Genomic DNA, 288,358 nt, shown 5'->3' with positions numbered 1-288,358 from the left:
GCTATGCAAACACAGACACCTCAAACACTCCGTAAATAGCTTTCATGAAAAAAATGCAAACAATGCGTTGAGGCAGACATATGAGGCAGAAGCGAAGATGCTTAAATGCATTTTTCGATGAAAAGGAGGGTGGGTGAGGGAGAAAAGGTGTTATGAGCGAATGATACGGGGCGGATTATAAGTTCATATGTGTGTCACTGAGAACGCACACCTTTAAAGGATTAGTTTGGCCAGAAATGAAAATCCTGTCCTCATTTACTAACTTTCATGTCGTTCCCAAACCATTCTTCGCTGAAACACACACAAAAAAAGTTTCGAATACTCTGCTGGTTGGCTTTTCTTTGCACTTACAATGAATGGGAACTAAAGCTTTCAAGCTTCGAAAAGGACACAAAAGCACTATAACTGTTTTATTAAAGTCATACAATAGCTTTGTGCAAGGAACTGACCAAAATTTAAGCCTTTATGGTAGCACTTTATTTTATGTGTACTTTCCTTGTACATATATATAGTAATTACGTTGTACATACGGGTAAAAGAGTGGTAACACAAGGTACTTACCTGACATGTATGTACATGGAAACTAATAAGAATCACTGCTGTACTTTCCAACGGTACATATATGGTAAATACTTTGTACCTATAGACAAGTGTTGGGTAATAACAACAGGCGCTTACTTATAGTGGCAGTATATTGTAACTAACAGACTGACTTACTAATGGTATGTACATGGTAACTATGTTGTACTTATGGGTAATAACAGAAATTTATGGTTTATTGTAAGACACTTACTATGTTGTACTCATGGACACTAGTAAGTAAAACAAAATTTTCAAGAAATAAAGCAATTGTTTTGCTGCACTATGTATACTTTATGTAGTGTTTTATGAACTGGTAATGCGAAATTGCTCTCCACAATAGTGCATCTTATTTTACAGTCCTTACTAGTTAATATGCTTAAGCTTATTATTACAAAGGTTAAAGAGTAATGTTTATGTACAAGGGTGCACTTTATTTCACAGTCCTATTTCCATGTACTTACTATGAACGCACTAGTGAATAAACCAGTTAGTTAATGTGTAAGTTACACCTGTGGCCGGTTGCATAAACTTAGTCTCTATGTTAAGACTATAACTTAAGATCTAGTTTGACCAATTAGCAGTTAGTTAGGGCTAATCGGTCTTACTTTTCTGATTCAAATGAGACTGATCTACCTTTTTATGTAACTGACTTTACAAAGTTAGCACCAGTCTTGAAGAAAAAAAAAAAAAAAAAGATGACTAAGCAGTTCATGCAACTGGCCACTGGTAAGAGCTGGTAATTCCTATGTAATATTTATGTACAAGGATGCAATTTATTTTACAGTCCTTTTCCATGTACTTACAATGAACGTACTAGTGAATATACCAGTTAGTTAATACATTACTTAGGCTGGGGGGGTTCCTGTTATTACCTACTCTTGTCTGTAAGTACTACATAGTTACTGTGTATATACCATTAGCAAGTACATTAATGTGTCTTACTAGTTACCATAAATAAGTGTCTGTTATTACCCACACTTGTCCATAAGTACAACATAGTTACCATGTACAAACCATTAGTAAGTACAGTAATGTGTCTGTTAGTTACATATACGGACACTATAAGTAAGCGCCTGTTGTTATCACCCAACACTTGTCTATAGACCCCTTAAAAGTTTGTAAACATTGCAACGTTTCCTGGTGGGCGGGGCTTAGCTGGAGGCAAAAAGAGACGCTGGACTCAATGTTGACAAGCGTAAGCTAGCTAGGAGGGATTTATTAAACATAGATGCAGAAGAAGGTTCAGAACTGTCCGAATATGTGCAGTCACTGACTCTGCGGGACCGTGACAGCTATTTTTGTAAATTAACTTACGTTTTGGATATTTCCTAGACAACATATGAATTACTTTCGGGTGGTTTGGGGAATTTTGTCAAGGCTTATTGTCTAATGTAACCTAACGCTGGGCTAACTATGATTATGGCTAGCAATGTGGATTATTTTAAGAGACCATTCAAAAGATGGCACACACATCTATCGCTGTATGTTTGTTTAACATTTAAGCAGGCTAGCGCGCTGAAAGTTGGCGACTTTTCAGCTATAAAACAGTAACTTGCTGATTTGTACTAGATAAAACCAACACACCATTACATATGCATCGATTATTTTACCTGATATGAAGTGTGCACTGCAAACCGTCTAGTCTGTACGCCATATTGCATTCAACCGCAATTATCTTATTGATTTCTGTGAAGGAATGTTCCGGGATCTGGTAGAAATTTAGTTTTGAACCAAAAGTCCTGTTCCTTCTATTCTGGCAGCCAAAAACACAACAAGACGACATTTTAAAGTCAAAACCTCAAACTTTTAGCGTCAAACGTTACTTATTAGTTTCCATGTACATACATGTCAGGTAAGTACCTTGTGTTACCACTCTTTTACCCGTATGTACAACATAATCACAATATATATACCAGGAAAGTACACGCACTGTAAAATAAAGTGCTACCGTCTTTATTTATATTTTTATCTTCTCCCTCCAGTGAGATATTAACTGCTATGACCGGAGCGAATCAGTGAAACAGTCTGATTCACAAATGAATCATTCAGACAAGGGCTGCGTTCCCGAAAAGCATTGCAAGCTTAAGTAGATTGCTGAAAATACTGGCACCAATGGTGTTACAATGTTTTTGGGAAAGGAAGCCTTGATTTGTAAGCTAGATCAGATTTTTTAGAAAAGATCAGATTCATAAAATTAATTGTTCATTGCTATCTTATGAAAATCTATCATTTTACAGTGAGCTTGACAGCCCCATTTATTTCCATTAAATTGAAAAGACTGACCTGGAAAAGTCACTCTTTAGAAGAAACAAAGTCATATGGATATTGTGAGCGAATAATGACAGAATTTTCCATTTCGAAGATCTACTTCTAGCAGTGTGTGAGTTTGTGCATGAATCTTACACTCCACCACTAGCTTCAAGGTGAAGGATTTTGGCTCGCTCTGCGTCCTCTGGGTTACCAGGCAGGTGAGTTCTTTTCCATTTTCAGCAGGTGTCGGGACCATCCGAAACTCGCTCTTCACGGTCACTGTGCCGTCCACTTCGGGCACTGAAGTGTTGTTATAGCGGCCAGCAATAGTTGTAATCCAGGAGATTGTTGCCTCTGGTTTTCCTTGGGCTGCCACACAACTTGCCACAACAACTTCAGAAGGGCCGGCTCGGACTGGGATGGCGGTAGCTGAGTTTTTGGGTTTAGCTGATGGAGAAAAAAAATTATTTAAAACATGACATTGTTTAAAAAAGGCTATTGAAAACCAATCAAGTGGTGCTTGAGCTAAATAAAAACATGCAACAAAGCAACACGGCACTCCGACATGTCATTGACTCGTATTAAGGGGACAGTCAGCCGGTCATTTTCTAAAATAAATGTCGACAAGGTGTTTCAAGCATTCAAACAGGGCCACTAATTACACAGCTACTCACCAAATAAAAAAAATGGATATTGATTAATTACATGAGAAGAAAGAGCGCAGAGTGATACAAGAGACATGAATTTAGCACAGTTATATAGGAAACTGGATGCCTGGGACAATCTGGGACGGTCAATTATAGAGGTCATTAAACAAAAATATTTTAATCACAGAACTGAGTAGAATGAAGCTTATCAGAGAACTGTTTTTTCAGTGCCTGATACTGACATCTTTGTACCTCTGTGCCAACGATGAGCTTAAACATTAAAGGTGCCCTAGAATTAAAAATTTAATTTATTTTGGCATAGTTAAATAACAAGAGTTCAGTACATGGAAATGACATACAGTGAGTCTCAAACACCGTTGCTTCCTCCTTTTATAAATCTCATTTGTTTAAAAGACCTCCGATGAACAGGCGAATCTCAACATAACACCGTTACTATGTAACAGTCGGGATCATTAATATGTACGCCCCCAATATTTGCATATGCCAGCCCATGTTCAAGCATTAGACAAGGGCAGCTAGTATTAACATCTGGATCTTTGCACAGCTGAATCATCAGACTAGGTAAGCAAGCAAGAACAATAGTGAAAAATGGAAGATGGAGCAATAATAGCTGACATGATCCATGATATCATGATATTTTTAGTGATATTTGTAAATTGTCTTTTTAAATGTTTCATTAGCATGTTTTGCTAATGTACTGTTAAATGTGGTTAAAGTTACCATCGTTTCTTACTGTATTCACGGAGACAAGAGCCGTCGTTATTTTCATTATTAAACACTTGCAGTCTGTATAATGCATAAACACAACTTCATTCTTTATAAATCTCTCCAACAGTGTAGCATTAGCCGTTAGCCACGGAGCACAGCCTCAAACTCATTCAGAATCAAATGTAAACATCCAAATAAATACTTTACTCACATGATCCGATGACGAACACTTTGTAAAGATCTATTTTGAGGGTTATATTAGCTGTGTGAACTTTGTTTATGCTGTTAAAGGCAAGCGCAAGCTCCGGGGCGGGGAGCGTCAGCATTTAAAGGGGCCGCAGACTAAATCGGCTCATATTTAATGATGCCCCAAAATAGGCAGTTAAAAAAATTAATAAAAAAAAAATCTATGGGGTATTTTGAGCTGAAACTTCACAGACACATTCAGGGGACACCTTAGACTTATATTACATTTTTTAAAAAGACGTTCTACGGCACCTTTAAAGATAAATGGTGGCAACCAAACGTAAAAGTGTAAGAATCCGTCATTGTTCATTTATTTTCAAAGACAATGCCTGAAATCAAATTAAAAAGATTAGAATTTTGTCTTAATTCACTAAAAAAGTATTATAAAATATAATAAATCGAATTGATAAACCAAACTGCTGAAATGAAATAATCACTCTATAGCCGAGTCAGATTTGCGCAAAACTTTTTCGATATTTTCTAAATGTCGATAAAAAACTACTGGGAAATGATGCAGTTTCCATTAACTAAAGACTTTATACTGTATATAGGAAGACAGTGCACTTGTATTATTATGAATGGGAGAAAGGGAAACGCAATATGGCGAAATAAGTCCCGCCTTCAAAAAGAGCCAATCACTGATTGGTAAAGTCATCGCATAACTGCAGCTATCGTTAAAAGCTCCAGTCCCTATAGAAACAGTCAGACGCACACTTCCTATAGAGACACGCACTTAGGACTGAGCATAAGCATTAGCTTGATCCAGCCTGAAAAATGCTGTTTTTTTGTCATGATTCAAGCGTTTAAACAAAATTTATAAGAGAGTTGTTGTCAGATTTCTTTGGTGATTTCAAATATATGAAATTTGATTGAAAGCTTGGTGAACAGCTTTGGAGAGTTTGATATTTTCCCATTCAAAAAGATAGGAGCTGTATCATCTTTAAAGAATGATCGACTTCTATGTACGCCAGGTCACCTGTAAATATTCCTTTTTCAAATTGCCTGAAAAACCACCTTGTTTTCCCATTGGGCATATTTTCAATTCGCAATTTTAATTTGCGCAATTAGAAGGGTAATGGAAACGCAGCTTATGTGGCATTTTGCATGCTTGTAAAATATTTTAATTAAGTATATGTATGCAAATATTAAATATTTATTATAAATTGTAACGTGTGTATATAATATTAGCAACAAAACAATTTTGAGATTATTTATATAAAATTTTATGATAGCTAAAATTAAATTAAATTAAATAATCACTCTGTAAAATGCATATAAGAATAGTAAAATAAATTTTATAAAGATGATCATTTCAAATTAACCAACCCACATTTAAAAGCAAGTGGTTAACAACAATACAAGATGGACGCTGAGTTAATGTTCTACTTGGTTTGCCCAGGGCTAAACAGTGAAAGACAAACCGAGCGAGACGCTTGAACACAGCCAACAAGGATAAACGGGCAACACTGATGCACAGCATCACTTTGTCTCTGATGATAGCATTAGCTTAGTCATTCAAATGATGAATCAGGCTAATGGGTGACATTAGTGTTAAAGCAGACAGCAGAAATGCTACTGTGAGTAAAGCTAATGTAGTTTAGAACGACTCTGTGTCTGTGCTTTCCTAACTACACAAAAAGAAGAGCTAACGATTTTGCAGTCCAAGCATCAACCTTGTGGTCTGTTGTTTAGGCAGACATTTAATGAACATTTAAAACAAATCTGATACAATTTTGTTGGCAATATAAAACTAGGAAACATTGTAAATATTGATTTTATTTTAATGCGCTAATTATTTGACCATTAAATTTCCTAAAGACTGTGCCAGCAGGCTAATTTCACGCTCCCTGCTCATGTCAAGACTCGAGAGTATGAGAGAGGAGGCCGTTTTAAAAGCATCTCTGATTTTAACCAAAAGGCCAAAAATAGTGATTGAAAAGTTTGATTCATTTTCATGAATCAGTTCTTTTGAACCATATCGTATAATTGGTTGAAACACTAATTCATTAATATATTTGAGTCATCATTTGGCATGGAATTTAATATATTTTATATTGTTAAATTGTTATACTTGAGTCTGTCTTGTTTGTAGGAAGCACTGAAGCAGGTCTATAAATAAACACAAGTGAGTTACTTACCCAGCATGATGAGAGTGGTCGTTCCCTGCTCATTTCCACTGGGGTAAGTTGCGTACTCGCAAATGTACCTGCCAGCATCAGCCATCTTCAGTTTGTCGATCCTAATGGATGGGTTCTCCAGGGAGCCCCTTGTGAAATTAACTCTGCCTTCAAACTCTTTATTAGGGAAACTGGCTCCATAATTGGGGTGGAATACAGCAATGTTGTGTCTATCACCCTCGACACGCTCAAACATCCACGAAACCTACGAACCAGAAGAAATAGGGAATTAATTCTTGCACGGCATTGCTTTAACATACTGCATGCTGCCAGCCATCTGCTTGTTGTTTAAACTCAGGACTTAACCATATGGATGGTGATAACATTGGACAATTACTCGGGCCGGTGCTGAACTATCACTAAATATAACATTTGTTCAACATGTACAGGTGTTTTATGGATTGCCAATAATTAATATTCACGTATGCACTGAATAATGCTGTTGTGATTTCTGCATATTGAAATGTGCACCAATGTATATCAAGCAGGCAGACATAGATTTTATCGAAAAAAAACATGATAATGACTTCTGATATGCTTTCAAGGTTATTATTTTTAACAACAATAACGCAACCATCTATATACACATATATACACACCATCTATATACACATTCAGGTAAATTGGGATACTTTTTGCCATTGAGATGACTGGGAAAAATTTGCAAAATCTATATATTATTTATATATATATATATATATATATATATATATATATATATATATATAAGTATCCCAATTTATCTGAATTTACCCTGTATATATGGCGAGGACATCAAATACCTCATTTTTGACCCTTGGAACTAATCAAAGTATCTTGTCTCACCTGTGTGAGTTTGGTGTTTCCGCTGTTGATGAACTCACAGCGCAGATTGACAGAGCTATTTGGATACGCAGTGACCTCATATTCCACTCGAACACGCTGACTCCAGACCACTGCAAAAGAGGAAAGAGTGAAACGTTAGAACGTTCCAGTGTCGGAGCCTACATTTAATTTATGAAAATGAAACCCAGACATCAGGCTAATATGAAACACACCAAAGTGACTGTTATATTCCTGGGTCTGAGCTTCCTCCGGGAAAAAAGTGCAGTCTCAGACTGATTAGAGCTCAGTGGCTTCATATCTATCGACTAAATGTGCAGACTGTCTCAGCATGAGACTTATCCTGCTTTGATTGCCCATAATTAAAGAAAAAAAAAAAAACTTTGAGCCATCTCATCATCACAGCATCAATCTACACAATCACGGATATGGATCAGAGCTCGCTTGAACAAATGCATCTGGATGAGAAGCATTATAAAAGTCAATTTGAAACGTTCAGAGCGTTTTACTTCCATAATGCAAACAAAATATTCAATAAACAAAAAGTAGGGTTGAGCTTGATTTTATCCATCAATAACCGGACTCTTCTTTGGAATAATGTGCACTAATGAACTGATCGTAATAACACAAGGAACATGAACACTTTTAAAATAAAAGTTCCAAAAAGAGATCTTTTCAGCAATGACAAAGATAATGCATTTTAGGTTCCTCAAAGAACATGCAAAAAGAGATAAATGGTTCTTTTAATAATCTGAATCACTTTTTCCATAATAAAGAACCTTTTGTTCAATGGAAAGATTCCATGGATGTTAAAAGTTCTTCTATAGAAGCCAATAAAGAACCTTTATTTTTAAGAGTATATTAAGAGTATATTACATATTCTTTTTCAAAGCTTCATGTATTCTTTATCAACAATTAAATGTGGGTAGGTTTCATAAAAAAAAAAAATAAAAAAAAAAATTAAACAAAAAGCTGAGAAAATCACATTTTTGTCAAAGACTATGTCCCAGTGAGATTTAGAAAGATGATCAAAACACATATGGAGTAAATCGAGTCCATCAACATCCGCATTTCTTCAAAATGAATAAAAACAGTGAAATGCAATCTCGTATATTACGCAAACCTGCAATATTTAAATATGTTAAACAACACAAACATACGTTATGTATTCAATCTCACTTTATTCACCAATGTCTTTGCTGCTGACCTTCGATGATCCGATTCAACCATACTAATAAGCAAAAATTTAGATAAACATTGTATGTGATCAGCCTGAAGCTTTACATTTGTCAAAAATGTAATTTTTTGTTGTTATTAAAAAAACAAACAGCCCAGATGAAAAAAAAAGCAGCACAAAAATAATGTATTACTGTGTGTATTACTTAGTTACTTTCCATAAAAAGTAACTAAGTAATGCAATTAGTAACTTTTTTAGGGAGTAATGCAATATTGTAATGCATTACTTTTAAAGGTAACTTCCCCCAACATTGCTTGTGTAGTACAGTATGTTTCAGGCCATAGTATATAGAACAACAGTGCACTGCAAATAATAAGCCTAACCCTACAAATAATTTATATTTCAAATAAATGAAATGAAACAAAATAAATTGCAAAGCTTCACAGTCCTATACCTCTTCCTGGGTCGACATTTCATTCGGTAACGTTAGGCCGTTTTGATTTATATCCTGTTTAATGTTTGATGTTTGATGTTTAATGTTTAATGCTTCTATCTCTTGTTTCTGCTTGTTCTTCATCTGTGTTTTGATCCAGAGATTCTGTACTAGTTCAGAAAATGCATAACTACGGAAAATTCAATGGTGGGGAACAATTTAATAAAGTAAAAGTCATTTGATCCAGGTTCATTTTAAAGTTTTTACTTTATATATACACACCCATAGCTAACTTTCTCATTTTTGGGGAAGAAAACAATTTAGATCTCAATTATATGTTCAAAGGCCTCATATTAATATGAACAGAATTTTAATTGTTTTTTGCTTGTGTGCAATATAATTAGTCTTAACTTTCTCAGCATCACCGACTAACATCTCTCAGCAAATAACAGATGGATTCTACAAACTGAAAATTACATTACACACTTGACTTGTAAGTAATTAAGTGCGTAAATAATTAAAAATCATCATTAAAATACCGTTTATGCTGCTTTTAAAAAAATGTGTCCTTGAACATAAGTGTCAAGTCATCAAAACTTTATAATAGGAGGTTAAAGCCTATAAAAGAAAATAATTGCACATGTATTAGTGCTACAAAAACAAACTTATGATTCTATAACCCGATATACGTTGTTCTGCAGTCTGCCTCAAACTGATGGCAAACTGACACTGCATTCCAGTGCCAATCATAGCACTTTCAAAGCACTTTCCTTCTGCATTTGAACATTTTGACCCGGTGGCCATGATCCCAGATGGTGATCTTTGTGTCGGCACAGCATTCACTTATGGAAGATTGCAAAGTTCAAGTTTTTCAAAATGCACTAGCTTTCTTTTTGCTTTCACGTTTTCTCACCTGGCCGTATACAAAGGCAGGTTAAAATAAACAACCCGTGTTTTGACTCGAGTAGTCCACAGACTCTAGCGAGCTCCTGCGGAGACAGAAGCGAGAGACCTCCAGCTCAGAGCTCCAGGAGTCAAAGGCCAGCGAACAGCATGAGAGCTGCTCCATATATACTGATGGAATAAGGAATGGCTCAGTGCTCACAAACACACACACATTCACAAAGCAGCTGGACCTGCCAACCTACAGAAACATCAGTGCAGTCAAACACTCTAAAGACAGGCCTCAAATTGCATGTACCCCAGAGAGGATGAAATCTATCAAATATAGGGTTGCGGCCACATAAAATAATGCATAAACAACAGAGCTTGATTCGGTTATAGAAACGTATACTTTGAAATGCAAATGCAATCTCCCCTCATGCTACACCCCCTTCACCACATTGAAAACATCCAACTCGGTTTATGTTCCAAAAAGGCATTAAATCGATTTGACCTCCTATAAATCAGACGTTACATAAAACTGACTAAAAGGTATATGACACACTGACTGAAGATGCCAAATACTTGTACTGTAATGCGTCTGTATTAAAAAACCCTTAGGCTCTATGACTGTGACACATGATTGTGTCCAAACACAATTTATATCGCAAATTAAGTACGCCACATGGGTTGCTAACGCATCAATTAGCAAAAACTGTCTTCTTCTATGATCAGTTTTTTATTTCAAGTCAAGTACTGCTATCGCAGTGCAACAGTTTAAAGAAAATTTTGCTGAATGGCTTCAAGTTAGTTAAATTGACATGTTTATCTAGCTGATTTACCTGAATTGCATCACATAAATGTGGCTTAATGGCACAGATACTTGAAGGCAATTCCATATACGCCCCATTAAGCATTCTAATGATGTTTATATCTGTCACAATAATCCAAGAACGCATATTAGACCAGATACAATTTTTACACAAAGACAACAATGCAGAAAAACAGCCATAAAGCAGCATTTATGTTAACGTCCACTATAGCAGCCCTTGTGGCAAGGCTGAGAATGCAGTGCCACATTTTCAGATCACAGCGCACAAAAGTACTAAAAGTAGTTGAACTTGTGTGCAGTATTGGGCGTAACGCATATTACACAATCAGATTACTTTTTTCAAGTAACTAGTAAAGTAACATAAGTAACAGTTACTTTTTCAAACAAGTAACAGAAGTTGTTTTTCCCCATGTATTGACTGACTCCTCTCCTGTCTTTATGTTGAGAGATTTGTGAGTAAGTGCAGAGGTGTTATGTGTGCTGTGTACACATGATGGTTACTGACTAAATGTGAACATTTACTCATCTCACTTGCACAAAAATAGATTCAGTATTTCTTCAAAATGAATAAAAACAGTGAAATGCAATCTCGTATATTACGCAAACCTGCAATATTTAAATATGTTAAACAACACAAACATACTTTATGTATTTAATCTCACTTTATTAACCAATTTCTTTGCTGCTGACCTTCGACGATCCGATTCAACCATACTAACAAGCAAAAATTTTTGTTGTTATTAAAAAACAAACAGCCCAGATGAAAAAAGCAAAACAAAAATGTATTACTTAGTTACTTTCCATAAAAAGTAATGCAATTAGTTACTTTTTTAGGGAGTAATGCAATATTGTAATGCATTACTTTTAAAGGTAACTTTCCCCAACATTGCTGGTGTAGTATGTTTCAGGGCATAGTATATACAACAACAGTGCAATGCAAATAATAAGCCTAACCCTACAAATAATTTATATTTCAAATAAATGAAATGAAACAAAAGAAATGTTTCTTGAGCAGCAAATCAGCATATTAGAATGATTTAAGGATCATGCGACTCTGAAGACTGGAGTATTGATGCTTAAAATTAAGCTTGCATGCTTAATGTGCTACTTACATGCTTAATGCTACTGTGTAACTTCACAGGAATAAATTACATATTAAAATACACTTAAAAAAAGAAAAGCTTCTTTACTGGCATCTATGATTCTATTAAAACCCTTTAACATCCATTGAACCTTTCCACTGAACAAAAAGTTTCTACTTTATAGTGGAAAAATGTTCTTTAGATGATTAAAATAGTTCTTTTAACAACTGTTGACTGGAAAGTTCTTTGGGGAGCCAAAAATGGTTTTTCTATGGGGAAAAAAAGGTTCCTTTTGATACCTTTATTTTTAAGAGTGTATATTAAGATAGAAAATATTGTAAGCATAAGAGACTTTTTTCAAAAACATTTAAAAAATCTTACTGACCCCAAACTTCTGAACAGCTTTGGTAGTGTATGTAAATGTTTTCGTATGATTGTGTAACACAATTTATGTCTCTTGACAGTTTCTATATACATACATTTTAAAGACTTACATGAAAATTTTAGTATAATATTATAAGACAATTTTAAGTAACATCTTCTGTCATAGAAGCCAATTTCATTTTAGATTTTTTTTTTTTTCAAACATTAACTTCCATCTAAAGCTTCCAGTTTCATTTTGCTGCTGTATCGTTATTTGTATTGGCCAAATAATCTTTGACTAAGCATTTGTTCTAGGTATTTACATTTAAGTTCCAATTAACATGCCATTCGTACAAGGAAAGAGGTATGCAAGCACATATCACAGTGTGCTCAGTGCATGTCCGTATCCAGGGCTCTAATGTCAGGAAGTGTGTGTTTTCATTATACAAGGAGCTGCATGTGACTCACTGTAGCAGAATTCCCCCTGAAGGTACACAATGGCCTGTCAGACCAGCTCGGCGGTATAAGAAACAGAAACACAAAGCATTTATTCACTCACCTCGCTCCCTTTACCTCTCTCTCGCGCTCGGCTCCACTCCTCTTTTGTTTTCTTCTATCTTTGGCTCATAACTCTATTTCCCTCTCTCCCTCTTCCTCCGTACACATCAACAAATGAGCCATCGGGTGGAATGTAGTTGTACGATGTTTTAGTCATTCGTTTTTCATAGGGTCAATGAAAGAACGCCATGGGTTCAAAAAGAAGGAAAAAATGAGAACAATAAAGTAAAGAACCAACATGGATCAAATATCTGTCTCATTTGCATGCATACCCAGCATGCTTTACACCCCCTCCCTTTGTGTTCAAGTGTTTCTGCTCATATTCCTGTACTGATCTACTATTTGCACTGGTTTTAATACCTCTGAAACAGTCGGGGTGTCTGCGCACTGCTGATACGCTTTACTTAAGGATGACAAACGAACCAAAGTAGGGACGCAACAGGCTCTTCAATAAAACACAAACACATTTAAGGGGCAGAAGCAATTTACCAAAAGCACATACGATTGCTTTATGTACTCAATGCAAAGCACATCGGTGCTTATGTTAAATAACGTGTGATATTCACCTCAGAGTCATTAATATATTCATATATATGCACCGCAGGGATGGCTCTGAATGCATAAATGTTTAATTTTAGATATCTATTTAGATGTAACTAAAGGATTAGCTCCACCAGTAATTAAAATTCTGTCTTTCTGTCACTATTTACTCACCCTCAAGCCATTCCGTACAACTTTCTTCCCTCAGTGGAGGATTTGATCAATTGTAACTGCACCAAAAAAAGCAACCAATATGTTTAGGACTGAATGTAGGACTGAAGTTTTTAAACTTCAAAAAGAATCATCATATAACTGTTCATATGACTCGTGCATTATATTTTCAAGTCTTCTGAAGCCATATAATAGCTTTAAAATAGTGAGAAATGGACTGTTCATGAATGTCCAGTTTGTAACAAATTGTTCTTTTGACCAGAGCTGGCGCCAGTGAAGCACTGAAGAGGGGGCGTCTGAAGTAACGAAAGGAGGCGATGACGTAACTCAAAGTATCACCAGCTAGAAAAACATATGTGGCCCATTCACGTATTTTTCGGACCGTAAACAAACTTGTCGCTACTACAGCTATTAGACTAAAAGCTACTGTGCAAATACAAATGGCAGAGCATTGAATAATATCCTACAGAAAACAAAGTAAAATTGCCTAGACCAAAATGTTTGACTCATTGAGATCCATGAAACAGGAGGTTTGTGTGTCAAACGTGTGAATCAAAATGTGACTTTGGTAACCAAACATTTGATGGGCCCATTAATGCTAGAAAGCCTATGCACTTGGCAAACAGTGTATTCTGTTTAATCCATTTTCTTGACTGAGGGCGCAGGATATTCAGGGTTTAGCACCAACCCTGTTTTTGACTCTGATCTTTTCACTGAATCAATTGATTCAATTCAGAATCAATTCAGCCAATTCAATGGCTGTGAATGATTCATTCATGAATCAGACTAATCCACTTCAAGTTTGCTGATTCAATCCAGTCACAGAGTTTAATGGCTGTCTGCAGGGGAAGATTGTCAGTGACTAATCAAAATACATTTTGATGTGTCCCCCTAACAATGTTATCGCATGACTTCAGAACACTTGGGATATCGACCTTATTTTTCATCATGGAAGTAAGCAATTTCCTGAGAATGTGCAAGTCTTCTGATTCATATTGCCGTTATAGTTAAACGACTAAAATGTAAAGGGATAGTTCACTCAAAAATTAAAATGTTGTCATCATTTACTCACCCTCAAGTTAAAAAAAAAAAAAAAAAAAAAAAAAAAAAGAGAAAAAAATACTATGGTAGTAAAAGGGGGGCGAGATCTGATAAAGCTATTTATACTAAAAACCAGTGAGTTTATGATTAATATAAAAAAAAAAAAAAATAATATGAAAACGAATACCACTTTACCAAATACCAACATTAAACAGCATTACGGACAATTTTGTACAGCTAAAATAACTGGAAGCAGCTGACCCCAGAAGCCTAGCACATTAACATGAAAAATTGAAAAGGTGGATAGTGTATGAGTAGTACTGGCTATTATATACACAATGCTTTTATGGTGCTTTTGCATCCTTACTGAAGTTTAAAAGTTTCCATTGAAGTGACCAGTACAGCCTTCAACATTTCTCTTTGTCTGTTCCCCAGAAGAAAGTCAAGTATTTATTTTAACATTTGAAAACTCCACACAAATCTAATGGAGGTTTGAGCCAACAAAATTATTAGATGGTCTTTTTCACTATTTCACACCATATTTCCTTGAAAAAACGTTTTTCATTGGTAACAGAAAAAAAAATAACTGACAAGGCCATAATACATATTCAAGAACTTATCTATTCAGACTGTTTTTAAATACTAATTTTATTATCAACATTTTTATCTACTCAGCCTCAAATTTTCCTCTCACGGATGTTGTTCTCTGTCTAAATGAGTCACGTGATGCACAACAAGTCAGGCGCTTTACTAAAGAATGACAAACTTAACCACATTTAAGGAGAAAAAGGCATTTACCAAACCACATATGCTTGCTGAAAACATATATATATATATATATATATATATATATATATATATATACATACACACACACACAGTGATATTATTTATTAAAAAAGAAAAACTGAAATATCACATGGACCCAAGTATTCAGACCCTTTGCTGTGACACTGATATATTTAACTCAGGTGCTGTCCATTTCTTCTGATCATCCTTGAGATGGTTCTACACCTTCATTTGAGTCCAGTTGTGTTTGATTATACTGATTGGACTTGATTAGGAAAGCCACACACCTGTCTATATAAGACCTTACAGCTCACAGTGCATGTCAGAGCAAATGAGAATCATGAGGTCAAAGGAACTGCCTGAAGAGCTCAGAGACAGAATTGTGGCAAGGCACAGATCTGGCCAAGGTTACAAAAAAAATTCTGCTGCACTTAAGGTTCCTAAGAGCACAGTGGCCTCCATAATCCTTAAATGGAAGACATTTGGGATGACAAGAACCCTTCCTAGAGCTGGCTGTCCGGCCAAACTGAGCTATCGGGGGAGAAGAGCCTTGGTGAGAGAGGTAAAGAAGAACCCATAGATCAATGTGGCTGAGATCCAGAAATGCAGTCGGGAGATGGGAGAAAGTTGTAGAAAGTCAACCATCACTGCAGCCCTCCACCAGTCGGGGCTTTATGGCAGAGTGGCCCGATGGAAGCCTCTCCTCAGTGCAAGACACATGAAAGCCCGCATGGAGTTTGTCAAGATGGTGAGAAATAAGATTCTCTGGTCTGATGAGACCAAGATAGAACTTTTTGGCCTTAATTCTAAGCGGTATGTGTGGAGAAAACCAGGCACTGCTCATCACCTGTCCAATACAGTCCCAACAGTGAAGCATGGTGGTGGCAGCATCATGCTGTGAGGGTGTTTTTCAGCTGCAGGGACAGGACGACTGGTTGCAATTGAGGGAAAGATGATTGCGGCCAAGTACAGGGATATCCTGGACGAAAACCTTCTCCAGAGTGCTCAGGACCTCAGACTGGGCCGAAGGTTTACCTTACAACAAGACAATGACCCTAAGCACACAGCTAAAATAATGAAGGAGTGGCTTCACAACAACTCCGTGATTGTTCTTGAATGGCCCAGCCAGAGCCCTGACTTAAACCCGATTGAGCATCTCTGGAGAGACCTAAAAATGGCTGTCCACCAACGTTTACCATCCAACCTGACAGAACTGGAGAGGATCTGCAAGGAGGAATGGCAGAGCATCCCCAAATCCAGGTGTGAAAAACTTGTTGCATCTTTCCCAAAAAGACTCATGGCTATATTAGAAAGGGTGCTTCTACTAAATACTGAGCAAAGGGTCTGAATACTTAGGACCATGTGATATTTCAGTTTTTCTTTTTGAATAAATCTGCAAAAATGTCAACAATTCTGTGTTTTTTTTTTTTTTGTCAATATGGGGTGCTGTGTGTACATTAATGAGGAAAAAAATGAACTTAAATAATTTTAGCAAATGGCTGCAATATAACAAAGAGTGAAAAATGTAAGGGGGTCTGAATACTTTCCGTACTCACTGTGTGTATATTTAATATTTAATTTAATTTATATATATATATATATATATATATATATATATATATATATATTTTACACACACATCAGGCTGCTGTGTATTGATCCTCACATTATCAACAGCTTTATCTACATCTACATTTCAGCTTTATCTACATTTCTCTCAGTCAGCCTCAACTCTTCTACCAGATGTCCTTCTCAGTATTGAAACAAGGGACGTGATGCCATGCACGCGAGACAGGGACGTGCAGACTTCTGAGGGTTGAGCGGTTTCCCCAAGGTCAATTGTGAACAGTATTTCTAGAACTCGTTAGCCCTTGAGCCCGTTCCACGCGGGTTTGTGTGAAAGCCTCAAAGACGCAAACAGAGGCGTTGGACCACGGAGAGCAACTGGAAAATAATTAGCACAGTGAGTGCGCGACACCAGGGCACACAGCGCACGCTTTTAGAATCTCACAGGAATGTGTTTCTTCCCGCCGCCTGAGTGACCGTTATGAGTTTGAAACTCGGATGAAGTCTCTCAGTTATTAAAAAGACTCTGGTAAATAAGACATTCCTTAAAGAGGCACACTGTAATTTTCTTCTCATTAAAAAGTTTTACACAAAGTAGTTTTGAAAAACATGATTAATGACCTATACAACTAGTTCTACCCCAATAACTCCCCAGAAACTGGCCTTTCTTTGCTTGTGGAATAAATAAATCATGGATCACTGCAAACAGATTCTCTAGAACGTAAATTACTGTTCAAAAACTCAGGGTCGGTAAGATTTTTTATTTTTTTATCTTGTATTTAAATGATTTTATGCTCACCAAGCTGACTTTATAAAAATACAGTGAAAACAGTAATATTGCAAAATATTATTGCATTTTAAAATACCCGTTTTCTACTGTAATATATTTTAAAAAGTCATTTATTTCTGTGAAGGCAAAGCTAAATTTTTTGCATCTTTACTCCAATCTTTAGTGTCACATGATCCTTCAGAAATCATTCTAATACGCTGATTTGGTGCTCAATAAACATTTCTCATTATTATCATCAATGCTGAAAACAGTTCAGCTGCTTAATCAAAACTGTTTTTCTGGATTCTTTGATGGATAGAAAGTTCAAAAGAACAGAATTTAAATATTATGAAATGAATATTATGTCATTAATTACTCACCCTCATGTCATTCCACACCCCTAAGACCTTCGGAACACAAATTAAGATATTTTTCATAAAATCAGATTGGCTCAGTGAGGCCTGCATTGCCAGCAAGATATTTAACACTTTCAATGCCCAAGCTACTGAAGACATATTTAAAACGCTTCATGTGACTACAGTGGTTCAACCTTCATGTTATGAAGTGACAAGAATATGTTTGTGTGCCAAAATAATGACTTTATTCAACAATATCTAGTGATGAGCGATCTCAAAACACTGCTTCATGAAGCTTTACGAATCTTTTCTTTCGAATCAGTGGTGTATCAAACTGCCAGTCACGCCCCCCAGTGGTGAACCATTGAAATTTTGAAACACTTATGACGTAACGAAGCCTTGTTTACTGAAATCACGTGACTTTGGCAGTTCGATACATGCTCTGAAACACTGATTCAAAACAAAAGATTTGTAAAGCTTCCTGAAGCAGTGTTTTGAAGTCACCCATCACTAGATATTGTTGAATAAAGTCGCTATTTTGTTTTTTTTGGTGTACAAAAAGTATTCTCGTCACTTCATAACATTAAGGTTGAACCACTGTAGTCACATGAACTGTTTTAAATATGTCTTTAGTAGCTTTATGAGCATTGAAAGTGTTAATTGTTTTGCTGGCAATGCATGCCTCACTGAGACATCGGATTTTAAAAAATATCTTAATTTGTGTTCTGAAGATGAACGAAGGTCTTACGGGTGTCGAACGACAGGAGGGTGAGTAATTAATGACAGAATTTTCATTTTTGGGTGAACTAACCCTTTAACGAATCTTTGTAAATGTCTTTACTGTCAATTTTGACAAGTTTAATGTATTGTTGAATAAAAGTATTCTTTTTTTTTCTTTTTTTCTTTTTTTAAATAGCGTGATGCAACATTCACACTGCAGGTGACATTGAAAGTCTAAACCTGCCATATCGACAAACTGTACCTTAAATAATTAACCTTAACATTTCTATTGTAATATTTCAATCATATTTGCGACAGAATGTATGACAAACAAGAACCTAAAACTAGTATCAAAAGTCTGTCTGCGTGGCTCTAAACTGCACTCAGTCTCACGCACTTGAAGTTTTTACAGTTCACATTAGAGCACATTTAAAATAATTATACGCAATTAAATAGCATATTAAAAATGCATTTACTTTTACACTGTATAAAATAAACAAGTGCACAAAAGCTAAAGGCCAAATGAGGATTTACTTTCATAAACGGTACTCTTGCATAAATAAAGAGCCACCAATGAGCTGTAAATGCAGTTTCACTGTCTAATTAAAAATGATGTAACCTGACTGATTTAAAAGATTCCTACCAATGTTTCAACCAAACCTATGACCTTTAAATGAATAAGTACATTTCTTTAGAAAGGAAATGTAAAATAATAATTGGAACTATACTGTCTCCTATAAGTACTGCATGTGACGCAAGTTATTTTCCAGTAGTTCTAAGGTGAATTATAATCTTTAATCTCCGAATGGCCCGGAGGTGGAAAAGGTCACTGTGGAAGCAGAGGGGACGAGGGCATGAGGTGAAGAAAAGGGATGCGCTTGAGTTTGAAGGCAGGCCGTGATGGGAAAGCAGTGAGTAGAGCTTGTTATAATCCAGGTGCGAAAACATACGCGTACCCACTCGTGAACCGAACGACCTCGGCGTTCCCTGCAGGCACGACGATGGTATCCATGCCATAATAAAGAAGACCTTAAATGCGTGTGCCGATCATCTCGCACACACACCTCCAGCTCACTGAATCCATTAGCTTTGCTGATTGTGTGATTGGAGCAAAATGGCCACAGAGAGCAATTATGTAAAGGTGGCCCGTCTCACCTCTCTTTATATGTTTCCGTTCCACGTTTCGCCCCCTCTGGTACTTTTCTTTTTTATTCGCTTTATTTCGACCATCCTTTACAGCTCTGAAGTTCTCACTCTGTTGAATGTGAATTCGTGAAACAAATTCCATCTAACAGAGCTTTATGCCTTCGCCAACTCACCCTCCCTCGGCTGTCTCTCACTACCTAGTAATCTTCTATCCTTTATAAACCCACTGTGTTTCTGTGTCTTTCACTCACACACCCCCTGTCAAACGTACGCCAGGGGACACACCCTCATCCAGACATAAAACACTAGCTCGGAGTGAGCACACACAGCCTAAAGCTGTTCGCCTCACCCTGTGTTCCCTCTCAGACATCAAGCAGATCTTTTCTCCTTCTTGATCACATCTCCTGCATCTTTATTTTCCCTCCTCCCGTCACTTTTTCAAGGTCACCTTGTGTTTTCCTCTCAGCCATCCCTCCATATTTCTCTCTCTTTCATCTCTATAGTTCCTCTATTCATGCCCGTCTACCTGCATCTCCTTCCTGCATCTCAATTTTTTGATTCTTTTCACTTTCACTTCACTTTCATTTCACTTTATGGTTCATTCTTTTATCTTTTGTTAGCTTTTCTCCTTTCATCCTCACCCTGCTAAGATAGCTCTTTTCTCTAGAACAGGAAGTGTGCCATTAGGTTTCCTAGCGGCTAAGTGGCACAGGGTTTCCTGGCCACTCTCATCTCCTTTCGCTTGAAGCTCAGCTCATCTAGTTTTTCTATGCTTCAGTTTGGTTCCAAAGCCTAGTTAGCAGCCTAGCCGTCTACTGCCTACTTAGGAAACCACATTTGTAAGTGACTACCTTCATAACATATCAACAAATGAAAGTGGTTGTGTGGTTGGAGCTATCCAAAAATACTTTATAAGTTGTAATAAGTTCTACAAAGACGAGAGCACTTTTTACAAGTCAGAATCTCATTTAGGGTAATTCCAACATGGTGTGAACGACCTTAACAGTGGATTTCCTGGTGAAAAACTACATTACCCATGATTCTGTAAGAATCTCCTCCAATCAGATAATGGAAACAAGTCAGTCTATATGTATCAACCGGGTGTGTCTCATACATCCTGAAAAGTGAAGCTGCGGGCTCTTTGATCGCCCCCTGGTGGCTGGATGCAGTACAGGTCATAAACCCCGCCCGCTCAGTGCAGTCGAATGAGACTTCAGTGAAAACTTAAAAATAAATTCTGCTCCAAATAAAACTTTCTGAAAGATGGTTTTGGTCATTTAAGGTAGTTGTTATCACGCTGATATATATTCAATTGTTTCTTTTTGTGATAATTTAGATTTTAGCTAGCAATTTGATGCTATAAAAACGGGGCATGTCGTCATGACTCGCAGTTGACTGACAGCTTGTCTGAGGACTGTCGGAGCTTCAAGGGGAGATTGAAGATGTATAACTAACTATTAATTTTCGATTTCTTTGTTATTTAACACCAACAAATTGAGTTGTTCAGCAGTAAACTGTACTAACTGACCTACAGGATCTGACGGATCACTGAACTTTTGTCTGTAACATTAAATGTGGGCTTCATAAGCTAATTAATAAATGTTATTAGTTAAGATAACACACCTAATGTTAACCATGTCGGGAAAAAGCAGGTGATCGTTATCTGGCAGTTACTTATTTTTATGGGTATAAAATAATAATTAGCGGGACAAAACTAATGATAGCTTACTCTAATTACAGCAATCGATCTCCTGTAACGTTAGTTTAACTTGATTTAAAATGGCGGGACCATTTCTGACGATTTAAAGTTGTTTCTAGTGGCATATTATATTGAGTTTATCAACTGAATTTGCTGTTTCAAAAATATTATTGCTCTAGAAACAGAATAGCCTATTATTTTATAGGTAGAATTTTAAATTGTGTATAATTTTTATAGTCTGTTTAAAATACATGAATGATGACGCAGTCGTCTGGGCGGAAGTTTGATATTGCGACTCCGCATCTGGGCTCCACTGACGATTCCTTCTGCGCGTGCCCAGGCTCCAAGCTTTTTTTTTTTTGACGTATCGCGTAACGTGTCAGCGCCCATTCGTCGGCCCATTTTGGCTTCAGTTCATTACAATGGAAGGAAGCGGCATCGCGTCGTCCATCTTTTTTTTTTTTTTTTACATCTTTAAAACAATAGATTTTGTAATTCAAGTCTGTCATTTGCAATGCATCATGGGATTGTAGTTCTTTCCCTCAATAAAACCAGTAATGTCACAAAGTCTTAGACAAAAGTATGATTTCATAATGTTGTGATTCACCTCATCGCTGGTTGGTTTTATTCATGGCTCAAAAATCTATATGAAAAAAAAATAAAAATAAAAAATACTTCCAGAACCAATGCCACTGAAAAAAGTGTTTGACAAGCATTTTTGCTAAACTAACACTGTAATACTCTAATAAGCAAAAAAACTGTAAACAATTCATAGCACACAAATATAGCTTAAAATAGTCAAATGTTTTCCTAGACACATTTTGGTAATGAATTAAATATAATAATAATAATTAATAATAATAATACTGTTCATTCCAGTGCATAATAGGATTGCCTTATCTGTGAAGGATATGCAAATTCAAAAAAATATCTTAAACCAGCTTAAGCTGGATTGCTGATATTAACTGGTTTAAGGTCTCCTAGCCAGACCAAGCTTGTGGTTAGCCATTTTCCCAGCTAAAAAGCACCCAAAACCCCTTCAAAACCCTCCAACAAACCAGCCTGAGCAGGTTGGGAGACCAACAACCCACCTTAAGGCCTTTTCACACTGAACGCAATACTGTAAAGTGAAGCGATGGTTTCACACCGAACGCAAAACGATCGATTGTCTGCACGATAGGAGGTGCAGACAGATAATGCAATTTTCTTTACATATGCATCTTGTTGGTTTTTACTATTTATATTTTATGATGTATTTGGTCAAAAGAATTCTCTAGGTGGCACAGACAGTGAATGCAATTTTCCTTATGTATGCATCTTGTAGGTTCTTCCTATCTATAATGCTTACAAGAATTATTTTGACCAAATACATTATAAAATATAATCGCAGCTGGGTAACAGGTGCATTAGAGCTACAATTAACATCTAGCCAGCAGCTATACATCACAATCTATGAGATTATTACTGTTTCTGCTCAAAACCCACTTTAAACCATCACCTTGCAATAACTTCCGATTGTGATCTAAAGTGGATTTCAACTATACCTAGGCCAGACATGCATTATTGTAGCATTATTGTAACATGTAGCATTTTATAATGGAGTAAACACTACATCGTAATCATGTCTATTCTGTAGAAATGTTTCTCTCAGATGTTTATGTGTGGAACTCAAAGCAAGGAAGTGTACAGGACGTCACCAACTGGAAGGGCGGCAGCTATGGTCATGTAATATGACTGACAGATTTAAAAGCAAATGAGCGCTTTCTGACCAGAAAAAAACTGACACACAACAATGCTGTTTTCAGCTCATCAGATCACATAATTTAGTGCAAAATGAGCAGAAATGCTATTCTGTATAAAGAAATATGAATTAAAAATGAGAATAAATCATCAATATTTCTCCAAATGTGCACACTTTTCAAATGGATGCTGATAAGTGAAGCCATATGAACTCAAATAAATGGAAGTAGAAGCGATTGAATGTGTGTGTGTGTCCGTTAGACACCATTGATAACAAGAACTCAACATCAATTCTCTTCACTCTTCCGGAATACTTTTCTTTGGTGTTTAAACTGGTTTTCCACCTATCTCGCCCTTTTGTGCAACAGTAGCGGCTCCGGGCATGTGATCTAAAGCTCAAATCTAATAGGATGGCCCATTTCATTGTGGGGCGACGGAGAAAAAAAAAAAAAAAAAAATCAAAACACTGGTAAAAAAAAAAAAAAATCCTGAGTCGTGCCATGATTGATCACACATGGTGTGAAAAGCTCCATAGGGATCTATTGTTTCAATAAGAGCATCATTGTATGGTACATTTATGTTGCTAAATCACGCTCAATGTGAAAGACCCTTTAGGCTGGTTTAAGATGTGTATTTCTGCTAGGACATGCAATACTTAAGTTTTGGCCAAAAGATGTTATCCTAGAAGGGAATGATATAGGCTTTGTGTCTATGCTGCCTAAGAATGCTACGTTCATCAGGTTTTCTTGTTTTTACACTACATTATCAACATGCAAGCATATGTATACAGTACTTAAAGTAAAATATTTATTTCAGGCATATGTGTTTGTGTTTACGCCGACTGTTTTTCCCGCAGTGCATTTATTTAGGTGAATAAGCTAAAGTATGAGTTTTGTTATGAAACTGAAAGGTTATGGGTATGTCTATTGGAAGTGTCTGGGGTGCACTCGATTATGGCTGTTTTTGTGTGTGTATGTGCGAGATAGGCATGCATTTCGCCATCCTCCCCGAGGACCATGAAACAGCAGCAACAGCAGTCACAGTCCCATCTTTTTTCCCCAGGAGATGGTGTTCATATGTGTGTGTGTGTCTGTCTGCGTTTGTGTGTCTGTCTGTGTTTGTGCACATGTGCGGCAGGGGCCCATTTCTTCATCCCCAAGTGAGAGTGCCTGAAATGGAGACAAAAAGCCCTCCTGTCTTTATTACTACATGATAAATGCCCCTCTCGTATAGAGACCTATACGTACTCATGCTGCACACACAAACACTCCGTCACGCACACATAAACAAACACTAGATGCAGTCTTTACACTCACGCCACATGAATTATTTCCCATAACCTCATGCACCTATTCTTTTTTCATTGAGTGTGCATGCATTCGTTCACGTATTTTACACATTCTCACGGCTGTTTTCCACACAAAAAGCAGGGGCTGGCTGCACAACCCTATTCTACATGTAAGCCATGTTTTATTGATATGGCTGTTTGAAAGAGGGGGAGACAGGCACTCCTCTCTTATTAAATTATTGACAGGCAACATTTATGCTGCCAGCACCTGACCCGAGGAGGAGGAGGAAGAGGAGGAGGAGAAACTGATGAGCCGGGAGGGAGAAAGGAGGAAAGATTGTACAACAGACTTAGAGAAGACAATGACGCCTGTTTTAAGGATCATTAATATTCTTCAAGCAATTAATTTTTTTTTTTATTCAGAGGATCCAAAATGACCATTTGCCAAATGCCGACTGAGAGTGAAAATTGGCTTTGCGAAATTAAATGTTGTTTCCAGTTGGCTGGTAACTTTATCAGGAACTGCAAGATGCTACATGGTTTAAGTCAAATTGTTAAAAATTATAATATGACTGCCTCTGATGTATGAGATATGCACAATTAAATCTACAAAATAAATCCACTAAAAATATGCACTTATAACTATAAGAAAATACATTTGCAATAATTCAATAAGTAAATAATAAAATAAGTAATAAGTGAATTGGTAGTAGGGCTGCACAATTATGACAAAAATCATAATTGTCGATTATTCCCTTGAAATTGTAATTGCGATTATTAATTACGATTATCACAATTACATTGAATGATGTTTTGAATAGCTTTATACCACTGTTTGAAGCAAATGCATGCAATATATAAATGTAAAAATAAACAAGCTGAAAACACACTTCTTGCTTTTATTTTTATTGCTTTTCTATAGCATTAAGCCGTGAATGTCAACTATTCATTGGTTTGGTTACTTCTTTAAATAAAAAAAGTAAACATATGCATGTAATAATAATAGGGCCTTTCGCACTAGGAACTTCGTTATAAGGTGGTTCCCCAAGGACTAAATGTTCCCCTAGGGCCATTTTCCTTGTTGCATTTGCACCGACAATAGGAACTCTGAAGTGACGTAAACTGCACTTGTTGTAAAGACGTTTATTTTTAAGGCGCTGAGAACAGCTCAGTCAGAGCCTGAGCACACAGTGCTCACATTCTCCGTCTTCATTAGTTTACGATCTGTTTAACAGTCCTGTCTAATATGTTATTAGATAGAACTGTTATACACAGTATATGAAAAAAATATTAGCTTTTGCCATGTGGTTGATATCCAAAGTCGCTAGCTGAGCAGAAATACATGTTTCGCTTGGTCCAGTCAAAGTCATGCTGGATTTTCTCCTTAGCATAAGGTTGAGGTGTCCATCTATCACATCACCGTTTTCCATGTTTGTAGAGTTTGTTTGTGGAGTAAATATGTAGGCTGTGTACACTGCTTTTTAAAAATGGTGGGTGCTAGTGCCAATCAGCATACACTTGTCAGTGGTAGTTCCTTTTGTGCTGGGTTAAGTGTTGCCAAGTCCGAGGAAATTGGGCTACTTTTACACTGTTGCCGCATTGTTATTTTTCATGTCTGCGGGTTGAAGCAACCCCAAATAACATGATATTTAGACCCTGGAATGCAAATTTTACCAGCAGGACCACGCCAAAAATGCGGATTTTACACCCCAGAACGCAATTGGGCTAGTTTTGAGTAGCAGTTGCTCAGGTTTTGTTAACCCTGGCTGGGTTAGACCTTTTACACTCCGAAGTAGCCGTGATTCACCTCTCACAACGTAACATGCTCTAAACACACCTCTTAAGCACGTAGAATAATGTAAGAGGATATTTACTTTGTAATCGCGCCTTTGAATGATTACGAAATCGTGGCATTCGTAATCGCGATTAGAAATTAGATTAACTGTGCATCCCTAATTGGTAGGTAGAAAAACATTTAATTTTGGACCCTGCAAGGACATGTTCATGGAAGTCTTCCTGAAATTCTGCCATTAGGACATGGAAGTGCCAAGAAAGATTTGAAATGGGTGGCTGAGAAGAGCAAGAAGGAGATGGGAAAGATGCAAAGAAAGGTATGAATAAACCAAAAAGACAGATAAATAACATTTGGCAATGAAATGAGGATGTAGAATATGGGGAGGGGGGGTGGGAACAGACTGAAAAGAAAGAGAGAGAGGAGCAGCAGGAGATGGCAAGGGAGCTAAAGAACGAGGTAAAAGAGGTGGAACAGGGAGATCGGAACCGAGATAGAGAAATTGCAGAGCATGAGAGCAGAAGGGAAAGATAATAAAAGAATAAAGATGCAGGTGAAATGAGAAGTGAGTGAGAGAAAACTGATGCAGAGGTGAGGGAGAGAGCCAATCTGCAAAAGGTGAACAGGTGGAGGAGAGAAAACTGCAAATGAGAGAAAGAGAGAATGCCAGGGGAGAAGGGAAGAAAGAAGAAGAGTCGAGAATGAGAGCAGGTATTCATTCAAAAGGATTAGAGATGCACAATATCTCATTACCACACTGGATATAGTGATTTGTGAGAATCTACAAACCATGAAAGTGTGTTTGCATTATTGTTAAAAAAATAATTAAATTAATAAATAAATATATCCAAACACACTTGTAGGTGTGGAAAAACTTTTCATTTTGTTTCATTGCGGATGCTTCGCCAACTTGGCTTATTTCTTGTTTTGCCAACTTTCTATTTCTATTCCAACCATTTTCCTGGAAGAGAAAGACATTTTAAACATATTAAATGCAAATTTAGTCCCCTTTTAGGATAATACTAGCATATAGATGACTTTGACACCATCAGACATGGACAACAAGTCAGAAAAACTCAAAATTAGATTTCACGGGGTCTTTAACCCTTTAAGAGCACTATCCATAGAAACAGGACGCGCTGAAGAGCTCTTCTCCCTTAAGAGAGCATGTTAGATTGAGTGGCTGTAAGCACATAACGATAGCAGATCCCAAGCTGTAAGCGTTCATGCATAAAAATGAGCCAGTAAAGTAAATTACTTGAAAAAAAGTTTGAACAACCTCTACAAATGCTACTTTGTAATGCATAATAAACTAATTATGCATGATTTCTCCATCTTTCATACCGTATGAAGCCTAGCTTCCCTTGTAGCATATTAAATTACTGATTTATATAGTGTAGATTTTGAATATCATAAAAATACTAACTCATTGATATTGGCAAGAATATACACTCTTAAATATAAAGATTCCAAAAGGACGTTTTCACAGTGACGCCATTGAAGAACCATTTTCACTTCCCCAAAAAACCTTTCAGTGATTTTTTAACTCTTAACAGAACCACTTTGTTTTAATGTGAAATGTGAACCTTTTTTCATTATAAAGAAGCATTTTTGCAATGGAAAGATTCCATGGATGTTGAAGGTTCTTCCTGGAACCACTGATGCCAATAAAGAACCTTTATTTTTAAGAGTGTAGGTGCACTTCTAAAAAAGAAGGTTTGATTGTGGAGATAAGTGAAGGAAAAACAGCTCATCTACATGACAAAGAAGAAAATGAGAACAAAGACATGAGAGAAAGCAATATGAACAGTCTGCAGGTGGGCACACGTACGTGAACGCTGCACTTCCTTCCATTATTCCGCCAGCTGGATGCGGCATTGCCATGGGCCTCGAGGCGCTGGACAGGCAGGCTCATTTGAGTGCCATTAGAGGCAGTTTTCTATCCTCCGGTTGTACACTTACACTAACACTGAACACGGAGAATGAGAGTGAGAGCGGAGAGGAGGAGAGAGCACTTAAAGAAACGGAAAGAGACAGAGATTGTTACAGCATATTTACTTGCCGTCATCAATTCTCTCTCCTCATTAGCCCGACACAGGTCTGATCACTTTGTTAGAATTGATTCAGGACTAGTGAAGTTGTTTGCCCGACGCTCTGTCTAAAAGGAACGACAGTGTACAATTACCTTACAAGCATGTAAACAAGCCACACAAACGCAGCGAGGGAGAATGTGAGGCGTCGCGCTTTTGTGGGGCCCGACTGTGTCTAATGTGTGCATGTGCGCGAGTGCATGTTTGGACAAATGTATTCCCTCCACAGAGGGAGCGAGGCATTGATTTTCCCATATTACCACACGTCAGGGCCACAAAGAAAAGCCACCGCCACCATAATTACAGCTTGCCAACAGCAAATTCCCCAGACCAGTGTGTTTGCCTCCAAATCCCCTTCTGATTAGACTGCATTTCCCAGAATTCCAAAGTAGACTCAGACTACAGAAGGGATGGATGGATGGATGGATGGATGGATGGATGGATGGATGGATGGATGGATGGATGGATGGATGGATGGATGGATGGATGGATGGATGGATGGATGGATGGATGGAGAACGACAAACAATAGATTGATGGATGGATGGAGCCAACAGACAACAGATAGAAAAACAAATAGGCAGATTGATAGAACAATAGTCAGAATGGCAGAAACAATGGATGGATGGATGGATGGATGGATGGATGGATGGATGGATGGATGGATGGATGGATGGATGGATGGATGGATGGATGGATGGATGGATGGATGGATGGATGGATGGAGAACGACAAACAATAGATTGATGGATGGATGGAGCCAACAGACAACAGATAGAAAAACAAATAGGCAGATTGATAGAACAATAGTCAGAATGGCAGAAACAATGGATGGATGGATGGATGGATGGATGGATGGATGGATGGATGGATGGATGGACCGATGGATGGATGGATGGACCGAACAAACGGACGATAGATAGAAAGACCAATAGGCAGATTGATAGATGGATAGAACAATAGAACAACAAACGATGGATGGATGGATGGATGGATCGAAAGAATGAATAAAGGGACGATAGATAGAAAGACAAATAGGCAGTTTGATAGATGGACAGAACAATAGTCAGAACGACAGAAAAGATGGATTAGATTTTTATAACGCCTATCACCTTGAGTGAAATCCCCAGTGAACGATTCAGTGAGTTAAACCCGAGAACCGGATCCATTCAAATTCACTGAATGAATCATTCAGATTAGTTTTGTGAACTGGATCAAATTATTCCTTTAAAAAAGACAAAAGAAAAACCTTTTGTTCACAAGCCGGACTCACAAACGTCTGTTCCTCACAAATTTATCATATGACTTCAGATTATAAATCATATAAACCACTTTTATGATTCTTTTTACACATTTTAAAGCATGACAGCCCTAGTTCTCATTCACTTTCATTATATTAACAAAAGAGACAGGATATGCTTTAAAAAAAAAATTTTTTCCCCTCACAAGAAAAAAAGTCACAAGAGTGAGAACATGCTTTTTATGTTTGACTTTTCTTTTAAACAGGGAGAATGAAATCGGGGGAGGGGGAAGCAAAACTCATATGTTAAGGATTAGCAATGCTGTCTTCTGGGACTTTCTCCCACTGAATCAAAGGTTAATCGCATTACGGGAAAACTGCATAATAGAAAACCTCACCACAGCAAATACGAGAGGGTCACAGGCGTGGATGTAAACGTGACTGATTCGGGATGTTTAAAAAGACGTGGGCGTAATGGGGGCGAGTGAGTATGCATGCGTGCAGATTATTCAAGGCGCGCTGAAGCTCTCGGATGAAGTGCGATCATCTGCGCGTGACTCAAGTGGCTGCGCGTCGGCCGTGCGTTGGAATCAATTAACGGACACCTGTATGTGCTACAGTAAGACGCATTCCCATGAGTGGGTCAGAATCGTGAAGACTGCTCCATAATGGAGCCCCAGCGAGCCACTTCCACAAACTTAGATGCGAGCACACATTCCCCCCGAGAGCTGCTGTTGACATGTAACAGCGTTCATCACATTACCGAAAAGCCCTAAATCACATTATAGCTGGAGTGTAGCCTATGAGCTAACTGTTAGTGCTGATCTCTGGTAGGAGACAGCATGGCAAAAACCAACTCTGTGAGGCGATGGCAGCTGGCAGCTTCTCTCAGTGTTCATATTTATAGGAAATTCCCACTGTACGTTTATGAGCTTCCACTGTGGTAAAACGCCACGCTCCCCTCCTGGGTGATTAGCCCCCTAAATGAGAGCGGGTTGTTGCTAAGCACACTTCAGTGAGTATGCACCCGAGAATAATGGAGGTTAACAAGTGAGCAGAAGAAATGGGAGGGATTACAATAGACTTTAGTGTAAGTAATCAGGATGCTCTGACATTGAAGGCTTTTACAGAGTCACACTTTCCATTCAATAACCATGAAAGAGAAAGCATGTTTGTAATACTCAATCAAGGAACAGTGTAGCCAGACTTTTGACCTGAAGTCTGGTCCTCATTGCAGCTTATCATCTCACTTAGATAAGAAAATGAAGTATAAAAAAAAATGTATTTCAACCAAACAGATGCAATCCATTGAAGTAACAAGTGATAAAAGTTCTAGATAAAAATATAGCTGCAAGCAGCAAATGCGGGGCCTAGCACTTAAAGAAGCAAGCAAAAAATAACATCAGACCAACAGTGAAAATGAGTAAATAAAGACATTTGAAAAAGATTTTAAGCAAAAAGGTTAAAAACCCATAAATGTAATGAGTCGTAATGAGACATAATTGCTTATTATTTTTGTGGCACTGTGACCAAATTGATGTGGTGTGGTCAATATGAGGTGACAATGACACACACAAAGTTTGGTGTAAATATAATAAAGCCTTGCAAAGATAAAGCCTGTTTGATTTTGGCAGGATGCTAACTAATTTGTTGATGTGTTAAAAGGTAACGGTTTGGTATATCAATACGAAATCCATAACGTTTTGCCAAGCATGGTCTGAAGACAATCTGACTCGAATTTGGTGAAAATCGGACAAACTCTTCAAGAAGTTTAAAAAAAAAATGCTTCGAAAGAAAATCAAAATGGCGAACAGGACGTTCAGTCGACTATAGCAAAATTGGTATGTTTTGTCCCAAGGAATCTATTAAGACTAGATTTATTACAATAGGGGAAAAAAATAGAATTTATTTATGTTTTAATTATAACTTTTGACCACAAGGTGGCACTTTCTCAGTTCTTGGTCCTAAGCTCTGGAATTCTCTACCTTTGTCTATTAGACTATCCCCTACTCTATCTACATTTAAATCTTCTCTTAAAACATTTTTTTTTTTCTAAGGCAATTGCTTAATTTGATATAAATTTTTCGTTTTAAATATTGTTTTATATTACATGATGTTTCTGTCTTGATTTTATTAAAGGTGCCCTAGAACAAGTTTTTACAATATGTAATATAAGTCTAAGGTATCCCCTGAATGTGTGTGTGAAGTTTCAGCTCAAAATACCCCATAGATTTTTTTATAATTAATTTTTTAACTGCCTATTTTGGGGCATCATTAACTATGCACTGATTCAGGCTGTGGGCCCTTTAAATCGCGCGCTCCCTGCCCCCCAAGCTCTCGAGTATAATACAGTGCATTTACAAAGTTCACACAGCTAATATAACCCTCAAATGGATCTTTACAAGATGTTCGTCATGCATACTGCATGTATGCGTCGGATCAATGTGAGTATAGTATTTATTTGGATGTTTACATTTGATTCTGAATGAGTTTGATGGTGCTCCGTGGCTAACGGCTAATGCTACACTGTTGGAGAGATTTATAAAGAATGAAGATGCGTTTATGCATTATACAGACTGCAAGTGTTTAATAATGAAAATAGCGACGGCTCTTGTCTCCGTGAATACAGTAATAAACAATGGTAACTTTAACCACATTTAACAGTACATTAGCAACATGCTAACGAAACATTTAGAAAGACAATTTACAATATCACTAAAAATATCATGTAATCATGGATCATGTCAGTTATTATTGCTCCATCTGCCATTTTTCGCTATTGTTCTTGCTTGCTTACCTAGTCTGATGATTCAGCTGTGCACAGATCCAAACATTAATACTGGCTACCCTTGTGTAATGCCTTGAACATGGGCTGGCATATGCAAATATTGGGGGCGTACATATTAATGATCCCGAATGTTATGTAACGGTCTGTGTTATGTTGAGATTCGCCTGTTTTGCGGAAGTCTTTTAAACAAATGAGATTTATATAAGAAGGAGGAAACAATGGAGTTTGAGACTCGCTGTATGTCATTTCCATGTACTGAACTCCTGTTATTCAACTATGCCAAGGTAAATTCAGTTTTTGATTCTAGGGCACCTTTAATTTTGTTTTGGTTTCTTTTAGGGCTGGGCGATGTATCGAATGCTTTTGTCACGCGCATTTCTTCAGTAAAGCCGGTTCCCTGATTACCGCTAAATCGCCATCACCTGCTTTCAAATGAAGCGGCATTTAATAGACAGAGCCGTAGTTCACTGATAAGACACGCAATATCGTGTTCAATATCGACGGCGATACATATCGATATTGAACGCGATATTGCGTGTCTTATCAGTGAACTACGGCTCTGTCTATTAAATGCCGCTTCATTTGAAAGCAGGTGATGGCGATTTAGCGGTAATCAGGGAACCGGCTTTACTGAAGAAATGCGCGTGACAAAAGCATTCGATACATCGCCCAGCCCTAGTTTCTTTCGATATTTTATTATTAGTGTTTAAATTGTATTGTTTGAGGATGTTTTGTTTTGTAGGCTGTGCAGCACTTTGGTCAGCATTTATGTTGTTTTAAAGGGCTATATAAACAAACTTGACCTTGACCTTGACCATTTATATTTATGAGAACATAAAAAAAATTGATTGCATTTTTGCCACTATCAAAATTTTGGGCAATGACCAATTTTCTTACGGTGGCTAAATCACAATGTTGCTCAAACCATAGGACAAAATCTAGCATGTAGTTGTACTCGGCAAGGATTCGGGAATCTAAGGAGATTTCTCCTGTGAAAATCAAGTCAGCCAAATTCAGTTATAAGCATGTGAATATTTCATTTTACAACTAGGTGGCACTGGCTAAAAACTCCCATACAGAGTTTCGTAACGATACTAATATGGGAAAATTGGATAAAATTCACAACAATGACTCGACTAACCTGAATCTAACAAGACCACTTTTTGTTGCTTTTATGTGTGCTTTCTGTTTTAACCCTGAACCTACCCTTAACTAAACCTTAAAATCGCATTAACTAATATTATTGAAATGAACCTTAATGCAAAGTGTTACCAAAGCACTTGTTAAACCCGGTACCTTAACAATACTACAGGACATGCTATTTGAAGCAGACACATACATGAAACATGACTGTTCTAAAACCAGGAGAGAACTTTCGATTCTCTATTCCCTTTCTGAACTTTCTATTCTCACAAAAATTCAGTACGAGACAAGGTAGAGCAGCACCTGCGGACAAACAGATCACAGCATCCATGGCCTTCACAGAAGGCAAGTTTCCTTTGATTCATTTCAGAGGGAGAAGCTCACATTCAGCAAGGCTGCAGATTTCTATATCAAGCCTTTTAATCATAACACGGTATTTGGAATTGAACGAGGCAGAACAACCACCCTGCTAGAGCTTATCTGGGCTAAACGTCAGGTGTTTTCATTCGCTGGTGTTAGTATCCATGCATAGGCAAACCCACACACACACACACACACACACTGATGGCTTTGGGATTTGGAGCTCTAAATTAGGTTGCTTGTCGCATTTTCCCCATAGCGAGCTGTGCTCTGATTAAAAGTGCCCAATCTCTGGTTTGGTTGTCGAGCGTGGTATTGGTCTCTCTCTCTCTCTCGTGCGCTTAATTCCATGTCTACCGCCACACTGATCCTGGGATTTCAAGGATCTACAGCTCAATTTATGCATAAAAAAATATATATAATAAGAGCCATGGAAACCAATTATATAACATCGGCTTCACCTTGGGTGGCTGCTTGCACATCATGTAGCATGAAGGACATTACCTTCATCTAATAAGATTACCCTATTGGCTTATCTGGCTGTCAATCACATCCGTGCACGTCCTTCACCAAAAGCAATACCCAATAATTTGATCCCAGGCCATGAACACCATCTGGGTTAACCTGAGATATATTACATTGAGACGTGCCAAGCCACAAAACGTCCTGAGGGGTCAAGGTCCAGCTGGCTACGGTTCTTCTAGAGGAAAACATCCTGGGCTGTTCCTGAAAGATGACAAACTGAGATACGAAGACAAAAAGGCATTGTTTGTATAACATCCTGTGCTTTATGATACATTCAGGAAGAATTCATTTCCATCATGTTTCTTCCAGGAATTTAGAGTTGTAAAAAGGATTTTGATAGAGATTGCACTAATAATGGTCATTTCCAGTGTACAAAAAATGTAATGAGAACATAAAATTTTCTATGACCTATTATGATTGTATTCACCTCTATGACTTTTAAAGGACACATTTTGGAATTCTCTGATATTTTGAGGTTAAGGAACCGCATACGTTCCTCTGGTCGATTTCTGGAGGTAGCGTATTCTTCACTGCATATGATATCCCATAATCACACAGATGAAAGAGTAATTGAATCTTAGCTTGATAAAACCTTGATGACATTTTTCAGGCCTACACTGTTCAGCAAAAAAAAAAAAAAAAAAAAAAAAGTTGAGGTTTGGATTTAAATTCATAGACTGAATTTAAATGAGTTCATAGACTGGATCATTATTGCTGTGATTATTATGTTTCTAGACTGTTATATATTTGGCAACAGTTCTTTTAACCCTCTGTCCCTCTTCGTTTAGGAGTCACACTTGGCTTCATCGTGGTCAAAAGTGACCAAAGCAGGTCACTTTACAGGTTCATTAACAGGTATGTTTTATTACAGCTTAATAAATCTGGGTTTGATCTGATTTCAACCTCTAATTTGAGTTTTGGCTCAATTTTACCATATTGTTACAGCCACACGGGTTCATTTGTGTGTTTATAATGGTGTGTTGTGTGTATGTGTGTGTGTGCGCGTGTCTATGAATGTGTGTAAGTGGGTGTTTCTGTTTTGTACTCTCTATGTTATTGAGTGTAACCTCTTTTTTGCCGTTAATTTTTTACTGCTTTGTGGCTGAATTATTGATTTTATCTCAAACATTTGTATAAAACTTGCTCTGTGTTATAGTTGTGCTAGTTCATATATATGTGTGTGTGGGAAGGGGGGTGGGGGATTGGGTGTCTAATTTTTTGCTCTTGCCGTTTAGGAGTGTCACCCCTTCATTGCTGTGCACTATTTTCTGCAGAGTTTTCATATTTTTTTGTATTTCCCATTCATTTCCTATATAGGTCATTTTTGACCGCGAAGAAGGTAAGTGTGACTTTTTTTTTTTTTGACGCTTTAACATATCCGAATCATGTCCTTGATTTCTTTTTTGTTCATAGTGCTAATGTGACAAAAGTCACCAAGCGTCATCCCATTCCAATGAAGCTGCGATTTTTAACATTTCAAAATATTACATTTTTCAGTCAAAAATTACCAAAGAGGGCTATAGGGTTAACCCTAATTGACTGAGTGTGTAGCTTTTCATTTATTAAACAGCCATGCAGGAAGACACATCATGGCCATATTCCAGGATGACAAGTCGGGAGGGAGCAAGAAAAATCATTTTCACACATGAACTGGCACCTCTATGAGTCCAGACCTTAAAATCATTGAAAGTCTTTGGGATGTGCTGGAGTACTACTTCACTGAGTCCTTGACTCTTGCATTGTCAGTACAAGATCTTGACCAAAAAATAATGCACCTCTTGATGGAAATTACAACCTTTATTTCCATCAAGAGGTGCATCATTTTTTTGTTAAAGACCTTGCATTAACAAGAGTCAAGCACTCTTTAAACCGCTTCCTGTGAACTCATTGACTGACTGAGGAGCGAGGACGTTGTCTTTTCAAACACATCGCAGCATTCTCAAATATAGATGGCTGTCACACCACACCTCCTTTCCCTGTGTGTAAGCCCTTCATTCAGCTTTTCAGACGCTAATCCTTTTCACACACACACACATAGACACACATCTCTCACACAGATGTTATGCCCCTCAATCACAATACATCTAAACGTCCTAAGCCAAGATTACTCTGCAACGCCACCCCTGAAATCCCCCCATTTTCCATGACCTCAGTACACAATGTTGAAGAACTGCAGCTTTTAGTATTCAACATTCATCTTTTTGGAGACAGAGGGCTGTTTGCAGATCATTCTCACTCATTAGCTCACAGTTACTTTGATCAGACAGGGCAGATGCGGATTTGATCTGAGATCGGCGCCCCGATTTAATGCCCTCTGCAGTGTCTATTGCAACCCTATTGCAAACACATCTTTATGCAAGCATGCCCATGCCCTGATTGGCTTCTAACAAGCCCGGGTTTGTTAGAACAGGGCTTTAACAATATGCCACCGATATGTGCTTCCCTGGAAGAAAGGTCGCCCTTTCTGCTTTGAAAAATAACACAGACAGAAAAAGGAAATCTGATCAAAGGCCAACGCAAACAAGTGCGTCGACACATCAAGAGAAGAGGATGGTGAAGGGATACGGGGGAAAAGCTGCAATCTCGGTCACGCCCCTTGTTTTCCAGGAACATTTGTTGTGGTGATAAGAGTCACTGTCGTCAAGGCGACAGCAAGAGAAGAGGCAGCTGGGTGACAGAGCAACAGCTGCTCATTCACAGTCACATCTGGCGACAAGAGCGTTCATCTTTGTGCCAACAGAGCAGAGAGTGCCAGCAGAGATATGGAGAAACAGACAAGAAGAGAGAGAGAGAAAAAGTAGGGATGTTTTTAAAAAAAAAAGGCATATTTTCAAACATTGCCTGAACTAGCCGATTAATCGGCCTTAACGAAGTCCTGTAGAATTAGACTGGTGTCTAAAGGGGCCTTTACTTATGACGTTCTTTTCGCATTAAAAACAAATGCAAGGGGCTAAAAAAAAAAAAACACTTAATGTTTTACCATGGTTTCGGAACATCATGTTATTTCCATATTTATATATACATATACATACATACATACATACATACATACATACATACATACATACATACATACATACATACATACATACATACATACATACATACATACATACATACATACATATATATATTTTTTTTTTTTTTTTTTTTTTTTTTTTTATATACATATACATACATACATATATGTGTGTGTATTTATATATACATGCATGCATACAAATTCAAAAATGTTAAGTCTATAAAAAATTAGAACAACAGACAGGCAGAAATAGCATTTCTCTATATCATAAAAGGCCTGGAGAATAAGTCCAACTGTTGCACGCTTCTTTTTTGGATTCCTCATGTGCCGTCAATAGTTATTTTGCTTTGCCTCCGAGCATTGTCTGTTCTACCTCAGAATGTGACATCTGTTTTCTTTCTCCATCTGTTTTTCCCCCTCTTCCACTGTCTCTATCTATTCATCAACACCCCTCTCAAAAACCAACAAACAATGTGTTAAGCAGACCCTCAGAAGCATGAACACCCTGGTTTCTCCTCCGGCACACCATGCTGATCACCGCAAAGGGTCAATTTACTGGGCGAATTTCACAAAACTTGTCAAAAACATCTCCAGGTGATATTTCACCCCAAACTCAAAAGAAAATAAACCCTATTCTTTCATTGTGACACTGCTTTCATTCAAATTAAGCTCAATTATCATTACCGTAATGCAAAAAATGATGAAAAAAAAAAAAATAGTATTTATACATCAAGGTAGTATTTTATTATACGAAAACGCGACAGTAATGATAATCTGAGAAGGATAATTACAAAGCACATTACAGTACCAAGAATTTTAGGGGGAAATTAAATTATTATTATTATTAGAAGTAGTAGTATTGTCAAAAGTACCGGCCGCAATACCAAGTCAATACTAACATTTTTAAAATGTGACGCTATGAGTGCTGTTGAGCCGATTCGTAAACACCTCTGATTGGCCAACTATGTTCACGCGCTCATCAGATATGTCTGTGATTGGCTACAATGATCAATGCTTCAAAAACATGTTGTAAATAGACATCAATGAAGCTATTCGCCGAGCACTTACACAGATACACACGGGAGCGTTTGAAAGCAGGCGTCTATCAGCGGACCGGTCGGCTGAAAGACGCCTGCTTTCAAACACTCCCGTTCCCGCTTTTTAAAACGCTTTCAAATTCAAATGCTCCCCTTCGCTTATCATTGTAGCCAATCACAGGCATATCTGTTGAGAGCGTGAACACAATGGCCAATCAGAGGTGTTTACAAATCTGCTCAACAGCGCTCAGAGCATACATATACATATATATTATATATATATATATATATATATATATATATTTTTTTTTTTTTTTTTAAATCAGTACTGACTTAGTATCGCTTGGTATACACCAAATATTAACACTGGCTTATTATATTAAATATAGACTTCATAATTTATTACTTCTTTTAAATTTAGGGGTGAAACTTAACCCATGTTTCATTCACAAGTCCATAACTGAACCCAAATAAACACAATCTTAAAATTTAATACTACGAAAACCATCTGGGCTACCAACAAATTATTAATCAGCTATTCAAAGAAACTGCGTAAACAAGGTGAAGGATTTCCTTACAAGAAGAAATTCTTTCTTGACAGTTACAGCTCTCCTGTGCTCTCCCTCCAGCGTCTACATTATTATTTAATAAAGCTTACATCCATTTGTCACACTAAAAGCAGAACACACAGATCACAATAAAGATGGACTGCCAGCTTTAAAAAACCTTCGAGAGCCACGTGCTTCCTCCAACTTGAACTGGCAAGTCTGTTCAAAGGGCTGGGCAGCACATGAGCTTTAACACGAAATACAAAAATCTGCACATCAATCTTCACTGGGGCTCACAGGAAGAGGGTACTTCTGCACTTTAAAGAGCCTCTGAGATTTGGCAATCCCCTAGCCAGAGTCTGCGGCATATCCAAATGGCAGCTTGCTCACCACAATCTCCGCTGTGCTAATTTCTCACCTATCAAGATAAACCAGAATGATCGTGGCAGGAAACCCTGGCCTAGCTGGCTCCAGAAGCTCTCGTCTGCAAACTGCACTGGGTGGTCATGCAAATCTATTGGGGGCTAATCATAAAACAAATGGCCTAGAATTTCTTGGGACATACTGGGTAAAAAAGCCAAGTCATGAGCCTCATTGATGTTATCAAACACTATTTGCATGTCCTACTTCCTTTTTTCAAAGCCAGTCTAAACAACTAAGCCATGCAGTAGTCAAGTTTTCACATAATTTCCTCTTTTTCGTACACCCACCCTCTCTCTTTCTCCCACACCATACTAAGTAGGCCCAGAAAGAATTTGCAATTTTTTTGCATTTTCAGGTGCTGATTTGATGGGAATAGTGAAGATCTGTAAAATGGATATGAATATGGTAAAACATGCAAAGTGTGACACTCTTATTTATAACTAAAAACACCATCAGATTTGCTAAAAAAAAAAAAAAAAAAAAAAAAAAAAAGGTCTTCAACCTTTTTTAGCCCACGGACACCTTGGTGGATAGAAAGACCATTTTAAGTCTGGCCTAAGACAGCATGAGTTTCATCATAAGGGATGTCCAGTCATAATTCTTGTACATTATTTTCAGTTTTACTTCATTTTAATTTGGAACAATATCATTTAAAAGCAAAAGTATCATTTAAAAATAAATAAATATGAATAGATAAATATATGTACAATACTTTTCAAAAGTTTGAGCTCAGTAAGACTTTTAAAGGGGTCCTTGATTATGATTTCACTTTTTTAACTTTAGTTAGTGTGTAATGTTGCTGTTTGAGAACAAATAAAGCTGTGACACTCAAAGTTCAATGCAAAGGGAGACATTTACTTTTACAGAAATCACTTTTTAAGGACTACAAGAAATGGCTGGTAGGGACTACAATGAGCTTCTCCCTGGGTTGGTGACATCACAAACCCAAAATTGACATAAACCTTGCCTCCGGAAACACGCAACAAAGGGGACAAGGCCATGTTGGGCTGCTTTAGAGAAGAGGAAGAGCAGAGTGCTTTTACCATGCCGTCATTTTACGTCGGATTGCTTGACAAACGAGGGTCAGTTCAATGCTGGATTGGCACAAAAGATTAACACGACGGCACATGCTAGTCGATGAGTTGAATCAACTCCACAGCAACTGCATAAATTTATCCACTAAACAATCAGAAATGTCCAGTTGCATTCTAAAAGTTGTAACTTCCTGAGTGGTAAAGGCTGAACACCCGTTACTGACCATCGTCATTTTGGCTGTGTGAGATTCTCCAGCCTTGTTAATGTTGAGAAACCGAAGCGCAAGCTGTTAAAGCTCTGTCCTCTTCTGGAAAGGGGGCCAGGAGCAGCAGCTCATTTGCATTTAAAGGGACACACACAAAAACGGCACGTTTTTGCTCACCCAAATGGGGCAAATTTGACAAGCTATAATAATTGTTCTGTGGGGTATTTTGAGATGAAACTTCACAGACGCATTCTGGGAACACCAGAGACTTATATTAAATCGTATTAAAGGGGCAATTATAGGTCTTTTAAAAAAAGATATTAATACGTTTATTTAGATAGTATGCATTAAAGGTACAATATGTAATAATTTTGGCCGCTAGAAGCCTATTCAAAACAAAGGCGTAGCTTGATGATGCCAAGTGTTAGAGCGGAATCTTGGGACATGTGGTCTTCACATAAACAGACGGTGCAAAAGAATAGGGATAGGACTCGGGAACAAATCACGTTCATGGATGTGATTATTAACATTACTGTAGTATGAAGCAGAGCAGGAACGAGTGTTGTGGGAGCTGAACGAAGCCGCCGGAGCGATTGAGCAACACACGCCTCACAAGCAGCGGAACTTTTATTATGACGCAGTCGCCGGTGCTGCTGCCGCTTTTCCAGTCATGAGTATGAGGTAACTCAGCTCTGTTTATCATATTAGATACATTTGAGTGTGTTGAAAATGTTATAACGTTACTCTGTGCGTTCACTCGGCAGCTGCTGTGAGACACTGTTGCACACTGCAGTAAGATAGATCGATATTAGAATATCATATTAAATGCTGGATGGCTTTTGTTGATAAATGCCATGCAATTAATTTAAAACGTATTGTATGATGGAGAAATTTATGTATTACTTTTAATAAAAATAAAGCTGCATTTGATTATGCTATGTTAGCTACTTAACAAAATAGTGTTTTTCTCTGAGGCATGGTAAAGCATGGTACTTGCAAAAAAAATCATGAAAATTGATTTAAACAATAAGACTAAACGTGTTGAGCTATATAACAATTAGTTTTCTGTCTATAAATGTATCATAACAGTTGTTCCCTTGTCTATTAAAACGTGTATTATTTTTAAGCGTCTTTGGTGTTTCCATGGTTTCTACTAAATAAAACAGGAAACTGAGGCAGACTGAGGGCAACGCGGATATGACGCAATTGACAAGCGACTCCTCACACGTCCCGGAGCCTTGGTTAAAATTGCAATATTCTCACGATTTTCAAATGGTTAGAATCATTTGGGATATTGTAAGTACTCAAGTGAACAAAATATAGAACACTGGCCTAGAGGTTTTTGGATATTTTACTGCAAAAATATTACATATTGCACCTTTAAATTGACTAAAAAAATGGTGTTACATGGTGTTACAACGGGTTCTATCTCAAATAAATGCTGTTCTTTTAAACTATCTATTCAAAGACTATCTATAGTTCTTTTAAACTATCCATTCTATTCAAATCAGCATATTAGAATGATTTCTGAAGGATCATGTGACACTGAAGACTTGAGTAATGATGCTGTGATGACCTTTCATCACAGGAATAAATTACATTTAAAAATATATTTCCATAGAAAACAGTTATTTTAAATTGTAGTCATATTTCACAACAGTTTTTATTGCATTCTTGGTAAAATAAATGCAGCCTTGGTGAACATAAAAGACTTCTTTCAAACACATGAAAAAATAAAAAAATAAAAAAATCTTACCAGCCTAAAACTTTTGAATGGTAGTGTAACTTTTTTTCTTTCTTTTTTTTTTTTTTTGAGGAAAAAAAACAGATCAAACAAAACAAAACAAATCTTCAAAGCAGGCACAAATCACAAATTCTATGTGGTGTGTTCAAAACCGTATCTTAAACTTTAGTATCTCAGTATTATTGCTATCGACTGCAACTGTGTCAGATGCCATAGACAATTAGTCTCAGTGCAAGATACATGATACAAGGCATTTCAGATAAGCAATCACACTATTATGGATCGAGTGTCCTGAACTTGTGTTTGAAGAACATGTAGCATCACATGAGTTCATATACACACCTCAAACTCCAAAGGAAGGTGTATTCACAGAGGAATTCTTACCCTAACAGAACATGATGGGTGGACAGCTCCTGCATGCCTTACAGAAGTTCTCCTGTGCTTTGCTATGCTAACAATAACAGGCTACAAACACATCTCCACCTTCAAAGAAAACTACAAGCTGATTTTTTTTGCAGAGCGACGCCTTAAAGTTTCCCATAGCTAAACTAACATCTTCTAAGAGGAATCTGCTGTGAGAAGTAATAACACAAGTTGTGAGATCTACTGATCTGTGCAGTCGCCGGCAGTTTTTGATATTCCTTGTAAACCACTTAAACTGGCCCACCATGGAACAAAGCGGTCCGCCGCAGCCACGTTACGATTACACACCGAGATGTGGCGGTCTGCAATAAGCCTCGAGGTCAGCTGTGAAGAGCAACTAGAAGAGTCTAGAAGAGAGGAGGCTCTGATGCCGGCTGAGATCAGAGACCGAGAGCCATTGATCCGGCCCAGAGTTCATGATCTGGTTTGAGCAGGTGCAGAGCTGAATTCGCAGTGGAACCGTGCCTCATCCATCTCCTACTGCAGCCTTCTTCCAGCGGGAAACTCCAGCGCCAGGCCTCCCTAATCTTCATCATCACCTCGGCGCTGCTTCTCGCTGGCTCTGATCTCCGCTCGCACTAACTCGCATCACATCAGCTCATTAGCGGGCTTTACAGACACCTTCACTGTCAGACTCGCACTCCTCTTTCCTGTTTTTAGATTCCTACACTTATAATGAGGTTACCCCACACATTTTTTTCCCTTCTCCGCTTCGATGTCGTTCAAGCTTAAGTGCCAAAAAGACTCTACCAATTGAGCTTTCGTTCGTTCTTTCTCACTCAAGTTGACTTTCATTTCTCACCTCTTTCTTTTCCACCTTTCTGCCTCTTCAGCTGATCTTGCTCAATCTGGATTAGTTCACTTCAGAATTCAAAATTTCCTATTAATTTGCTCACCCCTGTGACAGCCACGATGTTGGGCTTTTTTTCTTCAGTCAAAAAGAAATTAAGGTTTTTGAGGAAAACATTCCAGGATTTTTCTCCATATAGTGGACTTCAGTGGGCTTCAACGGGTTGAAGGTCCAAATTGCAGTTTCAGGGCAGCTTCAAAAAGCTCTACACGATCCCATCCGAGGAATAAGGGTCTTGTCTAGCATGAACAATTGGTCATTTTCTAAAAAAAATAAAAATATATATACTTTTTATCCACAAATGCTCATCTTGCACTAGCTCTGCGATGCGCAATGCATTACATAATCATGTTGGTAAGGTCACGGAAGTACCGCGGTAGAGCGAAAAATTCTCTTTTTCTCCTCCAACTTCAAAATCATTCGACATCATCTGTTTTACCGTTTTTTTTAAAAGGGCGTTTGACTTAGTCTTTGTATGTTTGCTTTGTAAAAACTGGGTCGGTACTTCTACTTACGTCATGTGTGACATGATTGCATAATGCGTGGCATATCGAAGAGCTAGCGCAAGACAAGCATTTGTGGTTAAAAAGTATATATATTTTTATTTTTTTCTACAAAATGGCCGATCGTTTCACTAGACAAGACCCTTATTCCTCTTCTGGGATCGTGTAGAGTGCTTTGAAGCTGCACTGAAACTGCAATTTGGACCTTCAACCCATTGTACCCCAGTGAAGTCCACTATATGGAGAAAAATCTTGGAGTATTTTCATCAAAAACCTTTATTTCTTTTTTCGGCTGAAGAAAGAAAGACATAAACATCTTGGATGACATGGGGGTGAGTAAATAATCAGGCAATTTTAATTCTTAAGTGAACTAATCCTTTAAGTTTACTCTCATACTTAATGTCCTTTCTGCAGTTTAATAATTACTACCACTCGTTCATATCGTGATTAACTTTAATCAACTTTACAGCCCTTTTTATTTATTATTCCAAAATTTCCGTAACATTCCATGCTATACAACAAAATCCATTTTTATGCTTGAATTCTGCAATTCCATCCTTGCTTTCTGCATCACGGAAATCATAAACCAGAGCTTGTTTAGCTTTAATAAAACATCTTTTTTTTCCCTTCTCTACTTCTTCCCGTCTTGCTTTTCTCGAGCACCTGTGCCTCATTAACCCCCCAAAAGGCCCTATTTGACTTTCTGTTTGTCACTCGATTGCTGATCTTCAATCACGCCACAATTCACATTTAATTCAGATACTCCAGGCAAATTTGTATCAGTTAAAACTGACAGCAGTTCAGTGGTTATAAATGGTTTACTGCACGACTGCTCCGGCGAATAATAAAGCCACACTTTTCCGCCTCTTTTCAGCGAGCTAATTAATTAGGCAACTCCTCGCAGGCTGTCGTGTGCACATGGACCATACACAAGGCTGGTTCCACTAAGAATCCCCTGAGTACAAATCCGGTCTAATAAAGTCTTGTAGCCGTGGCCCGTAATGGAGTCATCAAACCGTTCCCTTTTACGGAGAAGGCCCTGGACCGTCTCCAGTGAGTGAGTGTGTCCATGTATGTGTCTTTCCAATCAAGGCCCGCTCTGTCATGCTCAAGCTCAGCTCATCACATCCTCCGCCATATGATCTGCTGTTGATACTGGGAATGTCTCTGGCCATCAGTGTCATATAAAAACACATTGTGGGTGCTCAGGGTCACCAAAACTGGCAACAGATATTACGACACTACACCGTCGTCGTCGCCTCTATTAATAGAAACAAGCTGTTAATTCGACCATAACATGCCACTTCTATATTTCAGTACTGTAATGAAATCAATGTGACCATGAAACACAAGCAGACTAACAACAGACCTCAGCTAGACTGACCTTACAACTGTACATAGTGTTTAAAATAGAGACAGGATTTTAAATTGCATATAATACTTTTAAATAGTATTGCTCAAAATATCAGGAAGGTTATAGATCCAATAAATTGTATAAACAGAAAATGTACAACTTGAATGCATCATCACTTTAAATAAAGGTGTCAGCCAAATGCATCTTCAAACTACACTAGCTTATTGTCTTATGCAAACTACAAAACTTGCAGGGCCTGTTTACATGGAGGTATTACCATCATCTGCCTCGGGTGATCTGTTCTTAATCGGTCAGCCGAGACACTTTGTTTACACCTAATGTTAACATGAATCTTAAATGTGTCTCTTTTGACCACTTGTCAACAAATTGCATGCATCGCGAACTAGTGAGGTCCATGTTAATACCAGTTGAAGAGCAGGAGTATGCAAATTTGAAGTATTCTACTTCTAAGGTAATCTGATGACCCTCTGATTATTTGTCCAATTCTAATTTAACATGAGTGGAATGTCAGATAAAGTCATTCACACTTCTCCACTGACCTCCTCTTTCCAAGCCTCCCTTCCAATGGATCACTATCTGTCTATCTCTGCAAGTGAATAAATCAACACAGGGAGGGGGTGCGGAAAAGAGAGTGGGGGGAGAAAAAGTAGGGCACTTCAACCTGGTATGGGCAGCCCTAAGTAATACCACTGAGGGAAAAAAAAGAAAAAAGACCGGGAGAGAGAGAGAGAGAGAGAGACAGAGAGAGATGTAGTTTCTGGCAGAGAACACAAATAAGCAACAAGCCAATGGCAGAATGAAGAGAAGAAAGGGCCGTTGGATGTGGAAATAGGAAACCATTTACGCAGCAGGCAAAATGACAGATAGCGTACGAAAGAACAGGGCCAAATCTGGGAGGGGGCAGCGATAGAGAGAAAAGAGGGCAGAATGAATTGAGATGAGGGAATGATAGAGGTGAGCAAATTAGGAGAAAGATGTTGGCACTGAGAATACAGATATAGACGGCAAAAGAAATGGAAAAGAAAGAGGACTTGAAAAGGGGAGAGAAAAGTAGAAAAAAAAAGATGTTTGGATGAAATGGAGACACTGCTAGCTGAAAGAAAGAAAATTACAGTAAAGTAAAAGAAAGAGGAAGATGGCAGATCAGGAAAAGTGCATTAAAAAGGTGAAAGTGTGAGAAACAGCTATGGAGAGGTTGAGAGAGCACAGAAGGGCCATGTGTACATAGAGACTGTATGAATATCTTATGCAAGCTCTGCAGATGAAAGCACATGGTTCTGACATTCTCTCTCTTTTGCTCTCTATCCGTCTCTCCTGAGGCAGTGTCTATTTAAATGTGTGTTTAATCGGAGAGTGTTACAGCTCTAATCGTGGTTTGCGTCACACAGAACTCGCGCACATACCTCGCAACCATATCTAACCATGTTTTCACTCTCCTCTGCATATTTCATCTATCTCCTAATCATTGTCTCTTTTGCACATTGTCACAAACACCAAACAGCCGGAGGGAGGGAGGGAAGGAGGAAGGAAGGAAGGGAATGAAAATAAAAGACAAAAATAAATCAAACAAACAAACAAACAAAAGAATGACCAAACAAAAACAAACGAAACACTGAACAACGAATTATGGACAAATAGAAGAATGAATAAACTAAAGAGCAATAGAGAAAACAACAAACAAATAAACAAAAATAAAAGACGAACAAAAGAAAACAAGAAAATGAAAGAATGACCAAACAAAAACAAACAAAACACTGAACAACAAATTATGGACAAATAGAAGCATGAACAAACTAAAGAAAGAGCAATGGAGAAAACAACAAACAAATAAACAAAAATAAAAGACGAACAAAAGAAAACAAATGAAAGAATGACCAAACAAAAACAAGCAAAACACTGAACAAACTAAGGACAAATAGATGAATAAACTAAAGAAAGGGCTATAGAGAAAACAGCAAACAAATGAAAAAAATAAAAGACAAACAAAAGAAATCAAGAAAACAAATGAAAGAATGACCAAACAAAAACAAACAAAACACTGAACAACAAATTATGGACAAATAGAAGAATGAATAAACTAAAGAGCAATAGAGAAAACAACAAACAAATGAACAAAAATAAAAGACGAACAAAAGAAATCAAGAAACAAACAAATGAAAGAATGGTGCAACAAAAACAAATGAAACACTGAACAACAAACTAATGACAAACAGAAGCATGAATAAACTAAAGAAAGAGCAATAGAGAAAACAACAATCAACTGAACAAACTAAACGAAACAAGGTAAAAGTAAACAAAACTGAGAAAAAATAATTCAAGGCAAAAATAAAAAAGGGTAAAATAATAAAGAACAAACAAAAGAGGAAAAACAAAGCACAAAATGAAGCAAACAAATGAAACAGAATTAATGAACAAAAGACAGACAAGGACAAAGTCCAAACAAACAAAAAATAAAAAGATTAAACAAACAAAATGAAAAATTAGCAAACATGAAAGACACAATGAATGAACAAAAGAAAGGACAAACAAAAGAAAAGGATGAAATTTGGTCATTCTTTGCAAAAAAAAAGGGCAAAGAATTGACTGAACAAACAAAACGATAAATGATAAAACAAATAAAAACATGAACAAAAATAAACAACAACAGAACAACCTGAAGTAACCAAATAAAAGGAAATGAACAAAGGAGAGGAACAAAGAGTAAACATACAATCAAAAAAGGAAACAAAAGAAGTAAAGAATGAGAGAAGGGCTGTGAGGCTGGATGGTGGTAATGAAGATGAACTAATGAGTTGCTGACAAACCCTCTTCACACTCAGCGGGGAGATGACAGAGGGAAGGAGCTACAGGAAAAAAATAAACCCCTTTAGAAAGCACAGCAGATGAGTGTTTCCTCTGCAGGCTTTTAATCTGGTTCTGTTCAAAGTTTGCTTGGAGTTACCCCACATGAGAGGAGCACGCAAGAGCGAGTAGAGAAAGTAGAGCAATGCAGACTGAAGAAAGGGGAGCTCAAGAGGGGAAGAGCAATTTTCTGGGCACTGAATGAGTTGGCACGGCCAGAACGACTCCCTCTCCTCATCCAATCCCCCCTTCCCATTCCCCTCCGCTCCCCAAAAACTAGATTACACACTGTACCCGAACACACACAAGCACACTGAACAAATTATAAACACTGCCTTGCGGCGAAATCATGAGGCCCTCTTAGGGTAATAGTGTGTACGGGTCTCTGTGTGCGGAGCCCAGAACCGCAGCATTGGAGAGGAAAAGAAAGCGAGTACAGTGTGCCACAGGAGAGATTGCGTCCATTCTTGTCCATGCGCTTTTGCAAAGCAAGGACAGATGGAGCAGACAGTGTCTAAAGCCCAGAGGACTAGCCACGCTAAACACTACAGATAAGCCAAGCTATGCTTCTAAAAGCCCTGTTATCGTCTCTCTTCTGCTGCTCTGTTGATAAGCTCTCACCACCCAACAAACACACCCAAACACACTTTACTCGTCTGTCCAAGGGTCAAAACCTTAAACATTTGTCCTTACATGGGCTCGGAATGAAATTAAATGAAATACAATGAAAAAAAATGAAACAAAATAAAATGGAACAACTAAATGAAACTAAACGATGAAATTAAATCTATCATTTAAAAAGTTGGGAGGCGAATGATTTTTGAATGTTTTTTTAAACGTTTCTTATGCTCACCAACGTTGTATTTATTTGATCAAAAATACTGTAAAAACAGTAATATTGTGAAATATTGTTACTATTTAAAATAACAGTTTTCTATTTACATACATATTCAAATATAATTAATTCCTGTGATGGCAAAGCTGAATTTTCAGCATCATTACTTCAGTGTCACATGATCATTCTGCTATGCTGATTTGCTGCTCAAGAATGCAAGGCTGTAGCTTTTCATATAATTTAGTTGTATTTTTAGAGAGAAAACATTAGCTTTTAATGCAAGTCTTAGAGCAACATTACCGACAACTTATCTGCTTGACTCATGCTGCATTTTACCACATATGTTGGCTTGCCTGCTTACTGCTAATGTTCATGTTGCATTATGAGTGTTAGTGTACTGAGTAAACGATATAACATTTTTTTTGAAGAAAACATGAGTGCTGTTACCCATTAAAAAAAAAAAAAAAACACCAACGTGATGTGGTTGCTAGAGCTTTGGTTGTTGCCTATTGTTTGCTTATCAAAGTCCAAAGTCATTCGTTTTTTGTTTGGGTTTTTTTGTTTGGGGTTCAATATGGTTCACTCTTTTTTGTCTGTTTTATCAATTCAGATCAATTAGAAAAATAAAACAACAAAAAGTAGTTTGAAAATCCCTACCTTTACGTAATGTACCAGCAATTATGAAAAAAAAAAAAAAAACTAATTTTTAAAAACTAAAATTTAATAATAAAATTTAATATTTTACATAATTTATATAAAATATTTTACAGTAAAAAAATTAAAATAAATAATTTAAATACATAATACAAATGAATGTACAATTAAAAAAGTGAAATAATTTAGAATACATTTTAAAACACAATTTTGCATAATTTAAAATAAAAAACAATGAAAAAACAAAAAAAATGTAGAATGCATTTAAAAATTTTAATTAAAAATGGTAAAATTAAAAAATTTTTTTACAAATGAACATTTTAAAATAAATTTAATTTAACAATACAAATAGAGAAAATATAAAATTAAAAAAATTTAAAAATAGAAATAAATACATTTTAAAATACTGAATTTACATAAAATATTTTAATTATTTAGAAAACTACTTTCAACATACATCTACATAGTAGATAAAAATATTCAGATATAAACTTTTAAAATTAAAAAATAATGTATAATAATTTAGAAATAAATATGTTTTAAAATAAATAAATTAAAAACAATTTAAAATTAAATAAATAATTTTTAAAAATAAGTTAATTAATTTTAAGTGATTTAAGAAAGAAAGAAAGAAAGAAAGAAAGAAAGAAAGAAAGAAAGAAAGAAAGAAAGAAAGAAAGAAAGAAAGAAAGAAAGAAAGAAAGAAAGAAAGAAAGAAAGAAAGAAAGAAAGAAAGGGATCTCTGAACAAGAAAAAAAGCATTTTGTACATAATGTAGGCCTAGCAATGTTTGCATTAAAGACTACAAATTAAATACAATTCATACAGTATTATCATTAAAAATATGAGCATACTGCTGTGCTAGCAACTTCTATACGATACATGATAACATCCAAATATGAGCAAAAATCCTCTGAGAGACATTTTGGAGGTAAACTGAAAACATTGCCATTGTTTTGTGGTTTCACCATCTTTGCTTCTCCATCTCTCCCCCTCCTCTCTTTCACTGTTGTGTTCTTGGATGGCCGAGCGCTATACATTGCCCACTCCAGTGTGGATACGCTCTGAATCACCTAATAACAAACTATTTTCTTCAGGGTTGGTCTGCCATATTTGTCAAAGTCATCATGCTAGCTCTCAAGCGACCCGTGTGACCTCTGTCCAGCCCACGGCCTCCCTGACAGTGCCTACGGCTCTGACGCCATTGCCTCAAACCTCCGGTAGCTCTGATGGCACGTCTTCCTGAATCCTTATGATTTCGGGCCAGATGGAAGGAGAAAAAAGAAAGAAGAGGAAAGAGAAGAGGAAGAATGTGGGAGGAAGAGAATTAGAGATGATTAAAAAGACACACGCATAAAATAGCGTGTCGACTAAAAGCGAGAGGGGAGAACGCGAGCTTTTAAGATAGAAGGGAGGGGTAATAGAATGCAAATTTCACAACATCTGTCCGCTTTGTATTTGTAGCCGGAGAGGAAGTCTTATCAGTAGATGATTGTTCGCATGTGCGTAAATTTAGAAAAATCTGGGTGGGCAGCTGCTAATGACTCCAGCGCTGCCGCTGAAGTTTGAATGGCCGGTGAATTGAAATGTCAGGAAGGCCTCTAAGGAAGACATATCAGGCCTGACCATCTGAAAACGTACATACGTGCGCACACACGGCTCACTGGAGGGGAAGGTTAAGTCACCGTCTCTCAAATCCATGGTGTCTGTTCCCTTTTCTCAGATGATTGCGCCCAAGCCACAAGCCCACTTGCCCTTTAAACACCACAAAACACAGACTTCCGCACACACACCCTTTTTTGTGTCTGAGCTAGGGCTGCACTGTATATCTTTTTAGCACCGCAGTCACAATGTGTGCTTCCGTGATAGTCACATCGCATCTATTTATGCCTGAACTGACACATACACACAAAATATTGTTAAAACGCACATAAAACATTGAGTATCCTCATAAACATGCTTATAGTGAACTAAACAAACCAAATGTGTAACAGTATTTTGGTCTTAAAGTGACAGCAGCCTAATATTCCTGCTGCTTTCTGTGTCATGAATGTTAATCAAACAACAAATGACAAATAGGAAAATCACTTTTGTAGTGTTAAAGGGATAGTTCACCCAAAATGAAAATGTTATGTTTATCTGCTTACCCCTAGGGCATCCAAGATGTGGGTGACTTTGTTTCTTCAGTAGAACACAAATGATGATTTTTAACTCGAACCGTTGCCGTCTGTCAGTCTTATAATGCGAGTGAATGGTAACAATTTAGTCAAAAAATATGCATAGACAAATCCAAATTCAACCCTGCGGCTCGTGACGACACAATGATGTCCTAAGACACGAAACAATCGGTTTGTGCGAGAAACCGAACATTATTTATATCATTTTTTACCTCTAATACGCCACTATGTCCAACTGCGTTCAGCACTCGCTTAGTGAGGTCTGATCGCGCTCTTAGGACATCAATGCGCCGCAGGGTTTAATTTGGATTTGTCTATGCATATTTTTTTACTCTTATCATTTGTGTTACCATTCACTCGTATTATAAGACTGACAAAAAAAGTCACCTACATCTTGGATGCCCTTGGGGTAAGCAGATAAATATCAAATTTTCATTTTTGGGTGAACTATCCCTTTAACACAGATTAAATATATTTAATTTATACAGTGAATACTAAGCAGTGTTATTTTACATTTGATTAATCAATTTCTGTAACTGAATACTGTTAGACTTCCCTGAAAAACAAAAGCATTATTTATTAATTAGTATCTTTGTTCTGTTATATTTATCTGTGCTTGTAATTTGTTCATTATTTTTTATGCATATTCACTCACCTACAAAATCAATCCAGTGATTTTAGAATGATTTATTCTTTCCAAATAGAGCCATGCAAGTCATCTGGTGAATTTTTTTTATATTATACATTGCAGGAAAAAAAATATTGCAATGTCAGCCCTAGTTTGAGCCCAATTTAGTAACATTTCTTTTTTGCAGAAAGTAGTTCTGGAACAGTATATTCAGCTCCACAGCAGCACTAGTCGACTATGTGACCTCACTAATTGACAAAAAGTAAATATATAGATATATCATTATTTTAATGTATTATATTATAATACATTAAAATAACGATAAATAAAATTCAAAATGTATTGATAAAATTTAATGATAATACATATCATTAAATTGTAAATAAAAATAAAATTATTTAAAATAAATAAAATCACAAATTGTAAACAATTAAGTTGCTAAAATAAAAATAAAATGATTAAAATAAATAAATATATAAAAAATAAAATAAATCAATTAATCAACGGTTTGGATCAAATAAGAAAAAAAAAAAAACTACCAACTTAAGTAGGACTGGGGCGATCTCCCGATTCAATACTATCACAATACTTGGGTGCCGTGCCGATACTAAATGTATTGCGATTCTACAAGTATTGAGCTTCGATATTGCAATGTATTGCGATTTTGCTATGTTTTTTTAACATTAGACCATGGGGAAAAGTTGAATCATACACAGACAGTACATGATGTATAAGATGAGTCATTTTACAAAAATAATTCACTACATCTTTCTGAGTTTTATTTCAGAAGCATCTTACATTACAGTACTACATTCTCTTAAATAAATGATTCAATAACACATTTTTTAACAGTCATTTGTCGCCACCTAGTGGCAAAACAATGTAATCAATACAGTCGATATGTGAAGCCCATTTTCTAAAGGTTTTTGATAGCTACCTTAGACATTAGTAATTATATTTGAACTTTAAACTTTAAACATTTATTAATAATTTGACCTATTGTATCACAGAAATATAATAGACAATATATACTATAGATAATAATTAATAGATACTCTGCGGTTGAAATAATGACTGCTGTCTCTGGATTAGCGGCAGTACCAACACAGATTTGAATGTTGCCATATGATTTTGTCAAAGGTTTAATAGACAGAATTAATATCGATTCTGGAATGAAAAAAAATAAATTAAAAACATTAAAATTGTTTAAAAAAAAAAATTAATAATTAGGTGAATCGTTTTTTTTCTCCCAACCCTAAACTTAAGGCCCGTTCACACCAAGGAAGATGACTATGACTATAAAGATGTCCAAAAAAATCATTCTAAATATAAAAAGAATAGCAGAGTCCACACCACAACTATAAAGATAAAGGAACAGAGTAATGATATCTTTGGAATCACTTTCACAACGATTTTTTCCATCTGATGAATGATAAAAACATGGACAGCCAATCAGAATCCATTCTGCTTTAAGAGCAATTAAAAAAAAAAAAGTCCCTTTGTACATCCCTAGTGTGAAGTGACTGCAATGAATTTAATTAATTATAAATATAAATAACGTTTGACTTAATTAAACCAGCTTGTGATGGCATGAATACATTAAATCAAATTATTACAGTAACAAAATACTATATGCACTACTGTTTGAGTGTGGGTGGTTATCTAGTAGCAGTCAGTTACGTCATTGTTAATCTTAGTTTAAGTCAGGTTAAAAAAAGTTTCTGCACCAGCTCCGACACGAAAATCAGCACCATTTTGATGGAAAACACAAACACAATCATACTCCATCATCCATCACAGTTGTGGCAAAAGGCTTTCAAACACATGGATGAGAGCTTGTGTGAAATACTTAACATGTGCGGCTCTATTAGTAGCTAGCTAATGCCATCAGCCAGCTCACCATATGCACATTATGAGATTTGTACTCAGTAATGGAAATGTAAGTCCAATCCCAAATGCCCCAATCACATTTTATATTCACACTGGTTAGACTGTACAGGAAATGAAACTGACACAGCCGCCATGTCACCACTAATGAGGTTTTTATAGTGAAAAAGTCAAGAAACTCGCTCAGAACCACAGCTCCGACACCTTTAAGTGTCCATGTTAAAGGGTTTACAGACATTCTTCAGAACAGCATTTCCAAGATGGACTCAAGATTGATGTTAAAGGGAGTTTGTACAGAGAAGTACTGCATTATTTCCCATATATGGGAGAAATCAATCAAACCATTAGCTCTCCTTATCAGACAGTCTCACATTACGCTGTACAGCAAACACAGCGAGACCTCAAATATCTGGTTTAAGATTCATGAGCTTGCTGTAACAGCTCTAAAATGTATTAGGTGGTAAAAGTGTTCCACCATCATCTGCTATTAGCACTTTTTTTCAGATATTGCATGTAACAGATTAAGCATAGGCAAAAGCGATTTTAAACACAAGGCAGAAAACGCCTCAACAAAATGCTGACTTCTGCCCCTGCGCTGAGGGAAACAAACGGCCTGCCAAGCTCACCAGTAAAGACTTAATAAAGCTAAACCACAGAGATTGCATCGTTCTTTCTTCTCTCACCAAGGCTAAAAGGAAATAACAAAAATGTGAGACATGCAAACCAATAGACGGCAAATTAGCCCATTAGACAGACAGACAGATCTGACAATAAACTAACTCACAGACAACAAACTAGCCTGCTAGACAGACAACTTTTTTTTTTTTTACATTTTTTTTTTCTCAGAACTTTCCATGGACCCCATTGCTTTCCCTTCTCCTTCCAAATTAGCCCACTAGACACACACACAGAACGATATAATGACCGATAGGATGAACATTTGAATGATAGGATGAACATTTGAGTGATAGAATGAACGTTTCAAATGACAGAATGAATGTTTGAATGACAGAATGAACATTTTGAATGATAGAATGACAATGACAGATCACAGAAAGACAGAATGACAAGAAAGAACAACAGAATGACAGACCGACAGATAGACAGACAGAACAGGGAACTACAAAAAAAAGACAGAGAGAGAACGATAGAACGACAATCACACAGAACGATAGAAAGACAGATAGACAGAACCATAGAACGACAGACAGAACGATAGAATGACAGACAGAATGATAGAATGACAGACAAAACGATAGAACGACAGACAAAACGATAGAACGATAGAACGACAGATAGACAGAGGGAACAATAGAACGACAGACAGATGGACAGAACAATACAATGACAGAGAGAACAGTAGGATGACAGACAGAACGATAGAACGACAGAACAACAGAGAATAACAGAATGACTGACAGACAACGATAGAATGACAGAGACAGAATGATATAGAATTGGACAGACAGACTACAGACAGACAGACAGACTGATAGAACAACAGACAGAATGATGCAATGACAGAGAGAACAGTAGGGTGACAGAACAACAGAGACAGAATGATAGAATGACAGACAGACAGAGAGAATGACGGAATGATAGACAGAATGACAGAGAGAATGATAGAATGACAGACAGAGAGAACAAATTGAACGATAGAACGCAGACAGAAAGATAGAATGACAGACAGACAGAGAGAACGATAGAACAACAGAGACAGAATGATAGAATGACAGACAGACAGACAGAGCGATAGATGGACAGATAGAACGATAGAACGACAGACAAAGCGATAGAACAATAGAATGACAGACAGAATGACAGAACGACAGACAGAGAGAACGATTGAACAACAAAGATAGAATGATAGAATGGCAGACAAACAGACAGAGAGAATGACGAAACAATAGACAGAATGACAGAGAATGATAGAACGATAGACAGAATGATGGAGAGAACGACAGAATGACAGACCGAGAGAACGACAGACTGAACGATAGAATGGCAGACAGACAGACAGAGAGAACGACGAAACGATAGACAGAATGACAGAGGATGATAGAATGACAGACAGAGAGAACGATAGAACAACAGAGACAGAATGATAGAATGACAGACAGACAGACAGACAGAGAGAACGACGAAACGATAGACAGAATGACAGAGGATGATAGAATGACAGACAGAGAGAACGATAGAACAACAGAAATAGAATGATAGAATGGCAGGCAGGCAGACAGACAGACAGAGAACGACGGAACGATAGACAGAATGACAGAGAGAATGATAGAATGACAGACAGACAGAGAACGATAGAACAACAGAAACAGAATGATAGAATGGCAGGCAGACAGACAGACAGAGAACGACGGAACGATAGACAGAATGACAGAGAGAATGATAGAATGACAGACAGACAGAGAACGATAGAACAACAGAAACAGAATGATAGAATGGCAGGCAGACAGACAGACAGAGAACGACGGAACGATAGACAGAATGACAGAGAGAATGATAGAATGACAGACAGACAGAGAACGATAGAACAACAGAAACAGAATGATAGAATGGCAGGCAGACAGACAGACAGAGAACGACGGAACGATAGACAGAATGACAGAGAGAATGATAGAATGACAGACAGACAGAGAACGATAGAACAACAGAAATAGAATGATAGAATGGCAGGCAGACAGACAGACAGAGAACGACGGAACGATAGACAGAATGACAGAGAGAATGATAGAATGACAGACAGACAGAGAACGATAGAACAACAGAAACAGAATGATAGAATGGCAGACAGATAAATAGACAGATAAATAGACAGATAGAACGACAGACAGAATGACAGAATGACAGACATACAGATAGAACGATAAAACGACAGACAATGACAGACAGAACGATAGAACGACAAACAGATAGAATGACGATAGAAAGACAAAATGACAGAACAGACAGACAAAACGTTAGAACGACAGACGGCAAATAGAATGACAGAAAAACGTAAACAATTACTGAAAGACAGATATAATCATAGAACGATAGATAAAAGAACGATATACAGAGATAGAACGACAGAACAATGGATACAAAGACAAATAGACAAAGACAGAAATAAAGAAAGATAGAGTAATAGAGCAAAAGATAGATGGACAGATAGACAGACGGACAGATAATATGGCATGTGTTTCAGGCTGTTAGTCATTGCAGCAGGAGATTGATGGTGAAGTGAGTAACCTGTCAGAGATCTCAGCAGGAGTGGGATTGAGACATTTGGTAAAGGCCAGTTCCACTGCAATACGGGAACTGTCAGCTTTACAAACAGTCAAACATACACACAGCAGTACCAACACACACACACACACACACACACACACACACACGTGAACGTAAACAGGCTTCATAAAGCTGATACGTAGATGATTACACTTACATACACACAAATTACCAGTTAATTAGTCAGAAAGAGGCAGAGAGCAGTGCATACAAACACCCACACACAAGACGAATAAACTACTGAGGAAGATAAATCAAAATAATAGACAAATTCAATACTGATATAGAACACAGACATAAACACAGCATTTGGCATTTTGCCTGCTGAAAGCACGAGTGCAGTATTTGCCGTCAGACTAATGATATCAGCTATATACCTGCTCTACTGGTCCGTCTACTCGCTCTTACATCATCTCGCTCCCGCCTGACACGCTCATCCTGACTAAACACCCGCTAGTGGCCCTCAGCAAGAAGAAACAGACGTACACATACACAGAAATATACAAATGAAATGATGGTGGAAAGCACCTCAGGGGAAGGAAAGCAGAGAAGAAAGGCATCAAAAGGAGCTTCTAAGAGAACGTAAGAGAATAGAGAGAATAAACATGTCTCGCACTGACAGTTTTTCAATGATATCTGCTGAGCCAGGCACAAGCTAGCAGTGCCTCGGAATGACAGATTAGGAGTGTATATCCGGAACAGAAGGAGGGGAGAGATAGAGCGGTCTGTTATCACGCACTATAATCATTTATAATATTTACATAGATTGGTAATAAAATGAGGAGAATTTGTCACACTAACTAGACAGTCGAGACAGGACTGAACAGAGGAAAGTGCGTGCGAGTGCGTGTCTGTGGTAGAGATGTGCGGAAGTACATGTTCACATAACCGAGCGGTCGGAAATGCTGTACGATTAAGCTGATTTAGAGTCATGTATTATCAGAAGCATTTTTAGGCATACAAGATTTTGTTAAAGTTGCCATCGAATTGAAAATTGAATTTACCTCGGCATAGTTGAATAACAAGAGTTCAGTACATGGAAATGACATACAGTGAGTCTCAAACTCCATTGTTTCCTCCTTCTTATATAAATCTCATTTGTTTAAAAGACCTCCGAAAAACAGGCGAATCTCAACATAACACCGACTGTTACGTAACAGTCGGGATCATTAATATGTACGCCCCCAATATTTGCATATGCCAGCCCATGATCGAGGCATTACACAAGGGCAGCCAGTATTAGCGTCTGGATGTGCACAGCTGAATCATCAGACTAGTGTGACTATGATATTTTTACTGATATTTGTAAATTGTCTTTCTAAATGTTTCGTTAGCATGTTGCTAGTGTACTGTTAAATGTGGTTAAAGTTACCATCGTTTCTTACTGTATTCACAGAGACAAGAGCCGTCGCTATTTTCATTATTAAACACTTGCAGTCTGTATAATTCATAAACAACTTCATTCTTTATAAATCTCTCCAACAGTGTAGCATTAGCCGTTAGCCACGGAGCACCATCAAACTCATTCAGAATCAAATGTAAACATCCAAATAAACACTGTACTTACGCGATTAGACATGCTGCATGACGAACACTTTGTAAAGATCCATTTTGAGGGTTATATTAGCTGTGTGAACTAACACTGTTTATGCAATGATAGAGTCGAGAGCTCGGGAGGGGGCGGAGAGCGCACGATTTAAAGGGGCCGCAGCCTGAATCAGTGCATTTCTAATTATGCCTCAAAATAGGCAGTTAAAAAAATGTATTTAAAAAAATCTATGGGGTATTTTGAGCTGAAACTTCACAGATACATTCAGGGGTCACCTTAGACTTATATTACATCTTGTAAAAAAACGTTCGATGGCACCTTTAAAACATCTTTCTCATACATCTATCATTCTTGTGTTAAAAAAAAAAAGAGCTAAATGAGGGACTGTTTTTAAAATTTGACATGCCGACTCTTCAACAATTGCCACTTAAAGGCACAATATGTAAGCTTTTTGGATTAAAATATCCAAGAACCACTTGCATTATCCCAAATATTTCCAACAATGTTTAAATCCAGAGGAATAAGCAATTTTAACCAGGACATTTGTAACCCCTCTTCCCAGGTCCTACTTGCCCCCGCTCTGCGCGGGCCTCAAACCTGGGTCTCCAGCATGGGAGTCGGACACTAACAAGGAGGCTAAATGCTGCAACTTCTAGCTAGAGCATCTCTTGAGATCAGAGGAGTGAGGTTTACTTGCACAGCGACTACTAGCTGACCTCTGTTACACATGGACGCCGCCTATCAATGACACCATACCCGCGTTACCTTCGATTTACGGTTTTATTTTGTAGAAACCATGGAAACACCAATGACGCTTTAATGTATCATGCATTTTATTAGACAGGTGAGCAACTATTTGGATACATTTATAGACAGAAAACTAATCGTTATACAGCTCAACACAGTAAGTCTTATTGTTTAAATCCCCTTTCTTGATTTACCTTGAGTACCATGTTTTACCATGACTAATATAGATCTAGTTTACAGCAGTGTGCAACAAGTGTCTCATAGCAGCCGCCGAGCGAACGGACAGAGTAGCATTATAACAACTTTCAACACACAAATGTATCTAATATGATAAAACTGCACTGTGTTACCCCACATACCTTTGACCAGAAGGCGACTGCGGCATAATAAAAGCTCCATTGCTCTTGAGCCGTGTGTCGCGTGTCACTCCAGCTGCCTCGTTCCGCTCTAATGGCTTTCAGCCATACCCTGCTTCATACTACAGTAATGTTAATAAATCTTAAATACATTAACTCATCCATGAATGTGATTTCTACCCGAGTCTGGATTCTTTTCCACTGGCTGTAGGCGTGAAGACAACACCTCCCAGGTGTCATCAAGCTACGTCTTTGTTTTGAAATAAGCGACCTCTAGTGGCTAAAAACTACATATTGTGCCTTTAAAGTAGGAATACAATTTATTAATTCCAAAAAACATGGCATATATTACGAATATTGTTGTATTTATTGTTTTTAAAAGCAAGTTAAATGAAAAAAAAAAAAATTATTTACTGTATGTAAATTTCTTGACTGTACTAAAGCATAAAATACCTTATATATAAATAATATGTTTGCAGATATTTAGGAAACATGCTAAGTTTACATACTTGCTTCTAAGAAAAACAACGCTACAACCAGTTATTCTATTGTGAAATGTCTGTTCTGTGTCAGTATGTCCGTTTTTGTTTTGTATTTTGACACCCCAGGTTGCCAGTTGGTGAAAAACATAGCGTATTGCAGCCATGGAAGCCAGCAAACAAACAGTCAGAGATCGCAGATTGTACTCCATGTCCTGAGGCATATTACAACATGGATAAATTTAACTCATCAACTTACAGTGTAAAGCTCATAGCTTTCAACTGTCGATTGTGCTCACTCCTGTTGCATGTCCTCAATCTGGCTACCCGTGTGAGTCTGAGAAGGTGGTGGAAGAAACAACCTTCTTCAGTATTTTGAATTTGGACTGCAGTACCCAGTTCAACCACTAGCTGTGAATATTACATACTGCTCCTTTAATAGAAGAAATTTTTAAACTGCATTTACAAAAATAAAAATAGTAGAGGCCAAAAATCCAGCCTAGGAAATATCTTCACCCTTTATTTAAATATTATTAAATATTTTTAAAGATTTGCATAGTTGTGCTTAAATCAATTGTTTTATTTGTGATAACGCAATGAAGCATGCCAAATTGTGCAGACATAATATTTGGCCAGGCTGTCAAACCAAGAAATAATGAGCACATACAAAAACAAGAGAGAACCAATAAAATATTAATAACTGATTATGTTGTAATTAATGTTTACTTTTTCCAGTGAGCTTTTTGTAGCTGTATTTATTTTGTCAGATAAATAGCTTAACCAAGTTTAGTGGGGTTTTTTTCCTTCCCTCACATTTGAAAATTTTTAAATATTTTCCTCATATTTTGATGGTTTAATTGAACTTGTAAGATCATTAAAAATAAATATCCCTTCCGGACATCACTTTTAGACACTGCTGTATAAGAATATATTTTAAAAAACTGTTGCTTTTCTCAGTCAATTTGCCAAATGTCTTTCTTCATCTGTTTGTCAATAAAGTTAAAATATGCCATTGAACGGTTTATACGCGAGAGTCACCACTGACCTTTCAAATGAACTGTCAATTTAATGTACTAACAGTGTGATTATTCATAAAAATGTAATAAAATATTTAGGCAATTAACATAATGGTGTCAGGATGTGCTTTTATCACGAAACAAGGTCTTAACAGGGCACTCATGTCACGAGGCACGATACAGCAGAGACGCCAATCTGCATGTGTGCATTGATCGACATTTAATTAAAATGACAACTGGAATGGAAGAATGCGCCCTTAAATTATTTTCTCAACAAATATTTATTCCAATTAATTTCATTAATAATGTATTATGTGTCATATCATGTACTTTGATTAGAATTTTTAATCGATGCCAAGCCCTAATCCTGACCCATCCCTATTCTGTATTCCAACCGTCAAACTTTAATTATGCCTATGAGTGAAAGTACGAGTGGGAAAACGGATAAGGAGAATAAAAGAGTTGATTGAGGTGACAAGGTAGGAAGAAAGACAGGCAAGAGGGAGGGAGATTGAGTCAGTCTGTCAGACATCAGGGGACAGAATCTCTGCTTAGGTTGAAGGAGGTCATTGACAAAGATAAGAACTAAAATAGACACAGAGTCTTGACCTTCTCAATATTCTTACACAAGAGGGCCAAACAAGAGAGAGGGGGAGGCTTCATTTCCAAAAGCGCAGTGGTTTTTGTGTTACGATGTACGAAAGAAATAAGGAGTTAGCGAGAAGCGAGGCAGAGAGAAACAAAACAAGAGTGAGGGACTGGAGATACAGAAAGAGCGGCGGTGGAAGACAGGGGGCAGAAAGCCAATTTAGCTTTCACAAGTAATCATTCTGCTAAGCCCTTTTACAGCACAAGAACAGAGATATGTTTTTTTTTTTCGCCTGACAGGGCCATTTATGTTTTTTCTCCAGGCTGATGCATTAAAACCTTTCCATTGTTCTGAATCTCAGCAGAGAAAACACTTTAAATCGAAACCAATTCGTGAGCGAACGCAGCAAGGAAATGTCATCAAGGGGAAGGAAAGCATTTGATAAGAAGAGCGTCACCGGTGCAGTTGTTAACGGGCTGAGCTCTGTTTCTATAACAGAGAACACCTCGGCCCAGGAGACAAGGACCCGATGGGTTTTTGCGTGGGGTGTTTGGAAAGAAATTGAACAAGAGCGGTATTCTAAATCCCATACTCTCCGTACTGTATAGCATGCAATATATGGATTAGTGGACTTCAAATCATATTATACTGGATAATATGAGCCAAAACGCATGCAAGGATACATACATGGGAAATTCGCTGACAACAGCATGATATTTGGACAGTTGTGGCATATCATTTTACATGTATCTATACATGCTTTTAAGGCTAGTATTACCCACAATCCCTTTCGACAGAGCTTGTGATAGTTCTTTAACAAGAAATAGGTGAAAAATGCAAGAACATGGTGGTTTTCAATATCATGAACCTACAGTACAAGATGTATTAAAAAGTTTGGAATCTAAGTTTAGAAGCATTTTTTTTTTTTATACAAAATACAGTAAAAAAGTAATATTGTGAAATATTGGCGAAACTGAATCTTCAGCAGCCATTACTCTGTGTCACATGGTACTTCATAAATCATTCTAATATGATGAATTGGTGCAGTTGTGCTGCTTAATATTTTTGTAGAAACAGTTATATATTCTTTTTCAGGATTGTTTGAATAGAAATTCAAAAGAACAGCATTTATTTGAAATATTCACTGTAAAAAATTATTTTCATGATTTGTTATCACTAATTTCAATGAATTCAAAATTTTAAGGCAACCAGGTAACTTAATTTAAGTTAAACTGCAATAATTATTATGTTTTTTTATATCATTAACTTTCAATTTCTCATAATATTCCATTTAAGTCCCTCTGTAGTCAATAATTGTATCCCTTAAAACTCATCTATGTTCACCAAAATTACATATTTAAACATTTTTTCCTGTGAAAAAAATTTCTTAGTGCCCTAAAATAGCTTGAATGTAAGTCTACACCCTTGCCTCATTTAATATACACGGATCTATGAATATGATAATTAGCCCCGCCTCCACTCACTCACGTGAGCTCAAAGATCCACTCGGTCAACTTACTGAGGTAAACGCTGCACAATGGTATCGCTTTTTACAACGTTGGATATGTAACGGTAATTAATATGATTAACGTTTTACTAGACGACATTATCAAACAGCTAAAAATGTGTTGCTAATGTTACACAAACCATGTTCCACTTTGCGAATCAGACAGCTGCCTTCTAACAATCAGTATCCTTAGAAACGCTTTGAATACCTTGTCAGTGGAGAAAGGCATAGTTCATCATAACATCGTAATATGCATCATACACCTGCCATATTGCTAAATCTACATGATTTTTCATATCAACAGAAAAATATACCGGGATAACCTTCTTTTGAGACTCCCTTGCACGGTCAGTTAATGATATGCTAAAGCCCACCGGTTGGCGTGATTGGTTACAAGGTACAAGTTTGTGACGTCAGAAACAACAGCGATTTCAAACTGTCTTTGAGACTGTCTTTGGTTTACTGCAGTTTTAAGGAGAAAATAGTAGGCAATGATGTTGACTTTTGAAAACTTTTGTGTTAAAAACACCAGATAGTAGGGGTGTGACGAGATCTCGTGAGACTAAAACCTGACGAGATTTCTCGTCGAGGTGAAAAGTAGTCTCGTGATATTGCCATGACAGAGTGTTAGGATGATTAGGAAAGAATATGCCACCGCTATATTTACATTACGCCTCCACTGTCGTTTTGCTTTTTATAGAAATAAAAAACATTTAATTCAGTTGGATAACGGTCGCCACCGCTCCATATTCACAGAGTTACGCGCGACCGCTGAAAGTGAAAGTAAACGCGAGCGCGCATTCAAACGCAATTTCAACACCCCGCATTTTGAAAGCGGCTCCCTGATGAATACAGATATCTCTCAATATGAAAGCTATCTTAGGCTGGGTTGTGTAGTTGTAACCATCTCTTAGCTGTGTATCCAAGAATCATTTGGTCTTATTTGCACTTTGAATATTGAGAGAGTGCGATTATGGTTGCACTTATTGTAAAGTGTTACCATAAAAACGAATAACAGTTTTTTTTCTTAATCTTATCAAGCACAAACAATAAGGTTTCATTTGTTAACATTAGTTAATGCACTGTGAACTATCATGAACTAACAATGAATGACTATTCTTATTAACTAATATAAAGATTAATAAATACTGTAGCAAATATATTGCTCATTGTTAGGTGATGTTGGTTAATACATTAATGTTAATAAATGAGACCTTATTGTAAAGTGTTACCATTTTTATTTATACTGTTTTTATTTCCATGATCAGTTTGTGGAAAGGAGTTCAGTTGAGTTTGTGGCAAAACCTTTTACAGTACTTGAGTATTGTTGTATTTCGCCACTGAGGATTTCTTAAAAATAGTGTGTAAAAGTCTTATCTCATCTCGTGAACTCAATCTCGAGTCTCATATCGTCTCTTGAGATACCCGTCTCGTCACACCCCTACCAGACAGACATATGAACAACATTAAAAACTTGATTTCACCACATATTTCACATTTAGTTTTGATCCATGTAGTAGTTTAGTATTGTAGTACTGAAAATTTTAGCAGTGGTGCTTTAATTACCATGCATGCATTTGTTATCAAACTAATTTTGCATATCCTTAGTACAAACATTAAAGGGATAGTTCATCCAAAAAAAAAAAAAAAGTTCTGTCATAATGTATTCACCTTCATGTTCCAAACCTGTATGATTAAGAAGATATTCTGTGAAGAAGCCTGGAGTACAAACAACATTGGACCCCATTGACTTTCACTGTATGTAAACAGAGACATTTCTCAAAATAATTATTTTATGTTCCACAGAAGAAAGAAATCATACAATAAATGATGACACAATTTCCATTTTTGGGTGAGCTATCCCTTTAAGTGTGTAATGTAAGTATGCAAATTGGAATGCAGTAAACGATTGGAAGAAGGAAATTAAGAGGGAAGGAACAAAGTGAAGGGATTGATGTGGGTGTAGACAGTGAAGGAGAAAGACGAAAGATAGAACACACAAAAGAAGAAAGGAGAAACAATGGAGACCAAGAAAAAAGGAAAAGAGGGAGAGCGATAGATAAAAGGGAGCGGGAAGAGGGAGAAGAGGAGGATCCGATGAGAGAACACTGTGGTCGACAGTAATTGCTTCGTCTTGCTCTGCTGCCCATATATGGTAATGGAATGCGTGACTGAGAGGGGGTAACCTGTATTGAGCCGAGAGCATCACCACATTCCCACACACACACACACACAGCAATCAGACTGATTACAAAACGCATTAACACTCAGAAATGAGAATACTGACACTCAGAAATAAACACTCTACAAGAAAAACCTTACAAGAGCACCTGACAGACAGAAAGAGACAAGAGATACTCGGTGAAATTAAAATCACTGCCATCTTTAAAATTATTAGAGTCAACATGAAAAGACCTCTATAGCCCATTTAATTCTGTAATTGGAGTGCAACAGGATATTCAACAAGAAATGTATGGAGAATCGACTGGATTGCGACAAGCCTTTCTTCTATACCAAAAGGTATTCAATAGTCGCTTTCACACATAACTGAATTTTTCAGTTTAGAGGTTGTGTGTGGATACAATGTGTTGTTGAAATACAGAAGCTGCAAAGCTACACAGTTGCTGAATTGTGATGTCCTATCTAAAAAAAAAAAAAAGAAGAAAAATGAAAGAATAAACATTTGAGCATGTACAATTTAAGCCTGCTCTGACCAACATTCATTTTTATACTGTTTTTTGTGTTTTTGCCCTTTGCAGAAAACAGCCAGTATTTCATCAAGTCATATTTATTAATTTGAGTTCATTTTACTGAAAAGACATCTAATTTTAGTCAACAAGAGAATGCAAAATTAAACCAAGCAAGCAAGCAAATAAAGCAGCAAGTAAACCAATAAAACATGCATTTAAAGGATTAGTTCAATTCAGAATTAAAAATTTCCTGTAAATTTACTCACCCCCATGTCATCCAAGATGTTTATGTCTTTCTTTCTTCAGTCAAAACAAAATTAAGGTTTTTGAGGAAAACATTTCAGGATTTTTCATTGTTTCAATGCAGCTTCAAAAAAAAAAAACAATCAGTCATTTTATAAAAAAAAAAAAAAAAATGTATATACTTTTTAACCACAAATGCTCATCTTGCACAAGCTCTGCGATGTGCCAAACATTGCGTAATCACGGTGGAAATGTCACGCATGACATAGGCGACAAAAAGTCTACAAAGCGAACACGCAAAGACGAAGTCAAACACAATTTTGAAGTTGGATGAGATGAGATGTTCGCCCTACCGTGGTACTTCCACCTACGTCACGACCTTTCCAAAGTGATTACGTAATGCGTGGCACATCGCAGAGCAGTGCAAGACGAGCATTTGTGGTTAAAAAGTATATACATTTTTATTTTTTTTAATCGTTTCGCTAAACAAGCTAAACTTATTCCTCAGCTGGGATCATGTAGAGCCCTTTGAAGCTGCATTGAAACTGCAATTTGGACCTTCAACCCGTTGATTCCCGCTGAAGTCCACTATATGGAGAAAATTCCTAGAAACCTTCATTTCTTTTCGACAGACAAACATCCTGGATGACATGGGGGTGAGTAAATTATCAGGAAATTTTAATTCTGAAAGTCAACTAATCCTTTAATTAATATCTTTTCTTAAAAGACTGAAAGCTGATGTATGTGAGATGAACAGGTGTGGTACATTTACCGCAAAAGGTAATCCAGAATTTACCTGCAATATAACAAGAATGAAAGTGGCTATTAAAAGTGACTTCTATCACCATGCTTTTAAGAGATCAGCATAGGCTGCTCAAAAACCCATAATGGTCAACCACTACTCCAATATCAACCAGTAAAAAGCTGCACTTTCCATATATAGTGTTGGCTGAATGCAAGCATCCTCATTACTGCAGGTATTTTAAAAGCAGCGATTCTGATACATCTACCTCCCACAAACACTCTCACACACAAACACCTAGTTACGGCCCCTCTGTGCTGTACAAGCGTGACTCATCCCATCAGACATGAGGCTGAGGATGCGAGCATAGCGAGTCTTGGCTATCTCCTCCGTTCCTGCAAGTGCTGGGCATCTGGAAGGGCACCAGGCTACCTCAGCTCCCTGGCACGCCAAGGACGCCCACATGACCGGCCCGGCTCTCATGCCAACTCAGGACCCCTGCGTAGACTCAGCAAGTTTTGACAGGATTCTGTTCGGCTCATCTGTGAAGGACTCAGTTATGAGTCGCCGGAGAGCAAATGTTGAGGGAAAATGCAGTATGTCGACAAGTGAATGTGAAAAATGCCTTCTTGATGCTGGTCGGAAAAACGTACACTGCAAAGACAGCACAACACTGAATATATAGCACAAAATTTACCATTTAGTAGATATTGTCCATATTAACTAAACTTATTGTGAATGATCAATGCAATCACATGGCATACGTTTTGGCAAATTGGTGGCTAATTTGTATGATCTCATTTGTACAATCTACTTACGCACCATATGTTTAGGGGTGGACCTTCATGCTTATTTCCCTAATAATCATATGTTTTTGTACAATTCACATTTGTCATATATGTCACATTTGGCATATAGAAACCACTTTTTATGATATGTGTTTTCCCTCCCTACATTATCATATTGAATATCCCATTTATAAAAGTCAAATGGGCTGCAATTGCCGTTTTATGTTGACTAAGACTTTTAGAGCTGCCTAAAGCAGAGGAAATTAAGAGATCACTATCGTGAGAGACAACCAGCATGCATTCTGGTTTTCTAAAGGCAAATTTTATGATGCCTCTGCCATGGCATTTTATTAACACAGGTAAAGATGCAATGTTGTTTTATGTGACAACGCACTTAACACAGAATATTGGAAGCAGCAAATCAAAGTAAACATAAAACCGCATTCGTTGCCCACTTGACTTGTGTTATGTAATTTATTTCACAGTTAAACATATTCAACTAGGAAAAAATAAAGGACTTTATATGCATCAGAAATTCACTGGATCAAGATCAAGTCTCTATATGACAGGTGATTGCAAAAACATCTATTTTTAGTAATAAAAAAACAGATGAATCACAATATGACTAGTCTAGGAACATTAAGAAATAAAAACAGCTTGTGTAATTTCTGCAACTCAAGGCTGACTAAACTGAATTACAAAATTTTCAAACAGGTTTTCCTAAACATCCCTTTGTCTTCTATTGGTTGCACAAAACATAGTCACGCCCCCAAACTCATGCCATTGGTTGAGACAATGGGCCCTATTTTAATGATCTAAGTGCATGGTCTAAGCAAGTGCACTTAGGGTGTGTCCGAATCCACTTTTGCTAGTTTAACGGTGGGAAAAATGGTCGGCGCACAGTCTAAAAGGGTTGTCCCTATTCTCCTGGTGTGTTTTGTGCAATAAACCAAGCAGAGTCTCATCTCCCATTCACTTTAAAAGCCAGTTGCGCTTGTGCCATGGCGGATTCACTATTTATATGCCGGAATTTGCAAGCGGAATAACTGAACGCTTCTCAAGCCAGGAAACGGATGTGCTCGTGTGCAAGGTTAAAGCGCGTGAGCAGACCATCTACGGGACAAGGCGGATTCCACCAAAGCATTTTTATTATTATGCACACAATAATAATCTTTTACATTGTAATCCTTTTATTTTTTATATTTGGCATGTTTGTGTGCTGCTGTGTAGGTTTCAGTTGGTCAGTGGAGCAGTCTATTTCAGTTGCCTCAAAATAGCAACAATGCACCTGAACACACCTCGTTTTAAGATAAGCACGCCCATGGGCGCACAAATAGGCGCAAATGCATTTGCTATTTAAACAACGTGGCACAGGACGTGAAAATGAAAACTGTGTCAGGCTGAATCTAGCAAAAAACACAGGTGTGCCAGGCTGGTTGGGATGCTCGCTTACATTTTTGGAGAATCAACCAACAAATAGTTGACCTACAATCTACAATTACTTACTGTTGTAAGAAAATATTTTAACATAATGAGCTTAAAACAAAACAATATAGACAGCCTAATCAGGACACGCTTCATCTCTGTAATCATAACTTCAAAAATAGGTCTAAATATGTCACGATTGTGACGTGGCCTACGGCAGTACTTATGCTAAACTAGTTAAGAACACCAAAGCACAAGAAGTCTAAATCCCACCTCCTTTCATTATCCTCTTCTAAAGTATAGCTCTCAGGAAATGTGTGTGATAATGTGTGGCAAAAATCAGCTTTATTTGGAGGGAAAAAGACATTTAAATCTTCGAGTTTAGTTTTGTTGATTAATGCATTGCGGCATTGTGACTCATCAGAGTGACTGCTTCTAACAAATTTACCCCATTTCAGGTATAACACTAAATACATCTACAGCTCAATGCAAGTTTCTGAGCCGTCACTCAAATAACACCACTTCAAAAGAAACGTCTGTCAGGTCGAGATGTTATTTTATAACGAGCTTGTTTTTGAGCAATATTTTATGGCAGTCAGGTTAATACTTGAGCAATGAGTTCAAAGCAGGATTCAACAGGACACGGATGTTTGGATGTTGACATTCAGAAGAAATGTGATTGTGAAAGCGAAACTGCATATTTCTGAGTGGGCACTATCGCGCGCATGTGATTAACCAGAAAGCTAACAGCTGATGAAAAGATAAATGACAGGATACACTGTTAAAAAAAATATATATATTTTTTTTATATTTTTATATATATATATATATATATATATATATATATATATATATATATATATATATATTTTTTATATATTTTTATATATATATATATATATATATATATATATATATATATATATATATATATATATATATATATATATATATATATATATATATATATATAGATTTGTTATTAGAACATTTTATCTTTTGTCAAATCAACTTAATTAATGTGGTTCAGGTAACATAATATTTTAAATTTCTGTTGATTAAACCAATCGCCTTCATTGTATTAACTCAAATTATTAATTTCAATGAACTCAATTTTAAGGCAACCAGGTAACTTACTTTTTTTTTTAAGTTAAACCAATTCTTTTTTACAGTGTACTATACATAAAATCATGTAAAATGCAAGAACAGCCTGGTCAAACACCAACATGGTATGGGATTTCCCTATAAACTGTTTTTGCTTCAGGACTCTCTAAAATCTGGTTCCTCAATCAAAACCAGTTTATGGAAAATTCCAGAAAGGATATTGCATGAGACTACCCTAGTTAAAAAGCATACCTGTAACCTTAAGCATACTGGTAAAAAAAAGTTATACTATACAGAAATAATATACTTTACATTCAGTTTGCACTTAAGTGTATCCTTTTTTTCCTGTTTTCCTGTTAATTGCAATTAAATCAAATTGTATTATAGTTTGAATGTATATTTAATGCAATTAGCTGAACCAATTCTGACTTGTATACATGTATATATCTAATTGTATATGTAATTTCATAATTATGTGTACTGCCAATAGTACAGACAAGCATTTATGGTAAACTAAATTTTTAATGTTATTTCTTTTGGATTTTTTAAGTCATGTATTGTAATCTAGTACATTTCGAAAATAATATTAAATTAAAAATATTAAACGTAACGTTGAATAACACCCTACAGTTAAAGTTAGTCAACACATCAAAATTAGTGTACTTCTTTAAAACATGACAAAAGATTATTAAAACATGATATAAAATGTACTTTGACATACAAAGTGTACTTTTTAAAATTGTACTTAAATGTGTTAAGAAACAATCATGAAAGTGTACTCTACACACTTAAGAGGCCTTTTATTTCATTAATATTATATTACCTGAAAGTACAACTTTTTAAAAACATATTTTTAAGATTTAAAGTATATTACAAGTCATATTCGATACAATTAAGTGCACTTATAGGCTATATTTCACAAGGATGGGCTTTTCTCTCATTTCAAGTAAATGAAATATGAAAATGTAGATGAACTTTTGTACAGAAAGTGGTCATTATCTTCTCTACAATAACCAAAAGCAAATGAAATGGCATTGAAATCAAACATTTAATGTATTATAAATTACCATTAACTGTATAGGCCCAACAATATCTTAAATTATGAACATGGCATGAATTGTAATAGTGTCAACTTTGCTTTCTAATAGTCTCTTGAATTTCAGCTTCGTCCTCAATATTCACCACAAATTCAATAGAGTCGTTCCAAGAAATGATTTCTTAGCCAGCCTGAGAAGGGCTTTCACGTTCAACACCCTTCTTATGATTCGCACCACGCTTCCTAATGAAGCCGTGTTTAACCTCTGTCATCTGACTTGCAGTCAATTTCCTTTGGCTCTTCTCTCTTTCTTTCTATCTATCACTGTTCTGAGAAATGGTGCAGGATTTGACACTCACCAGTGGGAGAAAGTGAGAGAATGAGAGACAGAGAGAGAGAGAGAGAGAGAGAGAGAGAGCCTGAGAATAGCCTTGGTTATGACAGTACGGCCAAACTTCGGAAACTTCTGGGCTTCGGAAAGTCAGGCCCACTCTCCGGATCCGAGAGCAGCCACCTGTGCAGTGTCAATGCACCTGACATTCAACCCACCTTGAGGTTTCGCCTGACAGACAGATAGCTATCGGATGGAAGAAGCAGGGAAATTGAGTGTGCCAATCTTTGCGAGACCCCTCACATAGGACAGAAAATGAGAAATGAGATTAAATGGAGAACAAATGGAGACTTTTACTTAAGGAGAGACATTCTCAAGCAGAAACCTCAACTATAGCCCTATAAAGTTGTGTTTTGCATACGTACTCTTTGTGATTTCTATTCCATCTGAATCAGAATACATCTGTTTTTCTCACACAACCTGTGTAAAAATGATGGAGCATTTTTCTGCTGTTGTTCAGCTAACTCAGGAAGGCGTCCTCTGAGAAATCTACTCATGTCTGGACAGGAATGTCTGTGATTGCGGGATAATATTTTAACCTTAGTTGGATGATGTAAGCTAAATTTTCTTATTTCGCCTGGTGTACTTTCAACATGGATTCAGACCTTTTTTACAAACATTGAGTTAGAAAAGTTGGTGGTTTAAGTTCCGTTAACATCTCGATCAGGGCTTAACAATAGGGACGTAAGACAGATGATCTAACAGGTTCACGTAGAAAAGGTTTTGTTGAAATTGCAAGAATGACTTGGTATAATCTTGGTAGCATTAGAAAGAATGTGTTGAAAATTATGAACCAATTTAGTAAAATTTTGCCATGTATGCCATCATTTTCCAGCAAAAATGCAAATGTAAAATTAATTTATGGCTTTCTTTGTAAGAGACATCAGGCTATATATATATATATATATATTATATATATATATATATATATTATATATTATATATATATATATATATTTATATATATATATATATATATATATATATATATATATATATATATATTTATATATATATATATATATATTTATATATATATATATATATTTATATATATATATATATTTATATATATATATATATATATATATTTATATTTATTTATATATATTTATATATATATATATATATATATATATATATATATATATATATATATATATATATATATATATATATATATATATATATATATATATATATATATATATATATATATATATATATATATATATATGTTGTTTATTTCATTGGGCTTTATGAAGCACATCCAGATCACATTACCGTCCACAATGCCTACATACAAAAAAAAGTCTTATCCTAATAATAAAAACTACAGAGATCCCAATCTGATCCCATCTGAATCAGTTCATGAAATCAAATATATCTGCTGTTAATAATCATAACTCAAACATCATTTGGAAAACTAATCTCATATGAATAGTGCATATGTGATCAGACTTTCAAAGACACCAGGTGTGCAACCAAAAATGTAAATATGAACTAATTGAAAACATATTCACATTACTTTTATAGCCTTATACTCTATCATATTCCAAGAAATGTATTTTTACTTATCTACATCTGAGACTTGGGAACTCCTGAACTATAAAAGAGCAAAACCTCTTAGCAATAATATTTTCATCAGCGCGTCTCCGTTTTTGCACATAAACCTATATGTTTTCTATATTTGCAAAGACGTAGGTGTGCCTGGAAGTGGACAAAGCTTTTGTGTAAAAAAAATAAAATAAAATGCTCCTGTGTGCTTGTGGAGAGTGTGTTGCCATGGTTGGATATCTTGCGATGCTACTCTCAGTATCCAGACAAATGTGATTCTGTAAACTGCAATTCTCCTCAGAAGCCTGTCTGTTCCTGCTCCATTACTAAAACCTGTTTCAGCCATTTCCATTGCTAGAAAAAGCTGAACAAACTGCTAGTGCTACAAAACCACCAAGTAAGCTGGAATTAAAAAGCAGAAACACAGAGACACACACACACAAAGTCAAAGGCATCACAGCCAGCCGCTCAAATAAACATTTATGAAAATTCCCCACGGAAGTCATTTTCCCTTACATCATGACTGGAGGTCCACAGAATCCTCAAGAAGCATTAGCCTTTCACCCTTCAACTCAGAGCTTTGGATGGCAGCATCTCCGAAAATTCTCTCCAGGGTTTATGTTTCCAGCTTGAGACATGCCTGTCATCTCAATTCACCGAACCAAACTTAAAAACCATACAGGAAATAAAACTTATTTATTTATTTTCTTTTGTTTACTCCCAAGGTCTTAGAATAACAGCTCTGGTTGGAACTTGGAAGTCATTCTCCATTACCCTGGTTATCACCCAAGGAACTCAAAATATTAAAAACAGAGCAAAAATGCATCTAAATTGCTAATATGGTCGTTTCTCTACCTCTTTTCAAGTTGCTATTAAATAAAATCAAAATTGACACGCTTTACTTTCTCAATACATGCTCATGATCTTACTGTCTACAGTTCATCGGTGCATGTTATTCTGAAGACGACATGTTCATCATCATAATCTTTCAAATTGTGACAACTTGTACAATCCAATCAATTCCCACCTTTTCTCTCATTAAATACTGCTTCATTCAGAAATATGTCACATCATGGAAGAAATATGGGTTGCAAACACACTTGCTGACTTTAAAAAAAAAAAAAAGCTCAAAAAATATTCCAGTGCTAATTCAGTTCCTTGTGAACTGAATTGTGAAGATCCAAATCATCCAATCATCCAAAGCAAGCGGAACTCAAGGTTTAATTGCAAATTGCAATTGACATGGTCTTCAAATTCATCTCTCTGATAAAAAGCAGAAGATGAGAAAATTAGATCCTATAAGCCTTCTTTTTTAAATGACACAAATTTATTGTTGGTAATGAGGTTAACACGGCTGTAAATTACAGAGGTCTGCTGAGGTGAAAGTGTGGTTTCTATTAAAAAGGTAGATTAAGCACATAAAGTCCTACACACACAAACGCATGTGTTCCAGTACAATTAAAAGCGGCATGCTAACGATGTGGGGCTAAGAAAGTCAATCAAGCAGAGAGCTTCTGAAGAAGATCAGCCAGTAATTAAGGCAATTTCAGCTCCGCCCTCAAGAGAATCTCAATGAATCAGCGTAGTTTGAGCTAGCGCAGGCAAAGGCAGTTAACACATAATGCCCACCACCAATGCATCAGACGGATGAAGGGTCAGTTAACCTGCATGTATGGACATGTTAAGGTAATAAAAGTCAGAGCTTTCAATATGCACTCATAGTTCTTCCAAGATCAAATTACCTTTGGTAGTCTATGCTATCCACATTAATTTTATAGCTCTACACTCAATTATTTAAATGTGTTTCTTCTAGAACTCCTATGAGCAATAAAAACAAACAGAAATGAGATGTTCCTACTTGCATGCAATATAAATGAGAACTCCATTAAGTCTTTTGAGCTATGAAAGAGCAACATTTATATGCTTCATGTGCTTAATCCACCACCAATACATCTGACAGATGAAAGGACAGCTAACATGCATTTTAAGACACATTAAGCTGCAAAGAAGTAGATTTGCATTTTCCTTGAGGAAAATTTTTCACTTGCACAGCAACAATCAAAAAGTGTTAATGTTTGAAGTTTAGGTTTTAGGCTTTAGTTCTGTGCAAATAAAACTAGGGTTGTCAAACATACCAGATCTATCGGTACCAGTTGGTCGACAGTACCAGCATTTCTGTAGTACTGATAGTACAGAGTATCATGCTCATAGACTGCTTTCAAATGCCATTTGCAGGGTGTTTTTACAAGCATTCTGCATTGTCGCCAATTACACTCATATCTGTCGGGCATGTGAACGCAATGGCATATTAGAGGTGCTAGTCAGTAAGTTAGTCAGAATCCGCTTAACTGATGAAAACACACAAGGTTTTCTTGTGTTCAACACCAGCAGGGAACACAGTCGTGCAAGACAGTTCTGAAAGGTATTTACACCAAACCACTTTGACGACAGACTTTGCTCAGACATTTCAGAACAAGCAAAACAGCATTTCAGATGCTGTGCAAAAAGATTGGTCCACTGGTTAGTTCAATTATGCCGTCAAATTATTTTTTTGATGCACGTTGAGAATTTTATTCAGTAAATGTGTTTCCATTGTAGTGTATGAGCATGTTTTCTTATCGGATAAAAAAAAAAAAATGTATCTGACTATTATGCGATATCCCAAAATGGGCATAAAAATAGGTGGATGGAAACATGGCTAATGTAATTAAGAGGTTCACTGTTCAATTAAGATAGCTTTTTTAAATTATAACAGAGGTATTCATGAGAGTGCAGAATTCAGTGAGCTTGTGCTTTAGAGATTGACAGCCTTAGTTATTATAAAGGGAGGCTCTTTTCTTGCTTTCTGTTCATTAACCAATCACAATCTGAATTGAAGTTTAGTTTTTCATGCTGCTAAGAAAACTGCAAAGTTTCTGGATTGATAACCTTATTTTAATCTGCAATTGAATCTGAAACTGATGACCAACTGTGATGATTAACAAGACAAAAATGTAAAAAAAATTTTTTAAATGTACTTTGGTACCGAGAACCATAAAATTTTACTGGTTTTGGTACAGACTACTGAAACTTTGGTCCTATGACAACCCTAGCCACAACTGCACTCCATGTTTTGATTTCTGCCAAGCATATATGAAAATCAACATGTAAAGGCAACTTTGCGGTTAAAAAAAAAAAATTTGAAAAAAAAAAAAAACATTTCAATATGCAAATAGATAAGCATTAAAGGGTTAGTTCACCCAAAAATTAAAATTCTGTCATTTATTACTCACCCTCATGCCATTCCACACCCGTAAGACCTTCGTTAATCTTCGGAACTCAAATTAAGATATTTTAGTTGAAATCCATCCATAGGGAGCAATGACACTTCCTCTCTCAAGATCCATAAAGGTACTAAAAACATATTTAAATCAGTTCATGCGAGTACAGTGGTTCAATATTAATGTTATAAAGCGACGAGAATATTTTTGGAGCGCCAAAAAAAAACTAAATAAGGAATATTTATATATAGTGATGGCCAATTTCAAAACACTGCTTCAGGAAGCATCGGAGCATAGTGAATCAGTGTATTGAATCTGCTGTTCGGAGCACCAAAGTCACATGATTTCAGCCGTTGGCAGTTCAACACGTGATCTAAATCATGATTCGACATGCTGATTCATAACACTCCGAATCTTCCTGAAGCAGTGTTTTGAAATCGGCCATCACTAAATAAGTCGTTATTTTGTTTTTTTGGCACACCAAAAATATTCTCGTCGCTTTATAATATTAATGTTGAACCACTGTACTCACATGAACTGATTTAAATATGTTTTTAGTACCTTTTATGGATCTTGAGAGAGGAAAAGATCATTGCTCCCTATGGAGGCCTCACGGAGCAAACGGATTTCAACTAAAATATCTTAATTTGTGTTCCGAAGATTAGCAAAGGTCTTACGGGTGTGGAATGGCATGAGGGTGAGTAATAAATGACAGAATTTTCATTTTGGGGTGAACTAACCCTTTAAGAAAAAGACGCAATCAGTTGTCATTCACATTTTTTAAGAAGTCAATAAGCACTTCAATCTTAATGTTTAAATAACTTAAGTAAAACTTCATGATATTTACATGGTTTATGAAACGCAAAACTAGATAGCAGACTTAACACCACATTCTAACCAACCATTTCTAGCTGTAAACATTGGGTTTGGATACAATGTAAGCAGAAACCTATAAAACAAATACTTAAAGGGATAGTTCACCCAAAAATTTAAATTCCCTTATTAATTACACATGTCGTTCCAAACCCATAAGACCCACTGTGGCTTGGATTAAACTGCTCGATTCATATGGATTTATTTAACCATCTCTTTATGAACGTTTTGAAGCATCAGAGTTTTGGGTGAACAGACATTCAATGAAGAGACAGAAGTTGTTCAGATCTCATTAAAAAGATCTTCATTTGTGTTTTGAAGATGAATGAAAGTCTTATGGGTTTGGAACGACATGAGAGCGAGTAATTGATGACAATTTTCATTTTTGGGTGAACTATCCCTTTAAGTTAGAAATTTAAAATGAACCCTAATCAAAATGTTTGAGGTATATCAATGCAGCACAGCAGTGAGATAGCTGTCGCTCTTTGCTTAAAGGATTGATAGAGATGAAGGCGTTGAAAGTTTTAAAGAGGGTGGAAAAACCCTTTGACTGAGCCCAGGGTTACGGAAAAGGCTGATCTCAGAGCCCACACACAAAAATCTCTCTTTAGCCTTCATTTTATCAAGCACAGTGGTGGGTGATAAGACAGCATGGCTGGCCTCCAGGAGTCCTCAAGCCTTCACTAACGGCACCGTATGACCACCTCAGTGCTGAGAGGCAGAGGAGGACAACAAGGGAAAAAGAAAAAAAAAAGAGGGAGGCGGGAGAGTCAAAGAGACAGGGAGACTGAGAGTATCTCTAACATGCCGCGAGACAAACAGATAAATCGGTAGACGGACGGAGACACAGAACAGATTTTCCATCTGTTATGCGGCAACATCTGAATCCCCATTTACGACTGCAGCATATTTTCAGGTCCAGCGAGCAAGATTGCAGCTATCAAACAATTTTCGGGTTTTGTATGATATGATCTGGAACTTCTCACTCATTTCAAATACATAAATATGTAACCTAGATAGTGGAGCCACAATAATGTGTAAACCATGTGAGACCAAGGTAAATTGAGGACAGGCAGGGAAACTTTGTCAACACGCTCTGAAAAAAATGCTCTCCTGTGCTTCACTCCAGACACTCATAAACAATGGAAGAGGAAAGGACAGAGGGTCTTATAGGCGACCAATCACTAAAGCCACCAGAACAAAGGCTTGAGACGGAGCTCTGAATGCACACTGGGAGAAAAAAGAAGGAGGGGTGCAGGGAAAGGGCACTCATTCAAAGGCTAGCAATTTTAGTCCCTTGCATGCTCAATGTGGGTGTGGGTGAGTGTCAGAAAGGAAGACAGAAAGGATTCTTGTGAAGGTGTTAGTTTCATTCTACGCTCTCTTTTGGACAATGCAGACATTGAGGTCTTTTGTTCTTGGAAACCTGTTGGCATAGAAGCATACTGTTCGGCAGGAAGAAAAAAAGGAACACAAGGAAATTATCACGCCTTTGTGAGGGAGTTGCTCTTTGCCACCACTCTGACATTTGTTGCTTCTGACAGTAATGGAAGACCAAAGGGAGCCAATAAGGAAAGTATCTACTTCCATTTGTCGTGCTTCCCTGATCCCAAACTGAATTAAACACTCGGCAATAATGTTTTAAACTCCCCTCAAAGACTCTAAAACAAGATGGATGCCATCAGATCCCCAATGAAAAGAAGTCTCCATGACAACTGCGAGGAACCTTCACCTCACCCCTGAAGATCCCTTCTGAGAACTAATACATAAACCTTTGACACGTACCAACAAGATTAATGGGCTACCAAAAGTCTTGTGCGCATGGTAATAACCCTCCGCTCATCCTGAGGTGCAAAACGCCTTATCCCATGAAGAAATTAATAGATGCGAACCCCAGAGTGTGCCCACGCAAGTTGAGCGGCACTGAAATCTTGGCATGACTAATTGTGGTGCCACGATTCATCCATCCAAAACTCATTTATCCAACGGCCAAGATGCTAGTCTTATTTCTTGTGAAATATGTGCACAGGGAACGCTTAAATGAATCAGGATTCATTTACAAGCACCAGTTGCCAGTATCTTGTCGAGTTTCCGAGCCCTACCGATGCACCCGAAAAGCCAAACGGACACTACAAGACTGAAGCTAATGTTGTATGGGACTAGTATGCGATAAAATACAGTGGATCGTAGTTAACGCTAAATGCGTGCACACTGGTTTGAAACCTGTTTGACCAGTTGACAGATGTGCACACTGTCCCAACAAGTGGGGGAGCAGCAATGAAACAGCAAGCAGTGCACGCTAAAGAAGAATGCATTAGGAAGCTGGAGTCTAAAAATTGCTCCATATTTTTCAGCATTTAAGTGCCGTTCATATCAAGTATAACTATAATGTTTTAATAAACATTCTAATTCTAAAGAGAAAAGTGGCATCCACAGCTATAATGATAACACCACATCGTTGGAATCACTTTCAGAGTGATTTTTTTTTTTTTTCAGTTGATGGACGATAAAAACATTGACAGCCAATCAGAATGCATCAGACATTAAAGAGCTTGAGCATTTACAGTGGCATTCGACAAAGCTGCAACGTACGCTTATAATAATCTGAATATTAACCGCCTGTTAGTTTGGACGTGTCTTCGCTATAGTTATGTGAATGGCTTTTATTCTTTTTCCCCTTTTATTTTTTAAATTTTATTTGTGCAAACCATTAAAAAAAAATGACCCTCCTGCATGTTTTTTGACGATGGGCACCACTATGAAAAAAACTTTGGAATCATAGCTACAGTTGTGAAAAACAGTAATCTTGTAATTGACGCACCTGCAGTTAGTTGTGTAAAGTGCACACTACACTGACAACACAACACAAAACAAGAAACTTGAGTCTTTAAATATGTGCAGAGCTTCAGTCCTGCAGTGTAGCCACGGCTTAGACAGAACCGCAGACATGTCTCTCCTTATCAGAAGAAACCAGCCCCTCTGAGAAGCCATCAAATCACTGTGATGTTCAAACCACCAGGGAAGAAATGTCTAGGACCATCACCACTAGCAAGACTAGTGTGGCAAACAAGGGGAACAGTAACTTAAAATGCAATTTTATAGCAGTGGTATCTCAAAATAGCAGAAGACTTGCATAGAATTTATACATCATTGCATTTTATAGAGTTACAGTCAGCAACATAGACCTGTCATAAACCTCTAAGTCTTAACAACTAAACCCTGTTGCATTTCTTGCCTTCAATAATACATAAAAGATGTAATAGATATAAAAGTTTCAAACTGTAAAGTAGGTGATTAAGCAAGACAGTGCAATTACACCTGCTGTCTTCCAGACTAAGAAGGGAAAAAAACGTGCACGACAGGCCACACCTTGCGTAACATGGCGTACGAGACAAGAGATACGGGTTCCGGTCAGTGGCTCTTATTAAGTTGACCAGGATAACCCAGATAAGCAGGTAAGCTGTAGAAATCAGCGCGCGCAAGCGTAACACATGCGTCCAACTTGCGTATCAATACACTTGGGACGGGCGACTTCATGTTAAGCGCTCACTAGAGGTAAACATTATGCAAATTACATCTAGGTACAGTTTCTAAATAACCAGAGAGACCGGGCGAGCAGTAAAAAGGTTAACCCACAAGTTACTTAGTCACATTACCTTGGCTGGACAGAAGGCACGCGCCAAGGATCAGGCAACAGTTTATCATCGTAAAGTCGCTCATTCCGCTCTTGTCCGCGGGAGGTTAAACAAATCCTGAAAACTTTAGCATAAAATCTCTTTCACTTTGCGAAGGGAACCTGAGGCGGTGTGTTGAGGCTCGTCAGGTCGGAATCTCAGTCTTACAGTCCGTTCCAACTGCTAGTAAAGCCCGGAGTGTGTACAGGTATGTTATTGTGCCGAACGCCGTTGAGTCCTTCTGACGCGACTACCTCACTTGTTCTGTTCGGTCGCGAGCTTGAGAGCGCTACAGATGGAATTGGTCGTGATGTCATCGTCGCGTCACGTCATAGTGGGAATGGAAGGGCATTGAAGTTTAGAACTTGTGGATTGAGCTCCAGCGATACACCAATCCAGATATTCTGGTCTTCTGCGTTAAGAGAACTTGTTTGAAATTGTAATCAGGGTGGGAAATTAACCGGAGATTTAGACCAAAATCCCCCTGTGGTAAATAAATTCCTCGGGTTTTTACCTAACTTTTGACCTTGTATAAATGTATATCATTCTATAGCACTGTTTTGATTCGAAATAGTGAATCTAATTAGATATTAAAGTCTCGTTGTGACAGTAAACAACTGTACAGTTTAACAAAGTACTATTGATTATGTAGCCTAAAATATATTCTAACAGCGTTTCCTCAGTTGAAAATGTATTTCAGTTCATATTAAGTGACAAATAAACGACACGCTGCTTTATGTTGTTCAAAATATGCCCTCATAAACGGTGAATGATGAAAATAAATGCTTCTGAAATTCAATTCCATGGCGCGACTATTAAATTCAATAATAAAAAAGTTAATTTCCCAGACTGGCAAAATTGTCAGACAACATAACTCAAACGACTTGGCTTCTTTTTGTTTTGTTTTTTCTCTTTTTTTGCATGTTATAGTCGTTTTCTGAATCTGATGTTAATATATTTTAACTGCGTCGGTCTATTACACGGACTCTCATCATAACTACCGTTGATTGACTCTCAAAACAATGAGGTTTATTCAAATAAGGAGGAATGAAGGACAGGATTGATGAATTCAGTGCTTTTCTCCTCTGGGAATGGCCTGCATACTAATCAGTGACCTCGCTCTGCCATCTATTGACTGATCTGTGCAATTACGCGCTCACATTCATTAGCATGCAGAGCGCGGGGGATTTCTGTCAAATGAAATACAGCGTCACCTCGATTATGCATAAACGTTTGCTTGCGTTTACGTTTAAAGTTTTAACTAGAAGTTCGACAAGGCCAGCTTTGATGTTGGCTGACAAAGTCTTGCCTGACAGCTTAAAAAAAGCTTAAAAAGCTGCGAAGTTTGAAGGTTGCATAGACTGTGTGCACTTTGAATACTCTAAATACCCCCAAGAAATCATTGAAAAGCAGAGTTATTTTATGTTTCCTGTTGTACTCATTTCAGAGACATTTAATTCGACAAAAATCTGTGTATTGCAATATGAGTCCTCAATATGTTTGGTCCATTTTCCCAGAAGAGCGAGATTGTACAATGTAGCCTGTAGGGAAAGTGACCACATCTGCTAGCCTAAATGTTAATTTTGTACTGCTAGGAGAGTATAGGTGACATCATGGATAAAAGACATGGAATAAAAGCCACAATATTTTGATTTAAAGGATTAGTCCACTTTTAAATAATTTTCCTGATAATGTACTCAACCCCATGCCATCCAAGATGTTTATTTCTTTCTTCAGTCGAAAAGAAATTAAGGTTTTTGATGAAAACTTTCCAGGATTATTCTCCCTATAGTGGATTTCAATGGCCTCCAGACAGTTGAAGGTAAAAAATAGCAGTTTCAGTGTAGCTTCAAAGGGCTTTAAACGATACCAGATGAGGAATAAGGATCTTATCTAGCGAAAATGATCTGTCATTTTCGGAAAAAAATACAACAAATTATTTCTTCAACGTGCTTCCGCTTTCCGTATTCTTCAAAACGCTTGCACTGTATGTCCTAAGCATTCCCTATTCTACTTGCGGAAATAAACGAAACTGGTGCTGCGTTCGTTCCGTAAGTTAAAAAGGGAAGGCGTAGGATGTACAGCGTAAGTGTTTTGAAGAATACAGAAAGTGGAAGCATGTTCAAGGTGATAATGTGTTTATAAAGCATTTACAGTTGTATTTTTTTCAAAAAAGGTTTCAAAGGTTTCGCTAGAGAAGTCCCTTATTCCTCGTCTGGTATCGTTTAAAGCCCTTTGAAGCTGCACTGAAACTGTCATTTTGACCTTCAGCTGTCTGGAGGCCATTGAAGTCCACTATAAGGAGAATAATCCTGGAATGTTTTCATCAAAAACCTTAATTCTTTTCGACTGATGAAACAAAGACATGAACATCTTGGATGACATGTGGGTAAGTAAATTATCAGGAAAATTTTATTTAAAAGTGTTTTTTTTAAAAGATCTATAAAGCAAGGATAATTTGAAAAGAAAGCCCATTACCAAAGATAGTTCACATGTATCTGCAGTGCTCAATTCCTGCATCTGGGGTTTTATCTTCTTCAGTTCCATCACACCTGCTGTAATTTTGCACATAAACCCATAGACCTTGATTAGCTCTTGCAGGTGTTTGATTAGATTTGGAACTAATGCTGCATTCCAGACAACTCAGAACTTGGAATTTTCCCATCTTATACTTGAAAATAATCTCTGCATCTGGACTTTAGTAAGTATGTTTATATTAGGGGTGCACCGAAATTTCGGTTGCCGAAAATTTCGGCCGAAAATGGCATTATCGGTTTCGGGCCGAAATAAAAAATCCAGCCGAAAATGTCAACCGAAAATGAATGTCAACCGCGCCCCTCCCATCTTTGCGCTAGCGCTTGGGTTTCACTCACGGTCAAGCTGTTATCACTCGTCACCCACCCCTCCCCTCCGTGCTCAAGCAGGTTTCACTCACGGTCGAGCTGTTTGCACGCGTCTGCAAAGATTAAGCATGTCAGCGGTATGGAAGTATTTTAAAGTTTCAGATGAGGATAACAAACTTGCAATATGTAACATTTGTTCTGCAAAAGTCTCACGAGGGGGTACGGTGCCAAAGAACTTTTCGACAACAGGTTTGATACACCACCTGAAAACACGACATCCAATTGAACATGAGGAGTACCGCAAAACAACATTGGTTAAAAGTACCCCAACTACATCACAAACACCCTCTGTGGCCACATTATTTGAAAAGACTAAGAAATTTGAGGAAGATAGTGTCAAAGCACGTGGCATTACTGAGAAAGTAATGCCACGTGAATAGTTACATTCAAATTTGCGTAGCACTGCACAACTGTGTTTCCTAAGGCTACATAGGCTTAAATGTTGTTTACAGTTTGAGTTTGGATTAAGTTCTATTGCTGTTTTTGCACTGTTGTTTTGCACAGAAATTTAAAATGCAAGTAAATAATTGTTTACATGCAGCAACAGAATAGAGGCCCACTGCCATTCTGTGATTTTGTGTGCAGTTATTCAGATAATTGTGGATTGTTTTTTCCCCCACAAATGTTAATCTATTTTATTCAATGGAAGAAAACTTGAAGAATAATATTTATTTATTGTTAAAAAATATTTTAGGTTTTGTTATGTAACAAAAAGTGTTAATACAAGTTTGATGATTATTCTATTGGTTTGTGATTTTTCATTTAAGATCCATTAAAAATTAAGCAATACGTTTTTAAAAGAAGCCATTTTCGGCTTCAGTTTCGGTTTTCGGCCAAGTGCATCCTAAATTTTCGGTTTCGGTTTCGGCCCAGAATTTTCATTTCGGTGCATCACTAGTTTATATGCTCTAATTTTCATAAATCAGAATGAATCTAATCCAGTTTTAGATTCTTAAAGCTCTGTATGAACTCTAAACGTTGCAATCCGATTCATGTATATGTTTGCATGTGTAAGACATGTTCCTGGATCAACATATTTTGTTGATCCTGGAACAACATTCCTATCTGAAAATTTAGTCCTAACCTTTTCCCAACCCCTAAGCCATAACTTATCCCTAAAATCAGAGGGAAATGGTAGTTGAATAACACTGTTGTGGAAGCACCTAACCCAGGTTGTAAGCCTAAACTTGACACAAATGGTAAACTTGTCCCTCAAATCTGATTGGTTGATTGGTATGTTGTTCCAGGAACATGTTGTACTTCGAGAAATCAACCAAATCAAACCGGAGCTACCGCAAGCATAATTGCCGTTTTTGGCTTAATGTCATTAGAGCTATTAAGCAAATATTTAGTAAATATTCAGTTTCCCACTGACCAGCACTTGAGACTTACAGAAAATAAACATACACACATTCGTAAGACATAAGTATGTAATCATACACATCACAACACTGCACAGGTTCACAAAGTATTTTTGAATCTGATTGAGAAAATATTTATATTCATGCTTTTACGGGATTATTTTTAAATTCAATCAAAGTTTCATTCGTATCGAGCTCAATCGGATTGACTGAGGTGTTACATAAAGGCTTTTCAGTCTGTTTGAGCCATCACTCCAATTCTAAACAGATTATTTGTGTGTATGTAAGCATAGCTAGTGGGAAGCATTATTTCCAAGATGGTGGTGGTGACTAAAGTAACATCCCATTAGTCATTTTTAGCATTGGTGGGGAAATTCCCACAGTGTACTGGTAAAGTGACATTCTGAATGTCATATTTGTTAATTGTGATAGGCGGAAATCACGGAATTTGTGGGGGGGTTGAGTAATGAGTAGTAAAACAACAGAAATGCAAACGCGTTTTCTTTTTAGAAACATTTTGAGTCTGTCCCCAAGCCGCATACACCACATGTCTCCATGATGGTAACTCTCCAAAAACCCACATTAACAAAGTCTTCTAAATTAGCATTCTTAATTTTAGCATTTACTCTCCCTTTCAAGTGCTTTGGGCAAAGCTTGCTGGGAAATAGAAATCCCAGCCCTGTTTCAATTAAACTGAAGTTTGTATTATTTAAAAGAAATAAGTTCACAAAACTCAAAACAATGAAAGAATTTAGTTTACTTAAAATATATCAGTTCTGTGAACTTGAAAGAAAAAAGTGCTAAATACTCAAAGTTGATTTGATTGAACTAGTTTGTTTAATTTAAGTTTGTCCGACTCAAACCAATTAAGTATTTTGAGCGTTAGGGTTTACAGTGTGGCGATATTGTGTGAACTGATATTAGGCTAATCCTGTTGCTTTTCCCTTGTGTTGGGTTTTGCTCAATATGATGTTATGCGGCAGATCAGTGGGCTTGCTGCAATTGAATATCTAATAAGAGACGTCCTCTGTCCCAGATGAAATCTAAAATACTATGTGGAGGACGCAAGATAATTTAATCATTACAATATGACCGTGTGGAGTAAGGCTTTCCTCTGTGTACACACATCCTTACAAGTACAATTTTGGCTGTATTATTTGTGTCCCCTTAAAAAATTGCTCTTGAGAAATTTAATGTTTATTGTTCCCACCAACTGTTAGATAAAATGATTGTGATTTATTGCAGGAGCCCTAGAACATGACATTGTATCCTTTTGACATCCATATTCATTGTGGAGCCAAAGATAATTGCATGCCCAAACTGTAGTGCAACCGCATACACTAAAAATAAAGGTTCTTATTCGCTAATTGGTTCCATTAAGAACCACTAACATCCATGGATCCTTTCCATTCCATTAAAGGTTCTTTATAATGGAATAAAGTTCTTTAGATGTTTAAAATGTTCTTCACGCTAAATCGCTAATAAAAAAATGGTTCTTTTAAGAACTGTTCACTGAAAGGTTCTTTGGGGAACCAAAAAAAAAAACATTCTTCTGTGGCATTGCTGCAAAAAACACTTTTCTTGAACCTTTATTTTTAAGAGTGTAGGCTGTCAATAGGACAGTTTTCAAAGAAACCTGACAAAGCTATGTTAAAATGGGCCATTGAACAACATCAAATTAAAATTTCTCATAAACCGATAGATAATTATCATAGGGCTTCTTATGTGAATTCCACATCTCAATACAAATAATAATTTTCTTCTGGAAATGACCATTATTAAAATCCTCGGGTAGACCATTAGCAGCTTTTCTAGGAGTGTCCATTAACATTTGACCCTAAGGCGCTCTCAGTTACTGTTGGTCTATTAAGAGTCCTGTGAACTAAGTGTGGCATATTGTCAGTGGGAGTAGACTGTAAATGCATCTTCAATCCATGACCTTCCTATGCATTTTTTAAACCACCCCACACACCATTCAGTAAGATTCCTGATTATGATGTTACCTAACAGCACTCACCCCCTCTCTCACAGATGCATCCTTAATATAGCTGAGTCACGGTCAGATGGCACACAGGAAAAAGAGCAATTGAATCCTATTAGAATCTGTCTGTATTCCCCCACTTGGTACTGGGTGTTCAATTGCGCTTGACGACGTGTATCTCATCTGGGCCAAAAAATAGCTTGAATTGCCGCTCACTGGGCCAAACGCTTCTAACGACCATGACAGTTTGGCACTAATGATACGTTTTCAAGCATTCAATGTCATTGTCTCAACACACTGTCCTAACCAGAGGTCCAATAGGATGGCAAAATGTCCAAATCTGACAACCCTTTAAAAAAAAAATAGCCTGAAACCTCCTTCACACTCGCATACTTTGCCCTCCATCCAAGCTTTTTGAGAGATTGTCCCATAGCTCGGTCCAGCGGCTCAGATTGATTAAGCTAGGTGGCTGCTTTAATGTGATCATGTATCAGTTGCCTGTCGACACCTTTACCGGCATAACTCTCAGGCTCTGACAGACTGATTAATACACTCAAGTGTCCATCCCCCTACCTTACTGTTGCCTTATTTTTCTATTCTCCTCAGGTCTCGATCCGGTTGCCTTCTGCCCTTCATTATTACAGTATATCTTAAGACTCCATTAAACTGGCCCAGCTAAGTGTTGCTCTGTTAATGGAGCTCAGAGGGGCTGCTGATAATACTCTATGATTAAACGCATTAAAGGGCCGAGTAGGCTACCACCCCACAGCAGGGTTTTTGTAGGTTCTGCGTACATACTCACTAAAATGTCTCATTTCTCAGGTTTTCTTAAAGGCGTATAGGTTACCCAAAAATGAGAATTGTCATGGTTTGCTCATCCTCATGTTTCAAACCTTATGATGTTCTTTCTTCAGTGTGCTGCTTGTTGCTCTTTTATATGCAGTTACAACAAATCTGAAGCTTTCAAGCTTTGAAAAGGATGCAAAAGCATGGTTCATATGAGTCATGTGCTATATTCCTAAATTGTCATTCACTGAAAATCTTCATGAAAGAGATGTATGATTCACGAATGAATCGTTCATTTGAGTCAAAATTGTTCATTCATTGATTCAGTTCTCAAAACCCTATCATTCTGATTGATTCATTCACAAATTGCACTGATTTAAAGGGTTAGTTCACCCAAAAATGAAAATTCTGTCATTTATTACTCACCCTCATGCCGTTCCACACCCGTAAGACCTTCGTCAATCTTCGGAACACAAATTAAGATATTTTAGTTGAAATCCGATGGCTCAGGGAGGCCTCCATAGGGAGCAATGACATTTCCTTTCTCGTGATCCATAAAGGTACTAAATTTTTTTTAAATCAGGTCATGTGAGTACAGTGGCTCAATATTAATATTATAAAGCGACGAGAATATTTTTGGTGCGCCAAAAAAAATAAAAATAATAACGACTTATATAGTGATGGCCGATTTCAAAACACTGCTTCACAAATGAATCAGTGTATCGAATCATGATTTGGATCGCGTGTCAAACTGCCAATGGCTGAAATCACGTGACTCTGGCGCTCCAAACAGCAGATTCGACACACTGATTCATTTGTGCTCCGATGCTTCCTGAAGCAGTGTTTTGAAATCAGCCATCACTATATAAGTTATTATTTTGTTTTTTTGGCGCACCAAAAATATTCTTGTCGCTTTATAATATTAATATTGAACCACTGTACTCACATGAACTGATTTAAATATGTTTTTAGTACAGTAATGGATCTTTAGAGAGGAAATGTCATTGCTCCCTATGCAGGCCTCATTGAGCCATCGGATTTCAACTAAAATATCTTAATTTGTGTTCCAAAGATTAACGAAGGTCTTACGGGTGTGGAATAAATGACATTATTTTCATTTTTGGGTGAACTAACCCTTTAAGGCCGGTTCACACAGAGTATGATTATAACTATAACAATAAAGATATAGTTCTAAAAATCATTCTAAATATAGAAACAGAGTCCACAATGATAATGATAGAGGAATGATATCGTTGGGATCACTTTCAGAAGAAGTTTGTCTTTTTTTTTTCTTTTTTTTCCCCCAGCAGTTCAATGATAAAAACGGTGTGGCGTTAACGTAAAATTACCTCAGGTATCCAGCACTTGTTTCAACAACGTCTTGTTTCCTTTGAAGTTGAAGTGAATAAAACTTAGGTGTTGTTTATATTCCACTATATTGACTACAGGCCCGTTCACACACCATAGAGTAGACTGTGGACGAAAATAAATATGGACGACACACCTCCGCTCTCTTCGAGTATAGAAAAGTGAAGCCGCCAATGTCCCAATATGGTGCTGACATGTTGTGCTGATTTGGGACCTGAGTCTGCGCAGTAGTGAACTCGGGATCCGATTCTGCTAAGCATGAAGTGGAGTCGCCGGCTATCAAGTCCCCGCCCACTCTCCCGCAGAATAGTTTAGTACAGTTTACTGCAGAACAACTCATTATATCAGTGTGAAAAAAAACAGTTATGGAAAAGTAGAAGTTAATGTTAAAGCTCCAATCTCCTCTCAAAAATCCAGATATCTGTGTGACGAGCAGGGCGGGCGAGAGCCGTGAGGGAACGGCGCGAGGCCGGTGACGCGAGTGATAATGAGCATCACCAGGCTCGAGTCTCACAGAGGAGCTCGGGAGCATAAAAGGAAGAGCGACGACCGTGAAGGACGAGAGAGGACCAGGCCTGGACTTTATTTTATGTTTTATTATGACGTCCGCGAGGGTCTGCCGGCATTACTTTCGTTTTGTTCTTTGTTTATTTTCTTAAAGATTATTGTCTGAACATTCGCCAGTTCCCACCTCCTTCTTCCCATAGCCTATATACAAACTGTTACAATCTGTTTGTGGCTCATTGACTAGCTACTTCACTCAGAGAAGCTGTCAATCATGACGTCACACCCTCGTTTTTATAGCATCAAACAGGGCTCTCAAGTGTAACGCATTGAGCGTGACAGTCACTCATTTCGGTCTTTTGTCACGCACTCCCGCCACACATTGTATTTCTCACGCAGAAAAACTATTTATCATATATTTAATATGCCGCAGCGCCCAAAATGTATCTGGCCGCGCCGCTCTCTCTGGAACCGGGAAGGAATCAAGCGCGTCTCGAACCTTCCACTTATCAGCCAATCAAAAAAGAAGAAAGAGGCTACACAATAGCCAATCAGAAAATAGCACTATTGTATTTGGGTAAGATTTAACACAACAACCAATTTAAAAAAAGCATAATCAAAGAGTGACCATTAGTTCCACAAACACAGGCTCCCACAAATAAATTAATTCAACAAAGGTAACCTGTTTTGCTACATATTTTTAATGGTTTAAATGTGTACTCTACATGTTTGACCACTTACGAACTCTCATTTAGCCTACTATATGTTGTGTACATGACTAATGTGCCCAACCATCAGCAATAAATAAATTACTTTTAGAGCACAAAATTGTTTACAAGAGAACAAATTTCTTCATTGATCTAGTCACTTAATTTTGCTCTTAGAATGCACTAGATTCATGCATTTAAATTTAAAATGTACAAAATTTTCCTACGGGGGGGCATGCCCCCGGACCCCCCTAGAGGAACCGATGTCCACCCACTACAGTCTCACAAAATCCTGTGGGAAACACTGTGGATGCATTAATCATTGCATCTGTCTTTCAAAGATGTCAGGTAAAAGGAAACTAATAAGCATTAATAATAATACTTTTTTTTTGTTTGTTTGGTTTTTGATTGGGGGGGGGGGTGTCACTCTTGCCTGTCTCCAAAACTTGAGAGCCCTGCATCAAATGATAACTAAAACCAAACTTATTTTAAAAACGAACACTTGAACTTACATCAGTGTCATAAAAACTAAACAAAATGACAGAAACCATCTTTGGAAAAAAATATTTGAACTGTAATTTAATTGTTTAGTTGGTCTCAAGTCCCATTACATTACATGGAGAGGGCGGGGCTTATGACCTATACTAGGACCAACCACCTGGGGGCGATCGTGATGCTTTGGCTTCACTTTTCAGGACTTGTGCGGCACGCTTGGTTCACACCAAGAACGATAACTACTAAGATAACTATAACCGTAACTATATTTGCGTCCACATCAACGATCACTTTCAGAAAAAATCATCCTGAAAGTGATCCCAATGATATCGTTCTCTATATCATTATCGTTATAGCTGTGGTGTGTGGACAGATTTTTACATCAGCTTTATAGTTATCGTTCTAGGTGTAAACAGGCCTTACGACAGCTAAATTCACTGTTAGATTACATCGATTACACTAGCTAGATTCACTCAAAATATGGTGAGGACATCTGCTGGTTAAAGCCGTGTAAATGCAATAAGAACGGCAAAAACGTTTAATTACATGTACACATTTTGAAACTGCAGAATAAACAGACCGTTATAGTTAGTTGGCGTGGACGCAATATCATTGTTATAGTTATCTTTATAGTTGGCGTTCTTGGTGTGAACAGGCTTTTATTTCTTGAGTTCAATTTACTGACTCAGTGATCCAATCTCAACATAAATTTCAGTCTATTCTTACTCAAATACACTGAATAAAGATGAATATAGTGCACTCTGGGCCACTTTTAATATGCTTTTATTGCTTTTTGTGCTTTTTTGAACCTTCAATCCACCAAAGAAACGCATATGGATCTGGATGACAAGTAAATGGTACAATTTTAGGGCAAACTATTAAGACTCCTTTCATTACATTCCTTTTTAGTGCTCTCTCGCTCTATTTATCTCAATTCTGCTTATTCACCTCTTGATTACTGTGATATCAAGCACTTTGTTTGGCTGCTGGTTTGTGATTCTTTTCATTAGATCTTTTATGCTTCACTCCGGACTTGTTTAAAATGTGAGTTTTAAGCTATATGTGTGTGGGAAATGAAAGCGAGGAAAAAATAGCAAGACAGGCATAATGAAATCTTGTGTCTCTAATAATATCTCAATTTAGCTCTAGATTTCAAAGGATTTGCTGGATGTGTGAAAATAGAAAAAAGGCGTCGCATATATGTGCTTCTCACACATTTCAGTGTATTCTGCCCATTCACATCTTTTCATGATGCATCTGTTTGCTGTGTTCGTGTGTGTGTGTTGATTTGTGTGGCCGCCTTCTCAGGACACAATGCTCACAAATACTCAGACATGCACACAATGACTGGCTCACTGTGATCGGCTCACATCCTCTCAACACCCCTCCATATATATATAGAAAATCCTCTGCCTTGGAGACACAAACAACATTTGGAAAAAAAGGATTAAAAGAGGGATATGTGAGAAAAAATAGCTGGAATTGAATGTGTGAAGCAGGAAAGTTTTCACTTCCAGTAGGACTGTTCTCTCTCCTTTTATATATTTATACACTGTGTTATTCATTATGTAATTGAATTGAGTTGGCAGGAAATATTTAGTCTGTTCTGGATCTTGAGAGTTATGTTAAAACAAATGTAAATAACATAATTCTCATTAAACTCAGCAATTGTTAAATACAGCAATTATGTCAACAAGTGCCTTTTTATGTCTGTTTTTTCTTTGCAGGAACATCTGAGACAAAAGTTGATACTTAAATAAAACAATTAGATCGTCAATAAGTCTCCAAAAAACTGAATGAGCATTTTATTTAGGTTTAAAACGGTTCTTCAGATCAGCATATTTGGTTATGGTTTCTTTATATACACATCTTAGTGCAAGTTCACACAGTACATGTTTTTCCATTCCACCATTGTTTTTCACTAGACTGATGTGTCTGACCGCTTGCTCACGTCTCGCAACTTTTGCAGCATAGTGCATTATGCAACGCTCTAAAAATGCAGCACTCAAGTTAAAAAAAAAATCAGCTTTTAGAGCGTTCAAAATATCATGCTGTTTTACAGGTTCTTAATTTTGTTTAGGAGGTCTCCTACAAGAGATTTACATGCATCAAAGCTCAAAAAACACTTCCATTTTCTCATTGCACATAAACTCTTTTCTGAGAATCTGTAAGCAGTTTGTTTGAATATTCATTCTCTCTTAAAGAGTTATTTCACCCAAAAAATGAAAATAATGTCATTTATTACTCACCCTCATGTCATTCCACACCCGTAAGACCTTTGTTCATCTTCAGAACACAAATTAAGATATTGTTGATGAAATCCGATGGCTCAGTGAGACCTCCATTGCCTCTCAAGATCCAGAAAGGTACTAAAAACATGTGAAACAGTTCATTGGTTCTATCTTAATATTATAAAGCGGCAAGAATACTTTTTGTGCACCAAAAAAAAATTACGACTTTTCAATCTAGTGATGGCCGATTTCAAAACACTGCTTCAGAGGTGTTTTGAAATCGAATCAGTGAATCGGAGCGCCAAAGTCACGTGATTTAAGCAGTTTGGCCATTTGATTATTAATTCGAAATAAAAGATTCGTTAAGCTCAGAAGCTTCGTGAAGCAGTGTTTTGAAATCGGGCCATATAGATATTGTTGAAAATTCGTTTTTTTTTATTTACTTTTTTTGGTGCACAAAATTTTAATCCAAAGATGAACAAAGGTCTTACGGCTGTAGAACGGCATGAGGGTTAATAATAAATGACATTATTTTCATTTTTGGCCAGGGACGGACTGGGACTAAAAAACAGCCCTGGACTTTGACTTGGCCCGGCTTAAAGCATTCGGCGCGCGGAAACTCGACAAAAACAACAATAACGCCTGGCGTGAGTGTCACAAGACTTTAATTGTGGCTCATGATACTATACCATCCAAATAGCACTGATGTTGACTAGATATTGTGTTAAAAGCATATTATTCTAGATTAACTTGAATGCTCATATAGCAGCTTCAGTATCTAAATTCTGCAATTTTTTTTCTCTCGCCTTCTCAGTCCACACCCTTTTCTTTCCGTTTTTTAACCACGGCCGCGATATGCATATTCTTTTTTTTTTCTATGCTTCTTCTATCTAACGTCTTTGCTGTTGGTTTCTTCCTACTCTTCCACTTCTTCTTTTCCTTACTTGGCGGCCACGGTCAGTGCAGCTGGCATCCAACTTAAAGGTGCATTGCTGCCACCTACAGTACTGGAGTGTGAAACAGATTAGTGGGGGGAAAAAACGGGTGATGACTGCGTACGTGGCGGGTGGTGGGCCTGGAATACCGGCTGTTCTGTGATTCTCCAGATCACACAGATGGCCAGTCCGCCCCTGTTTTTGGGTGAACTAACCCTTTAACCCCTCCTGAGCATACTCTGCTCTGATTTGTCAGACGACCCAGTTTGTTGTGATAGGTTGACTGCTAAGAGCAGATGTCAGAAACAAAACGCCTGTTACCATATCTGAATTTCAGATCCGAAGGCTTCCTCAGCACTTGATATACAGTGATACAAACAGTAACGATTGCGTCAGTTTTTTCCTCATCAATTCCAGTGCGAGTCTTCATTCTTTTGAAGTGCATGAAAAGTGGATTTGCTTTCTTAGTGCAAAAACAAAAACAGCATGAACCAAACTCTTCCAGTCTCAGGTAAATCTACAGTGTTTGAGGGCAGTCCAATGAAGACCAGCCAGTAAATTTGTTACATTAAGAAGGTATGTAACAAAAAACAAAAAGTTAAACTAGTATTGTTGACGACTCGACTGAGCAGTTCAGAATGATTTATTTCTTTTAGGAGACAATAACTTTATTTGTTGTGCACTTTGATCTTTAAAACTTTGTAAACACACTTCACTGACCTGCACCTGTTTTTCTTTTCCACTGTGCTACTCTGGACGGACGTGTTTGATCTTTGAGTCTCGCTCATGAATCGGCACACTAAAAACATGGCGCTCAAGTTAAAAGTTCAACTTTTAAAAAACACATCTCAAAACATTTCATTTTCTCCCATTCCACTGTCTGCGTCTTGTGTTTTTGTGTTAATGGCCTCTTAGAAAAAAAGGTTCAGTGGGGTTCTACATAGCACCTTATATGATTCTTGACTCAATTTAAAAGGGTAAGTTCACCAAAAAATGAAAATTAGCTCATAATTTACTCACCCTCAAGCCATCCTAGGTGTATATGACTTTCTTCTTTCAGTCAAACACAATCATAGTTATATTAAAAGAATATTCTGGCACTTCCAAGCTCCCAATAATGGGAGTGAATAGTAACCAAGATTTTGAAGCCCAAAAAAGCACATTCATCCATCATAAAAGTAATCCATACGCTCCAGGGGGTTAATAAAGACCTTTTGAAGCAAAGCAATGGGTTTTCGTAAGAAAAATATCCATATTTATAACTTTATAATCACTAGCTTCCAGTAACATCCATCCTTGCGTTCACGAGGAATCGACTCGTGTATACGGAAGCAAGGGATTCTAGTTTATAAATATGGATATTTTTCTTACAAAAAAGCATCGTTTCGCTTCAGAAGGCCTTTATTAACCCCCTGGAACCATATGGATTACTTTTATGATCATTGTGCTTTTTTGGGCTTCAAAATCTCATTTAATTTTTGGGTGAACTACCGCTTTAAATTAGCCTTTATGCCAGAAAAAGGTTCTATATAAAGAGTCATGTCTGAAATTATTGCATAATATTCTCATGTTTAATGGGTTATTTATTCTTTTCTAGTGATAAAGTATTTTTATTTTGTTTAATTTTATTAAAATTAAGTAAAACTAAATCTAAAACCTTACATATGAAGCGCCTGACAGAAGCCTTTACGTTTCTATATAGAACATTTTCTTCTAAGAGTGTAGATTATTTTTGAAAGATCAAGAGAATAATGTTCTTTGTGGAATGTAAGCTTCCCCTTCATTGCATCAGTTTATAAACCTCTTCTTTGATCTAACTGGAAACCATTTTTATGAGTGAATTCTAACAATAAAGAGATGGACGAACCTATCAAAAGGCAACCATCTCTGCAGGACTCCATCCATCAGGTCTGTATGGTAGAGCAGATATATACAAAAGCCACTTGAGCATTGATAGCAAGTCAGATGAAGCTTACACAGACAGGTATTTGAAGACAATAAAGCCTGGAGTGCACACAGCCTGAGAAAAGCTGAAAAATAGACTTTCAGCATAACAACAAACCAAAGTAAACAGCCAAGACAATGCCTGGAGACATGTTTCTACGGTAAATATGTTTAACTAACCAAAGATTGGTGTCGGATTACAATAAAATTCTATTGGAGAGACGGAGAAGATTGCATTTAGAGATTCACATCCATAAGTTTTGACAAAGCTCAAGGAGGCGTGCTTGGATAAACAGAAGGAATTTCACAAATTGAAAGATTATTCAGAAACCGAGCCAAAAGGACTTGAAGCTGTAATCACTGCGGTCCAACACAGTTCTGAATGCTAATGTAATGAGATTTCTGTTTTAAATTTAAAATCAATATTCAAAAAATGGCTTTCACAAAGTCTGAATGATACATTGTGTTGGGGGGGGGGAAAAATCAATTGAAATTATTCAGAAATGCACCTAATGCTGCAAAGTGAGGCATTTTCTGAGGGCCTTGACTATATAAAATATTACTCTTCTGCTTCCTTTTTTTGCTTTTTATGTTATTTCCTTGTGTTTTTCCATAGAGCCAAATAGCTATTTGTCTTATGCACACACAAAAACAAATATCTAACATATCAGCTGTCTTTGTCTTGCGTATAGCTCATTTCTCATGTCCACATACATTGTGTTTTTGCAGTCTGAGCTGCACGTAGTTATTGGTAAATAACATAAAGCACTGTGTACATCCGAAGGGAAGGACCGGCTTGATTACAGCCCTGCAGTCTTTATCTGTGGCGTGCAGGCAGACTTTGACGCAGATGAGAATGGGAATGAGATGGAGGGATTTTGTCATAACAGAGCTGTGGGACGTCTACTTGTCAACCATGATCTGCTTAGAATGGTCCTGAGTGCGTGCTCTCTCTCACACACACACACACACACACACACACACAAATGTTCAGTTCCACTGGTGTGTGTATTATGGAGAGGAATCAGAGGTCATGTCATTTTTGTCAGTGATGGTCTCGCAGTCATTCTGCGCATGATTTATTGAAGCAATGTGCTTGTGTTTGCTGAATGAATGTACACATGAAATCAGAGTTTGAACAATAAGGACTTGTCATAAAAATTACTACAAAAGAAGTCTGTATGACTTATATCAGTATGTTCTGATGTCACATGATAGATTTCTGTGAATTTGAATTGAATTGGCCACAACTAACAGGATGTGAAACTGCTATTTCCATTGGGACAAGGAAGAAGTAGCGGATTTTACTGAATCGCAATTAAAAAAAAAAAAAAAAAAAAGCACACACAAAAACAGATGTGGTGTTTAGTGTGAGTTTCCATCTGGTAAGGGATTTTTCAAGTTGTTTGACTCCATTTTGGAGAGTTTGGGGGTAAATTCCATGATGATCCATAAAATAAAAGATGTTTCACTGTGTTATATTTAAACATTCTATTATATTACATTTATATTTAAAATAAATATAAATTACACATATTTATAGTTTAAATTTATATTAAATTTTAAAATATCTAAATGTAATATAATAGGAATTGTTAAATATAATACATTTTTTCTATACACATTTTTCTAAATATTGTATTTTTTTAAATATTGAATTGTAATTAATTGTATAATGTTTTCATTGATTGTTATATATATATATATATATATATATATATATATATATATATATATATATATATATATATATATATATATATATAAACAATCAATGAAAACATTATACAATTAATTACAATTCAATATTTATATAATGTGTTTAAAATTATTGAAATTATATTTGAAATGTACTCATTTTGTTTATATATATATATATATATATATATATATATATATATATATACATATATATATATATATATATATATATATATATATATATATATATATATATATATATACACACACAAAATAAGTATATTTTAAATATCGGTTCTATAAATTATTGATAATATAGGCCTAAATATAATTTCAATAATTTAAAACACACATTATTTCAATATTAAATTGCAATTAATATATACAAATATACAAATTATTGATTTATATAGATATAGATATGATTTCAAACACTAAATATTAATATAATATTTCTGAAAATACCCCATTTGTTTTGCTTTTGCAAGTCTTGTTATGATCAGTTGTTATTTTTTGTATGTTTAGAATTGAATTTGAGAACTTTGCATTTTTGGAGCTTGAAAGGATCCATTCACCATTTATTTCTATTGTGAGCAAAAACAGCTCAAACATTCATGCATGCATCTCCTTTTGTGTTCCACTGGAGACAGAAAATCATAGGTTTAAAATGATATTATGGTGAGTAAATGATGACAATTTTCATTTCTGGATGAACGATCCCTTTAAGAGTTACATACTGACAAACAGGGGGCTATTATATCTTTGATGAGCTGCAATGAGCCAAATTTAGCATTGATTTCTGAATACAAATTTACTTGAGCAACAGCAGAGAGGTTTAATTTAGTGTAAATGCCATCCAATACAACATTTTAAGAGTTCTTCAGCTCACCTGTAGTTCACTCTCTATATGCGTCACAGCAGTTCACTTTGTTTGAAATTACACAAAGGACAGTTTTATTGCTTAGGGGTTGTTAGAACTCAGGAAAGAATCCCCAGGAGAAATACAAATAGACAAAAATCAGTCAATAGTTGACATACAGCTTGACATACAGCTCTGACACAGCTAGAATATAGCTTTTTTGATAAATATTTGAGTTTATATCGAGATCTCTGGCTTCTGAATTTTTATGACATTGATCTCTTCTGGAACTCTAGAGGAGACAGACACATGTGAAACTACTACGGTGTTTTTCTTACACTCTTAAAAATAAATATTCTGCATTAATGTTTCAATTAAGAACCTTCATGTAACCTTTATCATTGCACAAAAGGTTCTTTAAAGTGGACAAAGGTTCTTTGGATAATTTAAATATAAAGTTCACTAAAAGCCTGAAATGATTCGTCATTGCTGTGAAAAACGACTTTTGGAACCTATATTTTTAAGAGTGCACATCTTCTCGAAACAATTTCTGATTTACTTACTGTATGCGACACATGTTAATGTTTGAGGCATAAACTCTTGAAAATGTCTTGAAAAACACAGGTGTTTCATCACATATAGAGTGCAACAGCCGGATTCCGGAAGAAAAACTTTATTCATTTTCTCCACAAGGAAACTGATTTTAAATGATAACTTATAAACCTTTAAAGCCAGACCTACTGTGAGCTACAATGTTAATACATGGTATTTGCTTCTGCTGAAGCTGTCAGCCTGCATTATTTCAGCTTATTTTTAAAATAATTGTGTATAACAGTAGAATTCCTTTGAAAAACTGCATTAACCAAGATGCTGTACAGAAAATCTTACCAATCAGTTGAAAAAAGCAGTTGCTCCAAAATAGCTGTTAGCTCCGCCCACTTCCATAAAGCAATGATGTAATGTCAAAATCAACATTTGTAAATAAGTAGTTTTAAATAGCTTACAGTTGTGGAACTATCCCTGCGTTCCATTCGGAAGGGCTCATCCCTATGCCCTAATCCCTTCAAAAAGGGCTTACCCTCCGGAGTGAGAGCTTCGAAGGGATGAAGGGTGTAGGGGTCAAAAAAAAAATTCTTCTTTTGGAACGCACTTCTGCGTCATCTTAACGAGACAATCAAAGAGGATTAAATTGTGCAAGCTGCGCCATTTGTTTAGCGTTAGTTTATTTATTTATTTATTTATTTATTTTAGGTTTATCGCATGTAGGCTACATTGTGTTTATGTATTTTAAACATTTGAATGGACTGATAAAGGGAGCTGTAAAGTATTTTTGTTGAAGTACAATGTCGTTTTGATCATAATAATGTACCAAATCTAACTCATATAAATATTACAGTAGTATAGAAAAATACTATATAACGTTATACATTTATAGGTAAAATCGAACTCCTATAACCTCCTGTACCCATTTTGTGACATCAAAGAACTTCCCTGTGCAAAGGATCATAGGTGCCTGAAGTGTCCATCAGTTGTACCTTTCGAAATCCTTCATTCTGAAGGGCCCTTTGAAGTGGCCAGTTTTGAGCACTTCGGTTTGGAACGACCCTTCAATATGGCGGCCATGATTATTTTCACTCCGAAGTGCCCTTCGGAGGGCGATATATCCCGTTTGGAACGCACTGAAAGATGCATTTATGTAGGCCAAAACCCGGAAGCAAGTTAGCACTTCCGGTTCCATTGTCCCAAAGCCAATGGTTGTTTGTTTTTTTAATGGGTTTTTGGTTAAATGGCTGAAATAAGGTCCGTGGTTAGGTTAACAACAGCTCAAGACACTTTCACATTTTATTCTACGACATAAAATTACGGAAGAGGATTAGGGCCAAGCAGTATTAAAAAAATAAAACCATCTCGAGATTAAAGTTGTTAAATTTCAAGAAAAAACTCATTAAATTTCGAGAAAAAAGTCTAAATAAAATGTTGAGAATAAACTCATTAAATTACGAGAAAAAACTTGTTAAATTTCAAGAAAAAGTCGAGATAAAATGTTGAGAATAAACTCGTTAAATTACGAGAAAAAACTCGTTAAATTTCACGAAAAAAAGTTGAGATAAAATGTTGAGAATAAACTCGTTAAATTACGAGAAAAAACTCATTAAATTTCGAGAAAAATGTTGAGATAAAATGTTGAGAATAAAGTCATTAAATTACGAGAAAAAACTTATTAAATTACGAGAACAAATTCGTTAAATTTTGAGAAAAATGACGTTAAATTTCGAGAAAAAAGTCGAGATAAAATGTTGAGAATAGAGTCATTAATTTATGAGAATAAAGTCAATAAATTACGAGCAAAAAGTTGTTAAATTAACGAATTTGTTCTCGTAATCTAATTACTTTTTTTTCTCATAATTTAACACGTTTATTCTCAACATTTTATCTCGACTTTTTTCTCGAAATATAACGACTTTTTTCGCGTAATTTAATGAGTTTTTTCTCGAAATTTAACAACTTTAATCTCGAGATGGTTTTATTTTTTTTATTATTGCTTGGCCCTAATCCTCTTTTGTACAAAATACATCAGTATTAACCTACCCGTGATTTTTTTTAAAGCTGTTGAAAATGACGGTTACAAACAAGTGGCTAAATGGGACTACAGAGGCTGTTGGCGGCATTAAACGCAACAGGTACTAATGCCCTCTATTAGTCATGACAGTAAATGAGCTATATTAAAATACATTCACACTCACTTTAATATGTTCAGCACTTTATATGTTAATACTTCCATAGGCTACTACATACACTTAATGGGCAATAATGAGCAATAAATAAGTATATTTAACTGATGATTATTTCATCTGAATCATGCTCTTCATGTGCACTAATGTACGTAGATTCACCAACTTCTGAAGAAGAAAAAAAGCCACTTTATTAGGATGAAATGGACAGAAAAACAATGAATTCCACATATAAATGGCATTAGAAAATTAGCAATAATATATATAAAGGTATGAAAGTGTAAGAAACATCAGAAAGAGATTGCTGTTTGAATAAAAAATGAACTCCCATGCAGTTATTATGCATTGAGAGAACTGAGTGGGCACTCATTGTGAATTCTCCGCAGAGTTTGGTCTGTCTAGAGTGTAATGGACATAAAACCTTTAGATTCCCCCCTGTACTTTCTGCTCACTGATCTGAAATTTAGGCATGAGTAAGAGTAATGTGGCAGATATCGAAGCCATTCATCCGTCTCCACGGCGGTGCTATCATCCATCCGTCCGCTCACATCAGACCAGCGATGACTGGAGGAGAAGAGATATTTGCAGAGGCACAAAACGAGGACACCTGTGTCCTGTTCCCACCAACACACACACTTCAAATCACCACTCAATGCACCGTATAAGGCCAGCAGAACCATATCAATAACAAAATCAATAACGTAAAACGTATTCCATCAGTTTCCCTGAATTTATTGATCTGTTTTCCCAAATATATGCACTGTGCAAAAAGTCTAAATGATGAATTAGTTCAATTGTTTTCCCTTGTTGTTTTCATAAGCAAATCTGAGAGCCGCTTCCCATGCAAAACTCAACACGGTGGTTGCCAGGGTACTGCAATGAGGTTGCTAAGGTACAGTATTTAGAGTGTTTTTAGCATGGTGATATGTGGTGGCTACTGTGTTCTGAGTGGTTGCTTACTGTTGACGTCAAAATAGCCAGCCTTTAAGGTAGGGTAGGTCATTGTCGGAGAGGCTAAGGCCCGATCCCAAATGGCACACTTCATAGGACTTACTTACATATGGCTGCCGTGTACGTGTGTCCGTTAAGTCTACGAGACCGTAGGGTGTCCCAATAGCCAATTTTAGGTTTCAGAAGGGTGCACTCTACAAAGCCACACCTCCTCCAAAACAAACAAAAGCGTCATGAGAGATGACATTAAACAGCATGTCTCAAAAGACATTAACATTACAATAATAATGAACATAAACAACTTTGTTGCACTGACCTGTACCACCTGACTGCTGCAGATTCATATCGCCGTTGATAGAGTTGCCATTGAAACGCATAAATTCCAGTCAAGAACAACTCTAAGTATAATGTCACGGGTTTCCATCTCTTTTAAATTACGGTAGTTATGGCGTGAGCGCAGCATAAGCTTGTTGTTTTTGTTCAAGAGGATCTGTAAAAGGTGGCTGGTGTTTCAGTTGCGGTGCTTGTGACTGACGTCTGTCTGCATAGCATGAAATGCGCTGATGATGTGTGATGTCTAGGGTGCGCGGGGGTATGGAAATACATACTTTGACACTCAGGTAGGACATCCTTTCGTAGCCCTCGAAGTTCTACACAGCAAAATCCCCAGAGTTAAATTAACTCTGCTCAGAGAACATATGGTCCCACTCTACATACACTGTAAAAAAAATCCCGGTAAAATTTACGGTAAAAAACCGGCAGCTGTGGTTGCCAGAAGTTTACTGTAAAAAATACAGTAGCAAGGTAAAAAAAAATTTTTTAAATTTATGGTAAAATAACGTATTTCATTAACTGATATAATGTTAATTTACCAACCTAATGAAGTACTAATATCTGTTTTGTACCTTTATAATACACTGACAGTCACCAAACACAGTGGTGATGAGAGTCACATGATGAATTAAAGTTCATCACAAGCAGATTTTCCACAAGCTGAGAAGGACAACACTCACATATAGAAAGTGCACACAGTGTCATTCACACACACACACACACACACACACACACACACACACACACACACACACACACACACACACACACACACACGCACACACACTAAACACCATCATGGTAACATGCATGAAATTTTAAAAATGCAATAAACAATAAATTAAACAACATTAGATGTAACATAAAACCCTAATGTACATAACTGATTAGAAAAAAAATGAGAAAAACTAAGAACAAACAGTTATTTCAACGAAAAAATATATCAAATGTGAAGTGTGGGAATGTTAATTTACGGTTTTTCACTGTAAATTTTACAATGAATTGTTATTTTTCACTTCCAAAAACTGTGAATTTAATGGTATTTTACAGTAAAATTACATTAAATGTACTGTTAGATCTATTACAGTTATTCACCGTATATAGTACGGAAACTTTCTGTAAACCAATTGACAGTTTTACACTGCAGCATTTTTACAGTCTTTTACTGTTAAAATCATGGTCATTTTTTACAGTGTAGACTTAAAATAACACTGAAGCAGAGTTAAAGTTAATGAGATAATATACTATATGTCGAGTTGTTTAATCAGATCTTGAGAGATTTAATGTCTTTTATCTTCAGTTGAGTTCATCTTAGGCTGTGGCTGGAAGTCAGTTGTAGTTCTTGTGTTTCTCTTCAGTGATTCTGCTTGTTAACAGTAGGTGGTCATCACTAATGCTCAATCATCACTTAATTATCTCATTAACTTTAACTCTGCTTCAGTGTTACTTTAACACTATATAGACAGGGATTTTGGGGATGTTAGTGTGTATGATTTTACGAACATTTTATGGTCCTACGTCTTCCACAGACTGTAACTTGTAAAATAAACTTTAATAAAACGTTTAATAAAACAGATTCTCAAACTGTGAAACTTCTCGAACAAGAAAAAAATGTAAGGCGGGGCTTGATTTTGCCCAACGGGAATTGATTGGATGGTTGTGGTTTGCTATTGGTCGATCTTATGTGAGTTACAGGATGTCTCGCACCTCGAGCCAGTAAACGCGCTATCAGAGAAGATAAGAAATGTCAGTGCAAGAGAGAGGGGAAGCATTTTGAATTAAAAAAATAATAATAATAATGATGTGCACAGATAAATCATTTTATAATAAGCAATATTCCATAAAAAACAAGAATTGTCCATTTTGAGTTCATGGAGACTTTTGTTTCTCACAGGAATACATTTCCAAAATGCTTTTTTAGGCCTATGGGAAATGCAGGTGGTGTAGAACATCATTTGTTCCCCTGCATCATTTATAAAACAAACTACTAGCCAAACTAATGTTTGATTTAGGGCCTGACTGGTACAGATAGGCTGTGCCCCATAAAGTTGCCCTGAGCGCTTTCGCTCTGAGGTTGCTGAGCGAAGTTGTTTTTTCCAGAGAGTTCTCTGCTGGCAGCCCACCCTCTCTGGGTTGAATCCCGGTCAGCAGAAAATGGATGAATTTTCAAGTGTCTCCACGCACTGTGATCCCATTAGATCCCTGTCAGTCACCCAGATGATCTGAAGCAGAGCTATGTTCAGATAACCCAACCATCTGGCTGCAGTCCATCACTGTTTAAACTGTCAGGTGGTTTATGCCTGCTTTCCAGTTTACATTATACATTAAATAGCATGTTTATGCTGCACGCTATAGGCTAGATGTTCTATCATCCATACCATTTAATAATTAATATTTCTGAATGAATTTTAATATTCTGCAAAATAGCATTGAGGCTACTTAGATAATAAAGTACTGAGAAGTTTTTAAATGCTTTTAGATTTCACACACATTTTATTATAACAAGGTTAACAATTGACCAAAAAGTAGATTTTTGCAATTTTTGAAGAAAAAACAAATTAATAAGTAGTGGTTTCTATAGTGGTTGCCAAGGCATTGTAGCAAAGATATTCAGAGTGTTTTTAGCACATTCTTTATATATATATATATATATATATATATATATATATATATATATATATATATATATATATATATATAATATAACAGTTAGTTCCTGTCCTTGATTCTGATTGGTCAATAGCTGTGTTTTATTCACGATAAAACACGGCTATGACCGCTTCACCCAACAGTTGTGTATCACTACACAACACCCTTAGAAACTACTCATAGCAACGTAAACTGTATTTTCTCAATTGATATTGTTCATACTGAATTATGAGGAAGAGTATTGCGAGAAAGAGATCGAGTGAGCGAGTTTATTACCTGCATTCAGATTTAGCAATTTACTTCAGGTCAGTCCTATGTTCATAATAAAAAATCTGTTTAAGATTTAATTCTGTTTAATTATGTTCGATGTATTATCTTGTCCTTTTAACAGTTAAGGGGTTTTCCCATGACTGACAGCGCTAGTCAAAGTATTTGTCAGTTTTGTCTTGTTCTGTGTTCACAACAATTCCGTCTTTTCAATGTAAAAGTCTTCGCTACTAACTGACAAACTCATAAAGACAGTCTTTAATGGCATAATAATGTCACTTTTGTTGCTGTTCACGGTCAGGGACTATTTTTTCCGGCGGAAGGAAGGCTTTTAGTGAAAGTTTACTTAATGAAAGTTGCACTGATACATATTTTTGGTTTCAATATTTGTATTGTGTGGTAACCGTTTTATAAAAGCAACAAGGTACTCGAGGCTAGTGCTGTATCGTGATTAAGTCACGACTGAAGGGGTTGCAGGCACTCCGCTTTACGTCATTTTTTTTTTTTTGTTGTTGTTTGTTTGTTTGCTTTTTGTTTTGTTTTTTTTGTTTTTTTTTTACTATAATATACATAGGCCTAAATACTAATAATTCTGTCAGGCAGAAACCTTGTACCTCCATATTTCATCTTTTTTTTTTTTTTTTTTTTTTCAAGAATCATTACTATTCTTCACCCTTTGCGTCTGTCTGTGGGTTTTGAAAATATCTAACCAATGAAAAGTATTAAAAAGAGCTCGTGACTGAACCTGTAACTCCATTGGATCATCAAGCTGTCAGTCAAACCTCATAACTCCACCCACTTCTATCGCGAATTAAGCGCCACACCCAGTTTCGACTGTCTTTGCTTGTTTGCAATGTAAGGGTAAATAATGTTTGAATAAGTAGTCTACAGAGTTTTTGTTTACTCTAGAAACACTATATAAATGCTAATGTTTTATGTATGTGAGGAGCAGAGAAGACTTTGCAGTCAGTAGTGTTTTAACCTGTGAGTGCTTCCTCTTCAATAAAATGAGAATTTGGCCAAGCGACAGAAAAAACTCAATACATTCGAGTGAAACGGCTTCGCGAACAAGAAAAAATGAAGGGCAGGACTTGATTTTGTCGATGGGGAATTGATGGTTGGTACATCATCAGAGAATGGATGTTGCTGCAAGAGGGAGGGTAAGTTATTTGATTAAAGATTTTGAGGGCACATGAGTTTTAAAACAATGATGATTTGTTGCGGATAAATCCTTTATAATACAGCAAAAAGTCCATAAAAAATAATCAATTTTGATTTCCTGGTGACTAAATGCAAGTCTTTGGGAATGTTTCACCTGTTTGGTTTGAGCTTGTTAGATTGATTAGAACAGTAGTAGCATAGCTCTATAATTAGAGGTCTCAGTGTGGGACGAGGTACATGCCAAATTTTAACACATCGGGGATAGAAATTATGCAAAACTACTGAGCAATAGTATTGAGGCTCAGGCTAACGGGACAAGTCTGCCCTCTGGTGGCCAAAGGAAACTACTCACACTTACACAGATTGGCATGTGTATTAATCATCCTCTTTAAACCATTATATTTCGCTTCATCCCTACTAGCTTAATCAGACTCTTAACTAGCATAGCAGTATTCAGCTTTGTCCTTGCATCAGTTTGTTTTCTCTTTCAGCATTTGTCTCTCTCTCACAGGTCCTGCTGCAGCCTGCCTGCCACATACTTCCATTGACTGCAAAAGGCATCGCCATGGCAACACGGACAGACTGCAATCCATTGCCCTCATTAAGAAGAACCTGAAAAGATTTCACACCTCTGTTTTATCTCTCCTTGATAACGTACACAGATGTCAGGTTGACATGGCAACCCCAACGACCCTGTACATATAGGTGCACTGGACAGAGAGGTGAATTTATATGTTCAGGAATATAGTCATTATAGTATGTACTTATAAAAAATATATACTTTTCCCTATGCTCAATGCTGGACACATAAATAACATTAATAATAGATTATTCTGTCCTCAATTCTGCAGTACAAATGTACTATTCAGGTTATTTTTAAATTAGTTCATTATTAATTGATAAATATCATTTCCATTGACATTATTAATTACAATCATTAAATATTAAATGTTAAAAATGATCATTATTCCCTTCAAAGACAAATTATTTTTTAAATTATGCTCAGATTAAGAAGTTATAAAAAAAGGCAACACATAAATAATTAAGTATTACTTAATGTAGAATGAAGCAGAAATATATAGTTATATTAAATAAATTGAATATTAAATGCATATATTTAATTATTCTACATTATATATTAATTGTGTGTGTGTGTGTGTGTGTGTGTGTATACATACATACATACATACACACTATGTGTATGAAATATAAATCTCATAAAATATATTGTATAAAAAACTAATATATATACACACACACACACATACATTGTTTGATATGATATAGAGTTTAACATAATAATAATACAGAATCACCTATAAAATATTAAACTCATAAAATATATTGTAAAAAACTAACATCCTCCAGATGCACACCTACAGATGTTTGAAATTTCACAAGACTAGACGTGTTCCACTTTATCTGAGCGGAGAACGGTTAATACAAGCCATCTATCAGAGAGACAGGATCTGTAATGCACAGGTATGAGTCTCCGCTGACCTGAAACCCTCAAGGTGTTACAAATGCCTCCCAGACCAACAAGGATGTTCAAAGAATGGACAAATGTGACGGGATGTGATGTGACAATAGATGTTTCAGACATTTAGGTCACAGACTTCATAAAGGTCAGAGGAATTGTACTGGATTCCACCTGACAAACAGTCCGGCTCTACGGCAGCATTGTGCAGTTGGATTTATAACAGCGAAACAACAGCAATAATGCGCTCCTGTTCAGCTGTGCTCGAGAACGTGTTTATTGAAAATGTCAAAAATCGAACTAGGTTAGGGTGGTGGAGAAATAACATGGATCTTACATTTTTTCAATACTGTTTGATTGAACTTTCCACCAATGTGGAAATTTTCCTTTGGTCTCTTATAAAACACAAACATTATACAAAATACTCAATTAAAGGGATAGTTCACCCAAAAATGAAATTTCTGTCATCATTTACTCATCCTCACGTTGTTTCCAATATGTATGAATTTCTTTGTTCTGCTGAACACAAAGGAAGATATTTTGAAGAATGTTTGGTTACACTTTATTTTAAGGTAATGTAGTTACATTGTACTTACTCCAGTACTGAGTAATATTAATTAACTATATGTACTTACTATAGAGTTACAGTTATGGTTAGGGTTAATTACTTGTAATTAAGCAGAATTTACTGTTATTACTATAGTAAGTACATGTAGTAACGTGCAACTATGTCACCTTAAAATAAAGTGTTACCGAAAGTTTGTAACCAGGCCGCTTTGGGGCACCATTGACTTCCATAGTAGGGGAAAAAATACTATAGAAGTTGGCCCCAGAACTTTCCGTTTCCCCCATTCTTCAAAATATCTTCCTTTGTGTTCAACAAAACAAAGAAATTTATACAGGTTTGGAACAACCTGAGGGCGGGTAAATTATGACAGAATTTTCATTTTTGGGTGAACTATCCCTTTAAGACTCTAACAATTATCTTAAAACAACTAAAAAAAATCCTACCCGATAAAAGCAATCATTCTCACAAAGATGTTTACATTTACTTTTATGTACATTTACTTTTATTATTGTATGATTAGATAAGAGTCCATTTTAAGGGAGTGATTAGTTTGTTTGTTTTTAACTAGCTACTTTTCATATGCTACTTTATATTAGATTATAGTTTATATAAGAAAAATACGTATAGGCCTTTTACCTGTTCATGCATTAAACATGTTGTTTACACAGGGACCGTTTTCAAAATCTTGCTATTTGAAACCCGTTTTTAAAAGTTTGCATTTTCAGGCCACCAAAAACCCGTTGTCATGTAAATGACGGTCAAAACTTTTCGTTTTTTTAGTTGAAAACTGTCGCATAAACCCGTCCAACACACCTGGTTATAATTTTGGTAAACTGAAAGATCTTGATTAGCTGAAATTTAGGGGCTGTTTACGTGACACTGTTTTCAACTAAAAACTGAAAACTTTTTAGTCTTTTTGGGGGTCTGAAAATGCAAACATTTGAAAACAGGATTGCAAGGATGCGAATTTTTGAAAACGATACCATTATTGTCTCGGTGTAAACTTCAAAAACAGAATTTTTTTTAAAATGTACATTACGTGTTCTTTACAAAGTGACATCGCCAACTACTGGCGAGGCAGCAGAATACATTAGTCGTCCTCGTGGATCTGTGTGAATGGGGATCGTTTTGACAACATTGTCTTATATACACAAAAAATTCAAAGAAAAACGTTTACATTTTTAGTAAAAACCCAATTCCAAAAAAGTTATGACACTGTACAAATTGTGAATGAAAAAAGGAATGCAATAATTTACATATCTCATAAACTTATATTTTATTCACAATAGAATATAGATACCATATCAAATGTTGAAAATGAGGCATTTTGAAATGTCATGCCAAATATTGGCTCATTTTGGATTTCATGAGAGCTACACATTCCAAAAAAGTTGGGACAGGTAGCAATAAGAGGCCGGAAAAGTTAAATGTACATATAAGGAACAGCTGGAGGACTAATTTGCAACTTATTAGGTCAATTGGCAACATGATTGGGTATAAAAAGAGCCTCTGAGAGAGGCAGTGTCTCTCAGAAGTCAAGATGGGCAGAGGATCACCAATTCCCCCAATGCTGCGGCGAAAAATAGTGGAGCAATATCAGAAAGGAGTTTCTCATAGAAAAACAAGAGTTTGAAGTTATCATCATCTACTGTGCATAATATCATCCATAGATTTAGAGAATCAGGAACAATCTCTGTGCGTAAGGGTCAAGGCCGGAAAACCATACTGGATGCCCGTGATCTTCGGGCCCTTAGACGGCACTGCATCACATACAGGAATGCTACTGTAATGGAAATCACAACATGGGCTCAGGAATACTTCCAGAAAACATTGTCTGTGAACACAATCCACCGTGCCATTCGCCGTTGCCAGCTAAAACTCTATAGGTCAAAAAAGAAGCCATATCTAAACAGGATCCAGAAGCACAGGCGTTTTCTCTGGGCCAAGGCTCATTTAAAATGGACTGTGGCAAAGTGGTCAGACGAATCAAAACTGGGATGCCATGTCATCCAGACTAAAGAGGACAAGGACAACCCAAGTTGTTATCAGCACTCCGTTCAGAAGCCTGCATCTCTGATGGTATGGGGTTGCATGAGTGCGTGTGGCATGGGCAGCTTACACATCTGGAAAGGCACCATCAATGCTGAAAGGTATATCAAAGTTCTAGAACAACATATGCTCCCATCCAGATGTCATCTCTTTCAGGGAAGACCTTGCATTTTCCAACATGACAATGCCAGACCACATACTGCATCAATTACAACATCATGGCTGTGTAGAAGAAGGATCCGGGTACTGAAATGGTCAGCCTGCAGTCCAGATCTTTCACCCTTAGAAAACATTTGGCGCATCATAAAGAGGAAGATGCGACAAAGAAGACCTAAGACAGTTGAGCAACTAGAAACCTGTATTAGACAAGAATGGGACAACATTCCTATTCCTAAACTTGAGCAACTTGTCTCCTCAGTCCCCAGACATTTGCAGACTGTTATAAACAGAAGAGGGGATGCCACACAGTGGTAAACATGGGCTTGTCCCAACTTTTTTGAGATGTGTTGATGCCATGAAATTTAAAATCAGCTTATTTTTCCCTTAAAAATATAAATTTTCTCAGTATAAACATTTGATATGTCATCTATGTTGTATTATGAATAAAATATTGAAATTTGAAACTTCCACATCATTGCATTCTGTTTTTATTCACAATTTGTACAGTGTCCAACTTTTTTGGAATCGGGTTTGTGCATCGTTATGTAAACATGCCCTGAAACGGATATAAAACGAAGATAAAAAAAGTGTTATGTATTCATGAAATTTTTAAATGAAAATGTTATATATATATATGTGTATGTGTGTGTGTAGCCTATACATACAAATACAGCTTTAAAGTTAATATATCATGATTGCGAAAGTGAAAAATGCATGTCATATTACCTTCTTGCTATAATAGTATTTATATTTATACTGACAGCTAAGTTTTTTATTACATAAAACCTGAACTACACGTCAAATGTGTCCCATAGTTACTAAAAGCTCCTCATTGCACCATATACATACAACTGAGATCATATTTTAAATATAGAATTCTTTATTCAGCCCTTGATTCCCAACAAGACAAACACGGTGACAGAAGTCATTTGTCATTTTTAGAATGTTGAGTTAAAGTGAAGACAGTGAAAGTATCTTTAAACATTCATACCACAGAAATTCTATTCTTATAGACAGATATATATCTACACAGGGTTAGTCGAGATCAGAATCAAAACTTGTGTTAATAACAGGCCACATTACAATAAACAACTGACAATCGTGTGTGCATACATAGAAATGTTTGCACTTCACTTTGTTTCTGGAGTGATTTCAGGTTTAGCTGTTATTAAATGTTCTGAAATTAATGCTTATGAAACTCTTGAATAAGACAGCACATCTTCATGACTGCATGTGTATATTCTCATCGGCCATTTAAAACCTCCCATACAGTATTTAATGATAACATATTATATACCAGCCATTATGTTGGCAACAACGTGTATCTAGTTAACAAAGCCTATCCAAGTCTTCAATATTTGAATCCAAAGTCTCTTAAAATCATAAACCCATATTTCTGAAAGTATAAAATCCCACAAAAAAGACATTTATATTCATACATATTTTTGATTTTTAGCTTTTAGAAGATTACATCCTTGTGTATACTGAATACATATATCATGAACTGTCAGAAGGCATCCAGTGTTGAGTTCTAATGGGATGCAGCGCGTACTGAAGCTGGTGTGCAAATCCAACACCCTCATTTGACCCAAATCAGTTTAAATCACCATTCAAAGCAATTAGCACCACGGCAGAAAACATTAACTCGCCATCATTTGCACGGTGAATGCCGAGAAGCAACATATCTGCCAGTCCCAATGAATTTGATTGTAATAACAACAACATGTCTGAAAGCATTTGGTTTATTACAGAGGCTTAAATGTGAGGAAGCATTGATTGATTCCTGGACTCAGCGGTTTCTGGCTCGGTGGCAGCCGCAGTGGAAGTCTGCGTTGGGGTCGAACAGCAGCGAGTCTCGGTTGTGGTTGTGCGGCAGGCAGTCGAGGTGATACCAGGCGTCGCAGTCGTCACACTGGATCCACTGCACGGTGTCCTGCTGCGGGAGACGACAATGTGCCGCTGCGCAAGGTTCCACGCCCTGCGCGACCCCCACTTCAACGTCTTCATCGTCTTCTGAGGATGATGAAGAAGATGATGAGGAAGAGGAGGAGCTGGAGGAAGATGATGATGAAGGAGATGGCAGGGAAGGCCGTGGCAGCGGGTGTTTTCTAGGCCTTCCACGTCGTCGCCTGCAGAAAAAATGTACATTAATTAATGCGATCAATTCATAAAATATACTACTGATTAGAAATTTAAATCTCTTTATTTTCATTTATAATCTAAATATTTTTGTATATTTTTTAAAAAGATAATATACTTGTTTTTATACATTTTTATATTTATTTTAGAATAAAGATTGTATTCATTTCCATACATTTTCCAGGCTTGGAAATTACAAATTTCCTGATATTTTACATTAATAAATGCAATTATAAGAAAAATATACAGACTATTAGATTATTATTGGACTATTATACTATTATTGACTTTAATATTTATTTATTTTTTAATTATGCTCAGATTAAAAAGTTCCAAAAAGGCAACACAAAGAAATTAACATATAATTAATATATAATGTAAATAACTATTTTTTTCATAAAATATTTTTGTATTTGTTTTTAAATAAAGTTAATATACTTTTAATATATTTATATATTTATTTTAGAATAAAGATTTTATTACATTTCATAAATATTCCAGGCTCGGAAAAGACAAATTCCCTGATATTTTACATTAATATACACAATTATTAGAAAAATATACTATTTGAAATATTATTGACTTTAATTTTATTATTTTTTAAATTGTGCTCAGATTAAGAAGTTCCATATTTTTTATATATATATATATATATATATATATATATATATATAAATTCATTTCTATATATTTTTCAGGCCTTGAATACTTAATTCATTAGAATTCTCACTTAGAAATATTAATTTTATAAAACACAGACAGATAAAAAAGAAAAAAAAAAGTTGAATAATTTCCATACATTTTCTAGGCTTGGAAATTGCAAATTGATTCCTGATATTTGACGCATTTTATATTTCTATGCAATTAATTAGATACTTATATATATATATATATATATATTATTTTATTTATTTATTTATTTTTTTTAATAGCATTTACTATAGCATTTTTACCAGCCTCAGAATCACAAATTCCGGATTTTTTTTTTTTCAGGGATTTTTTTTTTCTTTGGGATCGTGAGACTCCTGTATGTGACGATCCAGTATTACTCACCCAGTTGAGGCCTGAAAGCGAGAAATCACCCCCCTCGCCTTCTCTGTCTTGTTCATCCTCGCTGACGGGGAGGTCAGATTGTAATTCTCACTTCCCATCCCCAGGGAAGAGTATATTGGAGAGCTGTTTGCTCTTGGTCTCCTTCCAGGACCAGACAAGCAGGGCTTCTGCTGGCGGAGGGGAGTCAAACTGATGCTGTTGCCTGTGGTGTGACTCATGTTCACAACATGATTGAACTGCCTGTTTGGTGTCACATTAAAAACGCTGCCGGTGTGTTTCGACACATCAAACTGTGATCGGCAATTCTGCTCCAGTTTGGGTAGAGGGGGTTGAAACACCTCTGACTCTGATTTGTAAAGCCGTCGTCTTTTCTTTGCTTGTACTCTCCTCCCGTCCTCCATGTCTTTGCGGCCCGCAGGATCATCTGAACTGTCGTCCTCCAGCAGAACCGTGTGGGCTGACTTGCGTCGGCTCTTTGAGGATGGCGGAACGGACTTAGATGAAATCTCACCAATAGCCTGGAAAGGAGGCGGGGTGGTGGGCGGGGCCAACGCGTTGAATACTGGAGTATTCAAAGAGGTCGTTTTTTCGCTTTTCTTAAAAGTCCAGCAGCTGCCGTTCATCTTGCTCAGGCTGCCGATGGAGTTGAGGATGACCGTGGCTCTGTTAATGGACAGCTTTGAAATGTCCACGGCGGGGTCTGTTTTGCGGTCTGAGCACGTTCTGATCCGGTTCTTAATGTCAGAGGAGAAGGAACCCGCTTTGGGCACAGTGATGGCGTCAAAGTCCAGTGGGCGAACACGTACTTTCTGGAAGAGGAAGTAGAACTCTGGGCTAGCCCGTCCTGATTGGCCACCGATGGTCAGTGTGTCACCATCAAAGATTTCCTTTAACAACCCTTGTTGGAGGCGTATGTCATTTACCCATGTTCCTGTGGAACAGAGAGAAACTTTTAGAATATATATATCATATATATAAGAAACATATATATATTATACACCCACCATTTATTTAAGTAAATGTACATTTATATTAAAATCATTACAATGGTTGTCTATATCCATGTATGTGTGCTATATAAAGATACAAATGGATATATAGATATATAAAACCATTTATGATTCAAGAATACATATACATACATATATACACATGTATTCTTCTCTTCTATATATATAGGCTTGATGAGCATAAGACTTTTCAAAAACATTAAAAATAGTAATTTGTGTGTGTGTGTATGTATATATATACACACACATACAGTACAGTCCAGTCCAAAAGTTCGGAACCACTAAGATTTTTAATGTTTTTAAAAGAAGTTTTGTCTGCTCACCAAGGCTACATTTATTTAATTAAAAATACAGTAAAAAAACAGTAATATTGTGAAATATTATTACAATTTAAAATAACTGTGTACTATTTAAATATATTTGACAAAGTAATTTATTCCTGTGATGCAAAGCTGAATTTCAGCATTGTTACTCCAGTCTTCAGTGTCACATGATCCTTCAGAAATCATTCTAATATGCTGATCTGCTGCTCAAACATTTATGATTATTTTCAATGTTGAAAACAGTTGTGTACTTTTTTTTTTTTAAAGAAATTAAAGAAATGAATACTTTTATTCAGCAAGGATGCATTAAATCAATCAAAAGTGGCAGTAAAGACATTTATAATGTTACAAAAGATTAGATTTCAGATAAACACTGTTCTTTTGAACTTTCTATTCATCAAATAATCCTGAAAAAAAATATTGTACACAAATATTTTGTACAATTGTACACATTAAATGTTTCTTGAGCAGCAGATCAGCATATTAAAATGATTTCTGAAGGATCATGTGACACTGAAGACTGGAGTAATGATGCTGAAAATTCAGCTTTGATCACAGGAATAAATTACTTTGTGAAATATATTCAAATAGAAAACATTTTAAATTGTAATAATATTTCACAATATTACTGTTTTTACTGTATTTTAAATAAATAAATGTAGCCTTGGTGAGCAGACGAAACTTCTTTTAAAAACATTTAAAATCTTAGTGGTTCCAAACTTTTGGACTGTACTGTATATATATATGTACACATGTATATGTGTGTTTGCATAAATATATGTTCATATGGTTTATATGTTTAAATTATAAGAGTAAGACCCACCATAGCTGCTGCGGTCTTTCACTTGAACTTTCCAGCCCTCTTCTCCAGACACATCAGTTTCTCTTTCCACATGGAGCTCGGCATGGATACGGGACACTATCATTGACTCCAGAGTGACATCGCAGAGCTCTGTTGCCCGTCCCAGCCTGAACACACACTGGCTCAGCGCGGGGCGGAAAGTGTACAGGTCACGCGCAGAGTCTGAGGATTCATTTCCATGGGCATTACTATTATTTGTATTACACAATCCAATCCTCAACAGCTGGAAACATGGCTGGACTCCTGACGACATTTTGACATCCCACAAATAAATGTGGCAAAAATCTGCAACACCACCGACAACAGCTGGGCCTCTCACATAACACTGGGCTAAACGTCCTCCATTGAAGACTCAACGCTCAGAAAGACTCTTTTAAAGGGATGACCCTTACAAATAAATTATTACGCCCAGGAAATAACATCTGACACACTAGACATTATTAAAATATCTGGAGGACACTAAAAAGTTGCAGCACTGATATTTCTGTGCTAAATCTCTAAGTATGTGCAGCGCCGGGCCAGATGCCGTCACTTACAGGTCTTCATTCTGGAAAACAGAACAATACAGCACTTTAGTGATATTACTAATATTAAATTCTTTATTGCATGTCATTTTTTTCATTGCAAATACTTTTTAGCCTTTCTACAAAGTGAACATTTGTCATTTAAATCAAAGTTCTGATAAAAATTAACATGATACTTTAGAGGTTCTAACCACACACACATACATACATACATACATATATATACACATACATATATACATACACACATAGCATCCATAGCAGTACATTTACATATATTCCTATATATAGTGTCAATAATTATATTATACATCACAATATTAAAAGATGATGTATTGCTCTTTAAACAGAGTAATAAAGCATGTAAGAAATACTATTTTCATTATAATACATTTAAATAAATATACAAAAGTTTCTAGGCAACGTGGACCATGCTATTGCTCCAACAATACACACATTTCTATACAATGGCAATTTATATCTTGACCGAATGTCAAAGTTAGTTGCACTATCACCGTCTGGTTCTGATTCACACCATGCGTCACACCATCTCTGATTCGCACTATGTAACTAGCCTATAGGTTTCCTTACGAAACTATAAATCACACACAAAAAGATTTTCACAAACGTGGCAAAGCAGTAGTTTAAAACGTGCAACGTATTTAAAAAGAGCAGACATTTGTTTGTTAAACATATTTCGCTAGAGCACCGTCGCAAAACCAAATGTTAGTGGTCGTGAAGGCAGAGCAGTGGATGGCTCGCGCATAAAACACATTCACACAAAGCGAGTTGAAAACAGCTGTTTTATAAATACAACCATCCAATTTCGTCGAACATTACGATAATAAAACACTTACAAAAGCATGACATACCCAAATTATGAAGGTATATGTTTTGTAAAACGCTACATATGTCTTTTATTTGTGCTCCGTGGTTAACCTTATAGCCTCCTCTCCCCAGGAAGTGCTTTGAAATTTGGCGCGCCAGGACCAGGACGCATTTCCTTGCGCGAAAATCAACGCCACTTCCGTCGGTGTTGTTAAGGAGACCGTCAATGGAAAATAACAATGCAGAGAGTTTTTAGCATTAGCTAGATGAGATTTGATGTCGTTGTTAACATAATAATTGCGATTATTTTACGTTATAACCGACACATTAAACATTACATTTTGAATTTTTTTTTTAATAATTATTACAATTATATTTGTATTTATAAAAATTAATTATATTAATAGAAATACTTTAAAGATAAAATTTTTATTTCTATTATGTAGGTTAAAGACTATTTGTATCAATTCCCCTAGTTGGAAAGCATGCTAATGCTAAAGGATTCATATACAGGTTATAGAATTCATTGAATTTCTAAATAGTAGTGATTATGCATCATAGAAACAGACAACAAAATCAACTATGAGATTTTTAAAGTTCTTTTATTTTCATCTTTCATTCACGAGGAAAAAACAAAGTTGAACTAAAGTTGTGCTTAAAGTCAAACTATGAAGCCACATGTATAATACTAAATTAACAAAGCAGCCAAAAAATAAGATCCTCTGCACCATACTTTGTACATGACTGTGAAGAAGTATTGTTAATATTCATGGTTTTATGGAAATCAGTTATTTGCCTGTTATCTGGCTTAAAGCAAATACATCTGTGTGAGTTTCAATGCTCATCGGAAAGAGGAAAAATGCTATAATGTTCACAATCAACTTTTCCAAGACAGCTGCAGATGAATAAAGCACTTTGAGAAACCTGTCTCCTGAGAACTCTTGCATGTAAGCTGACAAAAGATCAATTTAACAATGAAATCAGCATAAATCGATGAAGAAAGCACTCACTCCTGAGCTCGTTTGATAATGTGATGCCAGCATCTGTGTAAACCACTGATCAAATGTTTGGACTAACCTGAGCAGACTTACAGGATGGACTTATATTGCTACGGTTCCTTTACCAGCGGAAATAACGGATATGTCTTTTTACCAGGCACTTTTCAGTGCAATAAGTGCATATTCTTCTGTAGAATTTGATTTATCCAGCTTAAACCACTCAGGGTAAAGTTCACTTCACCAAACACAAATGCAAATTTCAACATATTTAAAAGCAATGACTTTTTATAAATCTGACTCGCGCTGAACTGAATGCATTTGTTCAAGTATTATCAAGTTTAAACTGTTTATGCACCTGGCTTATTCTTGATCATCTGATAAATGATTTTTGTCCTAGTAACAGAACAATGATTACCATTTCTTTTGATTGACCAGCTAACCAGTTTTGATTTTATTGTGCTCAGTTATGCCTGAGGATTGGAAATGTGTGCACCACCCAAAAGCTGTTTTCTCTTTATGATTGTATTGCATAATCCTAAATTTGACATCCTTTTTTTTTTTTTTTTTTGCTAACATTGAAAATATATTCATATTATCAGCTAAAATAACATTGACATTAAGAATACTTCTCATCAGAGGCAAAGTAATGCAATGAAATCTCATTTCTAGCAGGCAACCTTTAGTTTAACATGCTTCTGTGATGCTTTTAATTGGGTATATAGTAGATCTATGACATCAGCACATATATAGAGAGAGTATAATTAATAGCAATAATAATATAGACTCAGTGAAATATATCTTGAGTTTTGCATTATCAAAATCATTCTTAAGTGCAAAGATAAAAAGCAGTCAAACATATTGTTTCTGATTCAGTAAAGCATGACAGTGCTAAAGGTTTCTTGTTTTTTGTCATTCATTTCTTTAGATGTGTCTTATTTTTTAAGGAAATGCATGAAAATCCAGCAAACATTGGATAGAAAGAGTATTGATCATTGACATGCAATATATCTATGTACAGAAGTGTGTATGTTCACACTGTTGCCACCCTGTGTGTGTGTTTGTGTGTGTGTGTGTGTTCAATCTCATTCATGAAACATGAGCGGAACAAATTTGTGTAAATCAATAATAAATACATTCTTACATCAAATGTTCCAATCAATCGGGTATGAACAATAATCCAAAAATTGTTTAATGGACAATTTATAAATAAATCTGCTCTGCTCATGTTTGATAAATGCTTTCACATTGATATTGCTTCATAAGGCCCAATAACTGCACATTCACTCATGTGTCATAAGAACAAACTGTTACAATACAACTTCTGGAGTGAAGCAATGGGAGTTTAAAAGAAGGTTTGCTAGTCAAAAATCTAGGGCTTGATCATGAAATATATGTAATAAGTATCAATGCAGTATAGAAAACTTTTTTTTACCTTTTATACAATGCTTTAAAATTACAATCTACACCTGTTCTGAATGCAGTTACTAAAGGGATCAACCAAAACAAAAGCAAAAATAAAAATTAAATCCATTTAATTCATAATTTGACCATGTTTCATTATTTTTTGCAAACCACTGTATTTACATTAGCTGTAATTTAATTCACATCTTCACATCACATCTTAATTGTGCTTTTTTAACACCCTGTCTTTTTTTTTTGCCAGTTTCCCTCTGTCATTGAGACATCAAAACATGAGGTAGCAATTTTACCAGCAGTTTAAGCCACGCCCCATGATGTAAGACTCCACCCACCAGCTACAGCTCATTTTAATACTGCATTATAATCTTCCTCACACATTATTTACATGAATAAACACGTTTATCCAGTAGAAACGAGTAGTGCTAACCTAAAAATCACGTGTTGTGAGAATTAGAACACATACACTCTAAAAAACAAAGATTCCAAAAGGGGCGTTTTGCAACAATTCCATTCCCAAAGAACCTTCCAGTCAACAGCTCATAAAAGAACCATTTTTGTCTTAGAATGAAGAACATCTAAAGAACCCTTTTCCACTATAAAGAGACTTTTGTCCAATGGAACGGTTCCAGTGTTAAAGGTTCTTCATGGACGCTTTGATGCCAATAAAGAACGCTTATTTTTATTTTTTATTTTTAAGAATGTATATAGTTCTTAAAAGAACAATTTTTTCTTAGTGTAAAAAACAACCTTTTTCCAATATAAAGAATCTTTTGTGGAATGGAAAGCTTCCGTGGATGTTAAAGCCAATAAAGAACCTTTATTTTTAAGAGTGTATGGTATGAAAGCTTTGCAAATAAGGTATTTGCGATTATTAAATGTGAAGAATTTCACAATGCTTTCAGTATGTGATAAATGTGTCTAAAGAGGACCTATTATGCTTTTTTACATTTTCAACTTTCTTTAGCATGTTGCTGTTTAAGCACGTAAAAGAGCTGCAAAGTTACGAAGCACAACGTCACTCCAAAGGGAGTTATTCTGTATATCGGTAAGCAACTCCCTGAAAATCCTCACTTGTAGCCTCGAGTTTTCTTCTGGGAACGCCAGTTGCAAAATCCCTCATTTAAATAATTCCCGCCCAAGGCATATGCAAATAAAGGGGCGGGGCCTTGTTGAGTTGCATTAGTAGTGTGTTGAACCTCGCAGTTATGGTCAGGGCCGTGAAATTTCCCAAACACGCTCAAAGCGGTTGACCAATCACAACACACTGGTCCAGCCGACCAATCAGAGCACATTGCGCTTTTCAGAAGGAAGGGTTTTGTAGAGACAAAGCATTACTGACAGATTGGGAGGAGAGGTGCTGCAACAATGTTAAATATCTAAAAAATAAAGTTTTTTGCGTGAAAACCTGTTCTAGTAGAACTAGAAAGAAGACTTTGTAAAAGGCCATCATTTGAGCTCTTTAAGGAAAATTGACATGTTTAACTAGCATGTTACAGCTAGATGTGTTTTACGCAGATTCAAGTGCACTGACTGAAATGATTCAAACACAAATGATTCAAACCTACATTATCAAACCATATTAGATATTATGAATAAAGATTTTCCTGTACTCAGTTCCCTCTACACTCAATATCTCACTTCAGTCCAATTGCGAATCATTCCTCATGAATAAATGTCAATGTACGTGAATCTCAAGCAAATTTCTGCAAGTCTTACAAAGCTCAAAGCTCCTAAAATATATTCAAATGAGTGGGAATAAAGGATCACATGAGAAGAAAAGAGATCATCAGAAAGGCCCAGGTTGTGGAGAAACCCCAGCGGAGTCAGCACCTGAAACTGCTGAGACGAGCCGTTTCTTCAGCGGGGTTCCTCTGAACCAGAGCCAAAACCCTCCACCACGGCTGATCCTATTTACAGTGTTAAGCCAGCGTATCAGATACCTGTCATCCATGCGGATCTGATTCATCAAGGTGTTTAGTTTACCATTGGCAAGGATTATCAGTACAGCACTTCAAAGCTGGCGGTCAAAAAGAGAGCATTGACATCAGGTGTAGCGCTGGGAAAGCGTGTTTGCCGGTTGATGCATTCAGGTTGATCTTGAAATGAATGCAACTTGATGGTAAGTGACTCAACAAATGTTCTTTTGGCATTTCGTAGATGAACTGCTTGAAAAATACTTGAGTAAGATACCCATTTACAATCCACTTCAGGTGTTGCTTGAAGCGTCCTTGGAGTTTCAGGCAGTTTGACACTCTCGTAAAAAGTTCTAGCTTTAGTGACATGGCTAAATAAAGTTAAAAAAGTATTGTCAAGTGTGTCTTAAGATGTGTTTTTTCTTCTTCACATGCACTACATGGGCACTCTAATCTAGCACTTGGCTTTAAACTAGTCAGGAACTCCTCGGTAATTCAAAGACATGCATAGTGCAGGACCGTTTCTGTTCTTCAAAGTTTCTTTTTTATTTATTTTTTGTGAGTGCTGTTGTCTTCTCTTGAATTCTTCTTCTCTTTTTGCTTGTTCGACAAACCATTTGTTAAGCATCAGATGAGTACAAGCAAGATGAAGTGTCATTTGTTGTTGTGATGTTGCAATTGAAAAGTGGCCGCACTTGTGTAAAAGAAATCGGTGACTCAATTTGCAGCGCTCAGGTTGTGGTTCCATTAGTTGGATCAAATGTAGCAGCTGTCTCAGAACGTGGCGAAGCATCTTTGCTCGTCTTTGCATCCAACTCGTTCACTTTGGCCATCTCCTCAGGCGTGGTTGCGGCAATCAAGTCGCCGTCTATCTGAGCCCCAGATTTGGGGGGGACAACAGGGCTGGCACTCAGAATGGAATCAGGGGTGCGAGTGGCACTGTGGTCGCCCTCAGAAATGGTTGGAGGGACGCCAGCGAGAGTGTCGGACTCAATAAGGAGCTTGTGAGGTGAGGTGAGATTGTCGGGTACGTCTGTGTCACTGTCCAGAGGAAGTGCAGACGTGGTGAACTCCACGCCCGAGTCGTTCATCTCCAAGAAGTTTTTGTCAGATTGGAGAGCCTGGTACTGACCTGGTTTTGATACCTCAAGACCCTAAAAGTAAAGTTAAATTAGAACCACAGAACTATGAGATGAATGTCTGAAGTATTCAAATAATAATACAAAAATAAGGTAACCTAAAATGAAAATTCTGTCATTATTTTTTTATTTAATTTAAATTTAATTTAATTTTTTGGTCTGAACTATGTACAGTCGTTGTACAAGCTGCATAACAATTCTTTAAATAATTTGAATACTGTGTTCCATGGAAACATAACCGCATGCATTCCCTCTCTCAACATAGTTTTATTTATTTATTTTTATTGCACAAAACATAATATAACTTGACAGTAATGAATATAAAGGAAAGAGCCTATGACACACAAAAAAAAAAGATAGACAAGGAAAGAAAAAAGTGAGGGGAGAACAAAACATAGATACAGTACAGTGAAAATTTATGCAATAGATTCAGATAATGTAATAATAATTAATGTTATTATTTATGGTTTCTTGGTTCATTTTTTCTGGTAATTTTATGGAAAGACATATATATATATATTATCTGGGCATTTTAGGAGTTAAAGCCAATTATTATATATATTATATTATTATAGTTATATATGTTTTATACAGTTTTTAATGTTTTAATTTTAGTTATTTTTTAGTAATTTTGTTAAGTGCTTTTGTCATTTTTATTAGTTTTTGTTCTTCTTAAATATTACTATTTAGCTTTAATTTGTTTTAAGGTTTAATTTGTTTTGAGTTTTAATTTTTATTTATTTCCAATTTGTAATTTTAGTAATCTGTAGTAATTGTCAACTTAAATTTAATTCAGTTACTTTTCAAGGCAGCATTTCTAATTTTCATTTAGTTTAAGTTCTTCTGATATTTATATTTTATTTTAGCTTTATTTCAATTACCAAATTTTTCAATAGTTTAAGATGAATTAGATTAATTTTGTTAACAATAATAACAATGATTTGGAACAACATGAGGGTAAGAAAACGATGACCGAATTTTCATTTTTAGGTGAACTATCCCTTTAAGATCATGTTGGCGGCACAGCAACTTCTACAGTTAAATAAAATCACTTACTTTGATCTCAACTTCTGTGCTCTCAGTGTTGTTCTCCCATGTGGACTGCACAGTGGACTCCTCTGTGAATCTAGTATAAACTTCATGAACCACCTGAAAAACACAAATACACAAGTCAAGAATAAGCATATGTGCTGCTGGAGGTCCCACAATAGTATAAAAATCACAGCAAGGGCTTTTTCACACTAGAGATTGTGGTTCGAACCATAGAGTCCATTTAAGGCAATTTTGGTTTGTTGGGCGTGAAAGCTGTTTTTGAAATTGAATACATGCTTGTTCACGAGTCTACTTTAAAAGTGCCATAGAACGTGTTTTCAAAAGATTTAATATAAGTCTCAGGTGTCCCCTGAATGTGCCTGTGAAGTTTCAGTTCAAAATACCCCATTCATTTTTTTTAACTGCCTATTTTGGGGCATCATTAAATATGCACAGATTCAGGCTGTGGCCCCTTTAAATTCACATGCTCACCGCCCCCGCTTGCCTTGAACAGCATAAACAAAGTTCACACAGCTAATATAACCCTCAAAATGGATGGTCATGCAACATGTCTAATCGTGTAAGTATGGTATTTATTTGGATGTTTACATTTGATTCTGAATGAGTTTGAAAGTATGCTCCATGGTTAAAGCTAATGTTACACACTGTTGGAGAGATTTATAAAGAATGAAGTTGTGTTTATGAATTATACAGACTGCAAGTGTTTAAAAATGAAAATAGCGACGGCTCTTGTCTCTGTGAATACAGTAAGAAAAGATGGTAACTTTAACCACATTTAACAGTACATTAGCAACATGCTAACAAAACATTTAGAAAGACAATTTACAAATATCACTAAAAATATCATGATATCATGGATCATGTCAGTTATTATTGCTCCATCTGCCATTTTTCGCTGTTGTTGTTCTTGCTTGCTTACCTAGTCTGATGATTCAGCTGTGCACAGATCCACATGTTAATGCTGGCTTGTCTAATGCCTTGATCATGAGCTGGCATATGCAAATATTGGGGGCGTACATATTAATGATCCCGACTGTTACGTAACAGTCGGTGTTATGTTGAGATTCGCCTGTTCTTCAGAGGTCTTTTAAACAAATGAGATTTACACAAGACGGAGGAAACAATGGAGTTTGAGACTTACTGTATGTCATTTCCATGTACTGAACTCTTGTTATTTAACTATGCCGAGGTAAATTCAATTTTTGAATCTAGGGCACCTTTAAAAAAAATGGGAGAATGATGGACGTTTTATATGAGTATGGAGGATATTTTTTCATAAGTGAACTGCTATTAATATAATGACAAGGTTTTTTGTTCAAAATTGGCCCAATTTACCTGCATCTTATAATGCATCAGTATTTCCTGTTTGCCTGCAGAAATTGCCTCTGGCAAGTATCTTGCATTGTTTACTTCTCTTGCCATGACAGGTGCAAGTGACATTAAAATCTGCCAGTGAAAATCAAGGAGACTAAAATATGAATACAACAATGAATATTGAATTTTGCTTTCCATTTTGGCTCCTTCTCCTGAGCTGTTATCAAGCTACAGTGGCAGACATCTGCTGTTGGTAATCATATTGCGCTGGTGATGCAAACGTGTCACAGTTTGGAGCCAAATAATGCAATGTTGAAATGTTGTGTGAAGGCAAGGGCAGGGGGTGGAAATGAATTCAGGTTCAGACCAACCTAATCAAACCAAGTGTGAAAACAGCCAGAGAAATCAGCAGATCCAGAATAAATATTCTGCACACACATTAGGGTTGTTGGAGATAGAATATACTGTATACTGTAACATTGTGAAAACTAGATGATGCAAAGGGCAATCTGATTTCTATTTCAAACACACTGATGAAATCGGCATGTTACTTGTTTAAAACACCACAACTCTCCCGTATTTGGCCCTTCACAGTGTCACAAAATATATACAGTATGAGCATATTGTAAAAACCCTGAGGCACAATTACCCATAAGGCTTTGAGGGTAAACACAATGATGTCACAGACGAACACATGGACAACATGAGTTTTACTGGGCTGGCAAATGATTAATTGCTAGAGTCTAATGGCTATATTCAGAATAGCATACTAGCATACTATTACTATTTCTGCAGTATGCAGTATTTAGTATATTGTGTGCAGAATGGCTGCCATGGTAAAGGAAGATAGCAGTGTGAACTCTGATCTCAGGTAAATGTTATGAATTAAACTTTAGTAACTACAGTTTCAATAGCAACAGGCTAACGAAAAGAATAGCCCTATAGTCGCCTAATAAAGAGTTTGTGACTAATTAAATGAACGCATTGAAAGCCAAATATATTTTACAGACGTATGAAAATTACACAGTCAACACAGAATACACACTGACAGAATGCATTACCTTGACAGGAACATTTATGCAAAGGGCAGAACAAGTCAGTGGCTAATGATCTGGATACACAACATACATCTTCAGTGTATAAAATATTAATACAGTGAACCGAACACCACAAAGGAATTGAGTTGCATTTAGAAGTCAAGACCATTATCAGAATGACTGAACACTTGAAACTGTTGACATTTGGCGAACAGTGCGCAATTTAAAGCTGCAGTCCGCAACTTTTTTGTGTTAAAAATTTACAAAAATTATGTAATGAGAATATACAACATAAATCCATTTTCCAAACCGTGTTTTTGTCTTATCCTGAATCATTATGGTACACTTATAATAAGTGTTTATATTCAGACTATTTCAGACCGGACTAGTAGGACTCGCCGCAGAGTATCACAGTAACTGCGTGACTCGCCATAGACAAACACGGAGAAAAGTTGCTCTGGCTAGAATGTTCCTCCGCAAGACGCGTGCAGTTCTGTTTATTAACCGCTAGAGGGCCAAAAATCGCGGACAGCAGCTTTAACCAGACTGAAATTTATTAATTTTCTTTAGTAAAAAAAAGTTTGAAATAAAGCTTCCTTGCTTTATTGTGAGTTATTGCGCAACAAAGATTATCCAACAGCACCACCTAACAACCAACCCGCGGTATTACAGATATTGTGGGTTTAAAGGGAGAGTTCACCCAAAAACTGTCTTTCAGATGAACACAATCAGAAATCTTGCAGGCTCAGTGCACCCTTCTTAAAGCTAAAATGACAAATGGGCGCACTTCATGTGCACTTTCAGCCTTGTGGACTTACAATGGCCGCTGTGTGCGCGTGTCTGTTAAGTCCACGAGACCATAGATGTCCCATTTGTCATTTTAGCTTTAAGAAGGGTGCACTGAGCCTGCAAGTCTGTGAGCTACGCAGAGGACTTCAACCCGGCAGTCAAAGCGGCATTACGTCACGAAAGTGCGGACTCGGAGGAAGACCGTGAGGGTTTAGGGTGGCATTTGGGCCAATGAGTAAACCCCTGAAGCGATGTATGACGCAGGATGTAGGAGTATCGTAAGTTTAGACACCTCTCAGGGTTCAAACACATATGGCTGTTCAACAAACTCTCTTATATTGAAATCCTCCAACATTTCTCTTTAAAATTTCTTGTTTTAGAGTTCTAATTCGAGACCGGTGTTTTGTTTTGCTCTATCCTCTGAGCTTCCGCATTCGTCAATGCATCATGTGTCAGGTCAGGGGTCACTCTTACGCCGCAAATCGATGCGTACGGCCATCTGCTGGAGGTTAGTTATTATAATTAATAAAGTTTTAAATATGGATATTTTTCTTACAAAAACCCATCGCTTCACTTCAGAAGGCCTTTATTAACCCCCTGGAGCCATATGGATTATATTTATGATGGATGGATGTGCTTTTCTTGGGCTTCAAAACAGGCCCCCATTCACTACCATTATAAAACTTGGAAGAGCCAGGATATTTTTTAAATATATCTCCGATTGTGTTCGTCTGAAAGAAGATAGTCATATACACCTAGGATGGCTTGAGGTTGAGTAAATCATAGGATAATTAATTTTTTGGGTGAACTATCCCTTTAAACTCGATTGTGAAATTTACGTCATTGTGTCAAGTCTAGTGTGAAGTATGCAAATTTTCACTTCCTACATTTTTTTTTTCATTTTATTTTTAAACAAAATTTGACTAAAATGCAAAGGAAACATTTTTATTTCTTAATTCTGTCAAGGTCACCTGAAAACAATGTAGCATACTGTGGTCATTATTCAGTTTCACATTAATATGCAGTTTAAGTGTAAAAAAAAAAGTTACTGTGTAATTATGCACTATGCTAGTATTCCATTCCGAACATATAGCCTTATAACTATTCTGTATCTAATTTGCAGAGCTAAAAACATGAAATGTGAAAGAAAAATGGCTAATAATTACAAAATCTGCAACAATGTCCAAAGTATGAAATATGAACAGGACATAATTAAAACAGAAACACATTTTAAGTGACCCTATTAATCACTGCCAACCATATGTACACATTCACACAGCAGCATATAAACAGAAGTAAGCACACATAGACACACATACACATAGATTCATATTTACCTCTCCACATATATTGCATATATGTGCATGTGTGTTTAAGCACGGCAGAAGCTTTAACACACAGGTGTATGTACCTTTATACCTATTTATATTAAGAGTTCAAATTAGGATCAGTGCAATACACCTGAAGTTACTCATCTCAGGAGATCTGAGAGGAAAACGAAGGGCATAATGGACAGATACACAAGTCACTAGGAGTGACAGAAGGCTTTTGGGACTCCTATTGCGCTACCACAACACCAATACAGATTCATCAACTTAGCAATGTAAGAAAATACGACACCAGAACGCAAAGCTCTCTCACCCAGCAGGGACTCCGTCAGATGATCCTTTAGGGGGAGAAATGAAGTGTTAAGCTAACCACCACAAAACCTCTTTCAAATAAATGTGTTTGGGTGAAATACACACATTCAATCTCACTTTACACTCCACAAACAAACAGACAGATTATATTTGTACTGACTGATGGGTGAAAATAGATAAGACTGGCAAGACTGGATTGCTTTGTTGTTGAAAAAGGGATGAATTTGCGAGGTTTTGAAACAAAAAGGATTGTTTTCTTAAAGCTACAACAACATGCTACAGCAGGTTTTGTCTCATAAGGTAAAACAGGGTAAAAGAAGATTACAAATTACCTAGGAATAGTTATAAAAATAAGAAATAATTAAAAGGGGTTAATCAGTATGTACAAAGACAAGAAGAGACATACATAAACACACAGACACATATTATTGTTCAGAAAGTGTTGAATAATCACATTTGCTGAAGTTGATTTAATATATTGTATAATCACAACCTACAGTGAAGTACAAAAAGTTTGGGGTCGGTAAGACTTTAATGTTTTTTAAAGAAGTGTCTTATGCTCAGAGGCTGTTTATTTGATCAAAAATATTGTAAAAACAGTAATATTGTGAAATATTATTACCATTTAAAATAACTGTTTTCTATTTTAATACTTTTTTTTTTATTTCTGAGATGGCAAAGCTGAGTCAAACAATGTCTTTACTGTCACTTTTGATATATTTAATGCATCCTTGCTGAATAAAAGTAATAATTTATTTAAAAAAAAAAAACTTACTGACCTCACTTTTAAATGGTTGAGTATTTTGCAACCTCTAATATACTGTGCAAATGTAAAGGAGCAGCATCTAACATATTTGTTTTTATTGGATTGTGTTCAGTAAAAAAGTAAACATTAAAGGTAGGGTAGGCAATGTTTTTCATAAACACTTTTTGTCATTCTGGTTGAAACTCTCTTCACATCCTGATAGCAATCAATAATAAAAGTGGTCTAAATAAAAATTAACATATATCTTCTTGGATGTCACAGTCATCAGCTGAAGTGCCTTGGTTGTCCACCAGTGGGCACTCAATTATAGACTATTGTTACTCTGTCATGGACTTCACTACCCATAATCCTCTACCCTGTTTCATCATCACTCATTTTCTTTAGTTGTTGCTTATTAGCCTTGTTTGTTCCGTCTAGCCTGATTCATTGTGAGGTTTTGCTTTGTTACTGTTAAGCCCGGAACACACCAAGCCGACAGCGACGAACTAGTGGCGACGAAAGCAGACCGCGGGGTTGGCTCACGTCGGCAGCGTCTGGGTCCAAACTTGCCCTGACACACCAAACCGATGCTCAACACCTGACAGCCAAGTAGCACGTGCACCTGCGTAAGATGAAATGCCTTTCCATACCACTAGGTGGCAGTAGCTGAACAGCCAATCAGAACAATCAGATGGCCCAACTGACAGACGAGCTCTGACACCAATTCAACAAGTCGAACTGGCCGAAAAAAAGCAGACAAGGACCAATTTCAGCCGACGGTGCAGAACAAGGTTGACAAACAAAAACTGATGCTGCGTTTGGATCCTCACTCAAGTCTCGGAGCAGTTCATAACAGTGGAAGTCTCAGGAACAAAAAATGTCCAATCACTGCAATCAGTCGGTACAATGTCCTACCTGTTCGTCAACCAGTGTATTTCCATACCTCTCTGCATCCTGCTTGCGCAGACGTTGCACGTCATCAGCGCATTCCATTAAGCTATGCTGAGTTGTAGACAGACAGTCACAGAGTGCCACAAACAAACAGCTGCCACTTTTACAGTTCCTCCTGAACCAAAACAATGAGCTTATGCAGTAATTACGAGATGACAACCCATGACGGTGGTACAAGTAGAAGAAGCCTCGTTTTGACGTCTCCTCGCGCAATATCACGTCACGACTTCAAATTGCTTCTTACCGGAGCGCCCGATTTGTAAACGAACGTACTTTGGACTTTCCAGCTGTACGTGTTTCACTTTTTTTGGCTGCAATCAAGCTTGCTCTTACAGAGTTGGACTTACGAAGAGGAGTCGACTCCCCGTGCCTGGGTGCGAATCCTGTGAAAGGCGACTGACTGCTCCTTACGTCACGTTTGCTTTTGTTAACGCCATCGGGTAGGTGTAGGCATAGCGTCGGTGGGACGTTATTTTAAAATGAAATGGAGCACAAATGTCAAATCGAGAACCACGGCGATTCGTCTAAAAAGCAACGTCATAAAAACGTACCACATTCACCCTATTATCTGCTCCGGCAAAAAAAAAAAAAGGAACACGCTCTTAGCGCCACTCAGTGGACATTTCGCAGCGAAACTGCAGCGATATGTACTCACTGTTACGTATTTCGCGACTCGCCAAAACGTGCCCACGTGTACGTTTTCGTCATGAGACATAATTGCCATAATTGCCTACCCTACATTTAATTCAGTTTTATAATATGTCTGGGGTGTCGGAAGTTGATTGGTTTTACCTGTCTGAACGCCTCTCCATCACCCTTGCCAGCCTGCTGAGCGATTAGGGAGATCTTACGTGCTCTCTCTGCCCGGCGGTGGACCTTAATCAGACAGGACAGCAGACACACCAACAGCAGGAACGCCAGCAGAGACAGCAAGGAGATGATCGCAACATAGAGTTGTGGCAGCTTATAGGCTGTTATGGGAGAGGAGAGGATGATCATGGGTATGGGAAATGGACCTCAATTTGTTAGTTACTAAAATCTGATTCAAACACAATCAACAGTATGTTCTCAAATTCTCACGTTCCACATGAAGGTAGACGTCAGCTATGCGGAAGCCTGAGAAGTCCATCACTCGAAAGACACCCATGTCACTGACTTTGATCTTCTTCAAATAGAATATGGATCCTTCCACAGATGCTCGACCCTCAAAAACAGACTCAACAGGCAACGTCAGCTCTCCCTGATCCATGATGAGTCGTTCTTTGTGGTCAGAGTCTGGGATGTAGACCATTTTGACTTTGGTGTGGTCCACGTGAAGCTTGATCTTCAAGGTTTCACCATAATTCAAGTGCTCAAAGATCTGATGATCTGTGAAATGGAAAAAAAGCAAGGATAACTGAGACTCAAAATTCTGATTATTATTATTATAGTTATTTAACCTTGAATTAAATATTATAGGGTTAGTTCACCCAAAAATGAAAATTCTGTCATTTATTACTTACCCTCATGCCGTTCTACACCCGTAAGACCTTCGTTAATCTTCGGAACACAAATTATCTGATGGTTCCGTGAGGCCTCCATAGGGAGCAATGACACTTCCTCTCTCAAGATCCATAAAGGTACTAAAAACATATTTAAATCAGTTCATGTGAATACAGTGGCTCAATATTAATATTATAAAGCGACGAGAATATTTTGGGAGCTCCAAAAAAAACAAAATAGCGACTTATTTAGTGATGGCCGATTTCAAAACACTGCTTCAGGAAGATTCGGAGCACAAATGAATCAGTGTATCGAATCTGCTGTTCGGAGTGCCAAAGTCACGTGATTTCAACCGTTGGCAGTTTGAAACACTGATTCATTTGTGCTCCGAATCTTCCTGAAGCAGTGTTTTGAAATCGGCCATCACTAAATAAGTTGTTATTTTGTTTTTTTTTGGAGCTCCAAAAATATTCTCGTCGCTTTATAATATTAATATTGAACCACTGTACTCACATTTAAATATGTTTTTAGTACCTTTATGTCATTGCTCCCTATGGAGGCCTCACGGAGCCATCGGATTTCAACTAAAATATCTTAATTTGTGTTCCGAAGATTAACAAAGGTCTTACGGGTGTGGAGCAACATGAGGGTGAGTAATAAATGACAGAATTTTCATTTTTGGGTGAACTAACCCTTTAATGCACCAAATGTCCATGTACCTGCAAACAGCTGACAGTAAGACTAATGAATTACACTTAGAATATAATATATATATAACTTTTTTTGAATATTGTTGTCCTTTATCATCTCATATAAGAACAACCATTACCTTTGTTTAAAAAAAAAAATAATAATAATTGTAATGCAAAGTGGCAAAGTGGTTTATTCCTTCAATAACCAGCTGTTGTTTTACTTTCATTTGTAAGACTCAAAAAATATTTAAATTTAGAGCATGTCAATACCAGTAAATCCATCTTTGTGCTAGTATGGCATTTTTGCATATTCAGCTTTGTTTTTAGAATTGATTTTAGATTTACCCTGCCAAAATGTCAAATAAAAACTGTGGTCAGAGGGTCAGTTCCTGGACAGTTCTTGGCTAGAATAAGCTGCACTGTGGACCCAAATGAATACTCATAGTCTTTTGTGCTAACACTTACATGTCCTATTTTTTGATCATTTATTCTCTGTCTTTCCTTCACTTCCTCTTACACTTCCCTCTTTGTACTTTTACACCATTTTAAGACTTTGTCACATTAGTCATGTAAGGCTGTCTCTTTTATGAAGCACTGAAATGGTCTTCTTTTATAATGCACTATAACACACCTTTCACATTAAGGCAGGCCCTCAATCTGACTTTTTCATCACTGTCCTTGATGGTGTAACTGCCCTCGTCGGCTCCTGTAACCAGAAAGAGGTTGACCCTCTTCTCGCCAACGGTGAGGCGGTTCTCATACTCTTCCATAGGGATGCCGGTGTGGTTAAGGAGAAGCACAGGTGGTTCCTCTGTGGTCTGGTTAACTGGAGTCAGAGCTCCAGGCCTGAACTCAAGGGTGTATGGACCGATCGCAGGGTTAATCGGGATATGATACGTGTCTCCATATTTCACCACAGTCTCTAACGCACAGTCTAGAAGAAAAACACAACTGAAATACATTAACACACCTATGAGGACTTTCATATTTAGTAATATGAATAATTTTATGTAATATTTTTTATTTGTGTTTCAGTGGCTAAATTACTAAAACATTAATGGTCTCATCTTGCCTGCAAATAATTTTCAGCATCATTACTCTAGTCTTCAGTGTCACATGATCCTTCAGAAATCATTCTAATATGCTGATTTGCTGCTTTTTGTGGAAATCGTGGTGCGGTACCACACAAATGTTTGGGGTCAGATTTCATCAAATTGATCAAAGGTGACAGCAAAGATACGGTACAAAAATATTAAGCAGTATATTAAGCAATATTATGTGTGTGTGTGTGTGTGTGTGTGTGTAGAGGTAAACACGTTATTTTACAGTGTGCTTGTTACACATGTTACATGTAGTTACTGTAGTAATAACTACAAATTATGTATAATTACATGTGACCCAAATAACCCTAAACCTCAATACTAACCTATGTAACCAATATTTATATAAAAATAGTAACTTCTGCTTAATATTTTGTAATAAATTAATGTATTAACATGTATTAACTTAATGTAAAATATAGTGACCATAGCTTTTAATCATTTAAAAAGGGTGAATTCCTGTCATCTATCAAATAACCAACAGAGCAAGTATTTCTATAGTGGTATAGTAACTTTTACCTCTAACAACGAGAATGATTCGTCTGACATCAGCTGGGGCTGCAGAATTCCTCACCACATATGTGCCCTCATCCTCCTCGCCCACATCCTCCAGGATCAGATGGCTGATGTGAACGTTCAGTTTGGCTCTTTTATCCAGAATTGTCCTGTTCCGCAGAAGAACCCGCTCTAATACCGGCTCCACCCTCGGCTTGAACAACACCTCTGATGTGTCTAAAGCCGGCACGGGAATATGAACATCCTCTCCAAAGAAAGCAGTGCGGTGTTCATCTTTAGCTGCACAGTGACAAGAAACAGAGAAAATCAGACAATATAATTCACTTATCAACAACAGAAAATTAAGAAACATTAAAAAAAAAAATTTATATATAGGAAATAGAGCATCTGTCTTTAGTAAGTCACTTTGTAATTATTAAAATTTCAGAATCATTACCTTTAATGGTTGATGACCAAGCTGAAAAAAAAAGAAATAAATAAAAAAGTTAAATACAATTATATAGAGGCAAACAAAGCATTTCTATTCCAAATATCTAGGTGTTTTCTTATCTTATAAAGACTACAATAAGGAGAAATACACTAAATTAAAGGGTTAGTTCACCCAAAAATGAAAATTCTGTCATTAATTATTCACCTTCGTGTTGTTCCAAACACGTACGACCTTCGTTCATCTTCACAACACAAATTAATTAGATTAGATATTTTTTGATGAAATCCATGAGCTTTCTGGCCTAGATAGACTGGAACCACTTTCAAGACCCAGAAAAGTAGTACAGACATTGTTAAAACAGTCAGTGTGACTACAGTGGTTCAACTGTGTTTACTACGTAAACAGCGTAGGAGAATGACAGGGAAGAGAAGAAATTGTTGAATAAAGTCCTTATTTTTGTTTCATTTTTGCACACAAAAAGTATTCTCGTCGCTTCATAACATTAAGGTTGTACCGCTGTAGTCACGTGGACTAGTTTAAGGATGTCTTTACTAACTTTTTGGGCCTTGAAAGTGGTAATAACGTTGCAGTCTATCGGAGGTCAGACAGCTCCCAGATTTCATCAAAAATATCTTAATTTGTGTTCCAAAGATAAACGAAGGACTTACGGGTTTGAAACAACATTAGGGTGAGTAATTAATGACAGAATTTTCATTTTTGGGTGAACTAACCCTTTAAGTAAAATAACAGAAATCTCTGATTGACTGTTGTATTGGAATTATCCACCTCTTGGATTCATTGTGATTAACAATATGCTGTAAGTGCAAAAAGTACCTTTTTTTTCACTCTTAGATTTTGTTTTAATGAATGCGGGTGTGTAATAATTGCTCATATCAAACTGCAAATATCAGAGTTAAAAGAAAACTATAACAGTACATCCTATTAAATGATCTAAACTGTCCAGAATGCCACTGGCAATATGATAGCGTATATTTGCTCAGGTGATCAAATTTCATTTAGATCAAATTTAGCTTATCTATATAACTGCTGCAAAATAGCAACAAATTTGCCCTTATATGCTCTCACCAACTGAATCCCTTTGGACTCAAATCAGCAGTTATGAAGGATAATAACAAGGAGACAACTCTCTCTCTCTTTGTATATATATATATATATATCTTACATATTTCTTAAATCCCTGACTGAAAAACTACTGTAAAGCAATTCACTCTTAACTCAAAAGACAAACACAAAAGAAAATGCAAACATGTCGTGCTTTTAAAAACCAATGGCCTGAATATACAGGCTCTAAATATATATGCCTTTTTGCTGACAATAAAAATTCCCCTAGAGTTAATAGTGAATGAGTCCTATCTGGGAAAAGAGTTTCCCTTCACTGCAGCACGAACAATATAAAAAGGACTATTAGGAATGCTGCCATCTCAAACTGCCAACTGTGCACTTTCAGTCCAACATCGTATGATAAATTATGCTGCAAATATTACCCTTGCGAAATAAAGCAATTTAGAAAACAATGCAAATGAAAAGCTAAGTCTTGTAATTGTTGTACCAACATTTATTTTTATACTTCCTCCAGAAATATGTATCAATCAGTTACCTGAGCACAGGAGGGTGCTAATGACTGCCACGCTCGTGATGCTCATTTCGGCTGGATATCTGTGTAAATAAATGCAACTGTGAACAGTGAAATAACATAAACAAGCAAAAGTTCTATGTGAAGAAATAATAATGTATGATACCTAATATGGCAAATATATCATTTGAGCTATGCATTTAAAATGAAAGCAAAATTTTCAGATTAAATTCAAAAAAAGGATTTCATAAATTCATTATGCTAAATATAAGACGACAGTGAAGAGAGTTAAAAGAGATTCTTGTCATAGTCAAATAGCACTAGTTATCTAACCGACTCCTGAATCATTAATGCAAACCGAATCCAGCCTTGTACATCAAAAGAGACCACTATTGCTTTTAGGTCAAACTGTACAGCAGCGTGACAGTTTGATCAGTGTCTCTTTAAGACACTGTAGATCTGATTAAGGGAGGTGATTGGTTGGCTGTCTCTCAAACAGTAGCTTTGTAATGGACACTGACCATAATGCCATCACATCCAATTTCTGGCAGGACTACTTGCCCAGATTGAAGACAGCTAGTGGCACTTCTTTTTCCAAAACACCAGATATTCAGAGCTCAAATTTCTCTCTCTATCTCTCCCCTATGAGGTTTAAAGTGTTAGATCACCCAAAAAATGAAAATTCTGTCATTAATTACTCACCCTCATGTCATTCCAAACCCGTAAGACCTTCATTCCTCTTTGGAACACAAATATTTATCATAAAATCCGATGGCTCAGTGAGGCCTCCATTGCCAGCAAGACAATTAACATTTGCAATGCCCAGAAAGACATATTTAAAACAGTTCATGTGACTACAGTGGTTCAACCTTAACGTTATGAAGCGACGAGAATACTTTTTGTGCTCAAATACAAAATAACGACTTAATATCTAGGGGCGATTTCAAAACACTGCTTATGAAGCTTCGAAGCTTTGCGAATCTTATGTTTCGAATCAGTGATTCGGAGCATGTATCAAACTGCCATGGTCACATGATTTCAGTAAACAAGGCTTCATTACATCATAAGTGTTTCGAATTTCAATCGTTCACCACTGCGGGGCGTGACTTTGGCAGTTTGATATGCACTCCAAACCACTGATCCGAAAAAAAAGATTCGTAAAGCTTCGAAGCTTCATGAAGCAGTGTTTTGAAATCGACCATCACTAGATATTGTTGAATAAAGTCATTATTTTGTTTTTTTGGCGCACAAAAAGTATTCTCGTCACTTCTGTAGTCACATGAAATACATCTTTAGTAGCTTTCTGGGCACTGAACGTGTTGGCAATAGAGACCTCACTAAGCCATCGGATTTTATGAAACACAATACCTTAATTTGTGTTCCGAAGATAAACAAAGGTCTTACGGGTGTGGATGACATGAAGATGAGTAATTAATGACAGAATTTTCATTTTTGGGTGAACTAACCCTTTAAGGTTTACCTTTTATAGACATCATTCTTTACCAATAGGTTGAGCATAGAGGTCATTATTTTGAGTAATAGCTAAAAAAAATAATAATTTAAGTCACTATAAAGATTTTTTAGAATTTTTTTAAAGATTTGTGGCAAAATGGTTCAAGGTTGGGAGAGTGAGACCATCTTCTTTGTTCTAGTCCTTTGCCAAAGTACTTTTTGGCCTCGTATTGGATCAGAACTGAGCGCCTCAGCGTGAGCTGCATCTGCTCCACTTCCACTTGATTAACAATCGATTTCATAACACCGCGTATTTAGAATAAATCTGTTTGGTTTTTAAGTGCACTTCACCCGAAAGCATAATCATTCTTAATGTCTTTAATTGGCTTTAATTCACATTTGCTCAAAAAAATAAAAAAAAATAAATAGTGAATGAAATGGAGTGAGGAGCCTCTAATGATTGACAGGCCGTGTTTCAGGCAGCGCGTGCCTTTTAAATCGCTGACTCAGTCAGATGATTCAGAATGGTGACTGTACCAATTAAACGACCTTAATTAAATTATCTTTCATAAAGGATTCCTTCTGTATAAACACAAAAGTCGCTGTCGCGTTGAGAATTACAAGGTTAATAGCTTATATCCGTGTTTTTCATCCGTGAGGGAAGCTTTTTTTTCTCCGTTCTGTAGCCAATTTTAACCACACGAGCCGCTGATGCGACAAGGGCGTGTCGCAATCTTCTGTTGGACCTGTCCCATCAAAGGGAGTCTGAGGACCTCATTTAACCCGAAATATATTTGGATTCATCATATCTGCACACATTACCATTCATTCGTGTTTTCGTTCTCTCATCCACACATATATAGCTTGAACAAAGCAGGATCAGAAATTAAAACACGCACGATAAAACGTGACGGTCTTATTCAGCGAGATAATGACCAGACATTCAAATGCCGTAATGTCTGTCGGTTCTGTTATGTAAACGAACTGGTTCGTCGCGAAACATTGATATTAAAGCTCCAGTGGTGTTCAGCGTGGCGATAATGAAGTCACGAGTGTCCAGCATGTCTCGCGCAGACAGGATTCGATGTCCCATTCAGGAGAAGCCGCATCAATCGACAATGAACTATGAATCAATATTTTCTCGTGTTACGAATACGGCCACTTCACTTACATTGACAGGCTACGCTACAACCAAGGTGCTAAATAATGTAAGAATTTGTTTTAAAAACAAACGAGGAAGATAAGCAGAACAGTTTCATGTCATAAAGCTGCGCATAAATACAACATTCTAACAATAACTGTGCCAAAAAGGTGTTGTGTCTCCACAGTTCTGCATTTAGCCTTTTATAACGAGGCTATTAAAATTTTAAAAGATGTCCCAACGCGAACTGTTTTTTTTTTGCTTGATATTATCAATAGAAACGCCCGAAATCATCTGTTATCTTATATCTGCATCTAAGAATAAAGTTATGAATACAGTAAACCACAAAACTGCATAATTTTACCCTGTTATTTATTTTGCCTGAAAGCATCCTGTAATAAACATTCTTAAATATGATAAAGAAGTGCTGTAATAAACCTACCTTTGTGTATGAAATCCAAATCAGCAAAAGGATTGGCACGCTATATGAAAAGAAAAATGGTTTAAAAGGATGGTTTTGTTCGTCCTCCTATTTTTCAAGCCTTCTTCATCGCCCCCAATCTGCCACAGAAAGACACTACAAATCGGCGGTATCTGGAAGACTTCGGCTGATTTCGTTTTGAGACAATTTAAGATCGGCTTTGCTCGGATGCTGTCGTTAATTTCCGGAAAATCGCTCTCACCAATGCTTTACAAAGAGCAATCACGTTTACACAAAGCTTAAGCGGCAAATCTGTGTAGCTCTTGGCAACATTAAATTTAAATAACTACTGTTAAAATGTTAAGTCTCATTTATCTCAATTCTAATAGCTTAGCATTACTATAATTACTAACAGAGTATTTGCAAAAGAAAAAAGTCTTCCTATGTGTCAATGATGCCTAAATGGTGCCTTATAATCACTGGCTTATACAGATATAATTTGAAGGATGCATTATATTATGTGTGCTATGCGTGTAAAACAAAGAAAGAGGAAATATGAGCTTTTCATTTCCTTTCTCATTTTAAATCCCTGTATATAATCACATCACTCCAAAACAATCCAGTCTTTGTGCTCCTGCTCTACTCACTGCTAAGAGCTGAAGTAGCCTCTGTAATATATGAGCTGTCAGCATCTTACATTAAAGAACTACTCAATGATTTCCTCTTCTGTAGATCTTGAGAGGAATTAGAAGAGAAAAGCAGGTCTAAGATATAGGTCTATCTGTTCTGTGCATTTCCATTTGAATAAGTGCTAATGCACAGCAATAATAATCGATCATTTTACCTGTTTCTAGACAGATAGATAGATGGAACTCATGTCAGCACAACATGTATGCGTCGTGGTGCTCTCATGAATGCATTTTGGAGATTAATAAATGAAGTGGGGAAAAAAATGTTTGCACTTGCATCACTTCATGAAATTGAGTTTAGAGGATTAGTTCAGAATTTTAAATTTCCTGATAATTTACTCACCCCATGTCATCCAAGATGTTCATGTCTTTCTTTTTAGTCGATAAGAAATTAAGGTTTTTGAGGAAAATATTTCAGGATTTTTCTCCATATAGTGGATTTCACTGGGGTTTAATGGGTTGAAGGTCAAAATTGCAGTTTAAACGAATCCCTACGTGATCCCAGATGAAACGATCATTCATTTTCTTAAAAAAATCATAAAATTTATGTACTTTTTAACCACAAATGCTCATCTTGCACTGCCCTGCGATCCACCCTGCATGACCTAATTACATTAGAAAGGTCACGCGACATAGGTAAAAGTACAGATCCTGTGTCTACAAAGCAAACATGCAAAGACTAAGTCAAATGCCCTTTGCAAAAAAAAAAAGAAAGTAAAATGATGTTGGGTGATTTTGAAGTTGGAGGAGAAAATGAGATGGAGTTTTTCGCCCTACTGCAGTACTTCCACCTATGTCAGTCTTGACCTTTAAAACTTGATTACGTAATTGGTGGTGCATCGCAGAGCTAGTGCAAAACGAGCATTTGTGGTTATAGAGTATTTAAATTTTTTATTTTTTTTAGAGAATGACCAATAGTTTCGCTAGATAAGACCCTTATTCCTTGTGTAGAGCCTTTTTAAGCTTCATTGAAACTGTAATTTTGACCTTTAACCCATTGAAACCCAGTGTAGTCCACTATATGGAGAAAAATCCTGGAACGTTTTCCTCAAAAACCTTTATTTCTTTTTGACTAAAGAAAGAAAGACATGAACATCTTGGATGATGAGTAAATTACCAGAAAAATTTTATTCTGAAATTTTGAACTAATCCTTTAAACCACTGGAGTCACATGGATTACTTTAATGATGTCTTTACTAACTTTATGGGGCTTGAAAGTGGTAGTTGCGTATGCTGTCAATGGAGGAACAGAAAGCTCTCAGATTTCATTACAAAAATCTTCATTTGTGTTCTGAAGATAAAAGAAAGGGAGAACGACATGAATAGTCACATGAACTGTTTTAAATACATCTTTAGTAGCTTTCTGGGCATTGAACGTGTTAATTGTCTTGCTGGCAATACATGCCTCACTGAGCCATCGGATTTTATGAAAAAAATATATCTTAATTTGTGTTCTGAAGATGAACAAAGGTCTTACGGGTGTGGAACGACATGAGGGTGAGCAATTAATGACATGAATTTTCATTTTTGGGTGATCTAACCCTTTAATAGAGTGCTGCAGGGATGATGTATTTTTGTAGGCCAAAACATCAAAACAAGTTAGCATTTTAGCACCTCCAGTCCCATCGCAACTGAAATTATAATATATATTTTATTAGAAATACAGTATATTTTTGTAGCATGGATTGGGAGCAATCTGAGCAGAATCAAGAAACTGTGAGTCTGAGAAAGCTCAAAGTTTGGTTAATCTGAGCTGTCAGAAGCTTAGTGATGGTGATGTTGAAGTCATGCGATCGTGGGCTACTGAAGTTAATTTATAGCCTTTGTTTAGATTTTTTACTTCTGAAGATTGTATTTAGGCTTAAAGGTACAATATGTAAAATTTTTGCAGTAAAATATCCAAAAACCACTAGGCTAGTGTTATATATTTTGTCCAGCTGATTACAAACAGTATCTCTAATGTTTTCAACTACTTGTAAATCATGAGAAAATTCCCTTTCTAAACAGTGACACGGGGCAGTGCAGTCGCCTGTCAATGACGCAGTTACCTTTGTTACCGCCTTTACTGACGTAGAAACCACATGACAACAGTGCCGTGGACAAATGAGGAAGTAGAGTCTAGCGTCCAGCAAACCACTAGCTTGCTTCAAGCAGTTCCTTATTTACTTCTTGCACGTTTTATGGTGGATTGTGTTACTTATTTATGGAACATAATTACTGTTTACCATCTGCCGCTGGTTCTGTCGACAAGGACAGCTCCCGTAAACTCATGACCGGAAAAGCGGAAGCGGCGCCTAACTGTGTCATAATAAAAGTCCCGCTGCTCGTGAGGCGTGTGTTGATCAATCGCTCCAGCTCCTCGTTCAGCTCCCGCAACACTCTGTCCTGCTCTGCTTCATACTACAGTAACGTTAATAATCGCATCCACGAACATGAGTTCTTCCAGACTCCAATCCCTATTCTTTTGCACCGTCCATTGAGATGGAGACCACATTTCCCAAGTTTAAGCTCTAAAACTTGGCGTCATCAAACTACGCCTTTGTTTTGAATAGTATAATAAAAAAAGTGCATTCAAAAGATCTGTAACTACATATGTAGTCATATAATTCACAAAGCTACCAGATTAATACAAACCTGTGATGATGAAAAACGTTTAAATTAGGCCAACATTATGACAGCAACACTGAAACTAAAGGACGATGTACGTGTTTTAAAGCTGAACTTTATGCGTGAGGATCTTCAAAAGCTGGGAGCACAAAGGAAAAACAATGGGAAAGCAGCAGTCGGTGTAGTGGAAGTTTGATGATAGGCCTGTGTATATGCTACTTAGCTATTTTAATAATTCAGTGCTCATATTCCTAGGCCAGGGCTTCTGAGCCCACCCTTTGAGAAGAAGAACTGCTCTAATTAAGGCTGCGTCCGAAAACTGGAAAATGTTGCCTTCTGAGGACACATTTCAAGGTAGTAAGGCAGGCACGTCCGAATCCAATGTTAGCGTCACTTCCTGTCTCATGAGATACCTTCCTCAGATCGATTTTTGAAGGAAGCGTAGATGTATCCTTAGCTGCCTTTGATATCCCACAATCCTGTGCTCTTCATTCTGTGACAGTTGAGCTAGAAAAATAAAGATGGCGTCCGAAAGTTGCGTTTGCTGCTCATTTTGTGTATAAATGTACGATTTTGACCAACATATTTCAATTTTGATATTTCTATCGAGAAATTACTACTGTAATAATTCAATATTTGTTTAGTTCTCACCAAAGCTCGCGCTATATTGCTGTAGATCATAAAACTCTTACGCTGCCTCAGAAGTCTGTCCGAAATCAATTTCGTGAGGTGCCTTCATGCACAAACGCTGACTTACAAGTCGAGGCAGCAAGACACCTAGGTTTTCGGACGCAGCCCATATCTCACCGTGAGATGGCGCCAGTGCGCCTGTGTGTTCCGGGCGGGGCGCCATCACTATCACCATCATATTCGCTGCTACTAGTTACAGCCTGCTGGATTACTGCGTCTTTGTCTCACACCATTTAGAAAAGAACCAAATATCGTGCTATTATCAACTCGATTCATATTTACTAATCATTCACCCAACGGTAAGAGTTTTTCCTGATAATTATTTTCCTGTTTCTATGCGGTCTGTTCCCAGTGCTTTACGCTGTCGTGACGTGCTGGATGTAAACACTGGATTAATAATTCCCTTCGCTTCCCATTACAATATTGCGAATTTTAGGCGCAGTTATTCCTTTTCCCTTTCATTCAAACAGGAAAATACAGTTTGCAGTTGCTGTAGTAGGTTAAAATATAATGCAACATTCATTTTGGTTTTAGTACAGTTATTATAGGCTACTAATGTTATTAGGACACCTCCTAGTTACCGTACTCAGGATCATATTTAATATTTAAAAATATGACATAAACAAAAAAAGAACTCAAATAAAATACAAAATAAAGCACAAAATGAGTATATGTGTATATATACACAGATAGATAGATTGTAATAAATACTACTGTATGCTTTTTCCTGTAGAAATGTTCAGTAAACGTTAATTTAATAAGCCTCCAAGCCCACCATTTCCGAGAAGCAAATCTCATCAGTGAATCGATAGCATACTACTTAAAGCAAGACTGGGTTTATGCAGATTGCACGATTTTGTGCATTATTGTACACGCTATAGATACATATTTGAATCGAATTGGAGTTTAATAGTGTTGTTTTTAAGTGTTTGTGGTTTAATGCTGGTCTATTTTGACACATATTTAAATAAGTTGTTTTTCTTTTGGCGTGTTATGCATGTTATGTAGGCTACTTAAAAAATATATTTTTGTTAATCTTTGAAACATATGGGACCAAATGATCTCACACATATACTGTTTCCTATGATAAAGTACAATGGGCCTTCTGTGGGTAAAAAGACTCTTGGATTTATTTTTGTTTTTCTACAGAACACTACATGACAGAAAAAACACTACAGCATTTAATTAAACACCTGTATAATTGCAGTATGCAGCTATTTGTTTTGCATAAGTACATATGACAGTGTCATATTGAATGTTGCAATCACAATACAGATTTATTAAAAAAAAAAATACACCTTTACTAAAATTTAAATTACTACAAGTAGAATAATACAGTTTTTATTATAAAATATGTAAGATATTAGGAAATTAATCCAATTTTTCCTTCGCATATCATTTTCAAGTGATTTAACTGCATTCTATTGCTTTCCTTTCCCATAGTTTGGAAATGTTTTACACTTGCGGTCCCAATGAGGCAATGGTGGTGTCAGGTAAGATTAAACATCACAGGAATGTGTTTATACAGAGATATATTTTCAGTAGAAATTATAAAAACATGTTCTCATGTGTGATTTGACTCCTCAGGTTTCTGCCGCTCTCCACCGCTCATGATATCTGGTGGCAGAGTGTTTGTTATCCCGTGCATTCAGCAGATTCAAAGGTATTTTTCACTCTGTGTGTTTGTGTATGTTTATGTATATGTGGTTTGCATAAACAAATCTTAGCTTTTTCTCTCTCTTCCACAGGATCTCTCTGAACACTCTGACGCTAAATGTAAAGAGTGATAAAGTCTACACACGTCATGGAGTGCCAATCTCTGTCACTGGGATTGCACAGGTTAATACACACTCTCTAATGAGCTATAAAAACATTTCATAGGTTTTTGGAAATCAGAACCTGTTTTTGTCATTTAATTTTGTCATAGATTATTGTTACACTTTGTCTTTTATAAAATACTTCATCCTTAGTTTCCGTAGAAAGTCATTCTTGCTGATTGTTGTGTGGCTAAACTGACCCTTCTCTCTCCTACAGATGAAGATTCAAGGGCAGAATAAGCAGATGTTGGCTGCAGCGTGTCAGATGTTCATGGGAAAGTCGGAGGGTGAGATTGCTCACATTGCCTTGGAAACACTGGAGGGCCACCAGAGAGCCATCATTGCTCACCTGACTGTGGAGGTAAATAGATAAAGTGCACAAATAGTGCTCACCTTGCAAATGTATGGCACTCTGCAACATTACAAACAGTAAAACTACATATAAGGCCAGATTTACTCACAGCTTGCGTCAGCACAAACACTCATTTGGCGTTAAAAACACAACTGTGAGGATTTACTAAAGAAACGCAATGAGAAGTTAGCAATGAAAAGGTGTTGACACAGATATGTTGCTTATGTATTTGTAGGATTTTCCGTTTCAGACACATAATTTATGGGAGGAGAGTAAGGATACGGCCCTGGTCTTAACCCATTTTGTGCTTGACATGGTTGTGATAGTTGCTGTAGGAGAAGGAAACACAAAGAACAGAGAGTGTGTGATAGAAGGGGAAGAATTTTAGGGGTTCAAGCATGTAGTGCTGAAGCATTATTGTAATTGTTAAAATTGCCAAGGATTAGCATTCTACCCTAAAAGTGATCAGGCAGACCAAACCGTAAGTCGTAGAAACTTGAAACTTTGAGGGCTGGTAGTACTCACACCATCAAATGTGGGCCGTATCTCGTACACCATTAGGCGTAGACTCAAGTGTCATCGTTGGTATCATGGATTCACTGTCTGTGTTATATGTTCAGGTATATTTTGGATTTTTTGAAAACCCTACTTCTGCAAACTAGTCCTAGATTTTTGGCCCGATCGGAACCAAACCAGTCCAGCAAGATAGAGTCTGATTGTCAATAATTATCAAAAAAAATTTGATTTACGGTCCCTAAGGGCCGCCATAATGTTTGAAAGGTGCGGAACCACTTTTACTAAAATGGCTATAACTTGTAAACGGAATGAGATATTTTCACCAAACTGAATGAGGTTTGAGCAGCTATTAGACAAGGTTAATCCCGTTGAACTCTGTTGGTAACGACGGAATTTGCGACCATAGTTCGCTTTGGGAAACGCACCCCAGAGTGAAACTTGCTGGGCCGGTTTGACTCACACCTCTAGAGGCCTGTGAGAAATTAGAAAGAAATCGCCCACCGGGGGCGCATTCACATTTTTTATGTGTATAAAGGATTGTGTATCGCGCTATTTTTTACACACGCCCATGACATTCATACCACATGGTAGAACTCTTCATTCTGAGCAACTTTGCCTCTAGGACTGCCGCTATCCATCGAATCATTCGTTAAATATTGGAGATTTCAAAAAGCAACTTTGGCGAACTAGTCCTGGGTTTTGGCTCTACCTCAGTAACCATTAAAAAGCTTAAAGGTGCCATCGAACATTTTTTTACAAGATGTAATATAAGTCTAAGGTGTCCCCTGAATGTGTCTGAAGTTTCAGCTCAAAATACCCCATAGTTTTTTTTTTTTTATTGTTTTTTTAACTGCCTATTTTGGGGCATAATTAGACATGCACGATTCAGGCTGCGGCCCCTTTAATTGCTTGCGCTCTCCGCCCCCCCCCAGAGCTCTCGACTCTATATACATTGCATAAACAAAGTTCACAAAGCTAATATAACCCTCAAAATCTTTACAAAGTGTTCGTCATGCATGCTGGATGCATACATCGGATTATGTGAGTATTGTATTTATTTGGATGTTTACATTTGATTCTGAATGAATTTGAGGCTGTGCTCCATGGCTAACGGCTAATGCTACACTGTTGGAGAGATTTATAAAGAATGAAGTTGTGTTTATGAATTATACAGACTGCAAGTGTTTAATAATGAAAATAACGACGTCTCTTGTCTCCGTGAATACAGTAATAAACGATGGTAACTTTAACCACATTTAACAGTACATTAGCAACATGCTAACAAAACATTTAGAAAGACAGTTAACAAATATCACTAAAAATATCATGTTATCATGGATCATGTCAGTTATTATCGCTCCATCTGCCATTTTTCGCTATTGTCCTTGCTTGCTTACCTGCATAAAGTCTGATGATTCAGCTGTGCAGATCCAGACGTTAATACTGGCTGCCCTTGTCTAATGCCTTGAACATGGGCTGGCATATGCAAATATTGGGGGCGTACACCCCGACTGTTACGTAACAGTTGGTGTTATGTTGAGATTCGCCTGTTCTTCGGAGGTCTTTTAAACAAATGAGATTTACACAAGAAGGAGGAAACAATGGTGTTTGAGACTCACTGTATGTCATTTCCTTGTACTGAACTCTTGTTATTTAACTATGCCAAGGTAAATTAAATTTTTAATTCTAGGGCACCTTTAATAAACCATAAATGTCCTATGGTAAATTGCCTGTATTAGCTGTAATTGGTATTTTCCATTTATGATTGAGATGGTTACAGCCTTGCTAATTAAAACATACCTTTTTACGCACGTGCTTAAGGGACTTAAATCACTTGAACCCCTACTTGTGTTCATTTTTTTGGAATGCCAGAGGAAGACGTTATCCGAACATATCGTTTGCCAAAGCCATGTTATTTTTAATGTGCTGCATCTATGTTGTCAGTAGATCACCCCCACCTCATTACCATTTTTTTATTTGTGACCCTATGCTAATTTGCACTGCTCTTGGCAGATTGTATTGGATTACTGTCTTTTTCTTTAATTTGCACATTGTCAGTCACCTGTTTTGTTAATCTGGCCTCTAATATTTAAAATCTGCACTTTCAGTCCTCATCTTAGTGAAACCTTGACTTCGTTTAGCATGATGACTTTAATGTTTCTTTACAAGTAATGAATGAAGTAAGTAGGTTGTGTGTTTGTTCTTTAGGAGATCTACAAAGACCGCAAGAAGTTCTCCGAGCAGGTGTTCAAGGTGGCTTCATCTGACCTTGTCAACATGGGCATCAGTGTGGTCAGCTACACACTCAAAGATGTTCATGATGACCAGGTCTGTTAGTCTGCTGTTGTGTTTATCAAACTCAATATTTAAAATGCTCTTAAACTGTAAGAATGGCTCCGTGTGAGTGCTGAATCAAGTCTTTTTCATTCAGGATTACCTGCACTCTTTAGGAAAGGCCCGTACGGCACAAGTGCAGAAGGATGCACGTATCGGGGAAGCCATGAACAAAAGAGATGCAGTAATCAGGGTGAGCCTTTCCTGAACTTTATTCCAAATACAGCCTAATTTCTAAATGCGTATTTAGTATCACTGAGTATTTATGTTAAAATATTCTCATTTGCACTCTGTAGGAGGCCCATGCCATGCAGGAGAAGATATCTGCCCAGTACATGAACGAGATCGAGATGGCTAAGGCTCAGAGAGACTACGAGCTAAAGAAGGCTGTTTACGACATTGAGGTCTTCACCAAAAAAGCTGAGTCTGAAATGGCCTATCAGCTCCAGGTAAAACTACAACCAAACCTTTTGGTAACCATCAATGATGTGAAAGAATTTCTTGTATTTCAGTGTATCTTTGAGGTTCTTGTTAACTCTTTCCCCACCATTGATAAGATTTACCATCATTTATGACACAACGCTTCCCCTTTCCGGCAATCCGTGTTTTCACTATTAGACAGTAGGGGGCGCTGTTACATCTCCAGATCCAATAACAAGATCTGCATAAACCCGAAGGAGCAGATAGAAGTTGTTTACAGACAAGTAAGCTGATGTGATCACCAATCATTCAACAGCATAACAATCAAAACTGCTTAACGTTACAGGTGAAAATGTCGAATCCACAAAGAGGTATACAGCTGTGCAAGCTTTTGGGGTGCTGATGGACTCGATCTACTTGATCTACATTTTGTCTTTGACAAAAGAGCAATTTTCTTAGCTTTTTTGTTCGAAATGTTGTTTTATGAAACTTAATCACATTCACGTGTTGATAAAAAAGAGCGAATGAAGCTAGACTAAAATGTTTTTTTGTTGTTTAAAAGCAGAAGCTCTGTTCTTTCTTTTGATGTATTGACTGTTTACATATTCATACAAGACATATTCTGGGGGCCATGAAAGTTTTGTGAGTATGATAAAAATACTGATGCTGGCAGGGAAAGTGTTAATAGAGTAGTTATCTATTTTTGAAACATAACTAGGTCGCATGATTGTTTGGTGCGAAAAATGTAATTTACTCATCCTGCTGTGTAATTGTTGCATTAGGTGGCGAAGACGAAGCAACGGATCGAGGAGGAGAAGATGCAGGTGCTAGTGGTGGAGCGCTCGCAACAAATCACACTGCAGGAACAGGAGATCACACGCAAGGAGAAGGAGCTGGAGGCCAAAGTCAAAAAACCAGCCGATGCCGAGCGATACCGGCTGGAGAAACTCGCAGAAGCCGAGCGGTGAGATGAATGTGCCTTCAAATTCAGCTACCGGCTTGTTTTAAAATGGCATATAATGTTTAATTTCCACAAACATTTATGAGTTACTGTTTTAAAACTAAAGTGTATAATTTCTGCACTAGTGTCATAATATGAAATTGCAAAAAAAGGTTGGTATTTTAGGATTAAATTGCCCCTACTATGCTTTTTCAGATATTATCTTGCATGTAGTGTGTAATATAGCTGTTTTCAATAATCAAAGTGCACGTCAAATGAAGTTATTGTCTACTAAAAAAACTGCCTGAAACGAGTCGTCAGCTATTCTAGTCTCACTTCTTTCAAAATCTCTCTGACATCTTCTGGCCTTTTTGCTCTCCACCAGTCTTCAACTAATCATGGAGGCAGAAGCTGAGGCCGAATCCATCAGAGTAAGTGATCGGCCATCTCTAATGAGACCTATTTTAAAACAAAACTGTTCGTGTTATACGTTATCTTTGTCTCTAAACTTCACAAAGTAGATATTATGTTTGTTTGTGAATTAATATATGAGTTAAATGTTATCTCACACACTTACTCTGATCAGGTGAGAGGAGAGGCCGAAGCGTACGCTGTGGAGGCTAAAGGTCGGGCCGAGGCTGAGCAGATGGCGAAGAAGGCTGAGGCCTTCCAGCAGTACAAAGAAGGTGCTATGGTGGACATGCTGCTGGAGAAACTGCCACTGGTGAGATGGTGTTTTTGAGTGATTTTTTTGTTTTTAGTGTGTAGGCAATATAGAAAAATATTGCATTTTACTGCAAAAAAGGGAATCATCCTGGGTTACACTTTATTTTGATGGTCTACTTTAGACATTCTACCAACTAGAAGTAACTTTGAATCCACATTTTGCAAAGTTAACTCTCATTAGAATAAATCGTACACATGATTTACTATTTCGTTCCTTTGATTTGCTAAATCGTACACATGATTTACTATTTCTTTCCTGTGATTTGCTAAATCGTGCACACAATTTACTATTTCGTTCCTTTGATTTGCTAAATCGTGAGCATGATTTACTATTTAGTTTCCTTGATTTGCTAAATCGTGCACACGATTTACTATTTCTTTCCTTTGATTTGCTAAATCGTGCACACAATTTACTATTTAGTTTCCTTGATTTGCTAAATCGTGCACACAATTTACTATTTCTTTCCTTTGATTTGCTAAATCGCGCACACGATTTACTATTTCTTTCCTTTGATTTGCTAAATCGTGAGCACGATTTACTATTTTGTTTCCTTGATTTGCTAAATCATGCGCACGATTTACTATTTCTTTCCTTTGATTTGCTAAATCATGCGCACGATTTACTATTTTGTTTCCTTGATTTGCTAAATCATGCGCACGATTTACTATTTCTTTCCTTTGATTTGCTAAATCATGCGCACGATTTACTATTTCTTTCCTTTGATTTGCTAAATCGCGCACACGATTTACTATTTCTTTCCTTTGATTTGCTAAATCGCGCACACGATTTACTATTTCGTTTCCTTGATTTGCTAAATCATGCGCACGATTTACTATTTCTTTCCTTTGACTTGCTAAATCATGCACACAATTTACTATTTCTTTCCTTGATTTGCTAAATCGTGCACACAATTTACTATTTCTTTCCTTGATTTGCTAAATCGTGAGCACGATTTACTATTTCTTTCCTTTGATTTGCTAAATCGCGCACACGATTTACTATTTTGTTTCCTTGATTTGCTAAATCATGCGCACGATTTACTATTTCTTTCCTTTGACTTGCTAAATCATGCACACAATTTACTATTTCTTTCTTTGATTTGCTAAATCGTGAGCACGATTTACTATTTCTTTCCTTTGATTTGCTAAATCGCACACGATTTACTATTTCGTTTCCTTGATTTGCTAAATCATGCGCACGATTTACTATTTCTTTCCTTTGACTTGCTAAATCATGCACACAATTTACTATTTCTTTCCTTGATTTGCTAAATCGTGCACACGATTTACTATTTCTTTCCTTTGATTTGCTAAATCGTGAGCACGATTTACTATTTCGTTTCCTTGATTTGCTAAATCATGCGCACGATTTACTATTTCTTTCCTTTGATTTGCTAAATCGCGCACACGATTTACTATTTCGTTTCCTTGATTTGCTAAATCATGCGCACGATTTACTATTTCTTTCCTTTGATTTGCTAAATCGCGCACACGATTTACTATTTCGTTTCCTTGATTTGCTAAATCATGCGCACGATTTACTATTTCTTTCCTTTGATTTGCTAAATCGTGTACACAATTTACTTTTTCGTTTCCTTGATTTGCTAAATCGTGAGCACGATTTAGTTTCCTCAATTTGCTAAATCTTGCGCATGATTTACTATTTTGTTTCCTTGATTTATAAATTTTGCAAACCATTTACTAATTTGTTCCCTCGATTTATAAATCTTGTGCATGATTTAGCAAATTGAGGGAACGAATTAGTAAATCGTGCAAACAATTTAGCTTCTATTTTTTTGCCTGCATGTCATGTGCAGGGCTCCGTATTAGTAGACTGTTAGTAGACTGTAAGGTAAGGGTTAGATGTTCGGTTCGGGTTAATAGCATAAGTTATAGTTGCAAACATATATTAACATAGATATTTCATCAATGGCGGTTTCTATGTGCCGTTATACATAAGCCATCCTCCATATTGGAACGGTCAAAGCCGGTCTGTGAACACTCGAGAGCAAGTGGACTGTGCGTCTGCAACCGTAGTAAGACACATATATGAATATCTATATCTGCAATACACTTTAGCAGATGATTTTGCCAAATTAACACAATACAACAAGACACAGGCGTCAGCTACCATGACATTAAAAAGATACCAATTTTACAACCCAGTAATATTGAGTTAATACATATAAAAACACAAACTAACACATTCTCACTTGTGAAAGGTTATCCCATTTCTTTGGGAATTTAAATCTAGTGGTTTTTACAACCAGAAGCTGCACAATGTTGTGGCATCATTAATTCCTACTCTGGCGACACGTTAACCGTTCCTAGATGGCAGGCGCATCGCGTCTGAAGTGGTCGATTATGGAATATACCTATACATATCTATGGTTTCAAAGTTAGTTAAAGCTAGTACAAATTTCTAAAGTGGACCATCAAAATAAAGTGTTAGCTCATCCTGCAAAGACTACAAATCCACATAGAGCAGAAAGCAGCCTGATGCAGTTTGAGTTGACATCAATGGTATTGATGGTAAATTGTGTTTTTTCTATCGATTAGGTGGCAGAGGAAATCAGTAAGCCTCTGTCAGCTGCCAATAAAGTCACCATGGTTTCCAGCGGAGGTTCAGAGATTGGCGCAGCCAAGCTGACAGGTGAAGTGCTTGACATCATGACCAAACTGCCTGAAACCATCGAGAAACTGACCGGCATCAGTATTTCCCAGGTGAAAACAGTATGTCAAATAATATAAATACAAAAGTTTTCATGTTTTCATGCCAATGATCATGACTATTTATTTTATCATGTCGTTTATGCATATTCTTACATGTATAATTGACAGAATTTCTCTTCCTCCTTTAGGTGGCCCGAACCGGTTGAACCCATTCTCCAACGTGACATTGCTGTATGCATGCTTTATGGATCTTTCCTTTTGTAATTTTCTCTTACCCTCACTTTTCCATCACTCTCTCCTCTTTCTGTAACACTATATTGCTCCTTTTATCTTTCTTGTCTTCCACACTGCATCTCTTTTGTCTTCTCTTTCCCATCTCAACTTCTGTCTTGCCTTGCTGCCAAAACCCAAAGTGCATTTTAATCTAAAACTCCAGGGAAGAATGCTGTTCTTTATATTTTTAATGCAATCATCATAAGAACACAGTGAAGTCCAAGGATCTGTTGAAAGCCATTAGACACTGCAGCTTCTGACATTTTGAAATGTCACATTCACCTTTCGTTTTTTTTCGTATAGAGCACGCTGGTATGTGCACTGAGAGCATTTGGTTATACTTGAGCTTTCCATTAGTTAGTCAAACATGAAGGGAAACATATTTATAATGACTGATGCTGTTGTGTCATGTGTTTTTGTGGGTTGAATAGGACATACTTTCACTTTACCTCAGCAATGTGTTTTAGCTATATCTGACATAATGTAGGAATTATAGCAGTTATCTGCTTCAAATGGTACTGTGCTGCGAAATCTGAACATACTGCCAATAATGTCAGATCATCATTACCTGTGTTTCAGTGTTTATTCAAATGAACAAATGTCTTTATATGTAATGCAGAAGTGTAGGTCAGTAAATATTCTATTAGTAACTTATTTATTTCACAATTATAATTTGAAGGGTTTTTGTATAGTCTGAAGTGTTTTCATTGCTTGAATCAAGGGTATGATTATAGATATAATCTATATTTGTGCTGTTTTGTCCTGAAGCAGACCATGTTGTGTTCATTAAAGGAGTTTGAGACTGAATTCTTATCAAAATAGTTTCAATACCCCTTTTAAGTTGTGTTTCATAAAAGGATTTTAGGACGTTTAGTAAAAAACGAAACTAAAATATGTTTTGTTTGTAATTATACAGTATTTAAAATTGGTTATACTATGTAGTCTTTACATCATAAACTGTTGTGATGAATGTTCATTTTTAAATGTCAGTACAGTATGTTGACACTAGATTCATAAGCACTCATAATTGATGAACTGTAGTGACATAATTTGTCATTAATAATTACTAACATTATGGCATTGATGTGTAAACACTGTTAGATGTATGTAATGAAGACTAACCACACATCATGACACTTTTGTATGTTTCTACTATCTTTGTGTTTAACAGTTTATGACTAATATTTTTGAAGTAGAACGCATTCCTTGAAGGCTAAATATGTTTGGGTAGATTTAATATGCAGGGCATTGGGTAGACCTGCTGTTATGCTGTGTAGGCTAGAGGTGCTGTTAGTGTGCTGAAAGAAAAGTTGTATTTGTCAATAGATGATTTTTCTATTCTATACAAAGTATCTATACAATTATGTAAACAAATCACCAGTTTCATCTGTTTCAGCATGCATGCAAAGACTAAAAAACCAAAACCATTGTATTGTCTATTTGTGCTTATGATGCCTTAAATTAACCTGCCTACTAAAATAAACATTTAACTAAACTGTTATTTGTTCAGTCTAAATCAACACACGTTCCCTGCAGGAGAATGCCAAACCCTAACATGAACATGGTAAAGTGACTGATGGCCTAAGTTTGCGGCCCAAAGTTTACTGAAACCTTTGCAACCATACTGAATATAGTTTAATGACTTCCTGACCTAGCTGTATTGCTTAACACTGACTGCATGGACAACAAGGGAACCAAATGTACAGATTCTCATCATATCTAACACTTGTAATGCTGATAATATACTATAAATAGTACATTTTCAGTAATATAAAGTTTATTAGATGTATTATATAAATGGTTCCAAACAAAGTCAAAGCAGAAACAACTGTGGAGTTTCTGAGCAACATGTAGTTGTTGTTCATTCGTTTCTGAGAGTATTTGAACAAATCAGCTGAGTGAATAATTCAATCACTCAGTACTTTGTTTTCTGAATGAATCAGATCCTCTAATGCACAGACTGACCACCTGTCTGGAACATGACAAAAACTGACTTTAAAAATGTCTTTAAGATCATTTTAATGGAAACCTAACAAAAACACAAGCAACTAAGATATATCTCTTAGCTACGGAAGAGGATTAGGGCCAAGCAATAATAAAAAAAATAGAACCATCTCGAGATTAAAGTTGTTAAATTATGAGAAAAAACTCATTAAATTTCGAGAATAAACTCGTTAAATTTCGAGAAAAAAGTCGAGATAAAATGTTGAGAATAAATTAGTTAAATTTCGAGAAAAAAGTCGAGATAAAATGTTGAGAATAAACTCATTAAATTACAAGAAAAAACTTGTCAAATTTCGAGAAAAAGGTCGAGATAAAATGTTGAGAATAAACTCATTAAATTACGAGAATAAACTCGTTAAATTTCAAGAAAAAAGTCGAGATAAAATGTTGAGAATAAATTCGTTAAATTTCGAGAAAAAAGTCGAGATAAAATGTTGAGAATAAACTTGTTAAATTACGAGAAAAAAGTCGAGATAAAATGTTGAGAATAAAATCATTAAATTACAAGAAAAACGTAGTTAAATTACGAGAACAAATTCGTTAAATTATGAGAAAAATGTCAATAAATTTTGAGAAAAAAGTCGAGATAAAATGTTGAGAATAAAGTCATTAAATGAAAAAAAAGTCATTAAATTACGAGAACAAATTCGTTAAATTATGAGAAAAATGTCGTTAAATTTCGAGAAAAAGTCGAGATTAAATGTTGAGAATAAAATCATTAAATTACAAGAAAAACGTCGTTAAATTACGAGAACAAATTCGGTAAATTATGAGAAAAATGTCGTTAAATTTTGAGAAAAAAGTCGAGATAAAATGTTGAGAATAAAGTCATTAAATGAGAAAAAAGTCATTAAATTACGAGAACAAATTCGTTAAATTATGAGAAAAATGTCGTTAAATTTCGAGAAAAAAGTCGAGATTAAATGTTGAGAATAAAATCATTAAATTACAAGAAAAACTTCGTTAAATTACGAGAACAAATTCGTTAAATTATGAGAAAAATGTCGTTAAATTTCGAGAAAAAAGTCGAGATTAAATGTTGAGAATAAAATCATTAAATTACAAGAAAAACGTCGTTAAATTACGAGAACAAATTCGGTAAATTATGAGAAAAATGTTAAATTTTGAGAAAAAAGTCGAGATAAAATGTTGAGAATAAAGTCATTAAATGAGAAAAAAGTCATTAAATTACGAGAATAAATTCGTTAAATTATGAGAAAAATGTCGTTAAATTGAGAAAAAAGTCGAGATAAAATGTTGAGAATAAAGTAATTAAATGAGAAAAAAGTCATTAAATTACGAGAACAAATTCGTTAAATTATGAGAAAAATGTCGTTAAATTTCGAGAAAAAAGTCGAGATGTTGAAAATAAACTCAAATTAAATTACGAATTTGTTCTCATAAACGACTTTTTTCTTGAAATTTAACGAGTTTTTTCTCGTAATTTAATGAATTTATTCTCAACATTTTATTTTGACTTTTTTCTCAAAATTTAATGAGTTTTTTCTCGATATTTAACAACTTTAATTTCGAGAAATGTACTATTTATTATTATTATTGCTTGGCCCTATTCCTCTTCCGTACTTAGCATGTATGAACATGTGAGTACATAGTGAACACTAACAACATATATTTGGAGAATACTACAAATGAATACATGTGAATACAAGTGGATGTAAATCAAACAAATAAAGGATAAACATAAATGAGTAACTGACTAGTTGAATGTATGATGGTTTGTATACAACCCCATTTCCAGAAAAGTTGGAACATTGTAAAATGCAATAAAATCAAGAATCTGATATTTGTTCTTTTTCTTGAACCTGATGAAAATACAAAGAAAAGAATGTTTTCACTGACCAAATGAATTGTATTTTGTAAATATAAACAAATTTTGATGGCTAGAACACACTCCAAAAAAGTTGGGACAAAGTTAAACAGTTTTGAAAGAGTCCACGGTTAGCAGGTAAATTGGTAAAAGGTGACGGTCATGGTTGTATATGTAAGGCACAATGTAAGATAGGTTATGGCTCACCACTTTGTGCTATATACTTGGAATGTACAGAAACATGTAGATGCATTTAAATGCCCAAGAGACGTTTCAAAGATGGCCGCCGAGTGAAATAACTTATCTTAAAGTGAAAAATAGAAGTAACATGAAAGTAAAAACACATGTTTCTGCAAAAAAAAAAAAAAAAAAAAAAAAAAAAAAAAAAAGAGTAGCCTTATTGATGTAAAAATGCAAAAAGCTTAATTTTGAGCTTTGTAAATACCCACATAAGTTCTAACCTTTAACGCTGAATGAAATACGTTAAACGTTTTATCTCAGAGAACTGTGCAATTACAACAAATCAGGACTTTTCAGAAGGGAAAAATGAGTATGGAACTATAAAAATATGAACGCAAAAAGACATTTTTCAAGATTTTCCTAAAAAAATTAAAAAATTCAAACAGCAAATTGTATTGGACAATAACATGACTATTCCAAATAAACTCTGTTTATCTTTTTTTATTGTTCATATTAGGAGAAACAGTTACGTCAGATGAATGAGTGTTGATCTATACAGCAAAGTCATCTTAAAGAGTAGTTAATAATAAGTATTAGGAGTGACAGAAGTAACATTAATAATAATATCAAGAACCGTGTTATTTTCCAAAGACATATATGGATACAACGAGGATTATACATGGAGGATCAGCCAATCACCTGGCTGCTTACTGGACACAGATGGCATCATGTAGGTCAGCGATTGGATGGTTTAGCAATATGTTAACATCCCATACTCTGATCTCTAATGTTGCCTTTAATACATTTTTTAAAAATCATATTTCAGCTGGACCAGAAAGACAATCCTTCCCTTTTTGAATGAACACGTCGTCTCTATATATATACACACACACAGAGTAACTCTCAATGGATAATGATGATGATGATAGTAATAATTGCATAAAAAAGAACAGTTAATATAATAATAACTGGTATTAAAGGTTTTAAAAAAACACTACTAAATAGTACCTGGTAACCAAATCGTTGTCTGCACAATATTTTTCCCCCTCCCTTCCTTTCTGAAAAACAAAAAACAAAAACTCTTTGTAAGGAAGGTCAAGAAAATATAAAATGACTAAACTCTTCAGGGTTTAAAAAAAAAAAAATCTGACAACTTTATAGATGTTTTCACACATTCATCTCCTTCTTAATATGTTCTCTTACATGCTCTTTCAAACAACCCTTCACACACTCAAACACATACAAACATACATACACAAGGACAATAGAAAAATACATATGATAAATGGCTAAAATGTAAAATGATGAAAACAGAAACAATGAATAAAAAAGTTCATTTAAGTGCCGTCTCCCATAAACCATTAGCTTCTGTTTTATCCTCTCTCCTTTAGTGCAGTCTTAGCCACCTCTTTCCAACAGGTAGTGAAAACCAGTTACACGTTTTCTTGAAATGTCAATCAGCAGGCCTGCATCGCAGTGTCATAAAAAGCATTAACACTTCATAAGTGCTTACACAGTCATACGGATTCGGAACAACATAAGGGACAGTAAATTGATTTGAATGTTTGGGTGAACTATTACTATTGACCTGTTTAAATGCTACAGGTATGTGTGCTTCTATTAGCAAAAAACTTTAGTAAATGTAAACTAGTTGCAATTCTGTACAATTCATTTATGAGATACTTTTGAGATTTTTGTCCATTTTGTTTACCAGAATTTGTAACATTTATAAATTAGAAAAAGTTGCTTGATAAAAGCATGTGGTAGTCTTTTATAACTGCTACTTCAATAGACTTAATGCGAGAGAATTTTCTTCTCTATTATGATGTATATCATAGTGTTTTTATTCATACTCACACAATCCCTGAAGCAAAATTCATTTTAGTTTTTGTTTTGTTTGTTCAATTAGATTGAGATGGAGAAATATGCTATGTAGAGAGAAAAAAAAAAAAAACAGATCATGGACAAATTTTATCACTATATAAATTTGCTCAATTATCCCTTTTCCACTAACACAGTGCTTTATTCTTTGAAATGGAATCATTTGAAAACGTGTGCAAATTTATGTACTATCGGTTTTGTTCATATAGACCATTACGTCACTGAGCGCTTACACAGATTCACACGGGAGCGTGAATCACAGACATATCTGTTGAACATGTGAACACAATGTCCAATCAGACGGGTTTAAGAATTTGCTCAACAGTGCTCAAAATGCTAGGGGGAAATGCTGGTATCGTCACATTTTTAAAAATTTTCTCACCGACTCGATTATGGCACTGGCAGTGGCATAAAGATGCTGAATCAAGTTACTTGGATGTTAAAATATGTTCTCAAAATTAGGTGTAAGACCATATTTTGTTTATAGGCAGGTTATGTAGTGAGTTATTTGAAATTCCTCAAGGCGCTTTTGCACTGCATGGTACGGTTCGGTACAAATCACTTTTTGGTGCTTTTCCAATGCATGGGATGCCTCCGTACGGAACGGTATGGCTCGCTTAAAGGTGCCGTAGAATGTCTTTTCAAAAGATGTAATATAAGTCTAAGGTGTCCGTAATATAAGTCTGAATGTGTCTGAAGTTTCAGCTCAAAATACCCCCTAGATTTTTTTTAATTCATTTTTTTAACTGCCTATTTTGGGGCATCATTAAATATGCGCCGATTCAGGCTGCGGCCCCTTTAAATTCTGGTGCTCCCCGCCCACGGAGCTCGCTCTTGCCTTAAACAGCATAAACAAAGTTCACACAGCTAATATAACCCTCAAATGGATCTTTACAAAGTGTTCGTCATACAGTATGTCTAATCGCGTAAGTATGGTATTTATTTGGATGTTTACATTTGGTTATGAATGAGTTTGATAGTGCTCTGTGGCTAAAGCTAACATTACACACTGTTGGAGTGATTTATAGAGAATGAAGTTGTTTATGAATTATACAGACTGCAAGTGTTTAAAAATGAAAATAACGACAGTCTTGTCTCTGTGAATACAGTAAGAAACTATGGTAACTTTAACCACATTTAACAGTACATTAGCAACATGCTAACGAAACATTTAGAAAGACAGTTTACAAATATCACTAAAAATATCATGTGATCATGGATCATGTCAGTTATTATTGCTCTATCTGTCATTTTTCGCTATTGTTCTTGCTTGCTTACCTAGTCTGATGATTCAGCTGTGCACAGATCCAGACGTTAATACTGGCTGCCCTTGTCTAATGCCTTGAATATGGGCTGGCATATGCAAATATTGGGGGCGTACATATTAATGATCCCGACTGTTACGTAACAGTCGGTGTTATGTTGAAATTCGTCTGTTCTTCTGAGGTCTTTTAAACAAATGAGATTTATATAAGAAGGAGGAAACAATGGAGTTTGAGACTCGCTGTATGTCATTTCCATGTACTGAACTCTTGTTATTCAACTATGCCAATATAAATTAAATTTTTAATTCTAGGGCACCTTTAAATAGTACCACCTCAGTTGAGGTTCCAAGCGTGCCGCACCGATACTAAGGGGACTTTCACACTGGGCTCGTTTGCCGCGGTCTGAGCCTGGGTGCGATTGTTCTTTCCGTACCAGTAGGTGGCAGTAGCTGAACAGCCAATCAGAATGATCAGATGGCCCGATGGACCGAATCGGCTGAAAAAAAGCAGAAGAGGACCAACTTTAGCTGATGGTGCGGAACACACTGTCGGCTTAGTCGGCCGACGAACAAAAACTGCCCGGCGGCCAACCGTCAGCTTGGTGTGTGGTGTGTTGGTGTTTACATGTGTTATATTAAAGTAAATACATTATAATCGGCGAAAACGTATGCGCAGGTTACTTTACTTCCTGAACAAGTGTGCATCAGAGTTCATGTTGCTTTCATATTCATGCAAACCGCGGAACAGTTCAAGTGCAACCGAAGTCAGACCACCTCCTTCAGGTAGTCTCAGGTTTTGTACCCCGGTGCGCACCCAGGTTCGCATGACAGCTTTCACATTAGCGATTTTTCATCCAAACAGTGCCCCGTTTCGAACTAAACTGCCAGTGTGAAAGCCCTTAAATGTGACAGAGAGAATCATCACTACCAGCATCATTGGATTTTGAAGACGAGACACCAAACCCACTACATTTAAATAGTCATTAACAGCCAGTATTATTTGTTCGCAAATGAATGGGATTTTTACTCCCAGAAGCTGACTGTTGCATTTTATAGTGGCAAAAGGGGTTGAGTATTGTATACTTTAAAAAAGCTGCTAACTGAAAATAGTCAGCTTAAGGCCTTTTTTGTGACACTGCAAAGCAAGTCTAAAGAAAGACAACTCAAAGAGTTCATTTGCTCCTCCTTCATCTCTCCTTTTCTCCTCCATCTGCCATCCTCCCTTCCCTTCGTCCTGACAGTCTGTATTTGGAAATCCTCCTCTGTCCCAAGGCAGTGTTTTTATTTCCTTCCCAACTCATGGTCCATTTCTCCTCACCCCACCTCCTCGCTCTCATTCTCCTCGAGTTCCTCTACGAGTTCATGTGCTCCACTTGGATGGCAGAGGTGGAGACGGTGAGGCAGAGGTCTTTGTGGGCCGTCAGGTCGGCCACGCTGACCGGCTTGTACTGGATCTCTCCAGCCGACACGGTCTTGTACTGATGCAGGTCGAAAGGGCAGGGTATTCCCTCTGTAACAGAGTAACTGGTTGGCGGGGTGGGATTGGGCTGGTTTTGCGCTTGCGCCACTGTTCCTGCCCTGGCTGCAGCAGCCCCGCCGCCCCTGCCTCGCCCGCGACCCCTGCCGCTTCCTGCGCCCGAGGGCTGAGCCGGGTTCTGGCCCTGCTGGGCTTGCTGGGCAGCCACTGCGGCCGCTACCGTCAGAGGGTCTGGGTTGTGTTTTCGCATGTGTTTCATCAGGTACGTCTCCTAGAAAAGTAACAAAAATAGAAAAATGAGTCAACGTCATATCTAACATTTCTGAAAAACTCCTATGTATAATTGTAGGAGACTAAAACTGAAGATTGAGAAGATAGCCGATGAAGGATTCAGGTATTGTGGGTGAGATCTTACAGATGTGTATGCGCGGTTGCAGAGGCCACAGGAGTAGAGTTTCGCGTGTTTCACCGTATGTGTAGACAAGTGAACCTCCAAACTGGTCGCATCTGTGTAACCGCGGTTACAATTGTGACATTTGTATGGCTTGTCCTTGTTGTGCTGTCTTCGATGAGACTGGAAAAAAAGAAAGAAAAAAAACCCAGTCTGAATTAATAAACAACACTTACAAAAGTGTATTCATGAGAAATTGATTTACATCACTTTAGTGTCAGGTAGGGATGGGAATCACAAGGAGTGCAATGCAAATGTAATGCATTTACTGCCCTCTGTTGCCAAAGTAGGAGAATTTCTAACTACACTACGGTTCAAAAGTTTGGGGTCAGTAAGTTTGTTTTTCTTTGAAAGAAATGCATTCTTTTATTGAGCAAAAAATGTATCAAAAGTGACAGTAAAGACTTTTATTATCAAAGTTTAATGTCACAAAAGATTTCTATTTCAAATAAAAGCTATGAATTTTCTATTCATCAAAAAAAATAAAAAATGTATCACAGTTTCCACAAAATATTTTTAGCATTGATAATAATCAGAAATCTTTGTTAAGCACCAAATCAGCATACTAGAATGACTTATGATGGATCATGTGACACTGAAGCCTGGAGTAATGATGCTGAAAATTCAGCTTTGCCATCACACAAACAGAAAAATGCGTATTTACACATCAAATGACCAAACAGTTACTAATCTGAGTGTCAAGTGACAAAATAGTTGATTTATGTTTCAGTAAATGGGTTTTTGATTCACTAAAATAAACAGAAGAGTCAATAATTTTGGAAATGAATTTGCATACGCAAGTCGACTTGCACAGTATGCGTATAGCCGTCTGCCAGAAACTAGTTATTATAGTTATATAAGTTTTAAATATGCACATTTTTCTCACAAAAACCCATCGCTTCACCTTAAAAGGACTTTATTAACCACCTAGAGCCATATGTATTATTTTTATGATGGATGGATGCATTTTTGGGGGCTTCAAAATATCAACTCCCATTTACTACCATTATAAAGCTTTGAAGAACCAAAGCTCATGAAAAATCACGTTGTACAGTATTATTACAAACAAACTTGGTTCACAACCACTAACAAGTTTCTTGAACCACAGGGATCAGGAAATGTGTGAAAGCATCTATAAATCAACTGAAGATGGTTACCTGGAGGTTTGATAGTTGGGTGAAAGCTTTCTCACAGCCGGGATGGACACACTTGTACGGCCGATCACCAGTGTGAATCCTTCAAAAGAACACAGAAGCATTTAATTAGAAGTCTAGGATATAATTTTCAAGATCACATGAAAACATGCGGCAGAATGCCACAGAAGTTTCCAGGAAGTCTACATAATCCTCACAACTACAGCATGACAGATGACAGACAACAGAGGAGGAAGGAAAGAGGAAAAGGATGCAAGGAGCTATATATGGTCCAGTACAGATTCTGTCTCTCCCTGTCTGTTACCTGTTATGCTGCTGTAAGTGACTGAGCTGCCTGAAGGTTTTCTGGCAGTAGGAGCAGGTGTAGGGTTTGGCCCCGCTGTGGATGCGGATGTGCTGGGACAGGTAGCTGGAGTTGGCAAACGATTTGGAGCAGTGAGGACACTTGTGCGGTTTGCCCTCTGTGTGGTTTCTAACAAGGGATGAAGGGAAGGGGATGAAAAGAGAGAAAAAAACAGAGAGAGATTCACCAATAAATCAATAAATGACCCTTATGTGGATCAAATCATGATTGTATCATAACATGTGCTGTAGGTTTCATGCTTTTAGAAATGTGACGGTGCTCTTTGTGGTGTCTGGGTTATGAAACGCAGCACACAAAAACACAAGGCACTTCATCTTATCCTCTCTCTCTCATTCTCTCTCTCAACAGCATCCTTTTCCCCTCCCTAACTATAGGTTTATATGAAACCATCCCAGAGCTTTTAAACCACAGAATGAAGCAGATGAAACAGATTTCATGCAGATAAAGTGAGATGAACTTAAATTAAAGGAATAGTTTACTCAAAAATTTTAATTATCCCATGATTTGCTCACCCTCAAGCCATCCTAAGTGTATATGACTTTCTTATTTCAGACAAACACAATCAGAGTTATATTATAAAATATCCTGGCTCTTCCAAGCTTTATAATGGTAGTGAATGAAGTCAAAAAAAGTGCATCCATCCATCATAAAAGTAATCCATAGTGAGTTATTAAAGGCCTTCTGAAGGGTAGTGATGGGTTTTTGTAAGAAAAGTATCCATATTTAATCTTTATAAACTAAAACATCTAGCTTCTGGCAGACAGCCTACGCAAATCGACTTACGGCGAGAGAGTGAACTCTGACGCAATGCATGACGTACGCGGAAGTGCAGAGGATAGAGCAAAACAAAACACCGGTCACGAATTAGAAGTCTAAAATGAGAATTAAAGAAAAATGTAAGAGGATATCGCTATAAGAAGAAGAGGAGCTTGAGTTTTCTTGCACAGCCCTATATTGAACTGCGAGAGGCATCTAAACTTGCACTACTGCTACATCCTACATCATTTGTTGCATCAGACTTCACTCTTTTGCTGTAACTCAACTTGCGTAGGCCATTGTACCGGAAGCTAGTTTTTTAGTTTATAAAGTTTTTAAATATGGATATTTTTCTTACAAAAACCCATGACTTTGCTCTTCAAAGGCCTTTATTAAACCAACCGTATGGATTACTTTTATGATGGATGGATGCACTTTTTTGGGCTTCAAAATCTCACGCCCCGTTCACTACCATTATAAAGCTTGAAAGAGCCAGGATATTTTTAATATATATGTGTTCGTCTAAAAGAAGTTAGTCATATACACCTAGAATGGCTTGAGGGTGAGTAAATCATGGGATAATTTTTATTCTTGGGTGAACTATCCCTATAAAGACTCATTCTTGTCCAAGTTAATAGCATAAAAATGACATGGTAATGAGAGAAAAAGGACATGACACAAGCCAAATATTGTAGAGAAGAAACACAGAAGCAAACAAAGACAAAATGACATGCTTTTAAGCCTTCAGGCCAGCTAGGCTTCCATTTAAGTAAATTTACAGTCTTTATGGTTCTCGTTAGTTTTTTTAAAACAAAAAGGGCTAAAGTAAAAAATTATTAGGGCTGCCCCCAATAGTTGACAAAATGTTAGTCAATGAGAGGAGGCTTGGTCGATTAAATTTTAATTAGTCATGAAAAAACTCCACAGGAATTGGCGGAATCACGCAGTGAAAGATCATAAATACAGCTTGTCCATGCGGTAATATGTCGGGAAGAATATCTAAAGTGTGGGAATATTCGAGATGTTAAAGAATGACCACAAAAAGGTGATGTGCGACCTCAATCATGACTTATCATTTAAAACGAAATGTTAGCCACTTCACATTGCGGCTCGCTCTAATGTTAACATTGACCTAGATAAATGTACACTTATATTTTCGTGCAGTGTGGAAGATAAATTACTACGCTTGCTGCATGACGTTTAACTTAACTTCAACATCCAATGTTTCCATCCAAAGTTGCGAATTTAACTTATGTGTAAAATTGGAATATCACATAAAACATTTTGCGAATAAAGCACAATTTCCATCCCATGTGTTCAAGAGAATAAAATTGTCACTTTCTGGTAAATTGGCACAAAATATCTGTAATAAAATTGGAAGTTGCTGCAATTGGAAAAGCCACTGTTGCTTTTTTTTCCTTCATCATAAATGACTCCGTGTCTCAAAGTGCATGGACAAAAGCAATTAAAACTTCTGGGAAATAATTATACCAAATCATTCTGATAACAAATTTTGGCTCAGGCGTTTCAGAATGACCAAAACAAAATTTAAGATGCTGTGCAAGGAAACTGATCTGCTGGTTAGTCTAGTTATCTAATCACAGCTTTGCTGAGGCAAACTCACTTGAGTTTAAAACATTTGAAAAAAAAAAAACTTTGTGAAAGTGCATAATGAAGAATACAATGTCAACATAAATGGAAACAGGACACTGACAAACCTAAAGGGTACCAAATGAAGAGAATGAACAAAAGAAAGTTAGTCATTGTAGTGTGAAATAAGACAAGCAGATCAGTGATGAGATTAGCAAAAAAGGTCAAAAAAGACCTGCTTCTGTCTTATAATAGGAATATACTGTTCTGTTTCAATTGAATAGCGTACAACTAGAAGTGTGTGCAAGCTTTAATGTCACAGCATCAGGGTAGGAAAGGGCAGGGAGGTATAAAGAGAAAGAGAGAATGTAAAAAAAGTGAAAAATAAACATGCTCATCCTAATCAAAAGCACAACTAAGCCAACTAAACAATGCCCTGTGGCAAGATGTGTCTCTATCCTTTTAGCAAGTTACACACATGCATACCGTGTATGCTGCTGTAGGTGGCTGAGCTGTCTGAAGGTTTTCTGGCAGTAGGAGCAGGTGTAGGGTTTGGCGCCGCTGTGGATGCGGATGTGCTGCGCCAGATAGCTGGAGTTGGCGAAGGATTTAGAGCAGTGAGGACACTTGTGCGGCTTCGCCTCCGTGTGGGACTTGGCATGAATCTGCATGTCTGATTTGCTGAAGAACGTCACCGCACACATCCGGCACCTACAGAGAAACATCAGCAGTACATTTGCATTAGAAATCCACACAAAAACATCATTTTATAAACACTAAAGTAGTCTGTGATGGAAATGCTTTATTTAATGGCCTCAGAAGGGGTCAAAAGGGTATTTCAACATGGAATGTGTAGACTAAGGATGCTCAGATCAAAACTATGTACATCTACATATATCATATGATCAAAGAATCTAGACTTACCCAAAAAGTTCTTAACACGGTAGAACTAACAGTCATATGATTAGCTTAGATCATTACAAACCAATCACCAGATCAGCATAACCAATCACAGTGAAGAAGATCTGAGTGACATTGATTTTTAGGCTGTAATACTCTCAGTTAGTATTAATGATCCTGTGTTGGACCAGCATACACCTGAGAAGGACAGTGAGAGGGTGCAGATGATATAGGCCTGGTGCTCATGGGTGGTTTGAGGTAGTGATAGTAGCGTCTTGACGGGACACCATCATCATACTTCAGGAGGGGAATTACCTTGAAGTATTGGATTGTATTGTATGTATTCAGGAAGGGAATTACCCTGAAATACTGTAGTTTTATATTGTATTGTATTGTATTATATTGGGGATGGGAATTACCCTGAGGTACTGTAGTATTATATTGCTACTGTAGTATTGTATTGACAACGGAGGCTGCCTGAATTGTCCGTGGTGAAGTCAGATTAGTTTTGTATTAAGTAGGATGCATTCGTATTGATAATTTCCACAACAACACTCTTTTTACATTACATTTATCATCTTTATAGATGATTTCTTACTGAAAATAATGCAAATTTTTGGCAGAAAATGTCATGCAATTAAGCTTATCAGATGAAAGTTCAAATAAAAGCACTAATAGACTGTTGCAGTGAACTGTAAAACAAAATTATGAAAAAAAAACAATTATTAACAGTATTTTACTGTAAAATTACATAAAATGTCCTGTTAGATTTATTAGTTTTTCACCGTATAAAGAAACTTACTGTCAAACAATTAACAGGTTTTCCAGAAGCATTTTACAGTCTTTTACCATTAAAATTAACATTTTTTTACTAGTCTGCTAAAGACACACTAAAATCAATCACGTCAGATAAAAGAGTATTAAATTAAAACCACAAAATAATTTGTTTTCAATTTGTTGGCTATATATTTCAATAATTCCCAATAATTAAAGTTTTAATTAATATTAATAGGTACCTGTAGGACTTGTTTCCATCTTTGCTTTGATGATCATCCTCATCGTTGGAGAGGTCATACGGGTCACTTGTGTTGTGCTGTAAGAGAGCAGTGAGCAGCTTAAAGGTGCAGTATGTAATGTTGACAGCTAGTGGTTGAACTGGGTACTGCAGTCCAAATTCAAAATATAAGAGAGAGTCGTTTTTCCCCGCTCATCTTCCGCTGACTCGATGCTCACGTGGGTTGACAGATTGAGAACACGCAACAGGAATGAGAGTGGTTGACAATGTCAAAGATCAAAGTTGATCAGATAATGTATCTGCGTTTTAACATCTCACCTGTCCCCCAGCGGCCAGGTGCGCAAGAATCAGCGCATCACTTCCTGTGGCGAGTGCGTGGGCTGAAACAGGACCTGCCCTTTGCATCATGGACTTCTTCTTTCTCCCCCGCTTTGCGGGAACTGGCATGACTACAGCGGGTGGGATACTGCCATCCTCTTTCTTGTCTGTTCATGTCAGAACGGCAAAAAACAAAAGAGTAATATAATACTGACTAAAATATAATGTGCATAATTTCTTCCTGCGACTGCATTCAGAAGATAAAGGCAATGAGAAGTTGTAAACTTGTCACAGAAGCTCTTTACTGAGCATTTCAATGAAATGTCTGAAATTTCATGACCTACAAACTGACATTAAGGCGATTATTTAGTAAGCCTTTCAGATAAATTTCATAAAACTGGCCTAAATGTGTGCTAAAACCTTATGCAATGTTGTAATGCCCCAAATTTTAAAAGTCTACCTTGGCAAAACATTGTGGTTTCTCAAACCAATAATAATGATTATTATGCCTGTGTACAAAGATTTCTGACTTTTAAAGCTAAATGACTGTAATACATGACATAATTTTGCTAATCCATCTATTACTATATGTATTAAACCCACTAAAGGAACACAAGGGGTAACTAAACTGTCATTTCATTGCAATAACTGCTTTAGTAATGTGAGTGTCATTGACTGCAGGTTTCGGGTAGAGATGTACATGTGCTATTATACTTACAGTGGCTGTGGAGATAGAGGGAAGGGGGCCGGACAGCCTCTGACAGGAAAAAGCAAAACATACTCAACATATAGAGCTCGCTGTCCCTCCCTCTCTCCATCCATCATCCATCCCTTCTCACTACCTCCCACAGTCACTCTCACTTTCACTTCCTACTGCTTCTTTGGCTCTGAGAATGGCTGCGTAAGCAAGCATATGTGCGTGTGTCTGCTGTTTTAGACAGTGAAAGTGAAATTAAAAAAATATAGGGCATCTGCAGGTATCAGCACTTCCAATGTAATACTTTTTTAATATCATTTTTAAGACCTTTTCAAAAATAAATGTAAAACCTGCACATCACTTCCATTGACTTCTATGCAAACACACAAAATCGCCCCGCCCAATAGAGATATATAAGATAAAAAAATAACGACTTTATTCAACAAATATATCAAATATAATGACTGACACGCATTTGATTTTCTCCCTACTGTTTATGTTCACTTAAGACATAACCGACTGTGTTTATGTTAAAGGGTTAGTTCACCCAAAAATTTTAATTCTGTCATTTATTACTTACCCTCATGCCGTTCCACACCCGTAAGACCTTCGTTAATCTTCGGAAAACACAAATTAAGATATTTTAGTTGAAATCCGATGGCTCAGTGAGGCCTGCATAGGGAGCAATGACACTTCCTCTCTTAGGATCCATTAATGTACTAAAAACATATTTAAATCAGTCCATGTGAGCACAGTGGTTCAATATCAATATTATAAAGCGACAAGAATATTTTTGGAGCGCCAAAAATAACAAAATAAAGACTTATTTAGTGATGGCCGATTTCAAAACACTGCTTCAGGAAGCATCGGAGCACAGTGAATCAGTGCATCGAATCTGCTGTTCGGAGCGCCAAAGTCACATGATCTCAGCCGTTGGCAGTTTGAAACGCGATCTGAATCATGATACGACACACTGATTCATTTGTGCTCCGATGCTTCCTGAAGCAGTGTTTTGAAATCGGCAATAAATAAGTCATTATTTATCTATTTTTTTTGCTCTTCAAAAATATTTTCGTCGCTTTATAATATTAATATTGAACCACTGTACTCACATGAACTGATTTAAATATGTTTTTAGTACCTTTATGGATCTTGAGAGAGGAAGTGACATTGCTTCCTATGGAGGCCTCACTGAGCCATCGGATGTCAACAAAAATATCTTAATTTGTGTTCCAAAGATTAACGAAGGTCTTACGGTTGTGGAACAGCATGAGGGTAAGAGGGCTGTCTGAGTGTGCGAGTAATGAATTCAGTTATCAGGGTTGATTGCACTGTTAATTATGACTTAGTGAAAAATAACTTATCAAACACGTTTTTCCTTTTATTTTCTCATTCACTTTTGTTTCTTTATCACTTTAGTGCATCAATAACTTCAAGCAGTCCTGACGCAATGCATTGACACGTTTTTAAGATTTCAGAAAGCAAATGAAAATAAAATTGCTTTTTAAAACCTTTAAAACTTGGATTTAAAACATTTTAATGCTAATTAAGGGCTTATTTTTACATTAACAAATGTAAGAAATATTAAGGATCCATGGACACCCTGTATGAGCATAATGTTCAAAATCAAACACATGCTATAAATATTACGAAATATTTAATATTAAGAAATGCCTACATAACTGTTACTATTTACTGCACAAAAAATACGCCCTATGTATTTTGCATAATAACACTAACATTGATCACAACAGGTGATTTGAAGTCCTTCAGTAATTTTCTAGCCTGACTTCGTCATACTCATATTCTGGGTAGAAAAATGTTGTGGGCGGGGTTCGGGCTGGCCCCCAGGCTAGTAATTTTCCTTAAAATTTTCCTTAAAATGCTGGAAAATCTGAAATTATTATAAAGTTTCTTCTTTTCTTTCTTTGTTTTTTTGGCTGTAGGGACATTATATTTTTATTCAAAAGGATGGATTATTTTGATCAAAAATTACAGTAAATACATTTAATATTACAAAAGATTTAGCTTTGACATCACAGGAATAAATTACATTTTAAAATGTATTCAAAAATTTAAAATGTAATAATATTTCACAATATTACAGTTTTAACTGTATTTTGATCAAATAAATAAGAGACTAATATGTAAATATATATACAGTACAGTCCAAAAGTTTGGAACCACTAAGATTTTTAATTATTTTAAAAGAAGTTTCATCTGCTCACCAAGGCTACATTTATTTAATTAAAAATACAGTAAAAACAGTAATATTGTGAAATATTATTACAATTTAAAATAACTGTGTACTATTTGAATATATTTGACAAAGTAATTTATTCCTGTGATCAAAGCTGAATTTTCAGCATCGTTACTCCAGTCTTCAGTGTCACATGATCCTTCAGAAATCATTCTAATATGCTGATTTGCTGCTCAATAAACATTTATGATTATTTTCAATGTTGAAAACAGTTTTGTACTTTTTTTTCTTCAGGATTCCTTGATGAATAGAAAGTTCAAAAGAACAGCATTTATCTGAAATAGAAAGCTTCTGTAGCATTATACACTACCGTTCAAAAGTTTGGGGTCAGTAAGAATTTTTATTTTTATCTTTTTGAAAAGAAATTAAAGAAATGAATACTTTTATTCAGCAAGGATGCATTAAATCAATCAAAAGTGGCAGTAAAGACATTTATAATGTCACAAAAGATTAGATTTCAGATAAACACTGTTCTTTTGAACTTTCTATTCATCAAATAATCCTGAAAAAAAAATATTGTACACAAATATTTTGTACAATTGTACACATTAAATGTTTCTTGAGCAGCAGATCAGCATATTAGAATGATTTCTGAAGGATCATGTGACACTGAAGACTGGAGTAATGATGCTGAAAATTCAGCTTTTCCATCACAGGAATAAATTACTTTGTCAAATATATTTAAATAGAAAACAGTTATTTTAAATTGTAATAATATTTCACAATATTACTGTTTTTACTGTATTTTAATTAAATAAATGTAGCCTTGGTGAGCAGACGAAACTTCTTTTAAAAACATTAAAAATCTTAGTGGTTCCAAACTTTTGGACTGTACTGATATATATATATATATATATATATATATATATATATATATGTGTGTGTATAAATGTACAAAAAACATTATGTTACAATGAATAAATACACATTTAATGTTACTTATTGAAGTTCTATACATTATAACAAACTTATTTCTAATACTCTACTTTTGGTTTCACCACCCTGAATTTTTATTTAAAGGTGGATATGATGGAAGGGTGTGAACGGTCAGTTAAATTGTTTACCTGTGTTTGTTGGGTGCAGAGCAGACACAATCATGGTCGTTGTTGGTGGACCAGAAACAAAAGACTGAGAGGAAGCAGGAGGAGTGACCAATGTGCCCTGAGGAGTCGTGATCACCAACCCCGCTGAGAGACAGAAGGGAAATATTTAATAAACGATTTTGACCATAATTGAAGACCACATTTACTTTTGATTTCTGCAACTTTTAGTTAATCTCTTCACTTTGAGATAACTTTGAACACCCACCTGCCGTCATGATGCCAGTAGATGGTACGGGCACCACTGTGATGTTCTGGGACGTGTGAGGTGGGTGCAGGTGTGCTCCCACGGTAGTCATTTGCGCCCCTGCTGTCCCGCCCCCTCCTCCTCCACCACCACCTTCTTGCTTCGGCACCCTCCCGATGGTTCCCGTGTCCATGGCAACCGAGCCTGGCACCGTCAGCACCGCCGTAGGGTAGTGCGCCGCAGACGAGTGCGGAAAAGGAGCGCCCTTGTCCGGCCCCAGCTGTTCTTTCATCTTGTTCAGAAACATGGCGTTCTCAATCTAAAATCGCAGGGGGGAATGAATGGGGGGAAAAAACAAGGCAAAAAGGGAAGAAGGAAAGAGAAAAGGAGGATGGATTGAGAGATAAACGCAGATGAAAGATGAAGGGGGAAAAGGAGAGAGCAGCGAGGGAAGGGTTACATTTTCTCAAAGCTTATGCTGGGCTTCCAGTGTGTAACTTTCACATGGATCAGTGCGAGGCTGGTGTTAGCCATCCCAGACTGGTATGCTTGTTTTGTTTTTTTGATTTACTAAATTGTGCTCAATAAGCATGGTGTGTCTGTTAAAGACACAACGGTGTACTGTACAAGAGAGTCCAATAATAAGGTGTCTACCTGTCCTTGCACTGTTGGTACGGGAGACCAAAAGTATGATGAGTTGAAATGGGAATCTTCCATTATTTCTGCAATTGAAAAGCAACATAACTTGTAAAACACCCACTCTGCCTTTGGCAACAGTTGTGAAATGACACCTCGCCCTTATGTTTCTCGTGTGGCCTGAAGATTTTTTTTCGCTCACTTGGATAAGGCGTATTCATTTTGGCACTTAAGTGCCTTGCATAACATTTATTTTCTTAATTTCTTTGAAACATTTGTTAAATGTCATGCATTTTAATTCTCTTGACTTTATTTTTCTGTAGGCAAAGGACAAAGAAGCATCTTTCTGGTGGATGACACAGAGCTTGGCAAAGTGGCGTGTTGGGTTAGGAATCATGATACATGCACAACCAAATGTGTAAAACATAACTGACATGAATAAAATAAAAATACATGCATGCCCACTCAGCCTGCATATTACCCTCCAGCAGGAAAAACAGCCTGAATCAGGCAAACAGCCTAAGATGGTCTGCTGGTCTCAGTCTAGGCAAGCTGGTGCTCAGCTGGTTTAAAGTCGACATTAAATGGAATTTGTACTAGTCTTTTATTTTGTAATGTATATCCGAGTGAAACAGCTTCTCAAACAAGAAAAAATGTAGGACGGGACTTGTTTTAATAAATGGAGAATTTATTGGATGTTTGTGGTTTGCTATTGCTTTGATGTCATGTGAGTGTCAGGTTGTCCTGTCCCCGCACCAAAAAACATATCATCAGAGAAGAGGGCTGTGTCTGAAATTGCACAATTGAATTTCTAATCGTGATTACAATTATGGATGCCACATTTGCGTAATCGCTCAATGGCGCTAATGTAAGGCGCCGAGTCAGTACTGAAATTTTAAAAATGTGACGCTTCATAAACACCAGATTTGCCTTTGTGTTCACACGTTCATCAGATATGTCTGTGATTGACTACAATGATCAATGCACGGGAGCGTTTGAAAGCATGCGGAAAAGTTTAAATTTGAAAACGTTTTGTAAGCGGGAGCGTTTGAAAGCAGGCGTCTATCAGCGGACCCTCCTGCGTGTATCTGTGTAAGTGTTCAGTAAAGCGCGTCATTGATGTGTATTTATAGCATGCTTCTGAAGTGTTGATCATTGAAGCCAATCACAGACATATCTGATGAGCGCGTGAACATAATAGCCAATCAGAAGCGTTTACGAATCCACTCAACAGCACTCAAAGTGTCACATTTTTAACATTTTAGTATCAACTTGGTATAAAGTCGGTACTTTTGACAACACTAAAAGGCACAATTACAAAATAAATTAATAAATAAAAATGTCCACTTACATTATTCTGCATGCTTAATATGTTTTTCTTTCTTTCTACAGGTTATCTTAAGGTTTTTTTTCCCACTGTTTTAATTTTAGTTTTAGTATAACATTAAAATAACTTTTTTTTTTTTTTTATTTAAAGAAGAAACCTAACCAATATATAGTTTAGATTTGAGGCTTAATGCTATAGAAGAGCAATAAAAGTTTTTCAGGAAGAGTGTCTTATAAAAATATGGCATGCAGTTGCTTCAAATAATGGTATAAAGCTATTGAAAAGACCATTCAATGTAAATTGTGATAATCGTAATTAATAATCACAATTACAATTTCAAGGTAATAATTGACAATTATGATTTCTGTCAAGTATCTACTCTCTTAAGTAGATACTTCTGAATAAGTAATTACTTTGTGACACTAAAAAAAAGTATGTTCTATATAGTATAAATGTGTGTTGCACGAATGTAATCCGGATGTATTATATTCATCATGTTGTCATTATCATATAACCCTTTACTGCCATTCACAAATCCTCTCTCGTGGGCTCATGGGATAGCAAAGCATCCATCATGTGCACACTTCAGAATCTCACTGGGAGTAGTAGGTCATCCGGATACTTTTTGCCTACTCTTTTATGAGTTCCGTGAATTCGGACATATTTCTTTTGTCATATACTGTTTTTCACCTACTATATAGTAGGGAAGTGATTTAAGATAACGAGGGCACATGAATTAAATTTTTTTTTTTTAAAAATTAAAAAAAAGATGTGCACAACCAAATCTTTAATAATAAACACTGCAATATTCCATTAAAAAATAAAAAAATAAGAATTGATTTCATGGTTTAAAGTGTCAGCCAACTAGTCTACAAGCTAAACCAGGTAAATCCATTCACATCCATATTGTGGCATACATCCGAGTGTAACAGATTATCGAAAAAAAAATGTAGGGCGGGATATTTTGAGATGTGGGTGTTGCACTCAAAAGTGGAGGCAGATGAACATGAGCTTACAGGGGCGAAGTTTAAGCAAACTAAATGATTGGAAAAGTCCTGCATATGTCACCACAGAGAAGCCTGTCGTTTTTACTAGAAGGTCCAGTTATGACATTTTTATTAAACATTACAAGGTCAAAAAATTAAACACAATTAAACACATGCACACAATTAAATCTATCACATCAAGCATTTAGAAAATAGGGTGAAATTTCATACTGACTTTAAACCAGCCAACAGATTATAATGACCACGCTGGGAGACCAGCAAACCAGCTTAAGGGATAGTTCACCCAAAAATGAAGATTGTCATCATTTACGCACCCTCAAGCTGTTCCAAAAACATGTATAAATGTCTTTCCTCCTCTGAACACAAAAGAAGATATTTGGAGGAATATGGGTAACGGAACAGTTGATGAGCACCATTGACTTCCATAGTATGGAAAAAAATTACTATGGAAGTCAATGGTTACAGACATTCTTCAAAATATCTTCTTTTGTGTTCAGCAGAAGAAAGAAATTCATACAGGTTTAAAACAACTTGAGGGTGAGTAAATGATGACACAATTTTCATTTTTGTGTGAACTATCCCTTTAGGCTGGTTTAAACTTGTTTTTCAGCAGGGCTAAATTAGTTAAATTTTGTTAAAAGTTGTAAAACAAAGAGGCAAAAAAAGCACAACACTTAGTTTTTTAATAATTGATTTTCTTTACAAACACAATTTGCTGAAGCCTGTTGCAACTGCACGGCAAATTGTTTAATTACACGAGAAATGCAGAAATTGCATTGAGAATCGCGCGCGCTATAAATAGGCATCAAAACAAAACCAGCGACCCTGCGCCAAATCTGTCTACAACTGCTGATCGTACGAAAACCCAGATCAAATGTGCAGACCTACAAGTCCGCTTTTGTGCATATCGGACCGTCTTTCATTTCATATGCATGCTAAAATAAGAACCAAGGGTGGCGAACAATGTCGCGTTTTATTCGTTTTTGTAAGGGTTGCATGCGTGTTTTGCTGCAATGACAGCTCATTTTGCATGTTTCTATCTAGTGGGACAAGGATAATGACATATGCATGAACGATCTAAAGGAAAGGTAGCTGGAAATGCACAAAACCATCTATTAATGATATCAGGGCTTCCTCAACCAGCCTCCATTAAAATGTCAGCTTTTGTTATGCACGCAAAGAAAGAAGCACTATCCAAAAGCTATGCAACATGTAAACTTCCGCCTGCAAACAATAATGCCCCTATGCCTCCATCCCTCTCTCGGTTAGTCTCACTGAGAAAATAAAAAAGAAAAAAAACTCGAGGATAAAAAAAACGAAGAGAGAAAAAAAACGTCGACGCCAATGCGAGAGAGACGCAGCTTCATGCAGACTTCCGGCTGGCGAGACAGGGGGAGAAGCGCCCGCGTGAGTTGCTCAAATTTGGAGAAATAATTCACAATTGACTCATAACTCTGTGTTAATTACCGGTGCTGGCGATTCCCTTTCAACCCCCAGGGCTCCTCCGGGCCGGGACAGTTCGGAAACTTCGTCCAAATCCGCCCGAACCCCTTGGATTCACCGATTTTTTTCCCTCAATTTTTTTTCTATTTTTTTTCTCTCGCGAAGGGCTGTCCGACTCCGCTCGACTACACTTCCTGTGAATGAGGTCAAAATTACAACAAGCGTACCGCCAAACTCACTTCCGCCATGTGAGGTCATGTATTATCGCAAAAATTATAAAATTATGTTTAAAAAAAACCCGATGTATTTGCATATCATGCATCTTAATAAGTATGATTATGTGAAGAAATAAGAACATGTGCCACCTTCTCAGTGAATTTAAGTTTAATATATGTTAAATCTATATGAAATATGAATGCTTGTACATGTATTGTGCATTAACATTGTCCATTTATTTTTATATATATATATATATATATATATATATATATATATATATATATATATATATATATATATATATATATATATATATATATATTATAGCTTTATACTTGTATTACAGCCTGTTCTCTTATGTATGTAAGTACTTATTCTTTATTTAATGTATTTATTTATTCATTCTTGTATGATAAGAAGTTTACTTAGCAGTAATTGTTGACAATTAAATGTATCTTTTTGTACATTTGACAAATAAACATTTAAAAACTAAAACTGCAAAATCAAAGCTCTCAATGCATTTACAAAAATAATTTGTGCCCCTCAAAAGTCTAAAAACTGTTTATGGGTGGGGCCGAAGCCGCCCATGTGGGCGCGGTTACTGAATGCTTTGTGTTGATTGGTTCTGATTCAACCAATGACGGATCAGCGGGAAAAGCGACTACACGCACGCAATTTCAATTTGAAATCCAAACGGCTACGAGAGATTATTTAGCTGAGCTGTGTCTGCCATTGTAATTCTCAGTTCGCGATATAAAAGGTTTGTGGTTTTTATTTATGTACGTCAACTGTAAGTATGGTAATTTATGCATTTTATGGTAATTTGAAAATAAAGTTTATTGTATAAATATGAGGTTTTTTTGGTAAACTCGCGCGAATGACGTCGGCTAGACTGCGATGTTTTTAGCCACTGATTGTTTTCGTTAATTCACATTAAACCTGTTTATAAGTAATTTGCAGTTAACTTAGTTGATTTTAATCTGCTTTTGATGGACAAATTGAACTTGCCGACTAACGTTAACTAACCTTTCTAATGTTTTGGGCTTTGTATTTATTTTGGGCTTGACTTCAAGAAGAACTGAAGATCCATGAACAAAGAGGTGAGGTTATAAACATTACTGAAGTGCATTGGGAGAAACGGGCTCAACAAGTTAAAATCAACTTGCATGTATGGGTATGGAGCCCAAGTAAACTGTCATTGCTGTTAATTTAAAGATACAGCACATTCTTAAACTACAACTCCTTTGTTTTGGATTTAATATCTCTAAAATGCCTCTGCTGTCACGTGTAGCTTTGATGGTCTGCTCATGTGATTGTCTTGGTTTTTTGCAGAATACAACATCTCGTCTCCCTGTTATGTCTGGGAAACGGGCTCTCACCAACAGCACTGATGGGGAGCAGCAACAACCTGCGCAGGTGTGTTTTTAGTTCATTCAGATCCTCACTCATTTTTGTACCTGCAGTTTTTGAAGTGTTGCAACACAAATTCACAATATATTTAATGAAAATATCCTCATTTTTCTGCAGAAGAAGATGCGGAAGGTGGATGTCGAGCCGCCTCAGCGGTTCAGACCTGCAGCTAGTGTTGCGCCTCCGAGACGGCCTGTGGCAGTCAAAGCTCCTGGTAAGTTATATTAAAAATTAAGATTTTATTTCAAACTTTTTGGGGCCATTTGGCTAAAATAGCAAATGGGGTCTTCATGTTGTCTCTCTTCTTTCAGCCAAACCTCTTCGTCCAACTGGAGCTGCAACAGTGGCCGTTGCCCCCTCAAGAGGTATTGCAAAACATGTAGCTTTTTTGGGTCATGCTTTCATGATGTGTGTCATTCATGTGTCCTTCTAATCTTTAGTTAAAATGACTTACCCTTTCTCTTGCAATGACATTTTTTTCTGATGTTGTGTTTACTGGCGTAAGACAAAATCAAGTCCTGCCCTACTTTTTTTTTTCTTGTTCGAGAAGCTATTTTACTTGGATCTACAAAACAATGGGGAAGATGTCAACTTTAACTGGTCATAAACATGAAAACACACACACACACAAAAACACCAGTTCATTAGTACAAAAATATGGGTCAAAATATTTGTCTGCATTTATTTTGTGTAATATATATATATATATATACTTGTAAATAAATATCAAGTTGGAATATGTCAACTTAACAACATTGTCTTTCCATCAAGGTGACCAGAGAAGACCAGTTGCAGCAGTTGCTAAAGGTAAAACAAAATATGTGTATATGAGTCAAAAACATTTTCCCAAGTTTCAATTTGTAAATGTGTTCTAATTTACAAAACTTTAACATAATACAGTAGACTACTAATGGTTAATTTATCCACTCTCAGCACCTGCAGGATCAAGTATGTCACGAAGGCCAGGATGGGACTTGAAGGGTAAAGTCAGTGATATGGAGGCTAAAGTCCAGAACTACCAGAGCAAAGTCAAATCTGTAAATCAGGAAAATGAGTCTCTCAAAGAGTCCATAACCAAAGCCCAAAGGCGTAAGGCTGAAATTGAAGAGGAGAATAATAGTCTAAAAAAGCGTCTCGGGTAAGTGTGTTAAAAATAACTCCATACCAAACCAGAACCTGGTGGTCCTTCATTTATTTTCTGTTAATATTCCTGATTCTGTTTTAGGGATTGTGAAGAGGAGCTGGTAAAGCTAGCTTCTGTGAAAGATGATCTGGCGCAAGCTTCTAAAGAGAGAGATGGACTTAAGAAAGACCTCAACAAGCTAACCGAGGAGCATAAGGTTTTGGAAGGACTTAGGGATCATTTGGAGTCTGAGCTCCGCAATGTACAGGTAAACATCTACACGACCCTGTTCACACCTGGTGTTATCTGTGTGAAGGGATCTGATTCGATTAAACTGAAATGTCCTTGTTTTTTTCCCTCAGACTCAGCTCGCCATTCAGACCTCTGCACTGGGCCGGTGTCAGGACAGTCTGAAGGAGAGCCAAGAGCTCGTCAGGAACCTTGAGGAAACCGTGGCCCATCAACGAGAAGAGCTTCACCTTGGAGAAATGGAGCGAAGGAAACTCCACAACACCATTCAAGAGCTCAAAGTAAGCTGTGATGAAGACCTATGTGGGTATATTTGTTTTGGAAAACAAAATATAACTGTATTGTTAATTTATTGTATGAATTTGTAATCGATCATAGCCATACATGACTGAAATTCATTCTGTTTTTTGGTTGGTTTCCATTTGACACATTTGCTGTCTCTAAACTTGTGTACTCTCTAAGTAGGTATTGCTTTTGAAAAAGTAATTCACTATGTTGTCATTGTCATGTGACCTACCAGTGTCAGTTGTGTCACTTCACTGCCATGCACAAATCCTTTCCCATGGCCTCATAGGATAGTAAAGGGTCCATCGTATGCGCACTTAAGAATCTCGCCAGAAGTAGTAGGTCTTTGGTTTTGCCTACTCCTATTTTGAATACTGTGAATTCAGAAAAAATGCTTGTCACATACTTTTTCTTTATTACCATACCATATAATAGGGAAGTATTTGATTTCGGATACAGCCATTGTGCTGGGTAGATTTGCACAAAGTCAGATGTTGGTCCAAAATCCTGTATGCTTAAAAATCCAGAATCCATGTTTATGTATTAATTGATGATTTTTTTTTTTATTTTTTTTTTTAGGGCAACATCCGAGTCTTTTGTAGGGTCCGCCCACTGCTGACTGGCAATCAGTCTGATATTCTGCACATCCAGCTGCCGGCCCACGACAACAAGGCTCTTACACTTGCCAAAATGGAAGAGGTAAATGCTTCCCATCATGCTTCTGGTTTTATGAATGTTTATTCTTGGTATAACCTTAAGCAGGGTTTAGCTCCAACCCTAATCAAACACACCTGAACAAGATAATCAAAGTCTTCAGGATTACTAGAAAGTTACAAGTAGATGAGTTTGGTCAAGGATGGAGCAAAACTGCAGGAAAATGGACCTCAAGGATCAGAGTTGAGAACACCTGAATCAAAATATGTGACAAACCCCCTCCAATTTCCACTTCTCTTCCCCAGTCTCACACAGGTCGCACGGCTGACACACAGAAGAGTTATAACTTCAGCTTCGACCGTGTGTTTGGGCCACGTGCCTCTCAGCGTGAGGTTTTTGAAGAGATTTCCCTTCTGGTGCAGTCTGCTCTTGATGGTTACAATGTTTGCTGCTTTGCTTATGGCCAAACTGGCAGCGGGAAGACCTTTACTATGGAAGGGGGCGAGCTGGAGGATGTGTGGGGGGTCATCCCGCGTGCTGTCCAGCAAATCTTTAAGTCTGCCAAAGCACTCCGAGAGCAAGGGTGGCAGGTGAGGGAAAGATGGAATTTCTTATGACGAAACTATCTGTTGTCTAAAATAGTTTAAATATGTTTTGAGAGCTTTCCAGGCCACTGAGTGTTAATGCTTTTGCCCTCATCATGGTTTGTTTATTAATGGACTGTTCCTATTTTTAGTACACCTTCACCGCCAGCTTTGTGGAGATCTACAATGAGACACTTCGAGATCTTCTCTACAAGGGAAAACCAAACAAGAGACCTGAGCATGAGATCAGGAAGATCTCCAACAATGAGATCACAGTTACCAACCTGACCTACCAAAAAGTCAACAATGAGGATGAGGTACTGCGGGTTTAAAGTGCATTGTTTATTATAAATGATTTATCAGTGCCACAAAATGATTTATCAGTGCTTTATGCCACAAAAGAAAAGAGGTCTCAATTTTCATTTCATGCAGACTGCAGAAAATCTTCTTAAAGCTTTGTTAAAATTCAGAGTATTCCCAGTTGTAATTGATTTGTTTACGTTGTTTTCATAGTGTGTATTAATGTGACTCTTTCTTTCCTCATGTCTCAGGTGCACAACTTGATCATGCTGGCAAACCAGAACCGGTCCACTGCCCGCACGTGCATGAATGATCAATCTTCACGTTCTCACTCTGTGTTCCAGCTAGACATTGAGGGGGAAAACTCTGATCGAGACACCAAGTGCAAGTGTAAGAATCACATACCATCTACAAAAACTTAATATTACAGAAAAACTGCACTTCTTAGAGGGGTGTAAATGGCAAATTTAGAATAGTCTTCATGAGTAATATTGAGTTTGTCCACACTTTCAGTCAGATGATATTTCACATTTAAATGTTTATTGATTGCTTTTCAGCCACGCTGTGTCTCGTGGATTTGGCCGGCAGTGAGAGAGTGCAGAAGAGTCAGTCTCAAGGAGAGCGCTTCAAGGAAATGACTGCCATCAACTCTTCCCTCACCAACCTGGGCATTGTGATCGCTGCTTTGGCCAACAAGGTATGTTTTTAGCTAACTGTATGGAACCTGATGCTACATTATTGGAATGTGTAACACAGTGAAATTCTACTTATTGGATACTTTTTTTTTTTTTTTTTTCCAAAACAAAACTGTTGTCTTCTGAAACTTTTGGTACATTTATAGAACATGTAAGCTATAGATGGTTTCCACAGATTTAAAAAAAAAAAAAAAACTGTATAATAATGATTTCACACTCTTTTCTTACTATTTTTCAGGACAGCTTTGTTCCCTACCGTAACTCAAAGCTCACGTACCTCCTCCAGAACTGCCTCGGAGGCAACAGCAAAACGTAAGCAGAATGTTTAAGTACTTTTTTTTTTATTATTATTATTTATTTATTTATATTATAGCCTGTGATGTAATTTTCTTTGAGGTTTTGCAGAATATAATTCTTTGATTGTTTTAAGGAACATGTGACTTATTTCTTTACCTCTGTACAGTTTGATGTTTGTGAATATATCACCTGAGGAAGAGAGCTTCGGCGAATCACTGAATTCTCTTCGCTTTGCCAGCAAGGTGAGTGATCTCATGTGATCACATGTCAATATTTTTACTTTATGAGGATATAAAACAGTGTCTATAACTCATGTTTGCTGTGTTGCAGGTAAACGACTGTGTCATCGGAACAGCCTCAGCCAATCGGAAGTAGTTTAGTTGTCATTTCTGGACATCCACTGTTGTCATTTATAAATGTTTTTAACTTTTATCTGAGCTTCACTTATTTCATGTTTATCCTCAACTCTCCTGTCTTTGGCATCTTTTTATATTTTTGTGATGCATTTTAATGTACAATCTTACTGGTTTTTATTAACATTTTACAACCAAAATCAAATGCATATTGTACTTCAACTTGTAAGAGGTCAATAAATTTTCCATTTTGATCAAATGGAAGTGCAGTGATGAGCCTGATTATAAAGTTTGGTCAATTCTGTTTTTGTAAATCTCTCTCTCTCTAAATCTCTCTCTCTGAAAATACAAATGAGTTGTTTCTCTGACAAACTAATTACCAAAGTAAACGTGGTTTGTCAAAATACTTGTTACTATAATAAAGCAGGTAATTTAGCCACTGTTTCATCATTAGAAATACAATTTTCAATGTTTGAAAGAGATCTCATGTTAATTTTATCCTAAAGTCAATTTGAATAAAACGGATATTAAGAATTGTTGATAATTGAGCACCAAGAATGATTTCAGAAGGATCACGTGACACTCAAGACTGGAGTTATGGCCGCTGAGAATTCTGTTTTGCCATCACGTGAATAAATTACATTTTAAAATGTGCAAATAGAAAAGTTATATATGTTGTGTTTATATAATATTTATGTGTGTATGAACATATGCAAACAATTAAACGTAATATTTATGGAGAAATATTAGAAACGTTTATGGACTGGAGAAAAAAACGGAAAATTAAAAACATCAGAATAAAATAACGAGGGAAATAATTGTGGCACTTCAAGTAAAATGTCCTTTTGGTTCAGGGATTTAGTCCATTTTCGCAGTTAAATAAGCTTAGAAAGTACAAGAATAACTCGTAAAAGTTGTACCAACATGAGACAAATTCAAGGTAAAATGTTTATAAAAATATTATAGCTAATGTGACATGTCATAAACTGCAATAAAGGCATATATTGTTAAAATTTTGTTGTATATGGTTAGAAATTACATAGTTTCTGGCGCTCTGAAACAGCACTTGTTGCCATGACAATAGAGAATGATATCCAGTGTTTGGTTCCTTTTTTAGTCGGCCGAGTCTAGAGCAGCTGTCTGGGATTTCTTAAAGGTAAAACCAGACTCCAAACCAGATGTCAGTCCACCATTACGCTCGGCATTCCCGAACGGTGGGAAACATCGATTTATCATAATGAAAATCCCCCTTTTGAGTGCCTGACGGAGATATTTAAATCGGTAAGATATTTTGATCGATAAAAATAGACTGATATGTGAGACGATCCGCTTCCGTGTTTCTTAAGGCCATTCGGATTCGTTTCGCAGCGGCTGGCTAACGTAAATAAGACCAGTCCGCGATCCCCCTGATTCCGGACGCGAGCAGTTTTAAACGGATGTGCGAATTTATACGTGGCGAATTTAATTTTAATACACGCTGACAGCGAGCGTGCAAAAGCGCAGAGTGTTTGTTCATCAAACACCAATGCAACTTTCATAGATGGCAAAATATCCACGTCATCCGAGACATTATAACCGGATCTGAGGAAACTATATTAATCAAATAGGCTTCTTGACACGCCAATAAAGTGAATAAACAAAGTGTTTTTGTATTGCCTGGTCAGTGCCCCTTGTTCTTTGGACCTAAATTATCATTTGCTGGGTCCAAAGAGAATTAAAGCATATTTGATTAAAATTAATGCTGTATTTTGTCTGTGGAAAATCAAAACCTCAATTTTTCGGCAGCTATTATTTTATATAGGCTATACTTATGATCTTGTTTTAATAATTATATCCTATATAGTCATATAAATTATGTATAACATATTAATTATTAGATATACAGATATTTTTCCATGTCAGTGACTGGAAGACATTAATTTTTAATGTGAATTTCAATTTTATGCAAACGAACTCTCTAAAAATGTGAGTCCAGAATCTTTAAGGTAATCAATTGATCATGTAATTTGGTTGTCACTCTGGTTTACAACTAAACTGTGTGTGAATGTAAATATTCTGCACATATTCTGCTTCTTTGTGACTTTGCATTGAAATAAATGATTATGCGATGGCTATTTTGTGATAATCATCCTTTTGCAGGAATGCAGTCGGCCACAGTGGACCAAGGCTATGGTGACTCCGTGGGTTCGGCCACTGGTTCAGTGGTGCAGGTGTGCTTCCCCAGCGTACAGACATCAGTGCTGGACAGCCTGAATCGGCAGCGTGAAGAAGGTCATCTCTGCGACCTCTCCATCCATGTTCAGGGCCAGGTGTTCAAGGCCCACCGATGTGTGCTGGCTGCATCGTCACCTTACTTCCATGACCAGGTATGTCTTTACCTAAATGCTGTAAAAGAGTCATGTCCTGTTAGTTGACATTTTTGAAGTTAAGTTAAATTCTAAATGACACCGCCCCCATGATTACTGTTGCTAGGTCTTACAAGATTTCTTATTCAACTACTGAAACAACAGAAAAGGGCTTTTCACACTTGAAATAGTTAACCCTGGGTCATTCTAAACCATGGGAATCCTGGGTTATCTTGCTTCACGTTTCACACTTTCACATAATTTACCCGGGGTTAACAATTAATCCTGGGTATTAATAAGCTGACGTTTCACATTGTACATTCCCAAACCCTGGGTTAACATTCTTATTTGCGGTGTCAGCGTCATTGATTGGATAAGCGCAGCACACAACCTGTTTACCAAGCTCTAGCATTGTGCATCCTGTATTGCCAACTGTACTATCGAGTTTATACTGAATGGACATTTCAGACTATAAAGGTAAGAATGAAACACTCTTCTTCACTCAAATTCTTGCATTTTCTATAATTTGAACTTTCAAATGCTGAATTTACTGTTTATATTCAATTCACAGTGTTTCTGTGACTGCCTAAAGCATGTGTTATCCGTTGCTAAGCATCTGATCTAGTCGTAACATTTTAACACCGCATCGTTTCACACTGTATAAGTTTTGCACCACAATGCGGGGTTGACACTCCTGCTGCTCCAGAGCAGGGTTTTATAACCCAGGGTTAAAAGCGGTGTTTAGAACGACAATAACCTGGGGTTAAGTGCAATGTGAAAAGCCCTAAAGAAGCAGCTAGATTGAATTATATGGACTCCTTATAGCATTGGATTAATAAAGTGTCTCATTTGAGTACATAGACATAGAGAGTACATTTGTCCTAGTGTTTTTTGGAAAGACGGCTAAATTTACCTTTTTTTGAGAATCACCCTTCAATCTGATAGTTTCCTTTAATGGATATAACAAATGATGACAAAATAAACAAGTTAAACAAGATAAATAATGTATGCTTAATTTCATAAGTATGTGATTAATTGTGATTCGACAAAAGGGTGTGTGATTAATTGCGATAAAAAATGTTAACTATTGATATATACACACACACACATGCATAAAAAAGTTTAAAACAATTAAATGTGTATTTTAACATTCTCATTTTGTCTCAAAAGAAAATGAAAAGAGTCAATGAAAAATTGCATGTATTTATAATAAAAATACAATGTAAAATGTGTATTTTTTATAAATATTTAATATATAATATATTAATATAATTTATTAAATATAAAAGGTGCCAGAAAGTAGTACATTAAATTCATTGTGTCTCTATTACAAGTGTGTCATCAACAACATTTTACCATATTTTTTGGATTATTTCAAAAATGCATTCAAAACTATTCAACCATTGCACTAATTCTTCAACAGACATTAAACAAGAGCAAAAACTTGCCAGACAATATGATTACAGCAGCAGTTTCCAAGGCGGGATTGCCTTTAATGTTTTTTAAGGCACAAAATAACCAATTTCACAATATCAGATTAATCTCTGCAGTCTTTATTAGTCTTACAAAGTTCTTAATTTCTTGCTTGCAAGGTGCTGCTGAAGAACATGTCCACTGTCTCCATCCCGGCCGTCATGGACCCCCTGGCCTTTGAGAGTGTCCTCAGTTGTGCGTACACTGGCCAGCTGCGAATGCTCCGCGAAGACATTGTTAACTACCTCACCGTTGGCAGTGTGCTTCAAATGTGGCACATTGTGGACAAATGCACTGAGCTTCTCAGAGAGGGCAGGGGAGGTTCCAGTGGAGCTCAGGGATCTGGAGACAAGGAGAACACAGGACACAGCGGCGGCAGCAACAAGGTCACCCAAGCGGATGGAGGAGACGCACCTTCTACTCCTCAACCTCCCAGTCGACCTTCTTTCAGCGAGAGCCAGTCCCCGAGCAGCACCAATTACTTCAGTCCTAGAGACGCAAACTTTGGCGGGGCCATGGTGACAACCGGAGCAGTAGGAGAGGGTGCCGTACACTCCACCCCGACCTATTGCATGCCCTCAGGTGGAGAGGAAGGTTTCATGATTGAAGAAGATGAAGACGACGACGATGAGCTCTTGTTTCCCAGGAAAAGTGATCGGGGAGGCAAGCACAAGGGCTCGACCTCCGTCTCCGATCAAGAGGTTGGGGTGAGTGACAGCTTTGGAGTTTCATCGTATCAAGACGGAGATTCCTCACCGAACCAGAAGCGGCCGTCGTACAGTCAGCCGAGCATTATGCCCAGAAAACAGTGGGTGGTGGTGAAGACGGAGCACTCGAGAGACGACGACCTGATTGTAGTGTCAGGAGGAGAGGAAGGAGGTGACGATGAGGAGGAAAGAGAGATGGAGATGGTCAGAGAGAGGGACAGGACATTTAACATATCAAACGTTAGGACCCTCTCTGGACTCAGAGAAAATGCTGAAATGGAGGCACAGGTGAGTCAGTAGTTTTCCTAAAATTGCACATGCAACAATAGGGCTGAACAATATATTTGATACATTCTGTATGAATTTACCTTCAATGTAAAATTCAGAATATTGCTACATTCTCCAATAATTTTGCATTAGGTTCCATATAGTTAGCTTTCATTTATTTTAATTGAGTTTAAAGTAACTTCAACAGGTGAGAGCATTAAAGGATTAGTCCACTTTCATATAAATTTTCCTGATAATTTACTCACCCCCATGTCATCCAAGATGTCCATGTCCTTCTTTCTTCAGTCGAAAAGAAATTAAGGTTTTTGATGAAAACATTCCAGGATTATTCTCCTTATAATGGACTTCAAATGCCTCCAGACGGTTGAAGAAGTTCAAAATTACAATTTCAGTGCAGCTTCAAAGGGCTTTAAATGATACCAAATGAGGAATAAGGGTCTTATCTAGCGAAATGATTGGTCATTTTCTAAAAAAATACAAATGTATAGACCTTATTTTCCAGAGAAACATGCGCACTGCCATCTTTAGAATAGTCTTTGAACTTCCGTTTTCGCGGTAGCCCTGTATATTTCTATGGCATCACTGTTGAAGAATAATTAGCTGGTGAAGTGGATTTACCTGTTGTAGAGTTAACAAAAGTTATCATGAGCATTGTAATGTTTAAAGCGGGTGTCTTAACAAATGTCAGTAGAACGGGAAGATTTTAAAATGAGCAGTTCATTCATAAATACATAAGATCGCTGTGGAAATACAAGCCGGAAGTCAAAAGACAACGAGCGCAGCGCTGAAAAGGGGCGGGGCTACATAAGGTCTATATGCTTTATAAACACAAATGATCACCTTGCAAGTGCTTCGCCATTCCGCCTTCCATATTTTTTTTAAGAAAATGACCAATCGTTTCTCTAGATAAGACCCTTATTCCTTGTCTGGTATCGTTTAAAGCCCTTTGAAGCTGCACTGAAACTAATTTTGACCTTCAACCGTTTGGAGTCCACTATAAAGAGAATAATCCTGGAATGCTTTCATCAAAAACCTTAATTTCTTTTCGACTGGAGAAATAAGGACATGGACATCTTGGATGACATGGGAGTGAGTAAATTATCAGGAAATTTTTATTTGAAAGTGGACTAATCTTTTAAGATGGCAGGAGGTGCTATACTAAATAGCATAACCCGTACTAAATTGCTACATCTAAGCAACACAGGTGTGCAGAAAAATGAAGTGAAAGTGACATGTGAAAGCCAAGTATGGTAACCCATTAGAATTTATCCTCTGCATTTAACCCATCAAGTAAGTGCACAAACATTAAGAGCAGTGGGCAGCCATTTTTTGCTGTGGTGCCTGGGGAGCGTTTGGGGGTTAGGTGCCTTGCTCAAGGCCACCGCAGTCATTTCCTGCTGGTATTGAGAATCAAACCCGCAACCTTTGGGTTAGTTTGACTCTCTAACCATTAGAGCCGAGCAGCCAAGACTGCCTGAAATATATGTCAATGTTTGGTTTAGTCCAAATTATGATTTTTCTGACCCTCATTTAAATACCAAAACATATACAATATTGTCAAAAATTTGAAAGATTGAGATTGAATTTTTTTGGTGACATATTACCCAACTACATGCAACAAGACCAATACACTCATATAGTGATCCCAAAAAGTATTTGGAGAATTTCACGAGTTCACACACACATATAATCAAATAGAGTAAAGGTTACGCGTATTTGCATATATTTGAGTTTTTTTACTCTATTTGAAAGGATCTTTTTGTATCTTGGAATAGAAAAGTGCGCAAGATCCTATTCTTTTTGAAGATTTGAGATTGTAGTATACCCATAGATATAATTAGATTAGAATAGGAGATGCAAAAATAGTGGACAGCTTTTTAGGTAGATTAGGTCAGGGGTCTTCAACCCTGCTCCTGGGGACTCAGTGTCCTGCCGAGTAACTCCAACCCTAATCATAGACACCTGAACCAGCTAATCAAGCTCTTCAGGATTGCTTGAAAATCACAGGCAGGTGTGCTGAAGCAGGTTGGGAATAAATTTTGCAGGACAGTGGGTCCCCAGGAACAGGGTTGAAGACCTCTGGATTAGTTCAACAACTTAACTTTCTCCATTACTCAAATGTCTATTTTCCTGTAGGTTGACTATTGCCAGTCCTCGGAAGACTACCTCAAGTTTGAGAGGGGTTTGATTGACCAGACATCCTCTCAACACCCTCCTGAGAATCCCGGTCAATGCCCCAACAGGGCCGTATCCGCCCTGCTCGGCTCGGTTCAGTCAACGGCAGCCAGAGCTCAGCTCTTCCCTCTGGATATGCAAGGAAACCAGATTCTTCTGTACAATCAAGCCGCCCTGGAGTCAACATCTCCAATAGGGCTTGCAGGAGGTGTGTCCGGGGTGTCTCTAAAAGGGAGCCTCGAACATGGAGCGGTCCACTTACCCAGCCAAGGTGCACTGGGTAGCGGCATGGAGGGATTAGACGGTGGCATGGCTGGCAATTCAGGCAAGGTCTTCATGTGTCATTGCGGGAAGACATTCACACACAAGAGCATGCGGGACCGCCACATCAACATGCACCTGGACTTGCGGCCCTTCCACTGCCCCGTCTGCGCCAAGAAGTTCAAGATGAAGCATCACCTCACAGAGCACATGAAGACCCACACCGGTCTGAAACCCTACGACTGCCACGGCTGCGGGAAGAAGTTCATGTGGCGTGACAGCTTCATGAGGCATCGCTCGCATTGCGAGAGACGCAGCAAGGGTGACGGAAGAGCGGGATCTGAAAGATCGGTCATCTCTCCGCCACATCATCTGAAGCTCTCATCGGCCAGCGAGTCTAATCAAGGTAGCGTTGGCACCAGGAGCGGGATTCCCGTTTTGTCTCCGCAACATTCCATTAGCAGCAATGGCGTCTCGTGTCTCAGCATGGGAGCACCAGGGTCTCTTCTAGGAATCAGTTCTCAAAGTGGGCCGCACAGCCTTGGATCTGGCTTTCTTGGCATTGGTGGTAATCGTAGTGGGGGTGTAGAGGAAGTCTGTGAGGGTAACGTTGACGAAAGCAGCGTCACATAGGCTGTTTCCTCCCAAGACCACCGTCTCGCAAAACCTGAACATTTGTCTTTGGTTTCAAAGGGACCACGTGCACAATTGTCTGATTCTTTACCTCATGTCGGTGAGTGCGCCATACAAGATGTCCCATGTGTGCAACGACCAAGTGCCCATTGCTAGCTCACATATGTATGTACTTAAAGACCAGGCTGCTATGGTGACTGTCAAAACCGTACTCCGGCCAGGAATATGGGTCAGTCGCCATCACGTCCAAGCTGCCTCACTAGCACAGAACATTTGTTCATGGTTGCTCTGAAGTGCCATTCTGTTATGTTGTACGATATTATGTTGTACAGAGTTGTACATTACTGTAACTCATTTGGTCCGTCTTGATGTGAAGTTATATTGTACTCACTCAACTATATACAGTATATTCACTTTCAAAGGTTGGTAACACTTTATTTTACAGTGTCATTGTTACATATGTTACATGTAGTTACTATAGTAATAACTATAAATTATGCATAATTACATGCAACTAACCCTAAACCAAATCAAACCCTAATCCTAACCCTATAGTAAGTACATGTAGTTACTTAAAGGTGCTAAAGAGGATGTTTTGTTTTATACATTTTTGCAATATTACTTCAAACTGTCTTTACTAACTGATAAATTTATTAGGTGAAAGGAATAATATTAATAAACATCATCTGTGCACGAGGTGGGGCCTTAAAAACATCAGCCAATCGTTTACGCGATCATCACGTAAACGATTGGCCCTCTGGCTTGTCAATCACTGCCGTGACGTTCCTTGTGAGAGACGAGCTGCGCGCTCCAGTAACTTTCCACACTCCACAGGCGCCGCATGCAATGTTTTTGTCAGGAGACAGGAGTAACAACTGCAGATTATGAGTTACCTGCGGTGAGTCCGACATAATGAATCCACTAACACGACACAGCGAATGCCGGTGGTAAACACTCGTGTTCCAATACTCGTGCACGAGTTTTGGGAGGCGTTCCCTCGAAAGGAGGGGGGGGGGGGGGGTTGTTCTTACTCATGCGCTCATTTCAAAAACTCAGTAACAGTCTTTGGTTTCTCAGTCGACGAAAAATCCTCTTTAGCACCTTTAATATTACTCGGTACTTAAAGGGTTAGTTCACCCAAAAATGACATTTCTGTCATTAATTACTCATGTCGTTCCAAAGAGGTTTCTGACCCCCCTATAGACAGAAATGTCATAACCACTTTCCAGGACCAGAAAGGTAGTAAAGACTTAAGTAAGTCACATGGACTATTTTAATGATGTCTTTACTACCTTTATGGGCCTTGAAAATGGTTATGACATTGCTGTCTATAAAGGGGTAAGAAATCTCCCGGATTTCATCAAAAATATCTTAATTTGTGTTCCGAAGATGAATGAAGGTCTTACAGGTTTGGAGCGACATGAGGGTGAGTAATTAATGACAGAAATTTCATTTTTGGGTGAACTAACCCTTTAAATGTATAATTACAGTGTAACAAAGACACCTTAAAATAAAGTGTAACCCAAAGGTTTAATGTTTTGATTTCTAAAATAAGAGATAAGAATATAGCTTCCTCTGCACTTTGATATCTTACGGCCTCTTCACACCAAGGATAACTATAACTATAAAGGCCTGCTCTCACACCAAAGATGATAACTATAACAATAACTATTACTATGAAGTTTTAATGATTGCTCTAAGAGAATAGCGAAGTTCACACCACAGTTATAATGATAACACTATGAGAAATAATATAATTGGAATCACTTTCCGAATACATTTTTACAGCTGATTAAAAAAAAACATTGACAGCCAATTGGAATCCAACCAGTTTTAAAGAGCGTTAGCTCCGAATTTAGCCCAAACCCAGAGTAGGATAGGATAGTGAGTCGTCGGGTTGGTGGGGCAGAAAACTGTCGAGGAACATAGGCGAGTTGGCTGTATCTATATATATATATATATCTCCTCTTGTGCTGATTGGATAGGTAATTTGAACTTGTTCTTCCCGAACTTAATTAATAAAACACTAAAATGGCAGATTATAAAACTGCACCACACTTATAATAAACAGAACACTATATCGTTATTATTATATTTAGTGTTTTTGGTGTGAACAGCCCTTAAAGCTTTAATAATCATTCTAATTCTATCGTCAACACCACAACTACAGTAGTCAACATTTGAAGTGGATCAAAACCTTCTTAGGTCAACTTAGTTCTTAGGACAACTTTGGTGAACCTTTTTTGATCCACTTCAGTTGCTGACTACTGTATAACAACAGCACAGAGCAACAATACCTCTGGAATCACTTTTCGAACAATTTTTTTTAAAACGCCGACAGCCAATCAAAATCCACCTGACTTTGAAGAGTTGCGCATTTGAAGCAGATGACATAACTGCAGTGTGTGCTTACAATAAATAGATTAATGTGTGTTGGTGTGGATGCTAATATAGTTATGGTTCTTGGTGTAATTGGGCCTTTACAGCTTGTAGGGCAGGGATGTGCAGGGCTTTTTAGGTAGTTGGATCGCTAAATGAATCAACTCACAGGGCAGTTTGGCTTTACTGTATGTCCTTTTACCCATAAATCCATGAGAAACATTGTCATCCCCATATTCAGATTATTGGTCAACACGACATAAGCACCTAGCATCCAACTACTGAACTCCTGCGGTATTTTTGATGTAGCCTATAGTGTGCCAGTAGTGATAGTTTACATGTTTGCCTTCCATGAAGGCTGAGACCTGATTTGCATTGCAACAGATGAAAAGCTTGAATGAAGTATGCAAATGATGTGACAAATAAACATGAATGTCTGCAACTGCCAAGACCGTTTAAGACCTATGAAAGTGATTCAATGGATCCTGATTGGAATCCATTTAGACTGGATACGCAAATGCAGTGATCAGTAGTTGCCTTGTACCACAGATGAATATTTTGACCACGAAAACCATATACCTCAAATGTGTGTGTAACTATTCAATATATTACAATTAAAAAAACCCGGATCTGGAGATTGTGAGCTAGAAGGAATCACATATCTGTTGCTTATCCACACATTCGTATTACTTTATATCAAACCTGTGTGCATTTCAGATTAGTCCAAGTGAGAACAATGACGTAGAGAACAAATGAATTATAATTTTAAAATAACCAGTAGGTAAAAGCATGATTCAGTGCTCACCTGATGAGTAATCTGGTTAGACATATGTATTTTGTACTGAGAAATTAAAAATATTTGTTCCGTCTACATTTGTTGTGGTGAATCTGAACTAAATATGCTGTGGACGGTAGCAAACTACAGTTCCCTGATGTGGACAGAGTACGTTAATGGTTTCACAAGATTCAAGATTTTAAATTAAAGAAATAAAGTACCTTGTGCACAAATTATGGCTCATTCGTTTCTTATTACTTTTCTTATACATTTCTTATTACTGTTGGTGATTTCAAATTGAAGTGTCAGTTTTACCTTGTCTTTTCTCATGCCAGTTAAATCCTCAATTAGTTAAGCAGCGTAATTAAAATCCATATTTAATATGACAATATTGATCAATTTAATAAATCAATCATCAGCAGTTTACAGAAATCATTTCAATACCAAACGTCAAGTGTAGAAAGACACTTAACTCTTGTGCTTTGTCACCTGAGGCCAGTTAAAGGGATAGTTCACCCAAAAAGAAAATTTCTCTCAATATTTACTCAAGTCATTATTGTTATTTTTCTGTATTCAACAGAAGAAGAAAGGAAAAAAAACATAAGGGTAAGTTATTAATGTCTGAATTTTTATTTTTTGGGTAAACTATTCATTTAAGACATAATCTGAAAACAAACATTTCCAATTCTTGTGAGTTGCAGCATCAAGTATATGTGGAAAATTATTTCCATGGCTGCTTAAAAAATCCACAGTGCACTGTACAAAGTAATAAACATGTAAGTCAAACACTACACAAAATGAGAGCATTTATTGACTCAAGGAGGGAAAGCTCACTTCCCCATATGACTCTTGGCACAAATGAGGATTGCATCCCAACCCTCAAACTAAAATCATAAATACAATACAAGATAAATCCTCGTAGTAAGAATATTTAGAGGCAAGAACAATTTACAATGTACCAAAATACCCCTAAAAAGCCTGAATGAACAACGGCACGCTATTTTCCCTCATATAAAAAGTAAACAGTGGCATTGCGGATAAGTGGCTGTGGTTCAAATGCTGATTGAACCAGTCCAACGTAAAATAAACATTTTTTGTTCTATGTTCACATTAGCAGGCACTATTGGAACAGGAAGCTGTCTGAGGTGTCAGCTCAGTACCCTGTGACGGCAGAGCTCACTCTGAATCTGAGAGAACGATCACTTCCTCTGGGTCGCACTGAGTCGCCACGTTCACCTGTCAACACATGAACCACTGGAGTTAGTTTTTTGTTTAATGGGCTTGTAATGCTGTATATAATGCTGTGTTTCTGCAAACTAAAAGTATTTTAAAAAATGAATGAAATGAAATAAACAACTTTCAGGTATATTTTAAGCAAATATTTCAGTTAGTTGCCTAGGTGACAATTTTTTGTTTGGTTTAAAGGCACATTATGCAAGTTCCCACAAGATATCACTTATTCAAAACAGTAACAAAGGCATAGCTTGAAGATGCCATGAATGAGTGTGGAATCATGGGTAATCCAAGTAATAGTAGTAGTAGTAATCCAATAGGACTCAGGCAGAAATCATGTTCAAGGATGAGCTAATGTATTCAAGTTTTATTGACTGTTTTATTACTAGCTATCTTTCCATCCACCTATTTTTATCTGCATTTTGGAATATTGCATAAAAACACCAAAATACACATCAATTCTAAAAATGTGCATTAAAAAATGTACGCAGTTAACTGCGCTTACATTTTTTATATGATTCAAAAATGTGCATAAACTATGATGGAAACACATTTACAGAATAAATTCCTTGATGCACATGAAAAAAAAGGCGTGACGGCGGGACGGCATAACTGGACTATCCAGTGGTCCAGTTTTAGTCGTTCTGAAATGCCTGAGCAAAACCTGTCCTTTCATTCCTTTATGCACTTTCTGAGCAATGTTGCTTGGGTAATTTCTCATTGAGAATGAAATTCGACAAATTTCGATCTAATTTATCCAGATTAACACTGCCAGGCAACATTGCTCAAAAAGTCGCCCCATGTATAACCTTGAGGCATGGTACAAAAATGGTACTCGGGTTAAATCAAGAAAACGAGATTCAAAACAATACGACTATAGAGACAATAACACTGTTTAGCTATAGAACAATGACTTGTTTTTACTGTCGATAAAAGCCTTTGGTATTTCCATGGCTTTTACGGAAATAGGACCGGAAATCGACGATAACGTGGATACGACTTCATTGACAGGCAACGCAATGACACGGGCCGTCACACTGGTTATCATTGCTTATTTCTCTGGATTTAGACATTGTTGGAAACATTTGGGATAATGTAAGTACACAATTCAATAGGGCTGGGTATTGACACAATTTTCACGATTCGATTCAATTACTATTCACATGCTTTCCATTCAATTATGATTCAATTCAATTCGATATTGATTATTTTGGATGTAGTATGGATGTAGTGAAAGTACATGGCAAATTTTCTAGAGGAACAAAATCTCTCAACTAATGCTGTAAACTACACATGTAAGTCAGCTGGTATTACTATAATAATATTGAAGGTTAAATTAACTTATTTATATACAAACACTTAAATTACACTCAATTATGTTTTTATTATAAATAAAGTTTAGAATTACTTAATCATATTTCCACTTTTTTTAAATATAAACATTTAAATCGTGGCTGTCATAACTGATTTATTCAAACATGCATTAAATATTGAATAACATTAAAAAAAATTATAATGTAATACAGTGCATAGCTATATTTATCAGCATGTTGCTTTCTAGAGTACACTTTTCCAGCTGACTAATGAGTTTATGGTCACTGAATATGTTTTTCTGAGATAAACGTGACGTTACGTGACATTGTTTACAAGCTGTTTTATTGACGTCTTTCTGCGGTTGAAACACTGATTGAGCTGTTACACGAGACATGATATGGATTTCGGTATGTTGTACTGTATATTTTAACATACCTTCAGATGTTTAGTCATGTTTATTTCTCGCTGTAACTGGTATTAAAGCGTAGGAGAGGATGTTCACATGCTTCTCTTTAACTGAGGCGCTAAAGCGATCTGTCACGTCACATTAAACAGCGCCAAAATAGTATTTATTTTTTTAATCTCATAATAAGATTTTGAAATCTAAGACTTTGCTTCATATCAAAAATAACAAAGCACAAAGATTATTGCAATTTATTGGATGGGAGGCGCTACATATTCTGTTCATTCATCAACTGAAAACAGGCTAGACTAATTGATTCTTGGGATTTAAGAATCGATATTGGTTCGTAAAAATGAGAATCGATTAAAATACAGAAATCGATATTTTTACCCAGCCCTACAATTGAACATATATATAAAACTGTGCTAGTAGTTTTTGGATATTTTAATGGAAAAATCTTACATATTGTGCCTTTAACTTTAAATACTAAAATTATTCAAATATAAAATGGCATTTAAAAAACTAATAAAACTAACAAAAACATAAATTACTACTAAAACCTAAACAAAAATTAAAATGAAAAATATAAAAACTAATTTAACATTGATAAATGGTATAATACTATATTAATCATACTAAAATGACACTGCAGTGACTTCTCAAATGTCTGAGAAAGTTGCAATACAATAGACCTTTAATTCTTGACAGGAATAAAAACGAGGCTGAGACAGAATTAGTGTGTTCAATGCATTATACTGCAGTTTAACAACAAACTGAATGTTCAGCTGACAAAATGACTTTCTGAAAAGACTTTCACTAGCTAAAAACTCCATAAGACCATTTTAAAAGTTGAGTTATGAAAATTAAGTGTTTTTTTTATACAGTGTATGCCATTGTAAAGACTGTAAGTCTATCCCACACAGCTTCGCTTTCATCTGCGTTAAATTCAGCCGTTTTGATGCTGGAATAGTGTAATAACATGAAAATGCAATTCAGCAGATTCAAATGGATTCACTGAAGTTTTTCAATGCAAGCTAAAACCAAACACACAGTCACCTTATTTCTCTTCGGCGGTGGTGTGGCTCTCAAGTTCCTGACCATGTTCTTTGTTGGAGTCCTTGTCCTCTTCTTGGTTGAGTCATCCTGCTCAGAGCAGCAGATCACACCCATATCCAGAGGAATATCACTGAGGAAAACATGAGAAAAACAGCACTGCATAAAAAACTAACAGTTCACAGAAAACTGCCATGTTGTTGCAAACCTTTATGGCTTTCTTTCTTCCGAGAAACTAAAAAGGAGAAAAATCTTGACATCCATATGTCCGCACCTGTGGCTCTTCTTGCCATGTTCTCGAGAGACAATGCCCAAATCATGAACAAATCATTCTTTTAGAATAAGTTCTTTTCAGTCAAATCAGATGATCAGCAAAACTAGTCTGAATGATGTGGTTCTGAAGTTCAACTCAGTCAGTTTCTCACAGAAAACTATCGAATGGTTTCAACTTCTTGTATGGACTTTAATGACATTTGTGCTTTTGATTGATTTTAATTGTATGAAAAAAAGGCCAACACAGTCTTTTATTTTTTTTAATGGTGCAAAAAATATGTTCATCATTTCCAGGCCTAAACATCAAAATTTTGTTTAAGCTTAATAATTAAAAAGTTAGTAGCTTAAATAGTGATTTAAATTGGCCATTTTATGCCCTTTTTCCAAGTTTTGAATTTGTTTTTGGAGTCTACTAAAATGATTGACTGTTCAAAAATGCATCATTATAAGTTATTAAACAAATTCTCATGGAAAGTTTCTTTCTTTCCTTCAGTTTTACCTGTCCTGTGTGCAATTCCCATTGTAGGAGGCAGTTTGTTTTTCAGTCGTGGTGCGTTTCCTTTTCCTGTATTTGCCCGTCTCGTCGATTAGTAAAGGGCTTGTTTGAGGTATTGGACTGCAGTTGGCTGATCTCATGTGGGTTGGTGACGAGGCCTGATTGGTGGAGATAGTCTCAGTGCAGATACTGGTGCTTTTAGAAACAGGTTTAATGTGATTAGTGGAAATAGTTTCTGCCTTGACGGTAGGCAGAAAGTCCATTGTCTCTGACTGACTGATGTCCTCCGTGGACAGGGGGCTTTGTTTAGCAGGTCTGCCGTTTGTGTGCGTTTCCACAGATCCTGCCTCATGTGTGCTGCTGACTGGAGACTGCTGGTCCTCGTCGCCCGGATCTTCTTCTGTATCCGGTATGGATGATTTGATTGACAGAGGAGAGTTCTCATTGATTGGCTGTTCATTGTCACTGTTGTTCAACTGCTCCTCTTCGATGTCCTCTTCGTCATCCTCTGAAACACGTCAGAGAAGGAGAAATTGGTTATCTCACCATGAAGTGGACACATTAAATACAATAGATGAAGGAGATGAAGATTTGTTCACTTCATACCTGGACCAACTTGTTCTTGACTGGCTTGGATCTCCTCTTCAATATCAGGATCAGAGGAATCGTCCGTTTCTTCATCTTCCTCCTCCTCTTCTTCCTCTTTTTCTTCCGGTTCCTCTTTTTCTTCCTGTTCCTCTTTTTCTTCCTGTCCCTCTTTTTCTTTGCTGTCAGCCTGCTGTCCATTAAGTGCCTGCAAATATGAAAGAAGAAAAATATTCACTTGCAAGCGCTCAGTTGCTCATGGCCCATGCAAAACCTCTACTCATTTACGGCTCATGCTTACTGAAAAACAAACTCTGTTTTTCAACAAAACAAAAATTCTGTTTTCAACTGCCCTACTGTGCTGTAACATGGTGTTGTATAGCTGTGCTGGGCAACGCTGGTAAAATGACGCTACCCTCTGGTTCACTGATCCACTCCAAGCTATGATCTCTAATAATAATCTGCTTTGTAGGACTTTACATTATTTGGATAAGTGGTCAAAAAATAAGTCTGTTCGATATGATTCTGTTGAATAGAACTGAATAAAGAATAATATATTGATATTTAATATGAATATATTTTCTGTCCAATTTTAGTGTGTTACTTTTAATAACATTGTGGTTATTTTATGTTACTGGCTTGCTTTTTTTAAATTCAGCATCATTTAAATTGATGAATTTCATTAAAAAGATACAATTATACAAAACAGCTAATTTAAAATAATAAATAAATATTTTTTAAAAAGCACTTTTGGTTTTGCTTTTCAGCCAAGTGCATCCAGAATTTTCGGTTTCAGTTTTGGCTCAGAATTTTCATTTCAGTGTATCCCTAATTTATATCTTTAAAAAAGTCATTATATATATATATATAATATATATATATATATATATATATATATATATATATATATATAATATATATATATATATATATATATATATATATATATATAAAAATCAACAACAGCCATATCTGCATCAATAAACAAATTAATTAATATTAAACAATTATTTTAAATATTTACAATTTTTATTACATTTATTAAAGAAATAGAATATTGTAACTTTCAAAATTATATTTTATATTGTTCACAAAATAAAAAAATATTGATGTTTTTACTAATACTGTTATATTGGTAAGTATAAATACAAATAATTAAATATTTAGTAAAAACCCATGGTAAACAATGTATTTGTATTGTTGTTGTTTTTAAAAACATTAAAAAACAACAACAACAATCAATGCCTGTATTTTACTTTTTGCTTTAAACATTTTCATTTCATTTCATTTCACAAGTTTGGTTAAAAAAAAAAAAAGAAAAAAGAAAAAGAAAAGCTGCTTCTGATGAAATAAATAAGTTGGAGCAAAAAAGGTAAATAGATTAATATTAATTGTAATAATAAAAAATATTAATAGTGAAATATTACTAACAATTCATTAAATTATATATATATATATATATATATATTTAATTATTATTTAATTTAATAATTAAAATAGAAGTGAATTAATTTTAAATTAATCTTTTTCATTTTTAGAAAGTTATTTAATATCTTATTTATAAAATTAAACAATATCTTTGCATGAAGAATTTCATTTTATTATTAATGTCTATATTTTTAAATATTTAAAATCATATGATTTAAATAATTACAATGCATTTCATTACATTTAAGTATAAATTGAGTTTGATTTTATAACTGAAGTCTTGTGGTGTTTCTAATTTTACTGAAGAAAAACCAAACACATGAATCTGATGCAAACCGATGAAACTTGATCCCTAAAGTGAAAACAGTAATACTCTAGTTCTCTGTATATTTTAGAATAAAACAAACAATAAGAATGTATTTTCTTTTACCTCTTTTTTCTGTCTCTCTCGCTCTTGTTTTTTCCTCATTTCCTCAACCTCCATGTCTTCCTGTTTAACGGCGTATTTGTTGATCACCTCCTCTAGGCTGCTGATGGCCATGTCTCTATTAGAGCGTAGTTTGCGATGCAGTGTTGGGTCCGTGAGTGCAGGATCTAATGCTGTAAAAACACAGGCAGAGTCACCTGATCTCGCATTATTAACTTACAATCATTAAATATTACTGGGGTCCATCCATTATTACATCAATCCAGAAATTACATAAAACACTGATGAGTTTGAAGCATCATACAATCAGACTGACACAATATGACTTCCTTATCTTCTCTAGCTAAACTGGATAGTAATTAAATTAATTACTAGGTTTGTATGAATCCGTAAGGTGGGAGCCAAAGTTGTAGACCATGTCAAGGTGTCTTCTTTCCTGTAGTTTGTTGCCCGTCTCTCGGAAGGCTTCTTGAGCGATCTGTGTTATCTGTTTGCGGGCGAGCAGAAGACCGTAGCGTTCATTGGCGCGCTGCACCACCTTCAGGATATCTGTGTAGTCTGGAGGATTGTGAAAAGCTTCTTCACTGTTAATGTAGCGCTCAATCTACAAACCAAAGAGAAAAAAGACAGAAATACAAATAAAACATATGAAAAATATACATAAATATTCATTCTTTTGTGAATATTTGCCCTCTGGAATTCATTCCATGAACAATTTTGTGTCTTTCATCTAGCCATATAAAACCATACTTCGAGATTTAAAAAAAAATCTACATCTGAATAAATTTAGGAAAATTTTACAATAAAAATATACATTTATAAATGTAATGTACTAATTACATTTTAATAAACACATTTTTGTCACTTTCTTTGGCATTTTTGCCTCAAGCCCATAAATTTAAGATCCATTTCTGATCAATGAAAAACCCACACTCTGTTTAATATCACTGTTTCATGTTAAGTGTTTTAGAACGTCCCGCTGTTTTTAGTAGTTATCCATATACAGCAGGTGCTGTATATGACTGACAAGCACCCAAAACTTGCATTTTGTTCACATGTTTTTGAAATTCTTCTTTTGAGATGGAAAATTGACAGGTCTGTAACTGTAATTCAGTTCTATGCATGTTTTGCCCTCCAGGTCTCCGTGGCAGTCATGTGACAGAAAGCTATGAATACTGGCTTGAATCCCATCACATGTTCACAAACAGTATTCAAGGCGCTACAGTAAGTTTTTTTTAAACAGGACATTTTGAGACCTGTAAGTAAATACGCTGTCAGTTTTTGGGATTGACAACTGTGAGCGTAGCCTTAGTGCTTAATCCTATTCTAAGGATTCTAAGTGATCCGTCCCATGTACTATACTCCAGTTACAAACTATTATCCTCTGTGAGAAGGTACAGGAATCCACGATGCAAACTGAACCGATTTAAAAATCTGTTTGTACCGGTGTCTATCAAGTTGCTAAATCTGAAGCAGTGACTTATTTTCATGTGCTAGTGTATTGGATGTATATTTATTGTATGCATTGTGTGTATATATTTTTTAGGTGTACCAGGTGATGTTGGAATGTTTTGAGTCTACTCCAAATTTCCCTACTGGGGACAATAAAGTATATATTTCATTGACAACAGCATTCTACAGCAGTGTGTACAGAACTAGAGTTGTCAAAAGTACCGACTTCGGTACCAAGTCGGTACTGAAATTTTAAAAATGTGACGCTTTGAGCGCTGTTGAGCGGATTCGTAAACACCTCTGGTTGGCCATACGCTTATCAGATATGTCTGTAATTGGCTACAATGATCAATGCACAGGAGTGTTTGAAAACACATGGAAGTGTTTGAGTTTAAAAGCAGGCATTTATCAGCAGACTGGTCTGGTGTGTATCTGTAAGTGCTCGGTGAAGAGCGTCGTTGATCATTGAAGCCAATCACAGACATATATGATGAGCGTGTGAACACAATGGCCAATCAGGTGTTTACGAATCAGCTCAAAAGTGCTCAAAGCGTCACATTTTTTAAAATTTCAGTACCAAATTGGTACTTTTGACAACTCTATACAGAACCGAACTGAATAACTACTGTTAATGATGTAGTTTAATGTGCACCAGAAATGTTTCTCTCTTCTGTATGTGTGGTGTAAAAATAAAAATAAATTCACAGGTTTCAGGAGTGAGTCATGTTCCGTATACAAACGGAACAGTAATTTAGGGGACTCCCTTCAAATTCACAAGCAAATGAAGAACCTTTTTGTTGATCTCTGGGTAGCGTGTTCCACTGTAGGCAATCTTCTGTTCAATCACTCGACCCGTTAGTGTGTTGCAGCCTTTCAGCTCACAGAGTTTTTCATAGATCTTCATCATCTGAGACCACAAAAAGAGCATTAAAGATAAAGATCAGGGGCCGGATTCACAAAACATTTTATCTTACCATTAAGAGTTCTCCTAAATAGCAGTAAAAGTTCTTAGCTAAGAGTTTTCTCTTAAAACCTTTTCACAAAGCTGCTGAGACCAACTTTTACTAAGGAATATACTGAAGTCTTAAGCTAAGAGTAAGGGCGGGGTTGACCTCGTTGCTATGGAGTTTACACACAGTGATTGGCTGATGGGGGAGGAGTCAGTGATTTAATCATAGAAATATTGTAGAATGAGGTGTCATGTTTCCAAATAAAATAAAACCTTTAAAATACAAATGTTGCCCTATTCAAATAAATATTTTTTTATAAAAATGTTGCCATAGTCAAAATAAAATGTTGCCATATTGTTGCCATAAAGGGTTTTAAAATTTTTTTTTTTTTTTTTTTGGGCGTCTCATCATAGATTCAAATCTATAAATCAAAATGTATTGCATTTATGAAGAAAAGGTTCAGCACCCAAGGCTCTATTGCTATTGCCTCAATGGTGTTCAGTGTCTTTAGGTGGATTAGGACTGTTTGTGATTTGGTCTTAGGGACTTAGGAGTCCTCTTGAATACTCCTAATATTTCACAGATTTAGGAGCTAGTTAAAGTGCTAAAATGCTTTGTGAAATACTCTTAGAGCAAAAATTTAGGACTCCCTAAATTAGGACTGACACGCCCATTATTTTTAAGAGTTTCTCCTAAATTGGCAAGTTAGGAGCTACTTTTAGCCTTAAGATGTTTTGTGAATACGGCCCCTGAACAAGACCATATAAAACCCAATAAAATCTCATTATTTCAATGTACTTTGACTGCATTAAAACATATCATGAGGAATCAAATTGTCCTTGATGTTTTGATATAACAGTTTGATTTACTATGAAAACAAACATCATTTTTACAACTCAAAACTTTCTGTCCAGTCCAATAAGACCATTTATTGAAAAACAATCTACAACAACAACTCATTCTGAACTTCAACAAAGGATTTATGAGCTAAATCAGCGAGACGAAGAATTATAAAACAAGAACAAACAGACTCACCTTGCGTTTGAGCTTGTGCTCCTGAATATAACTGGAGTCTTCCTTCTCCAGATCTTCCACACTCAACTCCCTCTCCTGAAGCCGTCGGATCTCCTCGTTATACACCTTCAACAGGTTTTCCAGGTAAGCCAACTAAAAAAAAACATGAGACACACAAATTACAATGTACATTTTGAATATATTCTCAGACAAAATCCCTCAACTAATTTCAATGTTCATAAGAATAGAAAACAACAGTGGGGTTTCCAGAAGTAAACCCCATTAATTTTTGTATTATTTGCTATTTTTAGCAATAACAAACTTTTCAATAGACATTTTTAAGTAGAGAAATACGATACTGTATCCTACTTATGTATTTGCATATACTGGAATATTTTTTTTTTTTATATGGTACTGTCAATTTTGATTTCGTTACATGCTTCATTATATGAATAGTACATTCCCTCATAAAATAAAGAACATCTTGAACATTTGTTCTTTACACTTTTCAAATACTTTATTTGCTTCAAATCTCAGTTTGAAAGATTGGTTTGAATTTCCATTTTCCTACTTCGAAAAGTGTGTCAAAAGACACAAATTCAGACTTCGTTATTCATACAATAAAACACATTTATAGTCAGAGGTTGTTGATTTCAAATAGGAATATCACACATGTCACTTTAACTGGAAAACATCATGAAAACTCTTTACAGAAGTTTTTTTAATGGAGAAAATTAAAATTCCCTATGGAGAAAATTAATGGAAAAATAATTCCAGAACCAAGGCATGCTAAAAAAACAACAACAGTGACAGTATAAAATCCAAGACCACCTTCACAGCATTTAAAACAAAGACTATAGAATAGCACAAGACGTGTCACTCGTGTTGTTTTGAATTCAGCGGCCGTTAGAAGCACCGGTTTCTATAGAAACAGTCAGACGAGCGCCTCTAAAGAGACACGCATTTAGGTCTGCGCATGCGCATTAGCTTGATCCAGCCTGAAAAATGCATTTGTTTGTCATGATTCGAGCGTTTAGAAACTAAATTTATGAGACAGTTGTTGTTAGATTTCATTGGTGATTTCAAATATAAAATTTAATCGTAAGGAGCTGCATGATGCCCAGGATGCCCGAGAGGCGTTTCAAAGATGGCCGCCGAGTGAAATGACTTGTCTTAAAGGGACTTTGATTTAAAATGAGTGTATCTGTGAGTTATGGTGGATTGCTACAGTACCTGTCTCCTTGAAGCCCTTTTCGTTTTCTTTGATTCCTCCTCATTTTCTTGCTTTTCCTCTTCTCCTTTAACCTGTTCCTCCTCCTTTACATCTGTCCCATTGCTCTTCTCCTCAGGTTTTGCCTGAGAAGGGAGAGACTGTATGGAGCTCCGTTTCCGAGCCGTGTGCTGTTTAAGAACGGTGCAGAGTTCATTAATGTAGACAAAGGTTTTTCCTGTGTTGGCCTGGGCCCGCGTGAGGCAGCGACCCAGAGTGTTTCTGAACTCCACCGATGACAGGAAGGTCGGCAGGGCCTTAGAGTATCTGGTCTGCAGGTAGGTCACGACCTCCGGGTGATCTTGTGAGTGTTTTGAGCAATGTTCCACAAACTGGACCATCGGATGAAGGGATGGCATTTGGATGGATTCGAAGTGCGATAAGAAAGGAGGAAAAATACAAAGTAATTTTAATAGGATAACAGGATGAAACCACTCAGAATGTTATGTACAATTTAAAGTGTACATGTAGTTAGTACATTATACACAAAATGCTAATTTTCTGCATGAAATATGTAATAACTCTTGGTAAATATTCATAACAAACGTACCTCTGCAAATAGTTTTTCATTCTCCACTTGGAGGACATGAACATCCTTCTTTGCAGAGGCAAATGGAGACTGTGTGATGTGTGTTGGACGTGGTAGCTGATTCTTCAGAGACGTTTTTGACTGGCAGGTTGTAGCATATGAACAGGATGCAGATGTGGAAGCTTCTTCATCGTCATCATCAAGGATCACAATGCTGTCCATCACTGCTCCGGCCATCCGGAAGGGAGGAGAAAGAATTTGCTGAGGAGTAACGAATGTGGAGGTGTCAGGCCTGCATTTCAACTACACCAAAACCTGGAAACACACCAGTTACGTTTTAGGATTTCACTATATGTGCAAGTGTCTCAGTAAACAGACCAGTTATATGTACTCTTGGTGATTTAGTCTCTATGTAACTTTACCATACATATTGAAAAATCACTTTCGGATATCTCAAAATCTATTTCAGTGTATTTTATATTTCTGTTTAGCTTTTTGTACATACTTGAGCACTGAGCATTGAACTGGCCAAGAGCGTCAAAGTCCAAACTGAGATCCCAAACCCTGTATGCACCTGCAGAACAACATATTCATCAGTCAGTGCAATATTTCTGTATGTGCGAGACAATTAAATGTAATATTATGGTAAAATAATTTCAATATTCTCAAAGACATGGTTATAATTCGTTACAATTGTTCTGGATGGATAGGATGTATTTATGCAAAACATGATTTCTATTCAACTGACACAGTCAATCAGCTTGATTTACTTTACATACATTTCATAATAACCTTACATACAAAATCATATTAAAAACTAAAATTATTAGTCACCACTGTAATAAAAAAGAAACGAAACTACATACGATAATGATAAGGGTAGTAACTATGGTATTTTGGCGGTAACCATGTCTACAATGATACAATTTTGTGATGGATTTAAAGGGTTTAATTCCTTAGTAACCATATTAACTGTTTGACTGAGCCAATGAGATCTGGACAGTGTAATAATTTAATATTATGTGGACATAAATATATTAATTTAGGTTATATTGCCTGCTGATTTAGAAGACTATAGCTCTGTAATTCGGCCATGCAGTGCAGCTCACTTCCGTTTATTTGTTAAAAGCCTTAAAACATCGATCATAAAGAGTAACTTCACAACATGTCAAGTTCCTCACACTCTTTAGAAACGCGTCATAAAAATCCCTTTCATAAAACAAGTTATTGATCGATCAATAAAAGGACAATTACAAACAACTTACGCGCTCTGATCCTGAAACTCAGCGGTGGACGTATGTACAGCTCAACATGAAGCGCGCTGATTCGCTGACGGCCAGTAATCTGAACGCTCATTGGCTGACCGCGTCGTGTTTCTTCTGCGATTTGTTTTCAACGCTGTTCATTTCAGATGCTTATCAGCGCCGCTCAGGGAGCAGGAGATCCTAACAGAAACTGAATGTATACTTCTTCAATTCACAGTAATATGGTGTGACGTCAAACAAAATTGTATTGACCAGATGTTTAGTCAGATGTGCATCTTGTGTTTTGTTTCTCCAAAATGAAAACTGATACTGATCAGGTGCACAATAGCTGTGAAGGATGCAGCCTCTGAATTGGGTTATACAGTATGTTAATCTGTTTGTATCACACTGAGTTTATTTCACAAATGAAACTAAATGTTTATCTGCAGCCTGATATCATTTTAATGACCCATGAGTCAAAGGCAAGAAAACAGGCAGGTAAGATCCATATTATTTTTCAAACACCAGCCTTTTTGAACCATGTAAAGTTGATATCTCACTTTAGTGAGCAGATAATGGTGTCATAAATTCTGCCCAATGATTATGGATTAAAATCCTCTTGCACAAAGGAAAAATCAAACTCAGTCTTCATACTCATATAACTTCACGATTAAAGAAAAATATAAACAACAGCTTTCCGTCTTGCTTTTTATTTAACATTTTTCTATTTCCCCAACCATTTATCATATTTGTTATTTCTTTTATTTATTTTAGCAAATTTATTGTTATAAATATTTATTTATTCATGCACAAATATCTAAATTTATTTATTTATTATATATTTTTACATTTATTTTTGCAAAATATGTTCTTTATGACATACCTAATGTCTAATGACTTTATTTTGTTTTTTTACTTTTATCAATCCAATCTAAGAAAACCTCATAATGATTGATGATGTTCCACTTGTCCTAAAAATCTATTGGCTGGAATTTACAACCTTGACATGGGAAAATATTTCACACTCAATCCTGAAGAAGATGATTTCAAAGTCCAAACATGCAGACTGTAGCTCTTCTGCTCCTCAGAGTTCATCTCGTTTGTCCAGGTGACTACATGTGAGTACTATAAGTAAGTAAACTGTATGATTTGATATTTTAAGACTATTCACTAAAACCATGTATAGTAGCTGCAGAGTCCACTCAGTCTTTCTTCTACAGTGGAAAGAATGTAAGTTCTTTTTGCTTTGGATCTCATTACTTTCATAGTATGGACAAAACATTTTTAAAATATTTATAATAATTCTAGATGTATTTGTATAAATTAAAAATGTATTTTTATAAAATCTAAATATATTTGAAGATTTGTAAATTTATTTAATGATTGATTTTTTGTTGACAGAAACACACTCTGAAATACTTCTTTACTGCGGTGTTTTGAGACATTGACTTCCCAGAGTTCACTATTGTTGGTCTGGTCGATGAAGGGCAGTTCATTTATTTTGACAGCAACATAATGAAAGTTGTGCCAAAGACAGAGTGGATGAGACAGAAAGAAGGAGCAGAGGGCTATTTCATAAAACAAGATTAGAAAACAAGCCAGGCTTATTTGACTTAGTCAGACTTGTTGTCAGCGAATTCTGTCTCATAAAACAAACTTAAATTAGTTTAAACTCAGTTACTCTGGCAACTTATGCTGGGAAACTAGCCTGGTCTGGGGCAGGCTAATTGTCAGGCTAAGCTGTGCTCCTCTAACATTGACCAATAGGAGCTGTGATGGAAATATTTTATGTTCTATGTTTATGAATATTATATATTCTCGACATGAAATGTACAGAAAATACAGACTAAGGATGCTCAGGTCAAAGACCAGTCACATGATTAGCTTAGATCATTACAAAACCAATCACCAGAACAAATCACAGTGATGAAGACATTGATTTTTACTCAACTGTAAGACTTAAATGTGCATGTATCTTTCTATTCATTGAGACTCACTCCGTTGTTGTGACGAGTGACCTCCCGGCCGTAAATAAAACTTCATTTCTACAAAGAGCAACTTGGAAGTCTTGTCAGGTATATGCTGCAGAGCTGAGGAATAGAAGTACTAAAGATTCTACGCTCAAAAGACCACAGCAGAGACAGTGATAGTGTTGGAAGACTATAGAGTCGCCCTCGGGGTGAGGCTGTAATACTCTGAGACATGTATGGATGTTGTCCACACTGGAACTACCTACCAAAGCACAATAAAGTCAGCTAGCCGCTATTGAAACGACTGGGAAAATATATATATGCGTGTGTGTGTAACCTACAGATTTTCTTTTCTTACTGGCTAAATGTTTTGTGCCCAATATTTAATTAGATTTTTTTAAAGTATTGTTTTAAATGAAATGGTTTTGTTTGGCAGCTGTAGTACCTTTATGGTTATTAGAAGAGCAAATTATAAATTAAAATAAATATGCACAGACTAAATTTTTATTGGTAAGATAAATTCAGTAATTGGCCCAAAGTATATATTGTTTTAACCCATTACATTAGTCCATTACAGTTACTGTCATAAAAATACTTACTTGTTTAAAATTGTACATGAGGCACATTTAATGTCCAAAATCAAATATTTTAGCAAAATGTATATTTTAGTATTGCTTTTGCGTTCCGTCTGTTTAGCGCGCATGCGCGCAGCGGCGCTCGTTCACTGTGAAGTTTAGCAGCAAAATGGAAATATTTGCATGACTTTCCAACATTTACAGATGGAGAATAAACTTGTGAAAAGTAAGTTATGCGATGAGGAAAACACCATGTCTCAAACGCATAAAATAGCACAAAATGAATGCCGTTTCCTGTGGTGGATCGATTTGATCCATGATTGACCTCGAGGGCTGCTTTAAAAAAGCGTGCACACGAAATTATCTAGACTAGGTAAACCTGGATCGAATTAACGGGACTGCGTGAACTTCAATTACCTTTTATGAAACCGCTTTAGCCCAAACTCATTTGTTAGGTTATTTCAAGTCACGTTTTGGAGTTTAATCCTCGCTTTTTTCAGCATCTTTTATGAAACAGACCTTAGGAACTAGAAAAAGAGAGGCTTCCCTTTGTTTACAGTCAGGGTAAAAAAAGGTTTTAAAAGTTTTAAAGAGAATATGAGCCATCACTCCTTTCATCAGAAGAGTTTCGGTAGTAGGCTATTATAGCAGCCAATATAGAATTGTTTCTCAGTGTATTTGCTAATCTAAAAAGGGGCAGACAAAAAAAAAAAAATACAATACAATACAATAATACATGTACATTATACTGAGTCTCTGTACAGGAGTGTGTGCACAACAAACTCAGTTACATGTTGTGTATGTTAAATAAAGAGATGCCAGTTTATACTTCTGATTAATCCTGATGTTCTATTCAACTTATTTTAGAAAAGAAACTTGTTTGATTGGCTTTCATTCATAATTCAAATGTAATCAGAAATCGTCTCGGGGGTGATTCGTTCAGTCGCGCATGTGCAATATTCTACAGGTTCTGTAGCCTACTGCTAGTAGTGGTTCACTTGATGATTTAATTGATTAGTTCATTTCATGAGTCTTTCGGGTTTTTGAGTCGTTCCTTAATCACGTGACAGACCCATACGCTATGCTGTGTGACCCAAGCACATTATATTTAAATAACGTTAACACTCCAGTTTTATTTGAGTTTGTGTTACAACTGTTAAAGCTGAAGTTATCATAACCTTGATGTTTTAAACTAACATTAATCATTCAAATTCAAAATGTTATTTGCTTTTAATTTATGTTCATTATGTCCTTTTTGAGCAATCTTCTTATACATATTAGACCAATATGTCTAGTCTGACTAGGAAAAGCAATTATTATAACAGCAAACTCAAAATTGGAGTAAAAATGAACAAACTAGGCTATAAATACTTTGTATTGTAGGCTTGGATTATTATATTATTATATAGCCTAGTGTTTATTTACAGATAGACAGTGAAAAAGATAAATTAATCAATATTTTATTTATAACAGGGCTTTATTTATTTATAATAACACACCACAGATCCTCAGTAACAAAACAGTGACAGAAATGTCAGAAATAGCGTATGGGTCTGTCACGTGATTAAGGAACGACTCAAAAACCCGAAAGACTCATGAGATGAACTAATCAATTCTCTTTCCGGCTCAGAATGCATTGGTTTAGCATGGGACTGCCTGTCACGTCATTAAGGAATGACTTAAACCCGAAGACTTGTCAGACAAGAGGTGAGGTGAGCTTAATCAGCTTGTCATAAACTGAAGACCCAGGTAATGAATTAATCATTTCTGAATCTTATAGCATTGTAGTTTTGTATTGTTTCTAGTGTGATCAACTTTGCATAAGTAGTAGATGTGTTTGGGAAGTAACATGTAACATTTTAATTACATTTTGCTAAAAACATTTTGAGAAACATTTTGATTTTCTTGAAAAAACACGTATAAATACGCTACATAGGCTTCTGGAGTCGTTTTTGTGAGAGAATTTTTCTTCCGCATCTGAAAAATGCCAGATCGGAAGTGACGTAACTCAAGGGAGCGCGATCAATATAAACAATAGGAAAACAATGGATCGCAATCAGTGCCCAAGGAAGTCGACCGGTACCCGCCATCTTGTAGCAGAACTTCACTTGCGTTAGCATCCCATTGACTCCCATTCATTTTGGCGTCACTTTGACAGCGAATAACTTTACATCTGAGGCGTTTAAAGACTCCATTTGTCCATTATTTATTTCTAAACATACACGACAATGTATAAAGGGCTCCATTACCTTCTATGTTACATTATGGCCCCGTAGAAACAGTTTTTGTAAAAATAGGCTAACGATTGCGTCATAACCACTCGACTCTCTGTCACACAGTAGAGAAATTACCGTACAGACAGGAGGAGAAGCTCGCAGACAATCGGGGAGATTATCTTAATATGGCGTACTGGCATTACATTTTAAAATACTATACAAAATAATTAATCAGAATACTTACTCCTGCTCACTCACGCCAAGCTTAGTTTGAGTCTGCGCGTCAGAAACAAAAGTGCTAAAAATGGGCTTCACTTGTCACAATTGAGTTCCAATTGGGTCGCTCCATTTCTTTTACTGTCTATGATCGCAATGACAGTTCGGACGCTGAGGAAATTGTAAATGTTTATTCATACTCGTATCACAAACCACAGCCATAATTAGCCTGCTATTTGTTTAAGAGATCAGGAACAGGCCAGGATTAGACAGAATAACGGTCAAAATAGACAAATATTGAGCTGTTGTGTGAGAACCAGTGGAGAACAGGGCAGCGACCAATGTTAGCTTAGCTAACGATATGTGCTCAGATCACAATATTGTACAGATTATTATCATGAATCAGACAATAGCAAAGCTATTGGTCATCTGTGGTGTTTTCATTTGAACTGTTACAGTGCTAAAACTTTAATTGTGTGTTACTCAGCTTTTTTGTAAATTAATCTGAAAGAAATGTTGAATGAAACACTATGATGTTTTGGCCAAGCATTTGATTTATTACAGTGGGGGGAATTTTATTTTTATTTATTTATCATTAGTTGAAAGAGATGGTGAATAAAACTACTGTATATTGTAATGACCAAACTACTTATTAAAAGCAAATAGTTGACATCGTTTCTGCTTCTGGGTTTTTAAAATTGCTCATTATTAAAACTGCTTTTATTTTATAAACTTGTTAGTTTTATTAAAACACTAAAAATAATAAACATAATAAAAATGGCTCTCAAATTTAACTTAATGGATATATACAGGGATGACAAAAAACTAAATTAATCAAAAATGTGCTTTATTACTACATTTGTTTAACTTTATTCAAGTTAAAAAAAAAAATAAAATCAATAGGATTTATGTAATATACTTCACTGGCCACAATTTTGACATCGACACAATGGGGAAAAACTGCTATATAGATATTTGGCAGCAGATATATTAGGCTGCTGTCACTTTAAGACCTGACGCATGGATTCATTATGCTGTTACACATGTGTTTTCTTTTTCAACTGTTCACCTAAAACATAACTGACTGTGTTTGAACTGACACTGTGTGTGTGTGTGTGGGTGTGTGTGTGTGTACGCACGGACGTACACACACAGACACACACTCACGCACATGTGTATGTGTGTTTTTAAGTGACACAGAGGATGGCCCATTTTACCTTAGTGGGTTAAGGTAAATTGGGCCGCCAAGAAAAACATCACTTTTCCAAAAAATATATTCATATACCAAACTAACAGCATTATTTCTGATGGATGCCATCAAGACAGATATTATGCATAGCTTTTTTTATGTGCATGTTTGTTTTTTTAAAGATTTATCATCCTTATAATAGTTTAGTTTGATTTGGTATGCCAGGCTACTTACCATGCAGCTTTCTGGTGCAGTCTTGATTTAAATTATTGCCCCGCCCACCATAGCAACCATAAACCAATCAAATCACCTTTTAAATCAAATCACGTGACTGGTGGGAATTTAATATCCCATAGACATTTTCTGAACCCTAAGTAGACTTACACTAGCCTGGTAATACCAGACTCTGCTACTTCACTTTGCTTCGTAGACAGAGTCTGGAATGGCATAATAGAGAAGTGTTTTCTCTCTCGCTAGGGGGCGCTTGTCTGAAGTTTAAAATCATTGGTTACCCGTAAGCCAATCAGATACGTTTAGTTATGACGTATGTTATGTGCCTGTACAGCCGCATCGAAGCACAGACATCATGCATCGAACTCAAATCTATGATTGAACTTCCACTGTAAACCTGTTGTAAACACATGATAAAACAAATGTTTATCAAACACTCTTCTTGTTCTGGCTTCAGTTTGGAAAAGAGTTGAATGTTCTCCATAACAGAGCAAATTGCATCCCGTGTCTCGTTTCCCATTTCCGCGGTCGTTTCGGTTTTCAATTTCTCTAACCTACAATGTAAAACTCGGCGCTTAGCATCTACGTCACGGCTCTCAGCCCGCCCTCTGTTCGTTGATTGGCCCGGCTGTTTCCAGACCGGTGGCAAACAGAAAGCTCTGACGCTGTATCAGACGGAGTACAGAAGCGAAATGAAATTGAGCGGAAGTAGGAAGTCTGACGTAGTCAGACTAGACTTACACAAACTGAAAAAGTAAAAAAAGTATTAGGCTAGTTGTGCCCCACTCTCCCCTACCCCATGCCTATACTGCTGAATCTTTAATGTTTGTGGACATCTTTGTTCAGATACAACATGGCATCATGGATTCTAGCAAATACCAACAGATAAAAAAAATCTAAATCTTGACATGCTAGAAATCTTATAATGAGCTGTGGTTGGATTTTCCATCAGGACAGTGATCCAAAACAAGCATCAAAAGCAACACAAAAATGTGTCACTGAGCACAAAATGAAGCTTCTGCCATGGCCATCCCAGTTCCCTGACCTGAACTCTAAATAAAAATGAAGACAAGAAGCACCAACACAGATCTGGGAATCTGAAGGATCTGGAGACATTCTGCATGAAGGAATGGTCTCTGATCTCTGATCTCTGGTCAGGTGTTCTCCAAACTCATCAGGCATTATATGAGAAGACTCAGAGCTGTTATCTTGACAAAAAGAGGTTGCAAAAAGTATATAACAAAAGGGTGCCAATAATTGTGGCTGTGCTTCGGAGAAAAACGTTTCCCCCTACTTTCTTTTACTTCAATGAAAGGTTAGATTTTTTGTGAATTTGTTGAATAAAGAATCAAAAGGATAAAAATAATGCAGATTCATTTTTACAGCCATCTTTGATTACCAAGGGTGCCAATAATTCTGGCCATGACTATATATAGGCCTCCTAGGAGATCAAACAGAAGAACCCACTGGCACATGCACTCTAACCCATAGTTACCATGTTATGTTATCACACCACTACCTGTTTGTTTCTCTCATAACCCACACAAACCATCACACCTCAGACCACATGTGCTGCAAGATTCAGATTAGACCATTTGACTACAATTTGAGTGCTATTAACAATAAAAATGTATGTATAGAAATGTATTTTACAAGGTTTTAACTGTTGTTAACATAATAGTTTATAGCCTTAGTAATCTTCAGTAGGGTTTTTGATAAAAAACGCTATATCATGCCATCTTGTTGAGAAACTGCATTCGTGTTCACAAGGTGGCGCCAATGTCTGTGCTTTAGAAATCAGATGAACTATAGCAGGTTTGAAATACCAGAAAACAATGTAAAAGTGTAAATAGGCTGTATAAAAATACTTAAAAAAAAAAAAAAAATTATGATATGTTCTGACAACACTATTAAGTTATATAAAAATGACCATAAAAGAAAAGTGAACGAAAAAGATGTAATATTTTCTACTGACAAAAACACTGTCGTTAGTCGGTGATGAGTGAAATGTATTTATTAGTCTGTTGGGGGAGCTCTTTATCAAACCAAACCAAATCTGCAAGAACTAGGGACTTTCCAGACAGTTTATGGTGAATTCCGCTGTTTACCACATTTCCGTTGATGTAACCATAAAATACACACCCCTCCAATTCCCCCTCTGGGAACTTTGGGGGATTATCAGTCAATTAACTGAACCAAACTGGCACAATGCCCTGTGTAGTCTGCTCATAAACCTTTACAATTTGTATAATTGTTTGGAGTAGGCCTATTTATGTTTGTCAATGTAAATCACATTGAGAGTAGAGCAGAAATATTTAATATTTAAAATTTATTATTTACATTTACCATATCTTATGTGCTCAGCTGCCCAAAAGTTGTTATTTGTTTGTTTTGAATTTACAGTTAGAATATGTAAGTTCTCTATTGTATTCCTGTCAGGACTGTTGTTAAAAGCCCAACCAGGTTTGCTTAGTTTCATTATCACAGATATTTTTGGAAATTACCTTTTCTTTTTTTTCTTTTTTTGTGATGACGCACTGAAGCAGTTTCTTTCAGATCTGTGCAAACTTTATTTTCAACATGTAAAAAAAAAAAAAAAAGCACAGCATGCTGAAAATGATGCTCTTTTGTGTTAACTTAAAGTGAGTTATTTTATCATTTGTTTTGGCTGTTTTTTCCTTTTTCCATAACATGTTTGTGGCTAAACTAAAAAAACACAAAAAGCCTATCAGACATGTTTATATCTCATCATTCTTCTTCCTTCCATTTTGTGTTGTGAAATTTCAGTCATACCATTGCAATTTACAATAAAAATAATAAAACAATAAAAAAAATTACAATAAATAAAAATTTACAACAATAGTTCATTGAAAGCCAAATAGTGGAACAGAAAAGATTAAAGGATTAGTTCACTTTCAAATAAAATTTTCCTGATCATTTACTCACCCCCATGTCATCCAAGATGTCCATGTCCTTCTTTCTTCAGTCAAAAAAAAATTAAGGTTTTTGATGAAAACATTCCAGGATTATTCTCCTTATAGCGGTAGTGGACTTCAATGGATTACAGTTTCAGCAGCTTCAAATGGCTTTAAACGATACCAGAGGAGGAATAAGGTTCTTAACTAGTGAAATGATCGGTCATTTTCAAAAAATTTTTTAAATGTATATGCTTTATAAACACAAATGATCGCATTCCAAGTGCCTCCAAAACCGCATTTCTGTAAAAAAAAAAAAAAAAAAAGCTTATACTGTATGTCCTACGCATTCCCTATTCTACTTACGGAATTAACGCAGCACCTGTTACAATTTTTCCGTAAGTATAATCGGGAAGGCATAGGACATACAGCGTAAGCTTTTTGAAGAATACTGATTGTTTCTTTAGATAAGACCCTTATTCCTCATCTTCGGAGCATAATGAATCAGCGTATCGAATCATGATTCGGAACGCTTGGCAAACTGCTGAAATCACGTGACTTTGACACTCCGAACCGCTGATTCGACACACTGATTTATAACATTCAGATGCTTTCTGAAGCAGTGTTTTGAATTCGGCCATCACTATATAAGTCAAAAATATTCTCGTCGCTTTATAATATTAATATTGAACCACTGTACTCACATGAACTGATTTAGATGTGTTTTTAGTATGGATCTTAAGGCTTTAATTATAAGACAGAGCTCTTATGATTCTAATTATTAATGAATTATTCTAATTACTAATGAATTATCTAAAAATTAAAGTTTGTTTCTTCAAACTTTCTGTTTATCTTTTTGGTTTTAAAGATTTTGTTAATCTTTTTAGTTCATTTTATGAACATTTGTTCATTTTAAGATGTATAAAGCTGGAAATTGTATATATTTCATATATGAAATAGCCTACTTTAATTTAATATAATTTTAAGCTTGTTTTGTTTTTCCAACAGAAGGTAATTTGATGCAGCACCTTATTCTGTTTAATATTAATTATGTCACATTGAGTTGACATTCTTCAAGCTCAAACACAATTGTATTATATTGTCACCTTACTAGTTGATAACTTGTAGTAAGCCTACTGTTGCATCATTATTTTATTTTCGCTTTCGAAAACAACAGTCTATGAAACTCATGTTAGAGACTGGTGACGTTGAATCTCTCGAGAAAATCTATTGGCTGCCGGTTAGATAGACACTAGGCCTATAAATGTTCGCGCGGGGATTTTTGAACAGTTTACAGACACGACAGGCACTGAAGCGTGTAAAACAAGACTAATTTCTACAGAACGTTTTTCATTATTCGAAAGTGAACATGAAGTCCGCAGTAGCTCTTGTGATGATCGGGATAACTCTCATGTATTCTGGTGAGTAGGCTATGGCCTAAACGTTTAGATTCCATTTATTAATTAGGCTACTTTGACGCTGCTTATTTAAGTTTACATCTAAAGTTTAAATAAATTCGGTTTGCTGAAAAGTTGACCTTTTTTTCTTAAACAATGAAATTTAGTTTTTATGACTGATTAACAAAATGACCTAAGAAATACAAAATTCTGAAAAACTGTAACCTGGGGCGTTTCATAAAGTGTGCTGAGAAATTAAAGTGGGGATTTCAGACCACATCCTGCTTTGAATGAACAACAAATCAATCGGGGCTAAAGCGGTAGCATATCATAAACGACAACTTAATTTCACGCAATCTCACTAATCTGATCCAAGTTTAATCAGTCAGAATAATTTGATGTGCACTTTATTCTTCTGCCGCCTTCACGTGCATTAGGAAATTTGATAGTTCCCACACCTGAAGTCGTGATTAGCTTATCGCATTCAAGTTTTGACCTGAGATGGCGTTCATGTGCAATTTTATACCACGGAAACTCGTAGGCTATTTAATTTACTATAAGAGCACATGAAAGCAGCATTAAACAAACAAACAAAGGTAAAAAATGTTCATGGTATTGCAATGTTATGCTAAAACTAAAATTAAAACAATGAAAAAAAAAAACCTTGAGGTAACCTGTAGACAGAAAAAAACATCGTAAGCACGCAAAATAATGTAAATTATTTTTTTTATTTTTATTTTTATTTTATTTTTGTAATTGCGCCTTTGAATGTGTAATTGTGGCATTTGTAATTTTAATCACGATTAGAAATTAGATTAATTGTGCAGCAAGTTTGTGTAACATCTAGGCCTATATGTATGGATAATTAAATATAAATAATTGATTACTCACATGTGAGACGCAGCTTTCCTGCATCTCAATGTGCACTATCAATCCTATAGAATGTGACGTAATTTTCAATACTATTTAGGGCAGATGGTATACACATTGGGATAGGCCTTTTTCACAAGAATCGGAAATCACGTGACGCAGTGTAAAGTTAGTTCCGCTATGCGTCTACGGCTATTAGATTGATATGCTCTTTTCTCAAATATCGCTTCTTACCTTTTCTGTTTTGTCTGTTTTCCAAGTCGCTTTTGTATAATCTACAAAGAAATTATTTTCTACTGGTTTGTAGCTTGTATGGCCGCTGACCGTTGCTCGAATTTACCGGCAGGTGGATTCATATTACCAGCTGTCATACAGTAAAGGCTACGCAGCTCATTTAGCAATTTCCCCGATCGTATTACGTACGACGAACATTATTTATATAATTTATTCATTAAAAAAAAAAAAAAAAAAACCTCCCAATAGGCTATATACTTTAATGGGGGATATAAAATCGAGATACATAATATTGTCGTGAGTTTAATAGGTTTTAAAAATATATAGCATTTAATCTCATATGGCATCACCTCCCACATTTAAGCATATGTTATAACTAATCCTGATCGATTAAAATGATTAAACTAAGACAATTAATTTCCAACACAACACTGTACAACTATCAGTCTTTGCATTAATGTTGCAACAGCACAATAATACTGCGCATAATACACACTTTAAGATGATGACGACAGGAAAATGAGTGAGAGACTGAAGTGTTTATATCCAGAAATATCAGGGTGCGAGCGGTCCTGTTTCATGAATCAGAGGATCTTGTGTGATAAGGGAGCTTAAGCTGATCATTTCCCCAGCACGTCGCTAAAAGCACTATATACATCCCAATGTGCATACTATCCACCCTAAATAGCACTGAATATTACACATAGACTACTATTTAGGATGGATAGTATGCACTTTGAGACGCAGGCACTGTCTTTACGGCACATGGAGCGCGATAATGCACAGCCGCGCCAAACACACCGAGAATATAACTAGTTTAACCGCCATCACTTCAAATTATTTATTCAATTTAGCTCTTAATGAGAGCTCGTAGTCTCACCAATAATTCACCAAGAACGTTCAAACATTTTCATGACATTTAATTCGTAAAACGACTTTGATTCCCGAGCTGGTTCTGATCGAGGCTATCTATCACTGTAACCGGAAAATCTTTTACACTGCGTGGATCGTTCCGGAAGCCAAAAACCCGGAAGTGTGAAATTGGCCTATTCAGGGGTCTCCGAATGCGCCAACTCTTCCCTCTAGATAATGGGGGTTTCGGGTTTCCTAGGTAATAATGCACATGAGTGCCCTCCCATTTCAGAACTTGAATGCGATGAGCTTGTAATCATGACTTCAGAAATAGGAATGATCAAATTTCCGATCACACGTGGAGAAATCATTAGTTGTATCTGCTCCAATCGGCTTATAATTTATAAAAATAAATAATAATAAAAAAACATTTCAAATACTCTCTCTGCTGTTGTTTTGCACTAAGGAACATTCTTGTTGAGTGATAGGGCTACATTAATTGTAACCTTTAAAATGTTACAGTTGACAGTACAATACAGTTGATCTTTTTTCTGTTAATGCTAGAGCAAGCTCGGGATATGTTACATTTATTATGATTATTTGGGTTGCATCAGGCAGTTAAAATAATTTTCTTAAGTTTACACAACAATAGAGGTAAATCTGCCATCAGATCTGCAAAAATGGTTCTACCAAATTATCTTTCAGTGATAAAGGGTGAAGGTTGAATCACCATTAGTACTATCATTAATCAGGCATTGATTTTTTTTTTCTTCTTTTTTTTCAGGAAAACATTCCCTGCCATTCTTCAACAAGGAAACAACAGGTTTAAAGTTTTTGACGGCACTGATGATGGCTCCATACCACATTTTTGACTTCGGTACGGCACAATATAATACAGAATTATCAAAAATAAATTGATACCATAGGCCTACATGGTCTGAATTTTGGCGTGGGTATTAGGTATATTAGCCTACTCTTTCTTGCGGGTTTCGCATTTATAAAACGGTGAATTAGCCTACCACAAATGTTTTTTAGTAAATTATTTAACACATCAAATCAGTCATTTGAAAAGTTTCTACCCTATCTTTTGAAATGAGCAAATGGCTTAATTCTGGCCTCAAGACATCGAGCCTGTAAACAAGCTGCGCTAGGCTACTCGCGAGCGCGTTTATGGGACAGCTGACGGAACACACGCACACACACACACACACACGCTGTCTGTAAAGAGCACAAATGGGCCTAAACGCAAAATTATGTCAAAATGTCCGTCTTATTCACAACTTTGCTTTCGCACTCTCCGCATTTTCACACAATGACAGTCTGCATTATCGCCAACGCGTGCATTCTAGTTTAAACTACCTTTCAGAACTTGTGAAAGACGCTCGGGACAGTAACGTTAGCTGGAACTGTCATTATCCGATCGGGCCAGTGCTGAATCTTCAAGAAAGTTTATAATTTGCTCGTGTTTAAAGCCTTGCAAAAAGCAGCGCGGCGCGCATCTCAAACATGTTAGATCATAACAGTGGAGAACAGAGCGCTATGAATCGTTCTTCACACACAGTTAACTGAAACTGTTAAAAATGCCCAACAGGGGTCCGTGTACTTTTCAAGCGGCAACCTCCCCCTTTCTCTCGTGAAGCCAATACGGAAGTAACTTAAACTGCGATTCATCGACTGGCCGCTAGGGACAGGCTCCAAAAGAGAGCAGAATCTCATAGAGTCCCATGTTAAATTGGCCAAGTTTATAGCAGAAAAAAACATGTTTACAAGTTGGTACAAATTGTTGTTTTGGTCTATACTGCTATTTTTGCCCTTCATGACAACTCTGAGGGGGGTGAATTTTTTTATAACTTATCCGTTTAAATTATATTAAGCCTTAAACGTTCTGCATAATTAAGGGCGTGGTCACTTGAGTGACAGGTAGAGTGCGCTGCTGTCTGTGAGCTGTCACTTTACCTCAGCTGCCGCTGAATTTGGCATCTCAGCCGTTTTTGTGCTTTTTTTCTCGATTATTTTATACAATTATAAAATATGGCTTGCTGCATAATATTCGAGACTGATGTGTGTCTGTGTAGATGTGCATGCATGCGGAAGAGACAGAACACACGTTGTTGGATCGTGGATTGGCTGAAAGTTTTGATTGCGAGATTTAACGTTACTACAATGACAATACCAGGAGGATATACAACTCTGACAGCACTGCTTGGATATTATAACTAAAACTGCTGCACTATTTTGAAAAAAATATACTTTGGACACAGGCTCATTTGTTTGTTAGATACGATCGCTGCTCAGATTGCATCCTTTCTTGAAGAACGATGACAGAGAGCAGATCATTCAGAATAAATGTGAAATGTTTTTTTTTTTTTTTTTGTTTTGCAATGGACATTTATATTTTACCCAAGTGCCACAGATTGGATTCATCTCGCGATCTCTATTATAAAGGTATGAAGTCCCATTTGATGTTCCATGTTGTTATTTGCACACCCAACACTACTGGTGTTGGAGCGTCTATATCTTAAAAAAACACCGTAAATTGACAGTAAACCTTTATAACTTTCTGATGTTAAAACTTATCTTTATTAATAATTTAGATAGTATCTAGATAGATAGCTCCTTTGCTTGCTAACGTGGTCACGTCGAGCTAGGCGGGCGTGGTTTCAGCAACCAATCACATCAGCTCAAACCACCTCCCCGCCTCTTTCCCCATTTTCAGTTATCCGGGAGTGACGCGCAGCTAAGATGGCCGCGTCCTCATTTTCGCTTCAAAACTGCTGTTCAGAACTCTATGGGTGATGTCACGGACGCTACGTCCATATTTTTTTTACAGTCTATGGTACTTTTGCGTCCATTCTTTTTCTTTATTTAACCACGTCAAGAAAAACAAAAAACGAACGGTTGTTGTATTTTTAAATGCTGTGGTGAATACCAAAATTTAAATTCAAACTGAATACACAAATCATGTGCACAAATTAAATATTGACTTCTTTTCAGAGTTTATAACGTTTTGCATCTTTATAAACAAACTAAAAAAAGGACAGATTAAAGTCGAAGAAATGTCAATTTACAAGTTTTCTATTGTAAAATTGTTTCTCCCACACTTTCGAGAGCCATGTCTCTGAAAAATGATAATACTTGATTTCGACCCCATTCTCACTCACGTCACGAGGGGTCCGATACTGCCGCTTGTGAAAGAACATAACTGGCGGCAAACCAGTAGCCTATGTACCGCTTCGTCCAGCGATAGAGATATGCTACGAGGAGCAAATTCACTATAAGCAGCCCACTATGAACACAATTAACACGTTAAGCATCTTCCTAGAAAATAAAACACTGTTATGAAGAAAACGCAATAAAGAAGCAGACAAGCAGGTCAGGTCGAATATGAAGGCAAAGCGCTTTCAATGTTTAGGCTATAGAAAACCGTTATAAACGCTTAATAGCATATAAATTATTTTCCTTCAGCTTTGTTTACGTTACCGTTGTCTTAGCCTTAGATGCTGTTGATGACAAAAAAAAAAAAAAATGTGCGAGAAAATAGTTTCTCTCTGGTTGTTGTTTTAATAGGATTAAGCCACGTAAAGCGTTAATGTCCAGCGACGCGGCCGTAACGCATTGCTTGCAATGAGAATTAAGAAATATTTCATGCCAAACCTACATGAGGCAAAGAGCATGGGAATGTTGTCGTCATGAAAATTAGGCTACATATTGGGGTATAATTTTGTCATCATAACAAATGTTGGTATATTTCAATTTGAATAGCAGGTAAGTGACTCTTAATCCCAAACAATTTCTCAATAAAACAATACAACAGTCTGAAGAGCCTTTATAATTTTGTTGAGATCAAACCACATGAAGTTTTGTAACAAATGGGTTCTGAGACAAACTACAGCAAACAAGTCAAAGATTCAGTCGTTTGAGTGATTCATTTAAACTGATAATTCATGAGTTTGAAACAAAGACCTTTTGATCAACATATTAAAAAGAGCAAGTCCATAAGAATAATTTACTGCCAGTTAGATTGCACTGGCTGTGCTCTTTTGTGCAGTGAAGTTTCCAGTGAAGACATCTCAACATATAGACATAAGTTTATTGTCTCTTTTTTATTTCTCAGAACTTGGTCTTTTTCTCTTTATTATTTTTTTTTATAGAATGGAGGCCAAAATACCAAAAATATGTTAGTATATATAGTATAATATATTAGATTCATTTGATTCTGAGTCAGGCAAGTTGGGACTTTCTGACTGACTGATGCTTTTATTCTGAATGTATGCATTGATTATTCATACCTTTACATTCAAACTGTCTTTTTTTCTCAGGTGTGCAGGTGGGGGATGATCAGACCAGAGCAACAGATGCCTTTGAAGAAGAGTTGAAGGCGAAAGAGTTGAAGGCGCAAGAGTTGAAGGCGCAAGAGTTGAAGGCGCAAGAGTTGAAGGCGCAAGAGTTGAAGGCGAAAGAGTTGAAGGCGAAAGAGTTGAGGGCGCAAGAGTTGAGGGCGCAAGAGTTGAAGGCGCAAGAGTTGAAGGCGCAAGAGTTGAGGGCGCAAGAGTTGAGGGCGCAAGAGTTGAGGGCGCAAGAGTTGAAGGCGCAAGAGTTGAAGGCGCAAGAGTTGAAGGCGCAAGAGTTGAAGGCGCAAGAGTTGAAGGCGCAAGAGTTGAGGGCGCAAGAGTTGATGGCGCAAGAGTTGAGGGCGCAAGAGTTGAAGGCGCAAGAGTTGAGGGCGCAAGAGTTGAGGGCGCAAGAGTTGAGGGCGCAAGAGTTGAGGGCGCAAGAGTTGAGGGCGCAAGAGTTGAGGGCGCAAGAGTTGAGGGCGCAAGAGTTGAGGGCGCAAGAGTTGAGGGCGCAAGAGTTGAGGGCGCAAGAGTTGAGGGCGCAAGAGTTGAGGGCGCAAGAGTTGAGGGCGCAAGAGTTGAGGGCGCAAGAGTTGAGGGCGCAAGAGTTGAGGGCGCAAGAGTTGAGGGCGCAAGAGTTGAGGGCGCAAGAGTTGAGGGCGCAAGAGTTGAGGGCGCAACAGTTCAGCCCTGTGTGCAGTCCCAGCAGGCGTCGGACGTGAATATCAAGGGTTTTTTTTGGACCCCAAAGTTGGACAGAGATATTTTGGCGTTGGGTCTTATATTGGGTTCTGACTTCAATCTGATTTTAATTTTCAACCAAAGTGCACAACGTCTGTCCAACGTCAGAGGTTGATGTCAATGTAACGTTGGTTTCTGACGTCAACCTGATTTTAAATTTCCACCAAAATGCAATGCTTGTCCAAAATTGGAGTTTGACACAAATCGGGTTGATGTCAGAACCCAACCTCCAATGTTAAATAGACATTGCATTTTGGTTGAAAATTAAAATCGGGTTGACATCAGAAACCATTGTTTGGTATCCGTTAATGTGACCAAAGTATCTGAACATGGCTATTCTGTTTAGTTTCATTATCATGTACTTTTTTCCCTTTTTTTATTTTTATTCACCTCATGTGTTCCTTTGTTTCAGTTTTCCTGCTCCTCATTTGTATTAATATGTGTCAGCTGTGTTTGATTAATAATCATTGTTTAAGTTGTACCCTCACATTCATTCTCTGTCATCTAAGTAAAATGTGCATTGCTACCTGTTTGCCTTTCTTTGGAATTATCATTAAACCTTCTTTTTGGAACTATAATATTCGTCTGCCTTCCTGCAACCCTCCATGACACCAGTTGTTATAGTTTGTTAGGTTCGTCATATCTGATTGCAGATGTTACACTGGTTCTACTGTGGTTCTAGATGGAAGGTCATGGGCTCACCCAAACTGCCAGGTTATCTTGACATCACACAATTTTAAAAACTAAAACCATCCTGGTATTGATGCTAAAGGGCAGTAAGGATGTAAACATGTAGAAAAATCTCTAAACATTTACTTGGGTCTGTTGCATGTACACAAAAAGACAGAGAGAGAAAAAAATAACTATTATGTGACTATTAAATGCTACCAAAAAGGTTAATTTCCCAATATGAATTCAGTAATATCACCAGTAGGGATGTCCCATACTGCACAACACATATGAAACCATTTTACTTTATTCACCTATAAAAACCTCATTTCTAGTAAGCAGAAAAAAACTAATGGCCAGTTCTTATAGGAGACGTCCCATACAATATGCATACCTCAAATGATCAACCAAAAAGCATAGAACCCAAGAGGCGAAACTCTGATGTATTTTGAGTAGCAGCCACTAGATGTCACTTCAGTAGTGTGGCAGCCATTTTGGGGTGAAAATGGCAAATTGACAATAGAATCCATCACATCTTAAGCACCCAAAATTGGCGAATCAAAAACTCAATCGAAAATGTCTCAAATTCAGTAAATTTTATGACGCCTACAGTAAATGTTGTATTGTCTTAGCCTATATATATTTTATATTATGAGTTGTGGAATCCAACCATTATGTAGTTAGCCTACTTTATTGAGTATTTCCATTTTATGCAACTTTACATATTTACTATTAATAGTAAATTAATAAAGTTAAGATCATCATGTTTGTAGCATGATCCAGGGGATTAAATTGGAGTAAATTACTCCACTAGGTCTGAAATATATACAGTATCTCACAAAAGTGAGTACACCCCTCACATTTCAGCAACCATTTTAGTATATCCTCTCAAGGGACAATTGTATAGAAATGAAACTTGGGTATATTTTAGAGTAGTCAATGTGCTCTTTGTATAGCAGTAAAGCAGTAAAATAACTCAACATACAGCCATTATTGTCAAAATAGCTGGCAACAAAAGTGAGTACACCCTAAGTGATAACAGCTCTACGTCTTTTAACCATGCAAAGCCACATGTCCTAATCATCATGTTCGTGTTTTTGTCTGCTTTACAGGACCATACAAATTTGTGTATCTTGTATTAGATCAGTTTAAAATTTGGTGCTTTGAGTACAATTCTCTCTTACTGACCACTGGATGTTCAACATGGCACCTCATGGCAAAGAACTCCCTGAGGATTTGAGAATTAGAATTGTTGCTCTCCACAAAGATGGATTAGGCTATAAGGAGATCAATATCACCCTGAAACTGAGTTAAAGTACAGTGGCTAGGGTCATACAGAGAGGTTTTCCAAGACAGGTTCCACTCAGAACAGGCCTCGCAAGGGTCGATCAAAGAAGTTGAGTCCTCGTGCTATGCCTCAGGTGCAGAAGCTGGCTTCAAAAAACAGATGCATGAGTGCTGCCAGCATTGCTTTAGAGGTTGCAGAAACGGAAGGTCAGCTTGTCAGTCAGTGCTCAGACCATACGCCGCACACTGCAACAAGTCAGTTTGCATGGCCATCATCCCAGAAGGAAGCCTCTTCAGAAGCTGGCTCACACAAAGCCCGCAAACAGTTTGCTGAAGACAACCTGTCCATGAGCATGAATTACTGGAACCATGTCCTGTGGTCTGATGAGACCAAGATAAACTTGTTTGGCTCAGATGGTGTCCAACATGTGTGGTGATGCCCTGGTGAGGAGTACCAAGACAATTGTGTCAAGCATGGTGGTGGTAGCATCATGGTCTGGGGCTGCATGAGTGCTGCTGGTACTGGGGAGCTGCGCTTCATTGAGGGAAACATTGATTCCAACATGTACTGTGACATTCTGAAGCAGAATATGATGCCCTCCTTTCAGAAACTGGGCAGAACGGCAGTTTTCCAACATGATAACGACCCCAAGATGACAACTGCCTTGCTGAGGAAGCTGAAGGTGATGGAGTGGCCAAGTATGACTCAGACTTGAACCTTATTGAGCACCTGTGGAACATCCTCAAGCGGAAGGTGGAAAAGCGCCATTCGTGTCTAACATCCAACAGCTCTGTGATGTCATTATGGAGAAGTGGAAAAGGATCCCAGCAACAACTTGTGCAGCTCTGGTGAATTCCATGGCCAGGAGGATTAAGGCAGTGCTAGATAACAATGGTGCTCACACAAAATATTGACACTTTGGACACAGTTTTGACATGTTCACTTAGGGTGTACTCACTTTAGTTGCCAGTAATTTAGACAAAAATGGCTGTATGTTGAGTTATTTTTAGAGGACATTAAATCTATACTGCTATACAAAGAACACATTGACTACCCTAAAGTATATTCAATTTTCATTTCTAGTATTGTCCCTTAAAAACATATACTAAAATGGTTGCTGAAATGTGAGGGGTGTACTCACTTTTGTGAGATACTGTACATTTTAATCCCCTGGATCACGCTACAAACATGATCTTATAGAACATGATGCATTGCTGTGTCTGTTATCCCATAATTCCCACTTTTGGACACAGTGGCTGCGTTTTTTTTTTTTTTTTTGTTTACATAGTCTTGCTTTAATGGATATTAATATAAAACAACACTGCAAAAAAAGTTTAGTGTCAAGCTGTTATATTCTGTTATATATTTATTGTCCTACATTCCCAATTTTTCTGATGCATGTCCTTTAATTTCATATGTTGGTATTAATTCAGTGTTTATAATGCTAATACTTGAACTTCAAATAATTTTAACCCAAACTGACATGGTTTAGAGAGCAAAGTGGAAACAAAAAAGTGGAAGACTTAAACACAAAGTCTGTATAATAAACCGTTAAAAGGATTTGATGATCACTAGTCTGGTGTTTGTACATTATTCTGTGTTGTCATCATTCAGGTTTTTAGCTAAATCCAGCTTTATGTACTTTTTTTTTTTTTTTTACAAAGCAGCTGATATTGTCATAGAAACTAGTGGACTCACGAGTTGCTTTCACCCCAAAACGCAGGGCTGCTGCTGGGCGTCGGTGTTGCAATGGAACGCTCTTTTGAGTTTAGCTTCTTGTCAGTGTATAGTCTTTGGTGTAACAGGCGTAGGCTAGTAAGAGCTGTGCATGTGTAAACCTCACTCCCCTGATCACAAGAGATGCTCTAGCGCAGGGCTATTCAATTGGCGGCCCGCGGGCCACATGCGGCCCCGAAGCAACCTCCAAGTGGCCCAGCCTGGTCCCGCCAAAAACGTGCATTCATACGTAAATTCATACCACCTAGTCTAGCAACACACAAACAATGCAGAGCGTGCCGGTAGTAGCCTAGATTACTATCAATATGACTTTCTCAATAGTGAAACGTAAAATTGTCAATGAAATCCAGTGAAGGAGGGATAGGCGGAATTGCGCTGAACGACACACAACAGAAGCGCTCTCTCTGTCGCGCGCGCGATCAGTTCTCCTCGCGCCTGAATAGTCAAATAGCCTACACGTGCACACAGATGTCTAAATATCCATCATATGGAGTATCTCACGTGAATACAGTCGGTTATGGCTTAAGTGGACGTAAACAGGTAGGTAATAACAGGATATGCGTCAGTTACGTCCATGCATTCAGCAGCCCAATTAAATACCTGTCTGTCATTAATGTTAATCAAACAACAGAAAATGCTAAATAAATGTAGGCTATATGTTAAATAAACCTACTGTATCTGAAAAAAAAAAAAAAATTATGTGTTAATGTTTAATTAATGTTTTTGTAATTTGCTTTTTTTTTCTTTTTTTTCTTTCTTTTAGGCCCTAGCCTAACACAATAAATTTCTCATATTAGCCCATGCTCATATTGTCCACCTCTTGCCCACCTGTACATACCAGCTGATATACAATGCAGTCTTGATTTGGGTGGTCAATCTGCATTTAAAAGTTTGAAAGGGTTTTAAATCTTCTAAATCAAGTAAAATGACTCAAAATAAAGTAATTTAAGTAGCCTATAACAAAGTCAACTTTAATCATAAATGTATTTTACCGACATCAAAATTGTGGCCAGTGAAAATGCTGAGTGGCTAGTAACTTTGGAAAACCACTAGCCACTGTGGCTGGTGAGCAAAAAACGCCCATGTCACGCCCTGATTGCGTCTTACAACCGGAGCTGTGCAAACTGATCAAAGTTAAAAGAGAAACAATGAATAAACCTTATGTTTTTCAATAAATTTGTTTGTATTGATTTTAAAATTTGTCGTTACGAGCTGCTTCGCCGCTGAAATGACTGGCCCAGCTAACCTTCTTGGTTTGAAAATCTGGCCCAACTGAATTTGTAATTGAATAGCCCTGCTCTAGCGACTGAGGGGTTGCAGCCTTTAGCCTCCTTGCTGCAGCATCCGACTCCCATGTGGATGGGCCCGGGTTCCTGAGAGTGTGTGTGAGCCTTCAGCCAAAGACTATAGAATAAGGGTCTTTGCTTCAGCGGCCGCTCACGCATACAATAACTCGCACTGTTGTCATGACAACTGGAATATTCACCTAACATAAAGGATAGTTTGAGTGGCCAAAGGCTTTCCAAGGATCACAGCTGGAGAATTACATAAATTAACTGATTCTTTGGGTAGGAAGCCTAAAAAATCAAACAGCCCCTATACATCACCACATGTTGTTTGGAAGGATTTCAAGAAAATCCTCCTTGCTCATCCAAAAACAAACTCCAGCATATTTAGTTGTCAGACACTACTGGAACTCACCAGATTGCCTTGTGTTTTGCAGTGTTCATTGTCAAACTACAAAATTATTTTTTTGATTTAAATTTATGAATTTCTAAAAAAAAAAAAAAATGCTATCCTTTTATATGATTTTTTTTTTTTTTTTTGTCTTTTATTGACAAAATATTTTAGTTTGTCATATATATTTTTTTCATTAAATCAGATAACATTTTAAGCTGTCATATGGTCATGTTACTGTACAATGTGCCCCACCTGGGCATGTTGTCACATTTCACTTCCCTTCTTTCGGGGTAAATAAAGAAAAAAGTACACCATGTATTAATTGAACAAAGCCACATATTTGTACCAGACATGTGTGAAATTAATGTGGAACAAAAGATATTCTCTGAAGTAGATTTACACAAACTGAAAAAGTTGTGCCCCGCTCTCCCATACCCCATGCCTACGGTTAAAGGTGCCCTCGAATCAGAATTTGAATTTACCTCGGCATAGTTGAATAACAAGAGTTCAGTACATGGAAAAGACATACATTGAGTTTCAAACCCCATTGTTTCCTCCTTCTTATGTAAATCTCATTTGTTTAAAAGACTTCCGGAAAACACTCGGATCTCAACATAACACCGACTGTTACGTAACAGTAATCATTAATATGTATGACCCCAATATTTGCATAATGCCAGCCCATTCGACGCATTAGACAAGGAAAGGCAGTATTAACGGCTGGATCTGTGCACAGACAAGGTAAGCAAGCAAGAACAACAGCGAAAAATGGCAGATGGAGCAATAATAACTGACATGATCCATGATATCATGATATTTTTAGTGATATTTGTAAATTGTCTTTCTAAATGTTTCATTAGCATGTTGCTAATGTACTGTTAAATGTGGTTAAAGTTACCATCGTTTCTTACTGTATTCACGGAGACAAGAGCCGTCGCTATTTTCATTTTCAAACACTTGCAGTCTGTATAATGCATAAACACAACTTCATTCTTTATAAATCTCTCAAACAGTGTGTAATGTTAGCTTTAGCCACAGAGCATATAGCCTGAAACTCACACAGAATCAAACGTAACCATCTAAATAAATACTTTACTCACATAATTCGAAGCATGCATACAGCATGCATGACGAACATCTTGTAAAGATCCATTTGAGGGTTATATTAGCTGTGTGAACTTTGTAAATGCGCTGTAATATAGTCGACAGCTCGTGTGGCAGAGGAAGCGCATCTCTTAAAGGGGCCATGCTGAAAAAATCAGTGCATAGTTAATGATGCCCCAAAATAGGCAGTTAAAAAAATGAATTAAAAAAAATCTATGGGGTATTTTGAGCTGAAACTTCACAGACACATTCAGGGGACACCTAGGACTTATATTACATCTTGTAAAAAAACAATCTAGGGCACCTTTAAAAATATACTGCTGGATCTTTAATGTTTGTGGACATCTTTGTTCAGATACAACATGGCATCATGAATTCTAGCAAATACCAACAGATAAAAAAATCGAAAACTTGACATCCTTTGCTAGAAATCTTATTAATGAGCTGTGGTTGGATCATCTATCAGGACAATGATCCAAAACAAGCATCAAAATCAACATAAAAATGTGTCAGTGAGCACAAAATGAAGCTTCTGCCATGACCGTCCCAGTGCCCTGATCTGAACCCTATAGAAAACTGAAGAGAAGAAGCATCAACACAGATCTGGGAATCTGAAGGATCTGGAGAGATTCTGCATGAAGGAATGGTCTCTGATCTCTTGTCAGCCCTTACGAAAAACTAGTATACTTCAAGTTCATTTGATCAAGTATACTAAAGTAATGTTCAAGTATATTTTTTAAGTATACTTTATGTAGTAAGTATAATATCAATGTACTAGTAGTAAACTTGTAAGTGTACTATTTTAATACCGCTTGGGACTAAATTGGCCCAATTGAAGTATACGTTTAAGTGTACTATAAGTGTAACAGTAGTAAACTTTAACTAGTTCACAGCTACGTTTCTCATTTGTACTGCATCTGTACTAAAAGTGAACTTATACTAGTATACTAGTAGTTTACTATTTTAATACTACACAGCAAAAACTGCAGTGTTAAATTAACTCTCCAGGGAGTACATGTGAGACCATACTCAAGAGTGTTAAAGTTAATGAGATAATTAAGTGATTAATTGAGTGATGATTGACCATTATTGAAGACACCTGATGATAACAAGCAGAATCACCAAAGGAGAAAATCACAATTTTTAAGCCACCATCGTGGAGATGAGGGTTTGCTTTAGTTGGGCTCTTGGCCCTTGACTTTTTAAAATAAAATTTTGTTTGGGCTGCTGTAACTGAGTTATAACATCCAGACAAACAAGTGGAAAAAATGGTCAGGTGGTGTTGGTTATGTTTTCACATAATCATTATTTGATTTGAATCACTGAGCTCATTTAGAGCCCAATCTCTGAGTTAGATTTACATTATTGATTACAGCAGCACAAGCTCCGCTCTATCAACATAATCTGAAGGATTTCACAAACAGTTGTTCTGAGCAAAAAAAAATATATATATATATTTTTCTTAGGCACACACAGACATCAAGAATCAGCCTGTGAATCTCAACGACGGTGACAAGCAACATATTCTGATAAACAGATCAACTCTGAACATTAGAAAACAAGCTACTAAAAAGTCACATAAACGGAACAAAATAAAATATGAGAATAAAGAAAATTACTAAGACAATTCAGCTCATAATTTATTCATGCAGCAATGCATGATGGGAGCCATGGATGAATTTTGATTGGTGGCACCCAGAATGCACTGCAACATGCTTTATTATTCTCACCATTGTTGAGATTCACAGGCTGATTCTTGATGTCTGTGTGTGCCTAAGAGAAAGATTTTTTTTTTTTTTTTTTTGCTCAGAACAACTTTTGTGAAATCCTTTCAGATTATATGGAAAAAGCTGATCTCCTGCTGTATAATCACAGTGCTGTTGTAATCAATAATGTAAATCTAACTCAGAGATTGGGCTCTAGATGAGTTCAGTGATTCAGGTCAAACAATGATTATGTGAAAATATAACCAACATCACCTAATCATGTTTTCCATTTGTTTGTCTGGATGTTATAACTCAGTTAAAACAACCCAAACAAAATTTTATTTTAAAAAGTCAAGGGTCAAGAGCTCAACTAAAGCAAACCCTCATCTCCACGATGGTAACTTAAAAATTGTGATTTTCTCCTTTGGTGATTCTGCTTGTTATCATCAGGTGTCTTCAATAATGCTCAATCATCACTCAATTAATCACTTAATTATCTCATTAACTTTAACACTCTTGAGTATGGTCTCACATGTACTCCCTGGAGAGTTAATTTAACACTGCAGTTTTTGCTGTGTAGGAACATAGAAGTATGCTTAAAGTGCAAAAATAATATATAAAAAGTAAACTATAAGTGTGATGTCATGTTCACTTAAAGAAAACTTAAAAGTATACTTGCACTAAACTAGCAGTTTACCGAGAGTATATTTCAAAGTGTACTTTCGTATAGTAAAAATGTAGCTACTACTAGTATTAAAATAGTAAACTACTAGTATACTAGTATAAGTTCACTTTTAGTACAGATGCAGTACAAATGTGAACTAGTTAAAGTTTACTACTGTTACACTTATAGTACACTTAAACGTATACTTCAATTGGGCCAATTTAGTCCCAAGCAGTATTAAAATAGTACACTTACAAGTTTACTACTAGTACATTGATATTATACTTACTACATAAAATATACTTGAACATTACTTTAGTATACTTGATCAAATGAACTTGAAGTATACTAGTTTTTCGTAAGGGAGGTGTTCTCCAAACTCATCAGGCATTATATGAGAAGACTCAGAGCTGTTATCTTGACAAAAGGAGATTACAAAAAGTATTGAATAAAAGGGTGCCAATAATTGTGGCCAACATGCTTTGGAGAAAAACATTTATTTTATAACGAATTTCCCCCCATTTTCAATTTGTTTATTTCAATGAAAGGTTAGATTTTTGTGAATTTGTTGAATAAAAGTTGGATAAAGAATTTGTTGGATAAAGAATGCAGATTTATTTTTACAGTCATCTTTGATCATATTTGCCAAGGGTGCCAATAATTGTGATCATGATCATGATATATATTGGCCTCATAAGCTAGGAGATCAAACAGAAGAATTAAGAACCTGCACATGCACTCTAACCCATATACCATATATGTATGTTATTTGAACATAACCACACCACTACCTGTTTGTTTCTCTCATAACCCACAAATCATCACACCTCAGACCACATGTGCTGCAAGATTCAGATTAGACAATTTTACTACAATTTGAGTGCTATTAACAAAAAAAAATCTATGTATAGAAATGTATTTTACAAGGTTAACTGCTGTATATAATAGTTTATAGCCTTAGTGATCTTCAATAGGGTTTTTGATAGAAATGTATCATGCCATCTTGTTGAGAAATTTTTGAACACAAACTTGCATTTGTGTTCACAAGATGGCGCCAATGTCTGTGCGTTAGAAATCAGATATTTGGCGGCTTAAATTTGTTTAATTTTGATTGGGTGCGTTATTCGTCAGAAGTTGCCATGCGAGGAAGGATCAGGTTTGAAATACCAGAAAACAATGTAAAGTGTTAATAGGCTGCATGAAAATACTTTTTTTTTTAAATTATGGTATGTTCTGACAACACTATTAAGTTATATAAAAATGAATATAAAAGAAAAGTGAACCAAAAAGATGTAATATATCCTATATACTGACAAAAACAGTTAGTCGGTCAGGAGTGAAATTAATTTATTAGTCTCTTGGGGCAGCTCTTTATCAGCCAACCCCCCAAAAAATGTTACTGAAGAAGGGACTTCCCAGACTACAAGAGCTTATCTTTGGTGATTGCTGCTGTTTACCACATTTCTGTTAATGTAACCATAAAGCTACTTTGGGGGATTATCAGTCCATTAACTGAACCAAACTGGCACAATTATGGTATTCTCATAAACCTTTACAATTTGTATTGTTTGGAGTAGGCCTATGTAGGTATGTCAAGGTGAATCACATTGAGGGTAGTGCAGAAATATTTAATATTTAAAATTATTATTTACATTTAGCATATCTTATGTGCTAAACTGCCCAAAAGTTGTTATTTTTTTGTTTTGAATTTAGGTTAGAATATATAAGTTCTCTATTGTGTTGGTACCAATCAGGAATGTTGTTAAAAGCCCAACCCAGTGGTTTGTTTAGTTTCATTATCACAGATATTTTTGGAAATTACCTTTTTTTTCCTTTTTTTCTTTTTTTTTTTTGTGATGACTCACTGAAGCAGGTTCTTGCAGATCTGTACAAACCTCTTTTCAACAGGCATGCTAAATAATAATAATTAAAAAAAAAAAAAAAAAAAAAAAAAAAACCAAAAGAAGAACACGAGGGAAATTCTTAAGTTCTTTGTTAGGTTCTTTGTAAGGAGACAAAAAAATAGATATTTTAAACACACTTTTTCACAGCACTCTGAAAATGATGCTCTTTTGTGTTAACTTAAAGTGAGCTATTGTATCATTTGTTTTGGCTGTTGTCTGTTGTTTCCATAACATGTTTGTGGCTAAACTAAAAGAAAAAAGAAACCAAAAAGCCTGTCAGCTATTTTTATATCTCATCACTCTTCTTCTTTCCATGTCCTGAAATTTCAGTTAGTTACCATTTAAATTTTCAATAAAAATAAAATAAAATCAACAACAATAAAAAATTACAATAAATAAAAATTTACAACAATAGTTCATTGAAAGCCAAATAGTGGAACAGAAAAGATTAATAGCTTGAGGTTTCATAACCCCTTAAAGTCGGCATGAAATAAAAATTGACCCTATTTACTTTGTTAGCGCATATTACTAGTCTTGTGGTGAACAATTAATCTGTGCAAGTTAATACACAGAAAAAATAGTTTGTCGCGGTAATCTTTAAAGGTGCCCTAGAACTTTTTAAAAAAAGATGTAATATAAGTCTAAGGTGTCCCCGGAATGTGTCTGTGAAGTTTCAGCTCAAAATACCCCATAGATTTTTTTTAATAAATTTTTTTAACTGCCTATTTTGGGGCATCATTAGAAATGAGCCGATTCAGGGTGTGTGGCCCTTTAATTGCTCGTGCAGATTTATAAAGAATGAAGTTGTTTATGCATTATACAGACTGCAAGTGTTTAAAAATGAAAATAACGACTTGTCTCCGTGAAAACAGTAAGAAACGATGGTAACTTTAACCACATTTAACAGTACATTAGCAACATGCTAACGAAACATTTAGAAAGACAATTTACAAATAAAACTAAAAGTATCATGATATCATGAATCATGTCAGTTATTATTGCTCCATCTGCCATTTTTCGCTGTTGTTATTGCTTGCTTACCTAGTCTGATGATTCAGCTGTGCACAGATCCAGACGTTAATACTAGCTGCCCTTGTCTAATGCCTTTCATAATGTTGGGAACATGGGCTGGCATATGCAAATATTGGGGGCGTACACCCCGACTGTTACGTAACAGTCGGTGTTATGTTGACATTCGCCTGTTCTTCTGAGGTCTTCGGAGGTTTAAACAAATGAGATTTATATAAGAAGAAAGAAGCAATGGAGTTTGAGACTCACTGTATGTCATTTCCATGTACTGAACTCTTGTTATTTAACTATGCCGAGGTAAATTCAATTTTTGAATCAAGGGCACCTTTAATCAAAATCTGAAAATTTACTTCCAGTCTGGAATAGCGTTCCTTCTCTGATAACGTCAGTTTGACGGCTTGGGTTGAAAGCGTGTAAACCACTCCCCTCCAACCGTTAGTTTGCTATGAGCGAGAGATGGAGAGGAGGAGTGTTAAACTAAAACCCTGCTCTCTATTTAATATTCCATTTCACTTGGAAATACGTCACAACACTGGAGAAAAGTCGTTTGCAACTTCCGGTTCACGGGGACTTTAAGCCTGAAGTGTACTGTTGACTTCGTCGTCAGTTAGGAACCTGGGTGTGCTCTTTGATACCAATCTTTCATTTGAAAGCCACGTTTATAGCATCTGTAAAACCGCATTCTTCCATCTTAAAAAATATATATAAGCTACGACATATGCTCTCAATGAAACATGCGAAACAGTAGTTTATGCGTTCATGACCTCAAGGCTAGATTACTATAATGCTCTACTGGGTGGTTGCCCTGCACGCCTAATAAACAAACTCCAGCTGGTCCAAAACACAGCAGCTAGAATTCTTCCTAGAACCAGGAAGTATGACCATAAAAGCCCAGTTCTGTCAACACTGCATTGGCTCCCTATTAACCACCATATAGATCAGGGTGCGAACTACAGGGGAGCTATAGAGGGAGCTCGGCTCCCCTTAATAAGACTACCATGAAAATGTGATTTGTGAAATTTTGGGGTGTCTCAAAAAATATTGACAATGTGTTATTTTGACGTGCAATTTCAGTTTTGTGTAGTGTGATCATCATGGATTATTAGGTGTAAAATTGCAAAAATATCATTCATTCATGCATGACAGCGATTTAAACCTAATTCACTTCAATAAAGATAACTATACATGCTATTCTTGTCATGCATCAGGTTGTGGGGGCGCTGCGGTGCAAATTCCACTCATGTTTAGCAAAGGAAGATGACCCCAGGCTTGTGTTAAGGTAAGGCATGCTATTCGTATGTGGTGTGGCTGAGTTGTTATAGGTCTGCGTGACTCTCAATGTATTAGACCTATTCTTCTGTAGCCTGACGAGTAATTTTAACTGTTGTTCATGTGAACTCAAAGACAGTGACAGTGACAGCCTGATGCTTGGTTTATAGACTATTTGTGGGTGGCTGTTTGTTGTTTCACCTATCAGCTCATTTTGATAATGTATAATAGAGTAAATCCTGTATAGTGATTTATCCTATATAGTGCTTGCATAAAGCAAGTAGTGTACACAGTCATAGCTGTTGTATCTTTGTAACTCATTGTAAGATCTCTTATGAGGCACGCACAAGCGCACATCCATTAAAGGATTGTTAGGCTGCATAAATTAGGTCAGCCAGAAACGGAAACTCTTCCTATAACACCGGATGTACTCGTTACATCATAAGAAGAATGGCATCTACGCTAATAGTCTCTCTGTTTATCCCGTGGTTTACCGTAGTCAGCCAGATCAGGGCCATTTCCAGATCAGAAGGAAGACCTGTGCCTAAACACGACCACAACGCATCCCTGAAATCCCTGTCAGCTAGATTGTGTCAACTATCCCCTGTGAAGGCCTCATCGACACGACAGCCAGTGGCAAAAATACAAGTGGGATTGAAACACATTTGATCAACCAATTTGGGATATGTCGATTAAGGCCTTAATTATAAGACAGAGCTCTTATGATTCTAATTAATTACTAATTAATCATCTAAAAATTAAAGTTTGTTTCTTCAAACTTTCTGTTTATCTTTTTTGGTTTTAAAGATTCTGTTCATCTTTTTAGTTAATTTTTTGAACATTTGTTCATTTTAAGATATAGTAGTATAAAGCTGGAAATGAGATATATTTTATATATACTGTAATTTAATATAATTTTAAGCTTGTTTTGTTTTTCCAACAGAAGGTATTTTAATGCAACACTTTGACTATTCTGTTTAATATTAATTATGATGTCCATATAAGTCTCATTGAGTTGATAAAGTCAAACATTCTTCAAGCTCAACCACAATTTTACGATATTGTCACCTTACTTTAGTTAATAACTTGTAGTAGGCCTATACTGTTGCATCCTTATTTTGTTTTCGCTTTCGAAAACAGTCTATGAAACTCATGTTAGAGACTGGTGACGTTGAATCTCTCCAGAAAATCTATTGGCTGCCGATTATAGACACTATATTATGTGTTCGCGAGGGGATTTTTGACCAGTTTATAAACACAAGAGTCACAGAAGCGTCTAAAACAAGATTAATTAATTCCCCCAGGACGTTTTTCATTATTCGAAAGTAAACATGAAGTCCTTAGCTTTTCTGATGATCGGGATAACTCTCGTGCATGCTGGTAAGTAACAGCTTAATCATTTAGATTCCATGAATTACTTTGACGCAGCTTTAAGTTTACATCTAGCCTATAGTTTAAATGTTGCGATTGTCACTGCTTTACAATGAATCATTAACAGATTAAAAAAGTCTTGTAGGCTATTTCGGTTTGCTGAAAAGTCGGCTGTTTTTTTGTTTGTTTTTTTTCCCTCAAAGAATGGAATTTAGTTTTGATGACTGGATTAACAGAATTAAGCAATACAAAATTCAGAAAAACTGTAATCTGGGGCGTGTCATAAAGTGTGCTAAGAAAAGCGGGGATTTCAGTCCAAATCCTGACTTGAAAAAAACATAACAATCAATTTAATTTCACGCAATCTCACGAATTTGATCCAAGTTCAGTCAGTCAGGATAATTTGATGCTGCTGGCACGTGCTATAGGAAATGGCACTTCTGACTTCTTAAGTCGTGATTACGCATTCAAGTTTCTACTGCATTAAACAAAAAAACAAAAACAAAAAAATTAAACTAAAACTAAAATTAAAATAATGGAAAAAAAACCTTAAGATAACCTGTAGAAAGAGAAAACATCATAAGCACAGAATAATGTGTGTGTATATATATATATATATATATATATATATATATATATATATATATATATATATATATAGGCTATATATAGGCCTATATATATTTTGTAATTGCGCTTTTGAATGATCATGTAATTGTGGCATTTGTAATTGTAATCGCGATTAGAAATTCGATTAATTGTGCAGCAAGTTTATTGTGTAATATGCTAAGCCTGTATGTACAGATTTAAGGTAATTTATGCCTATAGGCTATAGCTATAAATAATTGATTACTCACAGGTTTCCTGCATCTCAGTGTGCACACTATCCATCCTAAATAGTATGTGACATTAGTCATTTTCAATACTATTTAGGATGGATAGTAGTGTTGTAGTCAAGACCACCTAAACCGAGACCAAGTCGAGACCAAGACAAGACCAAGACTTTGCGGGGCTTAGACCAAGACAAGACCTAGGCAAATTGAGACCGAGTCAAGTCCAAGACCAGACTATCACTCCTCAAATTGATCTGATGGATCCACATTTACTGTTGAGAAATGTCTTATTTTTAAACAGTAATATAATATAATAAATTAGACACTATAGAGCTGTTACCAATTAGTATAATTACAAATACATAAATAATGTTGAGATTAATGTTTTAAAAAATAAAATTTTGTTTATTGAACATTTGTAAAAAATCAATATCACGTTTGCAATTGTGCTCATATTTGTGAAAACAGCCCTCCTTCTTGTGATATTGATTAATTATATCATATGTTATAATATAAATATCAAGATCTTATACATGTACTTTTTTGCAATCATATCTTCAATTTTGTGGGCATCTGTATTAATTTTGGTGACATTTTTGACACAAACCCTTGTTGATTTCTGACCCGGTACAACAGTAACAAAATAAATGAAATTAGAAATAAGTTATTGATTGCATTTGAAGCAGAAAGTTTTATATCTAATAAAATTAATGATGTTAACAAAGAAATCAGACAGTGCAGCAGCAATCGATATCCCTTTTAGTCTGAGACCAAGACAAGACTGAGACCAAATGCGGCCGAGACCAAGACAAGACCAAGACCTTAAAAAAATGGTCTTAAGACCGTTCTCTAGACCAAGACCGGTCTCAAGTACTATAACACTATAGTATGCACATTGATGAGGAAGACTAATGCGCCAACTGTTCCCTCGAGATAATGTTTTTTTTTTTTTTTTTTATGTGAGTTCAACTCTCTTTTACTTGTATAATGTTTTTATTTAGTATCAGTTTAAAAAAAAAAATTTGGTTAATTACAATTATTGAAAATGCACAAGGCTACATTTTTTATCAGTTTCAACAGTACAAAAAAGTTACACAACTTTTGTTTGTGGGATATAGATTGAAAGATTGGACATGACTCACATTTACTGTTGGTCTGTCAACACATTACAATACAGTGTCACTGCGATACAGAAAAGAAAAAGACAAGACTATTTTACAGAAGAGAAAAAATTTAGGAAGATAAAAATAGAAAACACCCCTTTGGCAGAACTGTAAATGCTGCATGACAAATTATGACAACTGGTTAAACCATTTTGCATTTATTGATTTATGCAATAAACTAATGCCTATTTGTTTTGGGGGTAAGACTACTTAGACGAGAACCAGTATAATATATTTTGTTCAACATGACATAACCATCGGAGCCATAGCCTTGTGGACCATGCCCCAACATTCAGGCAACCCGAGTTCTAGTCCCTGCTCAAAATCTTTTCCAATCCTGTTACCCTCTCTCCTGCTCCCATTGCTTCCTGTCTTCTCTAAACTGTTCCATCAAAAAAAAAAAGGCCAAAAAAAAAATATTAAAGCAAAAACAACATGACATAAGCAATTGATAATATAGGAAACCATAAACTTGGTTTTATGATGTGCATGAGTGACTAGAATAGATGATGTGGAGGTTGAACAGGCAGTTTTGAGAATTTTTATTTGTGATCTGAGAAATGTACCAGAGCAACAGAAAAATTATAAATGGGTAGGTTATTGAGATTACGATTATAATGTTACTCCAGAGTATCTTTTTGCTGTTGTTGCTAGAGGGAAGTCCGGAATCTTTTAAAATGTATTATTAGTGTATTATTTGGGTTGCATCAGGCAGTTTACAGGAAAAAAGAAGTTTCTTAAATTTACACAATAAGGTAAATCTGCGATCAGATCTGCAAAAAATGGTTCTACCAAATTATCTTTCAATGATAAGAGGGTGAAGGTTGAATCTCCATTAGTGCTATCATTATTCAGGCATTGATTTTTTTTTTTCTTCTGTTTCTTTTTTCTTCCAGAAAAACATTCTGTGCAATACTTCAACAAGGAAGAACTAGGTTTACCAAATTTTTCACAGTTTGTGATGGCAGGGCATGAACAAAACGTCATGAACAACAGCACTGTTGCCAAACATCGCTTTACTCAGACTGAAGGTGAGCACTGATGCATGTTAAAAACATCATTAACATCTAGTCGTTCAGTTTGGTTTTGTACACACTGTGTAGAATTTTCAGTAAATGTGGTTGTCACTACCTGTAAAGATGCTCTTCTATCTAGAATGTAGTCACATGATAGTCAAGGATGAAATATTTCAGTTTCTACAGTATCCCAGATTTTTTTTTTTTTTAAAAAGAAAGAAAAAAAATATGAACACTGAGAAGCACACAATATTCTGTTCTGCGTATTCTTCAACAGTCTGAAGAGTCTTGATAATTTTGTTGAGAAAAAACCAAATGGAGTTTTGTAACAAATGGGTTCTGAGGAAAAGTACAGCGAACAAGTCAAAGATTCAGTCAGTTGATCATTTAAACTGATAATTCATGAGTTTGAAACAAAGACCTTTTGACCACCACATTAAAAAGAGCAAATCCTTAAGAATAATTTACTGCCAGTTAGATTGCACTGGCTGTGTTCTTTTGTGCAAGTTACCAGTGAAGACATCACAACATATAGACATAATGTTTGTTTATTGTCTTTTTTATTTCTCAGAACTTGGTCTTTTTCTCTTTATTATTTTTTTATTGAATGGAGGCCAAAATACCAAAAATATGTTCAGTTAGATTCATTTGATTCTGAGTCAGACAAGTTGGGACCTGACTGATGATTTTATTCTGACTGTATGAATTGATTATTCATACCTTTACATTCAAACTGTCCTTTTTCCTCAGGTGTGCAGGTGGGAGATGATCAGACTGGAGCAACAGATGCCTTCCGTCAGGAAGGTTATGATGAAGAGGACTCTCTGTCTCTGGATTTGAAGGCGAAAGAGTTGAAGGAGAAAGAGTTGAGGGCGAAAGAGTTGAAGGCGCAAGAGTTGAAGGCGCAAGAGTTGAAGGCACAACAGTTGAAGGAGAAAGAGTTGAAGGCGCAAGAGTTGAAGGCACAACAGTTGAAGGAGAAAGAGTTGAAGGCGCAAGAGTTGAAGGCACAACAGTTGAAGGAGAAAGAGTTGAAGGCGCAAGAGTTGAAGGCACAACAGTTGAAGGAGAAAGAGTTGAAGGCGCAAGAGTTGAAGGCACAACAGTTGAAGGAGAAAGAGTTGAAGGCGCAAGAGTTGAAGGCACAACAGTTGAAGGAGAAAGAGTTGAAGGCGCAAGAGTTGAAGGCACAACAGTTGAAGGAGAAAGAGTTGAAGGAGAAAGAGTTGAAGGCGCAAGAGTTGAGGGCGAAAGAGTTGAAGGCGCAAGAGTTGAAGGCGCAAGAATTGAGGGCGAAAGAGTTGAAGGCGCAAGAATTGAGGGCGAAAGAGTTGAAGGCGCAAGAGTTGAGGGCGCGAGAGTTCAGCCCTGTGTGCAGTCCCAGCAGGCGTCTGCCGTGAATATCAAGTTTTTCTTTTGAGGTTGGACCCCAAAGTTGGACAGAGGTTATATTTTGGCGTTGGGTCTTACGTTGGGTTCGGACATCAATCTGATTTTAATTTTCAACCAAAGTGCACAACGTCTGTCCAACGTTGGAGGTTGATGTCAATGTGACGTTGGTTTCTGACATCAACCCGATATTAAATTTTCCACCAAAATGCAATGCTTGTCCAACATTGGAGTTTGACGCAAATCGGGTTGATGTCAGAACCCAACGTCACATTGACATCAACCTCCAATGTTAAATAGACATTGCATTTTGGTTGAAAATTAAAATCGGGTTGACATCAGAAACTATTGTTTGTTATCCGTTAATGTGACCAAAGTATCTGAACGTGGCTGTTCTGTTTAGTTTCATTATCATGGCCTTCCTTTTTTTAAAAAAAATTTGTATTCACCTCATGTGTTCCTTTGTTTCAGTTTTCCTGCTCCTCATTTGTATTAATATGTGTCAGCTGTGTTTGATTAATAATCATTGTTTAAGTTGTACCCTCACATTCATTCTCTGTCATCTAAGTAAAATGTGCATTGCTACCTGTTTGCCTTTCTTTGGAATTATCATTAAACCTTCTTTTTGGAACTATAATCTTCGTCTGCCTTCCTGCAACCCTCCATGACACCAGTTGTTATAGTTTGTTAGGTTCGTCATATCTGATTGCAGATGTTACACTGGTTCTACTGTGGTTCTAGATGGAAGTTCATGGGCTCACCCAAACTGCCAGGTTATCTTGTTATCACACAATTTTAAAAACTAAAACCATCCTGGTATTGATGCTAAAGGGCAGTAAGGATGTAAACATGTAGAAAAATCTCTAAACATTTACTTGGGTCTGTTGCATGTACATAAAAAGACAGAGAGAGAAAAAATAACTATTATGTGACTATTAAATGCTACCAAAAAGGTTAATTTCCCAATATGAATTCAGTAATATCACCAGTAGTCATGTGACGGTATCAAATTTTCATGTTTTTTTCATGGTATGGTATTGCACGATATTGAAATAAAAGTGTCAGGTTTACGAACTCTTTCTCTTATAACAAAAATAACATTTAAACACTATGTTTTAAAATGTTTCAAATAGATTAAAGTGCAAAAGAATTACTGGTAACACTTTATAATAAGGTCTCATTATTTATCGTTATGCATTACTAAGATTAAGAACGTACGATAGCTACATTTGTTACAGAAGGTATTTTTTTTTTTTTTTGTTAATGTTAGTTAAAAAAAATACAACTGATCATTGTGTTACGTGACGTGTATCAAAAAGGCACAAGGACGAAGGCGAATACGAAGAGAAGTATTTAATCACGGAAACAGGCAGGAAATACAATATACACATCTAACATCAATGAGAACGGACAAGGAATGAAGGAGAGCACAGTAAATATACATGTGACAAACAAAGGGAACTTAATGAGATAATTAACTGGGAACAGCTGAATCATATACTAATCATATACAGAATGGGGAAAACTAGGTCACAGAGAACATGAGACATGTAACACATTGTTAGTTTTAGCTCAGGTCCATTAAATAAGTTACAACTTTTGATTTTAGTAATGTTATAAAACTTTAACTAAGAAATTACCATTAACTAGAATAAATACATTCTTTTTAAGTATTTTTCATTGTCAGTTTGGTTGTCTGTTAACTAATGAAGCCTTATGTCACTAAGTTTTACTGAAAAATAAATAATCTTGTTGTCTCTTACCGTGCAACAAAGACTCCAAAGGTATACCTTAACTGAAGATATACGTTTTCTAGGCGTGTTCCCCGAACTATACCTTAAGAGGTTGCTTAAGGTATATCTTCTTAAGTGTGACGCTAACTGGTGCTGTCCATGGCAGTGGTGCTGGATTATTGATATCGATGACTTGAGAATCGATAATTCACTCTATACAGGGCTGCTTCACTGCGTTATTTGAGAAAGCAGTGGTCTTAATAAAAGAAGCACTAGAAATTGCATTTATCAGAGCTCATGGGATCTTATAAAAATAATCCAAATTGCAAACTAAATCTATATTGTAATTTATCTATATTCTGGGGGCTCTATATTCTAGCTGAGCCCCCAGCGTGAGTTTAAGGCGATCGTTATTTTAGTATATTATTTTAGAAAGTATATTAATTGCTTGGAGATGTGTCATGCAGCTGGTAGATATGTAGGTATCGTGATAAGATATCGTTTTTCCTTTTTTAATTAAAATATTCACAAAATTCTTAAAGGTGGAGTTAGTATTTTTTTTAAATATACTGTTTGGAACTTAGTCGGGCCGACACCAACAACAAACGTGTAAACGTATGATGGTCGAGGAGAGAGAACAATCAAGAGGAAGATTTGAAAAGAAAAAAACACTGCAGGAAGAGAGATGGGACACAATACAAAAGAGCTCAAAAGAATATCACTGGAATGAAGGTTTTATGACTGGGCAAGCACTTAAGGGCTCATGTTAATATTAGAAAAGCTGGAGAGAGCTAAGAGGGAAGGCCTGAAAACAGATGCGGAGGCTGCTTTGATTGCACTTCTCATGTAACACAGGGTTTGAAAGTCATTGATTGTCTAGAGTTGCTGTGCTGTTGGCAACTATCAACAAACACTTTGTATTTACTCTTATTTACTGTACATTCCTTTTTTGTTGGTTCATCATCTGCGCTTTATTTTTCTTGAAGCATTATTTTGTTGCGCATCAGCTGTGATAGACATCTGCGCACACTGTGTGTAACAGCATTTTTGAAAATCTGCTTACTCCATCTTTAATGTAATTCTTGTAAAAATGCACATACCATGTGTGCTTTGATAATGTTATACTTTGTATCTATATATAAAAAGCAAAGCCATATGTTTGTTTGTAATAGCTTCTAGGCTGTTAATGACTTTGCTGTTCAGTGAATCTTTACTTGTTTACCTTATATAGTAAAGTTAATTTATCATATTAAATGACATTGAAATATATTGCTTGATTTGACTGATCCATTTCATTAAACTACAAGATGTGTATGTTGTATTCTGGAAATATTATGTTTTGATCTTCCAAAAGCTATAATATATTGTAGCATTGTAGATTAAAAATAATGTGATTAATTTATCTGTATATGTGGTTATTGATTAGGACATGCAACTGCCATATTATATTAATAAAAGCAGTAGACCATATACACTTTCATATGATAGACTTTTCTCCCCCAAAATTTTAAATAAAATACCAATATTTTGCAGTATATTTTTTGAAAAATCCTTTAACTTTGTTTTATCCAAAAGCATTAATTTTCTTTGTATTCTGCATTTTCTGTTCAAGCCCTGTGACATTCATTATAAATAATTGTCCGACTTTCTGACATCATACATGTTTATATACAGTATTTATCATGCTTAACATTGTTGAAACAGAGGTTTGCAACTCAAAATCTAGGTCATATTTAACCTACAAAATTTGACTTATACAAATTAGAGCCCATAAGATTTTTTTTTTTTTTTTTTTTTTTTGAGTTAGTAACAGAAATTTCTACTTAGATATTACAAAGAATGCAATATGGTCTTTAGTTTGAGAACTGTTTAATGGTTTTCCTTTGTCGGATACAGTGATAAAACAGTGAGTTTGGCATGAATGTGAGATCAGATGTGTGATCAGAACATTCCCTTCACACTTATCAGGAAACTTTACAGATAATTCTCTGTATTTTTTGTGTTTATAACACAAAAACATTTTCACAAATTGAATCCATCTGCTGTCTACATTAAATAATATATCTCTAAACAATTGAGTTTACATTATTAATAAAGCTGTATTCATGAAAAAAAGCTCAAAGTTCAGAGTCCCAAAACTAAATATCAGCAACAGTCCTGCAATATTTAAAATGCAATCAAATCTACATTTTTTTATTTCCAGAATTTGTACAACTGTAATTTAAATATTTTAATATAAAAAAAACTTGCAGAGAGTAACCAACACAAACACAGCAATCTGAAATTGTTAAGCGAAGACTGAAACACATAAAACTATTCTGAAATAATTATTTACAAAACCAGTTTCTCTGCACACTATTCAGCTTTAAAAACCCCCTCCAGGTCCAGGTTTACTTCTCCTTCTACACAAGAGACAGATAGAAATAAACAGTTAATAAACATGACAGACAGTTATACTAGAGAACTAAAGACAGCATCGATGAAAATTAAATTTGAGAGTGTGGTTTAGCAAAAAAAAAAAAAAAAGAAGAAGATGTTTTTTACCTTATCAGTGTCACTGGAGTCTATATGAAAGACACAAAAATGTATATGCTTGGATATTTAATACATTCTGGGGCATCACATATTATTACAAACACAAATCTGTTCAATATTGCAATTTTTTTTTACACTAGAACAGGTTCTGTTGTCAGTTCACTTGTAAACAGCACTTTTGTGTTGCAGTGATGCTAGAAAACTGACTTACCAGAAGAGCTGAATGTCCAGGAAAGAAACTTTATCATGCCGTAAAGCAGCAGAGCAACAGCGACCATCGCCATCGAGTCCTCAATAGAAGGAGCGCTGACACCTGATGGGAACAAAACATACAATCAGGAGTTACAGAAAATTCTGATGGACATATATATTTTTTTGGAAATGAAATATGAATCTTGAACAACTGCCTGAATGAGTTAATGATTCTCTCATAAACACTGTCACTTGTCGCCACCTACTGGAGAAACCTCCAGAAAGAACCACTGAAAATCCCCATCACTAAAGCACAGTGTCTGTTTGAATATAGAGAAGTGGAGTGAACTGTTATCAACTTACTGGAACATTGCTCAGCCAATCAAATTCATTTTATCCACTATACAAAAGCTGCGTGTGTGTTTGCTCAATGTTGACCATCATAAATGACAGTTGATGGGAATGTATCTCTGTTAGTTCACTTCCTCACCAAGAAATCAGGACGAACAGAGAAATAACTGAATGTTGATGCATGTATTGGTGTGTTAAAGTCATGTCAGAAAGATTGCATTTAAGAGTTGAGCGCACATGAACGCCACCACAACGTTGTAATAAATGCAAAGTGAAACATTTTGTAAGCCAAGAGTTTCTCAGATGGGGTCTTCAGTGAGAAAATATGATGGATGACATGGATAAAGCTGTGTGTACATACATGAAACTATCCAGGTTTAATGATTTATAAACACTGTCTGAAAATGATGTGTCAGTCTATGACAGTATAACTCACCAATCACATTGAGGGCAGCAGTGGCTCGTCGTGTTCCTCCGTCATGTTTGGCCACACAGGTGATGTCACCACCACGGCCGAGCCCCAGTTTACTCGAGTCCAGCTCCAGACGGCTGCTCTGACTGAAGGTGCCGTCAGACGCCTGTCTGTGACCCGTTACACCGCCCTGACCCAGAGAGCGGGACTTCCCATCAGCCCCTGTGAACTCCCAGCCCAGATCCAGAGTGTGAGGAGCAAAACCAGACGCCTCACACTGGATCAGCAGAACCTGCCCAGGAACCAGCAGAGGAAGAGGAGAAGGATAGATGGAGAGAGACGGAGGCTCTGGAAAGAAAACAGACAGTGGTTATTATTATTTATATAACTGTAGTTTAATATAACAAATGCAGTTGATAAACGAGCTGGCTGCAATATCATATATAGAGTAAGTTATCCAAATCTGACTTGACTATGTCAGGTTCAGAGTATTCAATCAACTCACCAACTATCTCCAGGTCCACAGCTACCTGAGCCAGCAGGTGTGGAAGATACTCTGTGCAGATGTAAGTTCCTGAGTGTCTCACTTGAGATTCTTCCAGAATCAGGGATGCATTTCCTGTTTCATAGAGGCCTGTGATGTCAATATTGGCTCCGGTCTCTGACGTCTCTGCAAACCGATCGTTCTTGCCATCGTAAGCGAGGACCAGCCGTCCTTCACCCCGAAACTGATAACGCCACTCGACAGAGAATCCAGAGCCGTGAACTGGAGAAGACGGGTCGACCCAGAACCACAGTCTAACAGAACCTGTTTTCCCAGTCTAGAGCGGACCACAGGAGTTTTACTGGACACACTGAGAATGACTTTAGGAGAGAAAGACAGTAAGCATAATTATATAAAAGAATAATTATATGAAGCATAATGATTTACTATAATGTAAATATAGTATATATTATAATATACAGTAACATATAATGTTTTCTGCAATAACTAAGTAACTTGGGCTCTTTACCTTTGGGCTCTTTAGAAGCTGAAGGCACTCTCATAATATTGGACAACGTCAGCTGCTCGTCAAGCCCTTGTGCCGCCACTGAGAACCAATCAGCTTGCAGGTAGACTGGACTTTGGGCGGAGACAGTGAGAGCAGATGTCCATCTGACCATGGAGGCGTGAGGCATGAAAGGGTTAATCTCACACTTTGGTTTGTTCACAGAGCCTTTGGGAGGGTTCAGGGCGGCGCTACAGAACGAGCCAGCTGGATCTGGAGGAAGACAGTGCATTAAAGTGCAGTTGTGAGAAGTTTTGTACTTGTATAATTGTTTTATTGCCAGGCAGTATCACACTACTATTCTATAAACATTACAGTAGATACAGACCACAAATTGAGCAAAAAAGTAAACAAATTAACTTTGACTTGAGTACTAGACATACTGCAGCCTGCACTGACACTGACCAGTCACATAGTAAATCCTGGACGGGCTGATGTCTGCAGGAGGATGAAGTTCAGACATGGTCTCTTCACTGCAGTCTTCAGTTCTGATGAACATTAGAGATTTCTCTTGACTCATTGGTACTGAGAAACCTCCTCCATGACCGGGCTTAATCTGATCGCTCATTGGCTGAGCGCGTCGTGTTTCTTCTGCGATTTGTTTTCAACGCTGTTCATTTCAGATGCTTATCAGCGCCGCTCAGGGAGCAGGAGATCCTAACAGAAACTGAATGTATAACTTACTTCTTCAATTCACAGTAATATGGTGTGACGTCAAACAAAATTGTATTGACCAGATGTGCATCTTGTGTTTTGTTTCTCCAAAATTAAAACTGATACTGATCAGGTGCACAATAGCTGTGAAGGATGCAGCCTCTGAATTGGGTTATATAGTATGTTCATCTGTTTATATCACACTGAGTTTATTTCACAAATTAAACTAAATGTTTATCTGCTGCCTGATATCATTTTAATGACCCATGAGACAAAGGCAAGAAAACAGGCAGGTAAGATCCATATTATTTTTCAAACACCAGCCTTTTTGAACCATGTAAAGTTGATATCTCACTTTAGTGAGCAGATAATGGTGTCATAAATTCTGCCCAATGATTATGGATTAAAATCCTCTTGCACAAAGGAAAAATCAAACTCAGTCTTCATACTCAAATAACTTAACAATTAAAGAAATATAAAAATACAAAAACCAGCTTTCCATTTTGCTTTTTATTTAACATTTTTGTATTTCCCCAACCATTTATTATGTTTGTTTTTTCTTTTATTTATTTTAGCAAATTTATTGTTATATATATTTATTTATTCATGCACAAATATCTAAATTTATTTATTTATTTGTATTTATTTATTTATATATTTTTACATTTATTTTTGCAAAATATGTTCTTCTTACTTATGATATACCTAATGTCTAATGACTTAATTTTGTTTTTTTACTTTTATCAATCCAATCTAAGAAAACCTCATAATGATTGATGATGTTCTACTTGCCCTAAAAATCTATTGGCTGGAATTTACAACCTTGACACGGGACAATATTTCACACTCAATCCTGAAGAAGATGATTTCAAAGTCCAAACATGCGGACTGTAGCTCTTCTGCTCCTCGGAGTTTGTCTCGTTTGTCTCGTTTGTCCAGGTGAGTACATGTGAGTACTATAAGTAAGTAAACTGTATGATTTGATATTTCAGAACTATGCACTAAAACCATGTATAGTAGCTGCAGAGTCCACACAGACTTTCTTCTACAGTGGAAAGAAAGAAGGTTCTTTTTGCTTTGGATCTCATTACTTTCATGGACAAAACATTTTTAAAATATTTATAATTCTTAATGTATTTATATAAATTATAAACGTATTTTTATAAAATCTAAATATATTTGAAGATTTTTAAATATATTTATTTAAAAAAATACTGAAATACTTCTTTACTGCTGTGTCTGGAGACATTGACTTCCCAGAGTTCACTATTGTTGGTCTGGTCGATGAAGGGCAGTTTATGTACTTTGACAGCAACAAAATGAAAGTTGAGCCAAAGACAGAGATGAGACGGAAAGAAGAAGCAGATTACTGGGTCACACAAACACAGCTTGCAGCTGGAACTCATCAGGCATTCAGAAACAACATCTAAGTCGCAAAAAAAACAGTTCAACCACTCAACAGGTGTCTTCATCATGAAAACACACTTAAAAATACACACAACATTCCCATATAATACAATAGTACTTATGCTTCTTCACATGCCCTCACAATCTTTAATCAGAATAGCTTCCCCACCCTCTTGCAGTGACATCTTTTCTATGAATATGTTTACTGGCATGAGGGCGGGACAACCTGCCACTCACATGAGATTGACCAATAGCAAACCACAACCATCCAATCAATTCCCAGATGAACAGATTCAAGTCCCGCCCTACATTTTTTCTTGTTTGAGAAGCTGTTTCACTCAGATATACATCACAATAGGGAATAAAAGACTATCGCAACTTCAGTTTCATTCCAGCTATTATATTAAGTATAGCTGACATAAAATCTTACTAAAATTAACCATATCATAATTGATGTTTCTTACTCTCAAACACTAATAAAAAAGGTTGGTCTACTCTAGCCAATGCGTAAGTGCAGTGCAGTGTAGAGCAAAGTAGGCCGTAAGGTGAAGCCGTTTTTCGTTTCATCCCGTTCCCATGGGGTGGGGGCACTAAATTATTTTCATTCCAATAAGATCTATTGGTTTTGAGCGAGAAAATAAAAGTTCTCCATGTATAATCATGAAGTTTATTTTTTATTAGTGTTTAAAGTCGGCAATAGTTCCTTCCTCGCGTAATCGCCACTGCCAGTGGCGCTGGTGGCACCCACTGAGCAAATTACGTCCAGAAGACGTCTTTTTCAGGTCTTGTCTCAGGTTGAAAAGACGTCCACTGAGGGGCCAGAATGAAAGTTTTTATGACGTCTTTTTTGGACGTCTTCTGGACATCCGATATAGACGAACACACAGAATCACCAAAGGAGAAAAATCACAATTTTTAAGCCACCATCATGGAGATGAGTGTTTGCTTTAGTTGGGCTCTTGACCCTTGCCTTATTAATATTAGAGTTTGTTTGGGTAGTTAACTCAGTCATAACAGCCAGACAAGTAAAGAGAAATGATCAGGTGTTGGTTATGTTTCACATAATCATTATTAGACCTGAATCACTGAACTCATCTAGAGCCCAATCTCTGAGTTAGATTTACATTATTGATTACAGCAGAACTGTGATTCTACAGCAGAAGATCAGCTTCATCAATATAATATAAAGGATTTCACAAACAAAGCAAAAAAAAATCTTTCTCTTAGGCACACACAGACATCAAGAAGCAGCCTGTGAATCTCAATGACGGTGACAAGCAACATATTCTGATCAACAGATCAACTCTGAACATTAGAAAACAAGCTACTAAAAAGTCGCATAAACGGAACAAAATAAAATATGAGAATAAAGGAAATTACTAAGACAATTAAGCTCATAATTTATTCATGCAGCAATGCATGATGGGAGCCATGGATGAATTTTGATTGGTTGCTCCCAGAATGCACTGCAACATGCTTTTTGATGGTCACCACTGTTGAGATTCACAGGATGATTCTTGAAGTCTGTGTGTGCCTAAAATAAAGATTTTTTTTTTTGTTCAACACGCCTTTTCTGAAATCATGTGAATCGTATTGATAAAGCTGATCTTGTGCTGAATCACAGTTCTGCTGTAATCAATAATGTAAATCTAACTCAGAGATAGAGCTCTAAATGAGTTCAGTGATTCAGGTCAAATAATGATTATGTGAAAACATAACCAACACCTGATCATTTCTCTTTGCTTGTCTGGCTGTTATGACTCAGTTAAAACAGCCCAAACAAACTCTAATACTAATAAAGCAAACACTCATCTCCACGATGGTGGCTTAAAAATTGTGATTTTTCTCCTTTGGTGATTCTGCTTGTTCGTCTATATCGGATGTTCAGAAGACGTCTAAAAAAGACGTCATAAAAACTTTCATTCTGGCCCCTCAGTGGACGTCTTTTCAACCTGAGACAAGACCTGAAAAAGACGTCTTCTGGACGTAATTTGCTCAGTGGGGAATGTCCTAAAAAGAAACTTAGGTCCAGGACGGGCCTGCCAGTAGTTTGTGCAGGTCCTGTGCTTCCTGCCTTGTGCATAATTTGTAAGAAAACGGACAAGTACATTACTGTGGCATGCAAACGCCAGAAGGACCATCTTTCACAGGCAGAAACGTTGTCTGTAGGTGAGTAAACACAAACACACACACGCGTTTTAACTTTTAAGTTTTATGCTGTGCTGGATGGTGTAAATTTAAATTACAATTAGGCCTACATAATTTATTTAATGTTTACAGATTTTCATTGTTTTGCATACAGCCAGAACACTCAATATTGTTTAACAGTTTTTATATAGGGCCTAATGGTTTTTATTTACAATATCGTTTCAAGACATATAATACTATTTATTAACAGGCCAGTTGCTGAAAGCTGCTGAGATGAAGGAAGACACTAGCATTCTTGTGCATATTCAAGATAAAGACTGCGTGTCTCTGGAGGTGCAATACCACAAGTCCTGTTACAGACAGTACACCAGGTTCTTGACAAAGTCTACTGCAACAGTTACTGGGACCTCAGAGGAACAGTGAGTTGTTATATTGCATTATCAAATGATAATTAAAAAACTGTAGTACATTTCAAAGCCACATTGACCGTCTATACATAGTCTATATTTGTCTGTAAACACAGTTTTGACTGCACAACTCTTGGCACAATAATTCAATATGATGAAATGTGTAGTGGTTTGTGAAGGGTGAATGAACATGTAATGTTTTATTACCAATTATTATTATATTTGATATTTAAAATGGAAGCCATTGTGAAATAGTTATGGCACAAAGTAATATGTCTTTTCTGTTTTCTTTTCAGAAAGGAGCCAACCTTCGATGCTAGCTACAAGATCTTCTGTGAGAGGATCATCCGCCATAGAATAATTGTAAACCAACAGGTGCTGACCATGATGCAGCTAAGAAGGATCTTTTTAAATCTTGTGAAAAAACATGAAGATCTTGATGCTTCAAACTACAGGTAATTTAAATACCACAAGTTTTCTTTTTTTTTTTTTTTTTTTTTTTTAAATATGTAGCTTTGGAAAGAATGTTTATGCAACATTTTTTTATTTTCTTATAAAAATGGAATTATAAAAATGACAATCATAATCATATTTTACAAAGTGTTGAAGCTGATACACGCTGTATTTTAACTCAGTTGTTTTCAGTGTAAATATATCTTTATACCATTGTGATCATCTTTCCCTGTATCTTTGTTTCAGGCAGGATAAATTGAAGAGGAGGTTGATCCGTGATTTCCCCCAGCTGATATTTCACTCGCCCAACAAGCGCAACATCACTGAGCTGGTTTTTGTTGAGACACTGTCTGCAGAAAAGCTGATCGACAGGCTCCCTCATCCATCAGGTACAGAGTTACTGTGGCAATCCCCTTGTTTATCTTCATTAATCTCGGTGTACTATTTACATGTTATGCCTCTAATGCTATATTATATGGGGATTATATATATATTGTTTGGCACTTGGAAGTTTTGAGCAGTTATATTCAGTATAATCTGTTGCACGTGTATTATTGCCAGTCACGTTTATGTACACGTGACACCCCCTAGCGGCAGTTTGTATGCTTCCGACTGTGTTAATAGTGTGAATTTCATCTGTTCAGTTGTCAGAATGAATGTATCTGGATATTTATTTAATAATGCTGTTATTCATAATTGTTATTTGTTTGTTTCAGAACCACACGCATGTATATACGTACACTCTAAAAACTCCTGGGTTATTTCTTTAACCCATTTTCTGGGTTATTTGTGTTGGGTTAAAATTATGGGTTATTTTTTCAGAGAGTAACCATTTTCTGGGTTATAGGGCTAATATTTTGACCCAATTCCTGGGTTGTTTAGGTTTCTGGGTTATTTTTCAAAGAGTAACCCATGTTCTGGGTTAACGCCCCTCCCCCCGCCCCCCGCTGTTGTTCTGGAATTTTCTCACAACAGTCGTTTGAAACAACCGTCACTTGAACTTGAACGCACTCGATCCGTTTTGGCCTGGGCTTCTTCGGTGCAACTTCGTCGCGTATTCAAGGTAAGCAAGTATTTTCAGTGTCAATGTAACGTAAACTTTTCTGTCCCCATTGCTAGTTTAGCACCATTTGTTGAAAAAATGACCATGGCTTACCGTGGTAATTCTGTGGTGAGCATGTACTTAGCCGCCTGCGGATATCGCGACAACATCTAACTAGTTTAAAGTCCGTGTAAAGTCAAAATAAATATGTGTTTTAAGTTTGTCAAACTAAATAAGAAAGTGTTATTAACCACCCAGCCAAATTTGACGTAACGTAATAATACGATAAGTACAGTGCAGCTAGTGGCGACTTCATGCCGCGTTAAGGAGGTCGAACACCGGACGAGAAGCGCCGCGCTGCGCCGCGTCTAGGACAACTCGAGGTATCGTGTACTTTCTCAGTTTATGGCCAGCAATATTGTTATGTTTTAGGACATTGTGGAATTAAGATAATGTCAGTACTATGTTATGATTGTACTGTATAACGTTAATTAAATACGTTGCTGAGTCTGCAGTCTGAACACTTTACCTCAGAGCGTCCGTTAACTGAATGAATTGAGAATATCACCTGAAAATCCAATAACATAAGCAATTTTTATTCATGCAGCTGATTACTGTAAATTAATGTAAAATTAACTTTATATTGCAGCACATGGTGAAGTCAGTATATACATTAACGACGATTTGAGACAAATAAGTGTAAATTTAATATAAATCTATGTACATGGCGCGCTGTGGCGCTGCAGGATTTTGAACAAGGTCCTGAACCGTTGCTGGGCGCCGCCGGTGTGTGTACACTCATAGAGAACAATGTGTTTGAATTTTAAATACGCATCTCTTCCGGTGTGCGACCCCCTTTAGCCGTGGCTAGAGCGACGAGGCTACACAATAGTTATGTTAACCAGCTGCGCTGTGCTTATCATATTATACAGTGCTCTACGGGCTTAAGTAGTGAGAGTTAAAGAAGCGTGTCAAGTCTTCAAATTGTTGCTAACCTCTATTGTTTTCTCCAGGTCATTTTAAATGGACAGCTTTGTTGCTGATAAGCTAACTGAGTGGCGGATGTCTGAGCTGATAGAGAATTTTAGAGGTGAGCGTTTTACTCTTTTAAGGGATAGTTCACCCAAAAATGAAAATTTGATGTTTATCTGCTTACACCCAGGGCATCCAAGATGTAGGTGACTTTGTTTCTTCAGTCGAACACAAATGATGATTTTTAACTCCAACCGTTGCCGTCTGTCAGTCTTATAATGCGAGTGAATGGTAACACAATTTATAAAAGTCAAAAAATATGCTTATAAATTGACTCTTATAAATTGTGTTACCATTCATTTGCATTATAAGACGGACAGACGACAATGGTTGGAGTTAAAAATCATAATTTGTGTTCTACTGAAGAAACAAAGTCACCTACATCTTGGATGCACTGGGGGTAAGCAGATAAACATCAAATTTTCATTTTTGGGTGAACTATCCCTTTAACTGCCCTCATATCATCTCTCTATACCTAAATATTTTTCTTTAATATGGCTTAAATGTGTCAGTGCAAGATTTTGTGACAGTCACAACTTCTTCGACAGTGGGGAATGCATCTCTATAATAACCCTTATAGTTAAAAGATACTTGTGCCTTGTCTTTAAGCTGTTATGCATAATAATGGGCCAGATATTCACCTTTGCATTAATGTCATTATTACACTTGTTAATGAAAGAAAAGATGTACAGTATAGACTGTCATTCACACAAAATGGGTAATGCTGCAAAAGAACCACATTAGTTAACTAGCAAATTGGGCCACGTTTTTTTTTTTTTTAACAAAAAAAAAAAACAACAACAACATCATTCCCTTAAAAGTGATTATTTGTTAGCTTGATAATCAAAGAGTGTCTGGTGAGTGGTTCACAATTGTCTCGACTTATTAACAATACTCATGTTGTCTTGTTTTCTGTCTTTCAGGTGAAGACAGAGATGAGGAGGCATTTCTTCTCTTAGATGAGGACACTATCAAAACTCTTGTCCCTCAAGTTCAATCCAGTTATTGAATGTTGTCAAAAGAGAATGAGTTGTTTATTTTTCTATTTTTTCTAATGTCTGATGTTATTACAGTGTGACCTAAAATAAATAGGTCCAAGTGTGTAGAGTTTATGTAGAATTTAATTTAATTTAATGCAATAAAAATGTAAAAGTGCTTGAAGTGTGTAAGTGCCTGAAGTTTTATTTTCTGAAATGAGGCATACTGGCATAGTAACCCAAGTTAGGTTATTTTTGACCTTTGACCTTTGATTAAAAAGGGACCTACTAATTTCTGGGTTATTTCAACCCAGATATTGGGGTTGTTCTTTTGACCCAGAAGTTGGGTTATATTAACTACAATTTTGGGTTATTTTAACCCAAAATTTGGGTTAGGTATTTAACCCAGAAGTTGGGTCAAAAAGAATAACCCATTTTTCTGGGTTGAAATAACCCAGAAATTAGTTGGTCCCTTTTTAACCCAGGATTTGGGTCAAAAATAACCCATTATGGGTTATTTTTGACCCAGGAGTTTTTAGTGTGTATACATATTGAAAGACTGTATGCCCATGCCTACTGCAACAGTTTATTAAACACCCTCTATTCAGTTAATGGTCTGGTTCCTGTGTTCTGACCGACACCCGGGAGCGATTGCCACACCACCCACTGAGCAAATTACGTCCAGAAGACGTCTTTTTCAGGTCTTGTCTCAGGTTGAAAAGACGTCCACTGAGGGGCCAGAATGAAAGTTTTTATGACGTCTTTTTTAGACGTCTTCTGGACATCCGACATAGACCAACACGCAGAATCACCAAAGGAGAAAAATCACAATTTTTAAGCCACCATCGTGGAGATGAGTGTTTGCTTTAGTTGGGCTCTTGACCCTTGCCTTATTAACATTAGAGTTCGTTTGGGCAGTTAACTCAGTCATACAGCCAGACAAGCAAAAAGAAATGATCAGGTGTTGGTTATGTTTTCACATAATCATTGTTTGACCTGAATTTACATTATTGATTACAGCAGAACTGTGATTCTACAGCAGAAGATCAGCTTCATCAATACGATTCACATGATTTCAGAAAAGGTGTGTTGAACAAAAAAAAAATCTTTTATTTTAGGCACACACAGACATCAAGAATCATCCTGTGAATCTCAACAGTGGTGACCATCAAAAAGCATGTTGCAGTGCATTCTGGGAGCAACCAATCAAAATTCATCCATGGCTCCCATCATGCATTGCTGCATGAATAAATTATGAGCTTAATTGTCTTAGTAATTTCCTTTATTCTCATATTTTATTTTGTTCTGTTTATGTGACTTTTTAGTAGCTTGTTTTCTAATGTTCAGAGTTGATCTGTTGATCAGAATATGTTGCTTGTCACCGTCGTTGAGATTCACAGGCTGATTCTTGATGTCTGTGTGTGCCTAAGAGAATTTTTTTTTTTTTTTTTTGCTCAGAACAACTGTTTGTGAAATCCTTCAGATTATATTGATCAAGCTGATCTTGTGCTGTAGAATCACCGTGACGTTGTAATCAATAATGTAACTCTAACTCAGAGATCAGGCACTAAATGAGTTCAGTGATTCAGGTCTAATAATGATTATGTGAAAACATAACCAACACCTGATCATTTCTCTTTACTTGTCTGGCTGTTATGACTGAGTTAACAGCCCAAACAAACTCTAATATTAATAAAGCAAGGGTCAAGAGCCCAACTAAAGCAAACCCTCATCTCCACGATGGTGGCTTAAAAATTGTGATTTTTCTCCTTTGGTGATTCTGCGTGTTCGTCTATATCGGATGTCCAGAAGACGTCCAAAAAAGACGTCATAAAAACTTTCATTCTGGCCCCTCAGTGGACGTCTTTTCAACCTGAGACAAGACCTGAAAAAGACGTCTTCTGGACGTAATTTGCTCAGTGGGCACATTAGATCCAGCAATAGAACTCAAATACAGTCCTTTTAAGTCTCCCCAACAGAAGCAAAATCTGTTGTGCCGCTCTTTGATTTCCTGGATTATTGGTGCAACTGAGGAACCAACACTGGCCCATTATGTTGATATTACAGATGATTTTAACCTAAAAGTGATATCTATTTGTCAAGACATTGTGTATCTCGCATCTAAGGGCCGGAGGCAGACACCCAAATCATTGTGTCTTGGTCTAACCGTTCGCCATTTAACAGGTTCATCACAAATTGTGTCACTTCTAAATAGACTAGGACATTGTGCATCATGGGACACAGTCAGGGGCGTAAATCGCGGGGGGGACGGGGGGGACGGGGGGGACGGGGGGGACGGGGGGGACATGACCCCCCCTATCTGAGTGCTGTCCCCCCCAAAAAATATAATTAAAAACCACTCTAAGTATTGTAAATAAATGATATATCCTTAAAATAATTGTGTAAGAAGTAAAGCAATACAAACGCAAACAGGCGTTTTAAGTTTAGAAACATTTTGAGTGACCCCTCCCTTGCCTCACAGTGGTTTGGTCCACCGCGCACGTCACACTCGTGCGTGTAGAAATCGGGCGGCGCCGGCGGGAGAGAAGACAGACAGTAGTTGAGAGGAGCTCTAGTAAGTAGGCTGTTAAGGCTATTTTATTCAAAAACATCGGATGAAGTGGTTATTTTTGCTTTAATGCTGACGACGCTGAGTAATTAGTCATAACAAAAAAAGCAAGATGATAACATGATTTTTTTCCCCGTGAGTCCGCTATTTTAGCCATTATAATGTTACCTAGCGTTTGGTAGCTTGTTTACAATAGCTTGTTGGATACTATGTCACCCACACCAACAACAATTAACAGTGTGATAAGAATATGTGAACTGTAATAAGGCTAGTAGATTTACTGTTGTGTGTTGGGTTTTGCTCAAAGTGTATTCATCGTATTTTGGTGACTTGGTTGTAAACAACTTCAAAAATATTCCAATAAATAAATGATTTTGAATATTTTGGTCAATTTAGTCAGTTTTTTTATTGAACCAAAGAGAAACATTGAGCATAATGGCAGTCTACATGCTACACTAATAATAGTAGTAAGGTTTTCTTCTGTGTAACATTACATATATCCAGGGGTTAAATTGGGATTTCTTATGTGGGGGGGCTCTGTGGTTTCAGGCTTTCGAGGAGTGCACATGCGTATGCAAAGCCTACAAAATCTTATCAATTGACAAACTAAAAATAAGTCGACAGAGCCCTCTGCTATGAACACTAAAATGCAGATCAAAATCATTCTAGATGCTGGCAGTGTGCAAAGCTACATCTGATAACAAAGTCTTTCTGTAGGCCTAAAGGAGAGCATATCAATACAAAATACAGGGTATTGTCCTTTGGACAAGTAAATTGGTCACTTGTCTGACCAAAAAAGTTGTCTGGAAAAAATTGGATTTTTTTTGGTGTAAATATAATTTATTCTGAAGCTATATTCTCAACAGTGTTCCGTCAGCTTTTGCATATTTATATCTGCATATTTGTGATATTTACCCCAAGGGCATTTTTTCCCCTTATCTTATTACAAGCTTCATCTTTTATTTCATTTTTTCTTTTACATTTGATCAATAAATTCAATAAAAAAAATAAAGCAGGACTGTTATGAATCAAATTATATTTTATATATTTTTGAATATACAAATAAGAAATGTTGGGAAAATTTAAACATGAAACTGAACCGGCAGTAGGTGGTGGCAAGAGACTGTCCTAGTCATTCATTCAAACGATTTGTTCAAACGGCTGATTCATTCAAGAATGAGGCAGGTGTTTTGGAATAGGCTATTACTGAATCTTTGACTCAACCGATTCGTTCAAAATGCTGAATCATTCATTAATAAAATATTTATTATTAAATATTTATATTATCCATTATCAATCGCCACTTACACTAAATGTAATAGAATCATGCTTGCGTTTTGGTGATTCCCTAACTATTTTTGTTATTGATGTTTTAATCAGGACAAGTAAAGCTCTCTTTCTCTTGCCCCTTCAAAAAATTAAGCGTTAATGTCTAGCCCTGATAAGCCTATGTGCCGGGGCTCAGCCCCGGACGGCCCCGGCCCAATTTAACCCCTGCATATATCCTTTTATAAGTAAAATTTTGGCTGTATTATTTGTGTCCCCTTCAAAAATTGCTCTTGAGAAATTTTATGTTTATTGTCCCCCCCTACTGTCCGATGAAATTTACGCCCCTGGACACAGTTGTCAGTCTAGACAGTAGCCTTGCCCAACTTCAACTAGTAGAGGGCAGAGACAAAATACCAAAGGGGTTCTCAAAGAAGGTTCCTACAATACTTGTGTGGGACAATATTGACTTTGGGGAGGAGACATTATCAGGTCGTGGAACTACAAAGTTCTGTAGTTCAACCTGTGTCAACAACAAACAGACAACCACTACAGAAGGGAGTTACCTCATTCAGTGCACCCCCTTGCATTCCTATCGAACAGTACCATCAGTCTAAAAGACAAGGACCACAGAACTTGTTTCATCATGAAAGTGTTCCATTACAGGTAGACACATACAAATTAAACACCATGTCTGCTGCACAAACTGAACTGGCATATGTTTTTTTTAAAGTCCATAGATGCTGAAAGATGTACAATCCCAAGCTGGACAGGTTTCCATACATTGCTTCAAGGTGATGGCACTCTGCAAAAATCAGCACTTTATTATCTTCCAGTCATTGACTGGAAGATGTTCCTGTATGTCTGCAAGGAAACAGAGGAAAGAGCTACATGAGATGATGGCTCTGATAGTGATAGGGATGATACTGATTAGTAAAGATGTGCTAACTGAGCTTGTGGTGCACACACTCTTCTACAGAGCCTCAGTACAAATGTGTTCTTGTATATTTGTTTTTGTCTGCCACTTTATATTAGCAAATACAATGAGGAATAATTCTATATTGGCTGCTATAAAACAACTGAATCTGTTCTGCTGAAAGGAGTGATGGCTCATATTCTCTCTTTTTTTTCAGACTGTAGAAAAAAGAGAAGCCTCTCTTTTTTCTAGTTCTAGCATTTTATTTTATTCTGAATGTATGAATTGATTTGTTATAGAATATACATTCATTGTCTCTGTTCCTCAGATGTGCACACTTTCCAGGAAATGTACGGCTGTGAATGGGATGATCAGACTGGAGAAACGGATGCGTTCCCCCAGGAAGGTTATGATGGAGAGGACTTACTGTCTCTGGATTTGAAGGAGATTAGATGGATTTCCCCAGTACCGCAAGGACTCAGCACTCAGAACAAGTGGAATAATAACAGAGCTTATCTTGAGGGCAGAAAACATTACTTCAGCACCGTGTGCATTGAGTGGCTGAAGAAATATGTGGAGTATGGAAAGAGCAGCTTGCAGAAAACGGGTACATCAGTTCTCAGTGAGCATGTGCATGTTTTCATAAACAGACATATCATCCTGTAGCCCAAGACTGAAGCTAAACAGGGGGTGCCTGATTGGTCTGTACCTAGATGGGAGACCTGGGAAAACCAGGTTGCTGCTGGAAGAGGTGTTAGTGAGACCAGCAGGGGGTGCTCACCCTGTAGTCTGTGTGGGTACTAATGCCCCAGTATATTGACGGGGACACTATACTGTCATAAGCACCTTCCTTCAGATGAGATGTTAAAGAGTAGGGAGTAGTCTCATAAAGAGTAGGGAGTAACACTGGTGTCCTGGTCAGATTAATTCCATTGGCCCTTACCAATCATGGCCTCCTAATAATCCCCGTCTACTGAATTGGCTTGATCACTCTCTCCTCTCCACCGACAGCTGGTGTATGTTGAGCGCACTAGCACCGTTAAACCGTGGCAGCCATGACATCATCCAAGTGGATGCTGCACACTGGTGGTGTTGAGGAGAGACCCCAATATGATTGTAAAGCGCTTTTGGTGTTGTACATAAACATATGTATTGAATAGAATTCAAACTTTTATTTTGCAGGGGTGAGCCACAATAACATACACTAAAACCATCATGTAACTGAAGATTTTCTCAATTCCCAACATTGTCATCAATGAAAATACAAGCCAAACATGACACAAAACACTCTATACCATATTACTATAACAAATCAAAGAAAGATCATGTGTAATTTAGAATGATTATTAGCTAAGGTCCTTATAGCTATCATAGGTTTTATGGAGGTGGTAGGGGATGGCCTGGGGCTCAGCAAGTCTTCAGTCAGCAGTAACACCTTTGCTGTTACAGCTGATGAACAACATCCTGATTTTCCCCAAAACTCCTGAAGAAATCCAGCTGGCCAGTCAACAGTTCTATAGTGCTGCCAAAATCCCCAGAGTGATTGGCATCATTGATGGCACCCTTATCCCAGTGTCAAGCCCTGTGGTAAATGAGCCCTTGTACATTTGCAGGAAGGGCTATCCAGCCATTAATGTTCAAGTAGTGTGTGATCACCAGGGGATGTCCACTGACATTGTGGCAAAATGGCCTGGAAGCACACATGACTCTTTCGTATGGGACAATTCTGCAATTTGCCAGATTGCTGAAGAGGGTGGCGTTGGTGATAGCTGGCTGCTGAGAGAGAGTGGATATCCTCTTCACCCATACCTCTTGACACCTGTGCAGCATCCAGCCACCATTGCAGAGGAAGGATTTAATCAGGCCCATGGAAGGACATCAGCAAGTCCAGTGGTGGCCTGAAGCGAAACCCCTCCAAAAGCTGCTCTGTATTTTGTGGTTACTGCAATTCTCCACAACATTGCAGTCAGGGAAAATGTCTAGCTTCTTGATGAGGAAGAGGGGGGTCATGCTGGTTCTGATGATGATGATCCTTTGAACGCAGATCAAGGCAGAATGCATCCTGCAGGAGCAAAATCAGAGGACTTCTAATTCAAAATATGTTTGGTTAGTATGCTAATATTTTACAGTTTGGATAGTATATTTTCTATTATTTGTTTGATTTAATCTGACATAACTTGTGTTAATAAATATTTAGTTTATTTGTCCTATGTTCCCCCCTGCAGCTTCATTAAGATACTTTTGCAAACAATAAATATGTATTTGTTTCTGATTCTATTCTAGTTCTGTGAAAACACAAAACCACTACTTATTTATACCATTTTTTTGTAATTTTATTTGGGTGCATTCATTGACTATAGATAAATATAAATATAAATATAAATAAATACTGTGGTTAGAGTGTGTGATATTTTAAATACCCTATGTTAATGTATTGAATTTACATTTCCTTAGCGCTTAGCACTCAGTCCTCTGCATATGTTGTATATGTGTAGAGTACAGGTAACATTTAATATATGTGAAACCGTAACTGTCATGATCACCGTCTGCTCCTGTCAAACTACACTTCCCACAATCCTCCCTGCCAGTCACATTATCACTCCACACCAATCACCTGTCGCCACATACAGCCTAGCACACCACACTGATCACCACACCCATCTGCAGCTCATTACCAGGACTATAAAGGACTTCCACACAGACCACCTCACCGCGAAGTATTGTTAACTGTTGTTGCAATTCCGAGCGTTCCCCTGTGTTTACTGTCTGCCTGATTTGCTGTTACCGTTCCTGCCTGTTCCCTGTTTATTGACCCGTTGCTGCCTGTCCTGACCCTTGCTTTGTTTACCGACCTGTTAGTGATATCTGCCAGTCCCGACCTCTGCCTGTACCTGGATTATGATTCTGTTTACTAGTGATGGCGAAATGAAGCTTTGTGAAGCACCGAGGCTTTCCCCTCAAGTGTATCGTAAAAAGGTTCATTACTCGAAGTTTTTCAACACAGTGCACACTAACGACATCTTGTGGTCAAAAGGTGGAAAAACTGCCTTTGTGTCCCAGACGACCCAGCTATTTTTGGACTGTTTCATGTAATAAATCAGTTTGTGCTATGAAAAGCGTATAAAACAATGTAAATTATTATTATACATAAAAAAGTCTTTCACGTGTCATTTCACTTACACAATATGAATAAATGAGTCTGAATAAAATTTGGGGGGAGAAATAGGCAAGCTTTGGCATATATTATCAAAATAAATGATTGTCATAGAATGAAGTATGAACTGGGAATAAATACAAACTGAACACATGTAAATTTTTATTCGTATTATGGCATATTCTTTTGCTAAAAAGCAAATGACTCTTCACATCTGCGCAAGGGTTCATGTTATGTGAATCAGAATACGAAGCAGTCACGTGGTTGTGTGCGAAAACGAAGCTTCGGACGTCACCGATCACGTGGTTATGGCAAAACGAATCAAGCTCCGATACAGTGCTTCACTGTGAGATGTTTCGTTTTTTTGATACAAGCTTCGAAGCCTTGGTGTCAAACGTCACATCACTACTGTTTACCCTCTGCTGTACCTGTTTGCTCCTGATTTACCCTGCCTGTACAACCACGCTTACATTTAATAAAACGCTGCACTTGGACCCCCTGCCTGAGTCTCCATTCACAACAGTAACATACTGTTTAACAAATATTGTTATATGAGAAATTTGTCTTTGGGAATGTTTTAAACAAAGATACTCACTTTTTTTTATTCAATGCCACAATAATAAGAGGTATTACATATTTACATTATCATATGAACATTAGCTGCCAGGGAAAAAGAAGGAAAAAAAAAAAAAGAAAGAAAAAAAAGGAAATATTACATAAATTTCAGTGCTTTCAGAGCATTACATGTTTTCAGTGCTTTTTTGTTTGGTTTACACTGAGCCCACTTCTTATGTATATGGTATTTTCCTAATAAAATTTAAAAAATGATGTAAAAAAGTACATCAAATACACAAATTTCTATCATACAATCAAGTTTTCTATTAATATAGAATTCAAATCTTTCCAAAATAATCTTGTGTAAATACAGTGAAAAAACAGATTCAAAATAGTTTGTTTTTCTTGTCCACAAAATTCACAGGTATAGGAAATATTGAGCTTAAATCTTTCCAAAACATGCTTAGCAGGATAAATTCTATGAAGTATTTTATAAGACACTTCCTTAATTTTGTTATTGATACAGAACTTATATGAAAGTTTCCATGCTTTAACCCAAGAGATATTACCCAAATAAAGAAGACCAGAAAAATTGTGCAGCAGGAAAAGACACAGAACAAAGAGCATTTATTATAACCTTGTTGCTACATTGAATGTTTTAGAACATCAACATTATCAATGAAAACATTCTGACAAAGATTATCCATGTTGATTTCCACTGAACTAGAGTTCTTTAAAAGTAAAGTAACGCTCTTTGGGATCGCGTCAAGAACAAAAGCAAACTCTCTTGGTTTAACTGGAAATTGAAATTTTTGGAGAAATTCAGTATACGACAACAAATACCCATGGGAATTAAGCAACCGTCTCACTAACATAATACCTTCATTGAACCAAGTATAATAGAATAATGATTTGTTTTTGAATAGTATATCTTCGTTATTCCATATGAAATAATTATGGGGTAAGAAATTGTGCTTGTATACTAATTTCCATGCTAGCAAGGCTTGTCTGTGAAAACCAGCCAATTTAACAGGAACTTTGTCGACAGAAAAAATTCATTTCAACAAAAAGTCTATGCCTCCAAGAGTATTAAATATATAATTAGGAAATAAGGTCCAATGATTTTATCTATTCTTCATAAACTCTATCAGCCATTTAATTTTGAAAGTGTCATTAAAGGATTAGTCCACTTTTAAATAAACTTTTCCTGATAATTTACTCACCCCCATGTCATCCAAGATGTTCATGTCTTTCTTTCGTCAGTTGAAAAGAAATTAAGGTTTTTGATGAAAACATTCCAGGATTATTCTCTTTATAGTGGACTTCAATAGACCCCAAATGGTTGAAGGTCCAAATTGCAGTTTCAGTGCAGCTTCAAAGAGCTTTAAACGATACCAGACAAGGAATAAGGGTCTTATCTAGCGAAACGATATGTCATTTTCGAAAAAAAATACAACCGTTTATGCTTTATAAACAAAATATCACATTGAACATACTTTCCGTTTCCCCATTCTTCAAAACGCTTGTATGTCCTACGCCATTTCCCTAAATAACTTACGGAACGAATGTGGCGCCAGTTTCGTTTTTTTTTCCGTAAGTATAAATGGAAAATGCCATACTTAAATTTAAATTATTTTAATTCATGAATGCTAGAATATAGTCCTAGTCATTATCTTTTTCAAAATACATTTAGTGCACTTTTCAGTTTTTTAAAGCTGCAGTCCGCGATTTTTCCTCTTTGTCGCCATCTCTTGTTTGAAACCTGCAATTGCAGTCATATGCGGAACAGTTATCTGTACGTGCGTTGTGCGTTGGCACAACTTGTCAGCGCGGATGAATCTAATGTTTGCTGTCAGTCACTGCAACGGTGTGGATACTGAACTTCAGAATCACAGATTCTACGTCTTAAAAGTATGACCAAAATAAGAATTTTCACTGGAAAATATCATCTGAACAAGTAAGTAACATTTCTGCCACTTTTGTTCTGACCAACTGAGGAAAAAAGCATTAGGCCTACAATAAATCGCGCTGCTAATGATGATTAAATCTAACGATTGCATAGCTCGGATCATGCCAAACTGTGCAAATTATTATTACTGTTATATTGTTCTCAAATTGTTAATGTTAACAACATCAGCCCTGCGTGACTGTGTATTTAGTGTGTATTAGCGTTACCTGTAGATTTCAATTTCTGTATCCTGGCTGGTTATGTACTTGCTCAAAAATTGATTTTGGATAATTTTTAACCAAAAAAAGTTGCGGACTGCAGCTTTAAATGCTAAAAGGAGAATTTTATAAGACATTTTCTGAGGGGGCACAAGGCAGGAAGCGACACAAAGAAGCAAAAACGAAAAAAACAAAAAAACAATAAAGGTAAGTTAATCACTGTGTATTAGCTCATGATGTTTATGCAGTATTTTGAAATAGCCTTTTTAGAACATAATAACTGGCAACACTGACACTGTGGAATGTTTTTGCTTGAGTTAACTGCTTATTTAATTTGACCTTATTTTCTTTAAAATAAATGTAAGCTTCTGTAATGTTGTTTTAATTTCAAATACATTACTGCATGCTTTTAATTCACCGAAAAGTGCACTAAATGTATTTTGAAAAAGACAATGACTAGAACTATATTCTAGCATTCATGAATTAAAATAATTTAAATTTAAGTATGCCATTTTCCACTGTATGCACAAAATGGAAATGAAATGGGTATGCTAATTAGATTAACTAGCATGCATGCTGGCTAACATCTACAAATAAATTACAATATGTAGCCTAAATTTTGTTGCCTTCAGGCGTGTTCAGTTTTGAAACTGTAATTCTGAAAATTTCTAATTTAACTTTTGTGTTATTTTTCAGGTGACTAAGTCAAATTTGTTTATCATCACAATTTACTACTTTTTATTTATGTAAATATTTTTTCTGAATTTTTTAATAGTGTGTGTGTGTGTGTGTGTGTGTGTGAAAAATCTAAAAATCCAAAATCTCACCTAGGGCATCAACAGAGCCTGGGCTGGCCCTGGAGCAACAGTTAATTAATAGATTTTGATGAAATATGAATTCTGCTATTTTGGAGTAAAAGAGTGAAATACAGACATTTACTTTTTTTGTGAGGTTTATTTATTTTAAAAGAATTTTAAAATCACATTACAAGTGAAGGCAACCAATATAAAAAAAACATTTATATAACACATTTTACTGTACTGTTCAGACTTTCATGTAAAAGTTTAATAGTACAGCATAGTTATTTAACAAGAATCAAATATTCTGTAGAACAACTTAAAAGAATAAAGGAAATATACAAACAGAACAAATATATTAACCCTATTTAAGGAATAAAATGCAAAATATGCAAATTGATAGTTGAACTGATGGAGAAGACCAAATACAGATGTTCTGATCTAGACCATATTAAAGTTAATATAAAGTTATCTAAATGTTGCAGTATAGATAAACAATTGATGCTTTCAATGACTTATCACCAGCCTTCCACTTTCTCACCACAGAAAATCTCTTTAGAAAAAACACAAACATTTATCTTCTTAGACAGAGACAGATGGATCTAGCCTTGGTGGTTAAACTGATTATAAATATTTCACAAATCCTACAAATCAATCAAAACTTGCAAATCAATCATTTGTATACTTCCTTGTATAACATCTTTGTCACTAAAGAAAAATACACATTTTTCAATTTAGGTTCTGTGATTAATGTGCCATATTTATGTTAAAATTAACAAGTTCATAAAATTAATAAAAACAAAAGATGTGTTAAGAAATAAAAAAAAAAAAAACATTTAGAATCATAAGACAGATCAATCCCACCATGTGTGTGTTTACATGTAGTTTTGCAAACAAGAAGGATATAGCATCATTTTTTCAACTTCATCTCTCGCACTCATCTGCTTTCCTAAAATGGCAAAAACAGATTACATTTTATTAGTTGTTTTTTTTTTACAATCCCTAGGACACATTACTCAATACTAAGATCACTTTTTCAAAACTCTTCACACAGTTCTTCTAACCAACTTTCAACTTGGCACAGCAGGTAATTTCACATTCAAAATCCACTAAACTTGTCCTAAATCAACTCAAATTGGGGTGCTCTGACCAAAATTTTTGGGGCAGATCACTGATCACTGAAAGCAGTATTAGCCGATACAAATCACTGATACAATCACTGAAATAAATGAATTGACAACTCTATTTATTGGCAAGCAACTTGTGTAACATATTCCATTCCCTCTCTTATTGGTGATTAGGAACAACTTAGAGCTTAACAAATATAGCATTCCTGTGAAGTAAATAATAAAAATAAAAACAGAGCAGTCTTAATCAACAGAAAGTAAGTAATCAAATGTAAATCAAGTGCGTAGTCTTCACTGTATAAATTAAATATAGTTGAATCCTAATAAATCTACTAAAGAGCAGTGAGTGATTTTCTTTTCGTCTTTTCTTGATTGATTAACATTAAAGACACAGATGGCAACAGGAATATTATGCTGCTGTCACTTTAAGACCGAATGCATGGATCCAATATACGGTTACACATGCGACTTATTTCCCAACTGTTTATGTTCTCTTAAGACATAACAAACGATGTTTAAGCGAACACTCACCAAGCCGGGCATTTTGTCATATATTTCTGTGTATATTTAACCGTTTAGGCATGAACCCGAAGCTAAAAGTTCACTTTGATTGCTGTGCGTGTTCCATTCCATCTCGAGGCATGCACAAAGAAAGATGATTGAGGAACAGTATCACTTTTGTGGCTTATAGCAGTTTTAATATCTCTTTTTTTTATTATCAAGCATGTCCTGCAGTTTAGCAAAAGTAGACTGTATTTTACAACAATCACTGATCTATCTGATTTGAACCTTATGTTTGGGCTTTTTGTGAGGAAATCAATTAAAACGTGACAATTCAAGTCTTTTGAGATGCTAAATGAATGGCAATACATTTGGGGCAGGGGTTTACATGACATCTCACAGTACATCTCTATTTCTTGCTGTCATTGCTGTAGGGCTGCTGTCATTGAAATGTCTCCGTTGCAACGCTGCAAATTTATTGTCCTTTTCAGACACCTGGTAGAACTGCAAGACTGGTGAATGTTGTGAAGCAATTTTAGCAGCACATATTAAAACTGTCTCACGAGTTTTGAGTCATTCAGTCATCAGCCTTTATAGAGACCACTGATCAAATTATATAAAGCTTATTGGCTGATAACAATCAGCACCCATTTACTTTCAAAACGTTTCCACCCAACAAACACACTTAGTCAATCACAAAACACAGACCTAAAAAACACTAACATCAGGTAGCATTATACAATGTATATGTATATGTTTTCTTTACAAAATAAGAATGACACTACCTACTGCTAATTATTCATTGCATTTTGTTACATTTTTTTAATTTAACATGACTAACAGTTGCACTCATGAATAATAATAATAACATACTTACATCTTTGTGCTTTAGGATCTATTTGAACCATCATCAGATTCTACAACAGAAAAAGAAAATTTAGATTAGTTTAGAAGTTTAGATTAGCAGAGATGGCATTACATATTTATAAAATGTCATATTTATTAGTCTGTTGCATAAGACAGAAATATTATAGAACACAATATCTATTTTGATTTTATGAATTTACATGACAGAATTATGACAGATTGAATATGAACATATACCAATGATCAAGGGCAAGGCCCATATGTTATTAATGCTTTTACATCAAAAACATTATGAGGAACTTACGGTTCTGAGGAACAGGTTTAAAGCCTGAAAAACAACCAGAGAGGTGGACTGTAAGTTCAGTTATTTCACCCATTGGTGCAGCACACAAATATGTAAAACATACAATGTCCTCAATATAGTGATAATGGTAAAATATGAAACAACATCTCACCTTTCTTTCTCCGATACAGGACAAACCCAACAACACCACTGACAATCAACAGGATCAGAGCAACAACAACTCCAACAATGATGCCAATGGGAAAAGAATCTGAAGAATCTGATTAGAAGAAAACATCAGATTATTAAAGAGCCCTGTAGAACCTGTAGAAGTGGAACATTTCAGCTGATGCACATGCAAAAACTGTGACTGGGATGTCTGCAGTTCATCACTATCTAATAGAAGATTGTCTATTACACTATCTAACATTCCTGAACAAGTTTGTAAGCATAGAGCAAATGATTTCCATGAACATTTTATAGTTTCCTGGTCTACTCATCAAGACAATCACTCTTATCTTAGTTAATTAAGATCTCACTGTCTGGCAGTATCCCTCTGATGGTTTCTCCCCGATGTTCCACCACACAGCTGAACTCGTTGTTCTTCCACTCATCAGGTGTAACTCTGAGGGTGCTCGTCCTCTGGAAGGTCCCGTCCTCATTGGGAAGAAGTTCACCAAGTTCCACATCCTCATGATGATCTTGTCCATTTTTCATCCAGGTGATTGTTACTCCACTGGGGTAAAAACCTGTAGCATGACACGTCACTGGAGAAGAGGGATCCTTCTGCAACAGAGACACCTGGGGAGAAACTGGAGAAAAAAAAGGACGTGTCATGCCACACATTTTTGAGGTCTTCCCTAACAAGACCTTTGTAAAACACCACCTCACTGTGAAGGTTGGTCTTTATTCAGTTCATTGTATAATGTGTGGTGGAACTGCCAAGATAAATACCAGCACTATAAGTGGCTGTTAAAAGGTTCTGCATTAAAATCTCAGTTTTCCACAAAGGCACTTTACAAGAGCTGAATAAATTGTGTAATCACTCTATGTATACGTCACATTTTCTATAGACTTTCAATGTTTAGAACTAAGTCACAGCTCCTTGTCATCCAACCAGTCTAGTAATTTAGCAAAACATACCCATTCTTTGACAACAGTAATGTCCTCTGGGTCAGCCAGGAAGCTGAAACCCTTAACTTCACAGATTAATTTGCTATGTATTTGTGCTCTATAGCATAAATATCAGATTCTTCCTATCTAGGCATGCTAAACAGCTCCTTATGCAGAATCTAATAATCTCAACACTGGGCTATTGCCAGTCTTCCTGCAGTGCCTGGTCTTCAATGAAACTTTGTCACATTGAGTAAATAAATACACTAAGTAATCTAAGAGTTTTTTTTAACTTAAGCAGTCTGTTGTAACTGAACACTTTAGCCACTACAACATCATGCCTACATGTCTGCATTAGCATATACTTCTCTAGCCATTTCATAAATGACAGTATTAGTTGAACCTCCTGAACCTGTTTAGTAATCCGTTTAGAGATTACGTTAATTTTTTATTTCTTCAAACCTCATGATCTTTTCTGCTTACAATAATTAAAACAATTTACACTGAAAGAAAGAACACTACTGCATTTTAAGATATCTCAAGTGACAAAATGTTTTTTGCAATGACTATTAGTGTATGTGATTGTTTAACAAAACATGTAGGGCTATATGATCACTGCTGGATATGAACTGATGTACCTGTTTTCTGCAGGCTGTTCTTTCCATACTGCAGATACTTCTGCAGCCACTCAATGCACTCAGTGCTGAAGTAATTTTTGTCATTGTCAATTAAGGCTTTGTCATTGTTCCACTTCTGTGCTGTGGGGAATCCTTGCAGTACTGGGGAAATATATCTCATCTCCTTCAAATCCTCAGACAAAAAGTCATCTCCATCATAACCTTCCAGGCGGAATGCATTTGTTTCTCCAGTCTGATCATCCCATTCACAACCATACATTTCCTGGAATGTGTGCACACCTGGTGAAAACAGACAATGCATGTATATTGTATGAAAATCTATTCACAGTCACAATAAAATCATCAGTCAATCAGAAAGTCCCAACATGTTTGACTCCAAATCAAATGAATGACTAAACATTTTTTTTTTACTTACTTTAAATCTTTACTGAATTTAAGATACCTAACGTACAGTATTCTATGGTAGTTTCCACAAAACTTGGACCACGCTGGTGGTTCTGTCTCTCTTAAATGCTCTGATTCACTGTAGTGCTCCATCTCACTGGACTCTGTACTCTAAAGCAGGAAATTCCTGACTGAAATAGAACCTCTGATTTGAAATGATCTACACAGGCAGCATCATGATTTGTAACACAGTGTCATACAAACATAGCTCTGCATGTAAGGTGCACAGGAGACATACAATTATTTCAGTATGGCTTTAGCATTATCCTAAGCATGCAATATTTGGATAGACTAGAAATGCCTTATATGCTATGCTGTCTAACAATTTCAATTCTAAGTACTTCAGCAAATTGGTCAATAAGTGTTTTTTACTGACCCTCTGGTGTGAGAACATATCTGTCTACCTGTCTAAACATACACACTCCCCTGTAATGTAGTGCACCTTTCATGACACTTTACTGTGCAACTCTGTCCACATTGAGAATAAGTGTATAAATAAACATCTTTTGATTTTGAATAATATACTGCCTTTTTTCTGTAACAAGAGGAAGGCAGTTGCAAGGCCTATATTGCTGAAAGTTAATAAACATGTTTAAAGTCAAATCTTTTGTTTTTAACCCAGATGCCTCTAAAATAAAACAGCTACTGGTTAAGACAATTTTCTTATCAAACTTTGGAGCAAGTGTGAAAAGAAAATGCAAACATTAGGGAACAAAAAACACTTTGTAACCACATTAACATAATTTGTGTAAAGTATGAAAACTTAGTCAAATGAAGTCAATAATGCTCTCATGGATGACATCCCTTTAATTATTTTTTGCTATTGGTGGGGCATAAAAATACATACAACTACTGTTTAAAAGTTTTGGGTTGGCAAGATTTTGTAATATTTTTGAAAGAGTCTCTTCTGCTCACCAAAGCTGCATTTATTTAAAAAAATAATAATAATATAATAAAAAAAAATTAATAAAAAAGTAATATTGTAAAATATTTTCACAGCTTAAAATGACAGTTTTCTATTTTAATATATTTTAAAATGTAATGTATTCATGTGATCAAAGCTGAATTTCCAGCATCATTACTCCAGTCTTCAGTGTCACATGATCCTTAAGAAATCATTCTGATATGCTGATTTGCTGCTCAAGAAACATTTGTTATTATTATTATTATTATTAATGTTGAAAACAGTTGGGGAGCTTTCTGTGGAAACTTCGGTACATCTTTTCAGGATTCTTTGATGAATAGAAGTTTCAAAAGAATAGCATTTATTTAAAAAATAGAAACCTTTTGTACATTATAAGTGCCTTTACTGGCACTTTTGATCCATTTAATGCATCCTTGCTTAAAGTACTAATTTTTTAATTATTCTGAATAGTAGGGTTAAAATATTTTTTACTTGAACTTCTAGTATCATACAGTAGTGCTTACCTCCAGTCTGATTAAAGCGATATTTGGCAACCTCGATGCTGTTCATGAATCTTTGTTCAGCCCGATTTGATGTCTGAGTCTCTCTGTCCCAGTATTCTTCTCCCTCAGATTTAGCCATCCACTCTTGCCTAGGAATCTCTCTGCGAATGTTACTGTCATAATATGTGAAAGGCTGTCCATCTACAAGCCCTACTGACACAAACTTTGGAAAATTTGGTAAACCTGATGTTGCCGTAAAGAAGTATTGCAGTGAATGTTTTCCTGAAAAAAAGAAAAAAAAAGAACAGGCAAAATGTGTATCATGCCTTATTAATAATAACAATAATCAAGGTTTCCTTTAACTTTACCAGTCCGGTGAAAGATAGTTTGGTAGAGCAGTTTTGGCAAATCTGATGACAACTGTACACTTGTACTTGTGAGCAAACCTAAACATTATTTCATGGACATTATCTGAAGCAGCCGAATGTGTGTGTGTGTGTGTGTGTGTGTGTGTGTGTGTGTGTGTGTGTGTGTGTGTTTTTTGCTATCATAATCACAAGTATTTCCTGCAGTGCGCTCTTGTGTCAACGGCAAAAAGATATATAATAATAATACAAGAATCTCCCCATTTACACATTTTATAGATTAAAATTAACTACTCATATTACCACTCAGCAAATTTATAATGATCCCTATTCTGGTTTTAAAGTGACAAAAAGATGTTGACTTCAAGAAGATTTAGGACATTTTGTTTGTTATTTATTCTGTCAAATAAAATCTAACCTAAAAGATTCAAGGCAAAAACTTAGGCCTATCTCTACTGGTACTATACACAACAGTCGACGTTACAAAGCTTAATCTTAAAATACTAAAAATACATTCCCTTTTTCCCTTATGCATTCCTTATGTAGAAATGCATTCAGATACATTTCATAACTTCCATTTTGGAAATATTTAACGTCATTAAATGTCCAAATGTCTGCTGGGAATGGACCATCTTGAGACAGAATGTAGTAACGTTAGCCTTTAATGAGTTGATCCCAATCCTAATCCTACAATAACTACATTATATGTGTGGTCACAATTCGGTGATCATGGCCTACAGACAAGCATCTAGTTCACTATCCTTGTAGGGACTTCTCCATCGTCGTAACGGTTTTAATACTGTACAAACTGAATTTTCTATCCCCCTACACCTACCCTTCACAGAAAACATTCTGCATTTTTACATTTTCAAAAAAACCTTTGTTTATTAATCCATTTCCCCTATGGGGACTGCTGGCTGGTCCCCACAATGTACAGTTGAGCACAAAAGTTTACATACCCCTTGCAGAATATGCAAAAATGTTAATCATATGAACAAAATAAGAAGCGTGTTATTTTTTATTTAGTACTGTCCTGAATAAACTATTTAACATAACAGATGTTTACATTTAGTTCACAAGAATAAAAAAAGAAGCTGAATTTATAAAAATAACCCAGTTTAAAAGTTTAAATTGTGTTTCCTTCTGGAGCATCAGTGAATGTTTGAACCTTTTTTAACAGTTGTGTTTGAGTCTCTCAGTTGTCCTCAGTGTGAAAAGATGGATCTCGAAATCATACAGTCACTGCTGGAAAGGGTTCAAATATGCAGAAGATGCTGGAAAATTAAAGATTATACAGGACCTGAAGATGTTTTCTGAAGAACAGAGCTCAGTTTAACTGCTCAGAACAAACAAGAGACTCATGAACAACCATCACAAAACAAACAACTAGTAGTAAATCATCCAGGTAACCACACACAGTATTAAGAATCAAGGGTATTTAAACTTTTGAACTGGGTCATTTTTATAAATGCAGCTATTTTTTTTATCTTGTGGACTTTATGTAAACATCTGTTATGTGAAATACTTCAGGACAGTACTAAATAAAAAATAACATGCAATTTTCATGAACCTAATTTTGTTCAAATGATTAACATTTTTGCACATTCTGCAAGGGGTATGTAAACTTTTGTGCTCAACTGTAGGTGATTTCAGGTTTTACTATCCTTGTAGGCTACCATTTGGTGCACACAATGTAAACCTGTACACACACACACACACACACAATATTCCAATATAATATCCTTTCACAGAAACACAATATTGGATTTTCTCCCTTTTGCTATTGAAGTAATTGGAAACACAAAAATTATATTTGCTATCTCCCAGTTACTTCTAACGTTATATAAGTTCACCCTGTTATGGTGTGCTTCCGCGTTATGAAATGGATCTACACAAACTGAAAGAAGCTAGGCTATAAAATGGTGATGTGAACTTCCGCGTAATTATTTACCTATTTTTAAATAATCATTTTTTCAGGTGTTAACGTACTATAAATCTATCATATTACACAATTTACATGCTTATTTACAGTTTAAAAAACTCGTTGGTAATTGAACAGCTGGTAACTGAATTCAAGTGTGCTTCAAAATTAGATTTCTGAAATCTGTCGATATACAGTCATCAAAACTCAATTTTAGGCTATTCTTTAAAAACAGTTCGAACACAGAGGACATATTAATGCCCTGAGAAATTTAGATGAATGGCAATCGCAGCAATAAAAACTGAATTTGCTGTGTACATAGTAAGCTATATCTTCTAAGAGAAATTATACCATTAATTGCACTATATTGTCAAATTGCTATCTACTCACCGGCATAAACGAGGTGGATTCCAAAGAACAGAAAAACTGCGGATTGCATGATTACGTTTTTGATATAAAAATCGCACAGTCGTAACTGGAGTTTCTCTTGTTTAGAGCCCTGATGCAATGGCGCAGTGCGATCACAGCTGAAGTAGCAGCCAATAGATATTCTGGACAGATTCAACGTCATCAATCACTAAGATGAGTTTCGTACACTAGGTTGTTTTGCACTCTGTTGCGGTTCCTTCATCATAAGTTATGCCCTTAAATATTGTTTGTAAATGTATTAAAATTGTTGACTGAAAGAAGACCGAGGTTATATACTGTACTGGCCTTCAATTATTTTTACAATTTGCTTTGGAAAAAAAAGTTTTAAATCTTTTAACGTAATTCTTGTCAAAATGCACATACCGTGAGCTTTGATAATGTTATACATTGTATCTATATATAAAAAGCAAAGTTGTTAAATATGTTTTTGTAATAGTAAGTTCTAGGATGTTAATGACTATGTCTTTCAGTGGATTTGTTTGTTTGTTTTGGTGAAATTACTTGATCAGAAATTACAACCAAAAATTGATTGTTTTTTCAGGCTTCAGACCTGTCAGCAGTGAGTTCCTCATATTTACATGATGTACATACAGTATATCAAGTGTTGTTAGGCTATGTGTTAATAGAAGTATGTTAAAATACATAAATCCGTGATGCAGGAGTGTGTTGTTAATGTTAAATCATGTGAAAATACAGTACAGTTCAAAAGTTTGGAACCACTAAGATTTTTAATGTTTTTAAAAGAAGTTCCGTCTGCTCACCAAGGCTACATTTATTTAATTAAAAATACAGTAAAAAACAGTAATATTGTGAAATATTATTACAATTTAAAATAACTGTTTTCTATTTGAATATATTTCACAAAGTAATTTATTCCTGTGATGGCAAAGCTGAATTTTCAGCATCATTACTCCAGTCTTCAGTGTCACATGATCCTTCAGAAATCATTCTAATATGCTGATCTGCTGCTCAAGAAACATTTAATGTGTACAATTGTACAAAATATTTGTGTACAATATTTTTTTTCAGGATTATTTGATGAATAGAAAGTTCAAAAGAACAGTGTTTATCTGAAATCTAATCTTTCGTAACATTATAAATGTCTTTACTGCCACTTTTGATTGATTTAATGCATCCGTGCTGAATAAAAGTATTCATTTCTTTAATTTCTTTAAAAAAAAAAAAAAAAAAAATTCTTACTGACCCCAAACTTTTGAACGGTAGTGTATAATGCTACAGAAGCTTTGTATTTCAGATAAATGCTGTTCTTTTGAACTTTCTATTCATCAAGGAATCCTGAAAAAAAAAGTACACAACTGTTTTCAACATTGAAAATAATCATAAATGTTTATTGAGCAGCAAATCAGCATATTAGAATGATTTCTGAAGGATCATGTGACACTGAAGACTGGAGTAACGATGCTGAAAATTCAGCTTTGATCACAGGAATAAATTACTTAATTAAATAGTACACAGTTATTTTAAATTGTAATAATATTTCACAATATTACTGTTTTTTACTGTATTTTTAATTAAATAAATGTAGCCTTGGTGAGCAGACGGAACTTCTTTTAAAAACATTAAAAATCTTAGTGGTTCCAAACTTTTGAACTGTACTGTATATGTTTTGTTCTTTTCTCTATAATGTAGAACTAAATGACATCATAAATACAAAGATGGCTGCTCAGCTGATCTAAATGGTCGAGCCAGCTGTTGATTTTGTTGTAATACTGTTTTCTGTTGTAGCCTCTGACAGTATTACAGTTACAAATGGATAAAAATGTAAGTGAGTAGGCTATTCATTCAACAGTGACACTGTCTCAGTCATGTGAAATGAAAATGCCATAATTTTTTTTCTGGCATTTTGAGACAGATGTGATGTTGAAAAAATACTTATCCTGAAATTCCCTCTCATAAACATTTGGCTGAATCAGACCTCTGTCTGTCTTTCTGACCCTCATTCTTGGCATATTCTACTAGTATAAAACAACATGAACATGTTTTAATAAATGCTGCAACGCAGAGAAAGCCACCACATTAGCAGTGGGACAAAATAAACACTTATCACTGGAGCGGGACGAAAGTAACAAGTGTGACTTTCGTCCCGACAGGAACATCTGACATTTAAAGGTGCTAAAGAGGATGTTTTGTTTTATACATTTTTGCAATATTACTTGAAACTGTCTTTACTAACTGATAAAAGACTATTTATTAGGTGCACTGAAAGTAATAATATTAATATACATCATCTGTGCACGAGGTAGGGCCTTAAAAACATCAGCCAATCGTTTACGCGTTGGCCCTCTGGCTTGTCAATCACTGCCATGACGTTCCTTGTGAGAGACGAGCGCGGCTGCGCGCTCCAGTAAATTTCCACACTCCACAGGCGCCGCATGCAATGTTTTTGTCAGGAGACAGGAGTAACAACTGCAGATTATGAGTTACCTGCGGGTGAGTCCGCCATAATGAATCCAAAAAACACGACACAGCGAATGCCGGTGGTAAACACTCATGTTCAAATACTCGTGCACGAGTTTTGGGAGGCGTTCCTTTGAAATGAGCTGTGAAGGAGGGGGGTTGTTCTTACGCATGCGCTTATTTAAAAAACTCAGTAACAGTCTTTGGTTTCTCAGTCGACGAAAAAATCCTCTCTATCACCTTTAAATCCGAATTACTTAAAGTTCTGAAGTTAATAATACTATTACTTTCATACTAATACTATTACTTTCTAAAAAATACTGAAAAAAAGTCAAACTTCAGGATGTGTTACAGCACTAAATAACCTGTAGATTGATCATTATTGTGACGCATGAAACAAGAAACACAACTTGTAATTAGAAAAAAAAGTACCGCTTCAGCAATTTATTTACTGTACTCGAAAACTGTTTTCTGGACCTAACCGCGGGAAACGATAATGAAATCACATGATATTTGGCAGCGTGCTGAACGTGCTGTCATAACCTGAAATGCAAATGTAGTCAGAGCTCTGAGAAAATAACTTTGTTACTTTCGTCCCACGTTACTTTCGCCCCGGTTCTCCCCTAACAGAAAATTAAAATTCAGATATTACAAAGAATGCAGCAATACGGTCTTTAGTTTGAGAACCATTTAATTTTTTTCCTTTGTCAGATACAGTGATAAAACAGTGAGTTTGGCATGAATGTGAGATCAGATCAGATCAGAACATTCCCTTCACACTTATTAGGTGACTTTACATAACATATATTCTCTGTATTTCACCTGAGAATACACACAAAAAAATTCACAGATTTAATCTACCTGCTGCCTAAATTAATATCTCTAAACAACTGAGTTTACATTAGGCTATTAATAAAGCTGTGTTCATGAAAAAAGCTCAAATTTCAGAGTCCCAAAACTAAATATCAGCAACAGTCCTGCAATATTTAAAATACACTCAAATCTACATTTATTTATTTCCAGAATTTGTACAACTGTCTAACAATATTTTAATATAAAAGAACTTGCAGAGAGTAACTGACCCAAACACAGCAATCTGAAATTCTTAAGCAAAGACTGAAACAACATACAACTATTCTGAAATAATTATTTACAAAACCAGTTTCTCTGCACACTATTCAGCCTTCAAAATCAGCTCCAGCTCCAGGTTTACTTCTTCTACACAAGAGACAGATAGAAATAAACAGACAGTTATACTAGAGAACTAAAGACAGCATCAATGAAATGTGAAATGAAATTTGAGAGTGTGGTTTAGCAAAAAAAAAAAGATGTTTTTTACCTTATCAGTGTCACTGGAGTCTATATGAAAACAAAAATGTACATGCTTGGATATTTAATACATTCTGGGGCATCCCATATTATTACAAACATAAATTTGTTCAATACTGCAATAGACTTTTTTTTTTTTTTTACACTATAACAGGTTCTGTTGTCAGTTCACTTGTGAAAAGCACATCTGTGTTACAGTGATGCTAGAAAACTGACTTACCAGAAGAGCTGAATGTCCAGGAAAGAAACTTTATCATGCCATAAAGCACCAGAGCAACAGCGACCATCGCCATAGAGTCCTCAATAGAAGGAGCGCTGACACCTGATGGGAACAAAATATCAAATCATGAGTTACAGAACATTGTGACTGACATAAATATTCTTTTGATAATGCAAATATGAATCTTGAACAACTGCTTGAATGAGTTAATGATTCACTCATAAAGACTGTCACTTGTCGCCACTTACTGGAGAAACCTCCAATAAGAACCACCACTGAAAATCCATTATGCTTGCAAATTCAAAGGCTGAAAATAACTGGATTTCTATATTTTATCTACTATATGAAAGCTGAGGAAGTTCTCTGTGTGTGTTTGTGCAATGTTGACCATCATAAATGACCGGAATACAGTCGATGGGAATGCATCTCTTGTCAGTTCACTTCCTCACCAAGAAATTAGGACGGACCGAGAAATAACTGAATGTTGATGCATGTATTGGTTTGTGTTTTCACAAGTCATTTCAGAAAGATTGCATTTAAGAGTTGAGCGCAAATTAACTTCACCACAATGTTGTAATAATTGCAAGTGAAACATTTTGTAAGCCAAGAGTTTCTCAGATGGGGTCTTCAGAGAGAAAATATGATGGATGACATGGATAAAGATGTGTGCACATATTATATTTTTCAGGTTTAATGATTTATCATAAACACTGTCTGAAAATGATGTGTCAGTCTATGACAGTATCACTCACCAATCACATTGAGGGCAGCAGAAGCTCGTCGTGTTCCTCCGTCATGTTTGGCCACACAGGTGATGTCACCACCACGGCCGAGCCCCAGTTTACTCGAGTCCAGCTCCAGACGGCTGCTCTGACTGAAGGTGCCGTCAGACGCCTGTCTGTGACCCGTTACACCACCCTGACCCAGAGAGCGGGACTTCCCATCAGCCCCGGTGAACTCCCAGCCCAGATCCAGAGTGTGAGGAGCAAAACCAGACGCCTCACACTGGATCAGCAGAACCTGCCCAGGAACCAGCAGAGGAAGAGGAGAAGGATAGATGGAGAGAGATGGAGGCTCTGGAAGAAAACAGACAGTGGTTATTGTTCTATATATAACTGTAGTTTAATATAACACATAATATTTATAAACTAGCTGGCTGCAACATCATATCCATAATAAGTTCAGAGTATTCAATCTTCTCACCAACTATCTCCAGGTCCACGGCAACCTGAGCCAGCAGATGTGGAAGATACACTGTGCAGATGTAAGTTCCTGAGTGTCTCACTTGAGATTCTTCCAGAATCAGAGATGCATTTCCTGTTTCATAGAGGCCTGTGATGTCAATATCAGCTCCGGTCTCTGACGTCTCTGCAAACCGATCGTTCTTGCCATCGTAAGCGAGGACCAGCCGTCCTTCACCCCGAAACTGATAACGCCACTCGACAGAGAACCCAGAGCCGTGAACTGGAGAAGACGGGTCGACCCAGAACCCACAGTCTAACAGAACCTGTTCTCCCAGTCTAGAGCGGACCACAGGAGTTTTACTGGACACACTGAGAATGACTTTAGGAGAGAAAGACAGTAAGTATAATGATTTACTATATATTATGTAAATATAGTATAAATTATAATATACAGTAACATATAATATGTTTTCTGCAATAACTAAGAAACTTGGGCTCTTTACCTTTGGGCTCTTTAGAAGCTGAAGTCGCTCTCATAACATTGGACAACGTCAGCTGCTCGTCAAGCCCTTGTGCTGCCACTGAGAACCAATCAGCTTGCAGGTAGACTGGACTTTGGGCGGAGACAGTGAGAGCAGATGTCCATCTGACCATGGAGGCGTGAGGCATGAAAGGGTTAATCTCACACTTTGGTTTGTTCACAGAGCCTTTGGGAGGGTTCAGAGCGGCACTACAGAACGTCCCAGCTGGATCTGGAGGAGGACAGGACATTAAAGTGCAGTTGTCAGATGTTTTACACTGGTATAATTGTTTTTTGTTAGGCAGTATCACACTACTATACTATACACATTACAGTAGATACAGACCACAAAGTGAGCACAAAATTAAACAAATTAACTTTGACTTGAGGATGTACTAGACAGCCTGCACTGACACTGACCAGTCACATAGTAAATCCTGGACGGGCTGATGTCTGCAGGAGGATGAAGTTCAGACATGGTCTCTTCACTGTAGTCTTCAGTTCTGATGAACATTAGAGATTTCTCTTGACTCATTGGGACTGAGAAACCTCCTCCATGACCGGGCTTCTCCTGGACAAACCAGCACTCCAGAACCGGACATCCAGAACCGGAAGCTAAACAGAAAGAGACATTGTGTTTATTGATCACACACATAGCCTACTAATATATTAAAGACCAAGTGGTCTCGATTACGAAAACTTACCGCTACAAAACAATGTAAATGCGATGATAGATATCTTGTATATGGTCGCAATCTCAGACATCGTTGCTTTGCTTGTTAAAATGAGAACTGTGTGTTAAATAAAGGTCCGGCGGGTTTTCCCCCAAAACATCAGTGCAGCTTGCAGTCATTTACTTTCAGTTTTAAAGCGCATGCGCATTAACTGCTGTTTATTTTACAGCGCATGCGCATTAATTGCTGTTTATTTTGCGCCAAAATATAATGCCATATAATGTATTTAACACACATTATTACTGTAACATCATGCAAAAGTCGTTTGATCTTTTAGATTATACGCTAAAATAACTAATTTCTCTAAAACACGTGAATTTTAGCCTTTCTAGTTGCCATTGGTCTCCAATAGGTGGAGCTCTAAACCCACAATATTATTCCAAACGCGCCATACGGCGAATAAATAAGAGATGTTTGCCATGATATCACGTGCTTTCTCGGAACAGAGTGCAGCTCAGGACACAGAGAAATACCATCTCTTATTGTAACATCATCCAAACCTGCCAGTGCAGTTTTGTGCATTGTATTTGTTTATGTCACTGAAAAAAAGGTGGTGTGAAGTTTGTAGGCTATAGCTAAACTCAGGTTTAGCCTAAACTTGATCAAAACAAAAGTGGACAGATTAGTACAGGTTAGACAGAGTGCAGATTAGTTATGGTTTCACATCTGAGAATTTTTACGTGACGTGTCTCTTAGTAAACACGTTGTGACATTGAATAACAAACCAGTCATGTATAAATTAGAAGTTTTGAGTTCTATTACTTTAAATATATACAGTGTATAATGCTTTTATTTTCATAAATGCAGCACTTCATCCATAGTTATAAGTGCCTAATTAACTTAAATATTTTGTAGATAAACCAAATTTGTATCCTCCTTGATTATTGTTATGTCTGTGGCATAAATACATTGGTTCTGTTGTTGTTCCTGCTGTGTCCTTTTCCTCTCTTAGGATTGGTTCTGGATGTAAGTGGTTGGACCGAAGAAGAAATTTGGACTATAAATT

At 36.5% G+C, this 288,358-nt stretch overlaps 13 protein-coding genes, 1 long non-coding RNA gene and 1 pseudogene across 22 annotated transcripts in view; 7 read left to right on the top strand and 8 right to left on the bottom strand.

Annotated features, from left to right (window-relative positions):
• Positions 1–82,285, bottom strand: part of pvrl2l (PVR cell adhesion molecule related 2 like) — a 193,205-nt gene extending 110,920 nt beyond the window's left edge. For 3 of the 4 annotated variants that reach the window (XM_067411284.1, XM_067411286.1, XM_067411285.1), the window contains exons 1-4: positions 82,020–82,285; positions 7,457–7,566; positions 6,593–6,836; positions 2,986–3,279 (exon numbers count right to left, since the gene is read on the bottom strand). In XM_067411284.1, coding sequence (XP_067267385.1) covers positions 2,986–3,279; positions 6,593–6,836; positions 7,457–7,566; positions 82,020–82,083 — 712 coding nt within the window. In that variant the 5' untranslated portion in view covers positions 82,084–82,285. Of the gene's footprint in view, positions 1–2,985; positions 3,280–6,592; positions 6,837–7,456; positions 7,567–12,781; positions 12,829–82,019 lie in introns of those variants that run through there. The other variant, XM_067411287.1, reaches the window with a different exon arrangement.
• Positions 82,286–113,054: 30,769 nt separating this feature from the next.
• Positions 113,055–119,026, bottom strand: tcf19l (transcription factor 19 (SC1), like). Of its 2 annotated transcripts, none has more exons than XM_067412393.1 (4): positions 118,942–119,026; positions 117,507–118,092; positions 115,351–116,281; positions 113,055–114,287 (listed from the first exon to the last, which is right to left on the bottom strand). In XM_067412393.1, the coding sequence occupies exons 2-4, from the start codon at positions 117,796–117,798 to the stop codon at positions 113,948–113,950; spliced, it is 1,563 nt and encodes a 520-aa protein (XP_067268494.1). In that variant the 5' UTR covers positions 117,799–118,092; positions 118,942–119,026; the 3' UTR covers positions 113,055–113,947. The 2 variants fall into 2 exon arrangements, with proteins under 2 accessions (XP_067268494.1, XP_067268495.1); XM_067412394.1 differs by having other exon boundaries at positions 118,927–119,008.
• Positions 119,027–123,958: 4,932 nt separating this feature from the next.
• Positions 123,959–134,824, bottom strand: LOC137002160 (uncharacterized; the record flags this gene model as incomplete). Its single annotated transcript, XM_067361664.1, has 6 exons — positions 123,959–124,381; positions 125,423–125,515; positions 131,860–131,946; positions 132,688–132,866; positions 132,976–133,263; positions 134,701–134,824. Coding segments are annotated over 6 exons (1,194 nt in total), but the record flags the coding sequence as incomplete, so codon positions are not given.
• Positions 134,825–144,887: 10,063 nt separating this feature from the next.
• flot1a (flotillin 1a) lies at positions 144,888–156,033 on the top strand. 2 transcript variants are annotated; one of them, XM_067411712.1, is made up of 13 exons: positions 144,888–145,008; positions 146,153–146,202; positions 146,297–146,372; positions 146,458–146,548; positions 146,744–146,887; positions 149,603–149,722; positions 149,826–149,921; positions 150,025–150,177; positions 150,931–151,112; positions 151,474–151,519; positions 151,675–151,812; positions 154,374–154,538; positions 154,676–156,033. In XM_067411712.1, the coding sequence occupies exons 2-13, from the start codon at positions 146,160–146,162 to the stop codon at positions 154,691–154,693; spliced, it is 1,272 nt and encodes a 423-aa protein (XP_067267813.1). In that variant the 5' UTR covers positions 144,888–145,008; positions 146,153–146,159; the 3' UTR covers positions 154,694–156,033. The 2 variants fall into 2 exon arrangements, with proteins under 2 accessions (XP_067267813.1, XP_067267812.1); XM_067411711.1 differs by having other exon boundaries at positions 154,374–154,547.
• A 3,094-nt stretch (positions 156,034–159,127) lies between these two features.
• On the bottom strand, positions 159,128–178,942 carry znf384a (zinc finger protein 384 a). 2 transcript variants are annotated; one of them, XM_067411527.1, is made up of 12 exons: positions 178,624–178,940; positions 174,841–174,908; positions 174,208–174,505; positions 173,964–174,086; positions 170,661–170,699; positions 169,943–170,109; positions 169,626–169,702; positions 168,196–168,420; positions 165,304–165,471; positions 165,003–165,081; positions 163,810–163,968; positions 159,128–163,665 (listed from the first exon to the last, which is right to left on the bottom strand). In XM_067411527.1, exons 2-12 carry the CDS (start codon positions 174,901–174,903, stop codon positions 163,270–163,272), a joined length of 1,794 nt encoding a protein of 597 aa, XP_067267628.1. In that variant the 5' UTR covers positions 174,904–174,908; positions 178,624–178,940; the 3' UTR covers positions 159,128–163,269. The 2 variants fall into 2 exon arrangements, with proteins under 2 accessions (XP_067267628.1, XP_067267629.1); XM_067411528.1 differs by lacking the exon at positions 165,304–165,471 and having other exon boundaries at positions 178,624–178,942.
• Positions 178,943–179,300: 358 nt separating this feature from the next.
• Positions 179,301–185,048, top strand: kifc1 (kinesin family member C1). Of its 2 annotated transcripts, none has more exons than XM_067411723.1 (17): positions 179,301–179,578; positions 179,895–179,918; positions 180,151–180,234; positions 180,346–180,442; positions 180,540–180,593; positions 181,000–181,035; positions 181,162–181,366; positions 181,454–181,619; positions 181,714–181,881; positions 182,465–182,584; positions 182,845–183,129; positions 183,276–183,440; positions 183,675–183,813; positions 183,981–184,120; positions 184,357–184,430; positions 184,582–184,657; positions 184,746–185,048. In XM_067411723.1, exons 2-17 carry the CDS (start codon positions 179,907–179,909, stop codon positions 184,788–184,790), a joined length of 1,866 nt encoding a protein of 621 aa, XP_067267824.1. In that variant the 5' UTR covers positions 179,301–179,578; positions 179,895–179,906; the 3' UTR covers positions 184,791–185,048. The 2 variants fall into 2 exon arrangements, with proteins under 2 accessions (XP_067267824.1, XP_067267825.1); XM_067411724.1 differs by having other exon boundaries at positions 179,892–179,918.
• An 882-nt stretch (positions 185,049–185,930) lies between these two features.
• zbtb22b (zinc finger and BTB domain containing 22b) lies at positions 185,931–193,630 on the top strand. Its single transcript, XM_067411942.1, has 4 exons — positions 185,931–186,049; positions 186,908–187,134; positions 188,706–189,581; positions 191,718–193,630. The coding sequence occupies exons 2-4, from the start codon at positions 186,910–186,912 to the stop codon at positions 192,648–192,650; spliced, it is 2,034 nt and encodes a 677-aa protein (XP_067268043.1). The 5' UTR covers positions 185,931–186,049; positions 186,908–186,909; the 3' UTR covers positions 192,651–193,630.
• Positions 193,631–196,268: 2,638 nt separating this feature from the next.
• daxx (death-domain associated protein) lies at positions 196,269–209,657 on the bottom strand. 2 transcript variants are annotated; one of them, XM_067411467.1, is made up of 12 exons: positions 209,497–209,657; positions 208,737–208,805; positions 208,253–208,492; positions 207,666–208,034; positions 206,454–206,585; positions 205,259–205,375; positions 203,389–203,620; positions 203,020–203,213; positions 201,183–201,369; positions 200,580–201,084; positions 199,811–199,940; positions 196,269–197,040 (listed from the first exon to the last, which is right to left on the bottom strand). In XM_067411467.1, the coding sequence occupies exons 2-12, from the start codon at positions 208,749–208,751 to the stop codon at positions 196,981–196,983; spliced, it is 2,181 nt and encodes a 726-aa protein (XP_067267568.1). In that variant the 5' UTR covers positions 208,752–208,805; positions 209,497–209,657; the 3' UTR covers positions 196,269–196,980. The 2 variants fall into 2 exon arrangements, with proteins under 2 accessions (XP_067267568.1, XP_067267569.1); XM_067411468.1 differs by having other exon boundaries at positions 196,270–197,040; positions 208,253–208,546.
• A 10,374-nt stretch (positions 209,658–220,031) lies between these two features.
• Positions 220,032–227,196, top strand: LOC137002158 (trichohyalin-like). Its single transcript, XM_067361663.1, has 3 exons — positions 220,032–220,208; positions 222,925–223,017; positions 226,460–227,196. Exons 1-3 carry the CDS (start codon positions 220,157–220,159, stop codon positions 227,194–227,196), a joined length of 882 nt encoding a protein of 293 aa, XP_067217764.1. The 5' UTR covers positions 220,032–220,156.
• Positions 227,197–241,482: 14,286 nt separating this feature from the next.
• Positions 241,483–246,666, top strand: LOC137037659 (DNA ligase 1-like). The gene is made up of 3 exons (XM_067411845.1): positions 241,483–241,645; positions 244,529–244,663; positions 245,399–246,666. The coding sequence occupies exons 1-3, from the start codon at positions 241,597–241,599 to the stop codon at positions 246,046–246,048; spliced, it is 834 nt and encodes a 277-aa protein (XP_067267946.1). The 5' UTR covers positions 241,483–241,596; the 3' UTR covers positions 246,049–246,666.
• Positions 246,667–250,075: 3,409 nt separating this feature from the next.
• Positions 250,076–287,398, bottom strand: LOC137037660 (tapasin-like). Its single transcript, XM_067411846.1, has 8 exons — positions 287,323–287,398; positions 287,039–287,233; positions 286,602–286,850; positions 286,118–286,477; positions 285,667–285,990; positions 284,915–285,016; positions 250,315–250,334; positions 250,076–250,172 (listed from the first exon to the last, which is right to left on the bottom strand). The coding sequence occupies exons 1-8, from the start codon at positions 287,381–287,383 to the stop codon at positions 250,161–250,163; spliced, it is 1,323 nt and encodes a 440-aa protein (XP_067267947.1). The 5' UTR covers positions 287,384–287,398; the 3' UTR covers positions 250,076–250,160.
• On the bottom strand, positions 250,500–252,877 carry LOC137002116 (tapasin-like). The gene is made up of 6 exons (XM_067361627.1): positions 252,715–252,877; positions 252,274–252,522; positions 251,927–252,124; positions 251,766–251,816; positions 251,285–251,608; positions 250,500–250,618 (listed from the first exon to the last, which is right to left on the bottom strand). The coding sequence occupies exons 1-6, from the start codon at positions 252,875–252,877 to the stop codon at positions 250,500–250,502; spliced, it is 1,104 nt and encodes a 367-aa protein (XP_067217728.1).
• On the top strand, positions 254,172–266,671 carry LOC137037400 (H-2 class I histocompatibility antigen, K-K alpha chain-like; annotated as a pseudogene).
• Positions 258,333–260,698, top strand: LOC137037662 (uncharacterized). The gene is made up of 3 exons (XR_010897307.1): positions 258,333–258,441; positions 259,434–259,510; positions 260,376–260,698. It is a non-coding gene; the product is annotated as an uncharacterized lncRNA (long non-coding RNA).
• On the bottom strand, positions 272,006–281,043 carry LOC137037658 (class I histocompatibility antigen, F10 alpha chain-like). Its single transcript, XM_067411843.1, has 8 exons — positions 280,909–281,043; positions 278,254–278,514; positions 276,382–276,660; positions 275,170–275,442; positions 274,803–274,910; positions 274,652–274,675; positions 274,358–274,397; positions 272,006–272,801 (listed from the first exon to the last, which is right to left on the bottom strand). The coding sequence occupies exons 1-7, from the start codon at positions 280,955–280,957 to the stop codon at positions 274,369–274,371; spliced, it is 1,023 nt and encodes a 340-aa protein (XP_067267944.1). The 5' UTR covers positions 280,958–281,043; the 3' UTR covers positions 272,006–272,801; positions 274,358–274,368.
• Positions 287,399–288,358: the final 960 nt, after the last annotated feature.

This window comes from Chanodichthys erythropterus, chromosome 15, assembly GCF_024489055.1.
Source record: "Chanodichthys erythropterus isolate Z2021 chromosome 15, ASM2448905v1, whole genome shotgun sequence".
NCBI lineage: Eukaryota > Metazoa > Chordata > Actinopteri > Cypriniformes > Xenocyprididae > Chanodichthys > Chanodichthys erythropterus.
Note: the sequence above shows the minus strand (reverse complement) of the source record. Positions and strands in the feature narration are given on the sequence as shown.

What these genes read in the sequence shown, in the direction of transcription:
- zbtb22b (XM_067411942.1), top strand. Translation starts at nt 186,910, where the DNA reads ATGCAGTCGGCCACAGTGGACCAAGGCTATGGTGACTCCGTGGGTTCG. An exon ending in CACCTTACTTCCATGACCAG is followed by an intron (nt 187,135 to 188,705) that starts GTATGTCTTTAC and finishes CTTGCTTGCAAG; the next exon opens with GTGCTGCTGAAGAACATGTC. An exon ending in ATGCTGAAATGGAGGCACAG is followed by an intron (nt 189,582 to 191,717) that starts GTGAGTCAGTAG and finishes ATTTTCCTGTAG; the next exon opens with GTTGACTATTGCCAGTCCTC.
- LOC137037659 (XM_067411845.1), top strand. Translation starts at nt 241,597, where the DNA reads ATGAAGTCCTTAGCTTTTCTGATGATCGGGATAACTCTCGTGCATGCT. An exon ending in GATAACTCTCGTGCATGCTG is followed by an intron (nt 241,646 to 244,528) that starts GTAAGTAACAGC and finishes TTTTTCTTCCAG; the next exon opens with AAAAACATTCTGTGCAATAC. An exon ending in TCGCTTTACTCAGACTGAAG is followed by an intron (nt 244,664 to 245,398) that starts GTGAGCACTGAT and finishes CTTTTTCCTCAG; the next exon opens with GTGTGCAGGTGGGAGATGAT.
- tcf19l (XM_067412393.1), bottom strand. Translation starts at nt 117,798, where the DNA reads ATGTCGTCAGGAGTCCAGCCATGTTTCCAGCTGTTGAGGATTGGATTG. An exon ending in GAAAGACCGCAGCAGCTATG is followed by an intron (nt 116,282 to 117,506) that starts GTGGGTCTTACT and finishes TCTGTTCCACAG; the next exon opens with GAACATGGGTAAATGACATA. An exon ending in CGCTTTCAGGCCTCAACTGG is followed by an intron (nt 114,288 to 115,350) that starts GTGAGTAATACT and finishes TTTTTTCTGCAG; the next exon opens with GCGACGACGTGGAAGGCCTA.
- flot1a (XM_067411711.1), top strand. Translation starts at nt 146,160, where the DNA reads ATGTTTTACACTTGCGGTCCCAATGAGGCAATGGTGGTGTCAG. An exon ending in AAGATGTTCATGATGACCAG is followed by an intron (nt 149,723 to 149,825) that starts GTCTGTTAGTCT and finishes TTTTTCATTCAG; the next exon opens with GATTACCTGCACTCTTTAGG. An exon ending in AAAGAGATGCAGTAATCAGG is followed by an intron (nt 149,922 to 150,024) that starts GTGAGCCTTTCC and finishes TGCACTCTGTAG; the next exon opens with GAGGCCCATGCCATGCAGGA.
- LOC137037660 (XM_067411846.1), bottom strand. Translation starts at nt 287,383, where the DNA reads ATGTCTGAGATTGCGACCATATACAAGATATCTATCATCGCATTTACA. An exon ending in CGTGGACCTGGAGATAGTTG is followed by an intron (nt 285,991 to 286,117) that starts GTGAGAAGATTG and finishes GTTTTCTTCCAG; the next exon opens with AGCCTCCATCTCTCTCCATC. An exon ending in CTGGACATTCAGCTCTTCTG is followed by an intron (nt 250,335 to 284,914) that starts GTAAGTCAGTTT and finishes TCTTTCATATAG; the next exon opens with ACTCCAGTGACACTGATAAG.
- daxx (XM_067411467.1), bottom strand. An exon ending in ACCCAGAGATCAACAAAAAG is followed by an intron (nt 203,621 to 205,258) that starts GTTCTTCATTTG and finishes TTTGGTTTGTAG; the next exon opens with ATTGAGCGCTACATTAACAG. An exon ending in TACGGATTCATACAAACCTA is followed by an intron (nt 203,214 to 203,388) that starts GTAATTAATTTA and finishes ATGCGAGATCAG; the next exon opens with GTGACTCTGCCTGTGTTTTT.
- LOC137002158 (XM_067361663.1), top strand. Translation starts at nt 220,157, where the DNA reads ATGAAGTCCGCAGTAGCTCTTGTGATGATCGGGATAACTCTCATGTAT. An exon ending in GATAACTCTCATGTATTCTG is followed by an intron (nt 220,209 to 222,924) that starts GTGAGTAGGCTA and finishes CTTTTTTTTCAG; the next exon opens with GAAAACATTCCCTGCCATTC. An exon ending in ATACCACATTTTTGACTTCG is followed by an intron (nt 223,018 to 226,459) that starts GTACGGCACAAT and finishes TTTTTTTCTCAG; the next exon opens with GTGTGCAGGTGGGGGATGAT.
- znf384a (XM_067411527.1), bottom strand. Translation starts at nt 174,903, where the DNA reads ATGGAAGATTCCCATTTCAACTCATCATACTTTTGGTCTCCCGTACCA. An exon ending in TACTGGCATCATGACGGCAG is followed by an intron (nt 174,087 to 174,207) that starts GTGGGTGTTCAA and finishes TCTGTCTCTCAG; the next exon opens with CGGGGTTGGTGATCACGACT. An exon ending in ACCTGGCCGCTGGGGGACAG is followed by an intron (nt 169,703 to 169,942) that starts GTGAGATGTTAA and finishes GCTCTCTTACAG; the next exon opens with CACAACACAAGTGACCCGTA.
- LOC137037658 (XM_067411843.1), bottom strand. Translation starts at nt 280,957, where the DNA reads ATGCAATCCGCAGTTTTTCTGTTCTTTGGAATCCACCTCGTTTATGCC. An exon ending in AATCCACCTCGTTTATGCCG is followed by an intron (nt 278,515 to 280,908) that starts GTGAGTAGATAG and finishes TCTTTTTTTCAG; the next exon opens with GAAAACATTCACTGCAATAC. An exon ending in TAAACCTGTTCCTCAGAACC is followed by an intron (nt 274,398 to 274,651) that starts GTAAGTTCCTCA and finishes TTTCTGTTGTAG; the next exon opens with AATCTGATGATGGTTCAAAT.
- kifc1 (XM_067411723.1), top strand. An exon ending in AAGTCAACAATGAGGATGAG is followed by an intron (nt 183,441 to 183,674) that starts GTACTGCGGGTT and finishes CTCATGTCTCAG; the next exon opens with GTGCACAACTTGATCATGCT. An exon ending in TCGCTGCTTTGGCCAACAAG is followed by an intron (nt 184,121 to 184,356) that starts GTATGTTTTTAG and finishes ACTATTTTTCAG; the next exon opens with GACAGCTTTGTTCCCTACCG.
- LOC137002116 (XM_067361627.1), bottom strand. Translation starts at nt 252,877, where the DNA reads ATGAGCGATCAGATTAAGCCCGGTCATGGAGGAGGTTTCTCAGTACCA. An exon ending in AACGATCGGTTTGCAGAGAC is followed by an intron (nt 251,817 to 251,926) that starts GTCAGAGACCGG and finishes ACATCTGCACAG; the next exon opens with AGTATCTTCCACACCTGCTG. An exon ending in TGCTGCCCTCAATGTGATTG is followed by an intron (nt 250,619 to 251,284) that starts GTGAGTTATACT and finishes TGTTCCCATCAG; the next exon opens with GTGTCAGCGCTCCTTCTATT.